The 288,358-nt window shown below is 40.6% G+C and overlaps 3 protein-coding genes and 1 pseudogene across 6 annotated transcripts in view; 3 read left to right on the forward strand and 1 right to left on the reverse strand.

Moving 5' to 3' along the window:
• The window catches only part of ERCC8 (ERCC excision repair 8, CSA ubiquitin ligase complex subunit), a 46,101-nt gene extending 16,427 nt beyond the window's left edge, over positions 1 to 29,674 (forward strand). The window contains exons 4-13 of the mRNA XM_060191313.1: positions 1,350 to 1,473; positions 5,612 to 5,693; positions 8,504 to 8,572; positions 9,771 to 9,837; positions 13,415 to 13,515; positions 16,316 to 16,440; positions 21,080 to 21,277; positions 22,766 to 22,852; positions 25,410 to 25,413; positions 28,016 to 29,674. Of these exons, the coding sequence (XP_060047296.1) occupies positions 1,350 to 1,473; positions 5,612 to 5,693; positions 8,504 to 8,572; positions 9,771 to 9,837; positions 13,415 to 13,515; positions 16,316 to 16,440; positions 21,080 to 21,277; positions 22,766 to 22,852; positions 25,410 to 25,413; positions 28,016 to 28,077 (919 nt within the window). The 3' untranslated portion in view covers positions 28,078 to 29,674. The remainder of the gene's footprint in view (positions 1 to 1,349; positions 1,474 to 5,611; positions 5,694 to 8,503; positions 8,573 to 9,770; positions 9,838 to 13,414; positions 13,516 to 16,315; positions 16,441 to 21,079; positions 21,278 to 22,765; positions 22,853 to 25,409; positions 25,414 to 28,015) is intronic.
• Positions 29,675 to 53,061: 23,387 nt separating this feature from the next.
• On the forward strand, positions 53,062 to 166,457 carry ELOVL7 (ELOVL fatty acid elongase 7). 4 transcript variants are annotated; one of them, XM_060191310.1, is made up of 11 exons: positions 53,069 to 53,184; positions 53,568 to 54,202; positions 93,284 to 93,355; positions 116,603 to 116,680; positions 130,493 to 130,590; positions 142,601 to 142,791; positions 147,520 to 147,600; positions 149,813 to 149,869; positions 153,588 to 153,693; positions 159,980 to 160,116; positions 165,050 to 166,457. In XM_060191310.1, the coding sequence occupies exons 5-11, from the start codon at positions 130,527 to 130,529 to the stop codon at positions 165,257 to 165,259; spliced, it is 846 nt and encodes a 281-aa protein (XP_060047293.1). In that variant the 5' UTR covers positions 53,069 to 53,184; positions 53,568 to 54,202; positions 93,284 to 93,355; positions 116,603 to 116,680; positions 130,493 to 130,526; the 3' UTR covers positions 165,260 to 166,457. The 4 variants fall into 4 exon arrangements, with proteins under 4 accessions (XP_060047295.1, XP_060047294.1, XP_060047293.1 ...); XM_060191309.1 differs by lacking the exon at positions 93,284 to 93,355; XM_060191312.1 differs by lacking the exons at positions 93,284 to 93,355; positions 142,601 to 142,791 and having other exon boundaries at positions 53,062 to 53,184.
• Positions 166,458 to 201,755: 35,298 nt separating this feature from the next.
• Positions 201,756 to 273,099, forward strand: DEPDC1B (DEP domain containing 1B). Its single transcript, XM_007516906.3, has 11 exons — positions 201,756 to 201,905; positions 211,143 to 211,408; positions 228,870 to 229,005; positions 235,808 to 235,935; positions 237,508 to 237,638; positions 240,353 to 240,400; positions 250,270 to 250,410; positions 263,204 to 263,370; positions 265,116 to 265,292; positions 269,982 to 270,167; positions 272,059 to 273,099. Exons 1-11 carry the CDS (start codon positions 201,858 to 201,860, stop codon positions 272,218 to 272,220), a joined length of 1,590 nt encoding a protein of 529 aa, XP_007516968.1. The 5' UTR covers positions 201,756 to 201,857; the 3' UTR covers positions 272,221 to 273,099.
• Positions 273,100 to 279,187: 6,088 nt separating this feature from the next.
• LOC132538884 (U6atac minor spliceosomal RNA) lies at positions 279,188 to 279,284 on the reverse strand (annotated as a pseudogene).
• Between the last annotated feature and the right edge of the window lie 9,074 nt (positions 279,285 to 288,358).

Below are 288,358 nucleotides of genomic sequence, written 5' to 3' on the forward strand. Positions count from 1 at the left end.
CAGGTGGGGACTGGAGCTTGAACCCGGTTTTTTTTTTTTTTAATCTTTATTTATTGGCTAGAGACAACCAGAAATCAAGAGGGAAGTGGGTGATAGAGAAGGAGAGAGACAGAGAAGAGAGACACCTGCAGCACTGCTTCACCACTCGCAAAGCATTCCTCCCGCAGGTGGAGACCGGAGGCTCAAACTCGGGTCCTTGCATATTATAAATTGTAATACGTGCGCTCAACCTGGTGCGCCACCACCTGGCCTGGAACCTGGGTTCTTACACACTGTAATGTGTGCTCTTAACCTGGTGTGCCACTGCCTGGCACCTCTAAAGATTTTATAATGTAACTTTAATAACATGGTCAGTAAAGTGTGGCCGTGGAGATGGTGCAGTAGATGAAGCATTGGTTTACAAGCATGGGATCCCAAGTTTAATCCCAGGCATCCAGAGTAATGCTCTGGTTCTCTCTCCCTCCCTCTCCCCTTTTCTCTATAATAAATAAATAGATCTTTAAAAAAGAAAATAAAAGGAAAATGTGTTAACACAAATGGTATGTTAAAAAAAATTCTGTAAAAATTGTCATTAGTGGGGCTTAGATTGTGTCCTGATACTTATTTTCGCTTTACTCAGTGTGTTTGGACACAATACTAAACGATAACTTTCGCTGACTAAAATACTTAACAAATGTGAGAATAATAGTTCAGCCAAGGGAGAAACTGCTTAGCTGCTAAATCACAGGACTTACATATATAATGCTTCTACCAATAGTTCAGATTCCAATACCACATGTACCATAGTGGTCCTCTGGTTTCTCGCTCTCTCTCTATGAAAATCTTCATATAAAATAAATAATTTGAGTATTTCTTCTGTTCAAAGTTAAATGACCTTATAGAACTGGGAATGTAGTTCCATGGCAGAATATGCCTTTCATAAATTCACTGCTTAGAAGCAGTATTGTGGGACGCATTCAGCAATTCTAAGAATGCTAGTGCTAAAAAAAACATATTTGGAAAAAGCAGAAGCAAAATAGATGATCTCTTCTTTTAAAGAAAAACCACTGCCCCCTCCAGTCCTCTGAATGTCCAGTGTAGCTGACTGATTCTTTCAAGCAATGAGAGAAAAAAACAAAACAAAACAGAAAGTTTTCCTGTGGGTCTTGCTAGGAAGTTGACCTATATATCAGGTTATTGAAGCCTGAAACTTGAGATGCCTGAACTTCGTTGTTCTCTCCCTGATAGCTAGAACATGTAGTCCAAGTTTGACCCTCTGTATTGTCCTGAATGACACCACTACTTGTCGTAAGTATGGTTTTGAATTTATGTAAGTCAGTTATCTCTAAAGTTTGCTCACTGTTTTATAGAAGCCACCCTGATGTTCACAAGTACAGTGTGGAGACTGTGCAGTGGTATCCTCATGACACTGGCATATTCACATCAAGCTCATTCGATAAAACCCTCAAAGTATGGGATACAAATACGTTACAAGTAAGTACACTGAAGCCTTGCCAAATTACAGTGTAGGATAAGAGTTCAGTCCTAAACCACTGAACGACAACTTGCTAAGATGGCTGTACTTTAGATGTAAAATGTCATATATGGTGTAGTGGCTAGGAATTCCCACCTTGACCTTATTTCTGACAGATTTATGAATTGGGCAGATGTCTGAGCCTTTCAGAGTCTTGATTTCCTTGTAAGTAGAGGTACAGAATGCTTGTAAAGAATAGGTGGGTTGATAAATGTAAAATACCTGGAATAGTGGTTTGCAAATAATAAGTGATCCAAGATCATTGATTTTTTTTTTTTTTTTTTTTTGCCTTCAGGGTTATCACTGGGCACAGTGCCTTCACTAAGAATCCACTGCTCCTGCAGCCATTTTTCAATTTTTTTTTTTAATAGGACAGAGAAATTGAGAGCGGGAGGGGAAGTTAGAGTGGAAGAGAGACAGACACCTGCAGACCTACTTGGCCACTTGTGGAGTGACCCTGCCCCTGCAGGTGGGGAGCTGGGGGGCTCAAACCGGGATCCTTCCACAGGTCCTTGCACTTCATATTATGTGTGCTTAACCCAGTACACTACTGCCGCCCCAAGCCCCCACCCCTTACCCCCTAGTTTTTTTCTTTTAACCACTATCTAGTAGCCTAATGGATAAAAATTGAATTTGTACTCAGATGGAAGGAAAAGAGAGGCATTAATGTTTTAGCTTAGTAAAGGGAGACAGATGATAGCTTTTTTATATTTGATGATAAATTTATATTTCATTGCTAATCATTTCCCTGAACTTTAGTCCCATATTTCTCTATTACTTGAATGTAATGTAATTACCTCTAACTTTACATGTTCCCAACTGATCATGGTTGCTCGTTACATCCTTTTAGCCCTCAATTCTTCCTCCAAACTCTCTTCTTTATCTTTTTTATTTCCTAATTATCACTCTCCATTACTAAAAACTCTTACCTAGTTTCCTGTATGACTTTTCTTTCCATGTTTTCCAAGGTGCACTACACCCCATAGTTAAATGTGGATCACCATGTCTCTACCCAAACCCTCTAGTAACTCCTTATGTCCAATATTGTCTAGGATTCTAAGTCCTTCACAGCCTTACCTCCCTTCAGTGTAAATGACTTGCTGCCACTACACTGATCTTTTGCCTCCTAGTCACATCTTGTTGTATTCCCTGCTCAAACCCCTGTCATTATGCAACTTTTCTCTTACTTGTCTTTTAACTAGGCATTTATACCTTTTGGCCAACTCTTACCATTTCCACCTCACCACATCCCCTGGTATCCACTATTCCATTCTTCATTATTATGAGTTTTAAAGATACTATATAAAATAATTTGTCAGGGGCTGGGCTGTGGCACACCAGGTTAAACACACATACTGCAAAGTGCAGGGATTTCGGTTCCAGCCCCCTGCTTCCCACCTGTAGGGGCATGGCTTCACAAGCGGTGAAGTAAGTTTGCAGGTGTCTGTCTTTCTCTCCCCCCTCTCTGTCTTCCCTTCTCTCTCAATTTCTTTCTGTCCTATCCAACAATAACAAAACAACAAAATGGAAAAAATGGCCTCCAGGAGCAGTGGATTCATAGTGCAGTCACTAAGCCCCAGCAATAACCCTGGAGGCAAAAAAAAAAAAAAAAGGATTTGTCTTTCTTTACCTTATTTCACTTAGCATAAAGCCCTCACTGTCTATACATGTTATCACAAACAAGATTCCTTTCTCTCTAAAGATTGGAAGATACTGCACTGTGGAGAGCAGTCTGGAGAACTCTTAGAAGGCTAGAAATTAACCTACTCTATGACCTTGCAATTCCTCTCCTGGGGATATAGCCTAAGGAATCAAACACACCCTTTTAAAAAGATCTGTGTACACTTATTATGTTCATAGAAGCACAATTTGTAGTAGCTAAAACCTGGAAGCAACCCAGGTGTCCAACAACAGATGTATGCCCAAGCAACTTTTTCATTCAGGGAGTGAGAGAGAGATACCACAGCACTAGAGATTCCCCCAGAGCCACGACACCTCCCATGTTGTGCGAGGGCTCCTAACTGGCTTCCATGCACATTGGGCATATGCCCTATCCAGTGAGTGATCTCTCTGGCCTTCACGAGAAATATTTCTGAAAAGGTACCCAATTTTCTTTATCCAGACTCCTCAGAGGTGGGGGCCCTGGTGCACAATAATAGAAAAGGACCCAAGCTGGGGATGAACAAGTTTGGTTTATTTATGGCAAGTGGAAAATGTTTAAAATTGTTATAAATATTACAGAGACTACTAGTGAAATATAGTATGACTGCAGTTAGTACTGAAAACCTAGTTGAAATGACATCAGGCTGCCTTGTTACAAGATTTTCTTCTACTGGGTAAGGCACACAGTTCAGTTAACCAAATTCCATAAGGCCAGGTCAGGACTTCAAACACATCAGGTCTGACTCATGGCTTGTTGTTGTTGTTGTTGTTGTTGTTGTTTTGTATTATCTTTATTTATTGTATAGAGACAGTCAGAAATCAAGAGGGAAAGGAAAATGGAGAGGGAGAGACAGAGAGACACCTGCAGCCTTGCTTTACCACTTGGCGAAGCTTTCCCCCTACAGGTGGGGACCAGCGACTTGAACCTGGGTCCTCGTGCACTGTAACATGTGCTCAACCAGGTGTGCTACCACCCCCCCTTTTTTTAATGAGGTAAAAATGTTACTAGAGTATAGACTCGCTAATTTATTGTTTATTGTCATTTTCATGCTATGAAAATGTTGCAAGTGGCAGAAATGAGTAACTGGCCCTGAAAGCCTAAAGATATATACTGTCTGGCCCTTTGTAGAAAAAAGACTTGCTGTGCTCATGTAGATTAATGGGTATAGGTGCAGAGAAGGCAGGCATGAAATCATCAAGGGTTGAGGTCTTGACAAGTGCATAGGTGATCTTGCAAGGACAATGATAAAGGAGTTCATGATAATGTAAATTTAAATACTAGACCTTGAGATCCAGGCAATAGATGGAAAAGAAATAAAGATAAGATCTGTTTGTAGCTCTAGGGTTTGCTAGAATTTTTGGAAGTAGTTGAAAATAGAAGATTTAAAGTGATAGAAGATTGTGGTGGTCACACATGACTGAAATGTATGCTTGCTTTCAAAGGAGAAGCTATTTAGGAGGATTAGAGTCCTGGGTAGTATAGCTGAAGTCTCTGTGTCTGAAAGCCAGAGTATGTGGTGGCTGGGTCATTATTGCAGATGCCTTTAGTTCTCCCAGAATGGAGTGGAAATGAACAGTGGTGATTCAGGTATTTATATTCTCTTAAAATTTGGAATTTACGGGTTAAGTGCAAGCACAAGGATCAGCGTAAGGATCCCAGTTCGAGCCCCCAGCTCCCTACCTGTAGGGGCGTCACTTCACCAGCGGTGAAGCAGGTCTGCACCTCCATGTCTTTCCCTCCTCTCTCCATTTCTCTCTGTCCTATCCAACAGTGGCAACATCAGTAACAACAACAACAGTAATGACTACAACAATAAAACAACAAGGACAACAAAAGGGAGTAAATAAATATTTTAAAAGATTTTAAATTTGGAATTAGTTTTTTTAAAAAGCATTTTTCTCACATGAGAGATGAGTGTTATAAGTGGCATAAGGCTGAAAAATATCAGATACTCAAAATTATTGTAGTCTTTTTTAAAAATATATTTTTATATTTATTTATTTTCCTTTTTGTTGCCCTTGTTTTTTATTGTTGTTCATTGTTGTTATAGTTATTATTGTTGTTGTTATTGATGTCATTGTGATTGATGTCGTTGTTGGATAGGACAGAGAGAAATGGAGAGAGGAGGGGAAGACAGAGAAGGGGAGAGAAAGATAGACACCTGCAGAACTGCTTCACCACCTGTGAAGCGACTCCCCTGCAGGTGGGGAGCCGGGGGCTCGAACCGGGATCCTTATGCTAGTCCTTGTGCTTTGCGTCATGTGCACTTAACCCATTGTGCTACCGCCCAACTCCCAAGTTATTATAGTCTTATGTTAAGTCAGATAAATGACTGTCAAGCAAAAATTGCTAACCCTGTGAAAATAAATACAAGCTCTGCCACTTTTGTAATCATGATTAGAACCTAAACTTTTTAAATGTATTTTGCTTACCAGGCCGCAGACATATTTAATTTTGAAGAGACGGTGTATAGCCATCACATGTCTCCCGTCGCCACCAAGCACTGTCTTGTAGCAGGTTTGTGCGTTTCTTTCTACTCATTTGATACAGACATTTTAGTCCAGATGAAGATTGGGGATTCTTTTTTAAATAAATTAAGCAGATATTTACTTATTTTTCAACTTACTATCATGTGACCAAGAGATTGTTGATTTGTGGGATTATTGTAATCATGAGGGTTTATGTCTGTGTTTCCCCAAGATAGGTATCAGTTTATCTTCAGTTTAACAGACACTATGCTAGTGGTTTGCATTCAGAGATTAAACAAGTTTATTTCTTTTTTTTTTTTAATTTCTTTATTGGGGAATTAATGTTTTACATTCAACAGTAAATACAATAGTTTTTACATGCATAACATTCCCCAGTTTCCCATATAACAATACAACCCCCACTAGGTCCTCTGTCACCCTTCTTGGACCTGTATTCTCCCTACCCACCCACCCCAGAGTCTTTTACTTTGGTGCGATACGCCAATTCCATTTCAGGTTCTACTTGTGTTTTCTTTTCTGATCTTGTTTTTCAACTTCTGCCTGAGAGTGAGATCATCCCATATTCAGCCTTCTTTTTCTGACTAATTTCACTTAACATGAATTTTTCAAGGTCCATCCAAGACCGGCTGAAAATGGTGAAGTCACCATTTTTTATAGCTGAGTAGTACTCCATTGTTTATATATACCACAACTTGCTCAGCCACTCATCTGTTGTTGGACACCTGGGTTGCTTCCAGGTTTTGGCTATTACAAATTGTGCTGCCAAGAACATATGTGTACACAGATCTTTTGGGATAGATGTGTTGGGTTCCTTAGGATATATCCCCAGGAGAGGAATTGCAGTATCATAGGGTAGGTCCATTTCTAGCCTTCTGAGAGTTCTCCAGACTGTTCTCCACTGAGGTTGGACCAATTTGCATTCCCACCAGCAGTGCAGGAGGGTTCCTTTGACCCCACAACCTCTCCAGCATTTGCTGCTGTGACCTTTTCTGATGTATGACATTCTCACAGGAGTGAAGTAGTATCTGATTGTTGTCTTTATTTGCATTTCTCTGACAATCAGAGAGTTGGAGCATTTTTTCATGTGTTTCTCGGCCTTTTGGATCTCTTCTGTGGTGAATATTCTGTCCATGTCCTCCCCCCATTTTTGGATGGGGTTATTTGTAGTCTTATTGTTGAGTCTGGCAAGCTCTTTATATATGTTGGTTATTAAACTCTTGTCTGATGTATGGCATGTAAAGATCTTCTCCCATTCTGTGAGGTGTCTCTTGGTTTGGGTAGTGGTTTCTTTTGCTGTGAAGAAGCTTTTTAATTTGATGTAGTCCCATAAGTTTATGCTTGCCTTAGTCTTCTCCGTAATTGGATTCGTTTCATTGAAGATGTCTTTAAAATTTATGCGGAAAAGAGTTCTGCCAATATTTTCCTCTAAATATCTGATAGTTTCTGGTCTAACATCCAAGTCCTTGATCCACTTGGAATTTACTTTTGTATTTGGTGAAATACAGTGGTTCAGTTTCATTCTTCTGCGTGTTTCAACCCATTGTTTCCAACACCATTTGTTGAAGAGACTCTGCTTTCCCCATTTAATAGTCTGGGCCCCTTTGTCAAAGATTAGATGTCCATAGGTGTGGGGGATAAACAAGTTTATTTCTATTCCTTCAATTATTACATTAAAATCAGAAAATTTCAAAAAAAAAAAATTTACACCAACACAATCTGGCTATTTGTTATTTTCAACGTAATTTTAAAAAGGAAATCTTTCCTCATCTCTAAAATTTCGTGACCCACGTAAAACATCTATTTATATGAAAGCACCTGTAATAAAAATTTCCATTTGTGAGGGATAAAAAGAGTCTCTTACCTGTTCAGTACCATTGTTTCTGTGTCAGTGTCTCTCTTACCTGTTCAGTACCATTATTTCTGTGTCAGTGTGTCTCTTACCTGTTCAGTACCATTATTTCTGTGTCAGTGTGCACATCACTTCAGTTCCAGGCATCATTCAACTGCCTCATCTGAAAGAAAACCTAGGCACTCACTTGGCATTTTGAGATCCACTTAGGCTGTGAACCTATTACTAGTGATTCAAAGTATACCACTTATATGAAAAACTAAATGATTAAAGTTAAATTATTTGATGTAATAAAATAGCATAAAAGTGTATACATAGTGGGAGTCAGGCAGTAGTGCAGGAGGTTAAGCGCACATGGCACAAAGCTCAAGAATGGGCAGAAGGACCCTGGTTCGAGCTGCTGGCTCCCCAACTACAGGGGAGTCGCTTCACAGGCAGTGAAGCAGGTCTGCAGGTGTCTGTATTTCTCTCCCCCTCTCTGTCTTACCTTCCTCTCTCCATTTCTCTCTGTCCTGTCCAACAATGATAACATCAGTAACAACCACAATAATAACTACAGCAATAAAAAAAAGGGCAACAAAAGGAAATAAATATTAATTTAAAAAAATGTTTAAGTATATACATACTGTGCTTATATGAATTTCCTGGCAATGGCATTATACTGTACTTACCTAACATAATGGTTTGGTGGAAATCTGAGTGTAAGCCACATAGGATCTCTGATTATTATGTTTGCAACTTCTTGCAAATCTATAGTTTCAGAAATAAATGTTAAAAACAAAACAGAAGTAGAATTCTCTTCATACTAAAGTATAACTATAATTTAAGTAAGATTATATATATTAACAATTTGAAGTGTTTTAGTATTTATTTTTATATTTCTTGTGTAGGTGAAAATGTTATTCATAATGGTGGTTTCTTGTTTCTTTTTGACTGTGATTTATATATAATAAAATTATCCTAAGCCATTTTTTTTTTCTTTTTAACAGTTGGTACAAGAGGGCCCAAAGTACAACTTTGTGACTTAAAGTCTGGATCCTGTTCCCACATTCTACAGGGTACTTTTTTTATTTGAAACAACAACTACTTTGAGTAAACCATTCAGTAAAAAGAAACATTACTAGCAATGTATTCTTTGTAAGTGACATGACTGATGTATTTTGTGCCAGTTGTTAAAAGTCAACAGGGAGATAAAGACCCTTCTGTGCATTATTCTTATTAAACTAAACTATTGAGGAAACAGTTATAGGAACAACAGCCACAGGAGAACTTTGAAGGATATGGAAGGTTATGTTATTTCTGTATTTTTAAAAAATAAATGCCTTTTCAGGAGCAGTGGACTAGTAGAGCAGACACCAAGCCCCAGCGATAAACCTGGAGACAAAAAGTTATAGTTGATTTTTTAAAAAATGCCTTTTGAAATTTACATTAATACATTTTCTCATGAACATTATATAGTATTGCTCTGAGTAAACATTTTTAATATTTAGATACTTCTTAGTAAAAATATTTTTGAAGAAAGATACTGAAGTAATATTGTTTGTCATGGTTATATAAATTTAAATTACTGTAACTATGTTTTTATAAATAGATCATCTGACTGAAATGATGAAAAGATGGAATGTAATTTAGAAATACACATTTTTACTCATCTTTAAGAATACATAATTTAGCAAGAAAAGTTGGTGAGATGGACAGCATTTATTTTACAGTTTGAATTTTGATTATTATAAGCTCGGTAGGCTGACAGTGTCAGATGTACATAATTCACTGAGGCAAAAAGGTATTACAGCTGTCCCTTGCATTATCACCCATGATTACTAAAATCAAGCATGCTTTATTTTACAATCATTATTAAAATAATTACTTTCTGTTAGGACTTTCTGAAAAAAAAAATAGGAAACATTTCATTTTTTCACAATTTTTATCTTGTATGTATAGCTAACCACAGAGTTTTGTCATAGAGATAAGTAGAGAACTTGAACTCTGTAAATTACTAATGGATTGAATTTAGAATAATAGCTGCATCTTAAGACAAAGACTCGCTTGTGCTGTTTTTTCCAGAGCAGGAGAAGGCTTTTTAAAATAAAATACGGGTATGAGAAATGCTTCCCATATATTTCATATTGACATTTAAACATAGACTATTAAGTATATGAAAATAGTAGCCATTTTAAGTCTTCATTTTCTTCAGAATCAGCCAAATAATTGTATATCTTTTGCTTTTTATAAGACTTCATACAATTGTATTTATAGGTCACAGACAAGAAATATTGGCAGTTTCCTGGTCACCACGTCACGAATTTATCTTGGCAACTGCAAGGTAAATGCAAATTGTTTGATTTGAGAGTTAGTAATTAATGATGAGCAATTTTGAGAGACTCCCTGTTACCAGGCTCTGAGTTGTATGTTTTAATTCCTATTGCCAAATGGAATCTTCCTTTGAGTCATACTTCTAATCCTAACTTTCCATTTTGAAGATGCTCAGTTTTTAAAATATAGAGAAAACAAGAGGCTGTAGCAAAGTAAACCTACTAGTACTCCCTATAAAAATAATTATACTTCCTAATTTTTACATAGAAATTTATATAATTCTGTTAATTTGAAAGGAGTAACATTTTATTCATTTTCATTAACCAAAATTATTTTTTTAATGTTTATTTATTCCCTTTTGTTGCCCTTGTTTTATTGTTGTAGTTTTTATTGTTGTTTTTATTGATGTCATTGTTGTTGGATAGGAGAGAGAAATGGAGAGAGATGGGGAAGAAAGAGAAGGGGAGAGAAAGATAGACACCTGCAGACCTGTTTCACCGCTTGTGAAGCGACACCCCTGCAGGTGGGGAGCAGGGGTTCAAACCGGGATCCTTATGCCGGTCCTTGTGCTTTGGGCCAAAATTATATTTTAATATCCATCACTTAATGAGAGTCTACCATGATAATTACTGTGCTAGGTAAACAATAGTTAACCAGCTATAATTGGTTGTCAGAAAATTCTGAGCCATTTTGGCATAGAAAAATAGGTCATGACTTTTCAGACAACTCAATAGTCCTTTGAAAAACTCTAGTGAAGAATATAAACAGAAAAAGCAACAGATATAAAACATCCTAAAAATGTTTTCATAGAAATATATCTTTGCGGGGCCAGGTGGTAGCACACCCAGTTGAATTCTGAATAAAAATTGTAATCCACATAGAAAATAATTTTTTTATTATTATTTTTTTTTTAGAAAATAAATTCTATTGTAGGTGTTGGGTAGTGGAACACCCAGTAGAGTGCACGTTTTACCATGCTCAAGGACCCAGGTTCAATCCCTGGGTCCCTGCCTACAGAAGTGAATCAGAGCCTCAGCACTCTCTTGCCTTCTCTCCCCCGCTCTTCTCTGTATCTGTGTGTATGTCTTCCCTCTCAGTTCCCTCACTATCCTATCAAATTAAATAATATATATATATATATATATATATATATATATATATATATATATATATATTAAGAAAGAAAGAAAGAAATATATCTTTACTCAGTATCATTATGAGGTGGGAGTTGTTTGGCTAGTTTTTTGTTTCTGTTTGTGTGGAGTGACACCCTGGGTGAATTTAACTATTATTAATTAGAAAATACCGGCTTTTTGCTAGCTATTTTAATTGACTGGGTTTGATGATGATCTGTACTAATAGTGAAGTTATAGGGACAGGTGAACTATATATTTTTAAAGATTTCAAAATGGGTCATTTCTAGCAAAGAACGGGGAAAGACAAGGTGAAACTTGAACTAGGTGTGTGTGCGTTGCATCAAAGCAAAGGACTCTGGGAAGGAAGGCGATTGAGGTGTTGGGTTCCCGGTTCACAATGGCAAAGAAGAAACTCTATTGGGGATGATAATGTTTTGTAGACACCTATTATGGAGGGCATGAGAAACTGTACCCATGTGTTAACAACTGTACTGTAATCATTATTTACCCAACAAAATGATTATATAAACATGGGCTTATAAACTACCTGGTAATGTTCCCTCTGTTCAAAATTACCTTAAATCCAATAGTTTATGATACAGTTGAGAGCTTTGTGAGGATACGATAGCATTGGGTTGAACTGATTTACATTTCCTATAGGGAGAGTTTAAAAGCAGAAATTAATGTATAGTCATTGCTTCACTTTTATTTTTATTTATTTGAAATAATTTTCATTTATCTTACTGGAAATAATGATGACCCTGGAAGTGGTACAGTGTTGAATTCTCAAACATGAGGTCCTGAGTTTGATGTTGGTATCACATATGCCAGAATGGTGCTCTGTCTAGTTCTCTCTTTCATCTTTCTTATCTATATTTTTCAAAAGTGAAGAAATGCTGACTTTGTGAGAAAAATTTGCTGGGAAATTGTGTAGATGTAGTCACATCTGCCATGTAGTCCCTTCAGGCTATTGCTAGTTCCCGTGAGAGTTGGGACATTCTCGGAGTGCCTGGTCGCAACCATGTTGCGCCCTCAGGGCATTGTCAATTCCCCCCCCCCCAATAGTTGCAGTGCTTTGGTTACTCCTCCCCCTTCCCATTCTCATGAGAGCTACTCCCATAAAAGCCCTTCTTCCTCAGCTCTCTCTCTTGCCGGCCCTTCACTTCGGTGGTTAGACGGTGGTTAGACGCAGGGAAGGTTGCTGCGTGAGGCGGCCATTTTTGCTACCTCCACGTGGCCCAAGCTGCTTCTCTCTCACCCAACTCTGAGGTGCCTGCGTAAATAAAGATTTGTGTTCCCTCTTCGCTCCGGATCTCCTCTCTCTCTTCTCCACGGCACAGCTCGACAAATATTAAATGTATTTTTCCTGTATCTGACAAAGATTAATTTGAGTGCAACAAGCCAAATGAAAACATAATGTCTTCATCGACTCACCTTACTCCAAATTGTTTTTCATTTAAAAAGAAAAACTGCAGATTTTCACAAGTGGTGAAGCAGGCCTGCAGGTGTCTATCTTTCTTTCCCCCTATCTGTCTTCCCCTCCTCTCTCCATTTCTTTCTGTCCTATCCAAGAACAATGACATCAATAACAACAACAATAATAACCACAACAACAATAAAACAACAAGGGTAACAAAAGGGGGAAAAATAGCCTCCAGGAGCAGTGGATTCATGGTGCAGGCACTGAGCCCCAGTGATAACCCTGGAGACAAAAAAAAAAGTAGTAACAAACTTCCTAGGAATTAGCTCTAGGCCTGTCTGATATTTGGAGAGAACAGTTCTCTCGTCTTTAAAAACAATATAAATATAGCAGAATTATGTTCTTGTGGTCAAAAGAAAAGTTTTTCCTGTTTTTTAGCTTATTAACTTCTGAGCTGGCTATAAAGACGCAAGTACAATTACCCAAATATACAGAGACATTTATGCTAATATAAGAACCTCTGTGTGCAATACATCTGGAAAGGGAGTAAGAAATACTGTCGCTGGTGTCTACCTCCTGTGCCCCCAAAACAACCTTGATCCATGCTCCCATTGGGGGAGAAGTGACAGAAGGAAGATAAGAGGACTCAGCACTCCAGCTCCATCAGCACCAGGGAGAGAGGAGGGAAAGGAGAGGGACACATGGAGGTAGTAATGTTGTCATGAGTGGCTTGGAGGGGAAGAGAGAATTGGATCAAAAAGAAAAAGGGGGCAATTATGTATAAAGGTAGACAGATAGTTGTAGAGATGATGGTTGACCCATGTCTACAACCTTAGGGGAACTGCAGTGGCTTGCAGTGGGGAGACTGAAGATTCATTCAGAACCCTGGTGGTGGGAATGGAGTGGATTTATACCCCTGTTGACATGTAATTTTGTAAATCAATATTAAATCACTAATAAAATTTAAAAAAGAGATATAGTCACTGTCTTAACTACATATGTCAATGTAACTAACATTTGTTCCTTCTCAGTGCTGACAGTAGAGTAAAATTATGGGATGTGAGGAGAGCATCAGGATGTTTGATTACTCTCGACCAGCATAATGGAACAAAGTCACAAGCTGCTGAATCAGGTAATGAAAAATGCATTAGAGTAGAACTATGCCACTGATAGTATTTCTAATATTGAATATTTTAATTGAAACCAAGTAATAAACATATATTCAAAATTGAAAGTTTTTAGGGAACCGGGCAGTGACGCAGCAGGTTAAGTGCAGGTGGCGCAAAGCGCTAGGACCGGCGTAAGGATCCCGGTTCCACCCCAGCTCCTCACCTGCAGGAGGGTCACTTCACAGGCAGTGAAGCAGGTCTGCAGGTGTCTATCTTTCTCTCCCACTCTCTGTCTTCCCCTCTTCTCTCCATTTCTTTTTGCCCTATCCAACAATAATAACAACAACAATGATAAACAAGGGCAACAAAAGGGGAAAATTTGCAAGTTTTATGTTTCTTTTTTCTTTCTTCTTCCTTTTTTTTTTTTTTTTTTTAATAAGCAAGGTCCTCCTGTATGTGCCATTTGACCACTCCAGGCCACTTTTTCATTTGGATACACAGTGATACCACAGCAGCAAAGTCACTCAGGTGCCATGACACTCCATTTTGGTACCATGACTCAAACCTGTCTGGTCCTTGTACATGGCAAGGTAGGCACCCTGAGCCATTCCTCGAGACCTCAAGTTTTTTTTTTAATAGTTATGTAAAAAAAATAGTTATGCCTCAAGATTCAATTTCTAGCAGACTAGGAGGTGACCTGGTGGACAAAGCACTGAACTCTCAAGTGTGAGGTTCCAAGTTTAAGCCCCCCGCATCTCATGTGCCAGAATGATGCTCTGGTTCTCTCTCTTCCTCTCTCCTTCTCTCTCTCTCTCTCTCTCTTATTAACAAATAAACATTTTTTAAAAAACCTATATGATGGTGGTTTTTCTTTTAAGATTCAAGTAAGTATGGCATTTCATTTGCCGCTGACTCTGAAGTTATAAAACTTTTCAAGGGGAGTTGGGCGGTAGCGCAGTGGGTTAAGCGCAGGCAGCGCAAAGTGCAAGGATTGGTGTAAGGATCCTGGTTCCAGCCCCCGGCTCCCCACCTGCAGGATAGTTGCCTCCCAAGTGGTGAAGCAGGTCTGTAGGTGTCTGTCTTTCTCTCCCCCTCTCTGTCTTCCCCTCCTCTCTCCAATTCTCTGTCCTATCCAACAATGATGACATCAGTAACAACAACAATAATAACTACTACAACAATAAAACAATAAGGGCAACAAAAGCGAATAAATAAATATTTTTAAATAAATAAATATAACTTTTCAAGGGAGGGCCGGGTGGTAGCGCAATGGATTAAGCACATGTGGCTCGAAGTGCAGGGACCAGCCTAAGAATCCCGTTTCAAGCCCTTGGCTCCTCACCTGCAGGGGAGTTGCTTCATAAGCGGTGAAGCAGATCTGCAGGTGTCTATCTTTCTCTCCCCCTCTCTGTCTTCCCCTCCTCTCTCCATTTCTCTCTGTCCTATCTAACAACAATAATAACAACATCCAAGAAGGATGACAGAGAACCTAGTGGGGGTTGTATTGTTATATGGAAAACTGGGAAATGTTATACATGTACAAACTATTGTATTTACTGTCGAATGTAAAACATTAATTCCCCAATAAAGAAAATTTTTAAAAAATAAAAAAAACAACAGTAAACAAGGGCAACAAAAAGAAAAAAAAGACCCCCAGGAGCAGTGGATTTCTAGTGCAAGCACCGAGCCCCAGTGATAACCCTGGAGGCAAAAAAAAAAAAACCTTTTCAGGATTAACTTACTATTGTTATTATTCAATAAGGTCAGTTATTCTAACTAAAATTCCAGTTGTTATTATAATAGAAAGTTACAATAAATTATAGGAAAGATAATGTTATTATTTTATCAATAAAATTTACAGGTTATGTTAACTGTGAGTCAGATGAAACCCAAGTGACAAGTATTATACTTAATAGAATTTATTTATTTTATTGCCATCAGGGTTATCACTGAAACTCAGTGCCTGCACAATGAATCCACTGCTCCTGGCAGCCACCTGCCTGTTTTCCTATCCTTCCTTCCTTCCTCCCTTCTTTAATAAAGACAAAGGGAAATTGAGAGAAAAGAAGGAGATCAGGTGTGTGAGAGAGAGAGAGAGAGAGAGAGACTTGTAACACTACCTCACCACTTGTAATGTTTCCATTCTACAAATGGGGATCAGGGACTTAAGCCTGGGTCCTTGTACATGGTAATGTGTATACATCAAATTTCCATATGGATTCTGATTTTGACTCAGAGTTCATGTTGAACCACAATATATTAGGATGGACTATATAAAGCTTATGGTTGTTTTAGTCACTGTTTAAATTAAATTAATCAAGCTATTGAAAATTGTGTTTTCTCAAATCTGTTCATTTTGAAAGCAATACAAATTTAGAACGAAACTAAGAGAGATATCCTTTTCCTGATAGTTTTTCTTTTAAAGGAAATATGAGTATTGTTGAGTTACAGTAGTTCATGGAGTGACTTTTAGATTAAAAATGAAAGTAGGATATACAAAGTTGAAAGATATTTAGCTTAAAGATTTAGTGTTCATCTATGCATTTAAGTGACGGCATAGCTTATTCTCAGAAGAAAATGTGTCAGAAGAAAAAATTGCCAGGATTTCTTCCCTCTAGTTTTCCTTAACTTGTATGATTCAAATTTATATATTGAAAGTTTACCATATCCAGATAACTGGAAAGGTTAATTCTAAAAACATAGTCAGTTTGTATATTTATAGTAATTTAGAGAGTTGGCATCTATGTGTTCTAAAAGCGATAGCAAGCATTCAATGTGTGCTGAGCGCAAGACATGGTAAATTGAGCAGATTTTTCATTGCAGCAAACACTGCTCACAATGGGAAGGTCAACGGCTTATGTTTTACACATGATGGACTTCACCTCCTCACTATTGGTACAGACAGTCGAATGAGGCTTTGGAATAGTTCCAATGGAGAAAACACACTGGTAAGAGATTTCAAAGTACATTCAGTCACATCAAAGAAACGGATCTGTGACTTGTAACATGTGCTCAACTAGCTGTGCCACCACTGGGCCCCAGATCTCTGGCTTCTTTCCCATAAATGTAATTTGGCTACTTTTCTTCTAATCGCAGGTTATATACTGTATGTGACTTCTAACTAAAATCCAAAATGAATATTATAGTACCAGAACATAGATAGTATTTTAATTACCAAAATAGATGTATCTTAAGGGTGTTAAATTCTAATGTCATGATTAATTTCTAGTATTTTTAAAGAATCACATTATTGGGAGTCAGGCAGTAGCACAGCGGGTTAAGTGCACATGGCGCAAAGTGCAAGGACAGGCATAAGGATCCCAGTTTGAGCCCCAGGCTCCCCACCTGCAGGGGAGTTGCTTCACAGGCAGTGAAGCAGGTCTGCAGGTGTCTTATCTTTCTCTCCCCCTCTCTGTCTTCCCCTCCTCTCTCCATTTCTCTCTGTCCTATCCAACAACATCAATAACAACTATAAAAAACAGCAAGGGCAACAAAAGGGAATAAATAAATATATATTTTTTAAATCATGTTATTGGGAGTCGGGCAGTAGCGCAGCGGCTTAAGCACACATGGTGCAAAGTGCAAGGACTGGCGTAAGGATCTGGTTCGAGCTCCTGGCTCCCCACTTGCAGGGGAGTCACTCCACAGGCAGTGAAGCAGGTCTTCAGGTGTCTATCTTTCTCTCCCCCCTCTATCCTCCCCTCCTCTCTCCATTTCTCTCTGTCCTATCCAACAACACCGACAACAATAATTACAACAATAAACCAACAAGGGCAACAAAAGGGAATAAATAAATAAATATTTTTTAAAAAATTCATGCTATTGCCCTTTCAAGGTATACTTACGGTTTAATAACTCTCAGAATAAGCTAACATAAATTTATAATTTAGCAACAGTAGCTAGTACTTATGAGAGCTTATGTACCAAAGATGTACTAAAAAAAATTAACATGTAATACTTGCGCTGGAGTATATATGCTCTTATTTAATCATCATATAAACACTATGAAGGCAGATGCTGTTAGAATGCCCATTTGCACATAGTTAGGTAAATTGCTTGAGTTTGCACAGCTAGAACACAACAGTTCAACTCTAGTTTTATTCTTATCTTAGTGCTGATTGATCTAGACTCCTTAAGGCATCATGTAACCCCATAAGGAAAGCATTCAGATTAATCACATTTCTTCCCACAACATCTTTTCGGTTAACAATGATCTTGCAGATAATCTAGGTATCAATTTGATTATTAAATTTTAATTTTACTACTAGAATGGTTTATGATAGATTACTGGAGAGTTCATTGATCCCTGATATCAGTTATAAAATGCTCCTCCGGGGCCAGGTGGTGACGCACCTGGTTAAGCACACGCATTACTGTGCAAAAGGACCCAGGTACAAGCCCCTGATCCCCACCTGAAGAGGGAAAGCTTCACGAGTGGTGAAGCAGGGCTGCAGGTGTCTTACTGTCTCTTTCCTCTCTGCCCTTCCCATCTCAGTTTCTCTCTGCCTCTATTCAATAATAAAAAGAAAAAAAAAAAATTCTAAAATGATATAATTAAAAAATAAAAATAAAATGCTCTTCCATCACACCTTAAACTTTATAAACTGCAACTCAGTGTTCCAACTATGACTTTATTATGTCTCTCTAATCAAATCACACCTACCTTTTCTCATTTTATTCATTTCTTTAATAAATTTTTATCGAGAGTTCCAGCCTGTATAATAGCATCAGACAAAGCCACAAGTGCCATCCTTGAGATGAGGAAGGTGGCTCAGTGGTGCAGGATGTGCCTTGTACACAAGTATCCCTGGGCTCAATCGGCTGGACCACACTAAAATAAAAACAGTCCTATCCTCAAGGAGCTTACATTCCAGGAAAAGGACTAGCATCATCAATCACTAAACAGCTATATGGACAAAATACGTGTTAGAGACAGTGAGCACTATGAACAAAAACAAAGCTGGGAAAGGAACAGAAAACTTGAGAAGTTGGAGTTAGCTTTTTACATAGGGCAGTTAATGCAAAAGAATAACTTTTACCTGTCAGAGTTATTGTTGGGGTTCAGTACTTGCATGACAACTCTACTTCTCTTGATAGCCTTTTTGTTTTCCCTCCAGGGTTATCGATGGGGCTCAGTGCCTACACTACAAATCCACTGCACCTGGATGCTATTTTTTCCCTTTTTCTTGCCCTTGTTGTTTATTCTTGTTATTGTTGCTGTTGGTTAGGACAGAGAGAAATAGAGATAAGAGGGAAAGACAGAGACGGGGAGAGAAAGATAGACACCTGCAAACCTATTTCACAGCTTGTGAAGCAACCCTCCTGCAGGTTGGGGGGTGGGGGGTTTGAACCTAGATCCTTCCACCGGTCCTTACGCTTTGGACCATGTGTCCTTCACCAGCCCAGCCCTTATGTGGCCTTTTGTTTGCTTGTTTGTTTTTTGGTTTTGTTATTGAAGGGGGGGGGGGGAAGGCCAAAAGAAGGGGCGGTACCTGCAGCACTCCTCCACTTCATGGAACTTTTGTCTCTCTTCCTCAGTTACCCTCTCCATTTCTCTCTCATTTTTTGCCTCCAGGGTTATTGCTGGGGCTTAGTGCCTGCACTAGGAATCCATTGCTCCTGGACGCCATTTTGTTGCCCTTGTTGTTACTGCTGTTGTTGCCATTGATGATGTTCTCGGGTAGGACAGAGAGAAATTGAGAAAGGATGGAAAGACGGGGGGGAGAGAAAGATAGACACCTGCAGACCTGCTTCTCAGCCTGCAAAGCAACCCCCCTGCAGGTGGAGAGCTGGGGGCTCAAACCAGGATTCTTATGCTGGTCCTTGCAGCTGCGCTTAACCTGCTGTGCCTGACCCCCTCTATTTCTCTTTTTAAATAAAAAGTGAAAGGACTGATTTCCAAAGACCTGTCAGTAGTATCACACAAGCCTGAATCCCTGAGTTAATTTTTAAAAGGACGGGTGGGGAGAGGTTGGATGCTTCTGGTGTTAGTTTTAGTGACTGGCATTACCCTTTACCTAGTCACCAAAGCGTGAAAACTGGATCTTTATTCTTTCCTCTGCATTACCCTACCCCAGCCATTAAATCAGTTACAGGTCCTGTTAATTCTCCCTTCATTTCTTTTTTTTCACATTTGTCTCTTCTCCCAGCCTTGCTCTGGGCCTTTGTCATGTCTCTAATTATTCTAACTATCTTCAAACTTTCCAAAATCATCTCCCAGTAGAAGTATTACAGTATTTTCTTCGACTAATTTGTAAACTGAATGCCTTTGCTTATTGTGCACAAAGCTTTCACAGGCTGACCTTTCTAGCTGAGTGGCTTTATGTCTTGACACTTTCCCTTTTTTTTTTTCCTCTTCAGTAAGTACTTAATACTCTCTTGTCTTTCCATTCTGCTGTGTAGACTGCTACCTCAGCTTTCAGATCCATTTCAGTCACAACCACTCTGATTTCTCTGGTCTAACATAGATGTGCCCTGGATGCCCAGGGTACCATGTGTATTTCAGTATGCTGTGATCGTCACGTCGTAGAATAAAGGGATAATAATGTACAGCGATATGGCTTCTTAGTATCGTCTATACTATCTGTCATCTACTGGCTATAAAACGTTGACTTGGGAGTCGGGCGGTAGCGCAGTGGGTTAAGCGCACATGGCGCAAAGCGCAAGGACCGGCATAAGGATCCCTGTTCGAGCCCCCAGCTCCTCTCTCTCCCCCTCTCTGCCTTCCCTTTTTCCATTTCTCTCTGTCCTAGCCAACAACGACACCAATAATAACTACAACAATAAAACAACAAGGACAGCAAAAGGGAATTAATTAATTAATTTAAAAAAAATGTTGACTTAACTATTTTCTTCTTATATAATGGCATTATCCACCTCATAGTATTGTTTTGAGTATCACATGAAATAATACATATACAGATATTGTCTGAGACTTAATAAGTATCCCTATTCAGTACTTGTTATTTAGTGTCATTATTATTATGCTTGTAGTTGTTTGACAATAAAATGTGCTGCCTTGTGATGGAATATCTACATCTCTCTACATATTCATTTAGAGACTAGACATATACATTCCCTGGGACAAAAACAAGAATTTCTCAGATTGGAATTGGATAATAATCACAAATCTATGAATATTCCTCCCCATCAAAATCTCTTTCAAGCCTATCCAAACCATCTTGAACCTATTGCCAAAAGCAACCTCAGTTTATATCATGAATTTGTCACACACTGCTTCGTCTAAAGTATTTTACAGGAATAACAATGGCTTTAGATAACTGCCTAGTGTAGTATGTGACACAGTAAGTGCTAAGGCAAAATGGTCTAACATGATGCCCTAGGGTTGCTTTGAATTTGCATTGTTCTATCTGTTACGGTAATGTCTTATTTTGTTTCCTATTTACAATTTCCTTGTATGTAAAATGTTGATGTCATTGGCCCTCATTTCTATTTGAATATTATCATTTTCTTATATCTAATCAAGCTCTTTCTATACTATAATATCGGAAGTATTTCTTCTAGTCATTTTTGCCCTTTTAGTTCAGTTTTAATAAATGAGTAACTCTATGAATTTATATCCTGCAGGTGAACTATGGAAAAGTTTATAACGACAGTAGAAAAGGATTGAAATTTACTGTTTCCTGTGGCTGCAGTTCAGAATTTGTTTTTGTGCCATATGGTAGCACCATTGCTGTTTATACAATTTACTCAGGAGAGCAGATAACTATGCTTAAGGGACATTATAAAAGCGTTGACTGCTGCGTATTTCAATCTAATTTCCAGGTAAGAATGATACCTAGGGGAATTTAAAAGACTCAGGCTGCTAACGTGCTAAGCTAGTTATATCTAAAAGAGTAATTGTAATTTCATTCTGAGAAATTATACATTTAATCCACATCTGTTCTAGGCTTTATTTAATAGATGATAATACAGGGTAGATTTTTCAGATGAGATACAATATATGTATGAGCCATATACTGGAGATTGATGAGGATATATTCTTTTGCATATGTGTCTATATTGCAGTTTAATCTGGAAAGTTAAATAATCTTTTTGTAAACAGTCTTGTAAAAAATAGAATACATATATACATATATATGTATATATGTATTCCAAAATAGAGTTTGTAAATCTTGACATGATATGTACGTGTGTCCAAAATTTGATTTCTAATTATCCGCCAATAAAAATTTGATTTTAAATTGATGCAATTTACATAATTTCTTAAAACATATGGTTCTTATTTATTTAATATCTTGACCTTTCTGTTTCATTTCAACAATAGAACATAAAGGGTTTCTTTTTTCAAAGAACTTGCGCAAATTAGTTCATATGTTCTTTTATATAAATCTGTATTATTGTGAAACTGCTGGTATATTCCCTGTCTTTTGGGTAGTAAAAAAATAGGGAAAAATAGGGGAAAAATTCTGGATTGTTAGAGCTGTGATTTTATTATCTGGTGAAGCTCTTATCTGTTCATTAATACTGATTACTTAATTTATGTCTGACACTACACTATTATAAAGCCAGTCCAGAAATGATTTTTTTTTTTATTTCTTTATTGGGAAATTAATGTTTTATATTCGACAGTAAATACAATAGTTTGTACATGCATAGCATTTCCCAGTTTTCCATATAACAATACAACCCCACTAGGTCCTCTGTCATCCTTTTTGGACCTGTATTCTCTCCACCCACCCACCCCAGAGTCTTTTACTTTGGGGCAATATTAGCCAGCTCATATCAGTATAGCCATATGCAGTACTGAAATACTCAAATGTACATTCTATTACTTGCTAGATATTGCCCAAGTGCTCTAAGTAACCTCATATGTTTAGCAAAGACATATTTTTTCATAGTTTTTATTAAAGCTCACTTATTAACAGAGACAAATAACAAATTCTATTTCTTCTGTTTTCTCTTCTCTCTCTCTCTTTCTCTCTGCTCTAGGATTTGAAATAATGGATATTGTGATTGATTGAAACCATTAGAATGTTGAGTGTTTTATAAAGATTTTTCTATGTGGGAAAATTCCTACATATCCTAATAGTATTTTTGAAGTATAAAGCAGAACCTTAACACATCTTAAAAGGAAAAAAAAGGGAGTGTGAGAGAGATGGCATTAGCTATTAGCCCGGTTTTCTTTGGGAAATGGTAATAGAATTACTGTAATCAAGATGACCTAATAAATAATCATTCAGAAATATGATGTCATTCATTTCAAGTTGGTACCAGCTTTGAATTGACCCATCTTGGCTCTCTGCATGATAGGAACTCTACAGTGGAAGCAGAGACTGCAATATTCTAGCTTGGGTCCCATCTTTATATGAGCCAATTCCTGATGATGATGAGGTGAGTGTTATTTGTACAAATTGTACAGTGACTTCTAGGTCATACCAAAGCTTTAATTTACTTTATGTAGAAAAGAACTTTATAACATTCCTTATAATTTTCTGATTGTGAAGTACTTTTATCTGGAATTTTCAGAAAAATGTCTAAAGAAGATCATAAATTTCTAAAATTGATCACTGTTAATATTTTGATTTACTTCATTCTTATTTTTCTATGGCTATGTTTTTTTAACATAGTTAATATGCTCGGACATACAGATTAATTATAAGCCCTTTTCCATTAACTTTGTAAATACTTTAAATAATACATTGCCATCTATATATTACAGTTTAGTTAAATTTACCTATTTGACAACATTTATTTTGATTATTCTAAAAATCAAGGCAAATATCTATTCATAAATAGTTCGTATTTTAATAGTCTTCTCAGATGATTCCTAAATGTAGGTTTTTTAAAAATAGTTTATTTATTTGATAAAAGCAGGGAGATATCAAGAGGAATGGGAGAAGATAGTGAGGGAGAGAGAGAGACACCTACACCACTGTTTCACCACTTGCAAAGTTTTTCCCCTACAAGTGAGGACCGGGGTCTTGAACTTTGGTCCTTGTGTCTTATAACGTGTACACTCAACCAGGTGCACCACCACCTGGCCCCCTAGATGTAGATTTTTTTTTTCTTGAGTTAGCATGTAGGACATTTTTCAAGTACTTTACCACACTGTCATGTTTCACCAATTTACACTCCTACCAGGCATCTGTCAGAACCCATCTAAGAATTTAATTTAATTTTGCTAGAAATATGACAATATAAATAAAAAGTCTTAAAGATATTGTAAGTAAACAAATGTGAATAAGACATGGTCCCTGGTGTTAATTAGTAGCTTTTTTTTGTTCACTTTTATGTCAAGCTGTTGAAGTAACATCTTTCATACCAGTGATTACTATGCACTGTTTAATCACCCCCCATTTATTTGAACTGGAAGTATAAAAACTCAAGTGTTGAGGGAGTCAAGAGGTGACTCACTGGTTAAAGAACACAGGTTACCATACCTGAGGACCCAGGATTGAACCCCCAGCCACATCATGATACAGATCTAAATAGCTTTGTTTGCATAGGATGCAATTCCTTAAGTGTGTATTGATTATTTATTGTATATATTTCATTTCAGTTATCAGATAAATTCGTTTCCCAGAGAAGCAGCACAGTGCAGTTCAAGATAATATATATATCTGTTAGTTTCAGGTGAATTAAGTAGTAATACTGGTAACTGAGTTTGAACTCTTCTTTCCTTCCTTCCTTCCTTCCTTACTTACTTCTTTCCTTCCTCCCTCCCTCCCTCCTTTCTTTCTTTCTCTTTCTTTCTTTTTCTCTTTCTTTACTTCTTTCTCTTTTTTGCTCAGACATCTGAATCAAGGTGTCTGCAGTGCTACATACTCCTTTCATTTTTACATTTGTTTAGTGATTTGGTTAAAAATTTATGATATTTACAAATAACGGTATCAAAGCAAAATTATTCTTAGGTTTCCTTTTTTTAAAAAAGTTTTTTTTTTAGGAAGTCGGGCGGTAGCGCAGCCGATTAAGCACACGTGGCGCAAAGCTCAAGGACCAGCAAAAGGATCCTGGTTCGAGCCCCGGCTCCCTGCCTGCAGGAGCATCGCTTCCCAGGCGGTGAAGCAGCTCTGCAGGTGTCTACCTTTCTCTCCTCCTCTCTGTCTTCCCCTCCTCTCTCCACTTCTCTCTGTCCTATCTAACGACAATGACATCAATAACAACAATAATAACTGCAACAACAATTAAAAAAAAAAAGACAACAAAAGGGAAAATAAATAAATATATTTAAAAAAATTTTTAGAGTACCTAGTGGGGGTTGTACTATTGTGTGGAAAACTGAGAAATGTTATGCATGTACAAATGTCAACTGTAAAACACTCTCCCAATAATTTTTTTTTAATGATCAAACAAAAAGAAAAAGTTGATAATACAATGCATCACAGGGACAGCAGCTTAAAAGAGACAAAACCATCAGGAGTGAGAAAAAAGGGGGGAAATTTTTTCCTTAATTGCTAGAAGGTGAGAGAAATAGAGAGGGAAAGAGGAACTGAGAAGGAAAGATACCTATAGCAATACTCCACCACTCATGAAACTTCCCCCCTACAGGTGGGAACCAGGGCTCAACCTGGGCTCTTGCACATGGCTTTGTGTGCACTCTACCAAGTGAGCAATCATGCGGCCTCTTAAATTCTCCTTTTATATGGGAGTACCTTCTCTGACAGTCAAGGTATATTCTCTGGCGAGTGTTGCTTTTGACATCTAAAGTAGAGGAGGAATCTGGTTCTACCATAAGGAACCAGAGAGCACTGGGTGGAAGAGATGAATTTTATGAATTTTACAGCATAAAATCTGCTATTTAATTGGCAAAGCGTTTATTTTATTCTGAGAAATTTGTCTTCCTTTTGACCCCAAACCTGGTCATGGTCAGATCAAGCCAATCTATATTTCCTAGTCACTTTTTCCTGCTCTTGGTTACCTATGTTACAGCTTAATGCTGCCCTTGTTGCTGTAGCCTTGTTGTGGCTAATGCTGACCACTCATCAAAAGTCCGCGGGAGGCTGGGTGGTAGTGCACCGCGTTAAGCATACATAGTGAAAAATGCAAGGACCGACACAAGGATCTGGGTTCAAGCTCCAGGCTCCCCACCTGCATGGGGGTGGGGGTGTGAGCGGGGTGGGCCGTCGCTTCACCAGTGGTGAAGCAGGTCTGCAGATGACTATGTTGTTCTCCCCTCTCTCTGTCTTCCCTTCCTCTCTCAATTTCTGTCTGTCCTGTCCAAGAGCATTAACAACAATGGGGAAAAGATGGCCTTCAGGAGCAGTGGATTTGTAGTGCAGGCACCAAGCCCCAGTGATAACCCTGGAGGCAAAATAATAACAATAATAATAACAACAACAACAACAATAATAATAATCTCCCATTAACTCGATAACCATATTATACATAACTGTTTTATTTACTGCTTTGTGTAGATGCATAATTAGTTCTTGATAGAGACAACCCTATATTACATCTGTTGAAATACTAAGTTTATGAAGATGTATGGTTTCATTTTTTCCTTAACTGTTCTTTGGACCTAAACTAGATCCTCTCTAAGCTAAAGCCTCCCTATCTACACATCAGTTACAACTACCTGTCAAGTCAAACAAGCGACCTGATGAATTAATGACAGTCATACTCAAGCACAGACCACTAGGAGAAGCCACAGAGAAAACTAAAGTAGCAGAGATACTACAGTGTGTCTTAAACAATATCATGTCTTCCATATCTGTTGCCAACATTTTTTTTCTTTTTCTTTTTTTTTTTTGCTGAGGCTCAGTGCCTGCACCATGAATCCACCGCTCCTGGAGGCCTTTTTTTTTTCCCCCTTTTGTTGCCCTTGTTGTTGTAGCCTTGTTGTGGTTATTATTGTTGTTGTTGGCAACCGCTAGAAGAAGAATTGTTGTTGTTGATGTCGTTGTTGGATAGAACAGAGAGAACAGATAGAACAGAGGGGGAGAGAAAGATAGTCACCTGCAGAGCTCGAACGGGGACCCTTCCTTACACCTGTCCTTGCACTTTATGTCACGTGTGCTTAACCCACTGTGCCACCGCCCGGCCCCCTTTACTCAGCAACAGTAATTGGCTGTGAACTACATTTTATTTCTCGGTTGAGTCTCCAAATGAAATGAACATGTTTAATAGGTTACATGTTGACTTCATGGTGGAATTAGGTATAGCCTTTGTGTGACTTACCTACCCAGGGATATTTTTGATAGATATAGAACGTAAAGACAGTAAGGAAGAAGAGTCACCTAACTCCCAATGGCAATTCAGCTGTGAGTAAACTGTTACCAAGCAGCCTAATTTAGTTAAGTTATTACAAGACCAGGCAGGTGGAAATTCATTACACATTTGGATGAAAGAATAGATGAGTAGACTTTAGTTGGCTGCTCTTCAAAATAAATGGACTTTGGCAGAACATTAGCGAATAGGTAGCTGAGTCTGATGAATAGTTTTGTATCTAAACATTTGGGTTAAGTAGACTTCTGTTTGTTTGCCTAAGTAATGATGATTGCCTCATAAGTTCAGTAACAAACTGATCTGTTCAATTTCTATGAAGAATGTTAGCACTAATATTCTTTCCCAAATATCCTAAGAGATACTTTGAATTTACTGACAATGCCTCTTTTTTTTATTGTATTCTTTGTTTGAAGTATAGCATTCTAAGTCCCACTCATCAAAATGGAAGCAAACACGGCTAGATACAGAGTAGGAATTATTCTTAATATAAAATATTACCACCTAAGATAATGTAGTATTGGTCTGTGTAGTAATACATTTTAAAATTTAGGTCTGAACAGACATGTGGCAAATAGACAAAGTTACAAAGCAAAATATCAAACCTACCTGTTAATCGTAAACACGTTATTTCTGATGTATTTTGTTTCTGTATATGAGCTACTTTACCAGCTATAAATACATATATATATATATATATTTTTTTTTTTTTTTAACCAGAGCACTGCTCAGCTCTGGTTTATGATGATGCTGGGATCTTTGGTGCCTCAGGCATGGAAGTCTTTTTGCATAACCATTATACTATTATCGCCCTACCCCATACATAAACCTTTCTACATAAAGCTCACATTACTTTTTTGTACCCAAAACAGTATTGTTCAGTATGAAAGACAACTGATTCCCCATAGTTGGATAACTGATTGTTGAATCAGGTTCATCCAAATAATGAAAAAATGCCAACATTAATATTTTGGGCTTTCAAGTCAGGTTACAGTCCTGAGTGTCTGTAGTCGCATGGATGCTAATCACGTTACCTTCTCTAGGTAATTCCAAGGAGTTATAGTAATGCTTTAAGCAATAGCAGTGTCAGCATAGCTGTGTATTGCACACACATAAGGTAAGTTCTCAGAAGAAAGTAAATAATTTGGGTAAAGGCTGGTATGTCTAGTGAAAATGAAATTACTTTATCCTATCTGTGTTTGAGATGTTTCTTATATTACTTTTGTTGTGAAATTAGCACCTTCTTTAAAAATAGCTATGTTGTGAACCTAAGATATGACCTAAAATAATTAAATCTTTCTCTCCACCCCACACCCCCATTTTTTTTATAGACCACAGACAAATCACAGTTAAATCCAGCATTTGAAGATGCCTGGAGCAGCAGTGATGAGGAAGGATGAATATCAGTTCTTAGTACTTTGTGTCTCCACCGATGAAACTGTGCAAATGGGACTGCTGGCTGCTCGTCTGGTTTTAGTTGTCCAGTGGCAGCTAAATTAACCCTGAACTTAAGTGGATTGTTTTTCCTCCATATTTTTAAAAGAAGTTAACCTTTGCATAAAATCCTTTAAAAAAGGCTATCTATTCTTAAAACATGTCCCTGTGATCCCAGTTACTGTGACCTGGGGCAGGTCCTGTCACTACAGTATGAGGAAACGAGTCAGCGGCTCTCCTGCCACCCCATTCACCACTTGGAACCTAGAATGGATTGTGCGAGCCAGGAGATAAACTCTCAGAGGATGATCCAGTGGAATGTATATTATCCAAGTAGAATTTTTTTTTTCCCTGCTAGTTATACCATCAGTCTGCTTATGTTCACTCTATTGATGATTTCCTGTGGATGATTATATCAGAAATAATGGTTATGGGGCCGGGGAGGGGGCTTAGTGGGAGAGTATGTGTGAGACACAGGTGGAACATGCAAAAGAAATGGAACTCCATGGGTGGTGGAGCAGTGCTTTGCTCTCTTTTTTTTTTCCTCTTTACTTCATAAAATTATTAATGTAAGTTTAACTGGGGAAGTAGCATAACAGTTATGCAAAAAGACTTTCGTGTCGGGGAGCAGGGCAGTGGCTACCCTGGTTAAGTGCACATATCACCATGCACAAGGACCTGGGTTAGAGCCCATGCACCCTCCCTAAGGGGGAGGACGCTTCACAAGTGCTGAAGCAGGTCTATAGGTGTCTGTCTTTCTCCCTCCTTCTCTCGCCCTTTCCTCTCTCGATTTCTCTCTGTCCTATTAAATAAAATAGAAAGAAAGGAAGAAAGAAATAGCCACCAGGAGCAGTGGATCTGAAGTGACAGCAACAAGTCCAGCAGTAACCCTGGTGGCACAAAGAAAACTCATGCCTGAGGTTCTAAGATCCCAAGTTCAGTCCCCAGCACCATCATAAGCTGATCAGTGCTCTGCTCTGTCTCATTCTGTATCTTTTTCATGAATATAAATAAATAAAATATGTAAATAAATAAATGGAGTCAGAGCATCTAGGAAAATAACTCAATTGCTTGAGCACAGGACTTATATCCATGAGGCTCCCACTTCAAGGTCTGCCATCTTATATACCAGAATGGTACTCTGGTGTTTGTTTCTCCCTCTCCCCCCTTCCTCATCCCCCCTCCCCTCTCCCTCTCTCCTGTGAAACTCTGTCTCATAGGAAATTAATTAAGTCATTTTTGAAAAATTGAACTGGATAGGTAACTCGGCAATTCATACCTTACTAGTCTGTACTCCTAAATTTAATCCTGACGTAGCATCCGAAATAATCATTGATGAACATGCAGAAGAATTATATTATCCGGGTGGGGGAGATAGCATAATGGTTATGCAAACAGACACTCATGCCCGAGGCTCCAAAGTCCCAGGTTCAATTTCCCACATCACCATAAATCAAAGCTAAGCAGTGCTCTGGTGTTTCTCTATTTTCTGTCTCTGCATCTCTTCAAAAATAAATTCAATCTTCATATTTAAAAAATAAAAAAGAATATTATCCATGGTCATTCAGTTTCACAGTGATCTCTCTTGTGTGACTTTCTAGCTTTATGTTAAATTGTTTGGACTCAGTACCTCCCACAATCAAGAAGTGTATTGTATAATGGGAGGTCTATGTATGTTACATATATTGTATTATATCCCTATAGTAAAGCTGGAGAAAGAAAGTATTAAGAAAACCAAAAGAACTACAACAATAAAACAAGGGCAACAAAAGGGAATAAGTAAATTTAAAAAAAAGAGAGAGAGACAATATACACTTACAGTGTAGAAAAAAAAAATCGACACGGGGAGTCAGGCAGTAGGACAGCAGGCTAAGTGCACGTGGTGCAAAGTGTTAATGGACCAGCCTAAGGATCCCGGTTCGAGCCCCCAGCTCCCCACTTGCAGGGGAGTCGTTTCACAGGCAGTGAAGCATGTCTGCAGGTGTCTATCTTTCTCTCTTCTCTGCCTTCCCCTCCTCTCTCCATTTCTCTCTCTGTCCTAACAATGATGACATCAATAACAACAATAATAATAACAAGGGCAACAAAAGGGAAAATAAGTAAAATGAAATAATTTCTTTTGCCTGAACTTAGGTGAAACTTGAAGTCATCATGTTACGTGAAATAAGGCAAAAAGAGAAGGACTAATGCAGGTGATCTCATTTATAGGTGGAACTTAAGAAACAAGGGCAGAAAAGGAGAACACAAAAGCAAAATTGGGACTTAATGCAGTATATTGTACCAAAGCAAACAAGGGGAGGGGGGGTGGAAATGAAGAGAGCCTTGGTGTAAGAGGTAGTGAAGAGAGTCTTGGATCTTGGTGTGTGATGATGGGAGAGCATCTGAAGTGGGGTGGGGGAAGAGTTCTGCAGACACCTATTTCAGGGAGATGAGAATTCATATCGACGTATTCAACATACTGTAAACCAATAAAATGGGAGGTAGGGGGAATCTGGAACCAGAAACAAAAATACCTGCTGAAATCTCAAGAAAATAGGAACCTTCAAAGATCCTGATCCTGTGGCCTTCCATATCCAGTTGTATTTTCAGCTTGGAGTTAGGTAAACAGCACATCACAAGTTTTGTACAACAACTATGGTCTTTTAATGCAAAGATAGAGCCAAACCTGGGCTTTCTGGCCTTCCACTTAGTCCACTGTCAGATGTCCTGGTGCTGTTTACCTAACTCATGATGTCCCCTTTCCTCAGACCACCTGGCTCCCTGGGAAGTCACTTGGGACTAACTGAATAAACAGCAAAGAGAGCTCATAAATATGTAAATGAGGCTGGTAAGCATGCATGTTGGAACTAGCAGAATGTTGTTTAGCCAGGATGATCATTAATAAAGGACAGGGTCCAAGAAACCACACATAACCAACTTTAGACTGCATTGAAAGTCCTGGCCAAAAAAAGTCATCACAACTTCACATCTATTATAAACTTTTGGGGTGCTGCTTTAAAAAAATGTCCCTGTCGTTGAGGGTTGCAGAAGGTAGAAGGTCTGGCTTCTGTAATTGCTTCCCCGCTGAACATGGGCGTTGACTAGTCGGTCCATACTCCCAGTCTGCCTCTCTCTTTCCCTAGTAAGGTGTGTCTTTGGGGAAGCTGAGCTCCAGGACACATTGGTGGGGTCTTCAATCCAGGCAAGCCTAGCCAGCATCCTAGTGGCATCTGGAACCTGGTGATTGAAAAGAGAGTTAAGATATGAGGCCAAACAATTTGTTGAGCAATCCTGGATCCCAAGCTTGGAATAGTGAAGAGGAAGTGTTAGGGAGGTACTCACTGCAAACTCTAGTGTACTTCTGCTTTCAGGTATATATTTTGCAGTAGTTTATGGATACGTGTGCACATAAGCTCTCTCTCACAGAAACTGGTGTATATCTAGATTATGGGACTTTGTTAGAAAGTGAACTACCTGAGATGAAATTAGAGTGTACTATAAAAGGAAAGGTCTCACCCGAGTAATGAAGTTGAAGGGTTGTCATTCCACACGTGAAGTCTCTGGATACAGTCTGAGGTGAAGCATATTGAGGTGGCAATCGTTGCTTTGGTTAGGTTGTGATCGGCGGATGCAATATTATTTGGTTTGGATTGGGAGATGCATACAGGAAAGTGGGCCCTATCCAAGGGTTCCAGGACTGGGGGAAGTAGGGGCTCTATAGTAAAGATGTGAGGTTCCTGCTGTCTTAGGGTTCAAAAAGACAATCGATAGTTAATATTATCATCACTTTATTTGTTAATTGGGTTAACTTTGAAAAGTCCCTTTGTTATGGTTTGCTGTACAGTACCCAGTATCTTGTATATAGCTGTGCTATTGGATGCTTCTAATCTACTTGGTCTAGGCTTTTGAGAGAGTCTGCATATCAAATACACAGCCTATATATTAAAAAGATTCAGTTTGTCTTTTGAGATTCAGTTTGTCTTTTGAGAAACTCCCAGAGGGCTAGAGAATGGGAAAGCTACCATGGGGGGTGGGGGATTATGGGGATTGGGTGGTGGGAATTGTGTGGAGTTGTACCCCTTCTACCTTATGTTTTTGTTCACTAATCCTTTCTTAAATAAAATTTTTTTTTTTAATTTAAAAAAAATTTTTTTTTAAATGTCCCTGTCAGGGAGAAACAAATTTTGGGATGCTTACCTCGTAGATTTCCAAAATATAAATAAAAATCTCAGCTCCATAGATATTATAATCACAATACAAAGACCTTGCCAGAATACTCTATATAATTTTTTTTACTTTTTTTATTTAGTTATTTATTCCCTTTTGTTTGTTATCCTTGTTTCTTTTTATTGTTGTAGTTACTATTATTGTCATCATTATTGGACAGGACAGAGAGAAATGGAGAGAGGAGGGCAAGACAGAGAAGAAGAGAGAAAGATAGACACCTGCAGACCTGCTTCACCGCTTGTGAAGCAACTTCCCTGCAAGTCGGGAGATGCTCTAACCGGGATCCTTAGGCCAGTCCTTGCGCTTTGTGCCACCTGCACTTAACCCACTGTGCTACTGCCTGACTCCCCTCTATATACTTTTTATTATTACAGGTATTACCAAGAATAATAAAGGTGGACACTTTAGTTTTCAAAAGCACAGGCTAGAAAAGGTGTTCAAAAGAGCCTTCATATTATCAGCAGGTCCCAAATAAAGGGTAATGTAGAGGCAAAAACAGTCTTCTCAAGGAGCTACCTTTCAAATTCCATTGGACCCCTACATGAGTCTCTGTCTTGCTCCAGGCCTTCATTTCTTAATTCAAAGCACCCAGAAAACTTATACTTAATTCCAACTTTGAAAACATTCCCATGTCCAATCTTTATATTAAAAATAGAATGTGTCAAGGGTAAGGGTGGTAGCACAGCGCTTAAAGTATAAGGACTGTTGTAAGGATCCTAAAAAAAAGAAAAGAAAAGCAGATACACTAGTTAAATAAATAACTCTTTAGGTATAGCTAGCTACACAGCTTTCTTTCTCCACCCTCCCACCCCACCCCGTACTTTTTTGTCACCAGGATTATCCCTGGGGCTCCGTGAAGAATCTACCACTCCAGGCCACCATTTTGACCATTATTTTCTTTATTTTATTTTTGTTTTTTATTTTTGTTTTTTTCATTTGACAGGACAGAGAGAAATTGAGGGGGGGGAGACAGAGAGAGAGACATGAAGACCTGCTTCACCACTCATGAAGCATCCCCTCTGCCAGTTGGGATCTGGGGCTCGAACCTGGTTCCTTGTGCATGGCGATAGGTGCTACACACCTTTCTGTTGACTGTCAGTCTTATGCCTACTTGTCTGGTTGCTTTCATTAATTTATAATCTGGAAACCCAAATCCTCTAAGAAAGTCACTGTTACAACCAAACATGTAACTGGGGAGATAATACATCACCCTGAGTGGGTAAGATCTTAGAAAGGATACTTTAGCCCCCTTTACTTCTTCTTCTTCTAGCGTTTGCCCTTCTTCCGTAGCCAGTCAACAGCAAAGCTGTCAGGAGCTGCTTGTTGCTGGCTTTGAAAGTGACTGGGATCCATGTGGATTCAGTCAGCTAGGAAGGATCGTCAGTTTCCCCAATAAATGGGTACTCACGGGATGCACCACGAGTAGGTCGATCCAATGCAACCCGCCCCATTTACTGATATTGTTCCAGTCCAAGATTTCATCCTTAGAAATAGCAGCCACAGACATGGGAAACTTCTATCCCAGATATACCCATGGACTGCCCATCCTAAAGCAAGAATTGGGAACATTGATTTGCTTTTCTTCTTCCTTTTTTTTTTTTTTTTTTTTTTTGCCTCCAGGGTTATTGCTGGGGCTCAGTGCCTGCACCATGAATCCACTGCTCCTGGAGGCCATTTCCCCCCCCTTTTGTTGTCCTTGTTGTTGTAGCCTTGTTGTGGTTATTATTGTTGTTGATGTCGTTCGTTGTTGGACAGGACAGAGAGAAATGGAGAGAGGAGGGGAAGACAGAGAGGGGAGAGAAAGATAGACACCTGCAGACCTGCTTCACTGCCTGCAAAGCGACTCCTCTGCAGGTGGGGAGCCAGTGGCTCGAACCGGGATCCTTTTGCCGGTCCTTGCACTTTGCGCCACGTGTGCTTAACCCACTGCGCTACCTTCCGACCCCCTTGCTTTTCTTGCTTTTTGCCATTACATTTCTGAGTTCAGTATCTCTAGCCTGTTACTTGTTTTCTATCACAACTCTGTATCTTCACCCTCTCATATCTAAAGGATATTCTTCTAGAACTTTCAAGAACTTGTGCCATACTACAACAAGGGCAACAAAATGGGAAGAAATAGTTTTCAAGAGCAGTGGATTCATAGTGCAGGCACCGAGCCCCAGCAATAACCCTGGAGGCAAAAAAAAAAAAAAAAACATGGGCCATTATAAATCATAGTGGTGATTCCTATTTCTCCTTTGGATACACCTGCTTCTTTGTCAGTCAAATTCTTCAACCCTTATGGAGACAACAGCCACCTACTCACCTCCCAAGAACTTTTATTTGACCTTCTATCTCCCACCGTGACCACCACACTCTTTCTTCCCTTGTACCACTAATCACCACATATACTTTACTAACAAAGCTCACATCTTTCAACAAAATAATGGCTGAACCTGCTATATGTAATATATATGTACAGAAAATCAGATACTATACTAGTGGCTGCATAGTTCTAAAACATTTTTGCAGCTGTTTAATTATATGCAGATGCTTTCATATTTCTGTGAAAATGAAAGGACTACTGAAGAATAGAAAAGCTAATGACACCTCTTTAATATGTAATTTTTATCTTATTTATTCATTTAATTATTTATTTATTACTTCCAGTATTATCTCTGGGGCTTGGTGCTAGCGCTGTGAATGCATTGCTCCCAGCAGCCTTTTTTTTTTTCATTTTATTGAATAGGACAGAGAGAGATTGAGAGAGCTGGAGGGAGACAGAGAAGGAGAGAGAAAGATAAGACAGGAGGCCGGGCAGTGGCACACCTGGATGAGTACGCACATTACAGCACCAAAGGACCCGAGTTCAAGCCCTCGTCCCCACCTGCAGGGGGGAAGTCTTCACAAGTGGTGAAGCAGGGCTGCAGGTGTCTCTCTGTCCTTCTCCTTCTCTGCCTGCCTGCCCCTTCTTCTCGATTTCTCTCTGTCTCTATCCAATAAATAAAGATAATATTTAAAAATCTAAAAAAAAAAAAGAGAGAAAGAAAGAGAAAGATAAGATACCTGCAGATCTGCTTCACAGCTTGTGAAGCATCTTCCCTGCAGGTGGGGAGCAGGGGCTCTATTATTTCTATAACTGTCTGTCTATATTTATATATTTGGCCTTTTAAAAAATTATAGATCCCATCTTCTCTTCCTTTCCAAGTCACACATACAATTATTATAATATCCAAATGTCCCTCTCTCTTTCCTCCTCTCTCTCTGGTTCCTGATGAAGTTGTAGTTCAGAGCCCTATGGTCATTTTCTCCCTATCATTTCTCCCCCACAGGGAATAAGGATCAAAATTATTTGAGGGGTGCTACAGATGGGAGTTCTGGCTTCTGTAATTACTTCTCTGCTAGACATGGACATTAGCAGGTCATTTCATACCCCCAACCTGTTTCTATCTTTCCCTAGTGAGGCAGGGCTCTGAAGAGGTGAGGTTCTGGGACACATTGATGAGGTTGTCTGCTCAGGGAAGTCAGGATGGAATCATGATGGCGTCTGCAACTTGGGGGCTGAAAGGCGGCAAGATACAAAGCAGGATAAAATGATTTAATGAACAGGAAACAAAAAGTAGGAGTAAAGCAGATGAGAATAGGGATCTTAAAGTGGAAAGAAGTTAGAAGTCTATTATAAGCATGTTCCAAGGGACCAACGACTATCATCGGTATGAGTTTGACAGTTAACATGGAGTTATCTATGTTATCTATCAATCTATTTATCTATTTTTTATTGCTCATTTTTTCCTATGGCCCTGCCGTCTCTTCCTAAGTCACACCCACACCTGTTACTACTTCTGAGTGTCCTTCCTTCCCCCCCTTCTCTCTCAGCATCTTGATGGAACTGGGTTTCAGAGTCCTCTAGTTATCTTCCCCTAACATCTCTCCCCCTCTGGGAGTATGGACTAAATTCTTTTTTTTTTTTTTTACCTCCAGGGATATTGCTGGGGTTCAGTGCCTGCACTACAAATCCACTGCTCCTGGAGGCTATTTTTTCCCCTTTTGTTGCCCTTGTTGTTTATCGTTGTTGTTGTTGTTATTTCTGTCATTGTTGGATAGGACAGAGAGAAATTGAGAGAGGAGGGGAAGACAGAGAAGGGGATATATATATATATATGTCTCTTTCACTCCCTTTTTCACTCAAGTCTCCTCACTTCCACAGGCTGTCATTTTTGAGGTTAAGTGTCCATTCGAATTATTATGGAACCACCACTAATTAGTTGACTTAGCAAATTATTTCACCTTCCTGAGTTAACTTCTTTAATTGTGGAAAGGGAATAAAATGCACATTACAGAGGCACAAAGATAAATCAAATAAAGTTCTGACTTACAGGAACTGTCCAGCTAGGACAAAGGCTTTAGCGGAGAAGACACACAGTTAGCAAACAAGCACATGGAAAGGGGCTCACTTATTGGCAGGGAAATATAAATCCAAACTATGATGAGATAGCACCTCACATCTGTGAGAATGACTGATATGAAAAGGCCAGAATCAAGTGCTGGTGAGGGTGTACAGAAAAGGAGCCTTGATACACTGTTGATAGGAGTGTAAATAGATCTACCCTAGGGAAAACAGTACAAGGCTTCCTAGAAAATTTTAAATAGTACTACCTACCCGTCCAGGTGGACATGCATTGGGTTGAATGCATATATCACCTTGCACAAAATTCTGGGCTCCCACCTGTAGGTAGGAAGCTGCACAAGCAGTGAAGGAGTGCTGCTGGTGTTTCTATTTCCTTCTCTGTCTCCTCTTCCCATCTCAATTTCCCTCTGTCCTATCAAATCAAATCAAATCAAATAAATAAACCTCTAAAACATAAAATAAAGTAGTACTACTATATGATTCAGCAATTCCACTCCCAGTTACCTATCCCAAAAAAGTAAAAAGACTTAGCCAAAGCATAAACATAAAGTGTGTTTATTCCAGCACTACTTACAACAGCCAGGGTGTGGAATCAACCCAAATGCCCAAGGGCAGATGAGTGGATTAAGAAATTGTGATGGATAGTAACAACAAATGCTAGAGAGGTGGCAGGGGTAAAGGAACCCTCCTTCACTGCTGGAGGGAATGTAAATTGATCCAACCCTGTGGGCAGCAGTATGGAGAACTCTCAGAAGGTTATAAATGGCTTCTGAGACTCGGCAATTCCTCTCCTGGAAATATACCCTAAGAAATCAAACACCCACCCCCAAAAGATCTTTGTATACTGGTGTTCATAGCAGCACAATTCATAATAGCCAAAAACTTGAAGAAACCTAGGTGTCTAACAACAGATGAGTGGCTAAGAAAGTTGTGATAGTAGTCTGGGAGGTGGCACAGTGGATAAAGCATTGGACTCTCAAGCATGAGGTCCTTAATTTGATCCCTGGCAGAACACGTAACAGAGTGATGTCTGGTTTTTTCTCTCTCCTCCTACATTTCTAATAAATAAATAAATCTTTAAAAAAGAAAGAAAGAAAGAAAGAAAGAAAGAAAGAAAGGAAGAAAGAAAGAAAGGAAAAGGAAGTTGTGGTATATATACACAATGAAATACTCTTCAGCCTATTAAGCTATTATGAATTCACCTTCTTCACCTCATCTTGGATGGAACTTGAAGGTATCATGTTATGTGAGATAAGCCAGAAAAAGAAGAATGAATATGGGATGATTTCATTCATGGACAGAAGTTGAGAAATATGAACAGAAAGGGGAAACAGAAAATATAACTTGAACTAGGTTTGGTGGATTGCACCAAAGTAAAGGACTCTTGGGGGCGGGGCATGGGGGGGCTTTCAGGTCCTGGTGCATGATGGTGGAGGAAGACCTAGGCTGTGAGAGTGTTTTGCAGAAAACACAATGGAACACTGGTCAGTGTTGGTATGCTTCTAAATTCTGCTTCTAAGACCCCTTCTGTTGCATTACTTACGATGTGGTCTACTTACATAATCACTGTTTTACCTGGGTCCCGCCCTGCCTGCAGGGTATTGGTTTAATCCCCACTGGTTAGATGGAAGCTTTCTATGTTCTGTCCACGCTCTTTTTTTGCTCCGCTCCCTCTCCTAGTCATTTCCTTTCCTTCTCCTAGTCATTTCCTTTCCCTTGTCACTTCCGGTGAAGAGATGCATAAAAGGAAATGACTAGGGGAATCACTTCATAAGCAGTGAAGCAGGTCTGCAGGTGTCTATCTTTCTCTCCCCCTCTCTGTCTTCCCCATCCTCCCTCCACTTCTCTCTGTCCTATCCAACAATGATGACATCCATAACAACAACAACAATAATAACTACAACAATAAAATAAGGGCAACAAAAGGGAATAAATAAATATATTTTTTAAATTATGTATTTATTGAATTAATTACTGAATAGTGGCCTTCCCAACTATTTAACTGTGAAATAACTCTATTCACAACTCACAAGATAGTGCTTAATTGACTACATTTTTACAATTGATGATGCAGGAAATTTTTAAAAAGTTTATTAAATAATAAGAATGTAGGTGCTTTGTTGATCTTATACTGCTCAAGAAATGGAGAGAAGGTTCTATCCTTTTAAAAAATATATAAAGGCCAGGCTGTAAACCACAACAAGGACCAGCTCAAGGATCCCGGTTCAAACCCCCGGCTCCCCACCTACAGATGGGTCTTTTCTCAAGCGGTGAAGCAGGTCTGCAAGTGTCTGTCTATCTCTCCTCCTCTCTGCCTTCCCCTCCTGTCTCAACTTCTCTTTGTCCTATCCAACAACGATGGCAGCAGCAATAGCAACAACGATGGAAATAAAGTGGCTGCCAGGAGCAGTGGATTCATAGTGCAGGGACCAAGCCCAGAGATAACCCTGCAGGATATATATGGTAGAGTGATAGGAAGGGAGAAAACCAGAGTCTCAGTCTGGCAGATGTGATGCAGGGGATCAATGTTTGGACTTCCTGCATGACAATCCAACATTTTATCCACTCTGCTACTCCTCAGGCCACAAAAGGTCCTATACTTATGTTTACTACTAACTTGTAAATTTCTAGAATTCTCTAGAATTTTGCTTGCATGTGCACATCTTGCACTCTAGCACTGAGCAATCTCTGTGGCCACTGACTAACTCTTCACTAATGGATTACCTCTTTTTTTTTTTGCCTCCAGGGTTATCACTGGGGCTCAGTGCCTGCACTAGGAATCTACTGCTCCTGGAGGCTATTTTTCCCCATTTTGTTGCTCTTCGTTGTTTATCGTTGTTGTTATTATTATTGTCCTTGTTGTTGGATAAGACAGAGAGAAATGGAGAGAGGAGGGGAAGACAGAGAGGGGGAGAGAAAGATAGACACCTGCAGACCTGCTTCACCGCCTGTCAAGCGACTCCCCTGTAGGTGGGGAGCTGGGGGCTTGAACCAAGATCCGTACTCCAGTCCTTGCACTTCCCACCATGTGCGCTTAACCCACTGTGCTACCACCCAGCCCCCACCTCATTTATTTTTTTAATATTTACTTATTTATTTATTAGTTATCTTTATTTATTGGATAGAAACAGCCAGAAATCAAGAGGGTAGGGGACATAGAGAGAGAGAAAGAGAGATACCTGCAGCACTGCTTCACCACTTATAAAGCTTTTCCCCTGCAGATGGGGACTGGGGGCTCGAACCCGGGTCTTTGAGCACTATAACATTTGTGTTCAACCAGGTGCACCACCTGGCACCCTCCACCTCATTTCTTTAGATAATACAATTTTCTTCCACACATCCAAAAATTTCCTGAGTCTCACAACACATCTACTGGCATATGATTTTTTAGAATTATATGTATTGTACTGAGAAAGATACAGAAAGAAAGAATGAATAAGAGACCATAACACTGTTCACAGTTCTGCCTTGTAGTGGTGCTGGGGATGTGAACCTGTGACTGCTCAGCCTAGGTCAGGAAAGCCTACTGCACAACCTTCATGCTGTCTCCCCCATCGGGGTTCATGATTCTTCAGGTAAAGAGTGCAATAATGTGTCTCCTGTTAGTCAAAGCACAGGAGTGCATTCATTTCATAACTTTCATCACTACGTTCACGACATTTTCCTCTTTTTATTAGTTCAGCGTGATCCCCGTTGAATTATGAAATAAACATACCAGGTGTGACTCCTGCAAGCTGCTGCCATTAATTTAAATACTATAAAACATGTTCAGTGTTTGCACTGGCTTGCTGAAGTACTGCTGGATTTTTCGGGTGGGGAGGTGAGACACACGGAGACTTTTTAACAGGAAGCAGCACTTACTATGCTGGTAGTCCCAGTTCCAAAGAAGTTGGGCCCTGAGCAAAATGGGCTTGCCCTCCTATACAGTTATCAAAATTTCCCACAGTAACTCATAGCAATAAGCTTAACAGGTCCCCCCCCCCCTTTTTGTATAAAGAGAGTATAGCTTGTTTTGGTTATCAGCAGACTCTTAGACAAAAGTAGCAACATCTAAGGCTGCTGACCAAGGCTACTTTGATTATAGTTGTAGAAAGCCCTGTTTATATTGAGAGAAGGGGGGAGATCGTTACCAAATGCATTTTTCTTCAGCTAAGAAGTTCACCCTTGCTTCTTTCAGGAGAAGTTAACCATTGGAGGGCCAGGCAGTGGTATGCCTGGTTAAGTGCACACATTACAGTGCACAAGGACCAGGGTTAAAGTTAAAATAGCTTCTCGAGCCGTATACAATGTGGTGAGCATTGATTACTGGTGTATGGTGTCAGTTATTTAGAAAGTCTTTAGTTTGATAGCACATTTTCTTCTGCCTCTCTTGAAACAAATGACTATATCAATCTTTCATTTACACACACACGCGCGCACACACACACACACACACACACACATACACACAGTGGGTCACTATTAAGCTGGACAAAAGGTACTGGTGAAAATTGTAGTAAACTTGGGAATATCTGCCCATGGGCAGCAGCTTTTATGTATGAAAGATTGGTTACCTGAAGCTTCACAAGCAGTGAAACAGGACTTCAGGTGTCTGTCTCTTTTATATTCTCCCTTTCTATTTCCCCCTTTTCTCTCAATTTCTCTCTCTCTACCCAGTATGTATACAACTAAATAAAGTATAAAGAAAAGAATAGAAAAGACTAAAACAAAAAATGGCCAGAGATCAGAGGAATTTTAATTTTTATTCATTTTTTTATTTTGCCTCCAGGGTTATTGCTGGGGTTCAGTGCCTCATGAATCCACCATGAATCCATTGCTCCTGGAGGCCATTTTTCCCCCTTTTGTTGTCCTTGTTATTGTAGCCTTGTTGTGGTCATTATTGTTGTTGATGCCATTCATTATTGGATAGGACAGAGAGAAATGGAGAGGAGGGGAAGACAGAGAGGGGGAGAGAAAGTCAGACACCTGCAGACCTGCTTCACTGCCTGTGAAGCGATTCCCCTGCAAGTGGGGAGTCAGGGGGCTCGAACTGGGATCCTTCTGCCAGTCCTTGTGCTTTACGCCACGTGTGCTTAACCCGCTGCGCTACCGCCCGGACTCCCGATCAGAGGAATTTTACAGGCATGGAGTCTTAGCAATAATCCTGGAGAGTAAACAAAATAAAAGAATAAACGAATTGATTTAATGCTGCCTGGGAAAATATAATAGTTTGGAAATTATGCCAGTCTTAGAAATAATTTCTAGAGGGGTAGACAAGGGAAAACATACATAGGAACAGACATTCTACAGCAAAGGACAAAAAGCTCAACGTCTAGGAAAAATACCCACTCCCAAGAAAATGAGAGTTCCCCCACTCAGGACCAGGAAAGTCAAATAGTGGCAAAGGTTGAATTCTCAACTTTGAGGCTAAGAGTTTGATCCTCTGAGTTACAGATACTCTGATGTTCCTCTCTCTCTCTCTCTCTCATTAATTAATAAATCTTTAAAAATGAAACTCCCCTCTAGGGAAAGATAGAAATGGGCTGAGGGTATGGATCCACCTTTCAATGCCCATGTCCAGTGGAGAAGCAGTTACAGAATCCAGACCTTCCACCTCTCTCCTCAAAGATTTTTGGTCCATACTTCCAGAGAGATAAAGAATAGGGAAACTTCTAAAGGTGGGGGGCATATGGAACTCTGCTGGGAACTGTATGGAATTGTACCCCTCTTATCCCACAATCTTGTCAACCATCATTAAATCACTAAAAACAAACAAACAAAAACTCCCCTACTGAACCAACAAACGGCTAACAAGAGATCTATAAAATATGGACCTCTGGTCTGGGGAAGAGGCAGTGTGTGGGTGGAGGAAGAGGTTATGTTGAATTCCCATCACCCCAATCCTATTCTTACAACACAGCAACAATGCAAAATGGGAATTTAAAAGCCATCATGAGGGAGAGAGTGAATCACAGTGGCAATTCTCCCAGAAACTACACATAGAAGCCTGCCAGAGGTCTAGGGGAAGCAGCTATAGTAGAATTCAATTTCTTAGTAACAGACGCTGGGACATATTCCTGGCTTACAACCCATCAGGATCAGTGGCCTAGCAGACCCACAGCCTAGAGCATGCAGAGATGTCACTGCTCAGACTGAAGCCCAGTTGAATATTAGACATGGACCCCACTTTCCCTGAAACCTAGTGACCGCTGAACACTCATAACCCAGAGTTTGTGGCTAATACTCAGATTCCAGCACAGACCCTTGGGCTGAGCTTCTCATGGAGCATCAAACACAAGGAGAAAACAGAAGAGATTCCTCACACTGTTGGACCAAGACAGCTACTAAAAGAAGACCCTAAATTCAACAGTTAGGATTATCTCCTAAAGAAGATATCAAAACAATGGTCCTAAAGACGTGCACTGAAATTAAAAGATCAGCAGCAGAAAACTGCAATGAAGTCAGAAAAAAGTATGAGAAGAAGAATCATAACAGGAATCAATGAGAAAAAGAACAAGGATCTGGGGGCCGGGCGGTAGCACAGTGGGTTAAGCGCATGTGGCACAAAGTGCAAGGATTGGCATAAGGATCCCGGTTCAAGCCCCCGGCTCCCCACCTTTCTCTCCCCCTCTGCCTTCCCCCTCTCTCTCCATTTCTCTATCCAACAATGAACGACATCAACAATAACAATAATAACCACAACAAGGCTACAACAACAAGGGCAACAAAAGGGGGATAAAATGGCCTCCAGGAGCAGTGGATTCATGGTGCAGGCACTGAGCCTCAGCAATAACCCTGGAGGCAAAAAAAACCCCAAAAACAGAGGGATCTAAACTAAAATAAAAGAACAATGGAGGACTCCACCAGAAAGGATAAGAACTGGACATTTTTCTGCTATTATTTCTTCTTATGAGAATTATGTTATTTTCTCTGTCCTCCTCTGACTTCTTTTTTTTAAATATTTATTTATTCCCTTTTGTTGCCCTTGGTTTACTGTTGTAGTTATTATTGCTGTTATTGATGTCATTGCTATTGAATAGGACAGAGAGAAATGGAGAGAGGAGGGGAAGGCAGAGGGGGAGAGAAAGACACCTGCAGACCTGCTTCACTGCCTGTGAAGCGACTCCCCTGTAGGTGGGGAGCCGAGGGCTTAAACCAGGATCCTTCCACCAGGTCTTTGCGCTTTGCACCATGTGCGCTTAACCCTCTGCACTACTGCCTGACTCCCTCTCCCTCTGACTTCTTTGAAGTAAATGCTGATTCTCTTGATGTTGACCCATACTTTCTTATATTGTCTAGATTCTTTTCAGTTCCTTTTTTTTTTCATTTCTCAGACTCTGACTTCTAACTCACTGTTTTGTCTGAAAGTTTCTGTCTCTCTGCTGTAAGTTTCCAAAGAAGAAAGGAAGGAAGGAAGAAAAAGAGAAAGAAAGAAAATGTATTTAGCTACATTTTTTTAAATTGTGCTTTCTGTTAAAACTTTGCTCCTACTTTCTCTGATGTTGGTAAAGTTTTTTCACTTTTCTGGGTATCCCTGGAACCTCTGATACTTTCTTTAGGAGTTTTATATTACTTTATTGTACTTGAGTTATTTTTTCCAGGTTTTTGTCCTGATTCTTCTGTGCAGGTGATTTCCTCTACCTTTTCAATATATTTGATGTTATATAAGGACCTGAACTGGGGTATCATCACGAGTGGTCCTGGGTAGTAATCAGGAATCTAAGTTCATGAGTGTTCAGCCCCCATTAGGCTGCTGCAGGTGGGGTTCAGTCTGAAAAGACACTGAAGTCTTCATCTGAGGGATAGAAGGGGGCACAAATCTGGCAGGCTATGGGTCAGCAAGCCAGCACAGTCAGAAATGGGTCCTCTTGATAGCCAACTATTCTTTGGGGAGCCTTGGAAGACACTTTCTGGATACCCAGGTGCAATTTGCTAACAGTCAGGTGTTGGTCAGTGAGAGTTAGGTATGTTTGTAAGGAGTTAGCACTCTTGATAAATGTCTCCCTATTAGGATCAGTCTGGTACCTGTGTAGGTCCAGGCTATGAGGAGTAGCAAGAAGCAACAAAGAAACCCATTAAGAGGGGGCCAGGTGGTAGCACAGTGGGTTAAGCACCCATGGCATGAAGCGCTAAGACTGGCATAAGGAACCTGGTTCCAGCCCTGGCTTCCCAGGAGCAGTAGATTGGTAGTGCAGGCATCAGAGCCCCAGCTATTGTTATGCCCAGAAGTTCAAGTCCCGATTTCACGCAAAGAAGACCAGAATCACATGCAATAGCAAGAGCCTTTATTAGCAACCTTAAGCTTGGGCTGCCGACACCCTTCCAAACAAAGGGAGAGTCTGCGACCTCGATCACTTCTCGTCCCACCTTTTTAGTTATCACAGGGTAGGCACAGGTGGAAATATCCACACAAAACAAGAAACAATTGGCCTCGGGCCAACAGCTGCTCTCAATATTAGGGGCCCCCTCCAACCCCACACTATAACCGTGGGAAAATCAAAGATGACTCTGAGGTTTTTGACCTAAACAACCCAAAGTATAGATATGCCATTAGATGAAGTAGTGTGATCATAAGTTAAAAGAAATATGTGCATACATGATCATTTGGATGATCAGATAAAGGTGTATCTCTATATGCACACTGTCTTCATCCACAATTCCTGGCTCTAAGCTCTTAAAGCCCCTGAAATTTTCCAAAGGCAAGAAAAGTGGGAACATCATTTGTTTGGTCTCTGGTCCTCAGTTTCTGACAATAATCAGAACCACAAGTTTAACTGGAGTCTCTTGTTTTTCACAAGCCCCTTTATACTTTTACACTGGTGCTAGTGATGGTGATAGTGGTTTGTTTCAAACTGACTTAATATTGGTTTAACATATCATAATATGTTAGCGGTTGGGATAGCTCACCAGACTTGCATGCCAGAGGCCTCAGAGATTTCAAGTTCAGCGCCACCACAGGTGGCACTCCCTTATTTATTGCCTCCAGGGTTATTGCTCTGGCAATACCTGCACTACGAATCCACTGGTCCTGTGGCCATATTTTCAATTTTTTTTTTGAATAGGACAGAGAGAAATTGAGAGAGGAGGGGGAGATAAAGAGGGAGAGAGAGAGAGAGAGAGGGACTTGCAGACCTGCTTCACCACTTGTGAAGCAACCCCCTCTGCAGGTTGGGGAGGGGGCTCAAACTGGGATCCTTGAGCAGGTCTTTGTGCTTTGTACTATGTGCACTTTACCTGGTGCGCCACTGCCTGGTCCCTTCTCTCTCTTTAATGCTGCCAGGGTTAGCATGGAGTCTCGGTGCTGGCACCAAAAAATCCACCACACTTTGCAGCCATTTTTTCCTTCTTTTTTTTTCTTTCTTTCTTTCTTTCTATTTTGTATTTTTTACTTTTTAAAATATTTATTTATTATTGGATAGAGACAGAGAGAAACTGAGAGGGGAGGGAGAAATAGAGAGAAAGAGACAGAGAGACTCTTGCAGTACTGCTTAACCACTTGTTAAGCTTTCCTGTTGCAGGTGGTCACCAGGGGCTTGAACCTGGGTACTTGCACACAGTAATGGGTGTGCTTAACCCAGTGCACTACCGCCTGACCCCATCTCAAAAATATTTTAGGAGTTTTTTTTTGTTTTAAACCAGAGCACTGCTCAGCTCTGGCTTATGGTGTTGCTGGAGACTGAACCTGGAACCTTTGGTTCCATAAGCCTGAAAGCTTTTTTTGCATGACCATTATACTCTCTCCCCAGCCCAGGAGTCTATTTTCATACCTATAAGTCTACTTCATACGACTCCCCAAAGCTCCACTGCCATTATGCCAAAGAGGCCCCTCCACTTCACTCATTGTTCTCCCTCTATATTTCTTCTAATAATAGAAGACATAAATAAATAAATAAATAAATAAATAACAAAAGCCAGAAATTTTTCACAAGGTCTGAGTCAGCTTTGTTACTCTCCTCCTCCCCTTCCTCCTTCTTCTTACTTCTATTATTACAAGATCCTCTGTTTTTGTTACTTATATTTCACATAGTGGGCTGGCAAGATAGCTCATCTGGATAGTGGCTCTGCTTTGTCATGCAGGCAACCCAGGTCTGAATCCACTGAGCATGAGGAAGCATCGGTGCTGTGGAATCTTTCCCCCTTCCCCTTTGTCTCTCTTTGTCTTTCAAAGAAACTATATCCCATAGTTTCTTTGTTTAGTCATTTGTCAGTGGGCAGCATTTAGCATGATTCTGTATTATGGCATTGCACATAGGGTTGCTATAAACAAAGGGGACATAAACCTTTTGGCTTCCTTCTGTCTCCATTAAATAAAAAAAAAAGTTTTTAAAAAATTAAAGAATTTTTTCAGGACCATAAGGGGCGAAGGAAGTAACAGACTTTATTTGGAAAACTTATATTTGAGGTTGATGAGGAGAGGCCTAGGAGGGTCCAAAATGTATAGATTTAGAGTTCAGGAAAGAGGTACAAACTGGAGACATATATTTAAGAATCATGAACACGGGGCCAGGCGGTAGTGTACCAGGTTAAGCACACATGGCACGAAGTGCAAGGACCAGCATAAGGATCCAGTTCAAGCCCTCTGCTCCTCACCTGCAGGGGGACTGCTTCGCAAGCGGCGAAATAGGTCTTCAGGTGTCTTTCTCTCCCCCTCTCTGTCTTCCCCTCTCTCCATTTCTCTATGTCCTATCCAACAAGGATGGCATCAATAACAACAACATAATAACTACAGCAACAATAAAACAACAAGGGCTAACAAAAGGGGGGAAAGGAAGCAAAATTGAAAAAAGAACAGGAAGACTGGGAGCCTTCCAATGGGATACAGAACTCTGGTGGTGGGAATTGTGTGGAATTGTACCCCACTTATCCTACAGTCTTGTCAAACATTTACTAAATCAATTTTAAAATAAAGTGCAATTGGCTTATGCTCTCAATAATGACATCAATTTCCACACCTGAAAAAGGAGTACACTTCTTCTGAAAAAATTCCCCTTACCAGATCCAGATTGAATTAGGAGTTCCCTTTAGTGTTCATTGGCCTACTGCACTTTATATAATAGCATTTGGTCGTTCAACAAAGATATATCTATTATTTATTTTTTGTCAAGAACTTCTCTAGGCTGGCAGTTTAACAAAAAGTCAAAAGTTCTTTGTCATGGGGCTTTCATCCTAATGGTGGTGTAGAAAGGGGCATACGATGAAAATCAGTAACAAGAAAATTGGGGTAGTACATTAGGTAAAATATTAGCTACGGTGAAAAATGTTGATAGTACAGGGAAAGGAACAGGAGATGTGAAGGGGTGTACTTTGAAATAGGGTGCTCAGAAAAGGCCTGAGCAAAGACTAAAAGGATGTGAGAAAGCAAGACACTCATGGAAAACTGAGAGAAGAGCATTCCAGGCAGAGGGGACAAGCGCAGATGTCTTCAGGCAAGAACATGTCTGCCATGTTGGAAGAAAAGTAAGGGAGAAAATGTGGTCAAATCAGGGATGTGAAAGAGAGTGCTTTAGAAGGGAAGGCCAGAGAAATAGTAAGGAGAGGTGGATACTTAAAATGAACTTCTTAACTACCAAAAAGCTTCTGGCATTTTCTCTCAAACAAATGGCCAGTCTAGAGGATTCTGAGAAGAATAACATGAGATCATTCTCTTCAGTGTTTTCTTTTTTTTTATTATTTTTAACTTTCCACTTTATTGGTGGACTAATGATTTACAGTAAAGTTGTTGACACACAGATAGAACTTTTTTTTTCTTTTTTATTTAAGAAAGGATTAATTAACAAAACCATAGGGTAGGAGGGGTACAATTCCACCCAATCTCCATATCCCACCCCCTCCCCTGATAGCTTTCCCATTCTCTATCCCTCTGGGAGCATGGACCCAGGGTCATTGTGGGTTGTGGAAGGTGGAAGGTCTGGCTTCTGTAATTGCTTCCCCGCTGAACATGGGCGTTGACTGGTCGGTCCATACTCCCAGTCTGCCTCTCTCTTTCCCTAGTAGGATGGGTCTCTGGGGAAGCGGAGCTCCAGGACACATTGGTGGGGTCTTCAGTCCAGGGAAGCCTGGCCGGCATCCTGATGACATCTGGAACCTGGTGACCGAGTAATGAAGCTGAAGGGTTGTCATTCCACATGTGAAGTCTCTGGACACAGTCTGAAGTGAAGCATGTTGAGGTGGCAATCGTTGTGTTGGTTAGGTTGTGATCGGCAGATGCAATAGTGTTTTCTTCATAGATTCTAGAGCAGGACAGGGGCAACTACCAAAGTAAGGAGCTGGTTAGGAGACTTTCGAAGTAATCACGTTGGGTAAGGAAATTTTTCTATTAATAAACAACACCCAAGGCAGCAGTTACAGTAGGAGAAGCAGGGAGCTGGAGGTGATGTTCCCAGTCCTACTCTCACCTCCTCTGGCACCTTCTTGTTCCTTCTTCAGCCAGCAGGATCAGCACCGTAAGAGTCAGGGAGCTCTTGTATGAGCTTGAAGAAATCTTGTTAAGTGAGATAAGTCAGAAAGAGAAGGAAGAATATGGGATGATCTCACTCATAGATAGAAGTTGAAAAACAAGAACAGAAGGGAAAACACTAAGCAGAACTTGGACTGGAGTTGGTGTATTGCACCAAAGTAAAAGACACTGGGGTTGGGGGGGGGAGTTCAGGTCCTGGAACATGATGGCGGAGGAGGACCTAATGCAGGTTGAATTGTTATGTGGAAAACTGAGAAATGTTACAAATGTACAAACTACTGTATTTCACTATTCACTGTAAACCATTATTCTCCCAATAAAGAAAAATATTAAAAAAAAAATAGAATCAGGGAGAAGGGGAGTTCCCAGAAAGAAGTGATCGGAGTGTAGAGCTGGGAGGGTGTTTGAAGGGTAGGAGAACCCTCTCAAAGAGCACAGAATTGCAAGGAGAGTCCCTTTCAAACCCTGAATCAAAGGGATGGGCGTTTACAGTTTCTGACAGTGGATGCAAGATCTGAAGTCCCCAAACATGTGGCTACAGAATTTCTATTTTTGCTGGTGAATCAAGCAGGTTTTGACTTCACAGGAGTGCCTATTGCAAATGAAGCCTTAGTTTTTTGTTTTGTTTTGTTTTGTTTTTCATTGTTAGGAGCACATGATATGCCCTAGTCCTATGTCTTATTTAATGGGATTAAACTTTAAAAATTCTAAATTTAAAACAGACAAATACACCCAAGATGTTGATGGATCTTACCCAGCAAACACCAAAGACAAGCCAAAGGAAGAGGTAGTCATTTTCTGCTTTCTGTCAGGTGAGATCCTTGTGGTGGTCCTTGCACTTTGTGCCATGTGTGCTTAACCTGCTGCACTACCACTCCCCATCCCCGATTTCTTATGCTATAGGAAAAAAGAACAGAAATAATTTCATCTGATAAGTTTCTTTGCAGATTCTAAAGTATTAGCAGCAGACTCATGATTCATCCATCACTGATTTCACTTAAACTACCTACAATGCAATTCACAATTTCTTTTCCTCACTTAGGAAATGAGTCATGAGCACACATATGTCTATTGCCACCAAGTCAGACTTTGAGAGGTGACCCCCCACCATCATTTATGCCAAATGATGTGCAAACAGTGATCCTCCCCCCCCCCACCACCACCAGGGTAATTGCTGGGACTCGATGTCTGGACTATGCACCAGCCACTCCTGGGACTATCTTTCTCTTTTCTTCTCTTTTTCTCTATGTCTCCTTCACTTTTTTTCCCACTTTTTTTTTTCTTAAACGGGATAGAGAGAAATTGAGAGGGGAAGGGGAGACAGAGAAGAAGAGAGAAAGATGAGAGCCGGGGGGGGGGGTGTGCATCTGGTTGAGTGCACACATTGAAGTGTGCAAGGACTAGGGTTCAAGCCCCCAGCCTCCACCTACAGGAGGAATGCTTCATGAATGGTGAAGTGATACTGCAGCGCCCTCTCTCTCTCTCTCTCCCCTCTTTATCTCCCTTTTTCTCTCAATTTCTCTGTTTCTGTCCAAAATAAAATAAATTTAACAAAAAGAAAGAAAGAGAGAGACCTGCAGCAATGCTTCACCACTCGGTAAGCTTTTCCCTCGCAGGTGGGGACTGAAATCTTGAACTCGTGTCTTTGCACACTGTAATGTGTGTGCTTTTGATGTTATATTATTTAATCATGTAGTAAGATATAAATTAAGATAGTAGTCCTCCTGTTTGAAAAACATTATATTATAAAGGATATGAAAATTTAAATACCACTTTATTGAAATTAATCTCCAGAAGGATCCTTGTGCCACTGATGGACACCTGATTTTGTTTTATTTTTATGAACATTCCAGGCAAGCTCCTGCCCCCACGGCCTTTAGCCTTGCTGTTCAGCATCCCCACTGGCAGGAATACTGCTGCCTAGTTACACACAAGCTAGCACTGAGGTCTTCTCTAACTACTTTAACATTGCAATTTCCGACCTTCCAAAAGTCCATCCCTTTTCTTTCTATTTCTTCATGCATAATGTTTACATAACCTATGGCATATTGTCCCCAACAAGAATGAATGTACACTTCAGGTGGGGGTTTTGTTGACTGTAATCTCAGGTTCTGGAATACAGTCACATCCAATACATAAACACTTATTTATTTATTCCCTTTTGTTGCCCTTGTTTTATTGTTATAGTTATTATTGTTGTTGTTGTTGATGTCATTGTTGTTAGATAGGACAGAGAGAAATAGAGGAGGGAAAGACAGGGGGAGAGAAAGATACACACTTGCAGACCTGCTTCACTGCTTGTGAAGTGACTCCCCTGGAGGTGGGGAGCCGAGGGTTCGAACCTGGATCCTTGCGCGGGTGGTTGCACTTTGTGCCACCTGTGCTTAACCCGCTGCGCTACTGCCCGAATCCCCCAATATATATTTGATACAGGGATGAACCCGTTTGTTTTCATATTTAAATTATCACAAAATATCTGGATATGCAGATAGTGACAGCTTTAAAGGCAAATATCGAGATAAATGTCTCTAATTCTAGTGTTTCCAAAATCCATAAATGCCCATTTTCATTACAAAGGCAACGCTTTTATTTAAAAGAAAGAAAGATCATCACTTTCCTTTGAATACAAAATTTTCAAATTTGAGCTTTCTTGTCTTTTGCTTTCAGTAGCTTCAGAGTGAGTTGTCAAAGTTTTGCATGAAACATTTAAAAATTCTTGCTCACTGGAGCAGTATTAGTCAGGAAAGGCAAACCTAGAAAAACATGCTTCTGACCCATCGAGTGTTCTTCTGTCCACTGTGTCAGGTAGGCTTCTGCTGTGATTCTATGGAGAAAAATTTCCAGCAGAAAAATCACAGGTATATTTGTGAGTTGCTTGAGTCAAGTTTACAACCCCTCAGGATATTCCTCAAGTTTCTGGGAGATTACTCAGTTGTATAATTCTGTTTTTCCTACCTATGCAAGGAACTTCTTAGAACTCCTATCTTGGGAGTAGCGGTAGCGCAGAGGATTAAGCACACGTGGCGCAAAGCTCAAGGACCGGCGGAAGGATCCCGGATCAAGCCCCGGGCTCCCCACCTGCAGGGGGGTCGCTTCACAAGCAGGGGAAACAGGTCTGCAGGTGTCTATCTTTCTCTCTCTCTCTCTGTCTTCCCTTCTCTCTCCATTTCTCCCTGTCCTATCCAACAAGATGACAACAATAACAATAAAAAAGAGCAACAAAGAACTCCTATCTTTCCTTCCAGCTACTGATGCCATGATTGCAAATGTAACAGCAGCTCAGAGGATGAGAACCAAACACAAAGCCAGTAAAAAAAAATCACGTGTATATGTATGTATATATGTATGCGTATACATATGATATATACATATATAGCGTGCTCTTATATACCTTTAATATCCATCCTTATCCCACCCTACCCCCTAACACTACGATCGATAAGAATAAATCAGTTCACTCAGCTTTATTGCAGTAGTTGCTGCTACTAAGGGGAGGGGAGTGAGGAGGGTTAACTTAGAATATATTTGCAATTCTTTTTCATGTCACAACAGTTTATTTGTTCATGTATTCTATGGTGTGTCAAATCTATGATTTTCTATATGTAGCACATACAATATATCATTTGCTCATAAATCCCCCATACGCAGAGGCTATGCGGGGCTTACCTGGTAGGGCACACATGCTACCATGCGCAAGGACCCTAGTTCAAGTCCTCAGAAGCTGCACGTGGGGTGGTGCCGTGTTGCAGGTGTTTTTTTCTCCTTCTCTGTCTCCCTGTCTTCCTTTCTTCAATTAAGTAAGTTATATATGTATATAGAAAAGGGGTGGGGGTGTCTTTCTTTCTCTCTCCCTCCCTCCCTTCCTCCCTGTCCCCTTTTCCTCTCAATTTCTCTCTGCTCTATCCAAAGAACAAACAACAACAAAACTGGAAAAAGCAAACCCCTCTATTATAAAAAATACTCTTAGTATTTGCAGCAGTTCTCTAGTTAATAAGCAGGGGATCAAGCTCACTCAAATTGGTTTGCTTGCCACTGTCGGGTCAGGTCTCCATTTTATTTTATTTTATTTATTTATTTATTTATTTTCCTCCTCCAGGGTTATTGCTGGGCTCGGTGCCTGCACCATGGATCCACCGCTCCTGGAGGCCATTTTTTTCCCCCTTTTGTTGCCCTTGTTGTAGCTTCGTTGTGGTTATTATTATTGCCCTTGTTGACGCAATTCGTTGTTGGATAGGACAGAGAGAAATGGAGAGAGGAGGGGAAGACAGAGAAGGGGAGAGAAAGATAGACACCTGCAGACCTGCTTCACCGCCTGTGAAGCGACTCCCCTGCAGGTGGGGAGCCGGGGGCTCGAACCGGGATCCTTACGCCGGTCCCTGCGCTTAACCCACTGCGCTTAACCCACTACCACCGCCCGACCCCCCCAGGTCTCCATTTTAAATGTGAAACCCTCCAGTCTTCTCAGGATCAAGGACACCCCTCACTCCCCACGTGCGCCCCCCCCCCCCCCCAGTCTCTGGCACCCTCAGCTAGGCGTTCCTCACTTCAGATTTTTCTACAACTCCTCTTCTGAGACATGCATGACGACAACTTTTACACTATTTATCTTAAACCGGGAGAGAACCTCAGGTGATGGCATTTGTGCTTAGAAAATGGATTTAGTCCTGCGGCCGGAAGCGGTGTCCCTAAGCGGCCAGCAGAGCCCAGGGCCTGGCGCGGCGGGTGCTGAGCCTCCCGGGGTCGCGCCGGCCAGTCGGGCGCAGGCGGGCGGAGCCACCGAGAAGCGCCCCTCCCGGCTCCGCCCTCCGCCCCTCGCGGGTACCTGGCGGCCGCGGCGGGCGGCGGGCGGCCCGCGGCGGGCGGCGGTCGGGGGGCGGCGCTGCGCAGCGTCACGCGGCGGGGTGGGAGCGCGGGCAGGTGACTCGGGCGGCCTCCTCCCCTTTCCAGCGCGCTGGGCGGCCAGGGCAGCAGGGGTCGCAGTGAGCTGCTCGGCGTCCGCGCAGCCGCCCGCCGCCGCCCTCCGCTCCCGCGCGCCGGGCGCTCCGGATCCGCTCGCGGCGGGGTGAGTGCGGGGCTCCCGGCCGCGGGCCCGGATCAAAGTTTTCCTGGGTGCGGAGATGTGACGAGGGGGAAGGGACAGAGAGACCCCGGGGCGGGTGGCGGCAGCGGGACGGCCCGGTGGAGGAACTTGGCCGCGGCATACGGGGAGTGGGGTCCGGGCGCGGGGGATTTGGGGAGCTTTTCCAGGTGCGCCCGGGGCGCCTGGAGCGCACTCGCCAAGTTAGTCCTGCGGCCGGTGGATGCTGAGAACAAATAGCCTGCTCTGGGGGAGAGTGCATCCGCCGCGATCCCCTGCGCCCTCGCGGGGAGACCCCCGGACCCCCGACCTGCGTCCCCCGGGACTGAGCTTCCCGGCCGCCCCGGGCGCTGAGCCTCCCCCGGTCGCTCAGCGCGGCCGGCCTGCAGACCCGCGCGCGGGGGCTCAGGTGCGGCGGTGGGACTCGGCGGAAAGAAGGACCTGCTCGACCTTGACCGTCCGAGGTCACGTTCCCAGCTTCGGGATCTGGTCTAGGGAAAGCGACTCAGCCAGGGTTCCCGAGACCCTTTCGTTCTCCCTCCTTGCCTCGTGGGGCGCTTTTGTTATCCCGGAGACTGGAATGAACTTGGGGCGCTTGCGCTTGCAACGGGGCGCTGCCTCTGCCTCCTTGAGCCCGCGGCGGCTGCTGGCGGGGGAAGAGTGATGAGTACGGAGTCGTAGAACAGGTTGTGCCGGAGATGGAAATGGGGAAGCCTGTTGTTTTATCTCCCTAGGTATCGCTGGTTTGTAAATGTGCCTCCCCCGCACCCCCAGTCAGCGCCCATTCAAACTTACCGGATACTCGGAGCTCCCCAGGGGGCGAGGACAGGAAGGATCCGGTCTCTACCCCTATCCAGCTCTCTGTGTGGTTGAGAAAACAAAGCACATATAGACTGAAAAATAAATTTTGTTCAGCAAAACCTCTTCCCTCTGGCTAAGATAGCTCCTCGAAAAGCTTTTTCACTTAACCCTGTCCTCAAGTGTTGTTATTCTTTCACTGTTAAATTGATGTAAAATAGTCAGCAATGCTTGTAGGCTACCTACGCTTTCTTTTCTTCTTCTTATTTTTTAAATTGATAATTGCCTATAACTTCTGCTTCTGTTACTGGCAGGAAATCGTTTTTCCCCAAAGTCACAAAAGACTTAAACCATCCCCCACCATCACGTCAGACATTTCTGGAGTGTTTAAGTGCCAAGCACTGTTCTAAGAACTTGTGTTGACTCTGTTAGTCCTCACAACTACCCTGTTCGGGAGATGAAAATATCCTCACTGTTACAGATGAGGAAACAGAGATACAGGAACTGATCCAAGGACACACCTTTTTCTAAAATTTATTTATTTATAAAATGGAAACACTGACAAAAAACATAGGATAAGAGGGGTACAATTCCCACCACCAGAACTCCGTATCCCATCCCCTTCCCTGGTAGCTTTCCTATTCTTTAACCCTTTGGGAGTATGGACCCAGGGTCATTATGGGGTACAGAAGGTGGAAGTTCTGGCTTCTGTAATTGCTTCCCTGCTGAACAACGGTGTTGGCAGGTCGATCTGTATTCCCAGCCTGTCTCTCTCTTTCCCTAGTGAGCACACCTTTTTTTATTATCATTATCTTTATTTATTTGCTAGAGACAGACGGAAATCGAGAGGAAGGGAGATATAGAGAGGAAGAGAGAGAGAGGGAGAACGAGAGGGAGAGGGGAGAGAGACCTGCAGCACTGCTTCACTACTCGTGAATCTTCCTGCAGGTGGAGACTGGGGGCTTGAACCCGTGTCCTTGCACATTGTAAAGTGTGTGCTCTACCAGGTTCACCCCCCCCACACACACACCTTTAATGAGTAGCAGCAGGAGGGGAGGACAACACTGAGGCTCTGCTCCAGCACACACACAGTGTTACCCGTTTTGCATGCCACCTCACCTGAAGTTCTGCTTGTCCTTTGCTGAATTTTTCTGTAGTCTCAAGACTTATTGAAGGGGTGTGGAAATAGCACACTGGACTTGCACACGAGATCACAGGATCTTTCAAGCAGCCACACATAGTGCAAGAGCGGAGCAATGTCCTGATAATAAGTCAATTAATTTAAAAGTTTTGAGATGTGATCAGATTCTTTTCCTCTTGACCTAGTTCAGGTTTTTTTTTAATTGATGATTTAATAATAGTTTATAAATTTATAAGATTGCAGGGTAATAGTTACACACTGCCACCACCAGCAGACTTATGTACCCACCCACTCCCTCCCCTCATAACCACTACAGTTCTCACAAAATCTTAGAGACAGATTGACTATTCATTTTTTCCTTCTCACGTTCATGTGTTTCAGTAATCTATATTCAGCATTTAAGGGTAGCTGAAGCTATCCAGTAGATGTCTTTTATCTTCTTACTTCACTAAGCATAATCACCTCTAGTGGCATCCATTCTGTTTGGAAGGACACCATAGCATCTATTTTAATTGCAGAGTAGTATCCCATTGTATATGTCTTCATCTAGTCATCTAGTGATGGGCTTTTAGATTACTTCCTTCCCTTGAGCTATTGAGAATAAAGCAGCCATTGAATTAAAGTTTTCATATCCTTTGGATATATGCCATGGTATTTATTGCTAGACCATAGGGTGTTTCTAGTTTAATTTATTTGAGGACTCTCCATATTGTTTTTCTCAGGAGCCATACTTATTACAACAGCAGTGTAATAGAGTTTCTCAACATCATCGCCAACACTTATCATTTCCTGTTTGATTTGTAAGACCATTCTCACAGGTGTGTGAGGTGGTATTTCATTGTGGTTTTGATTTGCATTTCTCTAATCATAACAGAAACTTTTTTCTCCACATATTTGTGGACCATCTGTGAATCATCTTTAGAAAATTGTCTATTCCAACCTTTTGTTCATTTTTAAAATTAGGTTGTCTTTTTGTTATTGAGTCATATGGCTTCTTTATAGATGTGTTTGACAGGTCTGATGAGTGATGTGCAGTTACCTTCTCCCAATTGCTGTGTTGTCTTTTTACCCTTGTGGAATTTTCTTTCAATGTGTAGAAGCTGTTTTGATGTCATCCCATTTATTTAATCACATTTCAGTTTTACTTGCTGGTGGGGTTGAATCTCCAAATACATCTTTGATATTAAGGTCCTGAAGAGTATAGTGTAGGTGTGTGTGTGTGTGTGTGTGTGTGTGTGTGTGTGTTTATGTGTGTGTGTATGTTAATTTCATAGAACTTTGTTACCTCAGCTATCTGAAGTAACTTATCCAGAGTGATGTTTAGCTTCTTATAGTTGTCTTAATTAGTTTTAGTTTATCTCTCAGAGCATATTATAATGTTGACTTGCCCTTCCTTACCCCAAGTATTTCTAGTGAACAACATTTCTGTCAAGGTCTCTTCTATTACCTGGATCACCAAGTGCAATCCCTTCTGCTCAAGGTTTATTTTATCTCTTCATTCTGGCCTTCCTCAGTCTTCCTGCTCTCTCCCCATTTTCATTTTCCCCAGCCTCTCTCTTCCCTCTCCAGAAACACCTATTTATGTCTTATCAAGTGACTTGTAATACTGTTTGTTACTTTCCTTAATAAATATTCAGTTTCCACAAAGAGATTAAGGACAATTTAGACCATGAACTTTTCAGGTCTTGCAGATAGTTGCTGTTTGGTAAATGCTTGCAAAATGTGATGCAATATGAATTAAAGTAGTACAGATTGGGTGCACTTGATGAGGGTGGAAACATTTTGAAATTTTTAAGCCAGGTTTTTCAGGATGCTAAGGGGTGTTTACTGATAAGACAAGGGGGAGATGACAGACATTGCAAAGGGAGGGGAGAAACGCCATTGCCAACTCCACGGCTATCCATAGGGACATGCTATCCTAGTTAGACCTTTCATATAGAAGTGTAATCAAGGACGACCACATCAGCAGAGAATTGTGAACTCCAGCCCCGTCTTAACAAGCTATGAAACCACAGTAACAAAAAGAAAAAAAAATATTGAAAAACGTAACACATACATAAAAGTTCATAAAAATAAATGGAGGGGTGACTACACTGACCTATGTCAATGTGGATTTCCTACCTTATACTGGAAATAGAAATGATACGAGATGAGACTATAGACGGGTCAAATACAGAACTGTTCCCCAAAAACTCTGTACAAAAATGATGTGGGCCTGGACTAATCCTAAGAGACCACAACAAGAATGAAGTGACTGTGTTTGGAGAGGAGAAAAAGAGAGGTAACAAGGAACCACGAAGCGAGTTCTGACCTGAGCATAATTCTATCCCCATGAATATTTTGCCATTTACTTTTATCTCTGTATGCATGTTTTCCGACCTCATGCCATGTAGAATTAAAAAAAAATTTATTATCTTTATTGATTGGATAGAGACAGTCAGAAATCGAGAGGGAAGGAAGCGATAGGGTGAGAGACAGAGACACCTGCAGTACTGCTTCACCACTTGTGAAGCTTTCCCTCTGCAGGTGGGGACTGGGGGCTCGAATCCAGTTCCTTGCGCATTGTAACATGTGCGCACTGAACCAGGTGCGCCTCCACCTGGCCCCGCCATGTAGAATTTCAATATCTAATTTTTCATATAGTTTAAAGAGTAAGCATTTCATGCACATATAATTGCAAATTTTCACTTGTATATAATTTTCCAAATTCCTGTTATTTGTGCTAGTATTCCTGTAGGTGGTTCTAATGTTTGGTTGTCAGTAAAGTTATGATATATTTTTGCATAGAAAAACATGAAAAATACGTCATGATTTTTCTCACAACTCCAAACTTAGCTACTACGTAGTTTGTTGTTGAACAGATATGTTAGCAAATTACAAACAACTTAAGCTATGGGAATACTTACCTCCGACATAAATGGCATTTAAAAAATACTCATTTGCTTATTTAAGGGAGTGCCTAAAACCCTGCTTAGTTTTGGTATCAAGTATTGAACCTGGGACCTTAAAGTCTTGGCATGGATGTCTGGTATGCTATCCTCTACCCTCTTGGATGGGCTCATCAATGTTACTTTCTTTTGCATTTGTATTTTTAAAATTTTTTAATATTTATTTTCCCTTTTGTTGCTCTTGTTTTTTTATTGTTGTTGTAGTTATTGCTGTTGTTATTTATGTCACTGTTAGATAGGACAGAGAGAAATGGAGAGAGGAGGGGAAGACAGAGAGGGGGAGAGAAAGATAGACGCCTGCAGACCTGCTTCACTGCCTGTGAAGCGACTCCCCTGCAGGTGGAGAGCCAGGGGCTCGAACAGGGATCCTTGAGCCGGTCCTTGCACTTTGTGCCACCTGCGCTTAACTTGCTGTGCCACTGTCCGACTCCCTGTATTTTTTTTTTTTTGAAAAGAATTGATTTATTTGCTCATGAGAAAGATAGGAGAGAAAGAACCAAACATCACTCTGGTACATGTGCTGTGGGGGATTGAATTCAGAACCTCATGCTTGAGAGTCCAATGCTTTAGCCACTGCACCACCTCCCAGTCCACTGTATTTGTATTTTTTTTACTTGGCTCTAGTTGCTGGTAGTGCTGGGGAATGAAACTCAGATCCCTGTGTGTTACTACTGAACCGTCTTCTCAGCCCTAGATCATTTTATTAGAGCTAGAGAGAGTAAGAAAGAACCAGAACAGAGATCTGACGTATGTGTGTAGTCCTGAGAATCAATCCCAGGCCTCATGCATGCCAGTCCTGCCCTCTGTTAGTGAGGCCACCTCCCTATCTACAAAATATACTATTCAAATTGGAGGCTGCTTCTCTTTTTAAAGTTTATTTACTTATTTTTATGCAGTGCCACAGGAGAATGATTCCGGGGTCTCTTGTGCGTATTTTACTGCGGTGCCACCTCACCTTCCTTCCCTGCTGGTGATCAAACCTAGAACCTAACTGCATGTTAGGTGGGCTGCATTGCTGAGCAGTTTTTGCTGCCTGCCCTTTAAGAAGTACTAAAGGGGGTCGGGTGGTGGCGCAGTGGGTTAAGCGCAGGTGGCGCAAAGCGCAAGGACTGGCGTAAGGATTCCGGTTTGAGCCCCCGGCTCCCCACCTGCAGGGGAGTCGCTTCACAGGTGGTGAAGCAGGTCTGCAGGTGTCTATCTTTCTCTCCCCCTCTCTGTCTTCCCCTCCTCTCTCCATTTCTCTCTGTCCTATCCAACAATGAACAACATCAACAATGGCAATAATAGTAACCACAACGAGGCTACAACAACAAGGGCAACAAAAGGGGGAAAAATGGCCTCCAGGAGCTGTGGATTCATGGTGCAGGCACCGAGTCCAGCAATAACCCTGGAGGAAAAAAAAAAAAAGAAGTACTAAAAAAAAAAAGATATTTTTTTTCAATCTCTTCTGAAACTATTACCACTCTGTAATATGTGTCTCTGGACACTAAACTCAGGATGCCTGGCATACAAGTCTTGTACTCTATTGCTTACTGGCTGGTTGAATTTCTCTTCTTTTCTTTTCTTTTTCTATTTTATTTAGTAGGACAAATGAAAGAAGAGATTGAGAGGGGGAGATAGAGAGAACCCTACAGTCCTGCTTCACGGCTTGTGAAGTGTCCCCTCCCTGCAGGTGGGGGAGTGGGGGAACCCCACGTGGAACCCAGGTCCTTGTGCATGATAATGGGCACGCTTTACCAGGTGCGCCGCCCCCGCTCCTATGGTTGGTTGTAGTCTTATGCTAATGATTCAGAAATAAAATTATTTCATCTGAGTATGAACATTTTTTGGTTATTAATGCCTATCCTCAGATTTCTTTTTAAAAGAAATCTTAAAAAGTAGAATGCGGGAGCCCGGCTGTAACGCAGCGGGTTAAGCGCAAGTGGTGTGAAGCCCAGCGGCCGGTGTAAGGATCCTGGTTGGAGCCCCCGACTACCCACCTGCAGGGCAGTCGCTTCATAGGCCGTTCTTCTTCTAGCGTTTGCCCTTCTTCCATAGCCAGTCAACAGCGTCAGGTTGAAAGCTGTCAGGAGCTGTTTGTTGCTGGCTTTGAAAGTGACTGGGATCCATGTGGATTCGGTAGGCTAGGAAGGATCGTCAGTTTCTCCAATGAATGGGTACTCACGGAATGCACAGGCCGTGAAGCAGGTCTGCAGTTATCTATCTTTCTCTCCCCCTGTCTTCCCCTCCTCTCTCCATTTGTCTCTGTTCTATCCAACAGTAATAACTACAACAATAAAAAAAAACAAGGGCAACAAAAAGGAATAAATTAAATATTTCTTAAAAAAGTAGAATGGATGTGTTGCACCTACCATTTTTCTCTATGAAGTAAAAGCTCTTTAATTCAGTATGAATGGTATTATCAAACTGTTTCTGCATATTTGATACTGTGTCAGTTTACTAGCACTGCTGTAACAAAGTACTACAGAGTGGTTTAAAATAACCTTTTATTGTCTCACTGTTGTGGAAGCTAGAAATCTGAAATCCAGATATTTACAGTATTGATTCCCTCTGAGGGAGAGTCTTTTTTGTGTCTCAGTTTCTGAGGACAGTGACAGTTCTTGACTTAGCAATACATTATTCCAACATTTGGCTCTGCTTTTACGTGGTGTTCCCCTTGTGTCTGTATATATTTGCCTCCAGGGTTATTGCTGGAGCTTGGTGCTTGCACTTCGAATCCACTGCTCCTGGAGGCCATTTTTTTCCCTTTTGTTGCCCTTGTTTGTTGTTGTTGTTATTATTGCTGTCGTTGTTGGACAGGACAGGGAGAAATGGAGAAAGGAGAGGAAGACAGGGAGGGCGAGAGAAAGATAGACACCTGCAAATCGCTTCATGGCTTGTGAAGTGACCCTCCTGCAAGTGGGGGGAGCTGGGGGCTTGCTTGAACCGGGATCCTTAAGCAGGTCCTTGTGCTTTGCTAGCACCCACTGCACTACTGCCCAGCTGCTGACTTTGTATATCTTTACATTGACTGCCTTAAAACAATGACTTATTTTTTATTTGCCATCAAGGTTATTACTGGTGCTCAGTGCCTGCAAGAGAAATTCACTGCTCCCAGAAGCATGCCCCCCACCTTAGTAGATAGTAAAGGAGAAGAAAGGGGTTTAGAGAGCAAGAGAGACATAGACACCTGCAGCACTGCGTCACCACATGTGATTCTTCTTCCCTGCAAGTACGCACCTGGAGGCTTGACTAAGGCCCTTTCCGCATGGCAATATGTACATTCTTTTTTTTTTGTTTGTTTGTTTGCCTCCGGGACTACAGCTGGGGCTTGGTGCCTGCACTACAAATCCACTGCTCCTGGAGGCCATTTTTTCCCCATTTTTGTTGATCTTGTTGTTATTGTTATTGCTGTTGGATAGGACAGAGAAAAATCGAGAGAGGAGGGGAAGACAAGACAGGGGGGGGGGGTGAAAAAGATAGACACCTGCAGACCTGCTTCATTGCTTGTGAAGCGATCCCCCTGCAGGTGGGGTCCCGGGGGCTCAAACCTGGATCCTTATGCTGGCCCTTGCACTTTGCTACCACCCAGTCCCTGCAGTATGTATTTTCTACTTGATGTGCTACCACCTGGCCTCTTGGTCACTTCTTATAAGGATCCCCAGTAAGACTGAATCAAGGACCTGGCCTACACTTAATAGTGGCCTCATTTTAATTAATTACCTCTGCAATGGCCCAAGTTTTAAATAACGTGAATTCTGAAATAGCAGTGGTTAGGACATAAACTTACCTTTTTTTGGGGGTGGAGGGACAAAGATGTAATTTAACTTGTTGAGGGGAAGACAGTGTATGGTAAACAGAAAGTCTCTGCCCTCAAGTAATTTTTTTTTTTAACATTTTTTCCTTTATTGGGGGATTAATGTTTTATAGTCGACAGTAAATATAATAGTTTGTACATGTATAACATTTCTCAGTTTTCCACATAACAATATACCTAGCTCCTCTGTTACACTTTTCTAGGACCTGTACTCTCCCCCCCCCACATACCCCAAAGTCTTTTACTTTTGTGTGATATCAAGTAATTTCTAATTGGGTTGAAAAAATAAGGCTTTTCCTAATTTGTTTAATTGTCTTCTTAGTATATTCCCTGTGCCAGCATAAGTTTTAGGATAGGGAATAATGCTAAAGCAGATAAATAAATTCGGGGGCTTCGCTAATATGTTTGCATGTTACACTGAGAAGTAACCTTGGATTTTAGTAATGCACATTATACAGCGTGGGAAGAAGCATGACATGGATGCATTTTGTTAGAGAGAAATGTATCTCAGATGTGTTCTAGTGACTCAGCCAGTTTGAACAACTCACTAGTGGAAGAAAGTTGGGGGGGGGGCAGGCCAGGCACTGCTGACTTGGGTAAGTGCATACATACATGAGGACCTGAGTTCGAGCCCTCGCTCCCCACCTGCAATGGGGAAGCTTCACAAGCAAAGAAGCAAGACCTGCAGGTGTCTCTCTGTCTCTCTCCCTCTCTATCTTCACCTCCTCTCACTTCTCTTTGTTCTATCAGATAGGAGGAAGGAGGGGAAATGGCCGCCAGGAGCAGCAGATTCGTGGTGTAGACATTGAGGCCCAGTGATAACTCTGGTGGCAGTTAAACAACAACAAAAAAATAGGGCTGGGTAGTGGCGCACCTGGTTGAGCGCACATGGTTACAATGCACAAGGACATAGGTTGAGCCCCTGGTCCCCACCTTCAGGGGGAAAGCTTTGTTAGTGGTGAAACAGTGCTGCAGATCTCTCTCTCCCTCTCTCTCTCTCCCTCTCTCTCTCTCTCTCTCCCTCTCTCTCTCTCTCTCTCTCCCTCTATCTCTCTCTCTCTCTCTCCCTCTCTCCTCTGCCTTCTCAATTTCTGGCTGTCTCTATCAAATAAATAAAAATAATTAAAATAGAAGTTGGGGGAGTCGGGCGGTAGCGCAGTGGGTTAAGCGCAGGTGGCGCCAAACTCAAGGACTGGCAAAAGGATCCAGGTTTGAGCCCCCGGCTCCCACCTGCAGGGGAGTCGCTTCACAGGCAGTGAAGCAGATCTGCAGGTGTCTGTCTTTCTCTCCTCTTCTCTGTCTTCCCCTCCTCTCTCCATTTCTCTCTGTCCTATCCAACAACAATGACATCAATAATAACTACAACAATAAAACAAGGGCAACAAAAGGGGAATAAATAAATAAATAAATAAAATTAAAAAAAAAAGAAGTTGGAAATAAATGCAACCTTTTGCTTTCTAAGATTGGTTTTCTTTTCTTTTTCTTTTTTTAAAAAAGATTTTATTTATTAATGAGAAAGGTAGGAGGAGAGAGAGAACTAGACATCACTCTGGTACATGTGCTCCTGGGGGTTGAACTCAGCATCTCACGCTTGAGAGTCCAATGCTTAATCCATTGCACCACCTCCTAGACAGACTACAAGATTGGTTTTCTAAAAATAATAATAAAAATAAAAATGAAAGTTTCTGTTATTCTTTAGTTGATGTAGCTGTAGTGAAAACATACAGGATTAAACTGGCAAGTATTATTATTCATTTGGTTAAGTAGGACACTACTATAAATATTTTTCTCCCTCCCCTTCTTCCTTCCTTCCTTTCCTTCCCTTCCCTTCCCTTCCCTTCCCTTCCCTTCCCTTCCCTTTCTTTTTTTTCCACCAGGGTTATCACTGGGACTCCATTCCTGCACTACGAATTCATGTTCCTGACAGCCAATTTCTCCTGCTCCTCTCCCCCCTTATTTGATAGGACAGAAAAATTAAGAGGGAAAGAGGGAGATAGTGAGGGAGAGAGGACGAGATACGCCTGCAGCACTGCTTTACTGCTTGTGAAGCCTTTATTCTACAGGTGGGACCAGGGCTTGAACATGAGTCCTTGCACCAGGTGTTCCAACATCCCCGCCCTGATTAAATATTTCTAAGTTGATCATTGTGCATATGAAGAGGTTTCCAACAACCTAATTAATAAATATTCTGTGTTAAAGAGAAATCTTAATCTGGAGAAACAGCTGTATAATCCATTGGCAACAATAGTTCATTCAATGTCACCTTGAATTAAAGGTAGGGTGGGAGCGCACCTGTTTAAGCGCACACACTGCAGTGCACAAGGCCCAGTCCCCACCTGCAGGGGGAAAGCTTCACAAGTGGTGAAGCAGGGCTGCAGGCATCACTCTGTCTCTCTCCCTCTCTATCTCTCCCTCCCCTCTCAATTTCTCTCAGTCCTGCCCAATAGTAAATAAATAAATGGTAATAGGGTAAAATGTAACCCAGTTTCTCAGTGCCTAAAGTTAACATATGTAATGGATATTTGAGCACCAGTTTTGTGCCAGATCTAAAGTGGTTGGCAGAATGTCAAAGTCTCCCGATCTGGGTGGGTTTGAGGGTGGTAAAAATTGCAGTGTGATAAAACTGTAATAAGTACACCCAGGATGTTGACAAAGCAGAGCCAAGGATGGTAGACAGCATGGCCCTGCTGCTCATAAAGAGAAGGAAAGGGAGTTGGACGGTAGTGCAGCCAGTTAAGTGCAGGTGGTGCAAAGCGCAAGGGTCTGGTTTGAGCCTCTGGCTCCCCACCTGCAGCGGAGTCGCTTCACAGGTGGTGAAGCAGGTCTGCAGGTGTCTTTCTTTCCCCCTCTCTGTCTTCCCTTCCTCTCTTCATTTCTGTCTGTCCTGTCCAACAACAATGACATCAGTAACAACAACAATAATAACCACAACAATAAGGTAGTAAAAGGGAATACATAAATATTAAAAAAAACTTATAAAAAAGAGAAGGAGATAAGGCAGTGGAGAAATGGTGAGGTGCAGGGAATCAAGGAATCAAACTGAGGTAGAGAGGATGCAGGTGCAGTTAGAGAACTAGAAATACATTAAAAAGCTATAGAGGGAGTGTGTGAGATGAGTGTGAATCAAGATGCCTTGATATACAAGAATGGGTTAGCCAGAATTTTATTTAGTTTTATATTACAGAATTACATGTCAACAGGGGTTTAAATCCACACCATTCCCACTACCAGAGTTCTGAATCTTCAGTCTCCCCACTGCAATCCACCAGTTCCCCTAAAGTTGTAGATGTGGGTCAACCATCATCTCTATAACTATCTGTCCACCTTTATTCATAATTGCCCCCTTTTTTTCTTCTGATTCAATCCTCTCTTCCCCTCCAAGCCACTCACAACAACATAGCTACCTCCATGTGTCCCTCTCCTTTCCCTCCTCTCTGGGTGCTGATGGAGCTGGAGTTCAGAGTCCTCTTATCTTCATCCTGTCACTTCTCCCCCAATGGGAGTATGGATTAAGGTTATTTTTGGTGAGCAATTAACCAGAATTTTAGATTTGACACATTAAAAGATTGTAGTTTTTTTTTGTTTCGTTGTTGTTGTTTGTTTGTTTTGCCTCCAGCGTTATTGCTGGGGCTTGATGCTTGCACTATGAATCCACTGTTCCTGATGGCCATTTTTTCTGTATTTGTTGTTGCTATTGTTGTTGTTGATAGTATTATTGTTGTTGGATAGGACAGAGAGAAATTGAGAGCAGAAGGGAAGATAGAGAAGGGGTAAGAAAAATAGACATCTACAGGCCTGCTTCAACACTTGTGAGGTGACCCTTACACCCCCACAGGTGGGGAGCTGGGGGCTTGAACCGGGATCCTTGTGCCAGTTCTCACTCTTTGCTCTATGTGCACAGCCACCCCCAAGATTTCAGATTTTATCTTTTTTTTTTTTTTTTGCCTTCAGGGTTATTGTTGGGGCTCAGTGTCTGCACCATGAACCCACTGCTCCTGGAGGCTATTTTTTCCCTTTTGTTGCCCTTGTTGTTTATTGTTGTTGTGATTGTTATCATTGCCATTGCTACTGTTGTTGGATAGGACAGAGAGAAATGGAGCAAGGAGGGGAAGACAGAGAGGAAGAGAGAAAGACACCTGCAGACCTGCTTCACCGCCTGTGAAGCGACCCCCCTGCAGGTGGGGAACCAGGAGCTCAAACTGGGGTTATTGAGCTGGTCTTTGCGCTTTGTGCCATGTGTGCTTAACCCGCTGCCCTACCGCCCTGCCTCCTCAGATTTTATCTTAAAGCCAATGTGTTACTGTTGGAGAACTATAAGAAGTCGGGATGCAGCTAGAGAAATAGCTTAGTGGATAGAGCACAGGATTAGCATGAACGAGACTCTAGATTTTTTCCCAGGCACTGAATGTGCTGGAGTGGTTCAGTTTTTTTTTCTCTTTTTCTCGATCAGTCAGTCAGTCAGTCAGTCAACCAGTCACAGGCACTGCACATGCTGGGGTGGTGTAGTGCTTTGACAAATGAATAAACCAAGGGGTGGGGATGAACCTGTTAAGCTATTTACTTTAAAACCACCTGCATGACATTTGCCACTTGACCTTTACTTAACCTTTTTCTCCCTTGAGGTTAGAGACTATCCCATCTCTTTGATATCTGTATCATATCTCACTTCACTATCCGATCTAGAAAGGAGAGCTGCATTACTTACAGTCAATATATTGTTTCTACTTGGTTTACACAAGAATTTTAGAGTAGAAAATAAACTTCCTAGCCTTCAATGCCACATGCTAATACAACATGCTAATAAAATGCCAACATACTAATAAAATGCTAATACCTTCATTTAAGTTATAAAACTTTTAAAAAATCTTCATATATTTATTTTCCCTTTTGTTGCCCTTGCTTTTTTTATTGTTGTAGTTATTATTGTTGTTGTAATTGATGTCACTATTTTTATATAGGAGAGAAATGGAGAGAGAGGAAGACAGAGAGGGGGAGAGAAAGACACCTGGAGACCTGCTTCACCACCTGTGAAGCGACTGCAGGTGGGGAGCCGGGGGCTAGAAGGGGGGGGGGCGCGCTGGAACCGGGATCCTTACACAGGTTCTTTGCACTTTGCGCCAGCTGTGCTTAACCTGCTGCGCTACTGCCCGACTCCCTACATTGTAAATCTTTCATTGGCAATCATGGGCTCAGAACTTTGGCTTTTTAGATAGCAGTAGTAATTGTCAAAAGGCTCAATAATTACATGCATTTGCTTATGAATCAATCATCTGAAGCCAGCAAGGTGTATACGGTAATCTTCATAGTACACATTGGTGCAGAAAAATGAAAGATGCTCAGCTGTAGAAATGTACACTGCTGGAATTAGGCAGCCAGGATTTAAATCCGGGTGTAATTACATCACTTTGCAAACTAATTCTGTAGGTTAGGATTTTAGAAGGTGTAAGAGACATTAGGGCATTGACACTTATGAGAGTTTTGTGAGTGCTTAAGGACAACCATAAACATGAACTAAGGCCTTTTTAGGGTCAGAGGTGAAAACATGAGGAATAGAAAAAGAGTCGGAGGGAGTCGGGCGGTAGCACAGCGGGTTAAGCACCCGTGGCACAAAGCGTAAGGACTGGTCTAAGGATCCTGGTTCGAAGCGCTGGCTCCCCACCTGCAGGGGAGTCGCTTCACAGGCGGAGAAGTAGGTCTGCAGGTGTCTATCTTTCTCTCCCACTCTCTGTCTTCCCCTCCTCTCTCATCAATAACAACAACTACAACAACAATAAGAAAACAAGGGCAACAAAAGGGAATAAGTAAATATTAAAAAAAAGAAAAGAAAGATAATAAATTAAAAAAATTTTAAAAAGAAGAGTTTGGATAGTATTACCTAATTTGAATATAGCCCTTCTCCCTCTTTTGACTCTTTCTAAAATTTCTGATTGTTGTTCTCAATAATGCATTTATACTTTATAAACATTAAATGATTATCACGTGATCATGACAATAGGAAAGAGTATATTTAAGGGTGATTTCAATCTAAGTCTGTCCAGAAGATTCTCAATCCTCAAACCTCTCCCCTCCCCCTCTCTTCTCTCATTTCTTCTTGTCTGTCTCCCTCCCTCCCTCCCTCCCTCCCTCCCTCCCTTCCTTCCTTCCTTCCTTCCTCCAGGGTTATCACAGGGATTCAGTGCCTACACTGCAAATCCACTGCTCCTGACAGCCTTTTTTTTTTTTTTTTTTTTTTGCTTTTTGGATAGAAATGGAAAAGAAATTGAGGGGCCAGGTGGTAGTGCACCTGGCTGAGTGTACATGTTACAATGTGCAAAAATCCAGGTTCAAACCCGGGCCCCCAGCCCTCATCTGCAGGGGGAAGCTTCAGGAGTGATGAAGCAGGGCTCCAGGTGTCTTCCTCTCTCCCTCTTTATCTCCCATTTCCCTCTAGATTTCTCTCTGTCTCTGCAATAAATAAAATAAAATAAAAAAAGAAATAGAAATGGGAGGGAGAGCTAGAGAGGGAAAGATGAAGAGAGACACTAAAAGCATGGCTTTACCTTTAGTGAAACTTCCCTCTGCAGCTGGTGGGTGGGTGGGGTTTGAATCCAGGTATTGTACCACTGCCCTGCTTTCTTTCCTAAGCAGATAACGCTGTGCTGGATCCTGTGGGCTAATGTCTCAGAAGCAAATAAACTACTGCCGACCTTACATTTCTATTTTATTTTACTTATTTTCTTTTATTTTTTAAATATTTATTTTCCCTTTTGTTTCCCTTGTTGTTTCAGTTATTATTGTTGTTGATGCCGTCATTGTTGGATAGGACAGAGAGAAATGGAGAGAGGAGGGGAAGACAGAGAGGGGGAGAGAAAGATAGACACCTGCAGACCTACTTCACCGCTTGTGAAGCGACTCCCCTGCAGGTGGGGAGCCGGGGGCTCAAACTGGGCTCCTTACGCACGTCCATTAGCGCTTTGTGCCATGTGCACTTAGCTCGCTGCACTACTGCCCGACTCCCCCGACCTTCCATTTTAATTCCTCTCTGTTTGTTTTGCTGCTAGCTAGATGGCACATGCTTAATGCTTTCAGCCTCTTACTTGAACAGAGAAGGTAGAAATAACATTCTTCTGAATCCAGAATGCAATTACTAATCGATTATTCAGTAGCTTAAGGTGCATTTCTGGAAATGTGTAGGATGGACATCTAAAAATAGAATCGCAGGGGGTCTTGTGGTGGTGCACCCAATAAAACATTCAAGTTACCATGTTCCAGGACCACCTTTCAAGGCCTTGGTCCCCGTCTGTAGGTGGGGAGCATCATGATTATGAAGCAGTGCTGCAGGTGTCTCTCCTTTCTGCATGACTCTCCTCTATCTTTTGATTCCACCATCAATCAAAAGAGAAGGAGGAGGAGGAGGGGGGAAGGGGTGGTCTGACTGTGGCACACCCTGTTGAGTACACACGTTGCCATGCACCAGGTTCAAGTCCCTGGCCTCCAACTGCAGGAGGAAAACTTTAGAAGTGGTGAAGCAGTAATGCCGGTGTCTTTTTCTCTCTTTGTCTCCCTATCCCCTCTCAGCTGCTCTTCATGCTGTCAAATAAAATAAATAAACAACCCTATGAAAAAGCAATGATCACTGGGAGTGGTGGAGTTGTAATGCAGGCCCCAGGCCCCCGGGACAACCACGATGGCAAAATAGTAATAATAACGACAAAGAAAATGGAATTGTGAAAACCATTTTCCATAAAAAGCAAAGATAGTAGATATAATATTCAACATTAAATAAGTATTTAATTTTTTAAAAATGTGTTAGATTAGCATATATGTTTATTATATCTTTGGGCAAAGATGTTTGGATATTGGAAGTTGCATGTGGTTTATCCCGATACTGAGACAGTTCTCTTGATACCTAACCAGTTGACACAAGGAGCCCCACATTCTTCTTTTTCTCCCTAAGCAGACTGACTGCTGCCTGGGAGTGATCAGTATAAATGATAAGCATGGGTATCTAGTAGTCTCTTGCCTCCACACCTGCTAGTTACTGACTCAACTCAAGTCGGATACATTTTACTGTGAACACTTGGATGCCATGTATACTTACTATTGTGATTGGATAAAACTAAATGCGCAGACTGTAAAAGCAAAAGCAAAAGCAAAAGCAAAAGCAGAGTATTGTATCTGTGAAAAGAATCTGAGTCCTTTGGAAAGATCCCATAAAGATGACTAAGAAACTGGGTAGAAAACTTCTCGAAGAGGGCAGGGGTAGATAGCATAATGGTTATGCAAACAGATTGTCAAGCCTGAGGCTCCAAAATCCCAGGTTCAATCCCCTGCACCACCATGAACCAGAGCTAATCAGTGCTCTGGTAAAAAAAAAAAAAAAAAAAAAAAAAAAAAGAACTTCTAGAAGATAGAAGTCTGTAAAAACTTGAAGGATAATGTCCTGAGCTTATATTATTACAAGTTTTAGTTTTTTTTTTTTTGTCTTGAGTCTATTTAGAAAATTAAAACTGGGAGGTTTTTTTTTTTTTTTTTTAACCAGGATAAGTGCACATAGTACCATGTGCAAAGACCTAGGTTCAACCCCTTCCCCCAACTACAGGGGGGATGCTTCAAAAGTGATGAAGCAGTTCTGTAGGTTTCCCTCATATTCTCTCTCTCTCTCTCTCTCTCTCTGTCTCTCCTTCCTTCTCTCTTAGTTTCAATAAATAGTTTCTTAGTTTCAATAAATAGTTTCTTAGTTTCTTAGTTTCTCTCTTAGCCAATAAAATAGAAAAAAGAAAAAATGCCCACTGGAAACGGATTCGTAGTGGATTCGTAGTGCCAGCACCAAACCTCACTGATAAACCTGGTGTCAATTAAAAAACTATAAGAAAAATAAATGAGGGAGCCGGGTGGTAGTGCAGCGGGTTAAGTGCACATGGCACAAAGCATTAATGGACAGGCGTAAGGATTCCGGTTTGAGCCCCTGGCTCCCTGCATGGGAGTCACTTCACAAGCGGTGAAACAGATCTGCAGGTGTCTTATCTTTCTCTCCCCCTCTCTGTCTTCCCCTCCTCTCTCCATTTCTCTCTGTCCTATCCAACAATGACGACATCAATAACAACAATAACAATAACTACAAGGGCAAAAAGGGGATAAAAAATACTAAAAAAAGAAAAATAAATAAGAAAATTAAAACTGTAAATTATATAAAATAATTCCCCTGTGGTTTACATGAGAAAAGTATTAGGAGCTGGGTGGTGGTGCACCTGGTTGAGTGTACATGTTACAATGTGTAAGGACCTGGGTTCAAGACCCTGGTCCCCACCTGCAGGAGGAAAGCTTTGGGAGTGGTGAAGCAGTGTTGCAGGTGTTTCTCTGTCTCGCCTTTGTCAGCCCCTTCCCTCTCGATTTCTGGCTGTCTCTTTGCTTTTGTAGCTACAGTAATTAAGGCAAAGTTGAACTGCCAATTCTAGTGTAAGGCAGCAGAGTACATGTGAATTTTTTCTTCAGCATATCTTGCTAATGGTAAACAGTCAGCTCCTTTGTCTTATTTTAAATTGGGCTTTTAATATCCATTTGAATTTTAAATTTATGTAATAATGTACAGCAACACATAGAACTTAGAGCTGGTTTCTCCCTTAGATGACTTCCATAATGTTTTAATGTTTTTTAAAGAATTTATTTATTTATTAATGAGAAAGATAGGAGGAGAGAGAAAGAACCAGACATCACTGTGGTACATGTGCTTTGGTACATGGGGATTGAACTCGGAACCTCATGCTTGAGAGTCCAATGCTTTATCCACTGCACCACCTCCTGGACCACAATTTCCATAAAAATTGAAAGCAAATATGTATGTTGTAGTACTAACTAGAGTTTATTGAAGTTGATCTTTTTTTTTGTCATACTGTTAGGCTCACAAGTTGAATTGAGTAAAGTATTATTCTTGATCAACTAGTAATTATAGAAGTATAGTATTTTCTGAAGCATCACAAGTTTAACATATTTTCTACTGATTTAATAATGGTTTATAAAATGATGAGATTGCAGGAGGTATAGTTCCATACCGCCCCTGCCACCAAAGTTAGGTGTCCTGTGTTCCCAGTAGCCACTTAGAAAGTCTTAGAGACAATTTGACTATTCTCCCCTGCCTCAAGTCACGTGATTCAGTTGTCTGTATTCCACAGATGAGGGAAACCACTTGGGTAGTCGTCTTTCACCTCCTGATTTCACTAAGCAGTCACTTCTAGTTCCATCAGTTTTGTCCCAAAGTACACAATATCATCTTTTTTCTTTCTTTTTGCCTCCAGGGTTATTGCTGGGGCTCCCTGCCTACACCATGAATCCACTGCTCCTGGAGGCTATTTTTTCCCCCTTTTGTTGCCCTTGTTGTTTTATTGTTGTTGTTATTTTATTATTGTTCTTGTTATTGATGTCCTTCGTTGTTGGATAGGACAGAGAGAAATGGAGAGAGGAGGGGAAGACAGAGAGGAGGAGAGAAAGACACCTACAGACCTGCTTCACCTGTGAAGCAACCCCCTGGAGGTGCAGCTTTTTTTTTTTAATTGCAGAGTAGTATTCCATTAAACATATGTCCCATAATTTCTTCATCTAGTCATTTGTTGATGGTCACTTAAGTGCTTCCAGCCCTTGAGCTACTGTAAAGCAGCTAGGAGCATAGGGGTGTGTGTGTCCCTTTGAATTATTGTTTTCTTATCCTCTGGACATATGCGTGGTATTGCTGGATCATGATCATGGAGTCTTCCTACTTTTATTTGTTTAATGACTCCATATTGCTTTCCTAGGGACTATACCAGTTTGCAGTCTCACTAGTTGTGTAACAGAGTACCTTCTTCACTGACCTTTATCATTTCCTGTTTTGTTTGACATAGGCCACTCTCACAGATGTGAGAGGGAAGCATTACAAGTTAATGAAAAGAGACCAAGTGTATAACATGAGAAAGAAAGTACATTTTTGGTATAACCACAGTTTGTGAGCACTTGCTATGTGGCAGGCACTGTGCTAACATCTACATGTCCCTTATTTAATTTATTTTTTGCAAAATCCTACTGGGAAGGTATTACTGTTCTCATCTTCTACACAAGAAAAATGATGCATGCAAATGTTCTGTAGCTTGCTGAAAACCAGGTAGTTAATTTGTGGTTAATAAGTAACAGAACTGGTAATCATACTCCTGTGCAGTCTGACCTTCCATGTCCACATGGCCATGCTCTCGCTACTTTATAACATAGTACTTTTAATCTGGCTTTCATATATCTATATCTATATCTATATCTATATCTATATCTATATCTATATAGATATATATATATGGTGTATGTAAGCAATTTATTTCAGAGATGATCCCAGACAATACCAGGGAAGAAGGAACAGTACAAGATTTTTTTTTTTTCAGTGCCGGCTCAGAGAATGAGCTAAAGAACTTGCTTATTTGTTTTTTTAAATATTTATTTATTCCCTTTTGTTGCTTTGTTGTTTTATTGTTGTAGTTATTGTTATTGATGTCGTCATTGTTGGATAGGACAGAGAGAAATGGAGAGAGGAAGGGGAGAGAGAGAGGGGAAGAGAAAGACACCTGCAGACCTGCTTCACCGCCTGTGAAGGGACTCCCCTGCAGGTGAGGAGCCGGGGGCTTGAACCGGGATCTTACGCCGGTCCTTGCGCTCTGCGCCATCTGCGCTTAACCCACTGCGCCACCGCCCGACTTCCAGAACTTGCTTCTTTGTGAAAATACCACTGAGTGGTCTCCCCAGACCATATATGAAAACAAAAGCCAAAACCAAAACCAAACAAAATATCAAACCTGTGTCTCTCTGTGTCCTTGGAGAGCCAGCCCTATATCACAAAAGAGAGCAGTGAGACACAGAGAGACCAATACACTGTTTTTCTGTCCATGAAGTTCCCTCTGATGCTGCCCATGGTGCTCCCATGCGGGGCTGACGACCAAATTCAGGGCCTCCTGCTTGGTAAGACGTACATGCTCTGGCTGCATCCACTGCATCTGCTGGCCCTAGTACAGGGTGTGTTTATGAAGGAACTACTACTATAGACACCCGTGGTTCAGTCTTTGTGGGTAGGTGTCGGACTTAATTCATCCACTGCGTAAATAAGCGAAACTTTTGCTAGGACTTAAGCATGTATTAAATTCTAAAAAAGAGATCATGTGTTTGAAGCCAAGAAAGAGTTTACAGCTGAGGGGGGGGGGCAGGCAGTAGTGCAGCGGGTTAAGCACACATGGCATGGAAGCACGAGGACTGGCGTTAAGTAAGTAAGGATCCTAGGTCTAGCGCCCGGCTTCCCACCTGCAGGGGGGGTCGCTTCACAAGCAGTGAAGCAGGTCTGCAGGTGTCTTATTTTTCTCTCCCCTTTTCTGTCTTCCCCTCCTTTCTCAGTTTCTCTCTGTCCTATCCAACTGCAACAGCAGCAATAAAAATAACAAGGACAACAAAAATGGGGAAATAATGGCCTCCAGGAGCAGTGGATTTGTGACGTAAGCACCAAGCTCTAGCGATAACCCTGGAGGAAAAAAAAAAGTTTGCAGCCTCCTCTTTTACATATGAAGAAACTGAGGTCCAACAAAGTTGGGTCATTTGGCCAGTGTCACAAACCTATTTAGCTCCTGGTTCTGAAACAGTTTCCCATTAGTGAACTTGTGCTTTTCAAACTTACTCATTACTAACCATTCCTGTAGATTTTGCAGTAGAATACAGATGGGGATGTATAATGCTTTCCCCACGTTACAGGAGAGAACAATTAAAACTCAGAGCAATGCAGTGGCATACCTGTCACTGAGATGCACGTTATGAAGCCTAATCCTGAGGTCCAGGCAGTGTCATTAGTCACTGAGTGCACATGCTACCATGTACAAGGGTCAGGGTTCAAGCCCCTGGTCCCCACCTGCAGAGGGGAAGTTTCACAGTCAGTAGAGCAGTGTTGCTAGTGTCTCTCTTTCTCCCCCACCCCCTTTTTTGCCTCCAGAGTTATTGCTGGGGCTCGGTGCCTGCACTGCAAATCCACTGCTCCTGGCAGCCACCCCCCCACCATTGTTGTTAATTGTTATTTGATAGGACAGAGAGAAATTAAGAAGTGAGGAGAAGACAGAGATGGGGGAGAAAGGCACCTGCAGACCTGTTTAACTGCGTGTGAAGCAACTCCCCTGCAGGTGAGGAGCAGGGGGCTTGAACTGGGATCCTTGCGCTTCACATTATGTGTGCTTAACCCAGTGTATTACCACTCAGTCCCCTCTTTCTCCATTTCTGTCTTTCCCTCGCCTCAATTTCTCTCTCTCCTGTCAAGTAAAAGAAAGGGAAAAGGTGGTCACCAGGAGGCGGTGGAATCATCATGCAGGCATAGAACACCAATGATAACCCTGATCGCAATTAAAAAAAAAATTCTTTCAGGGTGCTGGGTGGTGGCACACCTGGTTGAGCGCGCACATGTTACAGTGCTCAAGGACCTGGGTTCAAGCCCCCGGCCCCCACCTGCAGGAGGAAAGCTTCACAAGTGGTGAAGTAGTGCTGCAGGTGTCTCTCTGTCTCTCTCCCTCTCTGTCACCCCCTTCCCTCTCCATTTCTGGCTGTCTCTAACCAAATAAACACATAAAGATAATTAAAAAAAATTCTTTCAAAGAATGTCTCTTTTCTTAGAACAGAAAGAGTGAAAAAGTTAGTCTAGGAGCAAGAGAATTGCACATATGCAAATCTGGGTAGCGTGCCCCCCCCCAAAAAAAAAGGATAACACATAAAGTGGTTCAACATTTTTTTTTTTTTAAATGAGCACTGCCCAGCTCTGGCTTATGGTGATGCAGGGGATTGAACCTGGGACTTTGGAGCCTCAGGCATGAGAGTCTGTTTGCTACCTCTGCCATTCAACATTTAAAAAAAATATTTTATTTTATTTATTTATTCCCTTTTGTTGCCCTTGTTGTTTTATTGTTGTAGTTAATATTGTTGTCGTCGTTGTTGTATAGGACAGAGAGAAATGGAGAGAGGAAGGAAGACAGAGAGGAGGAGAGAAAGATAGACACCTGCAGACCTGCTTCACTGCCTGTGAAGCGACTCCCCTGCAGGTGGGGAGCCGGGGTTCGAACCGGGATCCTTATGCCGGTCCTTGTGCTTTGCGCCACCTGCGCTTAACCCGCTGCGCTTAACCCGCTGCGCTACAGCCCGACTCCCTGCCCTTCAACATTTTTTTTAAAAATAAGATTCTAGTTAGTAAATACATTTTACAGTTAATTTTAGGAGAAAATACTACATTTCAAATGCTTTTTTTTTTTTGTCTCCAGGGTTATCACTGGGGCTTGGTGCCTGCACCATGAATCCACTGCTCCTGGAGGCTATTATTTTTTTCCCTTTTGTTGCCCTGGTATTTTTTTTAAATTGTTGTGGTTATTATTGTTATTGATGTCATTGTTGATGGGTAGGACAGAGAAATGGAGAGAGGAGGGAAAGACAGAGAGGGGGAGAGAAAGACACCTGTAGACCTGCTTCACTGCTTGTGAGGCAACTCCCCTGCAGGTGGGGAGCCGGGATCCGTATGCCAATCCTTGCGCTTTGCACCACATACACTTAACCCACTGCACTATTGCCCGATTCCCTCAGATGCATAATTTATGTTTGGAGGCCAAAACATAGTTGTAGAAACATTCTCTTACTCTTTCAAAATAGTGCTTCCAGCCGATATTTAAATCTTTGTTGTGCTTTTGCTTCCAGGTCATCACTGGGGCTAGGTGCTGGCACTACTGATCCACTGCTCCTGACAGCCATTTTCTCCTCCTTTGTAGTGGATGAGACAGAGAGAAATTGAAACAGGACGAGGAGGAGATAGAGAATGAGAGAAAACACCTGCAGACCTGCTTCACTGCTTGTGAAGCGGACCCGCTGCAGGTGGGGAGTGGGGTCTCGAACTCAGATTATTGCACAGGTCCTTGTGTTTAATATTATGTGTGTTTAACTGAGTGTGCCATTGCCCGGCCTCCCATACAATTAGATCTTACTGTTCCATTCATCACAACTACATTACCTAGATTTCCCCCCTTCTGTTGATATATTTGGATCTTAATATATTTATTGTCAGTACTTCAAACTATTTTTTTTAATTGGCATATAAGTTATACCATTACATGGGGACTTCTTTGCACTTAGCCTTGCTCACAACTATATTACTTACTTTCCTCCCTCATATTTCTCCCCAGAGGATTAGGAAATAGGCCCCAAGGTCACATGTAGTAAGTGGCAGTGCATATTGTCCGTCAAAATAGCTGTCATTTTAGGTACAAATCCATCATTCACCATCCGGGTGGCCTTACATTTCTTGAAGTCTGTGGTTATTTGTTTGGAGTAGAGCTGACAGCACGAACCAACTCTATAGACTTTTTCCATCTTCAAGGACTCAATGAGGACTAGACTGGAGAAAAGATATAGCATCTACACCCTGTTGTCTTAGTTCTCTTGGAGAAAAGCTCTCTGCTTTTTAAGAGTTAAATCAGTATGAACTCAATTATGTAATAAGCATCGGCAATTTGCGTTGTGTAATGTGCTATGTGTTGAGACATAAAAATCTAGAAGTCATCTCCTCTCATTTCCTTCTTTATTTCATATCCATATCTAAATTAGTGTTATCATGGTCACAGAATGTTTCCTGAATTCATCTATTCAATAAACCCCTAAACCTCCTATTTCTCCACAATCAAGTCTGTACTCAGCCAGCAAATTAATTTTTAAAAACAGAAAGTCACTGCTTTGCTTAAAGGTCTCTGATGAGAGCTTCAGTTCTGCAAGATAAAAGTGAGGTCTAGAGATGCATGGTGGGAACGGTTGCCCACCAGTGTGTGAATACACTCGAGATGTTGAGAGTACACATAACAAAATATCTCAGATGGTACATTGTATGCTATAGACATTTCACCATGATTTAAAGAAGAAACAGTTATACTACTACAAAAGGAGCCTCTGATGATTTCCTATTGCACCTAGAACACAACCCCAGCTCCTAGGACTTGGGAGATAGCTCACCCAGTAGAGTGCACACTTTATCATGGTTTAGAATCCAGGTTCGAGCTCCTGGTCACCACATGGGAACATTGTGCTGAGGGGGAATTTTCATAAGCGGTGGAGTGGTACTGTGATGTCTCTCCTCTCTCTTTTCACTGTCTGGAAGGAAGGAAAGTAGGAAGGAAGGGGAGGGGCAGTGGCGCACCCAGTTAAACACACTTAGTACTTCGGCACAAAGACCTATCCAAGGACCCAAGTTTGAACCCTTAGCTCTCTGCCTGCAGGAGTGCTGCTTAGCAAGTGGTGAAGCAGGTCTGCAGGTGTTTATGTTTTTCTCTTTCTCCCCTCCCCTCTCAACTTCTCTTTGTCCCATCGAATAAAATAATGAAAAAAGGGGGTTTCCTTCCTTCCCGACATTTGCCACTGTTATTTATGTTTGCATTTGTTGTGTGTCTTCTTTTTTTAAAAAAAATTTTATTATCATTATTTATTGGATAGAGACAGCCAGAAATCAAGAAGGAAGGGGGTTATAGAGAGGGAGAGAGGCAGAGAGACACCTGCAGCCTTGTTTCACTCGCAAAGCTTTCCCCCTGCAGGTGGGGACTGGAGGCTGGAACCCGGGTCCTTGCGCACTGTAATAAGTGTAATACATGTGCTCAACCAGGTGCGCCACCACCCGGCCCCTGTTGTGTGTCTTCTAACAAGAATGTCAAATCCATGAGAATGGGCTTTTTGCTATATCCCTTTGGTCAAGAAAGGTACTTGGCACATCATCGGAACCTAGATATTTATTGATTAAATGAATGGTGACCCTAAACCACCTTCTGACAGTGGGTCACAGGGACCCTTAGTGATGATGTGGGTCAGCTTAAATAAAAAATGGCAACTATTTTTGCCCATTATACAGAATCCTTCTATGCTAGCATGAGATAACTTTTCTTCTCATCTGTCTCCCTACCATGTGGAAGAAAAACAAGTGAAAACATAATATAACTACTTATCAATATACCAAAATGAACCCTGCCCAAGCCAAACTTAATATGAAAATTGTGTAAGCTATTATGTGTCACACTGCCAAAAAAGCTTGTCTCATCTGATAAATTTGCTCTTAGTGTATCCATTAAGAGTTTACATAAAAGCTCAGTAACCTAAGCACCAAAAAAACTACCAGCCCCATTAGAAAATGGGGCCAGGGCATGCACAGAAATTTCACTAAGGAAGAGATCCAAAGGGCCAACAGATACGTGAGAAGGTGCTGAAAGTCATTTTGATATCAGAGAAATGAAAATAAAGACAACCACTTTACACCTGTGACAATGTCATATATCAGAAAAGAGAGAAATGAGAAATGTTGGAGAGGATATGGAGAATAAGGGACACTTCTTCACTACTGGTGGAAGTGAAAAAAATGGTCCAACAATTGAGGAAAGCAATACTTACTGGGACACTAGGAATGGACTTACCCAATGACCCAGCAATTCCTCTCCTGGGGGTTTACCCAAAGGAAACAGAAACACCTATTAGAAGAAATCTATGTATACCCATGTTCATAGCAGCACAGTTTGTAATTGCCAGTATCTGGAAGCAACCCTGATGTCCAACATCAATTGAATGGGTAGAAAAAGTTGTGGTATGCATACACAATTGACTACTCAGCTGCTAAAAATGTTGAAATTGACTCCTTTGCATCTTCTTGGATGAAACTTGAGGACATCATGTTGAGTGAGATAAACCAAAAAGAGGACAGCTATTAAGTGATCTCACTTATTAGTTGGGCTTAATAAAGTAGGGAAGGGGAGGGAGAGCACAAAATAGAAACGTAGACTGGACATGGTGTATTGCAACAAGGCAAAGGACTCTGGGGAAGGACAGACAGGCAGGAGAAAGAGAAAACCTTGGGGGCCTTGGTACATAATGAAATTGTATGCATATGTCAATGACTGCATTGCAAAGCATTAACCCCCTCAAAAAAAAAAAGTGTAGTATTGGTCAAGAAGACTGCATTGCCAGAATGAGATAAAAAATCTTAACAGTTTTCATATTATTCCAGAATTACCATTTCCAGCCTCAATTTCTCCAATGATAAACAAAACTCACCCTTTCCATTCTGCATTACAGCTAGTTTTGTGGTTTATAGGACCTTCAAACTTTTCACAAATGTTTTTCATAGTTAACATAAAAAAAAGGTATAGAGAGCGCCAGGCATGCTGGATTTGGTTAAGGGGACATAGTACTAAATGCAAGGACTTGTGCAAGGATCTGGGTTTGAGCCCCTGGCTCCCCCTCCTGCAGGGAGTGTGTGTGGGCGGGTTGCTTAACAAACTGTGAAGCAGGTCTGCAGGTGTCTATCTTACTCTCCCCCTCTCTATCTTCCCTTCCTCTCCCAATTTTTTTCTGTTCTTAAAAAAAAAAAAAGTACAAAAGTCAGTGTCATTCCTCTATTTAAAAACTAAGTTAGCAGAAGAAGAAATCCAGAAATCAATTTCCTTTACCATAGCAACAAAAACAATAAAATATCTAGGAATAAACCTAACCAAAGAAGTGGAAGACTTGTATACTGAAAATTATGAGTCACTATTCAAGGAAATAGAAAAAGACACAAAGAAGTGGAAAGATATCCCATGTTCATGGGTTAGAAGAATTAACATCATCAAAATGAATATATTGCCCAGAACCATAGACAAATTTAATGCAATCCCCATCAAGAGTCCAACCAATTTATTTAGGAGAATAAAACAAAACCACAAATGTTTATCTGGAGCCAGAAAAGACCTGAAATTGCCAAAACAATCTTGAGAAGAAAGAACAAAGCTGGAGGCATCACATTCCCAGATATCAAATTATATTACAGAGCAATTATAATCAAAACTACTTGGTACTAGAACATAAATAGACACACTGACGATTGGAATAGAATTGAGAGCCCACAAGTAAGCCACCACACCTATGGACATGTGCCCTATCCTTTGGACCCTGGTCTATATCCGGGTTCAGTAACTTTGTTAGAAGTGCGCCACGTGAAATGGAACTAAGGAGTGCTATGAGCTAGGAAAGGTGAGCTGGAGTATTGACATTTCAGGCCTGGCATCTCTGGAAACTGCAAAGTGAAACACATCTCGGTGGTACTAGTTGCATTGATTTGGTTGAGCTCAGCAGATGTAGTATCAAATGGTATGAATCATGAAAAGCCTGAAGGAAAACGAGCAACCTTCTTCCTATTTCACTTCCCTCAGTCACTTTTAAGTCGAATGCCAGATTAAGTAAGGACTACAAAAGCTGGGTAAGGGCAAGAGACCAGCACACTTTCATGATGGTCACTACCAGGCCACCCCATCATCCGGGCCCTTCTCAGGGAATCCTGGGATTCCCACTTAGATATGATGGATTTAGACCTCAAACAGGCCCCTCTGTCCACCATCACAAGTCATCTCCATCTTCCTGATTTTTTAATGTTTGGAAATTTCTATAGCATCTTAAACCCTTTTGTGGGTCTGGCCTCTACAGGACCTTGCCTTCATATGGAACAACAATGGTAGAAATTGCCCCACTCTCTGAAGGAGGCTGGGTCAGCATACTCTGTTACTAGAGGAAGACTGGTCCTGAAATGAGTGCAGCCTAGAATGTTACTAGCTATGCCCATGGGCTGTGAGCTCAGGCCTATAGGGATGCAGAGGTTATTACACAGGCGCCTGTGCTAAATATGAATAGACATGGGCGGTAGGTCAGATAGATGGGATTTACAGATTATGTATATATATATATATCCGTATTTGGGAGCTACTCTCTCCCCAATACAGCTTTCTAGTCCCATTCTCAACTCTGACACCATCTTCCCAGACAATACTTTTAGCCCACCTATATTTTAGTTGTTGGGCTCAGGCAAAAATTAGTAAAGTCATGGGCCCCATGGAACATACCTAAGATAGTCTTCCTAGCATCTTCCAACATGAAGACCCCAAATCTCATCTGCTCTAGTCTTACCTTTAGGTTCCTGATTATTAAATTGTTCTGCTTGATATCTTAAAGCTTTTCAGCCACCAAGTTGCAGATGCTACCATGACGCTACCGTAACTTCCCTGGACAGATGACCTAACCAGTGAATCCTGGAACCCCACCTCCCCAGAGCCCTGCCCCACCAGGAAAAGATACAAACAGGCTGGGGTTATGAATCGACCTGTCAACACCCATGTCCAGTGGAGAAGACATTAAAGAAGCCAGATTTCCCACCTTCTGCACCCCATAATGATCCCAAGTCCATTCTCCCAGAGGGATAAAGAAAGAATAGGGAGCCTTCTAATGGAGGGATGGGATGGGAACTCCAGTGGTAGGAATTATATGGAATTGTACCCCTTTTATCCTACAGTCTGGTTAATCATTATTAAATCACTAATAAACAATGAGGGAAAAATTAATCAGGTGTACACAGCAACCAGGGTCATGGTTAATCTATATATATATATATATATGCCTCCAAGGTTATTGCTGGGGCTCAGTGCCTGCACCACAAATCTACTGCTCCTGGAGGCTATTTTTTCCCTTTTGTTGCCCTTGTTGTTTAATGTTGTTGTGGTTATTATTACTGTTGTTGTTACTGATGTCATTGTTGTTAGATAGGACAAAGAGAAATGGAGAGAGGAGGGGAAGACAGAGGGGGAGAGAAAGCTAGACATCTGCAGACCTGCTTCACCACTTGTAAAGCGACCCCCTTGTAGGTGGTGAGCTGGGGGCTCGAACTGGGATCCTTAGGCCAGTCTTTGTGCTTTGTGCCATGTGCGTTTAACCCGTTGCGCCACTGCCTGACCCCCAGTCATGGTTAATCTTAACCTGTAAGTATTTCGGGTGTCTCCAAAAGATTAAGACTTAAATCACCATATAATACCATATCAGCACTTCTGAAGAGTTAAAAAAAAATCACCCATTGATATAATCAAATATCCAATCATCCTGGAAAAAAGAATAAATATGAATCAACAAAAGGGATAAGTGGTTTTAGAAATTCTTGGGTAGTAAGAGTCGACTTAAATTTTTTAAAATATTTACTCCCTTTTGTTACCCTTGTTTTGTTGTAGTTATTATTGTTGTTATTGATGTCATCGTTGCTGGATAAGACAGAGAGAAATGAAGAGAGGAGGGGAAGACGGGGAGAGAAAGACACCTGCAGACCTGCCTCACCGCCTGTGAACCGACTCCCCTGCAGGTGGGGAGCCGGGGGCTTGAACCGGCATCTTTACACCTGTCCTTGCGCTTTGCGCTACGCCACGTACACTTAACCCGCTGTGCTACGGCCCGACTCCCGTCGACTTAAATTTTATTAGCTGTTATAAGGATAGATGAAAACTGAGAAAGTTTTTTTAGCAGTGCTTATGCTATATAGATAAATATAAATACATTATTAAGCAACCTGATATTAGGTCTGAAGTAGTAGATGACTTAACTCATGTGTGGAGTGTAAAACTATAAAACCAATGAATGAGAGCCTGGAAGGTGGCCCACCCCGTAGTGTGCACCAAGGTTCAAACCTTTGGTACCCACCTACAGGAAGGAAGCTTCATGAATGCTGAAGCAGTGCTGAGAGTGTCTTTTTCCCCCTCTCCCTTTCTATATTCCCCTTTTGCCTCAGTTTGTCTCTGTCTCTATAAAGTGAGTATAGTTGATAATAGAACAAAGCAAAGTTAAAAAAAAAAAACAGACAAAAGCAGTGGATACTTTGAACAAAACTAAGGTAACCTTAGGCGATGTAGATGAGGGGTGTTTGAAAGGGTAGAGTGGGCCCTGTGAAAGGGTGGTGGCTAGAGAGAAAATGCACATGGTCCACAGACATATAAAGAAATCCTCCACTTAGAGAAATTCGAATTAAAACTACACTGGGATTCCATCTCACACCTGTGAGAATGACCTACATCAACAAATCAGGAAATGACAGGTGTTGGTTAGGTTGTTGAGAAAAGGGACTCTGTCATACTCCTGATGGGTAAATTGGTACAGCCCCTTGGAAGATTGTATGGACAGTCCTTGAAAAAATAAAGATGGGGTGTCGGGCGGTTGTGCAGTGGGTTAAGCGCACGTGGTGCAAAGTGGAAGGACTGGCGGAAGAATCCTGGTTCAAGCTGCGGGCTCCCCACCTACAGGGGAGTCGCTTCACAGGCGGTGAGGCAGGTCTGCAGGTGTCTGTCTTTCTTTCCCCTTCTCTGTCTTCCCCTGCTCGCTCCATTTCTCTCTGTCCTATCCAACAATGACAACATCAATAACAATGATAATAATGATCACAACAATGGTGAAACAAACAGGGTAACAAAAAAGGAAAAAAATGGCCTCCAGGAGCAGTGGATTCGTGGTGCACCGAGCCCCGGCAATAACCCTGGAGGCAAAAAAAAAAAGGTGGAATTACCTTTTGACTCAGTAATACCACTCTTAGGCATTTATCCAGTGGACAAATGCTAATTCAGTAGTATATATTCACTTCTATATTCAAAGCTGCTTTATTCACAATTGCCAAATAGTAGAAGCAGCTGACTGACTAGAGAAGTTATGGAATATATATTTATGGGATTCCAAATATATATGGAATATATATTCCATAAACCTAAATCTGGAAACAGTGCTAGTGTCCAACAGTAGCTTAGAGTTTAATTATATTATGTTTACACCATATTATCCAGATAATTTCTCTTCTAGATAGCTTTCCAAAGAACACAAAAACACCTGAAATGTTCCTCTCTCTCTCCCTCTCTTTCTCCCCCCCTCTCTCTCACTCTCTCTCTCTCTCTCTCACACACACACACACTCATGTTCATCATAGTGCACGTGCGCGCACACACACATACACACACACACACATACACACACACACACATACACACACACACACACACACACACACGTTCATCATAGTGCTGTTTGTAATAGCCTTGATTTGGAGCAACCCAAGTGTCCAACAACAGTTGGGAGTTACAGTTTGTATACACAGTAGTGCTTTTCAGCTATAATAAATGATGTGGTCCACTCTTTTTCTACAACTGGGTGGAACTGGAGGGAATTGTGTGAAGTGAAATTAGCTAAAAGGATAAAGACAAATACCAGACAGGCAGGACTTAAGAAACATAGTAAGGGGAGGTACAGAGAGCAATAGTAATACAACTGTGGTCTGTTTATACAGATTAAAGGACTCAAAAGGGAGAGATTTAAAAGGGAATTGATGGCCCAGTGCCCTATGGTAGAGGGAGATAGATAACATTTGGTGGTTGGTGAAGTATGCTGGCACCTCTCTTGGGAGACTTGAAACTATACCCCTGTGACAATACAGTCTTTTAAAACATTTCCTCGCGCAGGTTGCACAAAGCACAAGGACCGGTAGAAGGATACCAGTTCGAGTCCCGGCTCCCCACCTGCAGGGGAGTCGCTTTACAAGCAGTGAAGCAGGTCTGCAGGTGTCTTTCTCTCCCCCTCTCTGTTTTCCCCCATCTCTCTCCATTTCTCTCTGACCTATCCAACAACGATGACAACAATAATAATGACTACAACAATAAAACAAGGGCAACAAAAGGGAATAAATAAATATTAAAAAAACATTTCCGCAATAAAAATTTGAAATGGTTTTCTTGTGTGTGGAGAACACACTGATCAGGGACAAAGGTGAAGGCAGGGAGGGGCCAGGGAGAATGGAAGCAATAGTACATTAGTCTTGATCACTTCCCAAAGCTGAGCAGTAATCTGGTCTCAGTCTCTTGTGAAAATACATGTACCAGATCTTAGAGAAACAAAAATTGGGGCATGTGCCTTGTCATAAGTGTGACTCAAGGTTTGGACCCCAGTTGTAAATGGGAGCGGCATAACACCTGAGGAAAACTGAGTGCTGTGTTGTTCCCTCCTCTCTTTGCCTCTAGGGTTCATGCTGGGGCTTGGTGCTAGCCACTATAAGTGCACTGCTCTTGGTGGCCATTTTTTCCACTTTATTGGGTAGGATAGAGAGAAATTGAAAGGGGCTGCAGACCTGCTTCGTGGCATGTGAAGCTTCCCTCTGCAGGTGCAGCACCCCCAGCCCCTCTCAACCCCCGTGTTACTGTTCTGTGTGTCTCTCTGCAATAAAAAATGAAAAAAAAAAATCAACTGCATGGGCTTGCCTGGGAGAGAGGCAGCTTTGCCGTAAGAGTGACTCAAGTTCCAGCCGTTGGTACACCGCATGGGGATTTCACAGTATTGAAGGATGCTTCATTGCTGTGGTGTCTCTTCCTCTCTGCATTTCTCTAGCTACGTATATGGAAAAGTCAGTCTTGGTAAGAAAGAAGGAAGAAAAGGGAAGGACAAGGTATGGGGGAGAAAGGGAAGGGAAATAAAGGAATGTAGAGTGTGGGTCAGCCTAGAAGTGATGGGACTGCACATGTGCTAGGCCCTGATGTCTCAAAAACAAACAAAAACAGTGCTTAGAAGAAATTAGCGCACAGGCGTAGGGCAGCGGGTTAAGCGCACGTGACGCAAAGCGCAAGAACCAGCGTAAGGATCCTGGTTCGAGCCCCCCCCCCCCCACCTGCAGGATAGTCGTTTCACAGGTGGTGAAGCAGGTCTGCAGGTGTCTTTCTCTCCCTCTCTCTGTGTTCCCCTCTTCTCTCCATTTCTCTGTCCTATCCAACAACGATTACATCAATAACAACAACAATAATAACTACAAAACACACACACACACACACACACAAGGGCAACAGAAGGGAAAATAAATTAAAAAAATAAAAGTGACTAGTTGAGAGACTTGTTAAAATGAGAGAAAGCAGTGTTTTGTACCTGTGTATTAGCATGGAAAGTGGTTAGATTTTCAAATATATTAGAAGATAGAGTTGTGCTGAAGGGTTTGATGTGCAGGTGAAAGAAATAGAGACTTTCTCTTATTTTCAAAGACTTTGAGTGTTATGGTTAGAATTCTCCTGACTTTCCATTGCTCCATATCAACCAAATATTTACTTGACAAGTAAAATGAAACTGAAGACATTTTTTTAAAACGGGGGGCATTAATAGTTTACAATAAATACAGTCCTTGGTACATATATAAAACTTCTCAATTTTCTGCAAAACACTCTAACCCCCTAGGGCCTTTTCCACAACACCAGGACTTGAAACTGTCCCCTCCCCCCCCAGTCCATTACTTGAAACTTTTTATTTTTAACCTCCAAGTTATTGCTGGTGTTCCAATCCACTGCTCCTGGAGGCTATTTCCCCCCCTTTTTGTTGCCCCCCCTTTTTTTTGCTTCTGGGGTTACCGCTAGGGCTCTGTGCCAGCACTATGAATCCATTGTTCCTGGAGGCTGTTTCCCCCGCTTTTGTTGTCCTTGTTGTTTATTGTTGTTATTATTCTTGTCATTGTTGGATAGGACAGAGAGAAATTGAGAGAGGAGGGGAAGGCAGAGAGGGGGAGAGAAAGACAGACACCTGCAGACCTGCTTCCTTGCTTGTGAAGCAACCCCCCTACAAGTGGGGAGCCTGGGGGGCTTGAAGTGGGATTCTTATGCTGGTTCTTGTGCTTTGCACCATGTGCACTTAACCCCCTGTGCTACTGCCTGGCCCCCTGAATTTATGGCTTTCTTGTCTCAGCTAAACACTGACCAATATTACTTGATCATTTTACAATAGAACAAAGCAGAGCAGAGCAGAATAGAATAGAATCTTCTGAGAAATAGAATATCTTAATTCAATTAGTTTAGACTAATTGGTAGGGTAAATGCAGTCCTGGAATACACAGACTGGTGTTGCATTTAGTGCAGTGCTACTCAGATGTAGTCTGTGATCTGACACTGACCACTTTAAAAGCTGGAATGTACCTCGTGGTGCACCTTAGGTAGGCTATTTGTGGTTTGGGGTCAGTTGGATGCTTTGCTTGCTTTCATTCTCTCGTGAATAAATAGGTGCACTTGCTTGTTGCACATGATTAAGATACATTTTGCCCTACATGTGACTCACTACTCTTCAACACCTCAACTGGTCTATACCTTGTTCAGCAAGTATCATATACTTGAATGTCATGGCAATGGGAAATTGCCAGAGACATTACTAAATGCTCACACCTGATTTCTGGGCCTTACTTTGTACCTTGACTACTAATCAGCCAGCCACTTGGGCATCAGTCAGTGTCAGATTTCAGACTACATTTGACTGCCACAGAGAAATGAGACATTGTACCCATGTGTCAATAGCTGTACTGTGCTCCACCAATAAAGTGTGTGTGTATGTGTGTGTGTGGGGGGGAGATGAGACTGGAGAGTCAAATGGAGTTGCTTTTATTCATTCAATAAATGCGTTATTTTATTTTATTTTTTGCCTCCACGGTTATCACTGGTGCTTGGCGCCTGCACTATGAATTCACTGCTCCTGGCAGCCATTTCTTCCTCCTTTTTTTTTTTTTCTTTTGTTTCTTTTTTCGGATAAGGCAGAGAGAAATTGAGAGAGGAGAGGGCATAGAAAGGAAGAGAGAAAGACACCTGAAGACCTGCTTTACTGCCTGTGAGGCGACCTCCCTGCAGATGGGGAGCCAGGGGGCTTGAACCATATTCCTTGTGTGGGTCCTCATACTATGTGCTTACTTCATACTATGTGCGCTTAACCTGATGTGCCACCTCCCAACCCCCAGTAAATATATTCTAAGTGTGAACTATTGTGTGCTGGATTTTTCCTACACTCTGGAATTCAGTTAAGCAGAGACTCTTCCTACCTGAGTGGAACTTAGAAAAAAGAGTATTGTGTATATAAACCAAAACTTTCTTAACCACTCACTGATGGAATACTACTCACCTGTAATCATGCTGAGTGAAATCAGATTGAAGGAGAAGGATGAATACTGAGTGACCTAATTTCTAGGTGGCATTTAGGCAAGGAAAGAAAAGGGTAACACAAGTAAAGTTTGGACTGGGTGTGGTGCATTGCAGCAAAGCAAAGGACTTTGGATTAGGAGGAGATGGAGAGGAGGGTGTGTGTTGAATATCCAGTGTACTGTAGTGAGAATGGAGTGTGGACACCTGTGACAAGGAGGTAAGGTGACTTGTACCCATGTGTCAACAGCTGTCCTTAAATCTTTCTTTCCTCACTAAAATTATTGGAAGGAAGAAAGGTGTATGGGTACCTAAGGAGTTAGACCTTTACTTGACATATTTTAGAGGATTTTTGAGTTGGAACATGGCACGGTAAGCTTAATCTTTGGAAATATCACTGATGGAAAAGTGGAGTCAGGAAAGTTAATTGAGGTTTGTTTTTTGTTTGTTTGTTTTGTTTTTTAGCAGTGATCTAGGTAAGAAATGATGCCAGGAAGCAACAGTCATGGTCATGGTCATGATTGAGGAAGGGATTGAGGATGATAAAGAGAAAAAGGGCTTTCAGGAGAAATATTGTTTGGGTAATTTAAATCACATGTCCTAAGAGGTGAATGCAACTTCACATATTCTACTATTTCTGACTCAAGATAAGATTGATGGTCCAATTCACTGAGAAAGGAATTGGCAAAGGGAAGGAGCTAGAGAAGTGATTAGTTGAGTAGCTCCTCTCTGAGCTCCTGAACTCTCTCAATGGGTTTCTGTGCTTGTGACCACCTGAGAAACTGCCCATTTCTCTATCCTAAGCTCTTTGCTCAGGGTCTCAAGGCTTAGCAAATGGTTCCTGACTGAACTGAGAGATTGTTAATTAGCTTCCTATTGCTGCCATAACACAGTATCATAAACTTAGAAGTTTAAAACAACACAGATGTATTGTCTCACAGTCCCGTAGGTCAGAAGTCCAAATTGCCAAGAGTAATTGCTTTGTTAGAGAAGGGGCCAGCTGGGATTGAGACATCAAAAATCTGTTTCCAAGGTTATTTAACTTGCTGGCAAAATCCAGTTTTTTGTTTGTTTGGTTGGTTTTTGGTTCTAGGCCGGAAGCCCCTGTGTCATTGCTTTTCTGCTAAGGGCTGCTCTTAACAACTTACAGTACCTGTCTTTCTCAAACCTAGTAGTAGTACTTTGAGTTCCCATGTTTCGAATCTCTTTACCTCCCTTTTTAGCCACATCGTTCCAGCCTTCTTTCAGTCAGAGACAGGTCTCTGCTTTTGTGGCTCTTGATAACACTGGACCCACCTGCATAATCACCAAGACTATTTCCTTGTTTTAAAGTCTATATTCTTTTTAAAAACTTTATTATTATTATTTATTGGATAGAGACAGCCGGGAGATCGGAGGGATGGGGACAGAGAGGAGAGAGACAGAGAGACACCTGCAGCACTGCTTTAGCACTCGCAAAGCTTTCCCCCTGCAGGTGGGGGCTGCGGGCTTGAACCAGGGTCCTTGCTGACTGTAACATGTGCTCAACCAAGTGCACCACCACCCAGCCCCCAAGGTCTATATTCTTAATTACATCTGTCAAGTCCTTTTTACTATGTAACATAGCCACAGGTTCTACGGATTAAGGCACGGAAATTTGGGCAGATTTTGTCAACTATGATAATAGTTATCTACCAGGTCATATATGAATTAGTCAAGTTCTTTTTTTTTAATCCCTTTTGTTGCCCTTGTTTTATTGTAGCTATTATTATTGATGTTGTTGTTATTGATGTTGTCACTGTTAGATAGGACAGAGAGAAATGGAGAGAGAAAGGGAAGACAGAGGGGGGGAGAGAAAGATAGACACCTGCAGACCTGCTTCACGGCCTGTGAAGTGACTCCCCTGCAGGTGCGGAGCCAGGTGCTCGAACCGGGATCCTTAGGCCGGTCCTTGCGCTTTGCGCCACATGCGCTTAATCCACTGCACTACCACCCACTCCCTTACAGTCAAGTTCTTAAACAGTCATCCAGAACACTTATTCATTGTACAGGGAAGCACCAGGAGACTGTCCATCATCTTAACCATTTATCTGTTAACCTTTTATTCATTGATTTACTCATAACATTTGAGTACCTGTTTTATCTTTTGGTAATTTTTTAATTATCATTATTAGAGACTTAATGGTGATTTACAAAATCATAAGATTTCAGGGGTGTAGATTCACATGTGTATGTGTGTGTGTGTATCCTTACAAGAACTTATTTCTGTCCTTTCTAATGTCTGACATTCTCATTGGTATGAAGTAGAATCTCATTTATATTTGCATGTCTCTGGTAATCAGTGATGGGTCTCAGTGCTGGTACTACGAATCCACTGCTCCCAGATCAGCCTTATTATTATTATTATTATTTTCTATTTTAGTGGATAAGACAGAGAAGGGGGGGAGATAGAGAGGGAGAGAGAAAGACACCTGCAGACCTGCTTCGCTGCTTGTGGAGTGTCTTCCCTGCAAGTGGGGAGCCGGGGACTGGAATCCGGATGCTTGTGCGGATCCTAGTGTTTAGTACTGTGTGCACTTAACAGGGTGTGCCACTGGAGCCTTTTTTTTTTTTTTTAAAGATTTTATTTATTTATTAGTGAGAAAGATAGGAGGAGAGAGAGAAAGAACCAGACATCACTCTGGTACATGAGCTGCTGGGGATTGAACTCAAGACCTCATGCTTGAGAGTCCAATGCTTTATCCACTATGTCACCTCCCAAACTACACTTTTTTTTTTTTTTTACATAAGTCTTTTGGTCAGATACTTATCTTCTTCAGTGAAAATTCTGTCCATGTCTCCTCCCCTGCCTTTTAAATTTTTTTAATTAATGAGGGATAGGAGGAAAGAGAGAAAGAACCAGACATCACTCTGGTACATATGTTGGTGGGGATTGAACCTCATGCTTGAGAGTCTAATGATTTATCTACTGTGCTATCTCCTGGACCACTCCCCTCTCCCTTTTTAAATGGGGTTGTTTAGTGTTTTTTGTTGCTGAGTTTTGTAAGATATATATATATATATATATATATATATATATATATATATATGTTATTAACTCTTTGCTATGTTGCATATAACAGTCGCTTCCCATTCAGTAGATAGTGTTTTTCTGTTTTGTGATGGTTCCTTTAGCTGTGCAGAAGCTTTTTGGTTTGATCTGGGCCCATTGGTTTGTTTTTGTTTTCCTTGCTATTGGACTTGCTTCTTCAAAGTGCTTTCTGAAACACACTTTGTAGAGTGTTCTACCAATGTTTCCCTCTATATATTTGATAGTCTCTGGTCTAACATTCAGATGGGGTTGATTTGTGCATGGTGATATATAGTGGTAATGTTTTATTGTTCTGCACACTTCAACCCAGTCTTCCCTGCACTGTGTGTTGAAAAGACTCTCTCCATTTGATATTAGCCTCCTCTCAAGCACCCCCCCACACACACACACATACACAGCTTGTCAAGTATTAGTTATCTGTAGGTGTGAGGAATTTATTTCTGGGCTTTCAATTCTATTTTACTGGTCTCTGTTTATTAAAAAAATTTTTTGGCTACTTTATAGGGGGGTTGTTAATGGTTTACAGTATAGATGTTGACACATAGGTGCAGCCTCTCATCTCACCTTGGAAGCAACCCAGATGCCCAACAACAGATGAGTGGCTAAGAAAAATTATGGTATGTGCACACAATGGTCTCTGTGTTTATTTTCATCTTTCCTTACAGCTGAGTGGCGTTCTACTTCACACACACACACACACACACACACACACACACACACACACACACGGATTAGTCACTCCTCTGCTATTGGACACGGGTTGTTTTCAAATCTTGGCTATTATAAATAGAGTTGTGATGAACATAGGAGTACATGAATCTTGTTGGATAAGTGTTTTTGTGTTCTTTAGAGATACCTGGGAGAGGAATTGCTGAATCAAGTGGTTGGACAATTTTGAATTGTCATAGTTTCTTAAACACATGTTATTTACTGATGAGATTTTTTTATTGACAAGTTTCTCTACTTAGTGAATAATCTATTTTCAGTATACAGTAATGAACATAGATAAACACAGATATCTTTGGACATGTGTATTTGATTCTTTAGGATATATCCTTAGGAAAGGAATTGCTGGATCACAGGGTAGGTCCATTTTTAGCATTCTGAGAGTTCTCCAGACTGCTCTCCAGAGGGGTTGTACCAATTTATATTCCCACCAGCAGTGCAGAAGGATTTCTTTACCCCAGAGACCTCTCCAACATTTGTTGTGACTGTCCTTTCTAATGTATGGTATCTCATTGGTATTTCATCTTCCCATTGTTTTTGTATATTTACAATTCTGACGTTTAGTTTTAGGTGATCTTACTTAATTAATCTTTATAAATATGACTTCAATGTTTGATGCCATGACTGAAAAGACCTTCCTTAGCATGAAACAGTCATGTTGGGAGCTGATAGAGTACATACCTTACCCTACACAATAGGTTGGGTTTATGACCCTGGCCACCACCTGGAAGTACCATGTAAAGGGATGTTTGCCAAATTGGAGTAGTACTGTGGGGTCACTCCTTCTGTGTCTGTCTCTTATGCTCTAATAAAAAGCATCTGTTAGGAGCAGCAGAGTCATGTAGTCATAAAGTCCCATGAAAAAACCTGACGGCAAGGAAAGAGAAAAATCTAGTTAACTCAAATTTCACAAAGCATTTTTTTTTTGGTTCTGATATAATCATACATTCACAAGTGATTTCAGGATTAGTACACAGATATCCCATGGTAGTACCCTTCACTTGCTTTCTCCCAATGTCCAGGTACCTTATATATAATTTTACTTTTTGCATTTTCATGTTTGATAAACCTAAAATTTGTTTTGCATATGCTAAGATGTTGATTCCAAATTGACTATTCATTATTCCTAACATTTTTTTGAAGAATCTATGTTTTCCCTATACTTTGTCTTTTATATATTCATATATGAATGTTTCTATTTATATTTGTTAATTTAAAAAATATATTTATTGGGGAGTCGGGCTGTAGCGCAGCGGGTTAAGCGCAGGTGGCGCAAAGCACAAGGACCAGCATAAGGATCCCGGTTCGAACCCCAGCTCCCCACCCGCAGGGGAGTCGCTTCACAGGCGGTGAAGCAGGTCTGCAGGTGTCTATCTTTCTCTCCTCCTTTCTGTCTTCTCCTCCTCTCTCCATTTCTCTCTGTTCTATCCAACAATGACAACAACAATAATAACTACAACAATAAAACAACAAGGGCAACAAAAGGGAATAAATAAATAAAATGTATTTATTTATTTACTCCCTCTTATTGCCCTTGTTTTTATTGCTGTAGTTATTATTGTTGTTGTTGGATAGGACAGAGAGAAATGGAGAGAGGCGGGGAGGGAGTAAATAAGAGGGAGTAAATAAATAAATACATTTTATTTATTTATTCCCTTTTGTTGCCCTTGTTGTTTTATTGTTGTAGTTATTATTGTTGTTGTCATTGTTGGATAGAACAGAGAGAAATGGAGAGAGGAGGAGAAGACAGAAAGGAGGAGAGAAAGATAGACACCTGCAGACCTGCTTCACTACCTGTGAAGCGACTCTCCTGCGGGTGGGGAGCCAGGGGCTCGAACGGGGATCCTTAGGCCAGTCCTTGTGCTTTTTGCCACATGCGCTTAACCTGCTGCACTATCGCCTGACTCCCTATATTTGTTAATTTTAAAAAATATTTAAAACTGGAAGAGAAGCAGAGTTGTCAGTGTATATTTTCCCAAGAGCTACATGTTGGCATGATCTGTGCTGGCCTTCATTTAGAACTCAACTACAGTGTATTTTGGCTGGTCAAGAATTGACTTGAGGTTTTGTGGGTTGTGCTGGGGTACAGGTGAACAGCATTCATTTCCCAGCCTTCAGGCATGTGTCTTATCTTTTTTTTAATTTTTAAAAATATTTATTTATTCCCTTTTGTTGCCCTTGTTGTTTTATTGTTCTAGTTATTATTGTTGTTATTGATGTCATCGTTGTTGGATAGGACAGAGAGAAATGGAGAGAGCAGGGGGAGAGAAAGATAGACACCTGCAGACTTGCCTCACCGCTTGTGAAGCGACTCCATTGCAGGTGGGGAGCCAGGGGCTCGAACCAGGATCCTTACTGCTGGTCCTTGCGCCCCGAGCCACATGCGCTTAACCCGCTGCACTACCGCCCGACTCCTATGTGTCTTATCTTATTGATCTCAATCTATTAAGGTAAAGCCTTTAGACTGTATAATGCTTATATTATCAATGCAGTTCACTCTCAAAATCTTTTCCATGGAACATATATTACCTGGTTTTTATAGACAGGAAATAGAGGCTCTGAAAGATTGAATTGCCTAGACATCAGTTTACAGAGCAAGTTGGCAGAGCTCAGATGTACCTTCCGGCCAGTATTACCCTATTGCCATTCAGGCTAAGATTGTGCGGAGTGTCTTTTTATTCCATTGACCCTAGGACAATTAATATAATATCTACACTAGCTCTCTCTGAATTAGCAAACTTATATTTGTCACCATTTTTAGTTTTTCATATTCATTGAAAAGACTTAGCAGGGATAGATGACTTTTCTCATGTTTTTCTGACTTAACTCTGAGCAGTGCTAAAGAGAAGTAAGATACTCATCTACCATTTCACTTGTCCAAATTGAGGGGATAGATTTAGATAATTCTTACTCTCCCCCCGCCCATCAGCTATACAATTACACATGTTTTTAATTTTGCTAGTATTTTCCATAAGTGTTTATTTATTATTTTTTAGATAGAGACAGAGAGAATTTTAGAGGAGGGATAGAGATTGAAAGAGACAGAGGGAGACATCATTTGCAGCCCTGCTTCACTACATATGAAGCTTTCCCCCTGCAGATGGGGACCAGGGGCTTGAACCTGGGTACTTGCATGCACACTGTAATGTGTGCACTTAACCAGGTGTGCCACCACCAGGCCCCAAATTGTCTACAGTTTTATGTACTCATATAGGAGTAAATGAATCAGAGCATTTAAAAAAGGATAAGCATTTTCATGTGGATTATTTAAAGGGAAACATGATAGACATTTAACACAAATCTCTGTTAGAGGGAGTCACATAGTGTGGCTATTGTATAATGTGGCAGTAGTCATGATTTCAAGGGCAGGGTTTAAAACTGCACGTGTACCTAACATGTAAGTGTATTATCTTCTCACCCTGTATGTTCCTCTTTTCTTTTATTAAGCGCTACCAGCATTTGTAGTTTATATGCTGCTTTTCATGGACTAGAGATTTTAGGAGTAATCTGGGTGAGTCTTCAATTCTGAATTTTCCTGTGAAGAATTATTGCTTTATCATGGTTAAGGCTGTTTTCTACATGATTTTCGTCCATTTCTCTTAGAAATCACATCTGGATGGGACCTCCATAAACAGCCTTCAAACTGATCATTTTAATTCTCAGATACTTAAGTTATTTAGTGGTTTTGGTGGGAAGGAGAGGAATCTTAGGATCAGGTCAGTTAATGCAAGGTCAAGCACACCCCAGAAACAATTTTATAAACCAGAATCCCAAATCACTCCTATCCAGTTGCTCATATGTATAGACGAAACTATGATTAAACAAGCGTGCACGTGGGTAATTCTGCTCAGGAAACTAAAAAGCTTAACTAGGGGTCGGGCGGTAGTGCAGCGGATTAAGCGCACATGGCACAAAGTGCAAGGACTGGCAGAAGGATCCCAGTTCAAGCCCCCGTCTCCCACCAGTAGGGGGAGTCTCCCTTCACAGGCGGTAAAGCAGGTCTGCAGGTGTCTATCTTTCTCCCTCTCTGTCTTCCCCTCCTCTCTCCACTTCTGTCTGTCCTATCCAACAACAATGACATCAGTAACAACAATAATAATAACCACTACAACGATAAAACAACCAGGGCAACGAAGGGGGAAAAATAGCCTCCAGGAGCAGTGGATTCCTGGTGCAGGCACCGAGCCCCGGCGATAACCCTGGAGGCATTAAAAAAAAAAAGCGCGTAACTAATACTATTCTCTCTCTCTTTAAAAGTATTTATTTTTATTGAGTAGATACAGGCAAAATGTGAGAGAGAAGAGAGAAGGGAGAGAGGGCTGAAACACTCATCTCTGAGTCCTATTGTCTTTTTTTTTTTTTTTTTAACCTCGATTGATCTTTGCCTTTCATTTCATTTTGCATTCAGTTGACATCATTTTCCCTAATTTCAGCAGAACTGTTGCAACCTATGGGTAAACCTGAGGGTAATTCTTTTCATATGAAGGCCGGCACTTCTCTGCTATCAGTGACGGACTATTTTCCTTTCCCAGTCCATATACTTTCTCCATGTGAGGAGCTTCGAGTCTATAGACATTAACTTCAGTCTGTGAACGTCTAGAATTTGCCTCTGAATCTGGACTTGTTCCACTTGGAGTCCTGAAGTTTCCCTTTCTGCATCTATCTTTACTTCTTTCTGAAACTTCTGCATGGTACACTAGGGAGATTAGCAGTACATGAACCACAAGCCATGTCACATTTCCAAGTGGATCCCATTATTACTTTTAATTTTATATTTATTTATTTCCTTTTGTTGCCTTTGTTGTTTTATTGTTGTAGTTATTATTGTTGTTGATGTCATTGTTGTTGGATAGGACAGAGAGAAATGGAGAGAGGAGGAGAGAACAGAGAGGGGGAGAGAAAGATAGACACCTGCAGACCTGTTTCACGACCTGTGAAGCCACTCCCCTGCAGGTGAGATGACAGGGGCTGGAACTGGGATTCTTACACCGGTCCTTGAGCTTTAAGGCATGTGCGCTTAACCCGCTGTGCCACCGCCCGGCTCCCTCATTATTACTAAATAATGAAAGGCAACTGGGAAATATTATTTTTACTTTCTGTTACTAGATAGTTCCAAGGCACATTTCTGCAGCAGAGTGTATCTTTTCCATTAAGTTTCACATGTATTTTTGAATGGAGAACACTTTCGTAGGAAGGTTTCTTTGTCTCTTGACCTGACTCTGTCTCCCAGACTACAGAATAAGTCTCTTTGCTAGCAAAGCACCTAGGCTTCTTGCTATTATTATAGCATATATTCTATAACCAAACTCCAAGGAGATAAGCCACTCTGTCTAGTCCACGTTTTAAACATAGCTTTATTGCCTCATACCATACATCCATTTAAAGCCTACAATTCAGTGATTTTTTTTTTTAAGCATGTTTGTAGTTACACACCCAGTACTGTATTCAAATTTAGAACATCTCATCACCTCAGAAGGAAAGCCAACGCCTATTGCTCCTCACCCTCTCCTTCAACTTCTCACTGTGCTTGTTTGTTGTACAGAGACAGCCATAAATTGAGAGGGAAGGAAGAGATAGAGAGAACTGAAGCACTGCTTCACCAATTGGCTGAGGCATTGTCACACATGTCCTCTACTGACCATACCACAGCTTGGGTCCTTGTGTTTAATTTTTTTTGTTGTTTCCAGGGTTATTGCTGGGGCTCGGTGCCTGCACTTCAAATCCACTGCTCTTAGAGGCCATTTTTCCCATTTTTGTTGCCCTTGTTGTTACCCTTGTTGGCGTCATTATTATTGTTGTTATTTCTATTGTTGTTGTTGTATAGGACAGAGAGAAATGGAGAGAGGAGGGGGAACACAGAGGGGGAGAGAAAGATAGACACCTGCAGACCTGCTTCACCGCTTGTCAATGGACTCTCCTGCAGACTGGGATCTTCCCACTGGTCCTTGTGCTTTGCACCACATGTGCTTAACCCGCTGCGCTACCGCCTGACCCCCCTTGTTTAATATTTTGATGAATGGCCAAATAGTTTTTCACAGTGATTTCACCATTTTATAAGTGGCAGTGTATAAGTGGCCTAACTTTTCTACCTAATCACCAACACTTGTTATTGCTTGTCTTTTTAAAAAATATTCATTTATTTATTCCATTTTTATTGCCCTTGCTTTTTATTGTTGTAGTTATTGTTGTTGTTATTGATGTCGTCGTTGTTGGATAGGATAGAGAGAAATGGAGAGAGGAGGGGAAGACAGAGAGGGGGAGAGAATGATAAGACACCTGCAGACCTGCTTTCACTGCCTGTGAAGTGACTCCCCTGCAGGTGGGGACCTGGGGGCTCGAACCGGGATCCATATGCCAGTCCTTGTGCTTTGCACCACCTGTGCTTAACCCGCTGTGCTACCACCTGGCTCCCTGTTTGTCTTTTTTTAAAAAACACTTATTTATTTATTGGATAGAGACAGCCAGAAATTTAGAAGGGGATGATGGAGAGGGAGAGAGACAGAGAGACAACTGCAGCACTGCCTTACTACTCGTGAAGCTTTTCCCCTGCAGGTAGGGACCAGGGTGCTCAAGCCTGGGTCCTTGTGCATTGTAACGTATGCACTCAACCAGGTGCACCACCACCCGGCCCAGCCCCATTGTTTTTGTTTTTGTTTTTTTACTACAGCCATGATGTGGCTATCTGACCCATTATTGAATCCCCACAGTGGAGGCTACTGTGACTTAAGTATGTGGGGTTGGTTGGCTTAGTCTACTTTTGCCACCTTGCTCTCCTCTAATCACTCAGTATTCTGGAAAGTTGCATGTAGCAATAGACAAGTATTGACTAGTGCTGCAGGTGTCTCTCTGTCTCTCTCCCTTTGTCTATCTCCCTCATCCATCTCTATTCTCTGTTTCTATCCAGTAAACAAGCAGTTAATTAACTTTGACCTTCTGCCTTCTTACCTGTGAAATGAAGATAGTGATACTCCTCTCATAGGTCTGCCGTGAGGATTTATTGGAGCACGTGACTGAAACACCTTGCACAGAAATGACCCAGAAAGTCCTCAGTTAAATGGTTGCTGTTGTTCCCTTGGATCGATTGGGTAACAGTTTGCTCTCCTCCCTTGCCTTAGGAAATACGAGTGCAATTGATTTCAGGTGTGTCAACTCTTACTTGTGTGTGGTACGTTGGGTTATCTCCCTTTCTTTCAAGAAGACTCGTGCAAACATCCTTACAGGATCTCTGTAACACCGGTTTCGGAGCAATACTCTGAGATGACTGCTGAGAACGTCAGTTATCACACGCAGTTGTGGATCTTCCTTATGAATTGCTACGTGTGCTTTAGCTGACCCATTTCAGAGATTTGTTGGTTTCTAGTAACTCATTGTTAAGACACTATTCTTAATCAAAAGCACCAAATCTTAAAACTTTAGTCAAGATAGCTTTTTTTTTTTAATATGGTGGAGGATGGAAACTACATATATAGATGTTATAAAATGTTATTTCAATACAAAGTTTTAAAAGATAGATTTTTGAATGCAAAAAAAACCAAAAAAACAACCTGATGATTGTTTCAGATTGGCATGAATTGATTTAGGCTACTTAGCAAAGTCTTTCCAACTCTTGCCAGGGAACTCCTTGAGCCAGCTTGTTACTGCTCAGTTTTGAACCTCTTGGCTAATTTCTGAAAGCAGGGGAACTGCTTTCATCTGAGCACACAGTGGCAAAGTTCCCTTGGCAGGAAGTGTTTGTTCTTTCAGATCTCACACATGGTGGTCACAAGGGAGACCTTGGTATTTTGTTTTACTTGATGGTTCTTTCCTTTGATTTCATGATGTTTCAATATTTTTACTTGAACATCGAGTCTCTGAAGAGAAGTCAGTGTGACCCACTTCCCCTTAGGGATTGTCACTACTTGGGGCCAGTATAGCTGTCCAGTTTTACCTGCAGTTTAGATGCTGCTGTAGTTGGACTCAGGGTCTTTTAACAGAGGCTGTGAAGTTTCCAAGACTCTGCTTGTGTTGATAGAAAAAATGTGATAGAGGCAAACTCCAAAATTAACTTTGGGGATTTGGAGAGAGAGAAGGACCAGCTGGGAAATGAGAGAGAAAGAGAGATGTTTATATTAGTGCAGTAGGAAGTGGTAGAAAATGAGTTTGAATGGATAAAGTGAAGTCAGTGAAGCTGCAAAGCTGGGACTTGATGTGACTTTTTTTTTTTGGGGGGGGGGTCATCTCTGAGACTTCTCTACTTGAGGCTTTTTCAGACAGAGAGAGTGACCATAACACCGATGCTTCCTCCCAGGGCCGTGACACTTGTACACACTGCACAGGGTGCTTGAGTCCAGGTCACAGGCACGAAAGCAGACATCTCCCCAAGTGAGCTAACTGCTAAACTCTTGCAGTGATCCTTCCTTCCTGCCTGCCTACCTTACTTCCTTGTCTACTCCTCCTTTTTTTATTTCCCCTCCTTTTTTTTAATTTATAAAAAGGAAACACTGACAAAAACCATAGGATAAGAGGGGTACAACTCCATATAATTCCCACTGCCAGAATTCCGTATCCCCTCCCCTCCCCTGATAGTTTTCCTATTCTTTATCCCTCTAAGAGTATGGACCCAGGATCATATTGGGGTGCAGAAGGTTGAAGATCTGGCTTCCCTGCTGAACATGGGTGATGACAGGTCATTCTGTACTCCCAGCCTGCCTCTCTTTCTCTAGTGGGGCAGGGCTCTGACTTACTCCCCCTCCTCTCTCAATTTCTCTCTGTGCTATCTAATGAAAAAAATGGAAATAACATCTGCTAGGAGCAGTGGATTCATAGAGGCCCAGCAGTAACCCTGGAGGCAAAAAAAAAAAAAGTGTACTTGCAGGTATCTTCTCTTCTTTTTCTTCATAAAATGGAAATAATGGCAAGACCACAGAATAAGAGTGGTACAATTCCACAGAATTCCCACCACCAGAACTACATATCCCACCCCCTCCTTTGAAAGCTTTCCTATTCTTTATCTCTTTGGGAGTATGGACCCAGGATCATTGTGGGGTGCAGAAAGTGGAAGGTCTGGCTTCTATAATTGCTTCTCCGCTGAACATGGGCATTGGCAGGTCGATCCATATTCCCAGCCTGTCTCTCTCTTTCCCTAGTGGGGTGGGACTCTGGGGAAGCCTGGCTCCAGGACACATTGGTGGGGTCATCTGCCCAGGGAAGTCAGGTTAACATCTTGGTAGCATCTGGAACCTGGTAGCTGAAAAAGAGTTAAGATATAAAGCAGAACAAAGTGTTGACTAATCATGAAACTAAAGGCAAGAATATTAGAGATGAAGATTTGGTTTCTTCGTTTTGGAAAAAGCTAGTAGGTCTATTTTAGGTATATACCTAGGGTCCATGACTTTACTAGTTTTTGCCTAAGCCTGACATCTAATATGCAAGTGGACCCAGGTTATTGTCTGGGGAGATGGTGTCATAGTTGGAAAAAGGACTAGAAAGCTGGATTGGGGAAGAAAGTAGCTCCCAAATATGGGAAAATATATAAATATTGTTAACTGTAAATCCCATTGATTTGATCTGGGGCCCATATTCAGCACAAGAGCCTGTGTAACCTTTGCCTCCCTGTAGGTCTGAGCTCACATTCTGTGGTCATGACATCTCTTCTTTCTGTCTTCCTCTCTCTGTGTCCCACTCTCTACTAAAGAAAAAGGAAAGGGCCAGGTGGTGGCACACCTGGTTAAGTGCATGTTACAAAGTGCAAGGACCCAGGTTCAAGCCCCTGGTCCCCACCTACAGGGGGAAAGCTTCACGAGCGGTGAAGCAGGACTGCAGGTGTGTCTGTCTCTCTCCCTATCTCCCCTTTCCCTTTCCTCTCAATTTCTCTCTATCTCTATCCAATAATAAACAAATAAATAATAAAATTTTAAAAAAGGAATAGACTAGCATGTCTTGATGTTTAAAAAGAAAGGAAAACAGATGATCTCTGGGACTAACGGATTCATCCTACAAGCACCAAGCCCTAGCAGTAACCCTAGCGGCAAAATAAATAAATAAAGCAAGCATTTTGAGAGGGGGAAAAACCCACAACAAAAACCTCCAATGTAGGAGTATGAAGAGAAGCATCAGGAAAGCAAAAATATGAAAGACAGAATGATGGAAAGAAAGGTGTGAAGTTAGTTTAGACGGGTGCTATTTTCTGAAAGCCAAGGGGGGCTGAGTAATGTGATAGATAAGAATTCCAGAAACACCCAGTTTATTGAGTGGCAGGTCACTAACCTTTGTGTCAGTCAGCTCCTTTGAGAGAGGGCAATTAAGTGAGGTGGTTATCTGAGGACAGTCGCACCCTCTAGCAAGCACCTCTTTGGATTCACTCAAGAGCAACCCCTCTTCCTTATTTCATTGTCATTTACCTACTCCCCCCTTTTTTTTCTTTCTTTTCTACTTTGATTTAGCTGTGTAACTGCTATAGCCTGGTGAGGGGCATTTTTGTCACTGATTTACCCATATGCCACCACTAGTTAAATGTTTTTTCTGCTTTCAGTCCCAAAACCTAGATATGAACCAGGTGAGATAGAGCATATGTTCACATGTATCCATAAATTAGGGCAAAATATATTCCTGAAGGCAGAAGTACACAATAGTCTGTAGTGAGTCAGTATCAAGTTCATAATGAAATAGTGTCTACTCAGACTTAGACATCCTCCTCACCTACTTCCTATTACAGTTCTCTCAGTCACTCCAAAGCTAACCTTAGCAAAACAAGGACTGCAAAAGCTGAATAAGGGCAAGAGACTGGCATACTTTAACGATGACTCTTTATTCACTATCAGGCTGCCCCATCAGCTGGGGGCCTAATCGGGGGAGTCCTGAGATTCCCAAACAGACAGTGATGGGCCCAGACCTCAAATAAATCCCTCTCCCCATTGTTACTGGTCATTTCTATCAGGAACAACACAATAGACCCCTTTGTGGGCCACTATAGGACCTTGCCCTCAACTTGGATCAATAATGGTAGAGAATATTCCATCCTCCAAAGGGAAGCTGGATAACATGCTCAATGCTACACCTGAGGAAGATGGGTCGATAGAGTAGCTCCCAAATATGGGAAAAGTGTATGAATATTGTTAAATGTAAACCCTATCTGTTTGATCTGGGGCCCATATTCAGCACAGGAGCCTATGTAACCTCTGCCTCCCTGTAGGTCTGAGCTCACATTCTTTGGTTATGGCTAGGAACATTTGAGGCTGCACCAATTTCAGGACCCCTCATCCTCAGGTGATAGGCAGAGTATGCTATCCAACCTCCTTTGGAGAACAGAACATTCCCTACCATTGTTGATCCCCATTGAGGGCCAGGTCCAATAGGAGCCCACAGAGGGGTCCATTATGAACAAATGATGTGTGAATGAGAGATATAAGATCCACACACTTAATGTAAACAAGATTCAAGTTTATATCCTTAAATTCTATTTGGAGAGAATACAAAGTCAGTAACTCAGATGACAGATCGGAAGAAATCCAAATAAATATTGCATCTTTCTTATAGTGGAGAAAATAAAGAGTAAAGGTGAAATCTTTTGTAGTTTAAATGGGATGATTTAGTGGTATGGTTGTATTTTTAAGTAATGATTGATTTTTCTGAGATATTAAACTCAGTAAGACTTTTCAGATGACAAAATAGTGATGCTAGTTCTGTGATTATCAGAATCTGGAAATTTGTTTCGCCGGGTTCGAGACCCCGGTCCCCACCTGCAGGGGAAAAGCTTTATGAGTGGTGAAGCAGGGCTGCAGGTGTCTCTCTGTCTCTCTCCCTCTCTATCACCCCCTTCCCTCTTGATTTCTGGCAGTCTCTATCAATAAATAAATTAATAAAAAATTAAAAAAATAAAAAGGTTTTCTTGTAGGGGAAGAGGTCAGAGAACTATCCTATCCCATGTGCTAAGCATTTAATTTTGAGTTTAATGGGTACAAGTCTTTCATGCGCACTGCTTATCTGCAGGCACTTGGGAATTCATTAAGTGACAATTTTCTGTAATAAGCTATTCTGATAAGATATATATAACTTTAATTACCCTCAAGATATTGTGATTTATTTATTCCAATTTCATCATGTATTTTATTTTATTTTATTTTTGCCTCCAGGGTTATAGCTGGGGTTCTGTGCCAGCACTGCTCCTGGAAACCATTTTCCCCATTTTTGCTGGCTTTGTTATTGTTGTTATTGTTGCCATTGTTGTTGTTGTTGTTGAATAGGGCAGAGAGAAATTGAGAGAGGAGGAGCTGACCCACTCACTCTCCATTCCTTTATTTCCCTTCCCTTTCTCTCCATAACCTCGAATGGGTCGGGGCGGGGGGCGGTGGAGGGGTAGTTATCCTAGGTTGTGGATGAGTGTTTTTGCAGACACCCATGATGAGCTGGGAGATGGGACCTATGTGTAGATAACTGTACTGTAAACCATTAACCTCTCAATAAAGTTATATATAGCTTTGTATTAAAGAAGCTCTAATTACCCTCCCCCAAAAGATACTGAGTTGTCATCATATAGTACTTTTTCCATGTTTCCTATGCAAAAATGTGACTTTTCCAATAATCTAATATTTAGGATACCCATGAAATTAGTTGAGCTGTTCTAACTTCTAATCTATATGCCACTATACTCTATCATGTAATGTTAAACATATAGTTTCATATATACTTCAATGCAAATATATCATATTTTCCTCTAAACCATGACGATTTTGTTAAATGGTTAGTATTTATGGGATTAAACCACAACTAATCTTAGTCCTAGAGTTAAAAAAAAAAAGTACAAGTGACCTTTATTAATAATGACACATTCTTCAGGTTTTTTAGAATCAAATCTCATTAAAGAAAATCTTTTGAGAAGATCAAGGACAGCCCCTCAATTAAAGGCCAGATTACAGATAGAATTCATTTAGGTAGCAAATTATGGTGAAGCTGGCCTGGTCATGTGAATTAATTACAAATACTATGCCATACTTGTTTTTGTTTCCACCTTAAAATTTAGGTTGAGAAAAATTGGACCTCCCTGCTCATCAGTGTAGCAAAAATACTATTACCAGCTGTTAGAATTTACTTTGGTCATTAATCCCACAAACATAATTCTGTAGAAATACTCATTTTGATAGCACACCCCTCCCAAGCTACCCCACAAGAATCTTGGTCTTTTTTTTTTTTTTTTTTAGAGTATTCCCCTATGTCAGGAATTCACTGTTCAACTTTGAGTATTCTAGGCTAAGCTGTTTCTAAATTTTGTGCTCATAGTATCATGACACTTTGACCTTCACTTTATTTCCTTAATTCTTCATTCTCTAGTTACATTTCAGTTCATTCTTTTGTGTTTTTTAATTTGTGAACACATTTGTTTGTTTGCCACCAGAGTTAGCACTGGGGCTGGCAGCCATTTTTTCTTTTCTCTCTTTTTCTTTTCTATTCTATTCTATTCTATCCTATTCTATTCTATTCTATTCTATTCTATTCTATTCTATTCTATTCTATTCTATTCTTTTCCTTTCTTCCTTTCCTTCTCTCTCTCTCTTTCTCTCTCTCTCTTTCTTTCTTTCTTCCTTTCTTTTTTCCTTTCTTTTTTTACAGGGCAGAGAAATCGAGAGAGGAGACAGAAGGACACGCTCTTTTATTACAGGGCAGAGAAATCGAGAGAGGAGACAGAAGGACACACGCAGCACTGCTCCACTGCTCCTGAACCTTCCACCCTGCACTTGTCTCGGAGCGGGGGTCGGCTCTGGGCCCTTTCACATAGTAATATGGGCATTCAGCTGGGTGCACCCTTGCCTCATCCCCTGAACAGGATTATTTGTTTGTTTTCAAAGGGATTTATGTATTTATTAGTGAGAGAAAATGAGAACGTTATTCTGTCATATGTAGTGTCAAGAGACTGAATTCATGAGCGTAGGCTCATGAGCACTGGATTCCATCTTTGAGCCACCTCTGTAGCCACATCAGTTCATGGTTGATTTCCTCCATTCCACCCCCCTCCCCAACATTTGTACGAGTGATTTAGCAGTGGTTTACAAAATTATAAAATTTTAAGGGCATTGTTTCACATCACACCCACCATCAAAGTTCACTCTCTCCCCCCCCTCTTCCCCACCAATACTACCAGAGTTTATGTGTGCTATATTTTATTGTCCTTGAATTAGCTATAGTTCACATAGGAGCAAAACCACCTAGTAGTCGTCTTTCACCCTGTTATTTATTTCTCGATGCCCTGTGATTATCTCCAGTTCCATTAATTTTGTCCCCAAGGATACAATGCCATCTAAAATGATGACTCTAAAAATTGCACATAGTTTTTGAGTCGGAGCGTCTGTGAAGAATCTACTTTTGTTATCTTAGTTCTTATATCTTAGTTTCTTCTGTTTGGGTTATTTGTTAAATGTTTTCTTGTTTTACTTTTTTTTTATCATTTTTTTTTCTTTACGCCGGTCCTTGCACTTTGCGCCACATGCGCTTAACCCACTGTGCCACTGCCCAAACCCCCTTGTTTTACTTTTTATAATTTATATAAGAATACTTAGACACCACTGCTCACATTCTTGTTTTTATATAATTTTGGTACCTTGATGTCCCCCCCTTTTTTTAGTTATCTTTATTGATTGGATAGAGACAGAGGAAGGGGAAGATAGAGAAGGAAACAGAGACACCTGCAGCCCTGCTTCACCATTCATGAAGCTTTCCCACTGCAGGTGGGGACCAGGGGCTCGAATCTGGATCCTTGCACATTGTAACGTGTGCTCAGCCAGGTGCACCACCAGCTGGACTCCTCCTTGAAGTCCCTTTCCTATAGAATCTTTGAACCCTTGTTTATTTTTTTCTCACTGAACTACAGTATGAGGGCTGTGAATTTTAGTTTACACTTATTTTATTATTTTTCTTACAGCCGGAAGACATAGAAAGGGAAAGGAAACTTAGTTAAGGAAAATTGCACTTAAGGCTTGTTATAACTTTTAAAGTGTTATTAGATAGTCATAGAAAATTTACTTTCTTTCATGAGTGTATCCCTTTCCCAAGAAACAACTTTAAGATATCATTATCTGTTCACCAGTTAATTGTGAAATCTGTCTCATCAAAACATGTCTTGTTCTGTTTCCAACTGCAGGAGGGGAAGATGAAGATTATTAGCCCATGTGTTTTTCTTCAGATTTGTGGCTATTTGTGTAAATTCTCAAGCTTTTTGTACCACCAGTCCTGTTTTGGAGAAAGGCCATGCTAGGTTAGGAACATTTTCCTGTTAAAAATGCTATTCTGCAGGTGGCTTTGTGGTGCAACGGACTTCTTGTGACAAAAATGCCATTCTGCTTCAGGGTTTCTCCAGGAAATTATTATTATTATTTGATTTAGAACTTATGTATGAGGCCATTTTTTATGTAGTTGCTTCTGTGAACTTCTGACCATTTAGTTTTGTTTTTCATGGGTATTTAGGAGATTCTAACAGGCAACTTTATATTACAGTATTACTGTTGCTGAACAGTTTTTTTTTTTTTTTTTGCCTATGAGTTATCTTTCTGTTTCCTTTTTATTTATTTATTTTTTCTTTTTGCCACCAGGATTATCCCTGGGGCTCAGTGGCTGCATGATGAATCCACTGATTTTATTTTATTTTTTCTTTAGTCTTGAGAGTATAGAGAGAAATGGTGAGGGGAGGAAAGGTAGAGAGGGAGAAGAGAGACACCTGTAGACCTGTTTCACTGCACATGAGATGTCCCCTCTGCAGGTGGGGCAGGGTAGTGCATGCACTCAACCAGGTGTGGCCCTGCCTGGCCACTCTTTGTTTCTAAACACGAATATTCTCTGAAATGCTGTTCTTTGTCAGGTTTCCTCTTATATTATTTATCAAAGAGTGTTGGTTCAATGAATGAGCCACCGGACTTTTTCTTTTCTTCCTTCTTTCTTCCCTCCCTCCCTTCCTTCCCCTTCCCCCCTCCTCCTTATTCTTTTTTTTTAAAATTTTTTAATTATAAAAAGGAAACATTGACTAAACCATGGCATAAGAGGGATACAACTCTACACAATTCCTACCACCAGATCTCCATATCCCACCCTCTCCCATGATAGCTTTCCTATTCTTTAACCCTCTGGGAGTATGGACCCAGGGTCATTGTGGGTTGCAGAAGGTGGAAGGTCTGGCTTCTGTAATTGCTTCCCTGCTGAACATGGACATTGACAGGTTGATCCATACTCCCAGCCTGTCTCTATCTTTCTCTAGTAGGGTGGGGCTCTGGGGAAGCAGAGCTCCAGGACACATTGGTAGGGTTGTCTGTCCAGGGAATTCTGGTTGGCATCCTGCTATTATCTGGATCCTGGTGGCTGAAAAGAAAGTTAACACACAAAGCCAAACAAATTGCTGACCAATCATGGACCTAAATGCTGGAACAGTGCAGATGAAGAGTTGGGGGGGGGTCCCTCCATTTTGTAGATAGCTAGTAGGCATATTTTAGTTATATTTCAAAGGGCCTGTGGCTATACTAGTTTTTTCTTTTTCTTTTTCTCCCTAAGCCTAAAATCTGATATGCAGATGGATCCTAGTTATTGTCTGGGGAGATGATGTCATGGCTGGAAAAAGGACCAGAAAGCTGGATCAGGGAAGAGAGTAGCTCCCTAATATGGGAAATAAGCTGAATATGGGCCCCATATCACATCAAATCGATGGGGTTTACAGTCAGCAATATTTTTTAAAATTATTTATTTATTCCCTTTTGTTGTTTTATTGTTGTAGTTATTATTGATGTCGCTGTTGGACAGGACAGAGAGAAATGGAGAGAGGAGGGGAAGACAGAGAAGGGGAGAGAAAGGTAAACACCTGCAGACTTGCTTCACTGCCTGTGAAGTGACTCTCCTGCAGGTGGGGGGCAGGGGGCTCGAAACCGGGATCCTTACACTGGTCCTTGCGCTTTGCGCCACGTGCGCTTAACCCGCTGCGCCAACTCCTAAACAGTCAACAATATTTATACCCCTTTCCCATATTAGGAAAGCTACTCTCTTCCTTCCTCCTTATTCTTATCCTTCCTCTTCTTTTTTTTTTGAATTTTTATTTATGAAATGGAAATATTGTCAAGACCATAGGATAAGAGGGGTACAATTCCACATAATTCCAGAACTCTGTATCCCATGCCCCTTTGAAAGCTTTCCTATTCTTCATCCCTCTGGGAGTATGGACCCAGGGTCATTATGGGGTGCAGAAGGTGGAAGGTCTGGCTTCTGTAATTGCTTCCCCGCTGAACATGGGCATTGTCAGGTGGATCCATACTCCCAGTCTGCCTCTCTCTTTCCCTAGTGGGGCGGGGCTCTGGGGAGGCAGAGCTCCAGGACACATTGGTGGGGTGCTCTGCCCAGGGAAGTCAGGTTGGCATTATGCTAGCATCTGGAACCTGGTGGCTGAAAAGAGTTAGATATAAAGCCAAACAAATTGTTGACTAATCATGAACCTAAAGGCAAGTGTTGTTAAAATTTCGGAGGCTCTTGCCGGGCCGGCTAGCTTCACGGGCGGGTAACAGAGACGACCAGACACACGGCTGGGCAGGGAAGCTGTATTTCTTTATTCAGGAGGAACTATTCATAAACTAAGACAAACTAATCACCAAACAGAACTCTGCTGTCTCTTTGCGGAGGCGCAAGCACTCTCTCTTTTACTCTGGAACTCAGGAACTCTGTCTAACTCAGGAACTCAGGAACTCTGGCTAACTCTGGCACTCTCGAACTCAGGAACCCTCTCCCTTACTCTGGAACTCAGGAACTCTCCCACCCTCTGAAACTCTGGCACACTGGAACTCTCTCTCTTACTCTCGAACTCAGAAACTCTCGCACTCTCGCACTCTCGAACTCCGGAACTCAGGAACTCTGTCACTGGGGAACTCAGGAACTCTCGGACTCCGGAACCCTCTCCCAGGGTCCCTTGGGGCGGGGCCAAGCAGGCCCGCGAAATTAACAGGACTCATCCAATTCTCTTGGAGGGGGAGGGCTAGAACAAGCCAATGTAAAGCATACGACAGCAAGAATATTGCCAATGAAGATCTGGGGGTCTCCATTTTGAAAAAAGCTAGTAGGTCTATTTTAGGTATAGTCCAAGGGACACATGATTTTGCTAGTTTTTGCTTGAGCCTGACATCTAATATGCAGGTGGACCCAGGTTATTGTCTGGGGAGATGGTGTCAGTTGGAAAAAGGACCAGAGAGCTGCATCAGGGAAGAGAGTAGCTCCCAAATATGGGGAAAGTATATAAATACTGTTAACTGTAAACTCCACTGGTTTGATCTGGGGCCCATATTCAGGACAGGAGCCTGTGTAACCTCTTCTTCTTCTTCTAGCGTTTGCCCTTCTTCCATAGCCAGTCAACCGCGTCAGGTTGAGCCTGATGTAAAGTTTCGAGACCTCCTTTGAATCTGGAGAGGTGGCAGTCGTTGACTATGCGTAACCTCTGCCTCCCTGTAGGTCTGAGCTCACATTCTGTGGTCACAGCTAGGAGCATTCCAGGCTGCACTAATTTCAGGACCCATCTTCAAACGACTCCACTTTAATGTGATTACCTTTATAAAGACCCTGTCTGCAAATGAGAGGACCCATACTTGGTCTTAGGACTTCAACCTATGAATTTTGAGAGGACACAGTGTAACCAAAAACTTTTGATTGTTCACTCACTTCACTTACATTTTCTGCCACATGTCAAGCACTAGCCTAGTCACTGGAAACACGAAGATAATGAAACATATCCCACTGATGCGTAGACAGAGAAGAGTGAAAAACAGGCAGTGCAATGTCATGAAATAAGACCCATCATAAATGAGCCAAATTGTTTAGGAAAACCCCTACTAAGGACACCTAGTTGTGACTGATTGTATCAGGGGTGGCATCAGGAAGTGATGCTTGTGCTGGCTGGAGCCTCCCCAAGAGGATGCAATAGTTGCATAATTGTTCTTTCTGCTTCCAGGACACACCTTCAGTCACCTGGCTGTGGACTTTACCACCCAACTGAGCTTTTCAAGCACCACTTTGATTAAGACACTCCCTGGTTTGAGAAACTTATAATGACTCCTCTTTGTTAAGAACTAGGGCCAACCCCATCACCTGGGGCCCTAGTCAGGGAGTCCTGGGATTCCCACACAGACATGATGGGCCTGGACCTCTAACAGATCCCACAGTCACTGGTCATCTCCATCAGGAACAACATAATGGACCGCTTTGTGGGTCTTGCCCTCAATGTACAGTCCCTACCATTGTCTGAAGGGAGGGTGGGCAACATACTTTACCACTTGAGGAAAATGGGTCCTGAAATTAGTGCAGCCTGGAATGTTAACAGTATTTATATACTTTCCCCATATTTGGGAGCTACTCTCTTCCCCGATCCAGCTCTCTGGTCCTTTTTCCAACTGTGACACCATCTCTCCAGACAATAACCTGGGTCCACCTGCATATTAGATGTCAGGCTCAGGCAAAAACTAGTAAAGTCATGTGTCCCTTGGACTATACCTAAAATAGACCTACTAGCTTTTTCCAAAATGGAGACTCCCAGATCTTCATTGGCAATATTCTTGCCTTTAGGTTCATGATTAGTCAACAATTTGTTTGGCTTTATATCTAACTCTTTTCAGCCACCAGGTTCCAGATGCTAGCATAATGCCAACCTGACTTCCCTGGGCAGAGCACCCCACCAATGTGTCCTGGAGCTCTGCCTCCCCAGAGCCCCGCCCCACTAGGGAAAGAAAGACACAGGCTGGGAGTATGGATCCACCTGCCAACGCCCATGTTCAGCAGGGAAGCAATTACTTCCACCTTCTGCACCCCATAATGACCCTGGGTCCATACTCTCAGAGGGATAAATAATAGGAAAAGCTTGGGGAGGAGGATGTGATAGGGAGTTCTGGTGGTGGGAATTGTGTGGAATTGTACCCCTCTTATCCTATGGTCTTGTCAACATCACCATTTTATTAAAAAAAAGAAAGAGAGAGAAAGAAAGAGAACAAGAAAGAACTAGGGCCAAAGAATTTTGTTAACCTTGTTTTTGGTTCCTCCACAGTATATTACCACCAATGGAATGAATCTACCTTTCCTCTCTGTTGTTGTCCCTCCTTCACTCTGTGTATTACCAGAAGGAGCAAATAAACATTCTGGACTTTTCTATAATTTTAATGATTGCTTTTCTCACTTTGTCACTGCACCAAAGGCAGTACTGGCACAAGACATGCTTAAAAGAATGTTCACTGAACAAGCTGAAGAGTGAATCTTCCCCCCTGAAAGGTCTCTACTTGTGATGCAGGCCTCTCCTCTCTCCCTGACTGCACACATCTTTCCCTATAGAAATCTTACTCTTGGGGCAGGTGGTGGCATACCTGGTTACGTGTATATATTACCAAGTGCAAGGACCCAGTTCAAGGGGGAAATCTCCACAAGTGGTAAAGCAGTGCTGTAGGTCTCTCTCCTTCTCTCTCTCTCTTTCTCCCTTTCTCTTCTTCCTCTTCCCTCTCAATGCCTCTCTTTCCTATCAAATTAAGTTAAAAAAATGTAAAAATAAAACATATATAAAAAAAGATATCTTATTCTCAAAAACCTCAACTCACATATCTCTTTCTCTATCATGCCATTTTTCTGGGCCCCGTGTGCCAGATAGAATTTTCATATTAAAAATACGCTAAACTCTTATTAAGTCACACTGATTTAGCATTGATTTGCTCTATTACACGATTTTAGAAGTGTAGTTTCACATACCTGTGTGTATACAGCTCACTGCTCCCACTAGTAAAGTTCTTAGGCCATCACACCAGAGAGCTGGGCCAAAGATCTGTGAAAATACTGCTTGCTTGTGACCTGCGAGCTGTTAAACTAAGTAGTGTTGGACTCTTGAGCATGAGGTTTTAAGCTTCATTCCCGTGACCTGTGTGCCAGAGTGACGCTCCAGTTCTCTCTCCATTTCTCTCTTTCTCTCAATAAGAAATACATAAATTTTTTTTTTAATTTTTAATTTTTTAAAATATTTATTTTCCCCTCTTTGTTGCCCTAGTTGCTTTTTTATTGTTGTTGTAGTTATTGTTGTTGATGTCATTGTTAGGACAGAGAGAAATCAAGAGAGGAGGGGAAGACAGAGAAGGGGAGAGAAAGATAGACACCTACAGACCTGCTTCACCGCCTGTGAAGTGACTCCCCTGCAGGTGGGGAGCCGGGAGCTCGAACTGGGATCCTTATGCCGGTCCTTGCGTTCTGCACCACCTGTGCTTAACTCCCTGCTCTACCGCCGACTCCCAAGCAAACCTTTTCTAAAAGAATACGAATTGCTCTGTTTATGGGAGGTCCTTTCATAAAACTAATAGTAAGCACAATAGATTGGACATTTAGCATTTGGCTAAAGGCTCTGCCTGAATTGTATTTTCTAGTAGGATCTTTTACTAGTTAGTATCACTGGTTTCTTAATTTCCAGTAAGTCACATTAACATGCGAAAGAAACAGCTAAGCAATAGTATGTCAGCCTGTTCTGTCAAACTGATGAGTCATGATTACTTTGTAGAGTGTGAGCCAAACAGAAATGCGATCTGAGTTAGTAGATATTTTTCCAGGGGTATCTAATTTTAATTGATTTCTCTCAAGAGAAAGGGAAGAAATGAAAAATCAAAATGAAATGATGGAATAGCAAGTAATGGAGGGGGTGGCAAAAATACTCTTTTTTGAGGTTCTGCTTGACACAGAAGGATTTCTGCATCTTCTCCCACAAAAGTGACAAAAGAAATATTAACTAAAAGAAAAAAAAAGAAGAAACAGCCCGCATTGAGATTTCTTTTCTGAAAAAGGACACATCGCTGTATTACTTACACCATTTTTAGTTGAGTGTTTTGTTAGTTGCAGATGGAATATTACTTACACCATTTTTTAGTTGAGTGTTGTGTTAGTTGCAGATGGAAGCCTCTTCCTGTTGCCTGAACCATTTGGGAAAAGAGAAAGTTATCTGCTGAGTACCTGCTTGATATATATATATATATTATTGGTCTTGTTTGCCTAAAGGCAAAGCTTAACATTCTTATCTTTCTGTATTTATGAATACCTAGGTATTGTAATACTTTTTCTCTCACAGATGCTTGCAAACTTAATGATTTTGGGGCCAGGTGGTGGCACACTTGGTTGAGCACAGGTTACAGTGCACAAGGACCCAGGTTTGAACCCCCAGTCCCCACCTGCAGGGGGAAAGCTTTGTGAGCGAAGAAGCAGGGCTGCAGGTTTCTCTCAGTCTCTGTCCCTCTCTATCACCCCCTTCCTCTCGATTTCTGGCTGTCTCTCCAATAAATAAATAAAAAATTTTAAAAAGAATGTAATGATTTTATGTCCTCAAAATTATGTAGTCATTTTCTTTTTCTTTTTTTGCCCCCAAGGTTACTGGGGCTCTGTGCCTGCACTAAATCCACCACTCCCCGTAGCCATTTTTTTTTTCCATTTTTTTTCTGTCAGGACAGAAGAGAAATTGAGAAGACTGGGGAGATAGAGATAGATAGATAGACAGACAGACAGACGGACCTGCAGACCTGTTTCACCACTCATGAAGCATTTCCTCTGTAGGTGGGGAGTGGCATCTCAAACCCAGGTCCTTATACTTGGTGATGTGTATACTTAACCAGGTGCATCATCACCTGGACCCGGTAGTTATTTTCTGTTTGTGCAGACTCAAAGAGCTTCTCAAGTTCACATTTCATTGGAGTTATTTGGAATCACCAGAGGAATTCTTTTTTCCAGTATTGATTATACTTACTGTTTCTTCTCTACTTGACCCTAATATAACATATCATGTCCAGGTGGCAACCATTAGCTAAATCATTTGTCAAGAATTTCATGTCTGTGGTCCAGGAGATGGTGTAGTGGATAAAGCATTCATTGGGCTCTCAAGCCTGAGGTCCCGAGTTCAGTCCCCAGCAGCACATGAACCAGAGTGATGTCTGGTTCTTTCTCTCTCTCCTTCTATCTTTCTAATAAATAAATAAAATCTTTAAAAAAAAACTTTAAAATTATCTTAAAAAAAAAAAAAAAGAATTTCACGCCTGTTTTGTGTTGGTGTTGTCGTGTCTGAGAATGGCTTACACATTATTAAGAAGACTCTCAAATCAACCCATGGTCAGAAGTTCCCCAAATATACTAACTGAATCTAAATCTTTCTCCAGGTAATTCTGATTATCAGCCAGCTGACAGAAGGGAGTTAGCAGAGAAAAAAGTAGTGCTGACCTGATTCCATACCAAAAGTAAGTGATTTCAAATTTCACTCGACAAAATCAATGATAAAAGAATAAACATTTATTTCTCTGTCAGTAGCTACTCATACATTTTTTAAGTGAAGTAACATTTTATAGTTACACGTTAAGTGTGCATCATGAGAAATCAACGTGCGTATATATGGTAAGCCACTAAAATCTAGTGTCATGTACCCTTCATCCTGCAACTGACCCCTTTCTCTGTAATACACACTGTCCTTTCTCCTGGAAACCTTTAGTTGGTTTTTTTTTTTTTTAGACTTTTTCTGCTTTTATTTTATTTAATTCATCCATTTATCTGGTTTCTCTCTTTTAAAAAAATTTATTTATTTATTATTGGACAGAGATAGAAATTGAGACGGGGGAGGTAGAGAGGGAAAGAGACAGACACCTACAGCCCTGCTTCACCACTAGTGAAGTTTCCCCCTACTTGTGGGGACCAGGGGCTTGAACCACGGTCCTTGTGCACTGTAACCAGGTGCACCACCACCTCCTAGCCCCCATTTATTTCCTTTCTGTATGCACCACATAAAGTGTAGTGATACCGTGTTTGCCTTTCTCCAACTTCTTTTTTAAAATATATTTTATTTATTTATTTTCCCTTTTGTTGCCCTTGTTGTTTTTTTATTGTTGTTGTAGCTATTATTGTTGTTATTGATGTCATCATTGTTAGATAGGACAGAGAGAAAATGGAGAGAGGAGGGGAAGACAGAGAGGGGGAGAAAAAGAGAGACACCTGCAGACCTGCTTCACCGCCTGTGAAGTGACCCCCTTGTATGTGGGGAGCTGGGCCTCAAACCAGGGTTCTTACGCCGGTCCTTGTGCTTAACCCTCTGCACTACTGCCTGAATCCCTCCTCTACTTCTTCTTTAGGCGACCTTCTACATCCACCCAAGTTGTTGCAATTGGCAGGATTCTTTTTTTCCTCCTCCTCCTCCTCTCTTCTTCCCCTCCTCCCCCTCTTTCCCCTTCTCATTACCCCTCTCCCCCTTCACCATCACCCCTCCTTCTCCTTCTCCCCTTTCCCCTCCCTCTTTCTCCCCCTCCTCCTGCACCTTTTTCTCGCTGAGGGATTTTCTTTCTTTTTTTAAAATATTTATTTATTCCCTTTTGTTGCCCTTATTGTTTTATTGTTATAGTCATTTTTGGATAGGATAGAGAGAAATGGAGAGAGGAGGGGAGGCAGAGGGGGAGAGAAAGATGGACACTGCAGACCTGCTTCACCGCCTGTGAAGCAACTCCCCTGCAGGTGGGGAGCTGGGGGCTCGAACCGGGATCCTTATGCCAGTCCTTGCTCTTTGCGCCACCTGCCCTTAACCCACTTTGCTACCGCCCAACTCCCACTGAAGAATTTTCTAATGCATGTGTATATCCTACATCAGCTTTCTTCAGTCATCTGTCGATATGCTCTTGCCTCCACTTTTTCTTTGTTCTCTGCGGGGACCAATTTCAGTGTCTATTCTATGAGCACCCCTCTCCCTCTCAGCAAGTTAGGACAAGTTTATGTAATATCAAGTTCACGGAGAAGAAAAAGCCTTAAGCCCTTGGTGTAGTTGGTCTACACACCATTCCTAGAAATACCCGGTTTCCCATCAAATCTTTGGCCATTTATCCTTGCTAATCTGTTGTTGCCGTCTGCAAGAATTCATTTGCCCAGAGCTCTTCTGCACTACTTTCCGGTCTTTTGGGGATAGTTAGAAAGTTTTTTGCGGGGCCAGGCAGTGGCACACTTGTTTAAGTACACACATTACAGCGTGCAAGGACCCAGGTTCAAGCCCCTGGTCCCTACCTCCAGGGGGAAAGTTTCACAAGTAGTGAAGTAGGGCTGCAGGTGTCTCTGTTTCTTTCCCTCTCTATCTCTTCCTCCCCTCTCAATTTCTCTCTGTCTCTATCTAATAAATAAATAAAATACAATAAATTTTTAAAAAATCTCTTAAAAAAAGAAAGTTTTCTGTTTCTCTGACATCATGCTGGAGCAAAAGAAAATCTAGCCCTATCAACTAGCTGTTCCAGCCCTACCCAGGCAACACAGCCTGCCAAGCTCCCCCCCCCCCCCATAATCTTGCCTGGCATCTCTCTGGGGCATATTCCCCTTCTCTCTCAGATATGCGTTAATTATTTTTTCTCTTCCTCTCCCCTCACCTCCATGCTCAAACGTGAGGCTAGTTCTATGCTGGGAGGCATGGAAACCTCAGAGGTTTCCTTTCAAATTTCTTGTGAGTGCCCCAATTTCTTCTGTAATGGCTAAGTGCATAAGGTTTTGTAATTCAAACACAAGGATGAAATTTTCTATTTTTCTGACATCTGCTGTTTGGTTTCATTCCCAAGGCAATTTTCACAGTCTGATTAGTATACAGAGAGAAGTGCAGAAAGAAAAAGTCCTAAGGAAAATTGCTGAGGACAACCCCTGTAACTAAGAATGACCTGGCCCCAAACATCAGTATTTCTGAGGTTGAAAAGTCTTTGTTTAAATAAATTATGACTTTATAGACATCTCACACATTTTCCTATAGTTACATTTTCTAATTTCCTTCCCAGAGTCTCAGTATTATTAAAGTACTGAGACAGAACAAACGTAGTCACCCAAGTCCTTCTGCATCCAGGCTGGCAGGCTCCTTTATTTCTGACAACAGAGGTGTAGGGTAGGGAGAAAGCACATCCAGTAAGAAAGCAGATAGGGAAGGGGCTAGGGGTGAAAGGAATACATTAGTGATCTGGGTGGATGCTTCCATAGTCATCTTTGAATTCTGCTAAAAACATTTATCTGGGGCAGGGGAAGACAGCCTAATGGTTATACAAAAGACTTTCATTCCTGAGGCTCTGAGGTCCTCGGTTCAATCCCTCTGCATCACCATATGCCAGAGCTGAACGGTGCTCTGGTACAACAAATAAACAAACAAATACATTTATTAAAAAATTCAGCTCAGCCTCTCAACTGCCTGAAGGTGTCGAGAGCAGAGACTCCATTCCAAACTCTGATTTTGCAGGGTCCTAACCCAGAAACAGGCTGTCTGCAATCCCTGTCCCTACCCTCTGACTGACCCCCTGATTCTTTTACCACTCAGTGGGCTAAGGGTCCACCTCCCCATTTTGACTCACTGCTGAACTTAACCTGTCCCTTGCTAATGAGTCAGAGTTTATTGTCTCTTTTTTGCTCTTTAAGCCGGGCCTCTTTCTCTTTCCTTGCAAGACCTTCTGCAATCAAAGGCGGTTTCCCTATCAGTTCTATGGTGAGCAATTACTACTTCGGTGGGATTCTTTGATCTACGCTGTCCCCTCCCCCCTTGCTCTGGACAAGGGTGAAATGTCAAAGTCCCACCCCATATGAGACCAGGCATGACTTTCCACAGGAGTCAGCTGTTTCATTGTTACTCTGCAGCCCCATCCCCACCACCAGCACCGTCCCTTGCTGTAACTTATTTTAGTTTGTGTCTCTGACTAGCATCCGTGGCTGGCTCTCAGTTCTTGCAAGGCTCTGCCTGTTATGTGATTTCCAGAGCAGGGATCAGCAGAGTCCCAGATCTCCCAAATATCAAAAGAGAAAAGGGGGGTCAGGTTGGGCGGTAGCACAGTGGGTTGAGCGCACGTGGTGCAAAGTGGAAGGACTGACTTAAGGGTCTCAGTTTGAGCCCCTGGCTCCCCACCTGCAGGGAGGTCGCTTCACAGGCGGTGAAGCAGGTCTGCAAGTGTTTGTCTTTCTCTTCCCCTCTCTGTCTCCCCCCCTTAGTTTCTCTCTGTCCTATCCAACAACAACAGCAATGGCAACAACAATAATAATGACAACAACAAGGGCAACAAAATGGGAAAAATAGCCTCCAGGTGCAGTGGATTCATAGTGCAGAACCAAGCCCCAGCAATAACCCTGGAGGAAGGAGGGAGGGAGGGAGGGTGAGAGGGAGAGGGAGAGAGAGAGAGAGAGAGAGAAAGAGAGAGAGAGAAAGGAAACTAGAAGAGTGTGTTCCTAGACTATAGACATGTCCTAGGAAAGCCATCTGCTGACTTTACTTTCTCTTTTCTTGGTGGGGTGGGGATCCACATATTTTGCAAGGTGGAGCTAAATCTCTACATTTGAGGTTAACCTTGAACTAGATAGCTTGGTTGTACGTTTCTGGTCTTCTGCCTGGTACATCCCACTATAGACAGCTCTGATGTCTCATGGCCATCTGAGTGAATTCTGGGAGGATGTTCTCCCAGATGAGTTGTCTTCTGATTACCACTGAGGTTGATTTGAGTGAAATGGACAAAGTGATCAGATCCCGCAAATAAACTCTGTTCTGATGTAACTATCTTTCATCTTTGTTGTGCTGACATATGCGACGTGACTGAGTGGTCTCTAGGTAAGCTGCCGTGTGGGGAGAGCCTTCTGTACGTTGTAGTCACATCTCTTCCTTTTGCTCTTAATGTTTTGTTTTTGTTTTTGTTTTTCCTTTTTGCCTCCAGGTGCCTGTGCTATGAATCCACTGCTCCTGGCAGCCATCTTTTTTCCAGTTGTTGTTGCTGCTATTATTATTGTTGGATAAGACAGAGAGAAATTGAGAAAGGAGGGGAAGACAAAGAAGGGGAGATATAGACACCTGTAGACGTGCTTCACCATTTGTGAAGCAATCTCCCCCGCCCTGCAGGTGGGTAGCCAGAGGCACGAACCGGGATCTTTTTGCCAGTCTTTATGCTTCACACTATGTGTGTTACCGCATGGCCTCCATGCTCTTGATATGTTTTAACTTAGGCCTAACGGAGCTAGTCTGGGCAGATTAAATCCCCTTTTTACCAAATGACCCACTCACCATGAATACTGTCAAAAACAAGCAAGATTCACTGGTTGATTGTCCCGCTGAACAATGAAATACCAACCCCAGTCCTCCAACAGTAAGCTCCTGTCTATTGTAGTCCTGCAGTATATTTTGAGGCCTTTGGAGGAAGACTGAGCTCTTAGTCTCAGAGCCCATAGTCTTCCTTATGGCATGTCCCTCATCTCTCTGACTCTCACAGAGGTGTGATGATTTGTATGTTTTTGACTTTGAAGCCTGTGCTTCACATACATGACAGCTTCCAGCATTGCCATTATTGTATCGTTATGCCAGTTGAGCATTTTAAATTGTTTATGAAGATTCTAGTCTGCAGTACACTCCACCAAATCCCAGCTTTGCTCTGTTGCACTTTCCTTTCCTTGCTTCTCCATTTTTTGCATAATTATTTCTTTTTTAAAATATTTATTTATTTTTTGGATAGAGACAGAAAGAAACTGAAAGGGAAGGAGGAGGTAGAGAGGGAGGGAGAAATAGAGACACCTGCAGCACTGCTTCACCACTCCTAAAGCTCCCCTGCCCCTCGCAAGTGGCCAGGGACTTGAACCCTGGTCCTTGTGCATGGAAATGTGTGCACTCAACTGGGTATAGTACTACCTATCCCTCCTTCCCTTGCCTCTGAGGTACTAATAAGTGAGGTGGTCCAAAGTTGACTAACTTTCTCATTCTGGCTGATCTCACGTAAGATGATTTCTTCATATTCCATCCAAGGTGTGATAAGGGAGAATAAGCAAAGAGCTCTGGTATAGGGGGAAGGGACAGGGGAGGACATTGGGTATCCAGTGCATGATGGTGAAGAGGAACTTGAGTTGGTGGTGGGACTGGTGTGCTGACATCTGTCATGTGGAGAGAAGATGTTGTACCCTTGTGTCAACAACTGTCCTATAAATTATTTCCCTCAATAAAATTATAAAAAAGGAAGTTATAAAAAAAAGAAAATATTTAGTCTTGCTGTCAGTTAGAATATATCTCAATAACTTTCCCTCATAGAATAAGTTGCTTCCCATCCCTATTTATCAAGGTCACACAATCAAATGTCCTTATTAAATAACAGTATGTGGAGGGATAGGGGTGGTTGCCTTTATGCCTGGCTCTAGTTAAAGGACACTACTGTGTTTGCAGGATTACTCAGATCACCCCAAACTCAGTCATTCATTTTCTAGACTAGTCCTGACAATGCAGTGTTGGTATCCATCTCATCTCTATGCCATCCTCTAAGGAAATTCTCAGGGACAGGCGATAGCGCACTGGGCTAAGTGCACATAGTACAAAGCCCAAAGACTGGCACAAGGATCCCAGTTGGAGCCCCCAGCTCCGGGTGTCCTTTCACAAGTGCTGAGGCAGGTCTGCAAGTGTCTACCTTTCTCCCACCTTCTCTATCTTCCCCATCCCTCTCACCTTCTGTCTGTCCTCTATCTACAAATAAATAAATAATCTATAAATGATAAATATCTATATTTATCTATAAATAAATAAATAAATAAATAATAAGCCACAGAAGCAATGGATTTGTACCGCAGGCACCAAGCCTCAGCAATAACCCTGAAGGGGAAAAAAAAAAAAAAAAAAGGAAATTCTCTGGTTTGTATTCTGTCCTGTCACAGTGAAGAGGGTTTGCTTTCATGCTGTTAGCCCCCACACTTTCTTTCTCCTCTGATGGGCCTGTAGGTGCTAACATCTGTCAAGTGGCAGATTATCTATAGGCAAAGCACCAGTGAGAAGAGTTCACACTTTAGAAAACTTGTTCTAAGGGATCCCTTTCCAACCTCACCAGTCCACCTCCTTCTGCCTTTCCCTCCTTCCCATCCAGTTTGAGTTCATTCTCTCACCACCTTCACCCACTTCTTCTGTCTCAAGACTTGTTTCTCTTTGGGATGTAAGAAACCATCTCTGTTTGCTAATGCATACTTCTGGTCTGTGTTAGGCTATGTCTATTTCAGTGGGGTCTGGGGAGAGTATAAAAGCACACGGGGGCAGGGGAGAGGGGTGGCTAGCGGGAGGTGGATGTGGATGTGGGATTGTGCAGAAAACAGAATAGTAGTTTGCAAAGTGGTACTACCATATCCCATGAATTAGAATCTCTGATGCTAAATAATTAAAACAGCACTGTATTGGTAGTTCAACTATAAGACTAAGGGTTCAAGGTCTGCTTTATCAGTCATTAAGGTGAAAGGGAAAGTTATTTTTAGTATGGTCAAACATTGGTTCTAATTGAGCTGGAAAACATCAAAGAAGAGCTGTATATAAACTATAACATACCAACTTTTCAAATGGCAGTAGTAGGGCTTGTCGATGAATTTAGTCTATAATCAGTCATATAATGCTAGTATGTAGTAAGTTTGACTAGATGTTTTCCAACTAAATTGGTACAGCTGTTATCTAAAAGTGATAGTTTGACTTTGATTTTTTTTTTTTTTTTTTTTACAAAATTCTGTGCTCTTAAGTTTTTGCAAGTATTTATTATCATGTATGAACCTTAGAAAAATTCTGTGAAGTATTAGTCCAGTTTGTCTTGGTAGCTTTTAACACCTCTGTTTTCCTGATTTGAACTTGAATTTTGCCCAGGGTCACAAAATTATGAAGAGATAAGATTCGAATTAAGATCTTTGGGATCCTATATATAGTCTCCGTCCCTAATCTCGCACTACATCTTTATGAAAGAAATGATCTGTTAGATCAAGAGCCCAGATACCATGTGACCAGGCTAGAGCCCCCTACCACCACAGCCCCAATGGAATATGAATTCAGTCTGAAGAAACAGGATGTAGCAAAACAAAGGCCTTGGGATACCTCCTTGGAAGGTATCTGTTTTGTGTGTATGTACATGTGTACATGGGTGTTTAAGTAGGACTACTACAGCAAAAGTACAGCTAATTCCATTCATTTCTCTTCCTTTAAAATGTCTTGTTTCTTGAGCCGTAGTTAGGTGGTATGTTTATCAAATAGTGAACTTCTTCCTTCCACTCCTCCATCCCCGTTTGTATCCTTATTCTCTTCTCCATCGATATCTTTGTTCAATTTTTTTTTTACACTAACATAAACAAATGTACATCTATGGTCTTAACTCTCTACCGACTTTTGTACCTTCCTTTGCCTTTTTCACATAGAAGTTTACTTTGGATAACCTTCCTCATTCTTAATTGCAATGACATCGTACTTCATGGTGTGAGATGTATCCAACACCATAGATTAATCATGTATTAACTTGTCCCCTCTATTAATGTATGTCTGCTTTGTTTCCAGTCTCTTATTAACTGACATGATGAATGACCGTGAATATGTCATTCTATATACGTGCTTGTTTATAGGGGAATTTTCTAGAAGTAGGGTTGTTGGTTATAAGGTGTACATTGAGTGTTTTACTGATCATGTAAATTGCCTCACTAAGTGCTACATTTAAGTGCATTCCTACAACAAAGGCATGTGTTTCCCACAGTCCTGTTAACAGACTTAACACATTTTTTGGACTTTGGCCTATCTAGTGCAGTAAAATAATGTAAATTTCTGAAAACTAAACTCCTGCTAGGGAGGCTGTAAGTGGTAGAATGGAGAACTTGGATAAGTGAAGTCTTGAGTTTGATCCCTAGCATTGCATATGCTAGAGCGATGCTCTTGTTTTTTGTTTGTTTGTTTGTTTTTGTTTCCTTTTCCTTTTATTAATTTACAAATAAATACATCTTTCCTTTTCCTTTTTTTTGACACCAGGTTTATCACTGGGCTCGGTGCCTGCACAACACATCTGCAGCTCCTCTCCTTCCTCTCCTCTCCTCTCCTCTCCTCTCCTCTCCTCTCCTCTCCTCTCCTCTCCTCTCCTCTCCTCTCCTCTCTCTTCATTCCTTTCTTTCTTTTCTTTTTTCCCTCTGTTTGGTAAGATAGAAACTGAGAGGGTAGAGGGAGAGAGACAGAGATACCACTGGTGAAACTTCCCCCCTGCATGTGGGGAGCAGGGGCTCTAACCCACACCCTTACATCAACCAGGGGCACCAATGCCCAGCCTCTTTCCTTTCCTTTCCTTTCCTTTTTTTTTTTTTTTTTTTGGATAGGATAGAGAGAAATGAAGGGGGGAAGGGAAGATAGGGAGAGAGAAAGACCTGTAGCATTGCTTTGCCGCTTGTGAAGCTTCCCCTAGGCAGGCGGGAACCAGGGCCTTAAGACCAGGTCCATGCACATAGTGACAACTGGTTGTGCTACCAGCCAGACTCCTAAATAAATACATCTTTAAAACAAAATAGAGGTGGAGCCAGGCAGTGGCATACGTGGTTGAGTGCACATGTTACAATGTGCAAGAACCCAGGTTCAAGCCCCCAGACTTCAAGCAGTGGTGAAGCAGTGCTGCAGGTCTTTCTCTGTCTCTATCCAATAAATAAACAAATAAACTATAAAAACATAAAAAAATAAAGCAAATTTCTGCATATTTTTTTGTTTTGTTATCACTGAGGCCTCTTATTTGTCATTTGGCCCTCTTTTTTCTTCTTTTTTTGCCTCCAGGGTTATTGCTGGGGCTTTGTGCCTGCACCACAAATCCACTGCTCCTAGAAGCTATTTTTTTCCCTTTTGTTGCCCTTGTTATTATTTTTTAATCGTTGTTGTGGTTATTATTATTGTTGTTACTGCTGTTGTTGTTGTTGGATAGGTCAGAGAGAAATGGAGAGAGGTGGGGAAGACAGAGAGGGGGAGAGAAAGACAGACACCTGCAGACTGGCTTCACCGCTCATGAGCCTGCAGGTGGGAGACCCCCTGCAGGGGGGAAGCTGGGGGCTCGAACTGGGATCCTTGCACCAGTTCTTGCACTTTGCACCATGTGCACTTAATCCACTGCGCTACCGCCAACCCCCTTTCTTTCTTCTTTTTTTTTAAAGTTACTTCTGGGGTGCCTGGCTATGGCACTCCTGGATGAATGCACATGTTACCATATACAGGGACCCAGGTTCAAGCCCTGAGTCCAGCATCACAAGTGGTGGAGCCATGTTGCAATCATCTTGCTTTCTCTTTCCCGCTTTGTCATCTCTTCCCTCTCAACTTCTCTGTGTCCACCAAGTTCATAAATAAACAAATAAATAAATAAAGGTGAGAGCACTGCTCTCTCTACACATGGTAGTGTCAGGGACTGAACCGGAACTCTTTGGGGGATCAGGAATGAAAGACCTTTTCAGTATAGCTGTGCTGGCTCTCTAGCCCTTACTTTTCTCTTCTTCATTAAATTTGTTAGTCTTCTCTTATGACTTAGGGATTGTAAGTTGAAAATAGAAAAGTCATTTTCACTCCATAGTTATAGAAGTATTTCCCTTTGTTGGCTTCTAATATTTTCACAGTTCTATTTTTCTTATTTAAATCTTTGGTCTACAGGAAGGATTTTGTTTAATAGTATAATATTTGGATTCATCTTCCCCCCCCCCAGATGATTATCCAGTTTTACCTTTTTTTAAAAAAAAATTGTTATCTTTATTTTTTGCATAGGGACAGCAGAAATCAAGGGGGGAGGGGGAGTTGAAGATGTTGAGAGGCAGAGAGACACCTGCAGCCCTGCTTCACCACTTGTGAAGCTTTCCCCCTGCAGGTGGGGACTAGGGGCTTGAACCTGGGTCCTTGCACATTGGAATGTGTGTGCTCAACCAGGTACATCACCATCCAGCCACCCTCCCCCTTATTTTTTCCTCCAGGTTTATCACTGGGGCTTGGTGGCTGCACTACAAATCCACTGCTCCTGGTGGCCATTTTTCCCTTGTTGTATTTGTTGCTGTTGTTGTTATTGGGTGGGACAGAGAGAAATTGAGAGAGGAGGGGAAGACAGTGGGGAGAGAAAGGACAAAGAGAGACACCTGCACAAGTTGTGCCCTGCTGCACAACTTGTGAAGCGATCCCCCCACCTCCCACAGGTGGTAGATCCTTGTGCAGATCCTTGCGCCTGGCACTATGTGTGCTTAACCCGGTGCGCTGCCTGCTTGCCCCCCAATATACCACATTTTTCATTGAATGACTGCTGGCAATTCAGTACACACTGGGTTCATTTTCTGACTTTATTTTATGTCATATTTCTTTAGAAGGATGAATGGTGCTAGGGAAATAACATAATAGTAATGCAAAATTCCTTTCATGCCTGAGGAACCGGAGGTCCCAGGTTCAATCCCCAGCAAAATAATAAACTAGAGTTGAACAGTGCTCTGGTAAATAAATAAATAAATAAATAAATAGGGACCAGGTGGTGGTGCACCTGGTTGAACATGTTACAATGCACGACTCAAGTTCACACCCCTGGTCCCCACCTGCTGGAGGAAAGCTTCACGAGCAGTGAAGCAGGGCTGCAGGTGTCTCTCTGTCACTCTTCCTATCATCCCCTTTCCTCTCAATTTCTGGCTGTCTCTAACCAATAAATAAAGATAATTTTTTTAAAAGTTTAAAATAAATAAATAAGCAAATAAAATGAGTAAGTATATATTACACTTAGACACACACACATATAAATGTATTTCCCTGAGAATTTATTTTTTATTTGAGTAAAATATATATTTACAATGTGAAATTAATCACTTTGAACATTTCAGTGTAAAGTTCAGTACCATTAAGTCATTTATTCTATTTTGCAGCCATCACTGCCATCCCTTAACACAATTTCATCTTATTTTATGACTTGAAATTTGAATATACCATTCATTTTATGACACAAAATCCATTCATAGTATATGTGTTGATTTCAGAGAGGTTAAAATTTGTAAAGTGTAGACATTTGATTTAATGAAATACCATTCTAGGGAGCTGGGTGGTGGCGAAGTGGGTTAAGCACACATGGCACCAAGTGCAGGGACCGGGTGTAGGATACCGGTTCAGGCTCCTGGCTCCCCACCTGCAGGGAGTCACTTCACAGGCGGTGAAGCAGGTCTGCAGGTGTCTATCTTTCTCTCCCCCTCTCTGTCTTCCCCTCCTCTTTCCATTCTCTCTGTCCTATCCAACAACGACAGCAATAACAACAACAACGACAAACAAAGGCAACAAAAGAAAAAAAATAGTTTAAAAAATGCCATTCTAAATTCCCAAATGTATTTAGTGCATTCCTGGTTATTCTGTTTTACTCCATTGGTTTTTACTCTTTATGTGCCATTGTTATACTGTTTTTTTTTTATATTTTATTTATTCCCTTTTGTTGCCCTTGTTGTTTTATTGTTGTAGTTATTATTGTTGTCGTTGTTGGATAGGACAGAGAGAAACGGAGAGAGGAGGGGAAGACAGAGAGGAGGAGAGAAAGATAGACACCTGCAGACCAGCCTCACCGCCTGTGAAGCGACTCCCCTGAAGGTGGGGAGCCGGGGTTCGAACCGGGATCCTTATGCCGGTCCTTGTGCTTTGCGCCACCTGCGCTTAACCCGCTGCTCTACAGCCCGACTCCCCTGTTATACTGTTTTAAAGATTTTTACAACCAATCTTCCTTTCCTTCCTTCCTTCCTTCCTTCCTTCCTTCCTCCCTCCCTCCCTCCCTCCCTTCCTTCCTTCCTTCCTTCCTTCCTTTCTGTCTTCCTTTCTGTCTTCCTTTCCTTCCTACTCTCCTGCTTGCTTGCTTTCTTCCACCCTTCCTCTCTTTCTTTCGCTTTCCCTTTCTTTCTTTCAGAGCACTGCTTAGCTCTGACTTGTGGTGTGTGTGTGTGTGTGTGTGTGTGTGTGTGTGTGTGTGTGTGTGTGTGTGATGGGATAGTGGTGGAGTATCAAACCTGGGACCTGGTAATCTCAGGAACAAGAATCTTTTGCATATCCATTATGCTATCTCCCCCCCCCCCACTACAGTAGTATCTTTCAGTATGTAACAGTTTCCCCTCAATGGTTTTTTTCAGAACACTTTACCAACTAGCAGCTTCTTCTTACTTCTTGTATACTTTATTCCTCTTCCTCCTTTTACTTATTTTTCAGTTCAATTATAAGAACTTTCATATAGAAAAGGCTTGAATATCACCCCTATATTTTGGATCAAAGCAACTTCTCTGGAATTTTGTGTATCTTCATGATTTTCTTCTTCTGGTGTTTTGTTGTTTGTTTGTTTTGTTTTTGCCTCCAGGGTTATCACTGGGGCTGGGTGCCTGCAATACAACTGTTTTTTTCCCTTTTGTTGTCCTTTGTTTATCATTGTTATTGTTATTATTGCTGTCATTGTTGTTGGGTAGCACAGAGAGAAATCAAGAGAGAAGGGGAGGACAAGGAGGGGGAGAGAAAGACAGACACCTGCAGACCTGTTTCACCATTTGTGAAGCGACTCCCCTGCAGGTGGGGAGCCGGGGTCTTGAACCGGGATTCTTATGCCGGTCCTTGTGCTTTGCACCACGTGCGCTTAACTCACTGTGCTACTACCCGGCCTCCTTCTTCTGGCTTTTTTTTTTTTTTTACCCTTTTTTTGCCCTTGTTTTATTTTAATTTTTTAATTGTTTTTGTAATTATTGTTATTGATGTCGTCGTTGTTGGATAGGACAGAGAGAAATGAAGAGAGGAGGGGAAGACGGGTGGCAAGAAAGCTAGACACCTGCAGACCTGCTTCACTGCCTGTGAATCGACTCCCCTGCAGGTGGAGAGCCTGGGGCTTGAACCTGTATCCTTATGTGGGTCCTTGCACTTGGCACCACATGCGCTTAACCTGCTGCGCTCCCGCCTGAATCCCTGGCTTTTTAACTGTGTAGCATTGCTGAGGTGTTGGGAAGTACAGTTCATTCCTAGCCTATATTGGCTTCATGAAAGTTCTCAGATCGGTTATTCCCTTTCTGTCTTCTATATAGAATATCAGCCTTTTTAGCAAAGTAAGCAGTGTCTTAATAATACTGTAGAATCTTAAATATTTGAAGCTGCATCAGAATTTAATGTGGTTCACTAATGCATTTACCTTCAGTGCAAGTTTGTTGTTTTGCCAATTGTTCCTATTAAACTTTTAGCATTTTTAATATTGCATTACTAGAAACTTGGCTTTATTTGCAATTATGGATCATAAACACAGTCTCTCTTTTTCTTTATTTTGTTCTTAATGAAGAATCTGTTATAAGTGCCCGTAAATCCTGTGGAAAATGGTCTTCAGCGATCTTACATCCAGGACTGTGCGTCTTTATGATAACTGGATCAAAGATGCAGGTAAGTAAAACGTTTTCCTGCTTGAGACTCATCCTTCCTTCTATGTCAGATTACTTACTAGAACTTCACTGAGACAGAAGGAGAGGTTTCTCAAACTGATGCTCCCTCAAATACTGATTTTTATTACTAGCTAATAAAGAAGTGTTATGTTTCAGTCCAAATATGTACAAAGATAGAGCTATGCAGATATCCATTACAATGTGTGTAATAGTGAAGAAAGCTTTTAACATACAGTGAAAGGAACTGTTAAAGAAATGACAACACATTCCAACTCAGTAGCCATCAAAAACATTTTTGGAGGCACAGAGCTCTTTTTTTAAATATATATTTACTTATTCCCTTTTGTTGCCCTTGTTTTATTGTTGTAGTTATTATTGTTGGTGGTGGTGATGTCATCATTGTTGGATAGGACAGAGAGAAATGGAGAGAGGAGGGGAAGACAGAGAGAGAGGGGAGAGAAAGATAGTCACCTGCAGACCTGCTTCACCATCTGTGAAGTGACTCCCCTGCAGGTGGGGAGCCTGGGGCTGGAACCGGGATCCTTAGGCCAGTCCTTGAGCTTTGCGCCACCTGCACTTAACCCACTGTGCTACCGCCCGAATCCCGGCACAGAGCTCTTAAGCATCATTCTGCCCTAATCCTCCAAAGGGAATGAATAAGTTTACGCCAACAATGGCTATATCCATGATGATTCTTAAATGGGAGAGGTCATATTCCCTAGGAGTTTATCAGGAAAGGCAAGGATTTTTTTTTCCTAGACTAACTTCTGAATCATCCTAAAATGCTCTTTGGCTATTTAAAATAAATCTAGGATGTTAAATGTTAAAGCAAATAGTTTGAAGTATGAGAGAGAAAGACCAGGGCACCTATCCACTCCTGGGACTGAACCTGGTACCTTAGACTCAGGCATGAAAGTCTCTTTCATGACCCTTATGCTATCTTCCAAACTCCCCACATATTTCTCTCTCTCTCTCTCTTTTCATTTTATTGTGGGGTTTTACAGTACCGTTGCTGACACATTACATCTTTCTTTTGTGAGTGTTAGCTGTTATTGGCATGTGATTAAAATTATTGGTGATTTTAATTTAGTTATGGATGTTTGTCCATATATATTTTAAAGATTTATTTATTTCAAGGGGCCAGGCAGTGGTGTACCTGGTTAAGTGTACACATTATAATGTACAAGGACCCAGGTTCAAGCCCCTGGTCCCACTAGCAGGGAGAAAACTTCATGAATGATGAAGCAGGGCTGCAGATGTATCTCTTATCTCCCTTCTCAATTTCTCTCTGTCTCTATCCAGTAATAAATAAATCTAAAAAAAAAAAAAGAAAAATTCTGTCTAAAAAAATATTTATTTCATGAGAGACTGGAATCATACTCTAGCATATGAAGTGCTGGGTATATCAGCGCAGGGCTACATGCATGCAAAGCCTGTGCTTCACTCCCATCTGTGACCACCGTTTATACTTTTTTTTCCCTTTTGTTGTCCTTGTTGTTTATCATTGTTGTTGTTATTGTATAGGATAGAGAGAAATGGAGAGAGGAAGGGAAGACAGAGAGGGGGAGAGAAGATAGACACCTGCAGACCTGCTTTACTGCTTGTGAAGTGACTTCCCCAGCAGGTGGGGAGCCGGGGACTCGAACCGGGATCCTTGTACCTGTCTGTGTACTTTCCACCATGTGTGCTTAACCTGCTGCACCACTGCCTGGCTCCCTTTTTTTTTTTTCTTAAGTAACCCTTATTATTTTTTTTAACATTTATTTATTTTCTCTTTTTTTTGGTCCTTGTTGTTTTGTTCATACTTCTTATGACCACCTAGATATGTGTTGATTTTATTCTTAGTCACCCAGCATGTTAACTATTCCAACATAATTTAAAGATATAACATAACAATATTTTATTTTTGTACTTGTTATTATTATTTTTATTGGATAGAGACAGCTAGAATTTGAGAGTAGAGGGGATATAGAGATAGAGAAAGACAGAGAGACACCTGCAGCACTGCCTCACCACTTCTTATAGCTATGGGTGCTTGAACCTGGGTCCTTGACCATTGGTGTGCTCAACCAGGTGTACCACCACCCAGCCCCCATAAAAATATTTAAATAGACAAGGATTTAGAGCATTTTCGAGCTGAGGTGGAGCTAGATATCATCAGTGTTAACTTTCTATTTTGCAGTTGAAGAAACTAAGACCCACAGTGATGTAACCTTTCAGGTAGCACGATTAGTTGTTGGCGGAAATAGAATCTATGATTGATTATGACCAGAATTCCAGTATTTAGCTGTTGAAGTATTTTACACTTATTCACCAGCATTACTACTAGATTATTTCTTACTTACCAGAATTTGCATGTTGCCTAAATTCAGGAAGAAAAAGTACTGCCTCATGGCATTGCTGGGTTTGTATTCCAATTGATAGTGATTTCAGCAAAGATGCACTAATTTCTTGCTGCTGTCTTTCTCAATAGACTGCTAAAGACCAATTTTATCTCACTAAAAAGGGTCCCAATAGTCTTGCCCCAAAGAATGTCAGGGATGTTTTTAAGTAACCTAAATAATAAGAGACTTAATAATATTTAAATGAGAGACTTTACTCAGTTAAGGGAATGGAATGTGACTATTTCCATTATGTTTTTTTTTTTAGCTTATGTAATGATACAGAGAATATATTTATATATCATTTAGAGGCCATCCTCCTCTAAAGGTTGGCAGTAATTTGGTCTTATAAATCCATACTGGCATTTTAATTACATTTCAAAGTCAAGGTGTACTCTGTACCTGAACTTTTTCATTTTCTTTTGAGAGTCAAATAAATTGGGGCACATTGAAGACATTAGACGTATTTGGTAGCACAGATCATATGCTACCTAACTCATGGTATTTACCAGACTAAAGAGTATATATGAGGGTGTGTAATAAGAAGACCTATATTTAAGTTCTGACACAACTGTGGGCTTGGGTGTTCTTGAAGTTATTTATAGCAAGTGAGTTTTTTTTTTTTGTGGTTTAACATCGACTTACAAAATTATGAGATAACAAGGGTATAATTCAACACCTTTCCCACCACCAGAGTTCTCTGTCCCCCGTTTCTTCCATTGGAAACTGCAGTAGTTCTCCCAAGGTCACAGATGTGGGTTGACTATTATTTCTGTAACTATTTATATTTATATGTATTTGCCCATTTTACTTTTCCTGCCTTCATTTCCTTTCTAAATCATAACTGCACCTTTTGCTACTTCTGAAAGCCCTTCCCTTTTTTTTTTTTTTTTTTTGATTCCAGGGTTATTGCTGGGACTTGTTGCTGACATTACTAATCCACCACTCCTGGCAGCAATTTTTTTCCTTTTATTTTTTTTCTTCTTTCTATTTTATTTAACAGGACAGAGAAAAAATTGAGAGGGCAGAAAGAGAGAGAATGATAGACACCTGCAAACTTGTTTCACCATTTGTGAAATGTCCCACTGCAGTTGGGATTTGAACCTAAGTCCTTGCACATAGTACTATGTGCACTTAACCTGGTGCACATCTAGGTCTTGATGGAACTGAAGTTCAGAACCCTCTGGTCATCTTCCCCTAACATTTATCTCCCTCTGGGTGTATGGAACATAATTCTTTTTAGGGTACAGAAGGCAGTAGGTCTGGCTTCTGTAATTACTTCTCTGCTGAACATGGGTGTTGGCAGGTTGACCAATACCCCAGGGTTTCTGTCATTCCCTGTGGGGTAGGAATCTGGAGAGGTGAGACTTTAGGACACATTGGTGTGGTCATCTTCCCAGGGAAGTCAGCATGGAATCATGATAGAATCTGCAACTTGGTGACTGAAAGGCAGTAAGATATAAAGCATGAGAAAATGAATAATGAACAGGAACTAAAAAGTAGGAATGGAGCAGATGAGGAAAGGGATGTTAGGGTGGAAAGAAGCTTTTGTTTTAGGTTTTGCTTGAGTTTGATGATTAACTTGCAGCTGGACTAAAAATATTGTCTGGGAAGATGGTGTCAGAGTTGAGAACAGAGCTAGAAAGTTGGATTAGGGCCGAGATTAGCTCCCAAACTTGCAGGCAATCTGTATAAAATCAACTGTTTACTCCATCCACCTGAGCTGTGGCCCATATATATTCACATTTAGCACAGAAGCCTGTGTAACCTCTTGAGTCCATGGTCACAGCTGGGAACATTCTAAGTTGCACTCATTTCAGGACCAGTCTTTCTCATGTGGCAGAGTAGGCTGACCCAGCTTCTCTTCAGAGAGTGGGGCAGTCCATACTACCGATACTTTATAGTGAGGACAATATCCTAGAGAGGCCCACAAGAGGGTTTGTGATGATGTTTCTGATGAATCTGACCAGTAATGGTGTAGAGAGGGGTCTGTTAGAGGTCTAGGCCCATCATATCTTTGTGAGAATCCAATGATTCCCTGACTAGGGCCCCAGGGTGATCTGATATTGACCAAAAAGGCCATCATTAAGTGAACCAGTCTCTTGCCCTTATCTACCTTTTATAGTTTTTTTTTTTCTTTTGTTTTTTTTAAAAACATTGTGTGCTGTTTGTTGTATCTAAACACTGAGTGTTATTTGTTGTTTCTGGGGTCTGGCCTAAAGTTAGGGAGGAAATATATCTAGGGTTTTAGTGGAGTCGAAGTTAACCTTAAATTTTACTGCATTTACTTGTTTGATGATTCTAATAAAGGTTGTCATAAGGACAATAATTTAGTTGATCTATATTTTTTGCCAGTATCTCTCTTGGCCAATTGTATACAGTGTTTCTTCTAAAGATTATCAAGGGGTGACAACAATGCTGATGCTGTCAGAAGAGATTAGGAGATATATCTTACCTTCATTTGTATGAGTTTGGGCTTTTTTTTTTTTTTGCTAGCAAAATAGACACTAGAGTAATATGAATAATTTTGTTATTCATATAATATTTATTTATTTATTATTGGATAGAGACAGAGAAATTGAGAGGGGAGGTAGACATAGAGAAAGGGGAAGAGACAGAGAGATACCTGCAGCACTGCTTCATCACTCATGAAGATAATATGAATGAAATTGCCCATTACTTGGGAAATAACACAATGCAAATGGTGATATAATTTATTACAGATGATAGAACATTTTCATTAAAATACTTTCAAACCACCATGTCATTTTTGCTTCATATCAGAACCCAGAAGTGTGAATGTGTGTTGTGTTGAGATACCCAGCTTAATGAGGTAACTTCAGGTATAATAGAAGTTTTTTGCTTCGTGTGTGTGTGTGTGTGTGTGTGTGTGTGTGTGTGTGTGTGTGTGTGTGAATGGGAATCATGTTTGACCAACTTAGTCCAGTTTACATTGTTCACCCTGGGAAGGCCTGAACCCATAGTCAAGTGCCAAGAATTTCAAGTATAATCTTGACTTTGATTCTAATCCTAAATAGCCTTGAAAAAAAATTGCTGATATTTACTACTTTTCTGATTGCTAGAGAGGTGGGCACATATACTTATTTTCATCTGGAAAATTCCATAGTTAGACTTTCAAAATAGCTTAATACTTAAGTTATGAGAAGATTTACTATGATTCTTAGATAGGAAAACTCAAATTAAAAAAAAAAACCACTCATTGCATGATGAGAAATGAAGGCTTTTTAATGTTGAACATTAAAAACTCCCCTTGCATTAGGATAGTGATCATGACTTTCCAGATTAGCTGTGGTCTTGTAAGCAGATAGAGGGCGAGTACGGCTGGCGCTATTTGGAAGCTTTAATACCTCATCAAGTACTAGAGGTACATATTTGGCTTTTTTCTTTCCCTTCAGCATTTTCATTTTATTAGTACGTGGAGTTTTACAGGGTCCCCTGAGCTAGCACGTGCTACTTAAGAAAAGAACACTCTCTCACAAGTAGTTGATGGGAATGCGCATTAATATTCTATACATGCAGCCCTTGTACTTCCGTATACTCTCTTCCTCTCTTCAGAGCACTCTTAGAAATGAATTATTAGGCTACCGACAAGCCTGAACTTTAGTGATCACAGAGGTACGGTCTCTCAGCCTATCATCCGTTTCAATCTTTGCTCTACTCACAACCTGACATTAAATCACTTCAGCCCAATACTGATCACAAGTAGGACGAACAGGAAACACTGCTTCACCAGACCTGGCACTGTAGGAAACAAGAGTTCACCTTATTCCCTAACTTTTGGTGTCTTTTATGGAATCTCAGAGTAAGCCAGAGTTGACTAAGTTTAACAGTCTCATGACCCCTCACCATCCAGGATGCTCTGTCTCATATGGAAGTGGGCTCCCTATTCAGAAGGGCATAAAAGTGTTGTTGAGAGAAAAAGCAGGAAAAGAATTAACAATTGTATTTACTTGCCTTGGATTTTATTTTCTCAGACAAGAGAGCTAGTTTAAACAGAGGAATAATTTGAGCAGAGCTGTGCTTTAAAAAGTTTGAAGTTGTAGAAAACACAGGATATAGCAGATTGGATCAAGAGGGAAGGAAACCCCATAAGAGATAATCCAAGAACACCCAGTAAATGACCCTAAATGTAAGTGCAGGAAGCACAATACTCTGGACCCTACATCATTTTATTATTATTATTATTATTATTATTTATTATGCCATGAGGGTTTTTGCTGGGGCTAGGTGCATGTATTACAAATCTGCTGCTCCTGGAAGTCATTTTTCCTTTTTTTTTTTTCCTGTTGTCGTTATCATTGTTGCCCACATAGTACAAAGCATAAGGACCTGCACAAGGTTTTCAGTTTGATCCCCTGGCTCACCACCTGCAGGGGGTAGGTCACTTCACGAGTGGTGAAGCAGGGCTACAAGTGTCTCTCTGTCTCTCTCCCTGTCTCAACTTCTCTCTGTCCTATCCAGTAAAAATGAAAAATGGCCGCCAGGAGCTGTGGATTCATAGTACAGGCACTGAGACCCAGAGATAACCCTGGAGGTGAAAAAAAAGTCATCCTGGAATGGTGAAGCCCTGGTAGTGATTGAATATGGAAGAAAAAAAAAATAGGGCTGAGGAAACAGCATAATGGTTATGCAGAAGAATTTCATGCCTGAGGTTCTAAGGCCCCAGGTTCAAATCCCTAGCACCCCCATAAGCCAGAGCTGAGCTGTGCTCTAGTCTCCATAATTCTCTCTCTCTCTCTCTTTTTTCTCTCTCATTAAAATAAAATCCACCTGAGAAAGATGGGTTCTGAAATTAGGGCAGCTTGGAATGTTCCTACTCATAACCACAGTATGTGAGCTCAGACCTACAGGGATGCAGAGGTCACATAGGCTCCTAAGCTGAATATGGGCCCCAGACCACATCATATCGATGGGGTTTACAGTCAACAATATTTATGCACTTTTCCCATATTTGGGAGCTACTCTCTTCCCTGATCTAGCTTTTTGGTCCTTTTTCCAGCCATGACATCATCTCTCCATTAAAATAAATAAACAAACAAACAAACAAATAAATAAAACCATGAAGGACAACTAAATTTTTTTTTTTTAAATACAGAATGTACACACATGTATGTATGGTTCAGACGCAACCCTAGGATTCCGATCACTAGAATCAGAACTATATTTGAGGGCCACTTTATTTTAAGAGATTGGAAAAATTATTTATTTTGTTTTACAGAACTGAGCCTCATACATGTATAATCTCACTGTTTCTGATCTGCTTTTCTCTTCATTCAGTTAGAGAGACAGAGAGTAAAGTAGAGACACCACAGCACCAGAGCTTCTCCTGATGCTATGAGACCTCACATGTGGTGCTTGGGCTTAAACCAGGGCTGCATGCATGTCAAAACATACACCCTACTCAGTGAGCTGTCTTTCCAACCCCACTAGATTTTTTAAATACCCCAGTGGTAACTCTGCTGTAACAGCATAGATCAAACTCAGCTGTAATAATAACAGCACTGCTTGCTGAGTCCTTAGGCTGTGGTGGGCTCTTTATTTTACTAAATCTTCTAGGAAATGCATTTTCTTTTGTGGCCTATACACCAATGATGAAACTAAGCATAGGTAAGCTAAGCCAATGCTCCAAGGCTACATAACACAGCAGTAACAAAACCAAGATCAGAACAAGCCTGCTGATTCCAAGAGTTTGGCTGAAATAGAGTAAATGTGGACTTATTTTTTCAAATTATTTGCTTTCAAAATAAGATTCAGCTAAATTAGCCAGCTTATCCCTAAAGATAGAGCTTTTTTTTCATTAGTAGAACTTGAAATTCGCTCACAAGATTTTTTTCCAAGTTCTTAAAATATTAAATTATAGGAAAAATATTTGTTTAAAAATTATTTTCTCTTGCTTCCTGAGTCAACTCAGCAAGCTTTTCTTGGCTGGTTTTCTTTCTGTTGCTACAAGTGGGAGAACAAAAAAGATGACATGTTTTTTTTTCCCCCCTTTGGCCTCTTGCTTTGCTAGTGAAAGGGCAAAATAATACATATCTCTAATTCAGGAGTTCATTTATGCCTGGCTAGCATCACGGGAGAGAGACCAGGAACTCGTTGCGGCCTGATAATACAATTCTTTATTCATGGGGAGCCCCAGAGTCTGGTGTGAACACAGTGGGTTAAGCCACATGGCGCCAAACGGCAGTGGCCGCCTCCCGCTCTGCACACCAGCCCTTCTCCAGATTGGGACGCGGGAGAGAAAAGAGAGGAAGAGGAAGAAACCTGAAATAGAAGTGGCTCTATAGGAAAAAACTGGAAGTGGCAAGTCAGGAACAGAGATGGCTGGGAAAGGGAGTGGAGAAAAGAAAGAGTGGGAAGGTAGAAAGCTTCCATAGCAACGGTTGCTAGAGTTTTAACTGGCAGGATTAATGTACCCTGCAGGCAGGGCGGGTCTCGAGGTAGAAAGAAGATAGATCAAAGGAATGGGTGGAGAATCTTTCAGGCAAAACAATGATTATGTAAATAGGCCATAGTATCAGCAATGGAGGGGGGCTAGGGGGCTGGCTTAATGTCTAACACATTTATTGACTGATATTTAGGGGAAGACTTAGCTTTCAGTATAATCTGTTAACAGGAAGATTTAGAATGACTCATTGAAAAATGACACATTAAATCATCTATGTTTTCACCAACCAAAGGGCTTCTTTTGGTATTAGAATGAAGTCCTTAGTCATTGGAAATAGAAACTGGAAATATATTATTTATCATGTTCATATTTACAACTTGAATTCCCCTCTGAGAGAAGAAACCATTAAAGTTTGATCAATTCTAGTTCTGTCCCTTGGTCCTATATCCCCATTCCCTCCATTGGAAGATGCAGTAGTTCTCCCAAGGTTGCAGATATGGGTTGACTATTATTTCTGTAATTACCTTTTTATACTTATATATATTTGTCCTTTATTCTATTTTCTTTTTATCCCGGTGGCCATTTTATTATTTTTTTAATTTTTATTTATAAAAAGGAAACACAGGAAAACATAGGACAAGAGGAGTACAACTCCACACAATTCCCACCACCAGAACTCTGTATCCCATCCCCTCCCCTGATAACTTTCCTATTCTTTATCCCTTTGGGAGTATGGACCCAGGGTCATTGTGGGATGCAGAAGGTGGAAGGTCTGGCTTCTGTAATTGCGTCCCTGCTGAACATGGGCATTGGCAGGTCGATCTATATTCCCAGCCTGTCTCTCTCTTTCTCTAGTGGGGCAGGGCTCTGGGAAGGCAGGGCTCTAGGACACATTGGTGGGGTCATCTGCCCAGGGAAGTCTGGTTGACATCATGTTATCATTTGGAACCCGGTGGCTGAAAAAAAGAGTTAACATATACAAGGCAAAGTAGCACACTATCCAAGTGAGCTGTTCTGCTGTGTCCCTCCTCCCCTTGTGATCCTTTAAAGTATGCTATGTACTCAGGTGTTCTAGGGGCCTTGTCATTGTTAAAAGGAAATTAGGATTCAAATAAAAACAATGAAAGCCATCTGATTTCAATTTTTTTTTCACCTCCAGGGTTATTGCTGGGACTCAGTGTCAGCACTATGAATTGCTTCTGGTGGCCATTTTTTCCAATTTACTGGATAGGACAGAGAGAGAAACAGAGAGGAAAGTGAGATAGAGAGGGAGAGAGAAAGAGAGACACCTGCAGACCTACTTCATTGCTTCTCTGAAGCTTCCTCCCTGCAAGTGGTGATCCAGGGGCTCAAACCTGAATCCTTGCACTGGTCCTTGCGCTTTATACTATGTGCACTTAACTGGGTGCACAACCGCCTGGCCCCCGATTTCAAAATATTTTTCTGAGGTAAAACCGTGACAGATCTTAATATGATTAAAAAAAAACTTACATTTTGAAAACTTTGTTTTATGGATATTGTCCAACAAGTATATGTTGAATTTCTTTTTTATATATATTTTATTTATTTATGTATTCCCTTTTGTTGCCCTTGTTTTATTGTTGTAGTTATTATTGTTGTTGTTGTTGGATAGGACAGAGAGAAATGGAGAGAGGAGGGGACAACAGAGAGGGGGAAAGAAAGATAGACACCTGCAGACCTGTTTAACCCCCTGTGAAGTGACTCCCCTGCAGGTGGGGAGCCAGCGCCTCGAACCAGGATCCTTATGCCAGCCCTTGCGCTTTCTGCCACGTGCACTTAGCCTGCTGCGCTACCACCCAACTCCCATAAATTGAATTTCTGTCTTGTGCTTGTTACTTAACTGAAATCATTCCTACTATGAACACCAGGGACTTCCTCTTGTTAAATCAAGTGCTACTTTTCAGTCCATACTTTCTTTCTCTCTGCCACATTTGATATTTCTGACTCCTTTCAAAAATCTACTCTCACTGGGAAATGTTATGCATGTATTTACTGTTAACTGTAAAACATTAATCCCCCAATAAAACAAAAATCCACTCTCCTCTTGGTTTCAGATCACTTTACTTTTAGTTCATTTCTCTGGCTATTCCTTTTGTATTTATTTTATTTCTTTATTGGGGATTAATGGTTTACAGTCAACAATAGTAAAATATGGCAGTACATGTAAACAATAGTACATGTAACAATAGTAAAATATGGTAGTTAGTACATGTGTTACATTTCTCAGTTTTCCACATAACAGTTCAACCCCCCTCTAGGTCCTCCTCTGCCGTCATGTTCCGGGACCTGAACCCACCCCCCCCACCTCAGAATCTTTTACTTTGGTGCAATACACCAAACCCAGTCCACATTCTGCTTTGTATTTTCTTATTTTACAATTTTTAAAAAATTAATGATTTGGGGAGTCGGGCTGTAGCGCAGCGGGTTAAGCGCAGGTGGCGCAAAGCACAAGGACCGGCATAAGGATCCCGGTTCCCGGTTCGAACCCCGGCTCCCCACCTGCAGGGGAGTCGCTTCACAGGCGGTGAAGCAGGTCTGCAGGTGTCTATCTTTCTCTCCTCCTCTCTGTCTTCCCCTCCTCTCTCCATTTCTCTCTGTCCTATCCAACAACGACAACAACAATAATAACTACAACAATAAAACAACAAGGGCAACAAAAGGGAATAAATAAAATAAACATTTTAAAAAAAACGAAAAAAAAATTAATGATTTAATAATGATCAACAAGATTGTGGGATAAGAGTGGTACAATTCCATACAGTTCCCACCACCAGAGTGCCACATCCCATCCCCTCGGAAGATTCCTAATTCTTTATCCCTCTGAGAATATAGACCAAAGATCTCTCTGGGGTACAGAAGGTGGAGGTCTGGCTTCTGTAATTGCTTCTCTGTTGGGCATGGATATCGGCAGGTTGATCCAGACCCTCAACCTGTCTGTATCTTTCCCTAGTGGGGTAGGGCTCTGAGAAGGTGGGGTTCTAGGAATGCTAATTTTTATGTTTATTTCTACCTGTTTAATTTTTGTTGACAAGGGCACTACTCAGCTCCTGAAACTGCCTGTGGAGGAGTTCACATTGTCACACAGTCTGTTGTCAATATTAATTTAACATCTAGGTGCTTGCTTAAATAAATGTTGGTTTCTACTGGTTATCTCTTGGCTAAGTGAATGTGCACTTTTATCTTGTTTTTTTCTTTCCTTTTAGATCCACGAGTTGAAGATTGGTTTCTTATGTCTTCACCTCTGCCACAAACCATCATCCTGGGGCTCTATGTCTATTTTGTCACTTCTCTAGGACCAAAATTAATGGAGAATCGAAAACCCTTTGAACTCAAGAAAGCGATGATAACATACAATTTTTTCATAGTACTCTTTTCTGTGTATATGTGTTATGAGGCAAGTGTCTTTGGTATTACTAGTGGAAGAATTTTGCGTAAGTCTTGCTGTTTTATCTGTTGCTATACTTCTTGTTATCTGTGACTGTAAGCATAGATATTCAAGAGTTAAGGAATTTTTTAAATTTAGCCATAAATGTTTACGTGAAAACCAGACATTGAACTCCTGAGAGGATCTTGACATAGTCTTCCTCACAGGTAATGAGGAATATTAACATGATGTCCAGGGACTTGCATGTAGTTAGCAGTAGTTACACTTAATAGATGTTTGAATGAATCCATAGATGTTACTTTGAGCAAATTCATACTCACAGTAAGCTGCTCTCTAAGTAATGTAACTCCTAAGCCGAGGATTGATGTTTGAACCCAGTCCTACCTGACATCTAGTACATCCTGACTTTCTCAAGAGTTGCCATTGTTATAGCAGAAACCCTGGGTTCCTGCATGCTTTTCTGATAAGCTGTCAGGTAGTGGGGCTGTTTCAGTTCGATTTACTGGGCTTTGAGTGGGTAGAGAACTTGGACTCACCAACAAAGCAGTAGATGAGAGAACCTACCCCTTAATCGCCAGCAGGAAAAATAGGGATCCTCTAGAAACAAAACTGGACTTGTGGATTCTCTCTCCTCCATTGCTATTAGTGTGCCTCCACTGTTCTCACTCACTGGCTTCCCTGGAATTCCTTGATTCCCTCCCAGTATCAACAGCTTCAGTATCTTCTTAATTCCTTGTTTACTTCCACTGTAACCCTGCATGTGCTTCCTCATAGCTAGGAATCAAAAAAGGCTCAGCTAGGTTCAACCAGTCTCTCTTACCAGCATTCTGTCTGCATATACTGGTTCCTGCCATAAATTCCCTTGGTCAGGTCCCCTTAAGTCTACTTAACCCTATCTTCACAGACCTCCCGATTTATTTTTCTACCTTCCATTTCTTCTACTTTATTTCTAACATTGACTCACAGGTCACTCTGACTGTCTTTTCTAGAGTATGAGTAATTGAAAGAGAAGATGTAATAAAGATGAGAAAACACTTGCGATTAATTAGTATGTTATCAGAGTTAGGTTGTAAACTGCTGTAGATAGTACTAGGACTTCAGGACCAGGGGGTTCTTAGTCTAGTTATGCATTTAACTAGCTGTCCATTTTTTTTTTTACAAAGTCACTTAGTCTCTCTTGACTTTGAATATCTCATTGTATAAAATCGGGATTATACCAATTTGTCTTTTAGGTCCTTTCTTGCTTAGCTATTCTTAGGTTCTTTGTGCCATTGATTATGATTTCCCTGAATATATTTCTCATACTTAGAAGAAATCCAGTTATCACCAGTCAGTTTTTATTCCTGTGTTAGCTATGACAGTATAAAAGGTTTGAAAAATATGAATTGGAGCAGTCTCCCATTAGCTACTAATAGTTGAATGAGGATTGATTACTTCAATAACAAATTATTACTTTCTTCAAGTACAGACATATATGTCAGAAGTTCCACAGGCAGTTATGTTCTTAACTTCAGGAAAGCTTGAAGCTCCATTTTTAGTGTATACAAGACAGTCCTGAGCATGTCTTCTCCAAAACATAGCTAAGCACACAGTTCATTGGTGAAACATAATTTCATTTGGTGCACAGGAATGCTAGAACAAAGTTGAACAAGGGAAAAGGGAAATATATCAGACTAAAGGAACTGGCATGCCTCATATATTTTAGATTTTTATTAGTGATTTAGCAGGGGCTTTTACAGAATTGGAAGATTTCAGGGATACAATTTCATATCTACTCTTAGCGCCTATGAGTCACCACACCCTCCACTAAAGTTCTGTCCCCACCCACACCCACCTCACCCCATCGTTTGTTTTCACAAAGAAAAAAAAAATGTTTAGTTAGTGATGAGAAGGAGAGAGAAGCTTTCTCAGAGCATCATTATGGCAGATAAAAGTGCTGAGGATGAAACATGGGGACTCATCCTTGCAAGTCCAGTACCACCTATGGCAGCACCTTCCGGGCCAGCAGAATTCTTGAGATTTTTTTTTTTTTTTTTACATTTATGGGCTCAACCTCCCGCATCACCTTCTTTGGAGTGCCTGTAAGCTTCTGTATCTGTGGGCATTACCACAGCGCTTCCATTGAGAGGTCTTGCTTCTATGCCAGTTCTTTAATAAGGGTTCAGTGCATTCCACGCCTTCTTTTATAGTGAGGGTTTGAATGTGCTAGCTACTTGGCACCAGTTTGACACTGATAGAGAGAAGCCACTGAAGAGCCCACAGAAAGCCAAGCTATACAGCTTGCCCAGTTCAGCATAGTGCTTGCCTAAGGTTAAGTGGAGAATCACTTAGCTTCCCCTCCCCTCTAAAGTAAATGGATTTACAGTGTTACTTGTAACATTCTAAAAAGTAAGTGAGCACACAGAATATGAGAATGTCCACTGGCAGGTCAGGATTTCATAGAACAGAACCAGCCATTTCTGTATCATACTGTCTTTTTCCTTTTAGAAAACGTATTGAGTTGTTCTTCTAAGATATTTTTCTTACCATGACACATGCCTTGGACTTTCCAAATCTTATTATTATTATTTTTAGCTTTTCTAACTTAGGGAATTAACATTGTGATTAAAGTATCTTAAGAATTAATCTTAGGGGTTGTTTCAGAAAAGGTTGCTCTGTTTTTAAGTACCATGGTCTAAATAATTGTATTCTTTTCGTTTCTTGTTTTCTTTATTTCTTCAATTATTTTTAGTATTTTATTTTTAATGAGAAAGAGATATAGAGGGGAAGAGAGAGAGAGAGGCAGACACCAGAGTACTGCTCAGCTCTGCCTAATGGTGGTACTGGGGATTGAACCTGGGACCTCAGAGCCTCAAGCATGAGTCTTTTGTATAACCACGATGCGATGCTATTTCCTCAGCCTGTTTTCTTTATTTAAAAATATTTTTTTGTTTTATTTATTATTGGTTAAAGACTGAGAGAAATTAAGAGGGGAGGAGGTGATAGAGAGACACCTGCATACCTGCTTTAACCAGCATACCTGCTTTACCACTCATGAAGCTTTTCCCCTGCAGGTGGGCACCAAGGGCTTGAACCTGGGTCCTTGTGCACTGTACTGTGGGCACTTAACCAGGTGTGCCATAGCCTGCCCCGTTCATTTCTTGTTTTCACTATTAAATTTGCACTCTCATACTGCCTCATAAATCTTTGCTCTGAGAAGTTAGTTTATTACAAGGTTATCATTAGTTTTAATATTAATTAAAAGTAGAAATTTTAAATGTACTTCAAAGCAGAAAGCAATGTATCCATCATACTGAGAAAGAGGATGTTGTGGATGAGATGTTGGCACTTTGTGATTTTTTTTTTTTTTTTTTTTTTGCCTCTAGGGTTATCGCTGGGGCTCGGTGCCTGCACTATGAATCCACTGCTCCTGGCAGCTATCTTTTTTTTTTTTTTTTCTCATTGTTGCTGTTGCTGTTGTTGTTGGATAGGATAAAGAGAAATGGAGAGAGGAGGGGCAGACCTGCTTCACTGCTTGTGAAGCCACCCCCACTCCCACCCCCTGCAGTTGGGGAGCTGGGAGCTAGAACCAGGATCTTTGCATAGGTCCCTGCACTTAGCACTATGTGCTCTTAACCCACTGTGTTACTGCCCCGGCCCCCTGGCATTTTTGATAATACATCAGACAAGAACTAATCCTGTTGTTCGAGCCCTAGTGCAGGCAGCCATTTAGTATATGGGTTAATTTAAAGTCAGAAGCCGTAGCATTTACTTTTCAGAAACTGGTTTCAAGACCTTCCCACCATCAGCCAAAAGGATGTCAGTGTAATTGTTGAATTATGGGTAGGGCTTATCAACAATAGGGTTTTTCTTCTCACCACTACCCTAAGGTCACTTTGTGGGTGTGTTGGAATGATAGCCTGTCAGATTATGCCCTTGTTAACATTTTCCTCGCTTGTGATGTAAATTCAAGCACGTGTGAATCTGAGTCTTACATTTGGTCAATCCTGATTTTTCTAGTGGTAGGCTGCCACTTCACAATACTCCTACCTACCAAAGACAGGAAATAGCTGGTTATTGCACCTTTTTTTTCCTGCAGAATTGGAGCCTCATAGGTTCCAACACTCCCTGGTCAACTGTGCTTGGGAGGAGGGGGGTGTTGGTTACTCAGACCACAAGACTCAGTCACACATCTATGGTGCTTCCCATAGATTGTACTGAATCAGTGTAATCCTGTGTTGTTCCTTAGGGTAGGGCCTTCACAAGATTACACACATTAACTGTTGTTCCATCACCCAGCCATTGTTGCAGTTATCTTACCAGTACCTTGAAGAATGTTGATTTACTCATTTATTTATCTACTAATTGGGAACACTGGAAGTCACCAGAAAGGACTGCACTGGACTCAGTTATTCCCTTTAGCATTCACAAACATGCATTAACCACCTACCGGCATTTACTGTTTAAGCACAGCTTTCCCCGTTTGGTTCTAAACTTATATTAGATAGCCATTCCAAGAAATAGACACTTTAGTCTAAGCCCAATTTATGTAAATAATGTATCAGTTTACAATTTTGAAAACTCTGTTACTTTGACATATCAAGCAAATACCCATTTTGTAATTGTTCTAGGTGCTTTTATCTGCAGTGCTTGTTGGTTCAGCTAATAATGTAACAAAGAGACATAATCAAAACTACCTTTGCTGTAACTGTTGAGCAAAGACTTCCTTCTTTAATATGCACGGTGTTTTTTTTGCAGTTTGTGATGTCTGGCTGGGGCACAGGTTATTCATTTCGATGCGAAATAGTTGACTATTCACAGTCTCCTGAAGCATTGAGGGTAAGTGTAAATCAAAGTCAGTATTAAAAGTTGGTGGACTTTGTAACTTTGTGGTTTTTAAAAAATTTTAAAAAATATTTATTCCCTTTTGTTGCCCTTGTTGTTCTATTGTTGTAGTTATTATTGTTGTTGTTATTGATGTCGTCGTTGTTGGATAGGACAGAGAGAAATGGAGAGGGGAAGACAGAGGGGGAGAGAAAGACACCTGCAGACCTGCTTCACCACTTGTGAAACGACGCCCCTGCAGGTGGGGAGCTGGGGGCTCAAACCGGGATCCTTATGCCGGTCCTTGCGCTTTGCGCCACGTGCACTACCACCCAACTCTCGGCCTTTGTAACTTTGAATGTAAACTCAGAATGAATAAGTGACTCATTTATGAACTTGTTTGTGTTAAGGGAAAACAGCTAGGAATGACCAGAAATAATCAAAGTCAGGTGTGTAGTTTTTTTGTTTGTTTTTTTTTTAGTAATATTAAACAAAAATGAGTGCTTTTCTTTTTTTTAACTTCTTGGATTTAGAAATAAATTTGTTTAGATGTCTAAAAATTAAAAAGTAGAATTATTATATGATCCAGTAAGTCTGAAGCTGGCAATAAGCCTGAAAGAATTAAAAGCAGTGACTCGATGGGATATTTGTACACCCACAGTGAAAAAATAGAGGTGACTCAAATATCCCTGGACAGGTGGTTGAATTAAAAAAAAAAAGTAAAGTAAAAAGTAATAGATGCAATGGTCTGCTATTCAGTCATGGCTGGATATGGTGGTGATTCCACGACAGTGTTAATGTATTTAATGTCACCGAAGAGTACTCTTTTTTTTTTCTTTGTTCAAACTATTTTATTTTATTTTATTTTATTTATTTATTTATTTAAGAAAGGATTAATTAACAAAACCATAAGGTAGGAGGGGTACAACTCCACACAATTCCCACCACCCAATCTCCATAACCCACCCTCCCCTGATAGCTTTCCCATTCTCTATCCCTCTGGGAGCATGGACCCAGGGTCATTGAGGGTTGCAGAAGGTAGAAGGTCTGGCTTCTGTAATTGCTTCCCCGCTGAACATGGGCATTGACTGGTCAGTCCATACTCCCAGTCTGCCTCTCTCTTTCCCTAGTAGGGTGGGTCTCTGGGGAAGCTGAGCTCCAGGACACATTGGTGGGGTCTTCAATAAAGGGAAGCCTGGCCAGCAACCTGGTGGCATCTGGAACCTGGTGATTGAAAAGAGAGTTAACATACGAAGCCAAACAAATTGTTGACCAATCATGGCCCCAAAGCTTAGAATAGTGGAGAGGAAGTGTTAGGGAGGTACTCACTGCAAACTCTAGTGTACTTCTGCTTTCAGGTATATATTTTGCAGTAGTTTATGGATACGTGTGAACATAAGCTCTCTCTCACAGAAACTGGTGTATATCTAGGTTATGGGACTTTGTTAGAAAGTGAACCACTTGAGATGAAATTAGAGTGTACTATAAAAGGAAAGGTCTCACCCGAGTAATGAAGCTGAAGGGTTGTCATTCCACACGTGAAGTCTCTGGACACAGTCTGAAGTGAAGCATGTTGAGGTGGCAGTTGTTGTGTTGGTTAGGTTTTGATCGGCAGATCAATATTATTTGATATGGATTGGGAGAGGCATATGGGAAAGTGGGCCCTATCCAAGGGTTTCAGGACTGGGGGAAGTAGAGGCTCTATAGTGGAGATGTGAGGTTCCTGCTGTCTTAGGGTTCAAAAAGACAATCGATAGTTAATGTTATCATCATATTATTTATTAATTGGGTTAACTTTGAAAAGTCCCCCCTGTTAGGGTTTGCTGTACAGTACCCAGTATCTTGTATATATTAATTAACTACTGATTTATATGTCTACATTTTGCTAGGAGTGTACATAAACACCATTCCCACCACCAAAAGACTGTGACCCATCCCTCCCACCCACTCCCACCCCCGAAGAGTAGTACTCTTATAAATAGTTAAGATGAGGCCAGGGGGGTAACATGGCACAGGACCTGCATGCCTGACGACCCACGTAAATCCTCCTCACTGCCGTGTGTCACAGCCAGATGGTGCTTTGGTCTTGCCCTCATCTCTCATCAAAGTAAATCGATACATCTTTTTAAATGATTAAGACCGTAAAATTTTATGATGTGTGAATTTTGCCAAAATTGAAAAAAATTCTCTCCTGCATGAAAATAAATTCATATTTCTGTTTCTGTAGATGGTACGCACCTGCTGGCTTTATTACTTCTCCAAATTTATCGAGCTGTTAGATACTGTGAGTATGCGGTTACCTTGTTGGGTAAATGTTTGATGTTCTGAGGAAAGCAATAAACTTACAAATTTGGCTGTCTGATAGCTTTTGTTATCTCTTCTGCTCTGTCAGACCTACCATTTCCTTATACCTTCTTTACTAGTAATTTTAGTCAATAGGGAGGATAATGTTTTTTTTTTTTTCAGTCTTTTCGAAACCCCAAAAGATTTGCTTAGATATCCACCACCTGATTATGGCAAACATGCTATCACAAACATTGTCCATTTATATATAGACAGGTGACCATTGCATTTTTTTTTTGATGACAGAAATTTAGAAAGAGCCGAGAATTCCTTACCTTTCATTCTATATACCAAAGCGCTGTGCCATACTTTTTTAAAAGAGTAAATGCTTCAACATTCATAAACATATACTAGGCTTTCAGTTAACTGTGGACTATCAGTACTTTGGGCATGGTCAGCGCTCTCAACATGTTCTGAGGTTTGTGCTTACAGAATCCTCTCTCTCCCTGAGGATCAACTCTGAATTTGGGTGCTCGAACACGGGGGAGGAGTAGGAACCATGGACTGGGCTCTGCAATGAAGGGGGGAAGCTGTGCACCTCTGTTATTGGAGTTGTGTAGTAGGAAAGCTGAGAATTTTTGTATCTGTGTAATGGATCTTAATCACTTGGATCCCTTTCTGGGTCTGACACTTAACAACTACCATGTCATTTTCAGAATATATTTACTATACCACTACATTTTTCAACATGCTTTACCTTTTAAGCTAACTATGCATGATGTTAGAGTGGGAAAGGACGTAAGGAGCATGGAATACAGTGGTTGCCCAATGTTGGCATGCGCTAGAATCATCTGGGGGACTTGTGAAAACACAGATGCCTGAAACAAGGCTCTGGTTTCTGAAACAACAGGTGTTGAGTTGCCTCAAGAATATGTACTTAACAAATTCTTAACTGATGCTATTGCCATTGGTCTAAGTTCCACAGTTAAAAAAAACCAAAAAACTTAATAGTGTAGTAGTTCTCAGCACTCATGATAAAGTAGAATTATTTGCACTAAGAAAAATAGACAAAACATCTGGGCATTTTCCTCACAGATTTGATGTCAGGTGAATCTGGAGTAGAGATCAGGCATGGTTGGGTTTTTTGTTTGTTTTTTCTCTTCATGAGATGATAGACAGACAGACTGACTGCAAAGTAAGATAGAGACCAGAGAAGCACTCTGGTGTTTATGGTGCTGGGACCTCATGCTTGGAAATTCAAAGTTCTACCACTTTGCCACCTCCAGGGCCACTAGGAAGGGCTGTTTCCAGAAAGCTTTTTGAACTTTGTAGTGTGCAGCCAGGGTTGGGAACCATAGATGTAGTTCACAGCCTTTAAACTGATAGTAAATTGAAGCCAGGAAATTAAAGTTACTTACATAGATGTATGCTGTTACCAGTAAGGACTGTTTTATGCCAGATGACTGTTTTATGGCCTTTTCTGTTAATGTCATGCTGCCTTTTTTTTCTTTTTTTTAAAATATTTTTTTTAATTTATGTTGAGTAGAGACAGATAAATTGAGATTGAAGGGTGTGGTGGGGTGGGGGAGAAAGAGACTTGTAGCACCCTTTCACCTTTCATAAAGGTCTGGTGGGGACTAGGAGCTTGGACCCACGTCCTCTCTCACTCTAATGCCTGTGTTCAACTAGGTGCGCCACCACCTGGCCCCTGGTGCTGCCTGTTTCCATGTGCATAAACAAATGCACTTTGGCTTCATTGTTTCTGTTTTGCATGACCTCATTTCCAGCTACTAGTAAGGAAACTATTGCCGCCTTTGTGTTCTCCCCTGAACTACTTTTTTTTTTTTTAAATCAAATACTCCTATCAAATAAATACTCCTAATCTACTTTGCTGCTTTGTTAGTCCAACATCACTAGTATCCTGAATGTTGAGTGCTTTTAAAAAAAAAATTTAGTTTTGTTTTTGAGTACTTAAAAAATACTTTCCCTTGGGGGGTGGGGGTGGTAGTGAGGAGCAGCGTGGGGAGACAGCATAGCGATTATGCAAAGAGATTCACATGCCTGAGGCTCCAAGGTCCCAGGTTCATTCCCCTGCACCACCATAACCCAGAGATGGACAGTGCTCTGGTTAAAAATAAATAAATATTGGGAGATGGGCGGTAGTGCAGCGGATTAAGCACACGTGGTGCAAAGTGCAAGGACTGGTGTAAGGATCTGGGTTCGAGCCCCCGGCTCCCCACCTGGAGGGGAGTCGCTTCACAAGCGGTGAAGCAGGTCTGCAGGTGTCTTTCTCTCCCCCCTGTCTTCTCGTCCTCTCTCTCCATTTCTCTCTGTCCTATACAACAACGACGACGACATCACTAGTAACTACAACAAAAAAACAATAAGGGCAACAAAAGGGAATAAATAAATTTAAAATAAATAAATAAATGTTTTAAGAGAGTCAACATTTCAAAAACTCAGCCTGTGGTTGTGCATTAAAAAGTTTGAGACAGTCAAGCAATTTCCCCCTTCTCATATTAATTAAGTAGTGATTTATATGACTACAGGTTAATAGGAGAGTACATAAACACCATTCCCACCTTCAAAAGGCTGTGTTCCATCCCATCCTCCCTACTCCAGCCCTCCACCCCAGTGAAGCCGAACATCTGTCCTCACCCTCAACCCAGAGATTTTTATTTTGGTGCCCTACTCCAAACTCAGTCAAATCCTGCTTTGAGTTTCCCTTTCTGTTCTTTCTCAACTTCTGTTTATGAATGGGATCATCCCATACTCGTCTTTGTCTTTCTGACTTAGCTCACTTACATAATTCCTTCTAGCTCCATCCCAGATGGGTCAGAGAAGGTGGGTTCATTGTTCTTAATAGCTGCATAGTATTCCATTGTTCAGCAGGGAAGTAATTCCAGAAGCCAGACCTCCCACCTTCTGCTGCACCCCATAATGACCCTGGGTCCATACTCCCAGAGGGATAAAGAATAGGAAAACTATCAGGGGAGGAGATGGGATACGGAGTTCTGGTGGTGGGAACTGTGTGGAGTTGTACCCCTCTTATCCTATTTTTTTTGTCGGTGTTTCATTTTTATAAATATAAATAAGTAACTAAATAAAGTTCTTCAAACCCTCCTAGAATATTGGCAAACACTATGTACGTACAATCTGGATGGTGCCTTCATCTCATGCCTCATATTCTTAGGAGTTTTGCCTTCTTTCTATGTCTTCAGTTGAACTCATCAAGTATTCCTCCTTCACCTTTCTTTAATAATACTTTGCTTGTTTTTTATTTGTTGCGAGCCCTTTTCCAAACTGCTTAATTCCTTATCTAGATGGTTAGGGTATGTTAGAAAAACACGTAGAATGATTTGTCTTAAGCTTTACTACCCTTCTGCTCTCCCGTACACTTCAAAATCCACTTGGATATTTTTTTACCCATAGTATTTCTTTGAATAATTTTTGGCCCTGTTCTTTACTGTATAGCTTGGATTTTGGAAATCTGCATAAAACTTCCTGTTGGCTTCTTTGTGATTCTTCAGGACCAGGCTTCATACTAACAAACCTTTGTGCTACCCTGGGAGAATCAGGTGCCTCTCTGTGCACTTTGCGGCAAACTTCAAAGCAAATGATGATGTGAACTAGCTCATACTTTCCCAACATTTTTGTAAAATACTAGAAAAATCATTGCATGATTTTATATGAACTTGATTTTCTTTAAATTATTTCAGATCTTTTTTGTTCTGCGTAAGAAAAATAGCCAAGTGACTTTCCTGCATGTGTTCCATCATACCATCATGCCATGGACCTGGTGGTTTGGAGTCAAATTTGCTGCAGGTAGCCAAGGGAGAGTTGGGATCATGTATTTAAAATTATAACATTAATATGTGCTCTAAAACACAAATGCTGTCGTTATAATTGAAGGGAAACTTGGAAACATCGAAGAATCACTTTGATCAAACTTCTGGTTTTGTTACTAGCTGACACATAAATGTAGAACTCTAGCCTAGGGCCTCCAGCCCCTTTAAATAAATATGTGTAACTTTTAGGTACAATCTTCTACATAATTGTTTGCTTCAGTTTCTTTAAATTTTTATTCTTGTCCCACACAGCTCTATTAAATGTCTTTAAGTAATAGACAAATAAAATGGTGAAAGCTTTACTTTTATAGGAATGTAATTAAATGCCTATTCCTTATGTATAGTCAAGGAGGTACAATATTTACCTCAAGTTCCATATCTTCTTTGCCTTCAAGTCTCCAACAACAACAACACGCACACCCTGCCCCAGTAACTGTTTAGAGATGTGTTAAGTTGCAATTGACTCGACATTTTTAAGTATCCTACCATATTTTTTGTATTATTATTTATTTTATTTTAATGAGAGCTGTAGAGAGAAGGAATAGAAAGACTAGGGCATTGCACCAAAGAAAAAAAGACTCTGCGTGGGGCGCAGGGTTCAGGTCTTGGAAAACAGAGGAGGACTTAGTGGGGTTTGGATTGTTATGTGGAAAACTGAGAAATGTTCCACATGTACAAACTATTGTATTTTATTTTACTGTTGACTGTAAGCCATTAATTCCCCAGTAAAGAGAAAAAGAAAGAAAAAGAAACTGACCAGAGCACTGCCCAACTCTGGCTTATGAGGCTGGGGATTGAACCTGGCTGGGACCTTAGAGCCTCAGGCATGAAAGCCTTTTGCATAACCATTATGCTCTCTCCCCAGCCTTGTAGCCTACCATATTAATAGACATTTTTATATTTATTTTTTTAATTATTTGTTCATTTTGAGATAGAAAGAGATAGAGAAAATCAGAGCAGCACTCTGGCATAGGCAATGCCAGAGCTCAAACTTAGGACTTTATGTGTGAAATCCAAGAATATTATACATTACTCCACTTCCTGGGTTACTAGGTGGTTGATTATTACATAAAAAATAATTTAAGGGGCCAGGTGGTGGTGCACCTGGTTGGGTGCTCATGTTACAGAATGCAAGGACCTGGGTTTGAGGCCCTGCCTGATCCTCACCTGCAAGGGGAGAGCTTTGCAAGTGGTGAAGCAGTGTTGTAGGTCTCTTTCTGTCTCTCTCCTTCTCTAGCTCCCCTTTCCCTCTTGATTTCTGGCTATCTCTACCCAATAAATAAAGATAATAAAAAATTAAAAATAATAATTTAAAACAAAAAGTTTGAAAAACAGTCTTTGGTTCAGTTTTATTTTTATGCTTCTGAATATCTAGAATTGGAGAAAGTAAATGGTTAAATAATTTTACCCTGACATAATATTTTAACTAAGTCATAGCCCCAAGGATATCCTCTTCTGAGCAAAAGCTGGTTGGGTGACTTATTTATGCTGGTTTCTTACATATAAGAAGTCTCTGTGTAGTCTTACAACATGTATTTGTAACATTTCTGTGACTAATTCATTTCTTTTAGACCTTTTCATTCTGGAAGACTTAAAGAAAAGAAGGTCCACAGTGGAGGAATATTTAAAAAATATATTTATTTATTTATTTATTCCCTTTTGTTGCCCTTGTTGTTTTATTGTTGTAGTTATTATTGCTGTTGTCATTGATGTCATCGTTGTTGGATAGGACAGAGAGAAATGGAGAGAGATGGGGAAGACAGAGAGGAGGAGAGAAAGAGAGACACCTGCAGACCTGTCTCACTGCTTGTGAAGTGACTCCCCTGCAGGTGGGGAGCTGGGGGCTTGAACCAGGATCCTTATGCCGGTCCTTGCGCTTTGCGCCAAGGAGAAACATTTTTGTTTTGTTTTTGTGTTAGATGCTGTAGGCCTGGGGATAGTCTGTATGAATGTGTTCATGAGAGGACAGAGGTAGAAAGGAAATGCTTGGATCTGGAGGATCTAGAAGGACTATTCCTTTGGACTTTGGGTATTTTAGAACTCTTGGGTATTTTATTTGTAGGTATTTAAGTATTTTCTTGTCACAGATTGGCATTTATTTGTTGCAGGATTTAAAAAAAATTATGTAGCTTATTTATTTTTTCTCATAATGCATATTAATTTAACAGTTTAAATCACATCATAATAGAAGTCTCTCATCTGTCCATCCCATAAACTGAATGCAGCTATGTTATTTACTTTTCATTGTTTTGCAGACATTTACTTTTTTGTATATTTTACTTTCTCCTACATGCATAATGTGCTTCAGTTCTTCCTATATTGCTAGTCCTTGACACCTTATTTGCATTGGTTAGAAAAAAACTGGAAACTAATTAAACATCCAGGGGGCCAGGTGGGGGTGCACCTGGTTAAGTGCTCACATTATAGTGCACAGGGTCCTGGGTCCAGGCCCCTGGTCCCCACCTGCAGGGGGAGAGATTCACCAGTGGTGAAGGAGTGTTGCAGGTGTGTCTCTATCTTTCCCCCTCTCTATCTCCCGCCTCCCCTCTCAATTTCTCTGTTCCTAGCCAGGAGTAAATAAATAAATAAATAAATATAAAAAAAGAACTCAACATCCACTAGAAAATAGTTATGATTTCTTGTGTGTGTATATATAGTTGAGAAATACAAATGATTTTAAAAGATATTTAGTTCTTCTCTGTCAAGCAGCTTAACTCCAAAGTTACCAGAAATATATGACTATTCTCTTTTTATTTTATTTAGACACTCATTTATTGGATAGAGATGGAGAGAAATTAAGAGGGAAGGAGGAAGTAGAGAGAGAGAGGGATACCTGCAGCACGGCTTCACTACTTGTGAATCCACTGCTCCTGGAGGCTATTTTTTCCCCTTTTGTTGCCCTTGTTGTTTATAATTGTTGTTGCTATTATTGTTGTTATTGGATAGGACAGAGAGAAATGGAGAGAGGAGGGGAAGACAGAGAGGGGGAGAGAAAGATAGACACCTGCAGACCTGCTTCACCGCCTATGTATACCCCATGTTCTTAGCAGCACAATTTGTGATAGCCAAAACCTGGAAGCAACACAGGTGTCCAACAACAGATGAGTGGCTGAGCAAGTTGTGGTATATATACACAATGGAATACTACTCAGCTATAAAAAAAATAGTGACTTTACCATTTTCAGCCAATCTTGAATGGATCTTGAAAAATTCATGTTAAGTGAAATAAGTCAGAAACAGAAGGATGAATATGGGATGATCTCACTCTCAGGCAGAAGTTGAAAAACAAGATCAGAAGAGAAAACACAAGTAGAACCTGAACTGGAATTGGCGTATTGCACCAAAGTAAAAGACTCTGGGGTGGGTGGGGGGTGAGAATACAGGTCTAAAAAGAATAACAGAGGACCTAGTAGGGGTTGTATTGTTATATGGAAAACTGAGAAATGTTATGCATGTACAAACTGTTGTATTTACTGTTGAATGTAAAACATTAATTCCCCAATAAAGAAATTTAAAAAAAAATTTAAAAACAAAGAAATAGAGAGAAGATTGGAACTCATTCATCTGAATAACCAACTTAGAGATATTAACACCAAAAGCTTTCCCTTTCATTTATACTCTATATTTTAATTTTTTTCTATAATGTATAGTTAGTTCTGTAGTGGAAAACTTATGTTGTATTTGAAGAACAAAATTGAGTCAATTGACAATCTAGGTTCCATTTTGAAAGGAACCCATACTTTTGATAATGAAAATGGAAGCATGTTCTACTTTAAGTTTTCAGTGTTACAATAGTTTTGGACATCAGGCTTTGTGGTTTTCAAAACTGGATATCTTGGGATGAACTTTGCTCGTTTGTGGTAGACTCAGTGTCCACACCTCAATTCTACTTCTGTTTTACAAAATATAGATGCTAAAATAATTTTTCATGTTCCATGAAGTACTTCTGTACAGTGTCATATGTGGACCCTAACAAACATGTGTTACATAGCACCTGATGTCTGCTTAGTTAGAAGCATAGAAACAAGAGCAGAGTGGTTCCAAAAATGTGGTTTGCCTTTGGTTTCCATAGGAAGACACTATTCAGCCTTAGCTGTTTTTTTTAATAAAAAAAAAAAAACCTGAGCGCAGCTTATCTCTATGTAATACTTAATTTTCTGTTTCCTTAACTGTACTCTGGGATACTAGTAATCCAGCTTTTTTTTTTCTTTTTACAATAATGAAAATATTTTTATGCTGTTTACTTGTAACTGCCTTTCAGAGACATTGGAGAATTATGATATTAACCCAAATGACTTTCCTCCTTTCCCCAAAATAAAATATGATGGCACTGACTGTCATTCATTGTGATGCTTATCTGGAAAATATTTCATTAGAAAAGTTTACCAAAGAATATATGGAAGACATTACTAATTGGTTCTATGATAAAATATTAAAATAACACCAGAAAGTAATAACTAGAAGATGTAAGCAAGTTAATTGTATGTGGTATCTTATTTTAATCCATAATCCTTGCTAAGCATTCTTTCTTAACTATATACTAATGCTTTGATAAGTTTCTGTCAATGATAATAAGTTCCTTATTTTAGGACATTGATATGCTGAAAAATTATGAATGGAAAAATACATACCCTTGTACAAAATATGCATATACACAGAGAGAGCGCAGTGTCTTATTGAAATATGTTGTTCATTATCAAGAGTGGAAATAGATTTCTTGCGTGTATATAATTATAAGGTACAAATAGATTTCATAGGTATTTGGCTTGTGTCCTTGTGAAGCAGCTTGCTTCCTAAACTAACAGATAGACAACTACTGGAGTTTTAAATTACTCTGGAAAAGATGCGTTGACACCATCACACTTTATTTATTCAAGTTTCCTTGGGAAATGAGGTGAATCCAAATGTAAATCTAAAGAGCTGCGAGGTTGCTAATACGCTTTATTAACTCAATTTCTTCCCACTTAAAATATAGTTGATTAACTATAAAATATAGTTTATTTACTCAGGAGAGGATAGCTTTTGAATAATAGTGCAGCATAAAGGAGACTTCAGAGGAGTATTTAGACTACTTAAAAGTAATTAAGACAGGTTGTCGTGAGAGAGTACTTTAGCAGTGCTAGTATATAGAAGTACCCAGAATTGCTGCTATTATAAATGATTATTAAAGGTTAACTTTTAACTACCACACTTTTCTTTGGATGACTTGTTAGAAATGATGTACTTGTATTTTGATTTAAATTTGTTATAACTTATAGTATTTGTGATGTTAACACTTCTACTAAGGCCAATTTTTTTTTAAGTTTTATTTTATCTCTGTATTTAAAAAAAATAATGATGTTTTGGGGAAAAGTTTTTGGTCAACATTACAAAAATTCCAATTTAACACTGCCAAACTAAATCAGGCTATACATAAGTAGTACAGATGAGAGGAAAAACCAAGATAGGAAGGTGTAATTTCTTTTTTTCTTTTTTTATCATCTTTATTTATTTATTAGATAGAGACAGCCAGAAATTGAGAGGGAAGGGGGTGACAGAGAGAGAGAGAGAGAGAGAGAGAGAGAGAGACAGAGCATTGTCTCACCACTTGCAGAGCTTTCCTTCTTCAGGTGGGGACCGGGGGCTCAAACCCAGACTTTTGTGCATTGTAATATATGTGCTTAACCAGGGGTGCCACCACTCAGCCCCATGCAATTTCGAACTACCTAATGGAAGGAGTAAATAGAGATGGTTAAACAGGCAAGGGAGATAGCAGTGTAATAATTGTGCAAAAAGACTTTCTTGTCCCAGGTTCAGTCCCCTATACCATCATAAATCAGAGCTGAGCAGTGCTCTGGTAATAGCGCTAAAATAACATAGAAAATAAAGAAATGGTTAAGCAACTAAAACATGCTTATTTTGCGAAGCATTACTTCACTGAAGTGAACGTCAGTGGTTTTACTACCAACATCTTGTGGCACTAGAAATATTATTGAATATAATATTATATAGTAACATTAGATCTAAATAGCAACTGTAAATAGCAACAAACCCATTTATAGCTATTCTATGATAAATATATTCATTTATTTTCTAATGTTTGTTTAATATATTTTACTAAGTAAATTTATTATCCAACTCTCTAATTTATTATTTAACAAAAGTGACATTTCGTATGCTTTCCCTATTAATATTAAAGAAATACTTGTATTACAACCTCAGCTGAAATAAAGTTTTGTTTTAAGATGCAATGTCCCAATTTTGCAATGATTTTTATCTTCCAGGTGGATTGGGAACATTCCATGCCCTTCTAAATACAGCTGTACATGTAGTCATGTATTGCTATTATGGACTGTGTGCATTGGGGCCAGCCTACCAGAAGTATTTGTGGTGGAAAAAATATTTGACATCATTACAGCTTGTGAGTAATTTTTCTTAAAATCAGATTGGAAAAAAAAAACTAAACTAAATTGAGCCATGCTACAACCCAGAATCGAATACAAGTACCACAGGAGAAATGCTTTATCAATGGAGGAAGCTTGGATGCTGTCTCTCTCTTGAAATATGCAGCAGGGTTGGAGAGAGAGAGAGAGAGAGAGAGAGAGAGGAGAATCTCCCTTATGAAAGTGAGATTACTAGTTACAAAATTTACAAGACAACTGAGATAAAAAGTGTCTGATCCCACAAAGTAATCCAGCCTTATTCTATTTATTTTAACTTTTATCTGGAGCTTGATTGAAAACAGAGCACCTCTAGTAGCCAAAAGATTCAGACAATTAAATCAGCACATGTATCTTTATATCATCTTTATACTGTTATGCATTTATACAGAATATTTATGAACAAGAAATCAAAGTTAGATAAATCTCAGTGGACATACAATTAAGTAGTAGTTGAGATGTCGCATATTCTGGATCTAAAGAAATGTAGCTTTGAGAGAATTGTGAACTTTTCTTGTGTGCCTACTTAGCTAGTCCTAACATTTTGAGTTTATTCTTCTTCCACTAGTCAAAGTATTGTGGGGAGATAGTAGGATGGTTATGTAAATGACTTTCATACCTGAGCATCTGAGCTTCCAGGTTCAGTCCCCAACACCAGCGTAAGCCAGAGCTGAGCAGTGCTCTGGTTAAGAAACAAAATAAAAGGAAGCCAGGTGGTAGCATACATAGTGTGAAGCGCAAGGACTGGCGAAAGGATCCTGGTTCAAGCCCCTGGCTCCCCACCTGCAGGGCGGGGTGGGGGAGTCACTTCACAAGTGGTGAAGCAGGTGTCTGTCTTTCTCTTCCCCCTCTGTCTTCCTCTCCTCTCTCCATTTCTCTCTGTGCTAGCTAATGACAACAGTAGCAGCAACAATAACAACAATGGGAAAAAATGGCCGCCAGGAGCAGTGGATTCATAGTGCAGGCACTGAGTCCCAGGAATAACCCTGAAGGAAAAAAAAAAAATGAGAAAGAGAAAAGATGCAAAGTAATGTGAGAATTAAAGATACAGAGTGGAGACCAGTATGTATATGTAACAGATTTGAGTACTATCTTCAATTAAATAGTGTTCAAAAGAACAGATACACATAGTTTAAAGACCTAATATTTCCAAATATTAATCATAAAAATGTATTACATTATGTGAATTAAAAATATTTATTGGATAGAGACAAACTGAGAGGGGAGAAGATAGAGAGGGAGAGAGAAAGATAGACACCTGCAGACCTGACCCCATGCCCCCCCAAAATGTGGGGACCAAGGGTTTGAACCTGAATTGTGCAAATAGTAACAACTGCGCTCAACCAGGTATACCACCACCAGGCCCTTGTGTATATTTTTTCATCACTTGTATTATATTTAATATATATTTTTGTGTTATACTTTTATTTTATTTATTAATGAGAGGGAGAGGAGGCGAGAGAGAACGAAGCAGCACTGGTACATGTGTTGCCAGAGACCAAACTCAGGACCTTATGCTAGAGTCCAGCACCTTATCCACTGCACCACCTCCCAGGACCACTGTGCTATACTTTTAAACTCTTATTTTACTTAACAGGTAACATGCAGCACTTGCATGCAAGGGATCCCAGTATTGTATATTCTGGAGTGCTCCTGTGACCAACCTCTCTCTCTCTCTCATAAAGTGAATTTTTAAAAAATAATATTGTGGGGGAAATACAGAGTTAAGGATATTCACTATTACTCAAAGGCTTCAGTTGTACATGTGCACATGCATACAATGTTAAGGACATTTCTTCCCTATTCTAAATTTAGTTTCCTCATTTGTATAGTAAGAGGAATAGTTATGGATACTATACAGAAACGTCATGAAAGTGAATTAAGTTAATGCAGGAAAGTTGTTGATGATAAAAGGCACCGCGCATCTTTTTGTTTAAGTGCCTTTGTTAGATTGCTCTTTTTATTTTATTTTATTTTATTTATAAAAAGGAAACACTGACAAAACCATAGGATAATAGGGGCACAACTCCACACAGTTCCCACCACCAGAACTCTGTATCCCATCCCCTCCCTTGATAGCTTTCCTATTATTTTTTTTTTCCCCTGCCCCCTCAGCTTTCCTATTATTTAACCCTTTGGGAGTATGGACCCAAGATCATTGTGGGATGCAGAAAGTGGAAGGTCTGGCTTCTGTAATTGCTTCCTTGCTGAACATGGGTGTTGGCAGGTCGATCCATACTCCCAGCCTGTCTCTCTCTCTTTCCCTAGTGGGGCGGGATTCTGGGGAAGCAGAGCTCCAGGCCACATTGGTGGGGTGTCTGTCCAGGGAAGTCTGGTTGGCATCTGGAACCTGGTGGCTGAAAAAAGAGTTAATATATAAAGCCAAATTGTTGACTAATCATGAACCTAAAAGCTGGAGTAGTGCAGATGAAGAATTTGGGTGGTCGCCATTTTGTAGATAGCTAGTAGGCATATTTTAGTTATATTCCAAAGGGCCTGTAGCTATACTAGTTTTTTTTTTTTTCCCCTGAGCTTGAAATCTGATATGCAGGCAGATTCAAGTTATTGTCTGGGGAGATGATGTCATGGCTGGAAAAAGGACTAGGAAACTGGATCAGGGAAGAGAATAGCTCCCAAGTACGAGAAAGGTGTATAAATATTGTTGACTATAAACCCCATCGACTTGATCCTAGATTCAGCTTAGGAGCCTATGTGACCTCTACTTCCCTGTAGATCTGAGCTCACATTCTGTAGTCATGAGTAGAAACGTTCCAAGCTGCCCCAATATCAGGACCCATCTTCCTCAGATGTAGCATAGAGTATGTTGTCCAGCCTCCCTTTGGAGGATGGAACATTCTCTACCATTGTTGATCCACGTTGAGGGCAAGGTTCTTTTTTTATCATTATTTGGGGGTTAGTGGCTTACAGGGTAGTTGTTGATACGGGGGTACAGCTTCTCATCTCCGCATGAAAGTTATTTGCAGAACACTTTTAGCCACAATGTAGGTTCCGTCTACTCATCAGGCAGCAAGAGCACAGTGTTCAGGGCAACAAAATGGGGAAAATGGCCTCCAGGAGCTGTGGATTCCTAGTACAGGCACCGAACCCCAGTGAGAACCCGGAGACAAAAAAAAAAAAAGCACAAGGTTTTCTTCACCCTTAAACTGTACTTATAGCTGGGTGAACAGTGTGGGTAATTTTTATTTTATCTTCATCCTTTCAAAAAAAATTTTTTTTGATGTATCAGTTTTTCTCAGAGAGAAAACCCAGAGCACTACTGAGCACTGGCATATGGCAGTGCCAAGGACTGAACCTTCTTCAGGCATGCAAATCCTGTGCTCTTCTGTTGCTTAACTATCCCCCCAACTCTTCATTTATTCTATCAATACATTTTTACCTTGGGTGGGGGGCTGTGGGCGGCAGTTTACCTGGTTGAATGCACACACTACCATGCATAAAGACTTGGGTTCAAGCCCCAGGTTCCCACCTGCGGGGGCGGGGGTGGGGAGAAATTTGAGAAGCGATGAAGTAGTGCTGCAGGTGACCCTCTTTCTTCCCCTTAACCTCCTCCTCCTTTCTCAATTTCTCCCTGTCCTATCAAGATAAATTTTTAAAATGTAATGTTTTACTTTTCTAAAATCTCTGTAGAACATATATCTTCTTTAAATCTGGAGAGAAAAGAATATATACCTTAAAAATCCAGATCTTCACTGAAAAAGTGTCCCTGTAAAAACTGTGTAGCAGGGAGGCAGCGTGTTAAGTGCACGTGGCGCAAAACACAAGGACCGGCGTAAGGATCCCGGTTTGAGCCCCCGGCTCCCCACCTGTAGGGGAATCGCTTCACAAGTGGTGAAGCAGGTCTGCAGGTGTCTGTCTTTCTCTCCTCCCTCTCTGTCTTCCCCTCCTGTCTCCATTTCTCTCTGTCCTATCTAACAATGAAGACATCAATATCAACAATAATAACTACAACAATAAAAAGACAAAACAAGGGCAACAGAAAAGGGAAACTAACTAAATAAATATTTAAAAAAGAAGAAGAACTGTGTAGCATGTTCTGGACATAAAGCTTTGGCTGTCACTCTGAGCACCACCAGCACCATCTCATTTCTTACAGATTCTATGTTGTACTTGGGAGATAGTTTCTCTGTGACAAGGGGCTGATAGGGAGATGCAGAGAGGACTTTGCTCCTATGAAACTACAGGGCCTCTAATTAGAATGTTTATTTTCCAAAAATGGAAACACTTGATCTAAGGACAGTATCCTTGGAATTGAAGAAACGCCTTAAAACAGTGGTTGAATCCAAGAGCATTTCATTAGAATCAAGGGTTTGAGCCAGAGACTTGTCCAGAAGTAAATCAGACCCTGCTGTGATGGTTTATTCAGTGTGAGTTCCGGTGCACTTCGAAATTCCAGGGATGGCAGAATAGGGACCCAGGAGTTGTGTAGTTTAGTGAGACTAAATAGTGTTTCTAGACTGCTAGCTGGGTTTTGACATTCCACCTACTGTTACTCCCATAGAATTTGCTGATAGATTGAAAGACAAAATTGCAAACAATAGCACAGATGAGGGGCCAGGTGGTGGCGCACCTGGTTGAGCATACTTGTTAAAACGTGCCAAGGATCCAGGTTCAAGCCCCCAGGTGAAAATCCTGCAGGTGAAAAGCTTTGCGAGTGGTGAATCAGTGTTGCAGGTGTCTCTCTGTCTCTCCTCCTCTCTGTCACCCCCTTCCCTCTTGACTTCTGGCTGTCTCTATCCAATAAATAAAGAAAAATAAAGAACATAGTTATTTAAAAAAAAATTTTTAATAGCATAGATGTGGCTAGAGAGAGCACAAGAAGAAAAAGAATGCATTAAGTAATTGTTCTCGTCTAACTATTTGAAATCTAAACTTTTTTTTTCTTTTATCTTTTAGGTCCAGTTCATTATTATCACCATACATATAAGTCAGTATTTTTTCATGGAGGATTGCAGTTACCAGTTTCCAGTCTTTGTGTACATTATTATGAGTTACGGGTGTATATTTCTGCTGCTCTTTCTCCATTTTTGGTACCGTGCTTACACCAAAGGTCAGCGGCTGCCTAAAACTGTGAAAAATGGAGTCTGCAAAAACAAAGACCACTAAAACTGAAGCACAGTATGGATCTATGAATTAGACTGGTATCTTTTCTTCCTTGACAATCAAGATGTATTTGCAGTGCATTTTGTATATTTTTCAAACTAAGAGCTTGTATTTTTATGAGAAGTTACTAGGGTTACTGATATTTGAAAGCCCATACGTAGCTCTCAGCATCAATCGTCTGGTAATTAGGCCTAAAGCAGCCATTTTTTTGCTGCTTTTAAACCTAATCTAAAGATTTCATTTAATAAAACTTTGTTGAAATTGAAAGAGGATGTGAAGTAGTATAGTACTTTTCAAAGAAGTCCCGTATCGATGAAAAATATCATTAGATATTTTGAGCATGGACAGAGATCCATATAGTACAATAGATTCCTTCTGCTGGGTCTGAAGATAGAACTGTGGATTTGCTTTGTTGCTTATTCACTATGTTCAGAAGACACTATATTCACCTGAGAGTGAAATTCTCATACTAAAGAGCTAATTCTCATACTAAAGAGCTAACTCTGCTGAAAAGTCCAGTGAGTCTTTAATAAGCTGTCTTTTAAAATCACTAGCAATATTACATAATCTCTTGAGTGGTTGCTACTAGCTTTGCTGTTGATGTCCTCATAGCATTTTTGTATAAACTGTTTAAAAGTAACAATCTTTTTCAGCTACAACATGAATTAGTACTGATGCACTTGACACAAAGGTGAAGCTAATATTTTGAAAACAAGATGAAGACTTTGTTAGTATGTTTTACAACTAATTATTTCTGGGAAGAGGTGTTAAGTACTACAGTAAACTAAAGTATTCTGTAGCTCAATGAGAAAAAATAAGTTATTTGTTGCCTTTATAATGTCACTTTCTCTTACTGTCATATTTAGACTAAATATATATTGCTTTGACACATAAATGTTCATATTATTAACACACTGCAGGAACCCTTGAATGAGAAATGATTTTAGATCACCCATTACGCCCTTTTCAGGGATGGGTTAGAGTGGTTTATGAAGCAACTGGAAGCAAATGACAGCACAGAGATTATCCATTGGAGATTTAATATATCAAATTGTCTCTTTGGAGAGAGGGAAGCCCTATATAATACTTAGAGATACAGTGCATATAATTTTTTCTGGAATTATGAATTAAGTAGCAATTCGATTTTCTTTTTTTGCTAACCTGTAAACTATGTAATAAATGATTGAATTTATTTTATAAATGATTCATTTCTTCAGTTTTTTTCTAATAATACACACACACACACACACACACACATATATATATATATATTCTTGTTAAAGAACCAAAATTGCTGGCCATTACAGTTTTGATCACATTTGGAAACTTGTAAATATTTTCTTAATTTTTACTTGATTTTAAAGGACTGTTCATGTTATATGACCTTAAGCAAATTCTTATGGATCCCATGTATGTAATATACAGTGATGCTCATTGTACAACAAAGCCTGAGATTTAACTTATTGTAAATTTATGAATCTATGTCTTCCTCCGCACACACTTTACTTTTTTTTTTGCCTCCAGGATTATTGCTGGAGCTCAGTGCCTACACTGCAAATCCACTGCTCCTGGAGACCATTTTTCCCATTTTGTTACCCTTGTTGTTGTCATTATTATTGTTGTCACTGCTGTTGTTGCTGGATAGGACAGAGAGAAATCGAGAGAGGAGGGGGGGAGAAAGACAGACACCTGCAGACCAGCTTCACCACCTGTGAAGGGACCCGCCCTGCAGGTGGGGATCCGGGGGCTCGAACCGGTCCTGGTCCTTGAGCTTTGCGCCATGTGCACCTAACCCGCTGTGCCTGACCCGCACACTCTACTTTTTATACAGTTGACATATATCCACACATTTAACAGATCCATGTGTATATTGGCTTTTATTGACCTTTAATGATTTTGCTTGCTTACGATATGACAGAATTGATAACCAAGAATTTCCCAAGAACAGAGAGTGAAACTAAAAGTAACAGCAGTTGACTTTTATTTCTCTTTGAAGATTTCAGGGTTCCTTATATGTTTTTCTTTTTGGACTCTTGAAATTTAGTCTGTGCTATGAGAAGGCATATAGTAGGCACTTCCCAAAGACACAAGTGGAGAGGGGGAGGTAGCATACCTGGTGAAGCGCACATATTACCATGCAGCAAGGACCTGGGTTCAAGCCCCTGCTCCTCACCTGTAGAGGGCAAGCTTCAAGTGTGGTGAAGCAGTTTTTCAGATGTCTTATCTTTCTTTCTCTATAAATCTATCTATCTATCTATCTATCTATCTATCTATCTATCTATCTCCCCTCCTGTCTCAATTTCTCTCTGTACAATTAAATATAATAGAAAGGAAAAGGAAAAAACTTGAAAAATGAAAAAAATGGCCACCAGGAACGTTAGGTTCATAGTGCTGGCACCGAGCCCCAGCGATAACCCTGATGGAAGAAAAAAAAAGACACAGGTAAAGACTAAAAGGAAAACAAAAGTAAAAGAGAGTTGGTTTCTCCGTACTTTCTACCCTGATCATACAGTCTCACCTAGTCTACCTTCAGTCTTCATTAGGATTTACTTGCCTGTGATCTAGCAGCAGCATGTGATAGAATTACATTCTAGATTATATGACTAGAAGGAGACGGATAGAATGAAATAGATCACAACTGTCAGGAGAATCCTCAATATTAACCGTAGACCACAGTGAATATCACTGAATACAGAACTTCTATGAACAATATTTTGTTAAACACTCTCGGGGTCACCTAGAGTTTCTTTGGGGATTTCACAACATTTTCTAGGATTTTAGTATGGCCTTTGGGTTTGCTTACCTAATATAAAAAGTTCAGTAATTTAAAACAGAATAAAAAGCCCAGTTACAAAATAGGGTTTGTGACATAAAATTATATTAGTCTTTGAGAGTCTGTATAGTGGATTAAACATAAGCATACTCAAATATAAAATTTTACATCTTCATGGGACATTGCTGTTTCACAGTTTTAATTGAATAGAATATGTGGTTACATAAACTACAGTGTTTTGCATTTTCTGTTTCTTCAGTCATCCCTTGTTTCTGTTAAAAGTTTAAAGACTGGAAAACTCTGTATAAGAGCTTGGGTTTCTTTTCATTATTTATCATAATAAATGTATATATTGCATCTATATGTGTGTTTGATTTTGTAATCTGACTGTAAAAGTTTACATGTGGAGGCTGGGTGGTGGCGCACCTGGTTGAGCGCACATGTTACAATGCGCAAGGACCCAGGTTTGAGCCCCGGTCCCACATGCAGGGGGAACGCTTCACAAGTGGTGAAGCAGTGCTGCAGGTGTCTCTCTGTCTCTCTTCCCTTCTATCCCTCACTTCCCTCTTGATTTCTGGCTATCTCTACCTAATAAATAAATAAAGATAATTTAAAAAAATTTAAAGTTTACATGTGTAGGGTTTTTTTTTGTCTAAATACCTGTTTAATGAAAGCACTTTACAGACTTTTTGGTATATGGTTCAGGTTACTTACTGATAGATTGAAGCAAAAATGCCTATGGCACTGCTGGAGCTACAGAAGAAATTATGTTACACTGCACTAGCTATAATAAATATCATGTTAGTGAAAGTACTATCACATTAAAATTTGTGTTGTCTGTTCAGAATTTCAAAATGGGCATGAGGTAAGTAGCAAATATGAAGTAAAGAAATAACAAAGAAAGACCCAGGGAAAGATTAGTGGGTAAAGTTGGGCAATAACCAATACATCAGAGTACAGCTCCCTGTATGTAACACAATAAGGCCAGGCAGAGAGAAGGATTCTTAACCATGGGGACTTTCTGCTGTACCTTTCTGGGATGATTCTCTGGACAAAGGGAGCAGTCAGCGTTTTTGAAAGAGGAGAGCTGGTATTTCAGTAATGCTGGAATTGGGGAAGTAGCCAAGCAATAGACTACATGTCTTGCATGTGTGAGGCTCTGCATTTGATTCCCAGCACTATGTAAAATGGTGAGGTGGACAGGGCTGGGGGGCATAGGAGGGTGCACAGTTGGTAGAGTATATACATTACCAAGCACAAGGTCCCAGGTTCAAATTCCTGATCCCCACCTCCAGGGGGGGAAGCTTCACTAGCAATGAAGCAATGCAACAGGTATATCTCTCTCCCTCTTCATCTTTCTCAATTTCTGTTTCTAATACACATACATGTGAGGTGTGTGTGTGTATATTTTCCATAGTGGTGGCAGATTCATTGTATAGGCACAGAGCTCCAGTGATAATCTTGGTGGAAATTAATAAAAGATGTAGTGAGGTGATGTTCCGGTTTTGTGGGGTTTTTTTTCAATATTTCATTTATTCCCTTTTGTTGCCCTTGTTTTATTGTTGTAGTTTTTATTGATGCTGTCGTTGTTGGATAGGACAGAGAGAAATGGAGAGATGAGGGGAGGAGAGAAAGACACCTGCAGACCTGCTTCACCACCTGTGAAGCGACTCCCCTGCAGGTGGGGAGCCAGGGGCTTGAACCGGAATTCTTATGCTGGTCCTTGTGCTTTGCACCATCTGTGCTTAACCCTCTGCGCTACCACCCGACACCCTTGTGGGGTTGTTTGTTTATCTTTCTAGAGTGTGCTCAGCTCTGTCTTGTGGTGGTGCAGAGGAATCAACCTGGGACTTTGGGGCTTCAGGCATGAGAGTCTTGTGCATAATCATTACACTACCTCCTTTGATCAGGTCTCTTTAAAAATCAGAAATAAGTTTTTTTTTTTTTGAGTCATCTAGTAAGATGGACAGGGACTAAAGGTGTAGGTAAATTAGGAGGCTGGGTGCTGGAGCACCTGGTAAAGCACACATACATCTCCATGCACAAAAACTTGTGTGGGAGTCCCCAGTCCACACCTGCAGGGTGTGCTTCATGAGTACTGAAGTGGGTCTGCAGGTGTCTATCTTTTTATCTCCCCTGCCCTCTCAACTTCTGTCCTACCCAATAAAATAGAATGAAGAAGGAAGAATAAAATAAATAAAAGTTACCAGGAGTGATGGATTCAGCCCTAGATGAAAAAAAAAGTTGTTGGTCTCTATTTAAAAAAAATAAACAGCCTACATAAGTTGAAAAATTAAATGATAAAGGGTGGAAAAATAAAAAAAACACATGAAAGCTTATGATGGAAGAATAGAATCTGACAGTTGATTGGCCAAAAGTAAGATGTGCTCTGGAGTTATCCAAAGCAGTTTGAATGTGTGAAAAGTATACTGGCTGTTGAGTACAGACTCACTAGATTGAAAGTCAGATATTATGAAAGATTAAGCCCTAGCCAACTTCAGGTGAAGTAAATACCATGTATGTTGATTGGAGTAAGGGTGGAGGAGATAAAAACTCCTCTAGATGTTCCCAACAAGTGTAAACCCAGTGGAACAAGACCACAGTGCTCCCTGTTTTGCTAGGCTGTCCCAGAGAGAAGGCCAGAGAACTCTTTCTTTTATGTGGCTAGCTGGATGTGGTCATGGCTTTTGTTGACAGCTGGTATCGGCTCAGGCTGTCCATGCACATAGAACCCAACAATCCGGGAATCAGGCGGTAGCGCAGCAGGTTAAGCACACGTGGCACAAATTGCGAGGGCCAGTTTAAGGATCACATTTGGTGCCCCTGGCTCCCCACCTGGAGGGGAGTCGATTCACAGGCGGTGAAGCAGGTCTGCAGGTGTCTGTCTTTCTCTCCCCCTCCTCTCTCCATTTCTGTCCTATGCAACAATGACGACATCAATAACAACTACAACAACAATGAAAAACAACAAGGGCAACAAAAGGGAAATAGATAAATATTTAGAACCCAACAATCCTCACCTCAAAAACTTTACATGTGAGAGAGATTCTGTCCCTACGTTTGAACTACAGCATTATGATAATATTGCTGTATTCCATGTATTATTCTAGGGTTCACAGGATTAAGTTAAGTAGAACCAGTAAGTGTCATAATTAGATATTAAATTGGAATCCTGAGTTTGTAGATTAAGAATAATGCCTGACCTGCTGTTTCTCTTATTGGAGATGGAAGAGGAAAAAAGGAAGGACAACTATGCAATGATTTCACTCATGTGGAATATAGAGAATTGAAACACATGAACTTGAGAAAAGGAAATATATATAGTCAACCCATAACTATGACCTTGGGAGAACGATGGTGGTGACAGAACTTTGGTGGTGGCAGTGACATGGAAATATATCCCTAATATAATCTTGTAAATCACTAATAAAAATTTTTTTTAAATGTGTTGGAGAAGAAAAAGGATCATGCTAGACCTATAGAGTCAAAACTGCATCTAACATCTTAGAAGGTTAAACATTTCCTCACCATTTACTGAACTAAGTTGTCTGGGATGTCCCATTTTGGAGGTCCTAGAATTGGCATTCAGCTTAGGACTGCTGATTCTGACTCTGAGCTCAGTGTCCTTTCTTCTGGCTCCTGTTAGTTGGTAGCATCAACGTAGTGTATGAAATGGTTTCATACATCATGGTACTTACCCACATATATTTTTTTTCCCATCTGTGTGTTATATAACTCTCCAGGCTTCTTTCTTAAACCATTTGTGAAATGAATCAAGGTAAATGTTTCCTACAATTCCCCTACTCATTTTAGGAGTAATCAGAATTGCCAAAAGGGAAGTTTTATGACTGATTTTAAGAATATGACTCTATTTCAGCCAGAGGAGGCCCGGCATGCCAATTCCTCATTTAAAATAAACTCTCTTTGTTTATTTGTTCTTCTTTCACTGGGGAGCACTTTAGAAATAGAGCTAAAATATATTTTGTCCTGGTCAAATCAAACATAGAGTTAACTTAAAGACACAGCATATAATTTTGTCTGACTAGTGTAAGGAAGGGAGCGTGAGTCAGCACTTAGTCCCGGTTACTGCCGAGTGGTACTTAGGCGGAGAGGAGGTGCTAATATCTTTCAGATATAGCCAAGAAATGGAATCGCTTGATCATATGGTAGTTCTATTTCTTAACGTTTTAAAGAAATTTCCATAGTAGATGTACCAATTTACATTCCTGGCAACAATGTGCAAAGGTTTCCTTTTCTCCACATACTACCAGTGACTATCTCTTGCCTTCTTGATAATAGATATTGTAATAGGTGTGAGGTGACATATTGTGGCTCAGGCTTGCATAATTTATTTTCTCATTTTAGAAAAAAAAGATATTTGGTATTAGTAAATAATGCCCAATCTCTGTGTTCTTGTATTAAATGAATAAGCCAAATGTCTTGGACACTCCCATTAGCTATACTAGTCCCAAGAGACCCCTCCCCCCATAGTCCTCCCCAATACCAACTTTTACTCCCAGAGGGATAAAGAATAGAGAAGCTATCAGGGGAGGGGATGGGATACAGAGTTCTGATGGTGGGAATTATGTGGAGTTGTACCCCTCCTCTCCTATGATTTTTCAAAGTTTGCTTTTTATAAATAAAAAATTCTTTAAAAGTTAAAAAAAAAAAGGCTTCCCTCAATAGCCACAATGAATAACCTATACCCCAGCCAACAATGGCTTCTTTTGCTGTAATGAATCTGTGATAGTTTAAACCTGCAAAAAATAGGTATTACTTTCTTTCTTTTGTTTTTAAGTGAGAGTGAGATACAGGACCTCAGGAGCCTCAGGTATGAAAGACTTCTCCTGTCTCCCCAGCCTTTTAAAAAATAGTTATTTATTTACTTAGGATAGAGATATAAAATGGGAGGGAAGGGGAGATATCTGCAGCGCTCCTTTACCTATCATGAAGCGTCCACTCCTACAAGTGGGGACCGGGCGCTTGAACCAGGGTCCCTGAGCACCATGTGTACACTCTACCCAGTGTGCCCAGCCCTTCCAACTTTTCTTTCATCACAGGCACCCTTCCTGTGTCTAGTCTTTGCTCGTTTTTTTTTTTCTTCCTATTAATGTCTATGAAAAGAGAAACCGGGAGTTGGGCGGTAGCGCACTGGGTTAAGCGCACGTGTCGCAAAGCGCAAGGACCGGCATAAGGATCCCGGTTCCAGGCCCCGGCTCCCCACCTGCAGGGGAATCTCTTCACAAGAGGTGAAGCAGGTCTGCAGGTGTCTATCTTTCTCTCCCCCTTTGTCTTCCCCTCCTCTCTCCATTTCTCTCTGCCCTATCCCCTATCCAACAACAACATCAATAACAACAATAATAACAACAACGATAAACAACAAGGGCAACAAAAAAGAATAAATAAATATTTAAAAAAAGAAACTGAGTTATATTAACATCTTTTGGAGATGTATTTATGTGTTTATATGAGTAAGAGAGACCACAGCACCACTCTGTTCTGGCCTGTTGTGTTGCCAGAGATTGAGCCTGGTATCTTTGAGGCCATAAGCATGCAAGTCCTGCAACCTAATGGTGAGATATCTCCCTGGCCCCATACTACAAGTCGAGAGTTTGGTCAGAAAATAGGTTGCTTGTGTAGTGTGCTTGCTTTGCTATCTATGTGAGCCAGGTGCAGGCTTGGCCTTTTTCCACATTGGAGGAAACTTCAGTGCTGTAGATAGAGTCTCTTTCTCTCTTAGCTACCTGAAGAAGTCAGCCTGGATCACTGAGGCTTCCATGATGATAAAAAACATGTTTAAGTTTAATTAAAAATACATGCCCATCAAGTAGTGCGAAACTGGACATGGTTAAGAGGAGTGGGTGTGATTTTAATATAGAGCAGGTGTGGGAGCAAAGAAAGGAAATGATTTATTGGCTACAGTTGAAAGCCTAGTTGGCTGTATGTGATTGGTTGTCCTTACCCTTTTGATTTTATAATCTTGAATCATTTATAAGTTTAGAGTTTGGTTTGCTTCATATTTACCTAGTGCTTTGGAGTCACCTTAATTTAATAACTACCTTCCTTTTTGCGATTTAATACTGATTTATAAAACTGTAGGGAATCAGGCAGTAGCACGGCGCGTTAAGTGCATGTGGCACAAAGCACAAGGACCTGCATAAGGATATCAGTTCAAGCTCCCGGCTCCTCACCTGCAGGGGAGTCGATTCACAAGTGAAGCAGGTCTGCAGGTGTCTATCTTTCTCTCCCCCTCTCTGTCTTCCCCTCCTCTCTCCATTTCTCTCTGTCCTATCCAACAACAACGACAACAATAATAACTACAACAATAAAACAACAAGGGCACCAAAAATAAATAAATAAATATAAAAAATTAAAATTGTAAGATAACCCACCAGATTTCTGTGTCCCCATTTTCTCCATTGGAAACTGCAGTATGTTCCCCCAAGATCACAGATTGGGGTTGAATATGTCTATGTCCATATCTATGTCTATGTGTATCTATATATTTTTTGTCTATTTTTTCTACAAACTGTGTTCACTCCCTTTCTAAGTCACACCCACACCTATTGTTACTTCTAAGCATCCTTCCTTTATTCCTCTTCTTTCTCAGATAAGAGAAACAGTGCTTGACTTCCTCTGCTATTTTTCAGATTTGTCTCCCTTTCAGTAATGGTATAAAAACAAGATTCCTGGGAGTCGGGTGGTAGCGCAGTGGGTTATGCACAGGTGGCGCAAAGCTCAAGGACCAGCGTAAGGATCCCATTTCAAGCCCCCGGCTCCCCACCTGCAGGGGAGTTGCTTCACAGGTGGTGAAGCAGGTCTGCAGGTGTCTTTCTCTCCCCGTCTCTGTCTTCCCCTCCTATCTCCATTTCTCTCTGTCCTATCCAACAACGATGACATCAATAATTACAACAAGGGCAACAAAAGGGAATAAGTAAATAAATAAAATTTATTTAAAAACAAGATTCCTGATGACAGACAGAATTGGGGTTCAGAACTCTCTGGTCAACTTACTCCTCTAAGAATATAGACTAAAATTCTATTTGGAGTACAGAAGGTGGAAGATCTGGCTTCTGAAATTGCTTCTCCACTGGACTTGAGTGTTGACAGGTCAATCCATACCCCCAGCCTCTTTCTATCTTTCCCTAGTGGGAACAGTGCAGGCTGCCCTCATTTCAGGACCAGTCTTCCTTGAATGGCAAGGGCAAGATACTCTAACCTCCCTTTGGAGATGGGGGCAGTCCCTACCATAGCTGCTCTATGGTGAGGGCAAGATGCTCTGGAGAGGTGAGGTTCCTCACACATTCATGAGGTCGCATGCCCAGGGAGAATGACTGTCTTCTTTATTTTACATGTCCTGGTAGGTTTTGAGTTACTTTGTTTTGCTTTTAACTAACTGGGCCATCTGTGAGTGTGATTTTACTATTCCAGGGCCATTTTCTCATTCAGATACACACACACACACACACACACACACACACACACACACACCACAGCACCGAGCTAACCTTCGTGATGTAGCATTTCTATGTGATGCCAGGACTCACCTATGGGCTGTGCACACATATGCAAAGCAGGTCTCTCTTCATGGAGACCTCTCTTCTTCCTTTCTGTACCACCACTGGTCACTTCTATCAGGAATGTCATCACAAGCACTCTTATGGGCCTTCTAAGGACCTTGGTAGGGACTGCCCCAGTCTCTGAAGGGAGGCTAGAGTACCTTGCCCTGCCATTCAAGGAAGACTGGTCCTGGAATGAGTGTGGCCCGCACTGTTCCCACTTGTGACCATAAGCTTCAAGCTCAGAGCAGTAGGGATTATGGATCACACAGGCTCTGGTGCTATATATAAATGTGTGTGTGTGTGTGTGTGTGTGTGTGTGTGTATGACCTGGATCAAGTGGATGGAGGTAAATTGTTAATTCTGTCTACAGAATTTTCTCAAGAATGGGAGCTACCCTCTGTCTAATCCAACTCTCTAGTCCTTTTCTCTACTCTGATACCATTTTCTCAATTTTCTTTTACCCAACTTCATGCTAGCTAGCAAACTCAAGCAAAAACTACCATAGTCATGAGCCCCTAGAAATGTGCCTAAAATGGATTTCCAAGCTTTCTTGCAGCCCAAGATCCTGAGTCTCATCTGCCCTGTTTCTACTTTTTGGTTTTTGCTGATTAACCATTTTGTCTCACTTTATGTCCTGCCACCTTCTACACACCAAATTGCAGATTCTACCATGATTCCACTCTGACTTCTCTGGGCAGACAATCTCACCAGTGTGTCCTAGTACCTCACCTCTCCAGAGCCCTGCCCCACTAGGGAAAGACAGAAACAGGCTGGGGGTATGAGTCGACCTGCCAACGCCCAATTTCAGTGAAGAAGCAATTACAGAAGCCAGAGCTTCTACCTTCTGCACCCCAAAACCAATTTTGATACAAACTCCCAGTGGGGGAGAAGTGATAGGAAGAGAATAAGAGAGCTCTGAACTCCAGCACTAACAGGTCCCAGAGAGAGGGGATGAAAAAGAGAAATATTTGCATGTAGTAATAGGGTTATGTGTGGTTTGGAGAGGAAGAGAGGATTGGACCTGGAAGAAAACGGGGGCAAATATGTACAAACGTAGATGGATAGTTGTAGAGATGACAGTTAACTTCATATCTGCAACTTTGGGAGAACCGTGGAGGTTTTCAATGGAGGAACTTGGGATTCAGAACTCCAGTGGTGGGAACAGTGTGGAATTATACCCCTACTGACCTGTAATTTTGTAAATCACTATCAAATCTCTAATAAAATTTTTTCTTTTTAAAAATGCTTCACCTCAGACTGTGTCCAGAGACTTCACGTGTGGAATGACAACCCTTCAGCTTCATTACTCGGGTGAGACCTTTCCTTTTATAGTACACTCTAATTTCATCTCAGGTAGTTCACTTTCTAACAAAGTCCCATAACCTAGATATACACCAGTTTCTGTGAGAGAGAGCTTATGTGCACACATATCCATAAACTACTGCAAAATATATACCTGAAAGCAGAAGTACACTAGAGTTTGCAGTGAGTACCTCCCTAACACTTCCTCTCCACTATTCCAAGCTTGGGATCCATGATTGCTCAACAAATTGTTTGGCTTCGTATGTTAACTCTCTTTTCAATCACCAGGTTCCAGATGCCACCAGGATGCTGGCCAGGCTTCCCTGGATTGAAGATCCCACCAATGTGTCCTGGAGCTCAGCTTCCCCAGAGACACACCTTACTAGGGAAAGAGAGAGGCAGACTGGGAGTATGGACCGACCAGTCAACGCCCATGTTCAGCGGGGAAGCAATTACAGAAGCCAGACCTTCTACCTTCTGCAACCCTCAGCGACCCTGGGTCCATGCTCCCAGAGGGCTAGAGAATGGGAAAGCTATCATGGGAGGGGGTGGGTTATGGAGATTGGGTGGTGGGAATTGTGTGGAGTTGTACCCCTCCTACCTTATGTTTTTGTTCATTAATCCTTTCTTAAATAAAAAATTTTAAAAAAAGGGACAGGAGGAAAAACAAAACAAACAAACAAACAAACAAACAAAAAAACAGTTCTCCTACTAAAGGAGCTGTTCCCCATGCCCTTTGTCTATAGTTTTTCAACAAAGGTTGTTATGTTTACATAGCAATGTTTTGCTTTTTCATTTTAAATTACAACATTTAAAGTGTCTGGTATTTCATTTTATTTTTTGTTAGTCATTTAATAATGATCAACAAGATTGTGGGGTAAGAAGGGTACAATTCCATACAGCACACAGTTCCCACCACCAGAGTTCCATAATCCCACCCCCTCCATTGGAAGCTTCCCTATTCTTTACCCCTCTGGGAGTATGGAACAAAGATCTTGGTATTTTATTTTTAGGTAAAGTTGGTTTACCAGACTGTATGCATTACTAAGGCATTCTTTTGAACTTTTTAATCCAGTAGTGTTTTTTCTATTTTGTTCTTTTCTGCAATAAACATAGGTACTTTTTTCAGTTTTTCAAAAACCTACCCATTAGGATGGTTATTATTGAAAAAAATTCAGAGCATAAAAAGTGTTGAGATAGATTCAATTTCACTTTGGGATATATAACCAAAATAATTGAAATCAAGGATTCACAAAGATATTTGCGTACTCATAGCAGTATTATAGCTGTAGGGTAGAATCATTCCAAGTGTGTAATTGCAGATGAATGGATAAACAAAATAGAGCATATGCATATAGAATATTCATCCTGAGGGCTGGGTGGTGGCACACCTGGTGAGCACACATGTTACAGTGCACAAGACCCAGGTTCAAGACCCCCAACCCCCACCTGCAGGGGGGAAGCTTTACAAGTGGTGAAGCAGGGCTGCAGGCATCTCTCTGTCTCTCTCTCCCTTCCGCTAGATTTCTGGCTGTCTCTATCCAATAAATAAATATACATAGTAGAAAATTTAAATAGCGTATTCACCCTTAAAAAGGAAGAAAATTCTTTTTTTTAATATTTATTTATTTATTTATTTATTCCCTTTTGTTGCCCTAGTTGTTTTATTGTTGTATTAATTATTGTTGTCGTCGTTGTTGGATAGGACAGAGAGAAATGGAGAGAGGAGGGAAAGACAGAGAAGGGGAGAGGAAGATAAACACCCACAGACCTGCTTCACCGCCTGTGAAGCGACTCCCCTGTAGGTGGGGATTGGGGGCTCGAACCGGGATCCTTAGCCAGTCCTTGCACCACGTGAGCTTAACCAGCTGTGCTACCACCCGACTCCCAGGAAGGAAATTCTTACACATGCTGAGACATAGCTGAACCTTGAGGATATTATGCTGAGCAAAAGTAGCCACTTACAGAAAACACAAACCCTGTATGATTCCATTTTTGTGAGGTGCCTAAAGTTGCCAAATCATAGAGACAAAAAGTAGCAGGGTGGTTACCAGTGGCTGAGAAAAGGGAAGAGTGTGGAGAGCTATTACTCAGGGGTAAAGAGTCTCAGTTTTGCAAGATGAAAAGCCTTCTGGGGACTGATTGAACAACGAGAATGTACTTAACCAGCTTGTTAATTGAAATTGGTTAAGATGGTGTCTTTTAGTTACTCCATTCCTTTCACATTTATAATTTCTTCCACATATGGTGTCAGGTATGCGCTCATTGTAAAAGGAGCTGGACATTAAAAAAAAAAATTTTTTTTTTTAGAACACTTTCACATCGAGTCGCTGCCAGTTAAAATTTACTGCTGAGGTTCCTTGTGTCTCACACATTACCTGTTACCTGCCCCACCCTGCTACAGGCCTTGGTTGTTCCTGCTTTATTCTCACCACAACCACTGCTTTCAGTTTCACACACTATTTCCAGGCCGGAAACACTCCAGGTGTTTAGTACACCACACCTTCTTGTGGCAAAAGATAAGGTTCTTTGAATAAGAGAAGAGTTCAGATAAGATCTGTGCTCAGACACTCTCTCCCTAAGTCTCTCACACGCCGTCGCACCCACCTGCCCTCCAAAGACCCAATAGAATGCCCTGTCTCTTTCCCTTCTTCCAGAGACCTCTAGGCTATTTTCAAGACATTTGAAGCATTAGTTTGCTTATTGTGTTCAAAAACTCTAACCTTTATCAATTCTAGTTTCATGTCTGTGTTTCCCTACTAGGTATGAAAAATAATAAAAATAAAAGGAGGATAGAGACAGTGATGGCTGAGAGGGAGAACTTAGAAGCCCAATAACTAGATTTCCTACTGTCTATAGACATTTTTGGGAAAGCACAAAATGGGTGAGTGACAGGAAGTAACCACCCTAAGCTACCTTACCTGCCAGTTCTGGGCACACCGCTGCAGAGAGCACTGCTGCTGGAAGGCTAATATGCTTGCCCTAGTCAATCTTTTCTGCATTAGCCAACATTCATTTAAAAGGCATAGTTGGGGGCGGTGTGGTGGTGTACTCACTTAAATGCACATAGTACAAAGCGCAAGGACCCACACAAGGATCCGGGTTCAAATCCCCCGCCCCACCCCTCCACTTGCACGGGAAAGCCTCACAAGGGGTGAAGCAGTGATGCATGTATCTCTCTGTCATTCTCCCTCCCCCTGCCCTATTTTTATTTCACATTTTTTAATTAAATTTTTATTTATTTATGCCCTTTTGTTGTCCTTGTTGTTTTATTGTTGTAGTTAATTGTTGTTGTTGATGTCGTTCTTGGATAGGACAGACAGAAATGGAGAGAGGAGGGGAAGACAGAGAGGGGGAGAGAAAGTTAGACACCTGCAGACCTGCTTCACCGCCTGTGAAGCGACTCCCTTGCAGGTGGGGAGCCGGAGGCTTGAACCGGGATCCTTACACCGGTCCTTGTGCTTAGCGCCACCTGCGCTTAACCCTCTGCATTACCGCCTGACTCCCCCCTGCCCTATTTTTTAAAAATATTTTTATTATCTTTATTTATGGATAGAAACAGCCAGAATTTGAGAGGAAGGGGGTGTAAGACAGAGAGACACCCGGAGCACTGCTTCACCGCTTGTGAAACTTTCCCCTTGCAGGTGGGAACCAGGGGCTTGAACCTCAGTTCTTATGCATTGTAACATATGCACTCAACCAGGTACGCCACCACCCGGCCCCCTGTTACTTTCCCTCTCTATGTCTGCCTTCCTCTCAAGTTCTGGCTGTCTCTAACCAATAAAAACTTAAATTAACGAATTAAATTATTAAAAAATTTTAAAGTGAAAAGGGACGACAAAATGCAATGTGTGAACCCCAAAAAAGCCACATAGAAAATTTTGAGATGAATTGGAAAAAAATATGAATTGTGTATTAGATGATATTAATGTATCAGTGTTAAAATTTTTTGAGGGTAAAATATTTTTTAAATGATGATTAGGTAGAAAAATAGCCTTGTGGTCCAGTGGAGCAATGGATAAAGCATTGGACTATCAAGAATGAGGTTCTGAGTTCAATCCCCCCGCAGCACATGTACCAGAGTGATGTCTAATTCTTTCTCTCTCTCCTCCTTTCTTCTTCATAGATAAATAAATAAAAATATTTTTTAAAATAGTGTCCTTTCTTTTAATTGCTCCCACGGTTATTGTTGGGGTTTCGTACCAGAACTACAAATCCATTGCTCCTGGTGCTCATTTTTCTCCTCTGTTCCCCCTTCTCCCTATCTATCTTGACAGGACAGAGAAATGGAAAGGGGATGGGACGATAGAGAGAGTAAGAAAGACACCAGCATCCCTGCTTCACTGCTCATGAATCTTTCCTTCTGCCGGTGGGTACCAAGGGCTTGAACCTGCATCCTTACTCATAGTAACATGTGCTCTCAGTCAGGCATGTCCCCACTCAGCTTCCTACCCTTGTTCTTAGGTAACATCTATTGAAATATATAGGCTCAAAGACAGAAAAAAAAACCAGACATGGTGAGGTGTGTATGGAGAGAAAGCTAGTAAATGTGAATGTGATATTAACAGTTGAGGAACATAAGTGGCGTGGCACATAAGTGCCATTGATTATTTTTTTAATTATCGATTTAGTAGTAGTTTTTACTATTATAAGGATAAAAGGTATTGAGGCCCAGGCAGTAGTGCAGTGGGTTAAGCGCACATGGTGTGAAGTGCAAGGACAGGTAGGTGAAGTGCAAGAATCCTGGTAGGAGTCCCCGGCTGCCCACCTGCAAGGTGGAAGCTTCATAAGCAGTGAAGCATCTCTCTTTCTCTCTCCCTTTCTACTTCTTTCTCCCCTCTCAATTTCTTTCTGTCCTATCAATTTTTTTTTTAAAAATATGCATTTATTCTCTTTTGTTGCCCTTGTTTTATTGTTGTAGTTATTGTTGTTGTTACTGATGTCGTCATTGTTGGACAGGACAGAGAGAAAGGGAGAGAGGAGGGGAAGACAGAGAGGGTAGAGAAAGACACCTGCAGTCCTGCTTCACCGCCTGTGAAGCGACTCCCTTGCAGGTGGGGAGCCGGGTGATCGAACCAGTATCCTTACGTCGGTCCTTGCACCTAACCCGCTGCGCTACCGCTAGACTCCCCCCTATCATTTTTTTTTAAATTTCTTTTTTTTTTCTTTTTTTTTTTTTTTATTTAAGAAAGGATTAATTAACAAAACCATAAGGTAGGAGGGGTACAACTCCACACAATTCCCACCGCCCAATCTCCATATCCCACCCCCTCCCCCGATAGCTTTCCCATTCTCTATCCCTCTGGGAGCATGGACCCAGGGTCATTGAGGGTTGCAGAAGGTAGAAGGTCTGGCTTCTGTAATTGCTTCCTCGCTGAACATGGGCGTTGACTGATCGGTCCATACTCCCAGTCTGCCTCTCTCTTTCCCTAGTAGGATGGGTCTCTGGGGAAGCTGAGCTCCAGGACACATTGGTGGTGTCTTCAATCCAGGGAAGTCTGGCCGGCATCCTGATGACACCTGGAACCTGGTGACTGAAAAGAGATTTAACATACAAAGCCAAACAAATTGTTGAGCAATCATGGACCCAAAGCTTGGAAAAGTGGAGAGGAAGTATTAGGGAGGTACTCACTGCAAACTCTAGTATACTTCTGCTTTCTTACTTTGGTGCCATACTCCAAACTCAGTCAATTTCTGCTTTGCGTTTCTACTTCTTTTTTTTTTTTTTTTACATGCATAACATTCCCCAGATTCCCATTTAGCAATACAACCCCCACTATTTCATTCATCATTTTTCATGGACCTGTATTCTCCCCACCCACCCACCCACCCCAGAGTCTTTTACTTTGGTGTAATACTCCAATTCCATTTCAGGTTCGACTTGTGTTTTCTTTTCTAATCTTGTTTTTCAACTTCGGCCTGAGAGTGAGATCATCCCATATTCATCCTTCTGTTTCTGACTTATTTCACTCAACATGATTTTTTCAAGGTCCATCCAAGATCGGCTGAAAACGGTGAAATCACCATTTTTTACAGCTGAGTAGTATTCCATTGTGTATATAGACCACAACTTGCTCAGCCACTCATCTGTTGTTGGACACCTGGGTTAAAAAATGGTGACTTCACCGTTTTCAGCCGATCTTGGATGGACCTTGAAAATTTCTTAATAAGATTACAGGGTATAGTTCCACACTGGACCATTTTTGAACTTTTATGTTCATTTGAAGTGTTTTTAATGAAAAAAAACTATTTATTTTACTTGTTTCATATGGGTGGGGTACAAGGCATCACTTTGTTACGTGGGACACTAGGAGTCAAATCCAGAAGCACAGGCATGCAAATCCCACACTTTACTAGTTGAGTTATTACTGCAATTGTGAACATTGGAAATTTTCCCAGTTAAAGTTTGGGCAAATAAGTAGTTGGGACAAGATGGTTTTAGGTTTGTCGATTAAGTATGCTTGCTTATACTTTCTCATACCTGGATCAGATGAACTCAGTGACTCATAGCCCCTCCCAGATAGCACTGGCTTCTCTCACCTGCTTCCTCTGCCCCTTGTTGAGGGGTCTGTTTCATAATAACATTTATGGATCAGAGAAGCAGAACAGAATGAGATTTTGTATATAGGAAGATTCCCACAGGACTTGGGTCATGCTTCTCTGGCTCACCCCTTAAACTCACTGTTCAGAGACGTTACAAGAGCAGAAAGATTCCTCTAGGGCAAGTGATTCTCAACCTGGATTGCACAGTAGAATCCCCCAAATAATGAAGTCATAGTCTGTGGAGGTGGATCAGGAGAATCAGCAGCTTGTAAAACTCTTCAAGTGATACACTGAAGAACTGATAACACTGGAGAACTGATGTTTATACATGTGGAACTGTGGAATTTAACTAAGGAATTAAGAAAGGAATAAATATTTACTCTTGATATCAGACAGGGGGAAAAACGCAACCCACTAAGCCCTAATTGACCTCCAGGTACTGATAGAATGAACACTTTGCAAGTAAAATGCAGTGAGGGGCTTGTCCAGTTGATAGCCCTTGGCCCTACCCTGCTGGATTCTCTAGCCTCAGCCATAATACATGCAAAGCTGTTATATTAGTTCTAATAGTTGCTTTGTTGATTATAGGATTTAGTACATATTCAACAGTTTGTCTGCAGATAAAGAATATTGTACTGGGTTGGTCTGGGAGGTGGCGTAGTAGATAAAGCACTGGATTCTCAAAGATGAAGTCCCACATGTACCAGAGTGATGTCTGGCTCTTTCTCTCTCTGCCTATCTTTCCCATAAATAAATAAATAAATTCTTTTTTTAAAAAAGGAATATTGTATTGGGGCCTGGTAGTGGTGCACCTGAGGAAGCGCACAGTGCGAAAGGACTTGGGTTCAAACCTTTGGTCCCCACCTGCAAGGGGAAATCTTCACGAATGGCAAAGCAGGACTACAGGTATCTCTCTGTCTCTTTCCTTCTCTATCTCCCCCCTCAAATTCTCTCTGTCTCTATCCAAACATAAATAAATAAAATGAAAAAAGAGATAATTACAATTCAGTTATTATATCAAAGATTCTAAACTGTTTCCTGATTACTTTCACATGTTTTTAGCATTTAAACTTATAATGATCTCATAATTGCTTGAGTTGTTTAGTTTAAATATTTTTCAGTCAGCTGAATTATGACACATGCAATGTCTACAGCTAGTGAATAGATGATTTTTCTTTTTCATTCCTGGAGAGTTCCTTTCCACTTTTTCTTCTCATCTTCCTACTGTATAAACCTTGCCATTTATAAGATCTCCTAGTGATCCTGGAGGTGGTGCAGTGGATAAAGCATTGGAATCTCAAGCATGAGGTCCTGAGTTCAATCCCTGGCAGCACATGTACCATAGTGATGTCTGGTTCTTCCTCTCTCTCTCTTCCTATCTTACTCATTCATAAATAAAAAATAAAAAAGATTTAAAAAATTAAAAAACAAAAATCTTCTATATTTTATCTTCTATAACTGATAGTTGAATCATAACCAGAAAATATGGTCAGTTTTAGTTTCATTTTTTCTAGGCAAGAATTCTTTTTTTTTCCCACCCTTTTTGTTGCCCTTGTTGTTTATTATTGTTATTATTATTGTTGTCATTGATGTCATTGTTGTTGGATAGGACAGAGAGCAATCGAGAGAGGAGGGGAAGGCTGGGGGGAGTGTGTGGAGGAAGAAAGATAGACACCTGCAGACCTGCTTCACGACATCATAAAGACGTTTGTGTATACTGCATGACAATCACGAACAGAAGTCTATAATATTTTCCATCCACCACCACTCAGTTACTACCCTGTTTAACACCACTCCTGCCTGATTCCCACTGGTATTCATCAATCTGTTCTCTGTGTCTAAGAATTCATCTTGTTTATTTTGAAGACTTATTTTATTCATTTATATGAGTTAGAAAGTTTTATATGAGAGAGAGAAAGGGGGGAAGAGAGAGAGAGAGAGAGAGAGAGGGAGAGGAGACAGAGGACCACTCTATTATGTGTAGTGCTGGGATAGAACTTGGAATAAGTCCTACACTCTCCCAGCCAAGATATTTCCCCCATTGTATAATTTATTTATTTCATTTTTTTGTATTCCACATACAAGTGGAATCATACGGTATTTGTCTTTCTCTATCTAACTTATTTTATGTAGCATAATGCCCTCAAAGTCCATTCCTGTTGTTGAAAGTTGCTGGATTAAAATTTGTTTATAGCTGAGTAGTGTTCCATTGTGTACATATACCACATCTTTTTTCTCCATTCATCTGTTTATGGGCACTTATATTACTTCCGTATCCTGGCTATTTTTTAATTTTTTATTTAAGAAAGGATTAATGAACAAAAACTTAAGGTAGGAGGGGTACAACTCCACACAATTCCCACCACCCAATATCCATAACCCACCCCCTCCCATGATAGCTTTCCCATTCTCTAGCCCTCTGGGAGCATGGTCCCAGAGTCATTGAGGGTTGCAGAAGGTAGAAGGTCTGGCTTCTGTAATTGCTTCCCCGCTGAACATGGGCGTTGACTGGTCGGTCCATACTCCCAGTCTGCCTCTCTCTTTCCCTAGTAAGGTGTGTCTCTGGGGAAGCTGAGCTCCAGGACACATTGGTGGGATCTTCAATCCAGGGAAGCCTGGCCAGCATCCTGGTGGCATCTGGAACCTGGTGATTGAAAAGAGAGTTAACATATGAAGCCAAACAATTTGTTGAGCAATCATGGATCCCAAGCTTGGAATAGTGGAGAGGAAGTGTTAGGGAGGTACTCACTGCAAACTCTAGTGTACTTCTGCTTTCAGGTATATATTTTGCAGTAGTTTATGGATATGTGTGCACATAAGCTCTCTCTCACAGAAACTGGTGTATTTCTAGGTTATGGGACTTTGTTAGAAAGTGAACTACCTGAGATGAAATTAGAGTGTACTATGAAAGGAAAGGTCTCACCCGAGTGCCATGTTGCATTTCTATTTCTAGAAATCTCCATATTGTTTTGCATAGTGACTGAAGTAGTTTTCATTCCCATCAAGAGTGGACTATGGTTTCTTTTTTCTCTATATTCTTCTTAACACTTGTTCTTTGTCTTTTCTTTTTCTGTCTTTCTAAGAATAACCATTCTCACAGGTGTGGTTTTTAATTGTAGTTTCTAAATAATAAGTGATGATGAACATCTTTTTATGTGTCTTTTGGTTATTTGCATATTTTCATTGGAGAAATGTTAATTTCATTTTATATTATTTATTTAGTTATTATTGTATAGGGACAGACAGAAATTGAGAGGGGAAGGGGAGATAGAGAGGGAAAGAAACAGAGAGTCACCTGCAGCCCTGCTTCACCGCGTGTGAAGCTGTCCCCCTGAAGGAGGAGACCAGGGGCTTGAACCCAGGTTCGTGCGCACACTAATGTGTGAGTCTAGCCAGGTGCACCACCACAGGTCCCTGGAGAAATATGTATTAAGATCCTCTGTCCATTTTTTATCAGATTGCTTTCTGCTCTTGAGTTTATTAGCTGTTTACATACGTTTTGATATTAATATTTTGTCAAATTATTCTCTGTAAATATCTTCATTCAGTAGGTTATCTTTTTTGATTTCTAATTTTTTTTTTGCCTCCAGGGTTATCGCTGGGGCTCAGTGCCTGCACTATGAATCCACTGCTCCTGTAGTCTATTTTCCCCATTTTGTTGCCCTAGTTATAGCTGTTGTTGTAGTTGGATAGGACAGAGAGAAATCAAGAGAGGAGGGGAAGACCAAAAGGGGGAGAGAAAGATAGACACCTGCAAACTTGCTTCACTGCTTGCGAAGTGACCACTGAGCAGATGGGGAGCTGGGGACTGGAACCGGGATCCTTACACCTGTCCTTGCTCTTTGCGCCATGTGTGCTTAACCAGTTGCACTACCACCGAACTCCCCTATTTCTAATTTTTTAAAAAGGTATGTATTTATTAAAAGAAAGGGGAGAAGAGCAGGTTTGAGAGAATGAAGGAATGAGAGAACCAGAACCTCACTCTTGCTTATCCAGTGCTGGCAATCAAACTTGGGACACCTCATTCGTGCAAATCTGACACTACATGTAGCAGTTACAAACCCCTCTGATCATTGCCATTTTGTTTTGTTTTGCTTTGATGGTTGTTTGCTTCATCCCACAGAAAATTAAAATCAAATTAGTTTGATTTAATTTTACTCAATTATTTGCTTTATTGTCTAGTTGTCATTACAACTAAATCCACAAAGAGATCACCAAAGATAATATCAAGGAGAGTATTGCCTTAATTTTCTTCTATGTATTTCATGGTTTCAGGTCTTAACACTCAAGATTCTTTAACCAGTTTGGATGCATTTTGTTCTGGTATGAGATGCTGGTCTATTACTCTCTTATATACAGTTGTCCAGTTTTTGGAACATCACTTATTGAAGAGACAAGGCTTTCTCTATTGTTCTTGTCTTTTTTTATTTTTTGTAAGTTAGTTACCCATATAGGTAAGAGTTTAGTTAATTGTGGTTAGTGGCCTCTGTTTTTAAATAATAATCTCGAGGATTCTGCCACAAAGACCAGGGGGTCACCTCATAGGGAACCTATGGAGTTGTTCTCTCTCCTAAGCTCTCAGTAAGGCTGAAACCAAAGCACTATCCTGTGGTACATTCTAGGAGCAACCAGATCAAACTTTTCAGAGAAAGCTACTTAAGAAAATGCAGTCAAGGGAGTCAGGCGGTAGCGCAGTGGGTTAAGCACATGTGGCGTAAAGCACAAGGACCAGCGGAAGGATCCCAGTTCCTGCCCCTGGTGCCCCACCAGCAGGGGAGTCGCTTCACAGGCGGTAAAACAGATCTGCAGGTGTCTGCCAGACTAGCTTCATGGGCGGGAGACAAGAGACGACCAGGGACTCATGGCTGAGTGGTATGCATTTCAGTCTTTATTCATGTGGAACGTGTTGTTTTCGCCGGGCTGGCTTCACGGGCGGGTAACAGATGACCAGGGACTCATGGTTGAGCTGTACGCAGTATCTCTTTATTCACGCAGGACGCAGTGCAATCTATACCAAGCTAAGCTAAACTCAAAACTACAAACAATCTTGTCCTTATAAATGTACTAGCCCAGTAGGGTGGGAACAGGATGTGACACAGAGAGGGTGGAGTGAAAAGTGACTGGTGAAAATCAGTGTATGACAAGGAGAGGGGGCGGAGCAGGCAAGAATTCTACCACTGAACCATCAATGCCTGGGAGGGAGGGTGGTGCTTGTTAACAGCGGTTATGTAAATAGAATGAAGTGGTTATGTAAATAGAATAGTGTTAAGCAGGGGGGATTAAACTAATGAAACAGAAGGGGTTTTTAGAAGCATACCAACAGAACGCAGCGCAATCTAAGCCATCTCTAATCACAATCCTGCCCTTATATACACTTGCCAAGTAGGGTGGAAACAGGATGAGACATAGAGAGGGTGGAGCGAAAAAAAGACTGGTGGAAATCAGGGTGTACTAGGAGAGGGGGTGGAGCAAAAAGACATCATGAACCAGTGGGGATTAAACCAATGCCCCGCAGGCAGGGTGGTGTTTAGTTAACAGTGGTTATGTAAATAGAATACAGTGTTAAGCAGGGGGATTAAACCAATGAAACAGAAGGGGTTTTAGAAGCAGAATTAGAAGCATACCAACAGGTGTCTCTTTATCTCCTCTCTGTCTTCCCCGCCTCTTTCCATTTCTCTCTGTCCTATACAACAACAATGACATCAACAACAACAACTAAAACAATAACAAGGGCAACAAAAGGAATAAATAAATATTAAAAAAAAGAAAATGCAGTCAAACAGGTTTGAATCTCTAGAAGTCTTTTATTAATCTTAAATCAAAGTAGATCTCCACCAGTGGTCTATGCAGCCAAGCTTGAAAGCAAATGCTAGGTTTTGACCACAAAATAAATCCTTTTATTCCTGCCCCTCTTTTCAAAGTTTGTTGTTGGGTTGCACTGGAAATGGACTGAATTCCTGGTAATTGGTGAGTTAATGCCTGTTCTCTTCTTTGGTCTGGGGTAATCTCTTTCTTGTTTTTCCCTGCTCTTCTCCCTCCACCTGCATCTCTCCTCCTCCAAAAATCAATTCCTTTTACAATAGCAACAAAAGCAATAAAATATCTAGGAATAAACCTAATCAAAGAAATGAAAGACATACACTGAAAATTATGAATCACTATTGAAGGAAACAGAAAAAGACACAAAGAAGTGGAAAAGTATTCCATGTTCTTGGGTTGGAAGAATTTACATTATTAAAATGAATATACCACCCAGGGGGAAGCTAGAAGTGGCATGAGAAGGTTTTCTCAGATAGCGGCATGTTTGTTTCTGGATCTGGGTGCTGGTTACAATGATATGTTCAGTTTACTAAAAATCACCTAGCCATATGCAGATAATCTATGTTCTTCTCTATGTATGTTACAATCCAATAAGTGAGAGGTCAGGCAGTGGTGCACCCAGTTGAGTGCAGACATTATCAGACTCCAAGTTCCCCACACGCAGAAGGGAAGCCTCATAAGAGGTACAGTGCTGCAGGTCTCTCTCCTTCTCTATATTTCCTTCCCTCTCAATTTTTCTCTGTCCATACCAAATAAATAAATAGCTATTTTAAAAGAAGCGACAGAAGGAATTTGTGTTCAAAATAAACAAGATGCTGGGAGTATGGATCAACCTGCCAACACCCATGTTCCTGGGAGAAGCAATTCCAGAAGCCAGGCCTTCCACCTTTTGCACCCCACAATGATCCTGGGTCCATATTCCCAGAGGGATAAAGAATAGGAAAGCTATCAAGGGAGGGGACTGGATATGGAGCTCTGTGGATGGGCAGTTTTTTTTTTTCTTTTTTAAATTTTTATTTATAAAAAGCAAACACTGACAGAAAACATAGGATAAGAGGGGTACAACTCCACACAATTTCCACCACCAGATCTCTGTATCTCATTCCCTCATTATGGGATGCAGAAGGTGGAAGGTCTTGCTTCCTTGCTGAACATGGACATTGGCAGGTCGATCCATACTCCCAGCCTGTCTCTCTCTTTCCCTAGTGAGGCAGGTTTCTGGGGAAGCAGGGCTCGAGGACACATTGGTGGGGTTGTCTGTCCAGGGAAGTCTGGTTGGCGTCACGTTAGCATCTGGAACCTGGTGGCTGAAAAAAGTTAACATATAGAGTCAAACAAATTGTTGATTAATCATGAACCTAAAGACTGGAATGGTTCATATGAAGAATTGTAGAGAGTTAGTAGTCGTATTTTAGTTATATTCCAAAGAGCTATACTAGTTTTTTTTTTCCCTGAGCCTGACATCTGATATGAAGGTGTATCAAAGTTATTGTCTAGGGGAGATGATTAAATGGCTGGAAAAAAGGACCAGAAAGCTGGATCAGGGGAGAGAGTAGCTCCCAAATATGGGAAAAGTGTATAAATATTGTTGACTGTAAACCCCATTGATTCGATCTGGAGATGTGCCCCTCTTATGCTATAGACTTGTCAATGTTTCCATTTTATAAATAAAAATTTTTAAAAATTAGCCTTTAGCTAATTGAAAAAAAAAGAAGAAATAAACAGGAGTGTTTTGAGAGATGTCTCAGCTGCTAGAGCACAGGGCTTGCATGTTGAGATTATGTCTTCCATCTCCTCTATCACACGTGAACCAATTGTTTTGGTGTCCTCTCTCTCTCTCTCTCTCTCTGAGTCCTTTCAAAAATAACAAAAGTATGAAATTTGAAGTTCACATCCTCAGTAAGGACAAATGCTTAAAATAACCCTCTCCTTTTTTTTTAAAATGTCTAAGCCAGTTTCAGTAGCTTGATTCTGATTGAAAATAAGAGCAGCAGTGTTATAGGCAAACACAATAACTATTGTTGCCTTTGTTAGTCCTTCAAGCTCGCCTAACACACACAGGCACCCCGTCCCACCCCCTGATTACAGACATTCCTTGTTCTCCAGCTGTTTTTGTCTCACAGTCTGATTTCATTCTGCTCTAGCTTAGTGCTGCTCACCACTGCCCCACTCCAGCTCTCAGTTCATAGTTTGGTTTTGGTCCAAGGGTTTTGCTTCCCAGGATCCCTTGCTGCTGCCTGCCATAGGACATTCTCTGTGAAACATCATACACTGCAGGGAACAACCCTGCCCTGGGCACTTTAGTACTTACACATGTCTGCTTGTGAAACCTGGCAATAATGTTCTCCAAAAGTTCTGTGCATAGTCTTCCAACTCCACTTTTTTTCATAAATGTATTTTTGTCTGTATTTAATTTATTTGCAATTTTAAGGACTGCTTATGATTTTTCTTTTTTTGCCTCCAGCATTATTTCCTAGGTCTCAGTGCCTGCACCATGAATCCACTGCTCCTGGAGGCTATTTTTTTTTCTCCTTTTGTTGCCCTTGTTGTTTTATCATTGTTATGGTTATTATTATTGTTGTCATTGATGTCGTTGATATTGGATAGGACAGAGAGAAATGGAGAGAGGAGGGGAAGACAGAGAGGGAGAGGTAACATAGATACTTGCAGAACTGCTTCACCGCCTGTAAAGCGACCCCCTGCAGGTGGGGAGCCCGGTGCTCTAGCTGGGCTCCTTACGCTGGTCCTTGTGCTTTGTGCTATGTGCGCTTAACCCACTGCTACCACCCAGCCCCCTTCTTATGAACTGTTTAAAGCAGATAATTTTAGTCTGTTTTTTCAATCTTTTTTTTTAAACTGAGCTTAAGTGTTATAAGTCAGACACATTCTTTGCAAATACTAGAGTTTATCACTCTAGAGTTGACTATTTTCAACTATCTGGAAGTTCAATAACATGTGATTTGAAACTTTGCTGAGATGAATATACAAATCTTGTGACCTTATTTACATTTTATTGATGAAGAAATTAAGTCACAAGACAAGAAAAGCCTTTCCCAAGATCACACAACTATTTTCACAATACTCCATTGTTCTTGGAAGTGCCTGTCAATAGCCTTTTAAATGGGTTTTTTGTCTCTAGGATCCTCTTCTAATTTATCCTGTGTTCACTAGCCAGACCAATGTCAGTTAAAAAAAATTTTTTTTCCCTCCAACAGATCACTTTCTTATATAGAGAGAAGTATACTTAGTGGTAGCAACAAGGAGGCATGGTTATGATGTTCCAGAAAGTAAATATACCCCAGTATGAGAATCCATTTAATTGTAATGACTATCTATGTTAACTAAGAATTGTAATGGTGTGTATGAGGTGAGAGGAGGTCTGTGTCTGTGTGTGCTGTGTGTGTGTGTGTTTGTGTGTGTGTGTGTGAGAGAGGGGGGGATCTTATAATACAAGACATGGGATATGGATTGTATCTTCCCAGAATCAAAGGGGAGAAGCAAGTATGGATAATTCTTTAACAGTAAGATATAACATAGTAGTAGGGACGCTAGCAAATTTTATAGGTTAAGTTGAAAACATAAGCCAGTTGTTAATAAAGTTCATAGATGAAATGCCTTACAGACGGAATGAATCAAATTGATCTTTAAAAAGTGAATAATTTTGAAGCTTAGTTTGAGTTGCTCATGCATTCATTAAGTTTATTATAGCTATCATCATATGTCAAGTACTGTACCAACCAGACTTATCACTTTTTTTTTTTCTATTCGAGAATGACAACAGCTTCCCAACTGGTTTTCCTGTTACCATTATTGTCCTCTGCACTTACTTCCTTTCCTCTCATTATCCAAACAACAGCTAGAGGGAGGATGAAAAACATCTATTTCAGGGGCCAGGAGATGGCGCATTCAATAGAGCACACACTTTGCCAATCATGAGTACCTGAGTTCAAGCCCCTGGTCATCACATGGGAGCAATTGCACTGGGGAAATTTCAGAGGCAGTGGAGTGTGGCTACAGTGTCTCTCTTCTCTCTGTCTCCCTCTCCTCCTTTATCACTCTCTAAAAAACCAAGAGTCCAACAGGGGTAGTGGAATCATGCGAGTGAAAAGCCCAAGTGACAATCCAGCTGGCACTAAAAAAAAAAAGTCTCTTTTAGATCCTGCTGCTTAAAGCTTTCTATTACATTTTTAACTAAAAAAAAAAAAAAAATCTCCAGATCACTCTCTTAGAAATAGAGATGTGTACTTAGCTGTAGCAACAAAAAGGTATGATTATGATGTGCTAGAAAGCAAACATGCCCCAATGAGTATCCACTCAACTATATTCCATGGTGATGGTCTTTCTATGCTAGGAGTTTTAATGGTGTGTGTGAAGTAAGAGGAGGTGTGTTGGATAAGACCACAGACTTTCATCCGGGCTATCATTCCATCCCATTCAATATCATTAACTATTTCTTTATTTCATCCAGATTTTCTACTTGTGTCATTTCATAAGGAGAGCTTCCCTAGAGCCAAACAGCACCTTCTCTACTCCATCACCCTCCCCTGTCTTCTTTCTTCTTATACTTTCTTCCAGGAACTCCATTAGACACACACACACACACACACACACACACACACACACACACACACACACACACACACATACAGGCTTGTTATTCTTTCCCCTACTAGGATGTCATCTTTAGCAACAAGGACTTTGTTTATCTATTGTTGTATTCCAAGGCATTGAAACTCATACATGCTTGTTGAGTAAATGAGTGAAAGCTCTCTATGTTTTTGTGGTATTTAAATAATACTGACATAAAATACTATTTGACAGTTTAATAAGATAGTATAGCTTTATATCTCCCATATGACATATTCTGGGTGTGTCAATATGAATAATCATTACCAGTTTCCTTTTACTTTTTCCCTTATCAATATCCCTCAAAATAAGAAGCTTCACTTAGAGAATAATATTGATCCAAGTTATGGGCGGGGGCATTTCTTAACAGTGGTGACATTACAGACCAAAACCAGTGGAAAACAAGTCCTGGGTTTTATAACTTCTGAGAACATTAGCACATTGACCTTCTTTAAAGCTTAAACACCAGCATATGTAACTGAACTGTAAGTACAGTACATTCTGAAAGGCTACAGTTTCACGTAAGCTGTGAGTGACTTGAGTTTTCCTGGAAGAAGCGCTCCTTCCAAATGGCCCGGCCAGCCAGCTGGGAGACCTTTCAAGCTGCAGAAGGACTGAAGATGTATTCAAGAAGCCTGTGTGGAATGACGGTGTAGTTCCATACCACTCCCTTCTCCATGTGGTTGAGAAATAACATCTTCTAACCCCACAATACATTTGAGGTCTATGTTGTTTTTAGTCCCACAGCTCAGGATTTCCTAATGCCAGTGACAAATCATTGGGCGATGGTGAAACTGCTCGTTCTCAACGTACTAATACTCACATAATGAAGTTGTTCCTAAGCTGAGTCAAAGCTTCTGTAGGATGTTGATGTCCTCACACCTATATATGCCAGGGAATGATAGTATGCACAGTGATTTATTAAAATTGCCACACCCAGCATGTAGAAATGAAATTTCAATAGTTTACTTGAGTCATGACTGAGAATTTAGCTTTCTGGAGGGGGTAGTAATTTGTTTAAATATATACTTAATATGCAATCCATCCCAATTATTGAAAAATATAAAGATCCAAACCATAATCAGATAGTTGACAAAAATCCAAGGGTGTGTGGTTTTTATGAAACTTATTCCTGGGAGGGATCACTTGGGTAGATTGCCAAAAAAAAAAACCCCAAAAAAGTTTCTTTGCATAATATAAATGCTTCTGTTTGAGAATTGTTTTTTGTTGATTCCTGAAGGAAATTAGCACAGACCTACCAAATTAAGTAACAAAGCCAATCCAAAATTCACAGGCTTTAAATTACAAAAGGTCAAAGCTGTGAATTAGGACTGGAGGACACTTAGCCTCTCTGGTTAAGCAAGTCACTTAACCTGGAACTTAGCTTCTTCAATAGTAAAGTGGGATTATTCATAGCTACACATCCAAAGAGTTCTGAAGATCAAATCAAAAGGCATTGGAAGCTGCTTTGCAAATGTAAGAACTGTAACTTATTTCTGATAATAAATGGGTATTTTTTTATTCCAAAAAAGGAACTGAGACAGTTTACTATATATTTACATAATACCATGGGATGTGTAGAAAATGAAGATAGGAACATAAAATAATTCACTATTTCATTCTTTATAGGAGTTAGAACTTGCCATACATTTGATTCTAAGTTCCTAGTTGATGAGTCAGAGATAAATATTCAGTTTTAAGTGTTGTGAATTTTTTTTTTTTTCTCCAGAGTTATTGCTGGGGCTTGGTGCCTGCACTACTAATCCATTGCTCCTGGAGGCCATTTTCCCCACTTTGTTGCCCTTGTTGTTGTTATTGTTTTCATTGCTGTTGTTGTTGAATAGGATAGAGAGAAATCAAGAGAGGAGGGGAAGACAGAGAGGGGGAAAATAGATACCCGCGGACCTTTCTTCACTGCCTGTGAAGTGACCCCCACCCCTGCAGGTGGGGAGCTGGGGGCTTCAACCGGTCCTTGCGCTTCACATGATGTGAGCTTAACCCGCTGCACTACTGCCCGGCCCCACAGTTGTGAATTTATTAGACAAAGGAAAAAGAAAACCTATCATTTTTGGCGTACTTATTCAGATGGGGGTACATGTGAAGAGGGAGAAAAGACTGTGGTATGTTCAGGCAGGACAGACACAGGATAAACTGCAAATTCTTCGCCAATTTTACTAGAGTAACTGAAAACTTTTATAGAAGAACAAAACTAAATCATTAATAAGACTCTTGATTATCTACCACATATCGGATACTGATCTTGGGCCTGGAATACAGTTGGGAAAAAGCAGTCCTTGATCTCAGGGAGTTTATATTATAGATCAGAACAATAACTTGCCACTAAGATCAGTAAGTTCTCTTGAGCTCTGTGAAATAAAATTCAGAGATAAGCAACACATAATTGAAACTTAGCAATATCCTTTTATGTGAAAGTGAAATAGGGACTGTGAAATAGTTCATCTGGAAGAGTATACGACATACCACGCATGAGGCCTGGGGTTTGAGCACTGGTACCACAAGAGACCAAAAAAACCTGACTAGTATGTCTCATGATTACTACTACCTTTTCTCCTCCTGCTCTTCTTCCTCCTCCTCCTCTTCTGCTTTGTGTTCTCTTTGTTATTTTTTAATTATTTATTTTATTTGATAGAGCAAAAAGAAATTTAGAGGGAAGAGAGATAGGAAGGGAGGGAGAGAGAGACACCTGCAGACCTGCTTCACCACTTGTGAAGCTTTCCTCCTACAAGTGGGAATTAGGGGCTTGAACCCAGGTCCTTGCACATTATAATTTGAGCACTTAACCAGGTGCACCACCACCCAGCTCCATCCTCTCCTCTTCCTCCTTTATAAAAAAATTTTGTATTTATAAGATTCAAATGAGTGATTTTTATTCCATTGTTGAAGGTTTTTGTTTCTCCTTCTAAGTATTCCTTGTAGGGATTTTCTTTCCCCTTCTCCCCCCACCCCCGGATATTTTAAACCTGTGGTCGAGAACATGAAAAGACATGTACCAGAGACGCACATGGGCCATTCAGGCAGCCACACCTACCCCTATTACAACTTCCAGGTGTCCATACTTTTTCTTCTTCCCTCTCAGATCAGTGAAGATCTGACTTTGTCAAGTATTCTTGAGATTTTTCTTCCTTCTCAAAGATGAGGTAAAAACAAAGGTTCCTGGTCACAAGATATCTAGGTCCTGGTGGAACTGGGGTTTCAGAGCCCTCTGGTCATCTTCCCCTAACATTTCACCCTCTGGGAGTATGGACCAAAATTCTTTGGTGTACAGAAGGAAGGAGTTATGGGTTCTGTAATTGTTTCCCCACAGGACATGAACATGGGCTGGCTTATCTATATCCCCACAATATCTATCTTTCCCTAGTAGAGCTCTGGAGAGGTGAGATTCTTGGGCACATTAGCAAGGTCATCATCCAGGGAAGTCAGGATGCAGCCCAGATTTTTCTAGGTTGGAAGTTTTTGAATTTTGTTGTTGTTGTTGTTTGTTTTTGTTACCAAGCACTGTTCAGCTTTGGCTTTTGGTAGTGTGGGGGATTGAACCTGGAACTTTGGAGCCTCAGGCATAAAAGACTGTTTGCATAACCAGTATGCTATCTTTGCTCTGCACATTTGGCAGTTTTTGAATTGAGACTTGATTGAGGTGGACCTGCAAAGAGCTAAGGCAAAAAATGTTCCTGACAAGGCAGTGCTGCAAAGGCTGTGAGATGGGAATATGCTGAAGTGTTAGAAGACCAGCATGGCAGGAGCTAGGCCTGAATGGTAGAAAGTGCTGGCTTTGGGGGTCCAGGCAGTGACACACCTGGTTAAACACACTTATCACCAAGTGCAAGGATTGGGGTTGAGCCTCCACCCCCTACCTGCAGGGGGATGCTTCCTGAACAGTGAAGCAGGTCAACAGCTGTCTATCTTTCATCCCCTCTATCTCCTCATCCTGTCTCAATTTCTCTGTGTCCTACCTAATACAAATTAGAAAGAGGGGGCCAGGCAGTGGCACACCCAGTTAAGCGCACATAATACTAAGTGCAAGGATCCAGTTTCCAGCCCCTGCTCCCCACCTGCAAAGGGGATGAAACCACAAGTGGTGAAGCAGGTCTGCAGATGTCTATCTTTCTCTCTCCTTCTCTATCTTCCCCTTCCTCTTTCAATTTCTCTCTGTCCTGCCCATTAAAATGGAGAAAATGGCCACCAGGAACAGTGGATTATAGTGCAGGCACAGAGTCCCAGGGATAACCCTGGAGGCCAAAGGAAAAAAGTTGCCAAGAGTCCCAGAGATAACTCTGGTGGAAATAAGGAAAAGGAGGAGAGAGAGAGAGAGAGAAAGAGAGAGGAGAAAAAAAAAAAAAAGGTCACCAGGAGGGGTGAATTCATAGTGTTGGCAAGAAAGAAAAAAAGAAAAAAGGAAAGAACTGGCTTTTGGGTGGGGGTGGATAGCATAATGGTTATGAAAAGAGACTCTCATGCTTGAGGCTCCAAAGTCCCAGGTTCAATCCCCTGAACCACCATAAACCAGAAATGAGCAGTGCTCTGGAAAAGAAGAAGAAGAAAAGAAGAAGAAGAAGAAGAAGAAGAAGAAGAAGAAAAAGAAGAAGAAGAAGAAGAAGAAGAAGAAGAAGAAGAAGAAGAAGAAGAAGAAGAAGAAGAAGAGGAAGAGGAAGAAGAAGAAGGAGAAGAAAGAAAGAAAGACAGAGTGAACTGGCTTTAAAAAGAAACAAAGTAGAAATTTCCCAGGTTTTTATTTTATTTTAGTTATTTATTTATTGCCATTGGGTTTACTGCTGGGGCTCAGTACTTGCAGGAGGAAATCCCTTGTTCCCAGAACTTCCCTTCCTCCCTTTTGTAGAAACAGAAAAATTGAAAGGGAAGGGGGGAAATAGAGAAGGAGAGAGAGAGAGAAGAGAGGAGAGAGAGATACATACAGTACTGTTTCCTGGCTCCCCAAGTTTCCTGCAGCAACTCTGGTTCTTGTGCATGGTGATGTGTGGGCTCTACCAGCTGTGCCACTGCCCAACCTCTCCCCATTGTTTTATGTGATGCCGATGTCTTGCAGCCTAAGTTAAAGCACTTTCACAGAGAATTTTTTTTTGTGGCCTTTGGCAAGTAAATCATGGGTAGATATGCTTTTCCCATAAAATGAATTATCTTGTTTTTGACTCCTGACCGACTTCTAGGGAAATGCTCTGAAAACAAGGCAGTATGTTTGGTATTAGATATGAGGTCCACCACCATGGCTGTGAGATACCATTTTTCTTTGTCTCTTATGCCCTGCTATCATTCTTTTCCAAGGACAAGCAGATCTCCATGGAGTTTGGAAGTTGAAAAATAACCCAAAAAAGTTCTGATAAGGGGGTCACAGAAATGTTTCCTTTACCCTATTATTTTAGGGGCTGGTGGTGGAGCTCCCAGCAGAGCACACATGCTACAATTTCCAAGAGCCTGAGTGCAAGCCTCAGGCCCCTTCTCAAAGTGTGGAAGGTTCATAAGCAGTGAAGTAGTGCTACAGGCATCTCTCTCTCTCTCTCCACATTCCCCTTCCCTCTCAGCTTGTCTTTATCTAAAATAAATAAATAAAAATATATAGAAACCATGGGACTCAGGTGGTAGAGCAGCAGGTTAAGCACACGTGGCACAAAGCACAAGGACCGACATAAGGATCCGGGTTCCCCGGCTCCCCACCTGCAGGGGAGTCGCTTCACAGGCAGTGAAGCAGATCTGCAGGTGTCTATCTTTCCCTCCCTCTCTGTCTTCCCCTCCTCTCTCCATTTCTCTCTGTCCTATCAGACAACGACGACAACATTAATAACAACAACAATAACTACAACAATAAAAAAACCAACAAGGGCAACAAAAGGGAATAAATAAAATATTAAAAACTTAAAATATACATTTATATAGAAATCAATGTATATTTATCAAAAAATAAATACAAATTTTATTTTATGATGAGAAAGAGAGTGAGAAAGCATCCAAGCGCTGCGAACTGATTGCAAACCTTAGTCTGGCAAAGCGTGCACTCCACCCTGAGAGCCATCTATGCTGCTAAATAAAGCTTTTTCTGATTACAAAAGCAATATGTAGGATACTATCTCAGGGAGCTGGGGCTTTTTCTTTCTTTTTTGCCTCCAGGGTTATCAGTGGGGCTCGGTGACTGCACTAAGAATCCACTGCTCCTGGAGGCCATTTTTTTTTTTAATTTTTTTTTTTTAAATATTTATTTTATTTATTTATTCCCTTTTGTTGCCCTTGTTGTTTTATTGTTGTAGTTATTATTGTTGTTGTCGTTGCTGGATAGGACAGAGAGAAATGGAGAGAGGAGGGGAATACAGAGAGGAGGAGAGAAAGATAGACACCTGCAGACCTGCTTCACCGCTTGTGAAGGGACTCCCTTGCAGGTGGGGAGCCGGGGTTCGAACCGGGATCCTTATGCCGGTCCTTGTGCTTTGCGCGCCATTTTTTTTTTTTTTAAATTTTTGTTGCCTTAGTTGTTATTATTGTTGGACAGAAGAGAGAGAAATTGAAAGAGGAGGGGAAGACAGAGAGGGGGAGAGAAAGATAAACACCTGTAGGCCCGATTCATCACTTGTGAAGAGACCCCCTGGGGAGCAGGGTCCTAGAACCGGGATATTTATGCGGGTCCTTGCGCCATGTGCACTTAACCTGCTGTGCTACCATCGGGCCCTGGGGCTTTTTCTAAATGCAGGTACAGCCACTTCTAAAACAAGAGAATGGAGGAATTAGATAAAGTGGGAGTTTTACTCAACCCTTTTTAGGCTGTCTTATTCTGGGAATCCACTTAAGTGATTAATCTGAACTCTGAATTCCAGTGCTGACCTAATTTGTCCTTTGGAACAACTACAAGTCAGATCAGTGGATTTTAGGGGGGAAATTCTGAAGAGCAGCAAACATATCTCATAGCTCTATTCCCCACCTACAAGGGGGTCGCTTCATAGGCGGTGAAGCAGGTCTGCAGGTGTCTTTCTCTCTCCCCCTCTCTATCTTCCCCTCCTCTCTCCATTTCTCTCTGTCCTATATAACAACGACGACATCAATAACAACAACAAAGAAGATAAACAAGGACAACAAAAAGGGGAAAAATAAAAAAAAAAGAAAATTTCAGTTTGCTACCAAACATAAAACTCGAATTCAAGGAAAAGATTCCTGTATTAAAAAACAACATGAGAAGCCTAACAACCAGGGCTCCTTAGCACCTCTTCACAGTTGTTACACTCTATGGCCAAGTGCTCTGATCTAATTTCAAATGTCACCACTTGTAGAAGCTGAACACTCTCTTCTTTACCCAAAAAAAAAGTTTTATGTATTACTGGTTAGAGACAGAGAGAAATTGAGAAGGGAGAAGGAGGTAAAAAGGGAAAGAGACAGTAAGGCACCTGCAGCCCTACTTCACTATTCATGAAGCCCCCCCCCACCCCTGCAGATGGGGACCAGGTGCTTGAACCTGGGTCCTTGTGTACTGTAATGTGTGCACCTAACCAGGTGCGCCACTGCCTGGCCTACTATTCTCTTCTTCTAGTCTTTGCAGCACCTGCAGGTTCACAGAGGGATTTCTTAATAGACTTCTTTGTCCAGTTCAGCCAGGTTTCAGTCTCTGAACTGCACAGTTTGTTCCATCTCTGTGGAGATGAACCCACACCGCGTGTGCCAGCTGGGAAAACGTGGATCAGTGGGCTTCCCTCCCACTCTCAGCCCCGCAAGGTGTGAGCCCGTAGCTCGCTATGTGGGACTGCGGGGTAAGTTCACTCAAAGTTCACTCTGCCAGGGGGAAGGGGACGGAGTCCTGTAGAGGTCCTGCCCCGCCCCTCAGCCCCTGTCACGTGCCCCTCGCGCAGCCCAATCAGCGCCCAGAGCGCTCAGGCTCACAATTCAAACTGCAAGTTGGCCGGGCTCGCTGGGATCCGCGCTGGCGCGGCCGCTGCCGCCGCAGTTGTGCTGCGTGCTCACCGCCATGGAGCATCGAATCGTGGGCCCGGGGCCCTACCGGGCCACCAAGCTGGTGAGTGAGCCTGCCGGGACCTGGGACCCGGGGCCTGGGCCGAGCCGGTGGCCCTGCCACCTCCGATTCAGTCGGCAGGCTGCCTGCTCTTCTGTCGAGGTTTTTGCAGGATCGGCCTGGCCGGGTTGGAAAGGGGGTTGTGTTTGGGCCGGGGCTGCAGTTTTCTGGGAGATGCTCCGGGGGCAGCCGGTGGGTGTTTGCAGCTTCGTAACTTTGAGGTTAGCTGGGTTCTCGCCACTCCAAGGCGCCTCACGATTTTAAAGGCCTGGGCGTGCGGGGATGACCCCCCCCCCCCCCGTTAGCTCTTTGTGCTTGGGATCCGCGGCTGCTGGTCGCTTGCACCCCTGCGCCGGGCGCGCCCCCCACCCTGAAGACAGCTGCGGTTCTTTGTAACGGCGCCCAGAAAGGGGCTGGGGCGCCCCAGCTGCCTTACCCGCCCCGGGCGTGTCTGTGGGTGTCTGACCTGCGGAGAAGAGGGGGTGCTTCCGCAGGCCAGGGTGGCCCGAGGTTTCTGAGATGGCCTCGGTATATTTATGACCCGGAGCAAGTCATTTCAGTGATTTCTGTTTTAAAGGAATACCATAAGAGATTAAGTGGTGGCAATTTGGTAATATCCTTGGTAGATTTCGAGACTTCTTTTGTTTGTTTTTAAAAAGAGTCTAATGGTGATTTATGAGGAAGCGACCTCACCCCTTTCCCTGTCAACACTTGTAGCCATTTCTTAGAATTGGTCTCATTGCTGGATATGCACGAAAAAGTTGGGATCTAAGATCCAAATTGGCATTCAGGTAGACTCAAGTGGAAGAGATGAGGACAGTGGGAAGGTAGCTAATAAAAATTGTGTGGAGTTGTACCCCTCCTATCCTACGGTTTTGTTAATGTCTCCTTTTTAAAATAAATAAACAAACAAATTTAAAAATGTAGTTCTTTTTTCTTTCTTTCAAAGAAAAACTTTCAAAAGGAGACATCAAGATTGGGGTGAATAGTTTTTCAACTTTTTATTTGACTCACACTTTGCGAATATAAAGGTGGTGAATCTTCTTGCATGTACCAGTTACTCATTAAAGTTTACATAGAATTCAGGATTCTCGAGGAGTGTGTGATGTTGTATAATTTGATACAAAGTAACAGTTTTATTGTGTTTTTTTTTTTTTTTTGCTCAGGTTTCTGTGGTTCAGTTGTCTGGGCTGGGAAGATGTCAATTGTTCTATCGGTCAGTCCTGTGATGGCCATCTGATGACTAGAATCAAGTGGCCTATGATGACCCCTTAACTTTGGTTCTAGTTGCTAGCAGGACCAAGTGTTTCTCGAAGGTTAGCACAGGTATCTTCACATAGGGTTTTGTATTTCCAAAGTAACATACAGGTTTCTGCTAGTGACATTTTTTTCAAATCTCATTGGCCAAATCAAGTAGAATGTTTAAATCCATTATGTAGAAATTTAGCTCTAGTCCTTTTTTTCTATCAAGCATGTTTGAACTTCACAGTTCATGTGCTGACTATTTTTTCAGTTGGATAGAAAGGTAGACATAGTGCTGGAACTTTCCATAGATTAGTAGCTCAATGATTCCATAGAAAAAAGAGAGTTTATAAAGAGAAGAATAGTGATTTATTTCAGTTCATTGAGAAAAAGGTGGTATAATTGACTCTCTGTGCAGAACTTCTTATCTCCCTGTGCTAGGTGTCTGCACACCACTTTTACCACTAAATTCTTTCTATGCCATTGTACCCCAAATTCATTCCATTTCCCCTGGTGTCTCCCCTTTACAGTTCTTGGCTTTGCTCAGTAGTCCAGAACTAGTTAAGTTTCACCCTACATTCTCCCTTTCTTCATTTCTTACTAGTGGTTTAATACTGATTTACAAGATTGTAAGGTCAATAATTGTAATGGGGGGGGGTGATTCCATACAGTTCCCACCACTAGAGTTCTGTGTCCCATCCCCTTCACTGGAAACTTCCCTACTGTTTATCCCTCTGGGACCAAAATTCCTTTTTGGGATGCAGAAGGTGGGAGTTTTGACTTTTGTTAATTGCTTCTCTGCTGCATATGGGTGCCGGACATGGTCATTCCATACCCGCAGCCTGTTTCTATCTTTCCAAAATGGGCCAGGGCTCTGGAGAGCTGAGGTTCCAGGAAGTACTGGTGAGATCATCTGCCTAGGGAAGTCAGGATGGAATCATAGTAGCATCTGGAACTCGGTGGCTGAAATGCAGTAAACTGGAAAACAGGATAAAGTGTTTAATAAAACAGGAACCATAAAGTAGGAATAGAGCAGATGGAAGTAGGGACCTTAGGGTAGAAGGAAGCTATGAAGTAATGTTCCTAGGAGCCTATGTTTTAGTCTTTGCTTGAGCTTGGTAGCTAACACGGGGTGAACCAGAAATGTTGTCTGGGAGGATGGTGTCAGAGTTGAGAGTTGAAGTAGCAAGCAGGATTAGGGCAGAGAGTTGCTTGCAAACTTGAAGATATATTAACTGTTTACCACAGTGATCTAAGCTGGGACCCATATCCATTCATATTTAGCATAGGAGCCTGTACAACCACTGAGTCCCTGTCAGACTGCTCACAGTCCATAGTCACAACTGGGAACATTCTAGGCTTTACTCACTTTAGAGCTTATCTTCCTCGAGTGGCAGAGTGGGATGACCCAGCCTCCCTTCAGAGAGTGGGGCAGTCCTTACCATTGCTATTTCATAGTGAGGGTGTGGTCTGGAAAAAGCTTATGGAAGGGCTTATAATGATGTTCCCAATGTGTGTGATGGTAGTGAGAGGAATCTATCAGAGGTTTAGGTCCTTACTATCTATGGGGAAATCCGAGGAGTCCCTCTGGGACTCTGGCGGTGACAGAGAGATAGTGGCCAATGAGGCCATCATCATCAAGTGAGCCAGTCTCTTGACCTTAACCAGCTTTTGTAGTCACTTCTTTATCTGACCAGCTTAGGTTTTCTCCCAGCTGTTAAAATGTTGAGTGTCCTTTGTTGTATCCAAACCAGGACTAGTTTTATGGGTTCTGGCTTCAACTTAGGGAGGAAATAGACCCAGGATTCTAGTGGGGTCTCGGTTAGCCTCATTTTTGTTGTTGTTGTTTGTTTTGTTTTGTTTTTTGCATTTACCTGTTTGATGATTCGAACAAAGGGTGTCATAGGGACAATAATTGTCCTTTAATAGATATGTAGTTTTTTTTTGTTTTTTTTTTTGCCAGTGTAACTCTTGGCCAGTTGTATAGTGTTTCTTCTGAAGCTTATCAATAATGCTCATGCTCTGTTAGAAGAGACTAAAAAAAGATGGAAGAATATTTCTTACTTCCTTTTGTATAGTTTATTGAGTAGAGTGATTGAGGCAAGTTAAGCAAGGTGTAGAAAAGGAAGGTGTTTAGGCTTAAATAATAAGTATATGATTAGAAAATTTCTGGTGCCTTCTTTAGGCTATTCTATTAGAATGCCAGTCTTCTGAGGTCTAAGTCTAATCTTGGAGGGCTATTAATTACTTTGACTTTTTGGTATATAATTGTCCCATGCTTGTGGATATATGCACACATGTGCCTAGTACCCTAGGCCCTAGTCTGTAGTAAATATCTATAACTGTGTTAAAAAACATGCCGTCTGAAATGGAACTAGGTAACCCCCTACGTTAGGAAGATCTCACCAGATTAGAGGAATTGGGAAGTTGACATCTCAGGCTCGGCATTTCTAGGGACAAAATGCAGTAACAAGTCAGTATGTCAGTAGCCTCATAACATGGCATGATGGCACTGGTAGCATTGACTTAATTGCGATCAACAGAGGCAGCGTAACAGGGTTAGGTGTCAGAGAAAAACATCAAGAGATATAAGCAAAGGTTCCAGGACTAGGAGAAATACGGATCTTAAAGAGAATGGGAAGAGTTCTTTGTCATCTTAGACCTGGGTGACATCCTCTTGTATTTATCCTTCTTCTGGCTTATCTCACGTAGGATGATTCCCTCAAGTGTTCCTTCTAGAATGCAGCAGAAGGTTTTTCTTTTCTTTTTTCTTTTCTTTTCTTTTTTAAAATCATTTTGTACATCTGAGGAGTATTCCTTTGTGTATATATACTGAAACTTTTGTAACTACTCATCTGTTTTTGGACATTTGGGTGAATTGAAAAGTTGGGTTGTTACAAATAATGCTGTGAACATAGATTTCTTCAGAAGGTATTTTTGTATCCGTTGGATGCGCCCCAAAGAGGAATTACTAGGTCTTCTATGGGTATTTCATTTTAGCTATTTTGTTAGCATATAGTGATAATAACTATGAATTTCTTTTTGCCTCCAGTCACTGGGCCCTATGAATTCACTGTTCCTGGTGGCCATTCTTCCCATTTTCTATTGGATAGGACAGAGAGAAATTGAGAGGGGAGGGGAAGATAGAGAGGTAGAGAGATAGATACCTGCAGACCCCTCTGCAAGTGGGGGGAGGTTAGGGGGCTGGAACTTGGGTCCTTGTGCTTCGTATGTATACTTAATCCAGTGTGCCTCTGCCTGATCCCTAATTATGAATTTCTGATGTACTTCACTGATAACTGATGATGTTGAATGTTTTTATAAACATTATAGTAAATATGGGGGATCCATTTTTTTGTAAACTTCCTATTTCAGTCTTTTTCTGTTTTTATTATTTTTTTAATTAAAAAAATTTTTAAAAATATTAATTTTATTTATTCCCTTTTGTTGCCCTTGTTGTTTTATTGTTGTAGTTATTATTGTTGTTGTTGTTGGGTAGGACAGAGAGAAATGGAGAGAGGGAGGGGAAGACACCGCCTGTGAAGTGACTCCCCTGCAGGTGGGGAGCCGGGGTTCGAACCGGGATCCTTATGCCGGTCCTTGTGCTTTGCGCCACCTGCGCTTAGCCTGCTGCACTACAGCCCGACTCCCTCTGTTTTTATTATTTTTTAAATAATTTTTTTATAATCTTTATTTATTGGATAGAGACAGCCAGAAATCAAGAGGAAAGGGGGTGATAGAGAGGGAGAGAGACAGAGAGACACCTGCAGCCCTGCTTCACTCATGAAGCTTTCCCCCTGTAGGTGGGGACGGGGGGCCTCAAACCCGGGTCCTTGCGCATTGTAATATGTGCGCTCAACCAGGTGCACCACCACCCGCCCCCCTTTTTTATGAGCCAGGACTTTGCACATATATAGTCTCATTCTTCAGTTTTCTTTCATTCTTAGAGGGGTAGGAGGGAGTAGGTATGTGTGAAAAAAGCGCCACCACTCTGGGATTTTCTGTGGTGTCATAGCATCTCCCGTGTGGTGCTAGGGTGTAAACCTGGACCAAATGTGTGGCAAGGGTTACTACCTGGTGGCTCTCTCTGCTCCCCCCCACCCTGCTTTTAAATGAATGATTTACAACAAAATAATAAGGTTGTAGTTTCACACCACTCCCACCACCAAAACTCTGCCCTCCTCCCCAACAATAACCACCAAAGTTCTTCCAAGCTCTTAGATAAGGATTGATTTTTCTTTCCCAAGTGCATGTGTTTCAATTCTCTATATTCCACATGAGTGAAGTCACCCAATAGTTATTCTTCGCTTATTTACTTACTTCACTAAATCACCCATTTTGTCCCAAAGGATAGAATATCATCTTTTTATCTGCTGGGTAGTACTGCAGTGAGTATATGTCACATTACTACTTCTTCTTCTTCTTCTTCTTCTTCTTCTTCTTCTTCTTCTTCTTCTTCTTCTTCTTCTTCTTCTTCTTCTTCTTCTTCTTCTTCTTCTTGTTCTTCTTCTTCTTGTTCTTGTTCTTGTTCTTCTTGTTCTTGTTGTTGTTGTTGTTGTTGTTGTTGTTCTTCTTCTTCTTCCTCCTTCTCCTTCTCCTTTTTCCTCCCTCCTCCTCCTCCTCCTCCTCCTTTTTTTTTTGCCTCAGGGTTATTGAGTCCTTGCACTGCTCCTGGTAGCCATCTTTTTTCCTCGTTGTTGTTGTGTTGGATAGGACAGAGAGAAATGGAGAGAGGAAAAGAAGACAGAGGGGGAGAGAAAGACAGACACCTGCAGACCTGCTTCACCACTTGTGAAGTAACTCCCCTGCAGGTGGGGAGCCGGGGGCAGGAACCGGGAACCCTGCGTTGGTCCTTGTGCTTCACACTATGTGCACTTAACCTGGTGCGCTCCTGCCTGGCCTCCATCATAACTTCTTTATCTAGTCATCTGTCATGGGCATTTAGATTGCTTCCATATTTTTGACCCTGTCTTCTTCTTGAGTAGATTGTTTGTTTGTTTTGTTTTCTTTTTGAGATTCTGGATATATGTTATCCTACTCTGTGCTTCACCTTGTTTATAACTTTAAGGAAGTTTAAAAGTTTTTCAAGTTGGACCAATTCAACTTGGAGAATGTCTTATCACATTGTCAAATGAAGTGGAAAGACAACTATGTATAAGGCAAAAATATTTAAATTTGATCAGATTGGTATTAAGTTACCTGAGGTTAGAAGATGGTTTAGAGAAGTAAAAGAGGGCAGGGGTAGATATCTTAATGGTTATGAAAAGTGACACTCATGTCTGAGGCTTCATAGTCCCAGGTTCAACCCCCTGCACCACCATAAACCAGAGCTGATAAGTGCTCTGGCAACCAGCCAACCAATCAAAACCATAAAAGACAAAAGAACCCTGAGCATTTGCTTATTAAATAGCTAGTGTGTGTTTATGCCCTGTGTTACATGTTTAGGGTGTTCATACACACACACACACAACACACACTCACTCTACTCTTTAAGTATCTAGTGTTGTAGATTCAGGAATCATTTGTGTGACTGAGAAAGTTAGTGATCTAGGATTCAAGAGAAACGGCACAATAGCTGTAGAGGTAGTGGAGAGAATGAGAAACCTGGAAGAAAGGGCTAGACTCCAAGGGAAAGTAAGGAGTTGGTATTGGACAACATGAAACAGAATACTCTGTGATCTGAAATTCACTAAATAGCTTAAAAAAGGAAAAGGTGAAATTAGAAAGTCTGGTTTCAGTAGAAAAGGAGGTGAAGTTTGTGAAATGATGATATATTTGGTGGAAAAGAATAAAAGGAGAGTTTCCAGGACTTTTAGGAAATCTGAAAATATTGTTGTATTTTAGGAAATTTTCAGAGCCTAGGACTGAAAATATGAGAAGCAGGTAGCACAGCAGGTTAAACGCACGTGGCACGAAGCACAAGGACCGGCGTAAGGATCCCAGTTGGAGCCCCCGGTCCCCCACCTGCAGGGGTGTCCCTTCATAGGTGGTGAAGCAGGTCTGCAGGTGTCTTTTTCTCCCCCTCTCTGTCTTCCCCTCCTCTCTCCATTTCTCTCTGTCCTATCTAACAACGACGATGACATCAACAACAACAACAAAAAACAACAAGGGCAACAAAAGGGAAAATAAATAAATAAATAAATAAATAAATAAATAAAAGTAGTTGTGTTGGAAGAGCACAGCATGTGAACATTTCATATAACCTAGAAATGATTGAGGAAGGCCTGGATGCCTATTTTAGGTAGGAAAATCTTCTGCAACATTTTAAAACATGTTTTGTCATTAGGTGCTATATCTTGTGCATGTCTCTTCTTGTTCCCATACACTGTCTTTGATGTAACTAATAGAGAATACTTGCTGAACAAAGTAAAGTTACAGTAGACATGGGGCTATAGGAAGCGACTGATATCTGTTATTTAACACTTTTTAACATGTTTCTTTTTAAAATATTTTTTCTTTTTTAACTAGAACATTGCTATTTTTTACATCCTTCCTTCCTTTCTTTCTTTTTTTCTTTCTTTCTTATCTCCAGGGTTGTTACTGGGGCTTGGTGCCTGCACTACAAATCCACTGCTCCTGGAGGCTATTTTTTTCCCCCCTTTTTGTTGCCCTTGTTGTTTTATCATGGTTCTGGTTATTATTGTTACTGTTATTCCTGTCATTGTTGTTGGATAGGGCAGAGAGAAGTGGAGAAAGGAGGGAAAGACAGAGAGGGGAGATTAAAGACAGACACCTGCAGACCTGCTTCACCACATGTGAAGCAAACCCCCCCCCCCCACAAGCGGGGTGTTGGGGGCTCGAACCGGAAACCTATGCTGGTCCTTGCGCTTTGTGCCATGTGCGCTTGCTTAACCCGCTGCCCCTTTATTAAGCTAGAGCACTGCGTTTGTTTGTTTGTTTGTTTATTTATTTATTTATTTTTACCAGAGCACTGCTCAGCTCTGGTTTATGGTGGGACTTTGGAGCCAGCCTCAGACATGAGAGTCTCTTTGCAGAACCATTAGGCTATCTACCCTCTGCCCCACCATATGTTTCTCATTAATGTAAAAATACAACAAATTCACATAATACGATAAGTTGGTGGTATCTCCAATAAATTTTTATTGAGTGAAAAGTACATGTGCTATTATTATCATTATTTTTTGTAGTACTCATGCTTCACACATGCATGACCCCATCTCTCCGATCCAAGGTTCAAAAAAAATTCTCTTCCTCTTTTTTTCTCTTCTCCTTCCTCTTTATTTCTCAACCATGGTCTGTGTCTGTACTATTATTGTTTCTCTGTAGCCATTGTTTTCTTTTTTCAGTAGATGGTTAGAGATGGGGGTCGGGTGGGAGGGAGAGAGAGAAAGAGAGAGAGAGGAGAGAAGAGAGTCACCAGCAGCATTGCTTCACATTTGTGAAGGTTCTCCCACTCCCTGCAGGTGGGAGCTGGGGACTTGAACACAGGTCCTTGTACACGATAATGTGTGTACTCTACTGGTTGTGCCACCGCCTGACTCCCCTCCCCAAATTTCTCATATTTCAGATACAGAGGTGTCACAGCACTGCTCTACCATCTGTGGAACTGACCTCAGTGCCATGGCGATTCCTTGTGGTGATAGGGCTTGACTTTGTGCATAGGACCTAGAGGTTGGGGACAGTTAGCTTCTCCTCTAATTGTATTTTTAGGTTTTGCTTAACCTTTAGATTGTGAAGGTAATACATAAGAGGTTCTAGGCTCCACCTATTATTTAGGGCATCTTTCATTCAGCTAATTAATTTGTGGCGTGTGTGTGTGTGTGTGTGTGTGTGTGTGTGTGTGTGTGTGCATGTGCGAGTGTGTTGGCTCTGGGGACTGAACCCAAGACTTCATAATAGACAAACACTCGACACTCATCCCTGTCCTTTAAGCTAAGTTTTCAATGGAATATTGCATTTATTGTCTTCAATATTTAGAAAATTATAACCTTCAAAATCCAACTGATTTCCCTCCTTATCCCTTTTCTTCCCTTCTAGTGGAACGAAACAGTTGAACATTTTCGTCATACCATGCCTTTACGAAAACATCGCTGTCGTTTCAAAAGTTATGACCATTGCTTCACAGCCACCGAAGCTGTAGATTGGTTACATGAACTGCTGAGGTGTAGTCAAAACTTTGGCCCTGAGGTGACCCGAAAACAAACAGTCCAGTTGCTAAAAAAATTTCTGAAGAATCATGTTATTGAAGACGTCAAGGGAAAATGGGGCCAGGAAGATTTTGAAGATAGCCGTCACTTGTACAGGTAAGACCATTTAGCTGTAAAGGAAGAAGTGTGGGGGAAGATGAGTGGATCTGAGCAAAATCTGTTGAAACTTCCTCATATGAAGGAATTTACCTTGTCTAGTCATGTTTCTGCTTGTGATTGTGAGTTTGTATTTAAGACAAACTGATTACACTGTTCTTGGCTTCACAAAACTGTCTTGTGAGTTCTCGGTAGGGATCTTTTCCCCCCACATCTTGGGAAAATGCCTGCAAACTTTGTACTTCAAGAGAATGTGACAGGGTGAAATAATAGCTAGTAGATGGGCCTCTGTGAGCAAGGACAACATGTATGTTTAAGGACTGGATGGCGGCTCACCTGACTGAACACACGCTACAGTGTGCAAGGATGCAGGTTCAAGCCCCTGTTCTCCACCTGCAGAAGGGGCACTTCACAACTGGTGCTGCAGTGCTGTAGGTGTTTTTCTTTCTCCCCCCTCCCACCTCCCCCTTCCCTTTCAATTTCTCTCTCTCTTTTAAAAATTTTTATTAGTGATTTAATCTTGATTTACAAAATTACTGGCCAACAGGGGTATAATTCCATATTGTTCCCACCACCAGAGTTCTGAATCCCAATCTCTCCATTGCAAGCCATAGCAGTTCTCCTAAGGTTGCAGACATGGGTTAATTATCATATTAAAAAAATTTTTTTTTTAAAAAAAGATTTTATTTATTGAGAAATATAGGAGGAGAGAGAAAGAACCAGGCATCACCCGGGTACATGTGCTGCTGGGGATTGAACTCAGGACCTTATGCTTGAGAGTCTGCACCATCTCCTGGACCACTAAAAACATTTTTTTTATTAGTACAGGTCCTGGAAAAGAATGACAGAGGACGTAGTGGGGGTTGTATTATTTATGGAAAACTGAGACATGTTATGCATGTACAAACTATTGTATTTACTGCCAACTGTAAAACATTAATCACTCAATAAAGAAATTAAAAAAATTTATTATCTTTATTTATTTATTGGCTAGAGACATCCAGCAATTGAGAGGAAATGGGAGGTAGAGAGAGAGACAGAGAGAAGCTTTCCCCCGCAGGTGGGGACAAGGGACTTGAACCTGGGTCCTTGTCATTGTAACATGTGCGATCAAACAGGTGTGCCACCACTCAGCCCTGGTTATCTCTACAACTATCTGTCTACCTTGTATGTAATTGCCCTCCTTTTCTTCCAGGTCCCGTCCTCTCTCCCTCTCCAAGCCACACAGAACCCTATTACTATATTCAAATGTTCCTCCCTTTTCCCTCCTCTCCTTTCCAGCTCCATCAGGACTCGGAGTTCAGAGCCCTCTCATCCTCTTCCTCCTATCACTTCTCCCCCACTGGGAGTATGGATCAAAATTGGTTTTGGGGTGCAGAAGATAGGAGTTTTGGCTTTTGTAATTGTTTTTCTGCTGGACATGGGCATTGGCAGGTCGATCCATACCCCCAGCCTGCTTCTATTTTTCCTTAGTTGGGTAGAGTTCTGGAGAGGTGAGGTTCCAGGACACATTGGTGTGGTCATCTGCCCAGAGAAGTCAGGATGGAATCATGGTAGCGTCTGCAACTTGGCGTCTGGAAAATGGCAGGATATAAAGCGAGATAAAATGGCTAATGAACAGGAACCAAAAAGTAGGAACAGAGCAGTTGAGAATAGGGATCTTACGGTGGAGGGAGGCTAGGAAGTCCATTAGGACTTATTTCTAGGGACCCACAATTATGGTAGTTTTTGCTTGAGTTTGATAGCTAACATGAAGTTGGATAAAAATACTGTTTGAGAAAATGGTGTCAGAGTAGAGAACCCTTTCAATTTCTGTCTCTATTCAATAAAGGTGGTGGGGAAGATATATATTTACACAGTAGCACAGAGCGTATCTGTTATTTAAACTGAGCTTAAATTAAATGAAGAATGGTGCTAGAAGCCTCAGGTCAGTCCTGGCCCTGTATATCTGCTTATCTCTACACAGATTTTTAGTGCTCTTTCACGACTGGACATGTAGTATCATACAGTTTGAGGGGAAAATGGGTGTCTCTCTGTTCAACTGCATGGTGGGTTGCTTTATTTATTTATTTGCCTCTAGGGTTATCGCTGGAGCTCCGTGGCTGCACTACGAATCCACAGTTCCTGGAGGGCATTTTCCTATTTTGTTACCCTTGTTGTTATTGTTTTCATAGCTGTTGTTGTTGTTAGATAGGACAGAGAGAAATCGAGAGAGGAGGGGAAGACAGAGAGGGAAGAGAAAGATAGACACCCACAGACCTGTTTCACCGCTTGTGAAGTGACCCCCCCTGCAGATGGAGAGCCGTGTGCTTGAACCAGGATCCTTGTGCGGGTCCTTGCACTTCGTGCCATGTATGCCTACCCCGCTGTGCTACTGCCCACCCCTCGGTGGGTTACTGTATTCTTGGAGGTGGGAGGACTTTACCTCAGAGTTAGCACAAGGGAGAAGACTAAAGAGGAATGGGGTCATACTAGTCCAGAAAATAATTGTTGAGTGTTACAGACAGACTTACCAAAGTGTGAAGAACTTGAGAGAGATTAAAAATAGAAATGGAAAATTTGGACCTGTAATACTTGCTTTTTTTTCTTAATTAATTACTTAATTTTTTATTTATAAAAAGGAAACTTCAGCAGGAAAATCAGGAATGCTCTTAACAATTAGTCCGGGTGTTTGGAAACCCCTGGGGACTCCTGCGTCTTCCTTCCCCTCACCACTATTTGCTGTAAAAGGCAAGAGGGTAGAGAGGGTGAGGGCATCTGACTGGAACCGGACTTCTTCCCCCACGGAGTTTCGTCAGTAGTCTCCAGCTTTTAGATATTAAGATTTATCATCTGTGCAGTTCGCTCTCCATTTGACAGCTATTTCTGACTCTGCTGATCCATTTTTTAATTAGAATCTTTTTTGGGTGACCTTAGTCCACTCTGAAACTGTAGAGCATCAGGCAGGAGAAACTAACCCTGGTTGCACATGCCACACATCACTGGAGAACCTTAAATGGCTATTTCTCCTGGGAAACTCTTAATGACTTGTTCCCCATCAACGTTTAGCAAGACTACTTTTGAAAGATTCTCTGGTTGAGTAACTTCCAATCTGTTCTGTTGTGGCCTTAAATTGGATTCCTCCTGGTGAGTCCCAAGAGGCTTTTAAGCAGTCTCAGGAGAGCAGAAGAGTCTGCTCCCGCTCGGAGAGCTGGCCAACCAGCACTGTCTGTCAGAGCATTATTCAGTGACTGGCTGTCATTTTAATAGAAAGACCTACTTGTGTAAAAACAAGAGTGTGCAGAAAAGTTAAATTTGGCTATTAAATAATGATTTTTTCCCCCAAACTTAGTGTGCTGCCTACTAGTAAAATATTTATTTTTTATTACTACCTACCAGAAAACTCAGAGCGTTATCATTTTCTAGAGTAGAAATTCTGCAAGTCAACCACTGATGTATGTTTCTCAGCGTCATCTGCAATGAAATCTACTCAGACATGGGAAGCATTTGTTACAGAGCACATGCCTTGAACTGAGAGTGAGATGATATCTGACTGGGGGCAGCTGTTTAGGAATGCAACTTCTGGGACTGGTGTTCAGAGACCTCTGTAGTCACCTCCTGGTTTCCATGGGAGCGTCGAGGTGGGCTGCCCTTTCTGCTCTATTTCCAACTGCTTTTCATAGTTGAATAGTGCTACTGCCAATGTACTGAAAGTAGATGATGCAGATTCGGAGCTAGAGGCAGGTTAGATCTGAGAATAGATGGAGTCACTAAAGTGGAGAAATTCCAAAACATGCCATTAAGTGTCCAGCTATATAGAAGAGTAGACATTATGAGTAGTATCCAGACTGCTGGAATAAACAGCTATGAGTTCCTTAGGAAGAAAGGCTTGTGACTGAGACTTACCACACATCACTATTTAACTCACCTGTAGGTATAGTGGGGTAACTCCAATATTAAAGATTTGAAATCTAGAAAGTCTAAAGTTACTTTTCAGTCAGTGGAGTGGTCGGCGTTTGAATTGAGTCTGTATTCAGATATATGCAGAGAGAGAGAGAGAGAGAGAGAGAGAGAGAGATCCAGTTCAGTTCTTGAGTATCTCACTGACTTTGCACAGTGGATAACTTTAGCCTGTGTTCTTAATGGCTTGAGATTGGCTTCATATCTACAACATGAGGTTAACTAAGCTAATTAAGTAAACTAATGAATGAATAACCACACTTAGTATTAAACAAGAAACATTTGTTATAGTCAACTTTTAAATTTATTCATAGGATTCTAGTAATATATTAAGTACTATGTAATAAATATTAAATGATCAGCTGTCTTCAAGAAGTTCTTCAAGGAGGTAAGGAAAACGTAATCAGCTTAAGTTTTAAGTTTAACAGGACAGGTGGTTTCCTGGTTTGTGAGTTAGAGAAAGACAGAGAAAGTTACATGAAATATAAAGACTTTTACTGTATTTTTATCCCTTTCTCCCACTCCTTGTTTTCCTTCTTATTTTATTTTATTTTATTTTATTTTTTAAACCGGGGCACTGCACAGCTCTGACTTACAGTGTAGCGGGAGATTGAAACAGGGACTTCAGTGCCTCAGTTATGAAAGTCTTTTTGAATAACTACTGTGCAATAAGATCTGCTCATATTGTACTTTTAAAGAAAGAAATTAACACACAGGCTGGGGAGATAGCCTAGTAGCTATGCAAAAGGCTCTCATGTCTGATTTCTGAAGTCTCATGTTCAGACCCCAGCATGACAGACAATAAGCCAAAGCTGTTTTTGTCTTTCTCTGTATCTCTCTTACTAAAATAAAGTAAATTAAAAAAAAAAAAAAGAAATGAACACAACATTTGCTGGAGATTTTTTTTCTTCATTGCCTTTTTTTTTTTTCAACAGATTTTTAAAAATATTTATTTCCTTTTTGTTGCCCTTGTTTTTTTTTTAATTGTTGTTGTAGTTATTATCGTTGTTGTCGTTGTTGGATAGGACAGAGAAAAATGGAGAGAGGAGGGGAAGACAGAGAGGGGGAGAGAAAGGCAGACACCTGCAGACCTGCTTCACCTCCTGTGAAGCGACTCCCCTGCAGGTGGGGATCCTTATGCCAGTCCTTGCGCTTTGCGCCACATGAGCTTAACCTGCTGCGCTACCACCCGACTCCGTCTTTTTTCTTTCTTCTTTTTATATCACCAGAGTTGTCACTGGGTCTTAGTGACTATATGATGAACTCACTTTTATCAGTGGCTAATTTCTCCTTTTCTCTTCACCTTTCTTTCTTTTTGATAGAACAGAGAGAAATTGAGAGGGGAGAGGGAGATAGAAAGGGAAAGAGACAGTACCTGTGATGCTGTTTCACGGTATTAAGCTCCCCCTCTGTGGGTAAGGGGGTCCTTGTAATGTGTGTGCCTGGCCCTGGTGGTGAAACTTTTTTCTCTATTTATTATTAGTCATTTAATGATTAGCAATATAGTGGGATAAGAGGGGTACAATTCCCACCACGACCAGAGTTCCATACCCATCCCCTCCATTGGAAGCTTTCCTATTCTTTATCTCTCTGGGAGTATGGACCAAAGATCTTTATGAGGTGCAGAAGGTGGGAGGTCTAACTTCTGTAATTGCTTCTCTTTTGGACATGGGCATTGGCAGGTTGAGTCAAACTCCCTATCTATCTTTCCCTGGTGAGGCAGGACTCTGGGGAAGTGGGGTTCCAGGACACATTGGTTCGTCTGCCCAGGGAAGTCAGGTTGGCATCTGCAACTTGGTGGCTGAAAAGTATTAATATATAAAGCAGAGCGAACTGTTTAATAATCAGGAACCTAAAGGTAAGAATATAGCAGATGAGACTTGGGGGGTCTTCATGTTGGAAGAGGCTAGGAAGTATATTTTAGGTATATTCCAAAGTTAATAAATCAAGCTTTTATTTGGAATGTGTCAAGTTATATAACTAGTTATAAAAGCACATGCCTTTTTTGTTTTGTGACTGCATTTATATTTGTAAGTAAGTCATGGTTTAATAAAAGAAAAAGAATCAAATAAGACTATAAAATAGTGAATTTTGGTATGTAGGGAGCGGTTTTAGGAATTTCAAGTTGATGAACTGTTGGCTCCCTCTAGTGGACATCTTTTGTTTTTGTAGTAAAGCTCAAAATTCTGAAGTTTTTTTTTTTTTGCATTTACTCATTTCATAAAGTCCCGAGTTCTCATCCTATAGTAGTTGTTTAGGTTACTTTTATTTTTTAAAAAGTTTTTTTTTCATTGCTGAGACCTCTTGCATGCATGATTTGATCCTACCTTTCCCAGGCAGATTTCTTTTTCATTTTTCAAAAATTCTTTTTATTTCAGATAGAGATAGACTGACAGGGAAAGATACCACAACACTCCTTCAGTATTGGTAGAGCTTCTCCTGGTGCCTTGGAGCTTCATGAGGTGCCAGGGTTTGACCCTGGAACTTTACATGTGCCCTACTGAGTGAGCTATAGAAATCTCTTATCCTTTTTTTCATCTATAAAATCATAGGGATGGACTAGATCTTTAAGGTTTTTTTTTTTTTTTTTTTTTTTTTTTTAAAGTCAATATACTAGAGGGGGAGGAGGAGGGAGAGGGAGGAGAGGGCGAACTCTTAGTTTGGCATGTGCATCTCTGAAACTTGAACTCAGAGCCTCACTCATACAAGTCTTGCCACTTTGCAGGCTTTAAAGTAATTTTTTCCCTTAAAGATTTATTTGGGGGGAGTCAGGCGGTAGTGCAATGGGTTAAGCGCACGTGGTGCGAAGAGCAAGGACCCGTAGGACCCCGGGGTCCCCCCTCTGCAGGGGAGTCACTTCACAGGTGGTGAAGCAGGTCTGCAGGTGTCTTATCTTTCTCTTACTCTCCTCTCTCCATTTCTCTCTGGCCTAGCTAACAACGATGGCATCAATAAGTACAACAACATTAAAAATGAGGGCAACAAAAGGGAAAAAATATATAAAGATTTATATATTGGTGGAGCTGGTAGCGATAGGGGCTGGGAAAAGAGGGCATGCTTGCTATATGGTGGAGGAGGATTAGATTTGGCTGAGGTGAGGTGTACTGTCACCTGAATGAGAGAAGGGAGAGCAGTAGTTATTGGGATGTTGGAAAAGTCATGATGCGTTTTTGCATAGAAAAATTATGTCATGGGGCCAGGTGGTGGCGCACCTGGTTGAGTACACGTGCTGTAATGAACGTGCTGTAATGAACCTGGATTCGAATCCCCCCCCACCTGCAGGAGGAAAGCTTCACAAGTGATGAGGCAGTGCTGCAGGTGTCTCTCTGTCTCTCCTTATCTCCCCACTCTTCTCTTGATGTCTCTCTGTCTCTACCCAAATAAATAAATTAAAAAAAAAGAAAAAATATGTCATGACTTTTCTGATAACCCAATATTTATGGTACTGTGCCCCTGTGATAACAATAATCCTGTAAATCAACATTTCCTCAAAGTCGTAAAAAAAAAAGATTTCTTTTATTTCAGTGAGAGAGAGAGAGAAAGAAACCAAAGCACTGTTCAGCTCTTGTACATGGCAGTATCAGGAATTGAACCTGGGACCTCAGGTCCTTAGATATGAAAGTCTGATGTGCAACTGCTATACATGTCCCCAGCCCTGAAAGTTATTTTTAATTTTAAGCCTTTATGATTTTAAATATTAAGTAGTTAACTACCACATATGTTTTTCAATATAAGATACCACAGGAGATCATATTCTTTCCTCCCTGACTTTGCAGTCCTCTTTTGAGAGACAGAGTATATATCTATATGTATGTGTGTGTGTGTATATATATATATATATATATATATATATATATGTTATATGTATTTATGCATAAAAAAGGTAAATGGGAGGCCGGTGGTGGCACACCACGTAAGCACACATATTACAAGGACCCGGGTTCAAGCCTCCACTCCCTGTCTGCGGGGGGGGGGGGGGGGGGGGAGTGCTTCACAAGTGAAGCAGGTCTGCAGGTATCTCTTTCCCTGTCCTTTTCTGTCAAATTTAATAAATAAAAAAAAAATAGAAAGAAAAAAGTAAATATCAGAACTAAGACTGTATTTAATTCTGAACTGGACGTGCAACAAATAATAACTTAGAGGTGCCATAGTGGCGACCTGTGGGCTGACACATTTGTTGTACTTGACTGGCACGACCATTCAGGCTTTCCTCTCTCTACTTTTTAGTTTGATTTATTTTGTGATGGTAATATTTCCCTATTTAAAATGTACAACGTTACAAAAGAATATTTACAGTGAAAAGTCTTTTTCTTCTCTCTGTTAATTGGAGTTCAGGCTTCAAAGCTGATTTAATTTTTACATTTTGTTCTAAATTTATGTTTTTTGTTTTTAAATATTCTAAATGCAGTTTGACTAAGATGAGAAAAAGTAAATAATTTTCATATGTACAATAATGATAAAAAGGAGAGTACAGGGGAAAACAGTATAGAAAGTGCCTTATTCCTCATTTTTACTCCATGTAAAATCTTTTTAAAAAAATATTTATTTTCCCTTTTGTTGTCCTTGTTTTATTTTTATTGTTGTTGTAGTTATTAATGTTGTCATTGTTAGATAGGATAGAAATAAATGGAGAGAGGAGGGGAAAACAGAGAGGGGAGAGAAAGATAGACACCTGCAGACCTGCTTCACCTGTGAAGTGACTCCCCTGCAGGTGGGGAGCCGGGGCTCTAACTGGGATCCTTACACTGGTCCTTTGTGCTTCATGCCATATGCACTTAACCCGCTGCTTTACCGCACAATCCCCATGTAAAATCTTTAAGAAAAGGAAAAATCACAATATTAGCAATAATCATCTTTGAATAGAGGTTTTTTTTTCAAACAAACTATATCCTCTTTAATTTTATACATTAAATATTTACTGTTCTTATTTTCATCTTTTATTCATTTCAGTAAGAAATGAATGAGTAATATTGCTTGGAAGTTTATAATGAAGGGTGGAGGAGACAGCCTAATGGTAATACAAAAAGACTCTCATGCCAGAGGCTCTGAGGTCTTGGGTTCAATCCTCTGCACTGCCGTAAGCCAGAGGTTAGGAACCAAACCAAACCAGACCAGACCAGACTAGGCCAGACCAAACCAAACGTTTATCTTGACAGAATAGACTTATTATTATTATTTTTTATTTTAGTTACTGCTAATTTCTTCCATACTACTATATTCCATTTGCTTTCAGGATGTTAAGAATTCATTGGAAAAGAGAAGACATAAAAATCACTAAAATGGGGTTGGGTAGTAGCACAGTGGGTTAAGCGCGCATGGCGCGAAGTGCAAAAATCTGCTAGATCCCAAAACCCCAGCTCCCCACCCGCAGGACTGTCGCTTCACAAGCGGTGAAGCAAGTGCCTGCCTTTCTTTCCCCCTGTCTTCCACTCCTCTCTCGATTTCTCTCTGTCCAGTTCAACAACAACGACAGCAATGACAACAGCAATAATAATAGCAATGATAAACAACAAGGGCAACAAACGGGAAAAACATAGCCTCCAGGAGCAGTGGATTCCTAGTGCAGGCACCGAGCCCCAGCGATAATCCTGGAGGCAAAAAAAAAAAAAAAAAGTCACTAAAACATATTGGATGTCCATTTTGTCATAGTATTATAATTCAAAGACTGTGATAATCATAGAATTGAAATAAATAGCGATGTTGCGCAGTGAATAGTGTATACCGAGTTCCCTTTCCCAGAGATAGTTACAGTTACAAGCTTCTAACACTGTCTCAAAAAATTGTGAACCTGGAAACCTTTAGCTGGACCAAACCTTTCTAAATGCTCCGTTAAATGCTCCGTTTTGCACCATTCCCTGCCTTATACCGGGTAACGTGTACATGATCCTGCTATCTTTGTAGCCTTTGCTGGAATTGTGTCTGTAGCCCAGTAAGTGTGGACTCCAGTGCTTTGACAGTTCATGGGGTATGGTACGCGAGATGGGGGCCTTCAGTCTGTGTGTGTGTGTGTGTGTGTGTGTGTGTGTGTGTGTATTCACTTGCTCTTTTATTTTTATTTATAATGGAATTCTTTTCCTCTGAAAAGAAGGAATGACTTTTTTTTCTTTTTTTTGGTTTGAACACCAGGTTTATCTTTTATTCTTTCTATTTTATTTGTGAGAGAAATTGAGAAGGGAGGGAGAGGGAGAGAGTGGGAGAGAGTGGGAGAGAGAGAGAGATCTGCAGATCTGCTTTACTGCTTATGAAGCCTCTTCCCTGTAGGTGGGGAGCAGGGGCTTTAACCTTGGTGCTCCATTGCCTGGCCCTCCAAGGGATGCCTTCTTAGCTTGGACCTAAAAGGCTTCCATAGTTTAAAAGCTATTTCCTAGAAAAACAAAACAAAACAAAAAAGCTATTTCTTTCTCCATTTCTCATCCTCTTTTCCTCAGTGTATTCCTGATATATCTTTAAGCAGTATTTGGAAATGTAATCAGTAGTGGTTTTTCAGCACTTCAGCGGTGTGGTACTGTGTTGGGCTTGAGATAGGTGTTGAATGAGTACAGAATGTGAATCAGCAAACTATAACCAACAGTCTCAGAGCAGCACCTATAATAATCACTACTGGACTGGCTTTTTGGACCATTAAGGGCAATAGGCTGGTCGGCAAAGCCAGGAACGATATTTAGATTGTAGGATGGGAAGACTGACAAGTCATTGTGTCCGCTATCATTTATCCTTCAAATATTACTAAGACTTATAAACATTGTTTTCCTTATGGTTTAGATGTCTTAGACATTGGGGCCAGGTGGTAGTGCACCTAGTTAAGCACACACATTAGAGGGTACAAGGTTCTGGGTTCAAGCCCCTGGTCCTCACCTGCAGAGAAAAAGCTTCACGAGTGGTGAAGCAGGGCTGCAGATGTCTGTCACTCTCTCTTATCCCCTCCCCTCTCAATTTCTCTCTGCCTCTATCCAATAATAAATAAACAAATAAGACAAAAATAGATGTCTTGGGCATAAATATTGGTTGGTTAGGTGACCTGATGTGCTTCAAGTTCAAGCAATAGTAGTTCTGTTATAGATTATTTTAATTTGTTTAGCCAAAATTTGGTGCTGGAGCAGTGAAGAATAGACCTGGCTTGTTTTGTCAGATGACTAGCTGTGACCTACTCCTTTTCTCCTTTCAACTTACTCACTGTATAAACGTGAAGCTTTGAAATCCACATCATGTTGTTATGGCTAAATTTGTAATTTTTAAAGTGAGGACAAATGTATCTCACTAGAGGGAGCTGTGTTCTTTCTTAGCATCTCAAGTAATTTCATTGGAAATGCATCTTTTATACAACAGTGTGTGTAAACTGAAAAATTTACCTAAGGATAACAAAGCAAACACCTGCTTATCCACAATAAAAAAAAACACCTTTTTATTAGTGATGTAAAGTGATTAACAAAATTATAAGAAAACCGGAGTAGGGGTATAATTCCACACTGTTCCCACAACCAGAGTTCTATATCCCTATTCCCTCCATTGGAAACTGTATTTAATAGAAGAAATCCAAATGGCCAAAAAACATATGGAAACTGTATTTGTTCTCCCAACATCACAGATATGGGTTGACTATTATTTCCATAACTATCTATCTGTATTTATGTATATTTTCCTATGGTCCTTCCTCCTCTTCTTTTCTTTTTTTGTTGCTCTTGTTGTCTTTTTTTTATTGTTGTTGTAGTTATTATTGTTGTTGTTATTGATGTGGTTGTTATTGGATAGGACAGAGAGAAATGGAGAGAGGAGGGGAAGACAGAGGGGGGAGAGAAAGATAGACACCTGCAGACCTGCCTGTGAAGCGACTCCCCTGCAGGTGGGGAGCCAGAGGCTGGAACCCAGATCCTTACGCTGGTCCTTGCGCTTTGTGCCACCTGCACTTAACCCACTGTGCTACCGCCCGACTCCCCCTCCTCTTCTTTTCTAAGTCACACCTATTACTTCTGAGTGTCTTTTTTTTTTTTTTTTTCCTCTTCTCTCTCTGGGTCCTGATGGAATTGGAGTTTGGAGCCCTGTGGTCATCTTTCCCTAACATTTCTTCCCCACCAGAATTCTTTATGGGGTGCAGAAAGTGGGAGTTCTGGCTTCCATAATTGCTTTTCTTGGAACATGGGTGTTGGCAGGTCACCAATATCTTGACTTCTGTGTGAACTATTCTCTCATTTCCCTTTATTATTCTAACATTTATGCTTATATCCTTAAGTACTATGTTGTTTTTATTTCTGAAACATTTTTCTCTGTTTAGAACGTTAGACAACAAATATCAAAAGCATGTATTCTTTTTTTTTTTGTTTCTCATGATTTTTGAGATTTATCCATGTTGATGGTTTTAATTAAAATGCATAGATATTCCTCAACTATTTTCTGTTTTTATTATGTCAGCATATCATGGTCTAGTCGTTTCTCCCACCAGCAGAGCTTTGGGTTGCTTCCAGTTTTGCATTTGTAGACATTGGCACCACATACATATGTAGACATGTCTTTTTTTTTGTAATGGTGCTAAGAATTTCTTTAAGAATATTCAGTTATTTAGGAGTGAAATTAGTTTAGGATATTGCACACTCAGCTTTATTAGGTAATACCAAAATATTTTGTGTGGTCTACATTGCTAATTTTTATACCAGTAGTAGAAAATATTTGATATTGATTAGAACATTTATATTGACCACAAACTGGTGAGTATGAAATGCTGTCTTACTGTGAATTGTCTTGATTACTAAAGAGATGTGTCTTAATTTGTTTAGTCTTCATCCCAGATTTCTACATTTTAAAATGTTTGGTTTATGTCCTTCAACCCTATTTTCTTTTATTTATTTATTTACTTATTCCCTTTTGTTGCCCTTGTTGTTTTATTGTTGTAGTCGTTGTTGGATAGGACAGACAGAAATGGAAAGAGGAGGGGAAGACAGAGACGGGGGAGAGAAAGATAGACACCAGCAGACCTGCTTCACTACTTGTCAAGCGACTCCCCTGCAGGTGGGGAGCTGGGGGCTCGAACCGGGATCCTTTCGCCGGTCCTTGTGCTTTGCGCCACCTGCACTTAACCTGCTGCGCTACCTCCCAACTCCCCAGCCCTTTTTTCTCCCCCCTTTTTCTTTATTTTCTTTTATTTTTCTTCCTTCCTTCCTTCCTTCCTTCCTTCCTTCCTTCCTTCCTTCCTTCCTTCCTTCCTTCCATCCTCTATCTCTCTCTTTTTCTTTCTTCCTTTCTTTCCCCTTTATTGATTTATCAATGATTGACAAGACTGTAGGATAAGAGGGATACAATTCCCACCACCAGAGTTCCGCATCCCATCCCCTCCATTGGAAGCTTCCTTGTTCTTTATCCCTTTGGGAGTATGGACCCAGGATCATTATGGGATGCAGAAGGTGGGAGGCTGGCTTCTTTCTGTAACTGATTCCCTGTTGGACATAGGTGTTGGCAGGTTGATTCGTACCTGTCTCTCTCTTTCCCTAGTGGGATAGGGCTTTAGGGAGATGGGATTTCAGAACACATTGGTCAGGTCATCTGCCCAGGGAAGTCATGATGGCATCATGGTAGCGTCTGCAAAAAAGTAGTAAGATATAAGGCAGAACAATTTGTTTAATAACCAGCAACCTATAGGTCAGAATAGAGAAGACAGAAATAAGGGTCTTTGTGTAGGAAGAAGCTAGGTATTCCATTTTAGATATATTCATAGAGGTCCATGTTTTTTCTTGTCATTTTTGCCTGAGACCAATAGCTGACATGCAGATGGGCTAAGCCTGTTGTCTGGTCAAGATGGTATCAGAATTGAAAATAAGACTACAAAGCTGGATTAGGGCAGAGAGTAGTTCCCAAACACAAGGAAAGTATATAAATGTCAACCCCATAGATCTTACCTAGGGCCCATATCTATTCATATTTAACACAGAAGCCTGTGTAACCTCAGCATCTCTGTAAGTCCGAGCTCACAGTTCATGGTCACAGCTAGGGACATTTTAGGTCACACTTATTTCAGGACCAGTCTTCTTCAAGTGACAGTGTAGGTTGTCCCAGCCTCCCTTCGGAGAGTGGGGTAGTCCCCACCATTGCTGTTCTACATTGAGGGCAAGGTCCTGTAGAGACCTGCATGAGGGCTTATGAAAATGTTCCTGATGGAAGTGACTAGTGATGGTGGAGAGAGGGATCCATTAGTGGCCTAGGCCCATCATATCTGTGTGGGAGTCCAAGGATTCCCTGACAAGATGGACTTGTTCTTTTGGCAAATGAGTTGTGAGGCATTTAACAAATTGCTTCTCTCTTTTGGGCTTAATTTTCCTAAGTGGAATATATGACATTTGGACTAAATTATGTCTAATGGGCTTTCAAGCCAAGGGTGACATGACTAAAATATTAGAATTAAATTGAAACCTTTCAGTGCACAGGCAGTCTACTAGAGAGAGCTCTTCTGTATCTCATCTCAGGTTAGATGATTCCACACCTGTCTTTTGTATCTATAGATATCATTAATGCAAAGGCATTGTTTTCTGGGAGATGGGGGTAGGGGAAAAGTAGGATGAAAAAAGTGACTTCCTTGGTATAGCCTCAACTATATAAACACATAGGGAATTTGTAATTGGTCTGTGTAAAATATTTCTTATTTCTGGGTGTGAGAATACAAGCCACATTTTGAACCTAGGAGGAAATTTCAATTTAATTCCTTCATTTGACAGATGCATAAAGTATGATTTAAAGACATTTCTACTTTTGAAGGGACACAGTTCTCGAAAGAGCTAAGGCTGGAACTTGTGTTCATGTATTCTCACTCTAATTGGAGGAATGGGAGTGGGGAGGAGAGCAAGTGGTCTGATAGGGATCGATGGGGCTTGTGTTTAACGTTGAAGGGACAAAGAGGCGGACAGTATGAATTTTCTGGAATTTTATTCAGTACTGTAAATGAATGTAAGAGAATATTCACTATATTGTGACTGGAAATAAGACTTTTTTTGGTCATTGTTGGCATCTAATAAATAGAATTGGAATTTAGTAGGCTATCCTCTTCACCTACGGAGTAGAATAACGTTCATTGACTTTAGAGGCACTTTTAACTTTGATTTTAGAATCATTTGGAAATACCTGTCTTGATATCTTGGCTCCCCAGAATTTAAGCCCTTTTTCGGTTCATTTAAGTCATTTTAATGATTTCTAGATCTTATTTTTTCTTAACTGACTTAATCCTGATTTTTTAAAATAAAGTGCAATCGTTGGATGTTATTTTCAGAGAAGATTAAACTCAACTTTCCTCCATTAATCATTCCTTTTCAAGTCTACTGTGGCTGGCTTTGAAACATTTCTTCATAGTACTTATACTCTGTATGACTCACTTTGGTATAAACTTTCATCAAATAAATTGTGGATGTTTGTATATGTTAGACGTTTAAACTTCTTAATTTTTTTTTTACTTGCTTTAGGCGTATGGTCTTTGGTTTATTTGTATTATTTTTTTCCAGTGAGTATCAAGGGTGATATTTTAAGCCTTGCTTTTGGCATAAGTGAATAAAAGATCAACTACCTGCTGATTTCTCTGTCAGTATTAAAGAACTAAAGATCTTACATTGCCTTTTCAGTCTATTGCAATACATTTTTTTTTCTCTAATAGAAAAAAGCTTCTCTGAGTAAAGTATGTATTTGATTTCCTTTCTTTTGTTCATTATCAAGTATGGTCTAGGCCACTTTAGTGAGTGTTTGATTGTATGAAGGCTTTTTTTTTTTTTTTTTTAAATGTATTAGCTCATGGAGTGATTCTGTTGATTCCTGGAAGGAATGGTGATAGAGAAGTAGCAGCTGGGTGGTGGTGCGCCTGGTTGAGTCTGTGTGTTTGTTACCTTGTGCAAGGACCCAGGCTTAAGTCCCAGTCTCTACCTGCTGCTGGAGGGAGGCTCCACAAGTGGTGAAGCAAATGTTGCAAGTCTCTCTCTCTCTCTCTCTTTCCCCTCCCCTTCTCGATTTTCCCTGTCCTAGAAAATTAAAAGTCAATAAACATTTTTTGATTTTTTAAAAAAAAATTTGTTTATAAAATGGAAATATTGACACGACCATAGATAAGAGGGATACGATTCCACACATTTCCCACCATCAGAACTCCATATCCCACCCCCTCCTTTGAAAGCTTTCCTATTCTTTATCCCTCTGGGAGTATGGGCCCAGGATCATTATGGGGTGCAGAAGGTGGAAGGTCTGACTTCTGTAATTGCTTCTCCGCCGAAAGTGGGTATTGGCAGGTCTGTCCATACTCCCAGCCTGTCTCTTTCCCTAGTGGGGCGGGGCTCTGGGAGGCTCCAGGACACATTGGTTGGGGTCGTTTGCCCAGGGAAGTCAGGTTGGAAATTGCTGAAAAAAGAATTATGATATAAAGCAGAACATATTGTTGGCTAATCAGGAACCTAAAGGCAAGAATGTTGCAGATGAAGATTTGGGGTCTCCGTCTTGGAAAAAGCTTTTAGGTCTATTTTAGGTATATTTCAAGGGGTCCATGTCTTTACTAGTTTTTGCCTGTACCTGACATCTAATTTGCAGGTGGACCCAAGTAATTGTCTGGGGAGGTGGTGTCATAGTTGGAAAAGGGTCTAGAAAGCTGGATCACAGAAGAGAGTAGCTCCCAAATATGGATAAAGTATATAAATATTGATAACTGTAAATAAGCCCTGTCGATCTGATCTGGGACCCATATTCAGCACAAGAGCCTTTGCATCCCTGTAGATCTGAGTTCGCATTCTGTGGTCATAGCTAGGAGCATTCTAAGCGGCACCCATTGCTGGACCCATCTTCCTCAGGTGGTAGGGATTTTCTTTTTTTTAATAGGTAACTATCCTAGTACAGTGTTAGAACATAGGGCAGCTTTCTACCTTCTTCAAGTTGTATTTCTAGAGCAAAACTTCAAAATTAGTGTGAACTATTGAATGTTCAAGGGAAAGATGATAGATTTTATTAGAAATAGTTATATAATGCATTTTTGGCCAATATTGTACTCACAAGGTATTTCTCAGCAAGTATTATTGAGGACTTATTTATTGATAATTTTTATATCTATATTTTCCATCTTTAAATTTCAGCTGGAATTATGAGTCAGTCAGGACTTTGAACTGGGTAAAAGAAGTGCATTAATTAAAGGGCCTAGGTTTGACACCAAGGACTTCTAATAGAATGAATGATGTCAAGAGAAAAACAAAAAAAAGAATGAAACAAATGGCTTTTCTTAGCACCCTATTAAGAATATATTTAATCATGCATATCAAATGATAAAATATCACATTTTATTTTAAACTGCCACATTTCATCGTAGTGTTGTTTATTAGGCATAGTGAATAAATACTTAAAATGTTGTTATATTGTTGGAAACAATCAGACATTTATAATGTTTTGATTAAGTAGGAACTCATTATTACTATGCAGTTTGAAATTATATGAATTCTCAAGACTATACAAAGTTAAAACAAATGTGAAAATATCAGTGTGTCCCATTGGCTACAATAATAGATTTTGTCTTCTTCATTTTTAGATTTCCTCCTTCCTCACCCCTGAAACCATACCCAAAGAAGCTTCCATATCAAAAGGATATCATTAAATTTCCAAAATGGAATGACCCCCTGCCAGGCACTTCACAAGAGAACATTCCAGTGAGGCCACTGGTAATGGTAAGTGCCATTAATAAGAGGAGGACTAGCAGCAGGGAGAAGTAAGTAGCAGTCTGTACACCATCAGATTCAGTTCACTTATTTTTATCTGTTCCTTCTGAAGAATGGCCTAAAGTTGTTGAAAATATCGTAAATGTCAACAACTGAGAGACCAACAAAGGAAGTTTTTTTCCTTTTTTAAAATTTTGGCCTGTTGACACTTTCCCTGAATGTGTGTTAGCTGTCTCTCTATATTCAGACCAAGCAGATTTCTGTTAACACTTTTTTTCTTCATTTTTTATTAGCTATTTAATATTGATTTACAATATTACAAGATAATACAGGTATAATCCCACACCTTTCCCACCACCAGCATTCTGTGTCCTTCTTCCCTCCACTGGAAACTGTATTAGTTCTAAGATCACACATATAGGTGGACTATTATTTCTTTTCTTTCTTTTTTTTTTTGCCTCCAGGGTTATTGCTGGGGCTCGGTGCACCACAAATCCACTGCTCCTGGAGGCTTCCCTTTTCTTTTGTTGCTCTTGTTGTTTTATTCTTGATGTGGTTATCATTGTTGTTGTTGGATAGGACAGAGAGAAATGGAGAGAGGAGGGGAAGACATAGAGGAGGAGAGAAAGATAGACACCTGCAGACCTGCTTCACCACCTATGAAGCAACTCCCCTGCAGTGCAGGTGGGGAGCCGGGGCTCGAACCGGGATCCTTATGTCAGTCCTTGTGTTTCGCACTGCCTGCGCTTAACCCGCTGCACTACTGCCGGATCCCCGGACTATTATTTCTATAACCTGTCTATTTTTTTCTATGATCCTACTTTCTCTTTCTTTCTAAGTCACACCTGCTACTTCTGAGTGTCCTTCCCCCACTTTTTTCCCTTCCCCTCCCCTCTTCTCTCTCCAGGTCCTGATGGAAATAGAGTTCAGAGTTCTCTGTTCATCTTCCCCTAACATTTACCCCTCTGGGAATCTTTATATCTCACCTAATTCCCTTTGATTTCTGTTCTATAGTTTCTCTCTTCTTCGTTTTATTTTTTCTGTTAAAATTTGTTAAAATTAATATTATTTTATTACCAGAGCACTAATCAGCCCTGGCTTATGGTGGTGCAGGGGATTGAGCTTGGGATTTAGGAGCCTCAGGCATGAGAGTCTCTTTGTATAGCCATTTTGCTATCTACCCCTGCACTTGTTAAAATTATTATCAGTTGAGAAATGCAATGGTAGGGACATGGGATATTGTGGAATAAGCCCTTATATAGTATGTAAACAAATGTAGATTCTGGTAGTCTTGGAAAACCTAGGCTTATTGTAGAGCAAAACGGCCTTATTGTGTCCATGAGTCTTCCTTGAAGTATCACTAATTGGAGGCTACCAAGGTTGATAATACTAAAAAAATGAAATGCAGAGAATGACTTGAATTAAACATTTTTTAAAAATTCATTTATTTATTTTTGCCTCCAGGGTTATTGCTGGGGCTTGGTGCCTGCACCACGAATCCACTGCTCCTGGTGGCTATTGTTTCCCCTTTTGTTGCCCTTTTTTTTGCTACTATTATTGTTGTTGTTCTTGATGTCGTTGTTGTTGGATAGGACAGAGAGAAATGGAGAGAGGAGGGGAAGACAGAGAGGGGGAGAGAAAGACAGACACCTTCAGACCTGCTTCACGGCCTGTGAAGCCACTCCCCTGCAGTTGGAGAGCCTGGGGCTCTAACCAGGATCCTTTACTATGGTCCTTGTGCTTCGCTCTGCCTGTGCTTAACCGGCTGCGCTACTTCCTGGCCCCCTATTCATTTATTTTGAATGGAGACAGAGAAGTTGAAAGAGAAGAGGGGTAGAGAGAGAGAGAGCCACCTGTAACAACATAGCCTCACCACTCCTGAAACTTCCCTTCATGTAGGTGAGGACCATAGACTTAGACTTGTATCCTTGTACACATGTTCACTCAACCAGGTGTGCCACTGCCTGGCCCCCACAGAAAGACTTTTATATCAGTTTTAAAAATTGTATGGCGCTAGTGTTTTAAGTTAATTTTGCTTTATGGGACTACATGTCCACTTCTTTCTTTTGGTTTTTACATTTTCAGTAGTATACCTAGAAGAAAAAACATTTTTAAAGATTTTATCTCAGTTTGGAGAGAGTATTTGAAACAGTGAGATTTTTAAATTATCAAAGATTTAAAAAACAATATAGTGACTAATACGAAATTTCTGTAAGGACTTATAGATTTGTTAAGGGATAGTGGTGAGTTTGACTTTAATTGTGCTTGATAACAGGTGAAAATAAACAATGGGAACTGAGAGATTATATTTCACAGTCATTAATACATCCTTTCAAAGATTGGTTGAGTAGCTATCGTATGCCTTGCATTATTCTGGTCTGTGTAAATATAACAACATGTGAGACAAGCGCACATGGCGCAAAGCGTAAGGACCGATGTAAGAATCCAGGTTCGAGCCCCCGGCTCCCCACCTGCGGGGGAGTACCTTAACAGGTGGTGAAACAGGTCTACAAGTGTCTATCTTTCTCTCTCCCTCTCTGTCTTCCCCTCCTCTCTCCATTTCTCTCTTTCCTATCTAACAATGACAACATCAATAACAACTACAACAATAACTACAACAACAATAAAAAACAACAAAGGGCAACAAAAGGGAAAATAAATAAATAGATTAAAAAAAATAACATGTCAGACAACTTTTATTCTAAAAGAGTTGACCATATAATGGAGGATACGCTACAAAAAAGAAATTGTGAGCAAACAGTAGACTACTCTGAGTAAGGCACACAGTGTATATTTGGTTCATTACCAGTGGGGATTACTTAATTAGAGTTTAGTTAATAGTTCCAGTCCTAGAGAAAATTAGAAATCCCCAGGAGATAAGACACATTTAAAAAAAAAAAACTTTTGCTTGTAATCATCTTTTATGACCCCATCAATAAACTGGTAGTACAACAGCCTTTTTTTTAGTCTTGTTACGAGGTTTACTGGTAGTTACTCAAAAGAAAAAATTCTTAGAGAGGATTAACTTTTTTTTTTTTTTTAATATTTATTTTATTTATTTATTCTCCTTTTGTTGCCCTTGTTGTTTTTTTTATTGTTGTAGTTATTATTGTTGTTGTCATTGTTAGATAGGACAGAGAGAAATGGAGAGAGGAGGGGAAGACAGAGAGGAGGAGAGAAAGATAGACACCTGCAGACCTGCTTCACCGCCTGTGAAGCAACTCCCCTGCAAGTGGGGAGCCGGGGTTCGAACCGGGATCCTTATGCCGGTCCTTGTGCTTTGCGCCACCTGCGCTTAACCCGCTGCGCTACAGCCCGACTCCCGAGAGGATTAACTTTTATCTAAAATATTAATGTGTGGTGTGTGGGGGAGTGTGATAGCATAATGGTTATTCAAAGAGACTCTCATGCTTGAGGCTCAGAACTCCCAGGTTCAATTCCCCACATCACCATAAACCAGACTTGAGCACTGCTCTGGTTAAAAATAAATATATAAATAAAATAGAATAAAGTCTTTATCATTGATAGTACACCTTCCTTCCTTTCCTGTTTCACGTGGTTCTTTGAAGTCACCTTTAAGAAGGCCAAGCGCTCATCAGCACACTTTAGTGTCCCAGTGACTATAACTTATATTTGTGTGTGTGTGTGTTTTCCAGTTTCAAAAGTTTTAGGCATCTTGAGCGGCTGTACTAGACTAATCAAACATTTTTCTTTTGAAACTTATCATTTCTTAGTCATCTGTATCTGTGTATCTTTTGACAGCCTTTATCTTGCCTTTCTTGTACTTCTCGCTCTCATGAGGTGATAAGAGGTTTGAATATCCTGCTTGTTGTGATTGCACCAAAGCGTGAGGCTGCTTTTTCTTGAGAACTGTCCAAAGAAATAATGGCAGAACAGCAACTGTTTCCCCTGTTAGGCTGTGATGCCGGTTTTAGAGTGATGAGATGATGAAGTTAATTATCACTAAATAAACAGTTTTGGGAGGCCAGGTGGTAGTGCACTTTGTTGAGTGCACACTTCCCAGTACACAAGTACCTGGGTTCAAACCCGTGGTCCCCACCTGCAAGGGGAAAGCTTTACTAGTGGTGAACCAGGGCTGCAGGTGTCTCTCTGTTTCCCTCTCTCCCCCCTCCCATATCAATTTCTCTGTCTTTATCCAATGTTAATTAATAAAATAGACAAAAGATTAAAAAAATAATAAAACAGTCCGTGTTAAAGAAGTTGAGCTGACTTCTTGTCTTTCCCTCTGTCTTCCACTTTGCTTAATGGTTTTTGTGTTTTCTTTCATTTTTCCTTCCTAGTGTTTATGTGAAATAAAACAGCAACACAGCGAAGATGAGTATTTGTATTTGCTAAGTGCTTGTATAAATTGGGAAGTAAGAGAGAGGGCTCCAAGTTCTGGACCCAGAATAAAGCTGCTAGATTTAAGCTTTTTGAGCTTTTTTCCCCCCTTTCTTCCTCTATTGTGCCATGTTCTCCTCTACCCCCTTCAGAGTGGAACTGGCATCCCTGTGCTACTCCTGCACTTCTTTTGATTATCAAGACAGTCCGTACCTATAAAATAAAGACAGTGCTTAGGATATTAAGAGAAAGAGAAAAAGTATTGACCTAGAATAACCTTCAGGGGAAATTGACTCCTCTGTTAATATGTTGTTACATACCCCTTTTATGATGTGTGTGGTAAGATTGAAGTGAGATCGTGCTGAGCTGCTTTGTAATCTCATGTTCACTGCTTAGCACTGTGCTCAGTTGCTGGTAAGATAGTGCACTGGTTAGTGCGCTGTTTTATCCTGGGTGTGACCCAGGTTTGAGCCTGACCTCCACCACATTGAAGGAAGCTTCTGTGCTGTGGTCTCTCTCTCTCCCTCTCCCCTTCCCTTCTGCTTCTACTTAAAATAAAAAAAAACATGCAAAAAAAAAAAAGATGTATTATATTCATTTTTTTTCACCTTATTGGCATTCAACATTTTTAGTGCCTGTATATCTAGTATGAAAGTAATGTACTTACTTGTTCAGCTCTTCACTGCTAGATATGTACTCTGTGCCCATTTCCCCCTGAATATAGACAATGTAGTCAGCAACAGTTTTTAGATAATTTTTGTTGTTACATTTCTAAGCAAGTGAAGCAGCTTCTATGCCTGACTTCAAGAATAAACCATAGCACCTAGTTTAGATACTTAAAAAAAACCACACACACAAATTCACACGACCTTCAGTTTTTCTTTTTATATTTCAGTGATTCTCCAAAAACAAAACCAAATAAAAATCAGCTTCCTAAGCTTCTTCTTCCAAAGGAAGAATATTTTTCTCTAATGATAATGTAGTAAAAACGACCATAGAAGCTCTTCCTAAATTAGGTGTCACGTTTTGCCTTTAAAAACTCTCTGATTACCAAAAGGAAATTTTAAGATATGTATTATAAATTTGAGAATAAAGATACTAAGAATGTTGCAAATGTGATAAAACTTTGTGGTTTTGGCCAAACTATTTCACTTCTCTGAGCTTTGCTTGTTTTTTTTTTTTTTTTTTTTTGCTGTTCTTGTGGAGCTAAAAAAAAAAAAAAAGATAATTCTTTAATGTAAGACTAATGTTGCCAGGTCGGTGCAGGGCTGTAGGAATCGCCCCACGAGGCTCAGAGGAGCCCCCGAAGGTGAGTCAGGCCTCATCCGCACCAGCTCTCTCAAGGTCCGCCCTGTTGGAGCGGCGGGGGCTGTCCTTGTGCCCGCCTGCCCATGGCCAGCACAAGGTGTAGATGAGGTTTGTACCTCCGCGGACGACTGTACTTATTGAACGAGAGTTATTTAAGCCCCCGCCGTACATTTCTGTTCCTAGACGGGATGTGTGTTCTGAGACATTATCATAAATGAAACCCGAATGACCAGTGGTGGTGGGGGGTAACAAAAAGACTAATGTTACCTATAATACTTACATAGTCTGGACAGTATATGGATTTGGGTAGGTATTTAACTTAATTTTCTACTGACTAGGTAGAACTCACAAAAGAATAATATAACTAGTTAATGTCATGTTTATTGCTGTAGGTCCTTTACAGTTTCCAAAAACTCATTAATAATATGACCTGATCGATACGAGTTAATGTTAAAAATTTTTTTATATTTATTTTTCCCTTTTTGTTACTCTTGTTTTTTATTGTTGTTGTAGTTATTGTTGTTGATGTCGTCGTTGTTAGGACAGAGAGAAATGGAGAGAGGAGGGGAAGACAGAAAGGGGGAGAGGAAGATAGACACCTGCAGACCTGCTTCACCTCTTGTGAAGTGACTCCCCTGCAGGTGGGGAGCCGGGGGGGCTTTGAGCCACGTGTGCTTAACCCGCTGCGCTACCGCCGGACTCCCTTAATATTTTAATTCGCCGAGGCCCATGGAAAAAAGTTAGTTTATATTTCTCATTATTATTTTAAGTCAAATTACAAATAGGTTAAATAAGTGCGCACACTACTAACCACAAGCACCCGCACAGAGATGGGGTTCAAGCTCCCAGCTCCCCACCTGCAGGGGGGTAGCTTCACAGGTGGTGTAGCAGGTCTGCAGGTGTTTATCTTTCCTTCCTTATTTCCCCGTCCTCCCTTTATTTATTTGTGTCCTATCCAGTAAAATGGAAAAAATGACCACCAGGAGCAGTAGATTCATAGTGCAGGCGGTGAGTCCCAATGATAACCCTAGAGGCAAAAAACAAACAAAAAACTATAGCAGACAATTACACTCCTAAGGACCTAACCAAAGGGGAAAAAAAATTCTTAATAAAATCATACGTTTTCCACTGAAACACTTACTTCTCTCTACCCTCGGAGTAGAATTCTGAGATGTGGTACAAGCGTCACAGCATTGCTATTGGAGAGGTGCCCGCTTGCCGTCTTGTTCATCGCAGACAGCTCACAGAGGCCAACGTAGAAGAAATCTGGAAGTCTATGACACTATCATAGTATGTGCACTTGATAATAATGAGAACTTCTAATGCTTTTTGTTTTTACACTGTGCTGCATATTTAATATTCTGAAATGATAATGTTTGAGTTTTGCATTATTGGCAACTGTGCTGCTTAGTATTTTTAATTTAACTGAATTTCTATTATTATTTTTTACTATTTATTTATTCCCTTTTGTTGCCCTTGTTATTTTATTGTTAGTTATTATCGTTGTTGGTATTGATGTCATCGTTGTTGGATAGGACAGAGAGAAATGGAGAGAGGAGGGGAAGACAGAGAGGGGACGAGAAAGATAGACACCTGCAGACCTGCTTCTCTGCTAGTGAAGCGACTCCCCTGCAGGTGGGGAGTCAGGGGCTCCAACCGGGATCCCTAATGCTGGTCCTTGCGCTTTTGTACCACGTGGGCTTAACCCGTTGCTCTACCGCCTGACTCCCCCCCCCCCCACTTTTTTTTTTTTTGCCTCCAGACTTATCACTGGGGCTTGGTGCCTGCACTATGAATCCACTGCTCCTCGAGGCTATTTTTTCCCCTATTTTGTTGCCCTTGTTTTTGGATAGGACAGAGAGAAATTCAGAGAGGAGGGGAAGACAGTGAGGAGGAGAGAAAGACACCTGCAGACCTGCTTCACCGCTTGTGAAGTGACCCCCCTCTGCAGGTGGCGAGTCGGTGACTCGAACTAGAATCCTTAAACTTTGTGCCATCTGCACTTAACAAGCTGTGCTACTGCCCGGCCCCAATTTAACTGGGTTTTTATTGACATTTATGCAGTAGTTCAGAATAAAAGTATAAAGGTTCTTAAACTTTCGAGTGGCACTGAAAAATTTCAGTTTAATAAAATGCATATTTGAAAATCGATCTAGATATTTTATGTGCTATAAGTAAAGCTAATGACATTATAACATTTCTTCCCCCTCTCATAGAGATGTAGCAGTTTTGGATAAGCTAGCTCTGTTTTCATATATCTTCTAAAATTATTTTCTTATGGAGGGTAAGTAGAGCAATCTCTTTGATTTGATGACAGTGGAACACTGGTAGTGGGTGTAGTGAGACATATGCTATATATTCGTACATATACATAGCTGTGAAATTATACCCATTAACTTTTATAATATTGCAAACCAATGTTAAAACAGTAAGTCTTAGCATTCAAGACGTTATATTATTAATAAAGCAGAATCTTAATGACAATAGACTACCTGTCAAGTTTGTTTTTATCATCATAATCAGTTTATAGACTTTTTTACTCTGCAAATATTGTGGGAAATGCATGTAAGCCATAGATTTTAAAGATCCATCTCTTGTTGTTTCATGTTCTAGGGGTATATAATGATTTATTTATTTATTTACTTAGGGTACAAACAGAAATTGGGAGGGAAGGGAGAGATAGAGAGTCAGAGAGATACCTGCAGTCCTGCTTCATAGCTTTGTGAAGCTTCCTTCCTGTAGGTGGGGACCAGGGGCTTGAACCCAGGTCCTTGTGCATGGTAACATTTCCAGTCAATCAGATGCACCACCATCTGCCCCCTGTAGTTACTTAAAAAAAACAATAATTGTCTATCTTTTTAGTTTACAGAAAACTCTTGGCCTGGATTCCTTAGAAGAAGTATTAGACGTTAAACATGTCAACTCCAGATTCATCATCCATAATGTATATAGTGTTAGCAAGCAGGGAGTTGTTATCCTTGATGACAAGTCAAGTAAGTGTGTAAAAGACATGTTGTTCTTGGTCAGCTCAACATATTGACTGCGCAAGTCCATTAACATCTGTTAGACTCTTGCCTAAATTCTAAATAAATTTGCCCCTTCATTTCACTTAACCATCTCTCATTTTCTTTTTTTTTAAATTTATTTTATTTAAGAAAGGATTAGTTAACAAAACCATAAGGTAGGAGGGGTATAACTCCACACAATTCCCACCACCCAATCTCCATATCCCACCCCCTCCCCTGATAGCTTTCCCATTCTCTATCCGTCTGGGAGCATGGACCCAGGGTCATTGAGGGTTGCAGAAGGTAGAAGGTCTGGCTTCTGTAATTGCTTCCCCGCTGAACATGGGCGTTGACTGGTCGGTCCATACTCCCAGTCTGCCTCTCTCTTTCCCTAGTAGGGTGGGTCTCTGGGGAAGCTGAGCTCCAGGACACATTGGTGGGATCTTCAATCCAGGGAAGCCTGGCCAGCATCCTGGTGGCATCTGGAACCTGGTGATTGAAAAGAGAGTTAACATACGAGGCCAAACAAATTGTTGAGCAATCATGGGCCCAAAGCTTGGAATAGTGGAGAGGAAGTGTTAGGGAGGTACTCACTGCAAACTCTAGTGTACTTCTGCCTTCAGGTATATATTTTGCAGTAGTCTATGGATACGTGTGAACATAAGCTCCCTCCCACAGAAACTGGCGTATATCTAAGTTATGGGACCCCCATCTCTCATTTTCTAATATGTTTTAAGTACTTGTTTAGAGCTAGAGTAGGGACAAAATTGTATGGTTCTTCCTTTAGTTTGGTTGATTGGTTCTTCTTTTACTCTGAACCCTTGATCCCAGAAATTGAGACTAGAATGGCTTTTTGATGTGGTGTTGATATGATAACATGTTGAGGATTTTATAAAATATTCTTAAATTTAATCTGGAGACTCTGGGCAGCAGGCAGATAGATCTGTATCAGGAAGAGCCTGAGAAGTTATAAGAGGGGAAATGATTTTTATAAGATGTTTTGCCTAACTTGGAAAGAATGTAACTTTGAAACTTGAAATACCTTTCCTTTTTTTTCTCTTTGTATCAGGAATGAAAGATATTAGGAAATTGAAACAAATAGACCTACTATTTCATGAGTTGTCAGTATAATATCAAAATATGAAATTAAGTTACATACAATGAGGAAGATGTAACCTTAAATACACCTGGGAGTCGGGTGGTAGCACAGTGGGTTAAGAACACATGGCACAGAGTGCAAGGACCAGCGTTAAGTATCCCAGTTTGAGGACCCGGCTTCCCACCTGCAGAGAAGTTGCTTGACAGGCAGTGAAGCAGGTCTGCAGGTCTATTTTTCCCTCCCCCTCTCTGTCTTCCTCTCTTCTCTCCATTTCTCTCTGTCCTATCTAACAACACCGACATCATCAACAACAATAATAACTACACCAACAATAAAAAACAAGGGCAACAAAAGGGAAAATAAATGTAAAAATTAAATACATCTAAAATTCTTTCACATCTGAGTGAAGCAAGAAATTATTACTTTTGCCAGCAAAATGACTAGTCATTTTCATTTTTTTAAGAAAGCTCTTCAGAAAAAAGGGAACATTTCGTAATACTTAGGTTCATTAACATCAAATACGAACACAATTTAAGCTGTGTCTTTTGCAGTTTTAAAGGAAGAGCAGGAAATGAAGTGGTCTGTCTCAACTAATATCTATGGGAAGGTTAGAAGCAAATAAGAGATTCGGTATCAAATAAGGACACTGGGCTTTTAGAATTTTAAAAAAATTTTATTTTTTTCATCATTATTAACTTGTTTGGGCGGGGCTAGATATCATAATGGTTATGTAGAGTTCTTACTTGAGTCTCCAACATCCCAGGTTTAATCCCTGTCCCGCCATAAATCAGCTGAGCAATTTTCTGGTAAAACAAAACAAAACGACCATTGTTTAAAAACTGTCCTAATACTAATAGCTAACAACTATGGTTGGAACTGTCATGTTGTAAGAAATTTTGAAAAGTGAACCATGTAAAAATGATATTTATATTGGAGAGTAGTAGGTGTTTGGTAAACTGGTTTCACAGATGAATTTTTTTACTTTTAAAGATTACTTTTTTCCGTTTATAATTCTTAGATTATTTTATAAAACTTACTTTCACTAGAGCTTTAAAAGGCTTATCTTGTACTTAGAAAAATTTGGAGGCATGATTTATACAAATATTTTGTAACACTGCCACTAAAGAAAAAAATGTCATCTCAAATATTTTGATACACAGCTAGATCACATATGATTAGCAGATATGTTTCCTCATAGTTGGATAACCAATACATCCTCTCTTTTTTTAAAAAAAAAAAAACTTATTTTACTTTCTTTATTTCTTTCTTTCTTCTTCTTCTTCTTCTTTTTTTTGCCATCCGGGATATCGCTAGGGCTTGGTTTGGTGCTGGCATTATGAATCCAATACTCCTTTTTTTCTTTTGTTAGATAGGACAGATAGAAGTTGACAGGGGAGGGGAGATAGAGACGGAGAAAGAAAGACAGATACCTGCAGACCTGCTTCACCACTCATGAAGATTCCTCTTTGCTGGTGGTTCCAACCTGGGTCATTGTGCATGGTAATGAGGTTACCTGCACTGCCTGGCCTCCAGCAATACATTCTTAAAGGATTTGAGTTATTTTGCAGTTGAATAAAATGTCTTTATTTTCATTTTTCTACAGAAGAACTTCCTCATTGGGTATTGTCAGCTATGAAGTGTTTAGCAAACTGTAAGTACTAATTATCTGTCAGTTTTATTAAACTAATAAGAAAAGTGCTGAACCAGAAAAAAGTCCTGTTCAATGCCCAGAACATTGATGTGATACCTGTGAGAGTGGTAATTAGTTGTTTTGGGATGACAGTTTTCTTAGTGAAATTTCAGTGATGACCAAAATGTAGTGAAGAGCATATATTTAAAAATAAATAAATAAATAAAGGATTTTTGTGTTTCCATTTTCTTGTGGATATAATTACACTATGTCTGTATACCACTTCATCTGATTGTTCCATCCCAGCATTGAAAACTTATTAAGCTTCTTTATAATATTGTAACATGTAAGTACACACTAACAGTTTCTGGATGTTTTTTTTTTTCTTTAAAAGATCTATCTTTATTCCTGAAATATGTATTCCTAATTATGCTTGTATTTCACCATCAGCTTTTTCAGCAGATGTGATGGACTTTTCTTATGGCAGCCATTGAAGTGGGAGAGAAAAGTTGTGTAATAGTAAAGTATAGAAGGAATAAGAAGAGCCTGCATACAAAAAGACAGGAAAATCTGTTTCAGGAATTTGGATGTTAGATGAGAGTTTCAGGGCCAGGTGTTCCCTCTAAGGATCTTCACAAGCATATTAAATCTGTTTTTATAAGCATATAACATCCATGCCATTGGATGTCATAAGCACTTTGAAGGAAGGAATTATTACAGTATCTTACTAAGAATAGTATTTTTTTTATTATCGTTATTTATTGGATAGGTACAGCTAGAAATCGAGAGGGAAGGGCGAGACAGAGAAGGTGTGAGACAGAGAGACACCCGCAGCCCTGCTTCATCACTTGCAAAGCTTTCCCCCTGCAGGTGGGGACTGCAGGCTCAATCCTGGGTCCTTATGCACTATAGCATGTGCGCTCAGCCAGATATGCCACCACCTGGCCCCAGAATAGTATTTTTTGTTCCTGAGAGTTTCCACAAGACTTAATCCAAAGGGATTCTAATAGCTAATGACTCAGCTCAAATGAGTGACCTTAATGAAAAAACCCTAGTTGTTTTAACTGGCAGATAATGCTGATATTTGATTTTTTGGAAAAATCATGATGCATTTTTTTTCTATTCAAAACAATCCAACATATGGCCTTTGAGCCTCACACATACCTCAATAAAGTTGATTTCTTTCTTTTCGGTTGGCCTAGCATATATATGTCCTAAAACTAGTGAACCCTGGATTATTTGTTTAACTGGAGTTAGTTTTGATTATGTTGAGTTGTCAGAACCAGAAAAAAACAAGATAGGACTTTTCCCACATCCCAATATAATAACTATTCAGATTACTATGTGTAATTTCAGTAGAAATATATGATAAATGACTATCATTTTGAATATGAATTGCTATCTTTCTGAATATTAATAACAGTATTTGTTTATGTGAGGCCCAAAGTTCTCTGTGTTTAATTTAAAAATTTTCATTAGATTGTGGTTAACATTTTGGAGTGTCTAAGATGTAGAGTATTACGATTTTGGCTTGGGGGGAATATTTAAAACTTTTTTTTTTTCCTACTCAGCAGATTAAATTTTAATTATCTCATTGGTCAGAGTTGGCAATGATGAATTAGAAGGCATAAATGGGAAACTAAATTACCCATATTTGAAATCCTGGCAAACCAAGGTGTTGGAAGTTGATCAGCTGGCAATAAACAGAGGAAGCCAGAATAACAAATGTAGACTCTAATATATTGTGAAGTATATATTAAAGTGTGGCATGATTCTGAAACTTTAGTGATGATCAAAACGTAGTGAAGGATGTACTTTTTCTCAAGATGTACGCACAAATTCATAAAACTTCTGCAAAGACTAGAGTAACTGCAGTTACCTAACAGTGGAGAGGAAATACCATCCATGTATGAGATGGTATTGGGTAGAAAATGTTGGGAACAGGGACATGTCTCTTATGTCTGAAGTATGCTACTTATAGATGGTTTGCTGGCTTATCTATAAGGATGTTTGCTTATGTGTAAAAGAAAAGGAAAAAAGGACAAAGGTGGCATGGGGAGGGATAGCCAGAGGGCAAGGTCAGCCTTTTGAATGACTTAATTATTTTTTTCCTGGTATTTATTTATTTTTAATTTTTTATTTATAAAAGGAAACATTGACAAAACCATAGGATAAGAGGGGTACAACTCTGCACAATTCCCACCACCAGAACTCCGTATCCCATCCACTCCCCTGATAGCTTTCCTATTCTTTTACCCTCAGGGAGTATGGACCCAAGGTCATTGTGGGATGCAGAAGGTGGAAGGTCTGGCTTCTGTAATTGCTTCCAGCTGAACATGGGCATTGACAGGTTGATCCATACTCCCAGCCTGTCTCTCTCTTTCCCTAGTGGGCAAGGGCTCTGGGGAAGCGGAGCTCTAGGACACATTGGTGGGGTGTCTGTCCAGGAAAGTCTGGTCGGCATCATGCTAGCATCTGGAACCTGGTGGTTGAAAAGAGAGTTAACATACAAAGCCAAACAAATTGCTGACCAATCATGGACGTAAGGGCATATAGTGCAGATGAAGAGTTGGGGGTCCTCCATTTTGTAGATAGCTAGTAGACATATTTTAGTTAAATTCCAAAGGGCCTGTGGCTATACTAGTGTGTTTTTTTTTTTTTTTCCTATTTCATTTTGCCCGAGTCTGAAATCCAATATGCCAGTGGATTCGAGGGAGATGTCTAGGGAGATGATGTCATGGCTGGAAAAAGGACCAGAAAGCTGGATCAGGGAAGAAAGTAGCTCCCTAATATGGGAAAGGGGTATAAATATTGTTGACTGTAAACCCCATCAATTTGATGTGATCTGGGGTCCATAATTAGCTTAGGAGCCTGTGTGACCTCTGCATCCCTCTAGATCTGAGCTCACATTCTGGGTCATTCTGCCCCAATATTGACCCATCTTCCTCAGGTGTAGCATACAGTATGTTATCCATCCTCCCTTCAGAGGATGGAACATTCTCTACCATTGTTGATCCAAATTGATGACAAAGTCCTGTGGGGGCTTACAAAGGGGTCTATTTTGTTGTTTCTGATAGAAATGACCAGTAACAATGGAGAGAGGGATTTATTCAAGTTCTAGGCCCATCAAGTCTGTTTGGGAATCTTAGGACTCCCTGATTAGGGCCCCAGCTGATGGGGTGGCCTGATAGTGACTAAAGAGTCATTGTTAAAGTATACCAGTCTTTTGCCCGTATTCAGCTTTTGCAGTACTTGCTTTGCTAAGGTTACTTTTGGAGTGAGAGAGCTGTAATAGGAAGTAGGTGAAGAGGGTATCTAAGTCTAAGTAGACACTATTTCTTTATGAACTTGATACTGACTCACTATAGACTATTGTGTATTTTTGCTTTCAGGTATATATTTTGCCCTAATTTATGGATACATGTGAACATATGCTCTATTTTACGGGACCTAGTCTATATCTAGGTTTTGGAATTTTGTTAGGAAGTGAACCTCCTGGAATGGAATTAGAGAATACCATGAAAGGAAAGGTCTCACCCGAGTAATGAGGGTGAAGGGTTGGCATTCTATTCCTGATGTCTCTGGACATAGTCTGAAGTAAAGCATGCTGAGATGGTACTCATTGAGTTGATTAGGTTGGGATTGGTGGATGCAATATCATTTGGTATGACTTGAGAGAAGTGTGCAGGAAAGTGAACTCCACCCCAGATGTTCCAGGACTGGGGGGAAATAAAGGCTTTATAGGGGAGGTGGGAGGTTCCTGCTGTCTTAGGGTTTAAGAAGACAATAGATAGTTATTGCTATAATCACTGTCTTGATTCATTGTGGTAGCAGGTTTTTTTTTTGCTCTTGATTTAACCATTTTTTTTTATTGATGTGTTTTTTATTTTTTGTTCTGTTGTTCTTCAGTTGTTGTGCTTTGAGTACAAGCCATGCTATACTAAATACCTTTATGACAAATGCGGTCACCAACCTCAGAAATTACAACAATAGTAACTGAAGCAAGGGTTAATGCAGTTTAACCAATACCAGTTAGCAAAACAACACCTTCAATCCAAGAAAAAAAATAGCAACCAAATCCAAAAGAAAAAGAAAGAGAAAGGAAAAAAGGGATAGCAAGAATAGACAGTTATGCAAATCTACTGTCCACTGTAAATGCTAGGGGTAGCAAGAGGAGAAAGGGAAATAGAGAGAGACACACACAGAGAGTCCACTCTGAGTCATATCTCTTCCCCAAAATAACTCACAAGTATTAGTGAATTCAGAGAGCAGAAGGAGGAAGGAAGAAAAGAAAAGGAAGACAAGAACAACAACAAAAAGAGCAGTGAAAGGAAAGAGGTGTTTTTTTTTTTTTTTTTAATTAGGTAGGAGAAGGGGAGAGTGGAGGGAAGAGGTAGAGTGAAACAAGTTCTGCTCACAATGGATTGGACACCTAGTCACCTAGCAGTGGAAAAAACAATAACAGTTAATTTTATTTTATTTTATTTTTATTTATTTATTTATTCCCTTTTGTTGCCCTTGTTGTTTTATTGTTGTAGTTATTATTGTTGTTGTCGTTGTTGGATAGGACAGAGAGAAATGGAGAGAGGAGGGGAAGACAGAGAGGAGGAGAGAAAGCTAGACACCTGCAGACCTGCTTCACCGCCTGTGAAGCGACTCCCCTGCAGGTGGGGAGCCGGGGTTCGAACCGGGATCCTTATGCCGGTCCTTGTGCTTTGCGCCACCTGCGCTTAACCCGCTGTGCTACAGCCCGACTCCCAACAGTTAATTTTGATCAACCTGAAGAAGGAGTGGGGAAAAGGGACACACACATATATAATAGTAATAATAAAATAGAATAGAGGAAAAACCCTAACAGTCAGTCTGTAGCTTGGATGGCTCTGGACTGGCTGCCAATTGTAAGAGGTATCCAAAAAAAAAAACAACCTCCAGGTAGTCTTTCCAGGCAAGGGTCAGGCTCTGATTGGTCAGATATTTTGTCACTCAAATAGAGTTCCAGCCACTTAATAAAAAAAAAAAGAAAAGAAAATCAAAAAGGAAAAGGATTGGAATGACACCCCTGGTGAGCCAGGAATCTTTGTAAAGAAAATAGCTCAGCAGGAAGCCTGCTAGGAGTGGCTGTCCAACCCCTGGGATCTGGTTCTGGGGTGGGGAGGGGGGAGAGGTGAGCTTCAGAAATAATAAAAAGATTTCCTTTCTTTTTCCTCTGCTTTCTGACCCAAGAGTGAGCTATAGGACCCCTCCTTGGTGTCACACTTAGGACCCCTTATTCACCCTCCTGCTGATGGCCCAGTATCCCACCCTATCCAGGGAATCCTAGGTCACAAGCCTCAGCAGCTTGTTGGAGCTCACACCAGCAGCTGTCTCCAAGTCACCATCTTGGCTCCGCCCCTCAACATCATTAATTTTTTTTTTCTTTTTTTTTTTTTCCTCCTCCAGGGTTATTGCTGGGCTCGGTGCCTGCACCATGAATCCACTGCTCCTGGAGGCCATTTTTTTCCCCCTTTTGTTGCCCTTGTTGTAGCTTCGTTGTGGTTATTATTATTGCCCTTGTTGACGCAACATCATTAATTTTTATAGAATTCTCATTGACTGACAACATTTACTATCAGTTCATCAAGGTCATGACCTGTTCCTTATCTTATTCTAGCTGAGATTGTTAACTAAGACTAGATTCTCATTATAGTCATCCAGTAGGGGAAAGACAGAGAGTGATTTCACGATAATTTGAAGGCCTTTTGCCTCCTTTTCTGTATTTCTGTTATTTCCTCTACTCTTTAGAATTGCCTCCATTGAATGTAGACCGTGTGTCCATAGGGCTGGATATTGTTGTCTGGGCTTGTAGTTGGCCATAAACTAAAGGAACTGATGCTACTTAAAAATAAGGTTAATTCTGTTTTTCTTCTTTGATTACTTTGGTTGCAAGAATGGCTACAATTATTTCAGAGAACTTCTTAGGGATAGCATATGTATTAATTTGTATTCAGAAAAAAATTTAAGTTCAAGATGACTAAAACGAAAGGTCTTAGAAATAGGGCCTTCTCTCATAGGGCTCACTATGTCCTGACATTTATGAATCTTTCCATTCTTTTCACAGTTTTAACAGGAATGGCAAAATATTCACAGATGGCTACAATTGTTTAGAATGACCTGTATATTTACTGTGGAGGGAATTAAAGACAATGTGCATTGTTTGCTGAGACATGGTTAATTATTTCAGCTGACTTTCTTCTTCTAGCGTTTGCCCTTCTTCCGTAGCCAGTCAACAGCGTCAGGTTGAGCCTGATGTAAAGTTTCGAGACCTCCTTTGAATCTGGAGAGGTGGCAGTCATTGACTATGTGGGTCATAGTCTGTCTGGAGCCGCAGGGGCAGTTCGGGTCATCTCTGGCTCCCCAGCGATGGAACATAGCGGCGCACCGGCCATGGCCTGTTCGATAGCGATTGAGGAGGACCCAGTCATAACGTGCTAGGTCAAAGCCGGGTTGACGCTTGCAGGGGTCTGTGATGAGGTGTTTGTTCTTGACCTCAGCTGACTGCCAACTCTGTTTCCAAGAGTCTGGAACAGAGAAGTTCAGTGTAGGCGTAGGGGACCAGATTGGGTGACGAGACATCAAGCGTTGGACAGGGTGGGCGAAGATATCCGCTTATATTGGCAGGTCCGGTCGAGTGTAGACGTGGGAAATGAACTTAGATGATGCCGCATCCCGACGAATATCTGGCGGGGCGATGTTGCTAAGAACTGGCAGCCATGGAACCGGGGTTCAGCTGACTAAATTGGGATATTTCTGAGGCAGAAGCAAAGAAAATGGTAGTTACGTTTGTTGTTAGACTGATGATATGTACACATCTTTAATGGATTTTTTTTATTATTTTAATGAGAATAAGTTTTTTATAGGAACCATACAGAGTATTAAAAGGTTGCCCTTTTTTTTTATTGTTGTTGTTATTGATGTCCTTGTTGTTGGATAGGACAGAGAGAAATGGAGAGAGGAGGGGAAGACAGAGAGAAAAGATAGACACCTGCAGACCTACTTCACCACCTGTGAAGCGACTCCCCTGCAGGGAGGGGATCCAGGGCTCGAACCGGGATCCTTATGCTGGTCCTTGAGCTTTATGCCACCTGTGCTTAACTTGCTTCACTACCACCCAACTCCCCAGAGTATTAAAAGGTAAGAGAGGCTGGGTGGTGATGCCTTTATGGAGTGTACACATTACCATATATATGGACTTGGATTCAAGCTGTTCCTACCTGCAGGGGGCATGCTTCATGAGAAGTGAAGCAGTGTTGCAAGTGTCTCTCTTTGTTATTTTTTAAATTTTCATTTTTTAAATTTTTTCCCCACCAGAGTTATCTCTGGGGCTCAGTGTCTGTACAATGAATCCACTATTCCTGGTGGCCATTTTTTCCTTTTTCTCCTCCTTCTATTTTATTTAAAGGACAGAGAGAAATTGATAGAGGCAGGGGAGAGAGAAAGGGAGAGAAAAAATAGAAACCTACAAACCCACTTCACTGCTTGTGAGGCTTCCCCCCTGCATAGAGGGTACAGGGGCTTGAACCTGGGCCCTTGCACACGGTATTGTGTGCACTCTACTTGAGGAGCCAACCACCACCTGGCCTAGTAAGAGATTTTTAAAAAAATTTTTAAAAAAAAATTTATTTAAAAAAAGGAGACTAACAAAACCATAGGACAAGAGGGGTACAACTCCACACAATTCCCACCACCAGAACTCCGTATCCCATCCCCTTCCCTGATAACTTTCCTATTCTTTATCCCTTTTGGAGTATGGACCCAAGGTCATTGTGGGATGCAGAAGGTAGAAGGTCTGGCTGGCTTCTGTAATTGCTTCCCTGCTGAACATGGGCGTTGACTGGTCGATCCATACTCGCAGTCTGCCTCTCTCTTTCCCTAGTAGGGTGGGGCTCTGGGGAATCAGAGCTCCAGGACACATTGGTGAGGTCATCTGTCCAGGGAAGTCTGGTCGGCCTCATGCTGGCATCTGGAACCTGGTGGTTGAAAAGAGAGTTAACATACAAAGCCAAACAAATTGTTGAACAACCATGGACCTAAAGGCTGGAATAGTGCTGATAGAGTGTTGGGGGGTACTCACTGCAGACTATTGTGTACTTATAATGGATACGTGTGAATATATGCTCTATCTCGGGACCTGGTCTATATCTAGGCTTTGGGACCTTGTTAGGAAGTAAACTGCCTGGACTGGAATTAGAGAATACTATGAAAGGAAAGGTCTTACCCAAGTAATGAAGCTGAAGGGTTGTCATTCCACACCTGAAGTCTCTGCACACAGTCTGAAGTGAAGCATGCTGAGGTGGTACTCATTGAGTTGATTAAGTTTGGATTGGTGGATGCAATATTGTTTGGTATGAATTGAGAGAAGCATGCAAGAAAGTGGGCCCCACCCTAAAGTTCCAGGACTGGGGGAAATATAGGCTCTAAAGAAGATTAATAAAAAGTCCTTTTCACAGTGTTCCTCTGGCATTGAAATATGAAGGCCCAGAGAACTCAACTTTATTTTTTATTTTTTATTTTTATTCTTTCTCTTTTCTGTCACTCTTTTAAGATTTCCTTTCAGTTTTTTTTTAACTTATTTCATCTTTTGTTTTCCTGAGGATAGAGTTCTATTTGGGAATAGTTGTGAATCTTGTGTTCTGCTGACCCAGTATTAGCCAATGAATTCTCCTTTTTTTTTTTTCCCCTTATTGTAATGAAAATCAAGAAGGCTGTCTGGCTTGTTCTTCAAAGCACTACTTGTCATTTCCTTCAGGGTGTGAGCAGCTCTTCTTGGTCTGTTTCTTGTTTCTCTTTGGTACAAGAAATCAGTAAATCCATTTATTTATTTTTTCAAACCATATGATTATCTCATTTTATTTTTCTTAACTTTATTTTATTTGATAGGGAAGAGAGAAATTTAGAAGGAAGAGGATGATAAGGAGGGAGAAAGACACCTGCAGACCTGCTTCACCACTTGTGAAGCTTCCCCCCTGCAAGTGTGGACAGGGGCTTAAACCCAGGTCCTTACACACTGTCATATGTGCAGTTAACCAGCTGCACCACTACCCAGCTTCAGAAATAAGCAGAACTTTATCTTGCTACTGATATAAGATATGACTAGGACTGGGTTGTCGCAGGTTTCTTATAATTCCTTTATTTTTGCAGCATGACTGCTTGATATAAACTATGTTTTTATGGTTAGGTTCAAATAAAAAATTCTGATCAGAATGAACTAAAAGACAACATGTAGAATATTTTTTTCAGAATCTCTTTAAGAAAATGAGTGATTTGTTGTGTCTACAGATTTGAACCCAGTCTTTACTGTGAGGAAGCTTCTTCAGTGCTGTGATGTCTTTCTGTCTCTCTAATTCTTTCTATCTCGAAAAAGTTGGCCTGAAGCAGTGAAGTCCCAGTGATGACAAGGAAATAAAAAGAGTATAAATTCTTTTGTTATTCTGAAATAGTTTCAGAGGCAGAAATCCTTTTGAACTTTTACACTAAATTTTATAGTACGATGATTAAATCATGAAAACATTGAAATGCTGCATAATAGTTATTTTGGTCATTTAGACCAAAGTCTCAATGAAGTAGACCCAAGTCTAGTGAAATATTGAATATTCCAAGGAAAATTATTAACATTTAATAGTAGGATGCAAAAGAGTAGATTTCTTACAAAATGGAAGCCAGCCAAATCAATTTTCCTCACTGCTGTCTAATAGATTTCTATTTTGGCATAGAACATATTTGTGTATGCAAAATACATAGTGGTAATTTTCTCCTGGAAAACATTTTTAACCACGTATGTCTTTACATACCACACACACAGAAACTAATACTTAGTGATTGCCTCATTGACACTTCTCTTTCTCTTTTAACAGGGCCTAATTGTTCTGATTTGAAACAGCCTATGTATTTAGGTTTTGAAAAAGATGTCTTTAAGACTATAGCAGATTACTATGGTCACTTGAAAGAGCCTTTGCTTACATTTCATCTTTATGATGCCTTCGTCAGTGTGTTAGGTAAGTGGAAATATAATGGCTACACGTCTGTATTATTGATAATGAATCATTGTGGTGTTCCATTAGGCAAAGCTCATATCACTTTTGCAATAAAAGCTGATGTGTTGCTTGCCTAGTTTGAATGTTGCTTTATAAAGTGGAAAAGAAGATGATTAATAAACTCTATTGCGAAACTCAAACCCAAGACCAGTAGCTTTTATTTCTTAAGAAAGATTGCTGTGTTATATGCCACCTGTACAAAAAGTATAACTTTATTTATAGAGGAAGAATGAAAATTTGATGTACTAAGATGAGGATATATATACTACTCTATGACTCAGTGAACTGTGAAGTATGTATTTTCATCTGGAATTCTAATTCCTTTTTATAGATGGAAGAGCTTTTTGTAGGACAATTTGTTTTCTGAGACATGTGAAATAAATATAGTAGCTAGCATTTTCTAAACTTCCTCGCTATTCTTCACATAGATTTAGACTTCAAAATTTACATTGTCAGAGAATCATTGTAAGAGGGGAAAAAATAAGCCTTTACCTTAGATTTTTCCGATAGTGTTCTTTTCTTCTTCTTATGACTGTTTATTAAGAATTACTGTTTTCTTGTCAAATGATTTGCCGTAAGGGACAAGTTTTTGTGTGGATATCATAGTATGTTATGTAAACTTGTAGAAATGAGCATACTCCTGGGTTTTTGTTCTTAGTTTTTAGTATTGTGAAGTTTTGCAATCTCCACCTTTTTCCTCTTTCTTTTTGAAACATATGGATGCTGCCATAATATTCTGACAAGAAAATGTATCAGCAATATGTGAATAATTTACCTAATCTGACAGCACGGTGTTTTAGATTTTAACATTTCATGGATCTTTGATAATAAACAACAGGCAGCTATTGTAAACATGTACATGAAAGTAAGTTTTTCTTTCTTTCCTTCTCTCTTTCTTTCTTCAGAGAAACCTTTATTGGGAACAGATGAAGGAATTAAGTCTAGTGGCACTGGGTTTTCTTGGTATTTTATTTTTAACCAAGAAGGATTGGGCATATTCATGGAAGCATGCCTAATGGTGAATTTTTGGTGCTGTTTGATATGCATGCAGACTAATGGATTAGATTCTCACTATAGCTACTTGCTTTGATTGTGCCACTGGTTTTATAAAGAAAAAAGATTTTGGGGGCCGGGTAGGTAGCGCAGCGGGTTGAGCACACGAGGTGTGAAGTGCCAGGGACTGGTGTAAGAATCATGGTTTGAGTCCAGCTCCCCACCTGCAGGTGAGTCACTTCACAGGCGGTGAAGCAGGTCTGCAGGTGTCTATCTTTCTCTCCCCTTCTCTGGCTTCCTCTCCTCTCCCTATTTCTCTCTGTCCTATCCAACAACAATGACATCAATACAAAAAAAAAAAAAAAAAAAGAAAAAGAAAATTTAGTTCATTGCCAAATTTAAGCAGTGAAAGGTCTATATCATTTACATTTTGGATTTATTTAGAAGAGTTAGATAATCTGGTGGGCTTGAATTTTTAGTTGTAGTAAACTGCAAGTTGTTAGTGAATTCCTTCTTTAGAAGGAGCAAGTGTTTCATGGGAAGCGAACTCCATCCAGTTTGTCAGGTGTCCAGTACTCCTCATTTCTCTTCAGACTCTGAAAAGTCAAGTTCACTTTATCCTTTTTTTCTGCTCCTGTAAGCAAGTTGTACATACAACTCCTGGTTTATTTATGGTAGTTGGCTGAAAGACAGAGATAATAGCTATGTTTAGTTCCTGTCTCCTTAGTGTTAAGTTTAGAAGGAATTCACTAACAACTGGCATGCATACTTCCCTTTCCCCTTTTCCACCCACTGTCCCTTGTATCTGCATCCACCTGTGGTTAAGTGTATTCCTTCAAAAGTCCTAGCATGTTCTGATAAACTTTGGAGTGCTTCTTTTTATTGACTTTTTTAGTTGTTTGGAAGGAAAGACCATAGAATACTACTCAAGTATAAGAAATTATGAAATCTCTTTTGCTATAGCATGCATGAAACTGGAGAGAATTGTATTAATTGAAATTAGTGAAAAAAAAAAAGGATGAATACCGTATAATCTCACTCATAGGTGAAACAAAACAAGAAATAATGCAGGATGAAACTTTAATTACTTTGGGATAAGAACTTCAAGATAATTTGAAGAACCTAAAAGCAGGGTAGTATAATTCCATTTTATTTTTTAACTTATTTATTGGATAGAGACAGAATTTGAGAGGGAGAGGGGAGGTACGGGGGAGAGAGACAGAGAGGCACCGATAGTACTGCCTCACCACTTGTAAAGCTTTCCCCCTGCATGTGGGATCTGGGGAGTTGAACCTGGGTCCTTGTACACTGCAATATGTGTGCTCAACGAGGTGTACTACCACCTAGTCCCCAGGGCAGAGTAGTATAAAGCAAAGATGTCACAATGGTCTTAAGACCTAAAAATCACCAAACAAAAGAACCAACAAAATGGGAGTCGGGTGGTAGCTCAGTGGGTTAACTGTGTGTGGTGCAAAGCACAAGGACTGGTGTAAGTATCTAGGTTCGAGCCCCTGGCTTCCCCACCTGCAGGGGAGTCACTTCACAGGCAGTGAAGCAGGTCTGCAGGTGTCTTTCTTTCTCTCTCTCTCTCTCTCTGTCTTCCCCTCCTCTCTCCATTTCTCTCTGTCCTAACAATGGTGACATCAATAACAACAACAATAATAACTACAACAACAGTAAAAAACGATAAGGGCAACAAAAGGGAAAATAAATAAATAAAATATAAAAAAATATTAAAAAAAGAAACTAGCAAATGGAGAGCCTAGTCTTATGGGTATTACTGGGTTTCCAGGGTTGTCTCTGGAGCTCATGCCTTCACTATGAATCCACTGCTCCTGGAGGCCATCTTTTCCCCATGGTTGTTGTTGTGGCTGTAGTTAGATAGGACAGAGAGAAATTGTTGTAGTTAGATAGGACAGAGAGAAATGGAGAGAGGAGGGGAAGACAGAGAGGGAGGGAAAGATAGACACCTGCAGACCTGCTTCACTACTTGTGAACCAACTCCCCTGCAGGTGAGGAGCCGGGGAGAGGCTCAAACTGGGGTTCTTGTGTCTGTCCTTGCGCTTCATGCTATATGCACTTAACCTGGCCTCCCATTTTATCTGTTCTTATGGAGGCATTGTACTGTCTAACTGCCAGAGCTTTTGAAACAAATCTTTTGTTTTCTTCATGCATGAAAGTCTTTTAATCCACTATGCTTCCTCCCTTGCTCTTGAAACAGATCTTAATATCACATAATGTGTGTTCCATTCCTAATGCTTGCTATTTGGAAATATTGCACAATAACTTTTATGTTTTTTCCAATGAGCTTTTCGTTTCAAGTGACTGCCAACTGCTGTGATAATTCTCTCATTGATACCACAAAATTATTTACATTTCCCAGCTACAAATGGTCGAGAAGTTTAAAAGTTGTTATAGCCCCTTTTAGTATTAGGAAGTCTAGCATAATAAACTATACTTAATACTGCAGGCATAAAAATCTCCCAATGACCTATGGAATAGTAATTGTGAGAGAGCTTTTCTGAATTAAACATAGTGAGTCTGACCAAAATGGTACATGTAGATATTTGCATGTATCTATATTTTTGCCTGTGTTATGTGACTCTTTTATAGTCAGTTAGGATTTATCAGGGTTTTGTTTTTAAGTTCTTTTTATCTCTATTTTTAACATATTTTATTTATTCATTTATTATTGAATGGAGACAGAGAGAAATTGGGAGGGGGGAGAGAGGCAGAGAGACACCTGCAGTACTGCTTCACCAGTATGAAGCTTCTTCCTGCAGGTGGGAGCTTTGAAGCTTGAACCTGCTTCCTTGTGCACTGTAATATGTGTGCTTAACCAGGTGTGCCTCCATCTGCCTCCCCCTCCACTTTGGAGATAGATAGAGATGGATAGCCAAACAGACAGGTATGCCACAGTTTGAACCTGGATCATGCACATGGCAACATAACACACTATCCACATATTAGGACACTTTTTAAAAAATAATTTCTTTATTGGGGGATTAATGTTTTACATTCTACTGTAAATACAATAGTTTTTACATGCATAACATTTCTCAGTTTTCCATATAACAATACAACCCCTACTAGGTCCTCTGTCATCCTTCTTGGACCTGTATTCTCCCCCCCCACCCCACCCCAGAGTCTTTTACTTTGGTGCAATATGCCAATTCCAGTTCAGGTTCTACTTGTGTTTTGTTTTTCAACTTCTGCCAGAGAGTGAGATCATCCCATATTCATCCTTCTGTTTCTGACATTTCACTTCACATGAATTTTTCAAGCTCCATCTAAGATCGGCTGAAAACGGTGAAGTCACCATTTTTTATAGCTGAGTAGTATTCCATTGTGATCTTATGGGGATAGCATTAAATTTGTAGATGGCTCTGGGTAGTATATTCATTTTGATGATGTTAATTCTTCCAACCCAGGAACATGGAATATCTTTCTACTTCTTTGTGTATTTTTCAATTTCCTTGAATAGTGACTCATAATTTTGAGTATACACGTCTTTCACTTCTTTGGTTAGGTTTATTCCTAGATATTTCATTGTTTTTGTTGCTAAAGTAAAAGGAATTGATTTTTGGATTTCAACTTCTTCTAACTTAGTGTTTGCATAGAGAAATGCCACTGACTTTTGAATGTTAATTTTGTAGCCTGACACCTTACTGTATTGCCTGATGACTTCCAAAAACTTCTTGCTGGTTCCTTAGGTTTTTCTATGTATACTATCATGTCATCTGCAAATAGGGAGAGTTTGACTTCTTCTTTTCCAATCTGTATGCCTTTAATTCCTTCCTCCTGCCTGATTGCTATGGCAAGAACTTCTAACACTATGTTGAATAGTAATGGTGATAGTGGGCAGCCCTGTCTAGTACCTGATCTAAGGGGAAATGCTTTCAGGTTTTCACCATTGAGTGTGATGGTGGCTGTAGGTTTGCTATATATAGACTCCACTTTCTTCAGGAATTTTCCATTTATTCCTATTTTTTGTAGTGTTTTGATCATAAAGGGATGTTGTATTTTGTCAAAAGCTTTCTCTGCATCAATTGATATGACCATGTGGTTTTTGGTCTGGCTTTTGTTGATGTGGTGGATCACGTTGATTGATTTACATATATTAAACCAACCTTGCATGCCTGGGATAAACCCCCACTTGTCATGATGAACAATCTTTTTAATATACTGCTGTATTTGGTTGGTTAGAATTTTGTTCAGTATTTTAGCATCTATGTTCATCAGAGATACTGGTTTGTAGTTTTCTTTTTTGGTTGTGTCCCTGTCTGCTTTTGGTACCAAAGTGATGTTGGCTTCATAGAAGCTGGAAGGGAGTATTCCAGTGTCTTCAGTCTTCTGGAAGACTTTTAAAAGTAGAAGTATTAGTTCTTCTTTGAAGGTTTTGTAGAATTCATTTGTAAAACCATCTGTTCCAGGACTTTTATTCTTGGGAAGGTTTTTGATAACTGTTTCAATTTTATTAGCTGTGATGGACCTGTCCATGTTCATGTTCATGTTCCTCTTTACCTAATTTTGGAAGTTCGTAAGTATCTAGGAAATTGTCCAGTTCTTCTAGGTTCTTTAGCTTGGTGGCATATATTTGTTCATAGAAGCCTCACATGATATGTTATATTTCTCTGGTGTCTGTTGTGATATCTCTTCTTTCATTTTTGACCTGATTTATTTGGGTCTTCTCCCTTTTTTATTTTTTGAGTTTGGCTAAAGGTTTGTTGATTTTGTTCTTCTTTCGAAGAACCAACATTTACTTTTGTTGTTCTTTTGTATGGTTTTCTTATTTTCGATGTTATGATTTCTGCCCTAACTTTTGTGATTTCTGTCCTTCTGGTTGCTTTAGGGTTCCTTTGTTCTTCTTCTTCTAGGTCTTTAAGATGTACAATCAGGCTGTTTATTTGTGCTTTTTCTTGTTTCCTAATGTGTGCTTGTATGGCTATGAACTTCCCTCTCAGTACTGCCTTAGCTGTGTCCCTAATATTTTGATAGCTTGTGTCTTCATTTTCATTGAACTCTCAAAACATTATGATTTCTTCCTTTATTTCCTCTTTGACCCAGTAGTTGTTAGGTAGTATACTATTGAGCTTCCACATTTTGGGACTCTTAGTTTAAATCCACTGTGGTCTGAAAAGATGCTTGGGATGATTTCAATGCTTTTGAATTTGCTGATGCTGTCTTTGTGGCCTAACATATGGTCTATCCTTGAGAATGACCCATATGGACGTGAGTAAAATGTGTATTCCAGTTTCTTGGGGGTGAGTGACTCTGAAAATGTCCAATAGTTCTAGTTTATCTATCTCCTCATTTAGGTCCCTCATGTCTTTATTGATTTTCTGCCTGGATGATCTGTCAAGTTGAGATAGTGGGGTATTGAAGTCCCCTACTATGATTGTGTTGTTCTTACTATATTGCTGTAGCTCTTTCAGTAGATGTTTGATGTATTTAGATGGCTTCTCATTGGTTGCATAAATGTTAATGATTGTTAAGTCCTCTTGATTGACTGATCCACTGAGCATTAAGCAGTGTCCATCCCTATCTTTTTTAATTTTATGTATTTTAAAGTCTATCATGTCAGATATGAGAATAGCTATTCCTGCCCTTTTTTTGTGGTTCATTGGCTTGTATGATAGTTATCCATCCTTTTACTTTGAGTCTGTGTTTGTCTTGTTAAGTTAGGTGGGTTTCTTGTAGACAGCATATTGTTGGGTTGTGTTTTCTGATCCATCTTCCTATTCTGTGCCTTTTAATAGGTGAATTCAGGCCATTGACATTTATTGATATCAAAGACTGAAGATATTTTAACACCATTCTGGTAGAGTTTTAGAGTGTTCTTACATATGGCATATTTATGGTGGTCTGACTGTTTATAGTAGACCTTTCAGAACTTCTTTCAGGGCAGGCTTGGTGATAGTTATTCATAAAACTGTTGCTTGTCTGAGAAGATTATGATGCCTCCATCTATTCTTAATGACAGCCCAGCAGGATACAGTAGTCTTGGCTGAATGCCTCTCTCATTGAGCACTCAATAGATAGCTTGCCATTCTCTTCTGGCCTGTAGTGTATGTGTGTAGAAGTCTGCTGCTAATCTTATGGGTTTCTCTCTGTAGGTGACTCTTCGTTTTACTCTTGCAGCCTTCAGGATCCTTTCTTTATCCTTATTCCTTTTCATTTTAAATATGATATGTCTTGGTGTCTTTAAGTCTGGGTTCATTCTGTTTGGGACCCTCTGGGCTTCTTCAACCGTTATGTTTTTTATGCTGTCTAGACTAGAGAAGTTCTCAGCTATTATGACCTAAAGAATGCTTTCTTCCCTCTCCTCTCTTTCTTCCTCTGGTAAGCCAATAATGCGTATATTATTTTTTTGGAGTCATCCCATAGGTCCCGTTTTTTGTTTTCAATATTTCTTAATCTCTTTTTGAGATCTCTTACTTCTTTTTTAGATGTCTCTAATTCGTCCTCGGTCTTGCTAATTCTGTCTTCAGCCTTGTTTATTTTATTCTCTCTCCCCTCTACTGTCTTCTGGAGTTCATCTACTTTGTTACCCTGTTCTGACACTGTTTTAGCTTGTTCAGCTAGTTGTGTTCTTAGCTTAGCTATTTCAGCTTTCAGCTCTCTTAATAACCTTGAGATAATTATTGTTTTCTTCCAGGGTCTCATTCATTGTTTCTGCATTTCTGATGACAATTCTTTCAAATTCTTCACTCACTCCTGTGATTATTTCCTTAACTAGTGTTTGGATGTTCACCTCATTATTTTGTGCTTCAACCTTTGGGGGGCTTTTAGCTGGACTCTTGTCCTGGTTCATTTCTCCAATATTTCTTCTTGTTTAACCATTTCATATAGTATGTTATGAGGTCCTCCTCTCAGTACTTTTCAAATTATTGATCACTCTTACCTGGACTGACTTGTGTCTAAGTAAGGTAATTAAAGGGTTCACAGTTGTGGAAATTGACAGTTGTTTAAATAGTATTTTAATCCCTGAGTTGGAGCTCAGTGGCTTAAAAGTCTCTTTTGTTCTTTTTCTTCCCTGTAGGCTATGGGAGCCTGAGGGCTTTTAAACTATAAGTAGGCTTCTTAGCTTAATCACTGACTCCTGACCAAGAGATAAAGCAGAGATAATCCAGTGGTTATGCAAAGAGATTTTCACAGCCCCACTGCTAAGGCCATGGAGGTATAGATCTTTTCCTGAGTTTCCTCATTAGTTCTCTGTCCCCTGGTGTCAGCACAAGGCCTCCCTGCTGCTGCTCTGGATTCTGAGTGCAGTAGCAGTGGATACTCCCAGTTGCATTTGGTGAGTCTCAGGGGAGACCTCTCCTTCCTTCAGCTGTCCCCTTGTTGGTGAAACAGACTGGAGGTGGTGTCTCAACTGGTAAACTGCTGGACTGTTACCAGCCATTTAATCTCTCCCTAGGTTCCTCTCTGTCCACGAGCCACACATATTTGCACTCACTGGTGATTTGCTGGGTACCTGAAGTTGTTCTAGTCCTGTCTTGTTGCGGTCCCAGTTGGTCTCCTTTGGTATTCCTAGTTGACCAGGGAGAGGAGAAGAGAGAAACACAGTTGTTGCTGCTCTGTAGCCCCGCCTCCAGAAGTCAGATTTCATGTTTTAAATGGAGACCTAGGGTATTCTTAATTGATTTATTATTCAGTAGTAGAACTCTGTTGGAACTTTGTGGAATTTAATTTATCTATTTGTATCTTAGAGGCCCAAAACAAAAATCATATCTTTCCATCAGTGCAAAATATATTTTTAAATTATTATTACTATTTATTTATTGGACAGAGACAGCCAGAAGTCAAGAGGGAATCGGGTGATAGAGAGGAATAGAAACAGAGAGACACCTGCCACCCTGCTTCACCACTCGCAAAGCTTTCCCTCTGCAGGTGGAGACTGGGGGCTTGAACTATAGCCCTTGTGCATTACAACATGTGTGCTCAACCAGGTGAGCCAATACCCAGTCCCCTCAATATATTCTTTAATCCATATTTTAAAGGAAAGCTGGCCAGAGTTTCTTCTGATCCACATTATATTCCCCTGATATGAGTTGTAGTGCTTTAAAGGAGTAGTTGCAGCAAGAGTAGCAACATCTGCAATCAATGGTATTGAAGTGTCTATTCAACCGGGCTCTTTATAGCATAGAGACTATTCCCTCCTTCCCCCAACTAACTTGATTTTGTGACTGCCTACACATTTTAGTGGTGAGTTAATTGGAATAAATGGTAGTTAATCAATTTTTCTAGAAATGTGTAATGAATGAGTGAGAGCAGGATCTAAAGCCTGGTCTTTCCTGTCTCCAGTTCCAGCAAGGAAAGGGGCATTCTCATTCTTCCATGCATTCACTCATTCATTCACCAAAGAAAATGTATTAATCACCTGTGATGTAGAGTGTTCTAGCTGTTGGAGCGGCACTGACAGGATTCCTGTGTGGAGCTTACATTCCAGTTGAGCAGAGGATAGGTAGATGATATGAAATATCATAGGTAGATGATATGAAATAAGTTCATATAGGAAGTGATGTTCTATAATTGGGAGAAAAAAAAAGACAAGTAGGGACAATTAGAAATACTAACTTTTATACTTTTTTGGGGTAAAAAGCAGCTAGTCTTTTAATTTTGCCTTGGAAATTCTCTTCCTTTCTAATCACAGAGGGCTATTAAGTTGTTTTACCTTGAGGTATATAATTGCCCCCTTACTTATGGGTACATGTACACATGTATCCAGCACCCTAGGCCCTATCCTGTATCTAGTACCTGTAACTTTGTTAGAAAATACTGAAATGGAGAGAAGTAGGCCCATGTATTAAGAAAGATCTCACCAGATTAAAGAAGTTAGGAGGTTGACATCCCAGGCTTGGAGTCTCTGGAGACAATTCACTGCAAAAGGCGGTAGCAGCATAACTTGGCATAGTAGCACTGGTAATGTTGATTTAGTTGAGGCTGACAGAGGCAGTATAACAGGGTAAGGGATCATGACAAGAGACGTCATGAAATACAAGCAAAGTCCCAGAGGTTCCAGGACTAGGACAAAGAGATTTTTAAAGAGAATGGGAAAGGGTTCTTATAGTCTTAGAAAGAATTTCAAATGGCAGCAGTGAGACTATTAGTTTAATACCATCTCTCTTTTGGGTGAGCTGTTTCATCAGCAGGCCTGTTACACATAATGACTAACTGTGTAAGTGCTTTTAATGAAATGAATGGTATATATATTATATATAATAAAATATAATATATATGTATATATATACATATATAATAAAAAATAAATAAAATGGCAACAGTTAATATCATTATAACCAAGCTAGTTTGGAGCTTGTTTTCCTTTGAAAACTTAGTGGAAGGCAGGGGTAGATAGCATAGTGGTTATACGAAGAGACTGTCATGCCTGAGGCTCCAAAGTCCCAGGTTCAATCCCCTGCACCACCATAAGCCAGAGCTGAGCAGTGCTCTGGTTAAAAAAAAAAAAAAAACAACTTAGTGGATGGAATTTACCATAATATATTTGACCTCCCCATGCTTTATTGTTGTTCTTCTTTCAATAATATAAATTTCACTCTCACATTTAATTAGTAAAGAGTCTTCTCATGAAAATCTGTGCCCCTGCCTTATAAACTAAGTTCCCAGCAAGGGAAGAACCCAGGGTTACTACTGACTGTCATTTGTTTTTCTTGGTAACAGCTCGAGTATTCCTTACACACTCCTCTCATCACACTGGCCTCATTGCCATTCCTCAAACATATGCTTGTCTGAACATGCTCCCATATCACAGTCTTTATAATCGCAGTTTTTTCCACCATGAAAAATTCCCAGGTTTATTTTAATATTCTTCCAGTCTCTGCTCAAATGTTGTCTCCTTACAGACATTCCCTTGCCATTCTTCGGCTCCTTTTTGCTCATAACATTTTCAGCTGATGTTATGTTTCATTTGTGTATCATCTCCCTATTACAAAATAAGCACATTCTTATTATCAGAAAAAAAAATGCAATGATATCACACAGGAAATTTTCTTCTTAACTGTATGTGCTGTCCTAAAATGCTTTCCGGAATATAGGCCAGTGTTAATGCATATTTTATGGATAAATTAAAGAATGAATTCAAACATGCTCATAAACCATTTTTACCCAGGGATTTGATTTGTGGAGTGAAGAGCTGAACTCCATAAATGATACTGATGATTAGCAACTTTATTTCCAGTGAACTTCAGGATCAGAACTTGAAATATAAAGGCTCCCTCATGACTAGGCAGTTGGCCCAGTGGTAGAGCATAAAAGCTTCTCTCTCCTGCCGCTTCGCTTCCTCTCTAGTGCATGCCGCTGTAGTTTGGAAGTCAAAGCCTTCTAAGATCTCATCTCTCCCTGCCTTTCAGCTGCATGTCTGCCAACCAAACTTTTACCCTCATGGCTAATGCTTTAGCCTATTGAGTGACTTACGGTTCCGCTAATATATGACCTACAGATAGCTGTTGAAGCACCTCCTCTCACCTTTTGCTATTTATTTTTATTTATTTCTTTTCAATGAATCTCCTCTTACAGTTCAGAAGTCCTTCAAAGAAAGGAACTTGACTCGCTTCCATGACTTAGCGTCGTTCCTGGTATAGCTATCATACATGATGAAAAAAGTAAAAAAAAAAAAAAAATCTTGAATGTACAAGATGGTTTTGTTTCCAAGTTATAGCCTCGTGGGGACTTGAAAGGGTTGATTATGGAATAATAATTTGGTAAAAGTAATTTTATCTAATTAGAGAACTTAGGGCCTAGGTGTGTCCTGAGACAAATATGGCTGGAAAAGGCACAATATTGGGGTATCCTAATTTTGTTTTGCTGGTGGCACTTTGCTTCTGCATAATTCCACTACTCCTGGCAGGGCACTCTGCCTCTCTCTCTTTTGGTTGAAGGAGAGAGAGAGAGGGAGGGAGGGAAGGAGAGAGAGAGAGAAAAGAAGGAGGAGGAGGAGGAGGAGAAGAAGAAGAACAGGAGAAGGGGGAGAGGAGAGAGGAGAGGAGGGGAGGGGAGAGGAGGGGAGGGGAGAGATGTGATGACACTGCTTCACTGCCGCTGGGGTTTTCCTTGGTGTGGTACTCCCTTGTGGTATGAGCAGGAGTTCATACCTGGTCCTTGTGCATGGCAGAGTGTGTGTCCTAAGGACTGACCGACCTGTCTCCCAGCTCCTCTAAAATATTTTTAATTTTTAACAAATCATACTGGAGGTGAAGAGGGATGACATGATTGAATCAGAATATTGGTGGGGGGGAGCACAGCTTGAGTAGAGAAAAAGCATTATTCGTTATTACTTAGTAAGAAATGGAACCATTATCTGATGTTAGTATTTCTACTATTTGGTCTAAGAAAGTCGTGTGAGATGATGACCCTGCTTGTTAGGAAGAAAGAATACAAAGGGTAGAATTTAACACTTTTGATCTTGCTCATTCTGTTTAAGTCTGTTAACACTGCGAGTGTTGAGGGCTATTTAGGTCAGGTGTCACAGCAGTGCTCTAGCTTAATGGGAAAGAAGGCTTTGAAAGTTTAGTCAACTCTCGAAGATGTAAGGATGAGAGATTTATGCTACTTGCCACCCAGGGGTGATGGTTCTTCATTTTCTTGGTTGCTACATGACAGTCTACCTATAGCTTATTGTCTCAGCAGAGTTCAACAAGTGAACACACGTAATATTCTAATGCATATTTCGTAAAAACGTGAATGTAACTGTCAAGGAAGAGACACATTTTAAAAATCAAAAGCTCCCTCTCCCCATCAGGTTTGTTACAGAAAGAGACCGTGGCTATTGAGGCGTTTCAGCTCTGCTGCCTTCTGCTGCCGCCTGAAAACAGACGCAAGTTGCAGCTGTTGATGAGAATGATGACGAGGATCTGCCTAAACACGGAGATGCCACCACTGTGTGACGGATTTGGCGCCCGCACGCTGGTAGATTGATTTCTAGCCTCTAACATGTCTTGTGTTTCTGAAAGGAAGTTCACCTGAGTAAAGATGATTAGCTTGGCAAACAGTAGATGGTTTATAAGACAGACTTGCTTAAATCAGAGTGGATTGGAACCCACCCAGACTAGTACTAACTATACTTTTATACATTTGGTCTTAGTGGCTTTTAAAAACTTATTTATTTTTAAATGTATTGCCACAGGGGTTATTGCTGGGGCTTGGTGCTGGTATCAGTTGTAAGGAGCACTCCATGCCCAGTGGAATGGTCTTGACTTTTCAAGGGTGGGATTAGTGGATTGCTAGAGGGACTAATGGACCTTTTTAAAGAAGTTGAATACAACTTTGTACCTGTTCCCCAGAAGAAAGCTCATACTAGATGTTGGATATAATTTCAAGGCAGCCTAAGAATTTCTGGAGTGCATAGTCTTCAGGTAAAATATCTTAGTTTGTGTCTCCCTATACACATGAATGTGAGTGAAAACAAGAATATCATGTGCAATTTATCAATGAAGTCATGTTATAAAAATCATGACTTCATGCTTACAGGGTTAAGAAATACATTCTATTTATTTACTGATTTATTTGAGGGGAAGGGGAAGTAGCAAGAGAGGAAGAGAGACACTTGCTGCACTGTGTTAATGCTAGTGAAGTTTCAGTAGTGGGGCACTGGGGGCTTCAACCTGGTTCCTGTGTGTGGTGATGTGTGTGCTTACCGGGTATGCCAGCGCCCAACCCCTGCTTATAGGTTTTTTTTTTTTTTAAGATTTTAAAAATATTCCCTTTTGTTGCCCTTTTTATTATTGTTGTTCTTGATGTCGTTGTTGTTGGATAGGACGGAGAGAAATGGAGAGAGGAGGGGAAGACAGAGAGGGTGAGAGAAAGATAGACACCTGCAGACCTGCTTCACCACCTGTGAAGTGACTCCCCTGCAGGTGGGGAGCCCGGGGGCTCCAATAGGATCCTTATGCCGGTCCTTGCACTTTGCGCCTCCAATAGGATCCTTATGCCGGTCCTTGCACGTGCACTTAATGTGCTGCGCTACCGCCTGACTCCCTGCTTATACGTTTTGAAGTGGGATTGTCAGCAATAACGTGAGTAAGAAAAGGGAAAAGCTTTATTCAGAGAATATTGAGAATGGAGTAGTTAACATGAAATCTGTGGAAGCAGCTGCTATAAAAGTTTCTGTTTACTATCAAGAGGGTTCCATCACTCAAGCATTTCTTGTAGACTTTTATGCTTTTGTTTAAAGACAGTTATCAAAAGTACATGCAAAATCCTAGGAAAAAAAACAGAACAAAACCCAGTAAACTAAGAAAAACCGTGTTTGAGGCATGGCCAGTGCTAGCAGACTGAAAAAAAAAAAATCAGTAATGAAAAAGGAATGTTGCCAGACTAAATGGTTACAAAGTATAAAGTACTCTGAATTTCAAAATGCCGCAAGATCTATACGCATGTCTAAAATGGACGCCGTTCAAAAGCTTTCAGACTTTTCTACTAATCCCATCAGATAAAACGTACATTATTTTAACGCTTTTCAGTAAGGGGATCATCTGAGGGGACCGTGTGTGGTCTGTTGCCAGGCAGCATGTACACCTTGTGCGGTGGGCAGTTTCTTACTAATTAGTCTCATTTTTCTTTTCACAAATAAGGTCGTACCCATTTCCGAATTGGAAGAAAAAAAATTACCTGCGTTTATTTATGATCCACCCCCACCCCTCCCTGTTTTTCAGATGGTTCAGACATTTTCCCGATGCATCTTGTGTTCCAAGGATGAGGTGGACTTGGATGAGTTATTAGCTGCTAGATTGGTGACATTTCTGATGGACAATTACCAGGAGATTCTGAAAGTCCCTTTGGCTTTGCAGACCTCTATAGAGGAGCGTGTGGCTCATTTACGAAGAGTTCAGGTAAAGGAGAGAATGTGATCAGTCCTAGAAAATTGCCAGTGAGCAGTCATGTGGGCTTGCTAGACTTTTCTGCCGGATGGAGCTTAAGTGAATTAATATGTACAAAGCACTTGTAGCAGGGGTCTGCACGTATTTGCTATAATCTATGAATATTTATGGAATATCTTGTTGGTTTTGTCATGCAGAGTTGTGCTGCATATGCACAGCTCCAAATTCCTTAAGTGAATTTGCATAGAATCTACATATGTGTTTTGATGAAATGATATATAAATAACACTTCTTGATTCATTTCATGCTCTTTTTTTATTTTACTGGATAGAGCTAAAAATTGAGAAGGAAAGGGATAATGATAGGGAGAAAGAGAGAGAATATAAAAGAGACACACCTGTAGAACTACTTCACTGCTCTTGAATCTTCCTTCCCCCTGCAGGTGTGGGCCAGCAGCTTGCACCTGGGGCCTCAGCCATGGTGGTGTGTGTGCTTAACCAGCTGTGCTGTTGTCCACCACCTCCATGTCTCGATGCATACTAGTCTGTGATGTAGACATTGTTAATGTTTGTATGAAGAAGCTAAGGCACAGTACAGCTGATTTACTGTGGCTGCAGAGCCAAGATTCAAACAAATGCAATCTGTCTCAAGAAACTGCTCTTGATTTTCATGCCACACTAGTACTGTAAAACCTGACGTGGTAGAAAAACTTGGTTTTAGAGCTTTAAAGCCAGAGCAAACTCCTGACTCTCCCCTTTCCTGCCTGTGAAGCTTTTGACAAGTTATCAACCTTCTCTGGATTTTAGTTCTATGAGTATCAAGATGGCCCACACCTTTAGTCAATTAATTAATTAAAACACTTTTTTGGATGACGGCTTAGTATTACGGGTTAAGTGTTCCTACAACTCAGTGATTTGACATGGCAAACGCTAGAAGAAGAAGTGATTTGACATGAGTTTTTTAAAAACTTTTATTTTTTTTAATTAGTGATTTACAAAATTACAAAAATAGCAATGTAAATACAGTTTACTGTTTACCACATCGGCCTGAACCAGGGCCCATGTATATTCCCATTTAGCACAAGAGCCTGTTTAATCTTTAAGTCTCTGTCAGTCCACAGTCACATCTGGGAACATTCTAGGCTGCACTCATTTCAAGACCAGTCTCCTCAAGTGGCAGGATAGGATGGCCCAGCCTCCCTTCGGAAAGTGGGGCAGTCCCTACCATTGCTACTTTATAGTGAGGGCAAGGTCCTGAAGAGGCCCTCGAAAAGGCTTTTGGTGACATTCCTAATGGAAATGACTAGTGATGGTGGAGAGAGGGGTTTGCTAGAGGTTTAAGCCCATTGTATCTACAGGGGAATCCTATGATACCCAGAATTGGACCCCAGCTAATGGGGTGGCTTGGTAGTTACCAAAGAGGCCTATTTATTTATTTATTTATTTATTTATTCCCTTTTGTTGTCCTTGTTTTATTGTAGTTATTACTGCGGTCATTGTTGTCAGATAGGACAGAGAGAAATGGAGAGAGACGGGGAAGACAGAGAGAGGGAGAGAAAGATAGACACCTGCAGACCTGCTTCACCACCTGTGAAGTGACTTCCCTGCAGGTGGGGAGCTGGAGGCTCAAACAGGGATCCTTATGCCAGTCCTTGCGCTTAGTGCCACGTGTGCTTAACCTGCTGCACTACCGCCTGACTCCCAAGAGGCCAAGTTTTAAATTTAATTTTAATCAGATCACTGCTCATCTGACTTCTGGTGGTGAGAGGGATTGAACGTAGGATCTTGGAATCTCAGACATGACAGTCAGTTTGCATAACCATTATATTATCTTCCCCGCCTCTCTGGCCAATTCTTTATGGTCTTGTTGTGAAGATTAGAGCACTGCAATTGTCTGACAAATGTCAGTTACTCTTTATAAAGTAGCGCAAATGTCTGACAAATGTCAGTTACTCTTTATAAAGTAGCTGTGGGATCAGTCTGTGGCACTAGAAATTTTTGGGAAAGGCAGAAATGTTTATCCCTTCTGAATGATTGGACTGCTTTTACTGAAGTTCTTTTTGAGGCTACATAATTGAGGACCAGTGAACCCCTACCTCTTGTGGCATTAAATAATATTAAATAATAATTAAATGTTCTGTTTCCAGTGTGTAGTTTAAAACAAAATGAAACACTCGCCCTATTATTTTCAATTTCAATATCACTTTATTGAGGAAATGTTGATTTACAGGATTGGTGTTGACAAGGCTCCAGTTCCTATTTCCTCAAGACAGGTAGCTGTGCATCTCATCCTTGATCCTTGTCACCCATCCAGTCATCTTGTTTCACTTAGGTTCCTGAACCTCCCTCTCCTTAGTGCTCCTCCTCCTGCCCTTTTGAGTTCTTGAAGAAGTTGTGATAGACTACAATCTATTGAAGGTTGACCCTGTATTGCCCTTTGCTTTGCTTCGTAGATCTCATCTGTGTGTAACAGCATCCGATTTTCATCCTTTTCCTTCCATCTTCCTCTGTTCAGCATGATTGTCTCTAGTCTCTTCAGCGTGATAGCAGAGGAGAATATGTTGCTGTTGTTTTGTTTTTTTTTCCCATAGTCAGGTCTTTATTGAAAATTCTGATCTTGTCAATTTAGCATTTCGCACCAACTCAAGGAGCAGAAACCTTCACAGGCTTCACGATCTTTTGTTTCGGTGCTGCCTCTGTGGGAGCCTTAGCAGCAGCCATTGCAGTCTTTTCTGGTGCTTGCTCAGCTTTCTTTGCTTCTTGGCAGCCCTGATAGCCTGCTCTATCTTCAGGCCATTATATCAGCCCGAGAAGCACCAGTGATGGCCCTCTGGAATTTGACTGCACAGCGAGTTCTTTTCTTTAGAATTTCTTCCGACTGTCCTTTCTTGTCTTTTCTTCTGTAGAGGACAGTCCAGTATATTTGCTGGAGATTTCTTTTTCTAATTTTTTTTTGGTATTTATTTATTTTCCCTTTTGTTGCCCCTTTTTAAAATTGTTGTTGTAGTTATTGTTGTTATTGATGTCGTCGTTGTTATTGTTGGATAGGACAGAGAGAAATTAAGAGAGGAACAGGAGACAGAGAGGGGGAGAGAAAGGTAGACACCTGCAGACCTGCTTCACCGCTTGTGAAATGACTCCCCCAGGATCCTTGTGCACGTGCTTGTGCTTCACACTATGTGCGCTGAACCCACTGTGCTATGGCCTGGCCCCTCTTCCTCCCATTTGTTAATGGTGGTGTTTGTCTTTTTGTTGCTGAGTTCTGTGAGTTCATCATATCATGACACCATAGCACGTTTAGGACAGTGCTTCTCTGAAAATGAGCAGTGTTACTGGGCCGCTCTGCTGACTTGTTGAGGGCCCTTTACAGGCCTGCAGATAAATTATGAGGTAAGCATTGTTTTTGAGAGGAGTCTTCTATAGACCTTGCTCATTTCACCCTTTAACTGTATGTTTCTAGTTTTTCACATGTCTAATATGTCTGGATGTTACACTTTACCTGGGTCTTTTCCTTTATTTTAGTTTTCAGTGCTTTTTCTGTTCCATTAGCCTTCCCTATGCCCCCCCCCAAAAAAAAAAAAAGTTGTAAAAGTGTCCTGAATATGCCTGTTGCTTTTATAGTTCTGGTCTGTCTCTCTTAAGTTGTCTCAAATTGATTTCATAACACAATTTTAGTCATGGAGTGTAATTCATGTGCTTAGCAACTCATTTGTTTAAGCCATGTCTTTTGGGGGAGAAATTTAAGTCAAAGAAATAAGAATTGTTTTCCATGACAGAAGAATAGCAGGTATATTTCTGAGAAGATAGACCTCTTGGACTCTCAAGTTAAGTTTTTTTTTTAATGAATATTTATTTATAGGTTTGGTATATCTGTTTTTTATCTTATTTTTTCATTTTTCCTCCTGCCCTTTTCAGTGTCTGCCTACTTGTCTTTACTTTTAACACGTTTGGGGATGGTTGCTGCATAACAACTGAGCTAAATGTGTAGCTCTACCATCCCCAAGAGTGAGAATCGGGGTCTCCTGATGTGGCAGGAAGCCTGGGTTATAGATTATAGTGTAGCTTCAATACTATAGCTCTTCTGATGACTTTGGCTAGAGAGTAAAAACCATATTTTCTTATCTATTTTTAATATTTTTTTATTAGCAATTCAATGTCGATTTACAAAATTACATGTCAACAGGGGTATAATTCTACACCATCCCCCCCACCTGAGCTCTGAATCGCAGGTCCTTCTGTTGCAAAGCACCATGGGTCTCCCAAGGTTGCAGACATGGGTACGCTGTCATCTCTACAACCATCTGTCTACATTTGAACATAATTGCCCCCTTTTCCTTCCAGGTCCAGTCTTCTCTTCCCCTCCAAACCACACTTAACCCTAGTACTACATCCAAATATCTCTCCCCTTTTTGTCCTCTCTCTCTGGGACCTGATGGAGCTGGAGTTCAGAGCCCTCTTGTCCTTTTCCTCCTATCACTTCTCTCCCACTTGGGAGTGTGGATCAAGGTTATAAAAACCTTATTTAAAACTGTGGCTTTACATGATTTCTTCTTGAAGTTATGGACATAATTTTTTCAATATATTTTTCTTCTAATTGATTGTCCTCTTCCTTCTAGATGATATACTATATTTGATCTGCACTAACTTTTGTAAACAACCTGAAAATACTCTCTTCTTCTTACTGTTAATCCCTTTGCCTCAGATAAAATACCCAGGAGCTGATATGGATATCACTTTATCTGCTCCATCTTTCTGTTGTCAAATTAGTCCAGAGGAATTTGAATACCAAAGGGCATATGGTTCTCAGGAACCTCTAGCATCCCTGTTGGAGGAAGTCATCACAGATGCCAAACTCTCCACCAAAGAGAAGAAGAAAAAATTGAAACAGGTAAAAAAAACCAAAAAACTTTATAGGTTTATTCTTCTCTCTGCTATTATGATGCTTCTCCTTTTTATTCTTTATTCATATTCTCTCATGTGAATCTTCTGAGAAACAATAACATTTTGAATGCATTCTATCTCATTCATGTGTTTCAACATTCCCATTGAAAACACACTTGTCAGTTTCTAGAATGTAGGTCTCCTACCGTTGTCGAACTTTTGGTCTCTGTTCCACAGTATTTGTCCCTTGTTTTGTTATCTGACATGATGTATGGTGTAGGATTTCAGAGATGACTTTTTTTTTGCCTCCAGGGTTATTCTTGGGGTTCGGTGCCTGCACCACTTAACCCACTGCTCCTAGAGGCATTTCCCCCATTTTTGTTGCCTTTGTTGTTATTGTTGTTGCATAGGACAGAGAGAAATCGAGAGAGAGGGTGGGGAACCCGGGGCTCAAAGTGGGATCCTCACGCCAGTCCTTGCACTTTGTGCCACGTGTGCTTAACCTGCTGCGCTACCACCTGACTCCACAGAGAATTTTTGTATTCTCCACAGAGAATTCACGTAGTAGCTCATCTTTGGCTGTATGGGAGGTAGTACAACATGCAAAGCATTGAATGTGCAGGCATGAAAGCCCAAGTTCAGTCTCTGGCATCACACATACTGGAGATGCTCGCAGGATTGCTCTCTCTCTCTCTCAAGTATATAAATGAATATAAATGAATCTTTAAAAACAAATTACTTTGACCATTCTTAATGTATTGATCTAAGATCAAATGAATGTTTTTTTTTAAATTTCTTTATTGGGGAATTAATGTTTTACATTTGACAATAAATACAATAGTTTGTACATGCATAACATTTCTCAGTTTTCCATATAACCATACAACTAGGTCCTCTGTCATCCTTCTTGGACCTCTGTTTTCCCCCTGACCCACGCCAGAGTCTTTTACTTTGGTGTAATACGCCAATTCCAGTTCAGGTTCTACTTGTGTTTTCTCTTCTGATCTTGTTTTTCAACTTCTGCCTGAGAGTGAGATCCTCCTATTGAATGGGTTTTTTATATATATGAATTTTCATAGTTTGATTCCCACCATGTTGTATAGCTATATGGTTCTATCTGTAACACTGGTGCTTTAGATTCTCAACTAGTCATTTTTTTCCAGAGTAATTTTAAAGATGGAGCTCTGTGAAGAGGCGTAGCATCATACTTCCCTTTACACTTTTCATAATGTAGCACATTCCATTATTGTTTTTTTCCCCTTTTATTTGGGCTGGAACAGATGAACTGAGTTAGAGAGGCAGGGAGGTGATGAAATATATTTGGGCCAAATTTTTCTATGTAGAATATCAGTTATTTTCAAATGAAAGTTACTTGTGAATATTTTTAAGGTGAAGTCTATAGTTGGCAGTGGGGAAACTTTAAGAAATATAGTAAAAAAACAAGAAATTTACTTAAAAATCAGATCAACCTAAAGAGTAATTTGATTTATGGAAAGTGGAATGAGGGCTGGACAGCGACATACCTGGTAGAGTGCACAAAACCCTGAGCCCCAGGAAGCTTCATGAGAGGAGAAGCAGCACTGTGCTGTGAGGCATCTCTCTCTCAAAAGGAAAAAAAAAGTGGCCACTGGAAGCAATGCATTCACTGTGTTGTCACTGACCCCCCTAGTGGTAACCCTAGTGGCAAAGACAAAAAGAAAATGAATTAAATGATTTAGCTAAAAGGATTTATATTTTTAAAAAAATCTGCTTATTTTCTCATTCTCTTTCCTGACAGAGAGCAGTAAATTACGCATTAAAATAGTTGGATGTGGAGTCATAAGCTCTTGTTTTTAAGTTAGATTGCCATATTTTATTAGCTTTTATTTCTTTTTCTTCTTTCACTCTTTTTCACTTAGTTTCAAAAATCATATCCTGAAGTCTACCGAGAACGATTTCCTACACCAGAAAGTGAAGCACTTCTGTTTCCTGAAAAATCAAAGCCCAAACCACAGCTGCTAACGTGGGCACTGAAAAACCCTTTCCAGCCATTTCAAAGAACTAGAAGTTTTCGGATGTAATGCCTCTGTAGCCCTTAGAGACTGCTCCGGTTGTTGCTTTGAGAAAATGGGTGACTAGAGAGGGTCTGTGCTGACAGAAGAAAGAGCACAACTTAGACTACTGAAATATAGAGATTATCTGACTTCAAAAAATGTTGAGCCATCTCAGTATTTTTGTGAAAATGCTGCCTGCCATTCTTAAGGTAGAAAAACCACTTAGAAATAATGAAACAAATATATGGTAGTAATGTTTACTTGTTTGCAATTACAGAACAGAAGGGTATTTTCATTTATTTGTTATTTTTGTGCTGTATATAAAATAATTGTGTGTACATTCCAGCTATGATGTCTTTGTTATATTCAAGTTTAAAATATACTGTACATACTAGAACAAGAAAGACACTGGGTATTGTTACTGTGATGCTATTGAGTTAATAGCCTATTGTGATCTCTCCTGTGTGAACTGTCATTGCTGCACAAAGACTCTTAATGTCCTATACTGTGGTAGCTGTGCCTTTATTTCACTGATGTGCTAAATGCCATGATCCATTTTGCTACAGCTGGTTCTTTTGTGAATATGTTCTATTGGTTATGTTATATAATATGTCCATTACAATGTAATATGTTCTACTAGTCATCTACCTGTAAGAAGAGTTGATTTTTCATCTACCTGTAGTGGCTTAATTTCAGTCTTGTATGGAGATATTAAAAAAATACATTGAACTGAATAAATTCTTTAGGTATCTTTAGACTTGTGATTCTCAGCCAGACCCTTGTTTTTTGAAAATTATGAATGGGTTAGGGAAAACAAGGCTATATCTTTTATAAATATTTTCCACAGTTCCACATTCTTTTGAAAGTAAGTGGAATGTAAATAAATAGTATTTCCTTTTAAATAAACTGCACGTAATGCTTCTCATTTGCCATTTATTTAAGTTAGTTAAAGAATATCTTTAAATGATGAACGTTCATTTTCTTTGACTATTGGTCACACCTCAGTCATTTGTTTTTGTGCTAAAATAAGTGGAATTTGCACTTGTGTACTGACCTTTAAAAGGGGGCTTTGTTTTTCTCTTTTGTTTTGCTTTGCCCTTTTGATGTACTTAGCTTATGAAGCACCTGCCAGCTTACTTCTGTGAGCAATTACGAGTAACATTTAATGGTTGACCGTTTGGATTGTTCTTTGCAGCAGAATGCTCCCTACAGTTGACTCAAATTTCACTTATTTAAAAATGAATAAAAGGGGGACCGGGTGTTGGCTTACCACATTGAGTACACATAGTATGAATTGCAAGGGTCCCGGTTCAAGCCCCGGGCTCTCCACCTGTGGGGGGGAGGGGGAGCTTCACAAGTGGTGTCTTTCTCTCTCTACCTCCCCCCTCCCCACTCCCCTCTCAATTGCAGTGAGTACCCCCCTAACACTTCCTCTCCACTATTCCAAGCTTTGGGTCCATGATTGCTCAACAATTTGTTTGGCTTCGTATGTTAACTCTCTTTTCAGTCACCAGGTTCCAGATGTCATCAGGATGCCAGCTAGGCTTCCCTAGACTGAAGACCCCACCAATGTGTCCTGGAGCTCCGCTTCCCCAGAGACCCACCCTACTAGTGAAAGAGAGAGGCAGACTGGGAGTATGGACCCACCACTCAACGCCCATGTTCAGCGGGGAAGCAATTACAATCAAAGCAGATGGAGAACCATCTCCTACAGAGATTCAAAAGGTACTTACTGGCCACATACATGGGACTGAGATAGTTATTTTTACATCCATATTTTTAATGATGCTTCAGTTGACAACTGATCACACATATGATGGTGGTTGCAGTAGGCTCACCATATAGCCTTGGTGTATAGTAGTCTATGCTACCCAAGTTTGTATAGCTTTACTACATGATGCTCACATAATAATGAGATGACCTAATGACAGTGACCTCAGAATATATCCTTTTCTTAACTGATGCATGATTGTTATGTATCTATACATTTAGGCTAGGTATCTTACAGACTCAATAATTGGAGATACAATGTCCAACTATGGGAAAGATGTATTGAGGATTAGATTTCTGTAACTGAAATTTTACACAAGAGTTTAAAAGTCACCATAATACAGTGAACAGAGGCAAAGAAAGAAATGCAGTCAGTCTGTCTGCATAATTATATTTAAACTTGGGTTTTTGTCCTAAAGATTTCGAAATTGAGAGGGTAAGGGGAGATACAGAGGGTGAGAGAGAAAGACACTTGCAGCACTGCTTCACTACTGTGAAGCTTTCTACCCTGCAGGTAGGGACTGGGGCTTAAGCTCTCATCTTCTGCACTGTAACATATGTGAACTACTAGGTGTTTCACCACCCAAACCCCTAGATTCCAATCTTTTAAAAGTATTTTAATACTCAAAGTTTTTTTTATTGTTATATGAAAACTGGGAAATGTTATGCATGTACAAACTATTATATTTTGTGGTCGACTGTAAATCATTAATCCTCCAATAAAGAAATTAAAAAAATAAAATTTTCATTAAAAAAATATCTTTATTTTAGGCAGAGTGTGAGAAACAGAGATAGAAAAGAAGAGAGACAGGGAGAAAGAGAGACACCTGCACTCCACTGCTCCTGAAGCTTGGCCTCAGCAACTGGGAACCAATGGCTTGAACTTGGGTCTCTCTGCATGGAATGTGTGTGCTCTACCAGGTATGCCACCACCTATCCTAAAATTTTCATACTCCAGTTTACAATTTGATTGGCTAATACAGCTTTAGTGTTCTCTCAATCATCTAAAATAATAATTAACATTTACAGTGTATACTAATAGCATTTGTAAATTTATCTAGACTTTCTCCTTATCAGACTACTACGTACCATTAAACACAGTGTCTGATTAGGGTTTTGATGTGAGAAAGTTCTTCATACTTTAGTTTCTCAGAGATTTAGATTTAGTTAGCCCTGGGAATTCAGGCTGATTTTTTTTTTCTTCCATTCTTCCTTTATTTTGGGGAGTGGGAGGGGGGAGATAATGGTTTATAGGACTAGTTGTTGATACTTGGCAGTTTCTTATCTCCCCATGATAGGTGTCAGCACACTGCTCCCAGCATCAACCCAGTTCTCTCTTTACCTCTGTGTCCTGAGTACCTGATGCCCTCGCCCCTCCACCGCCTCCTGACCCTCTTCCTACCCCTTCAAGTCCATTGCTGCAATATACCCAAGGCAGCCGGGTTTCATCCTGTTTCGCTTTTCTTGTCTTCCAAGCCGTGATCCATCTAACAGGGATGTGCTTCCCAGTAGGGGTCAGTGTTGTGTTGGTAATTACTGTACCATAAAGGCAAAACCAGAAAATCTAAAAGTCCAGTATTTCTTATATACTTAGTAAGATAGTAATTGTAGAAAGAAGAAAATTTAAAATAAACCATCTTTAGTGTAACAAACACAATATCAGTGGGTAATATTTTGCCACTATTGCCAAATTTCCTTAGCCCCAGAAGGCTTTGCTATTTACAAAATACCATTCAGATGAGGACTATAAATGATTAAAAAAAAAAAAAAAGAATAGTTTGTAGGGAGAAGGAAATAAAACAAAACCAAAAGGTATGATAATTTTTGTCGAATTTACTCCCTTTCATTGAACACAACACGGGGACAACTATATCAGTTCTTCTTAAAATAAGGCTTATTTGATCCCTCAGCTTAGATGAATCTCGTTCTTTCGGCCAAGCATCTTATATAAATGCAGAGAAGCATATCTGAGATTGAATACGAGTTCGCAAATGACTTTGTTACCTCTGATTTGATGAGTGGTTATTGGAGATGGTCTGAGAGCAGTGGAAGGAACAGTGTGTTAGTAATGGCAATGATTTCCTGGCCTTCTTTGAAGGGACTTTAATTTTCTAAACCATCAATAAATAGAATTAACTGAACTGTATACTTATGCAAGCATCTTCTCAAGGCAAGACACTTAACTCCCTTCTTACCAACTAAATTACCTAAAGGTCCTTCCTGCTAGACTCTGTAGCACAAATATTGACTAAAAAGAAGAATCTTTTGACTTTAGATTATAAGACTACCCTGTAAGCAGATGGGTAAGTGGCCCTGAACAAATATCAACTTTCTGGGCAGTTTCCTGTTGTAATGTCCAGTGATAGCTTTTTTAAAAATTCATTTTCCCTACTTGCCCTCTAAATTTGCCTGGTGGTTATTTTCCTATCTCTCATTTACTAAGAAAGAGAAAAGAGCGGATCAGAGTAAGTTGAAAGTCAGTGTTAGTGCATCATTAAGTGCTTTTAAATTTTTTTTCTGAAAAGAAATTTTATCCTCTTCCTGGCACTTACCGTATAATGTGCTTCACTTGCTGTTTGCCTTAGTATGCCGCTTGGCTTGATCAAGCTAAAAGTTCTTCCCTCATTAGTGTCAGTACCTGTATTCTAGGTCCATAACCTATTGAAGTTGTTGATAAAATACTCAAGATTTAATATTTTTTTTCAGAATTTATCGATGACTTTATTTCAGGAATGTGTACTGTGACATTCTAACATGAAGATAAAGGGTTTTTTTAAAAAATATATTTATTTATTTATTCCCTTTTGCTGCCCTTGTTGTTTTATTGTTGTAGTTATTATGGTTGTCTGTCTTCGTTGTTGGATAGGACAGAGAGAAATGGAGAGAGAAGGGGAAGACAGAGATGAGAGTAGAAAGAGAGACACCTGCAGACCTGCTTCACCGCGACTCCCCTGCAGGTGGGGAACCAGGGGATTGAACCAGGATCCTTATGCCGGTCCTTGCACTTTGTGCCACGTGCGCTTAACCCATTGCACTACTGCCCAACTCCCCTGATAAAGTTTTTTTTTAATTTTTACTTATTGACGAGAAATATTGACAAGACCATAGGATAAGAGGGGTATAATTCCACACAGTTCCCACCACCAAAACTCTGTATCCAGTCCCCTCCCTTGATAGCTTCCCTATAGTTTATCCCTCTGAGAGTATGGATCCAGGATCATTATGGGGTGCAGAATGGGGAAGGTCTGGCTTCTGTAATTGCTTCCCCACTCCCAGCCTGTCTCTCTCTTTCCCTGGTGGGGTAGGGATCTGGGGAGGTGGGGCTCCAGGACACATTGGTGGGGTCTCATCTCCCCATCGAAATCAGGTTGGCATCATGATAGCGTCTGGAACCTGGTGGCTGAAAATGAGTTAACATATAAGGCAGAACAAATTGTTGACTAGTCATGAACCTAAAGACAAGAATATTTCAGATGAAGATTTGAGAGGGTCTCTGTTTTGGAAAAAGCTAGGAGGTCGATTTTAGGTATATTCCAAGGGGCCCATGACCCTACTAGTTTTGGCCTGAGCTTGACATCTAACATGCAGGTGACCTAAGTTATTGTCTGGGGAGATGGTGTCATAGTTGGAAAAGGCACTAGAAAGCTGGATCAGGGAAGAGAATAGCTCCCAAGTATGGGAAAAGTATATAAATATTATTAACTGTAAACTCCATCGATTTGATCTGGGGCCCATATTCAACACAGGAGCCTATGTAACCCCTGCATCCCTGTAGGTCTGAGCTCACATTCTGTAGTCACAGCTTGGAACATTCCAGGCTGCACTAATTTCAGGACCCATCATCCTCAGGTGATAGGCAGAGTATATTATCTAGCCTCCTTTTGGAGAATGGAACACTCCCTACCCTTATTGATCCACACTGAGGGCAAGGTCCTATAGGGGCCCACAAAGGGGTCCATTACATTGTTGCTGATGGAGATGACCAGTGACAGTGTTGAGAGGGATCCACTAGAGGTCTAGGCCCATCATGTCTGTGTGGGAATCCCAGAATTCCCTGACCAGGAACCCAGGGGATGGGGAGGCCTGGTAGTGACTAAAGAGTCATCAAGTCTGCCAGTCTCTTGCCCTTATCCAGCTTTTGTAGTCCTTTCTTTGTTTGTCAAGGTTAGCTTTGGAGTGATTGAGGGACGATACGAGGTAGGTGAGGAGCATATCTAGGTCTAAGTAGAAACTCTCATTAGGTACTTCATGGTGTCTTTTTAGGTCTTTCTGCTTGCTTGCTACATTTATTGACTCACTGCAAACTATTGCTCACTTTTGCTTTAGGGTATGTGTTTTCCCCAAACTTATGGATACATGTACATATTCCCTATCTTATGGGCCCTGGTCTATAACTAGATTTTGAGGTTTGTTAAGAAGTGGACCACCTGAAATGGAATTAAGGAATCCTATGAGCTAGCAAAGGTCTCACCAGAGTAATGAAGCTGAAGAGTTGACATTCCAAGCGTATGTCTCTGGATACAGTACGAAGTGAAACATGCTGAGGTGGTACTGGTTGTATTGATTGGGTTGAGATCAGCAGGTGCATTATCAGTTGGTAAAGATTTTTTTTTACAGTCTTTGCGCTGATTTAAATTGTGGTCCAAGAGGTGGTGCAGTGGCTAAAGCATTGGACTCTCAAGCATGAGGTCCTGAGTTCAATCCCTGGCAGTACATGTACCAGAGTGATGTCTGGTTTTGTTCTCTATCTCCTATCTTCTCCATGAATAAATACATAAAATCTTTAAATTCCTAGAGTAAGTTTTCAATTTTCTTGTGTATGATATGTTTTTTTTTTTTGAGTTGACTTTTAACTTACATTCTTATTGACTAGAACAAAATAATATTTTTCACTCCTAGTGAACTTTGTGCAGTGATTTTTCACATATATTTTCTGACTTAATCCTTTCAAATCCCAATGGATGGAAGATTTAGACAGCATTCAGAAAGGTACCCTGTCACAAAGGCCAGACTTCAACTCTGGTCTTCTCTCTGATGATTTGGTAACTCCCACTTCTTAATGGAATCCTGTTGCTATCAGGTGACGTGTGTGGGTTTCATCCAAGCAAATCTCTGAAAGAGGGGCTTTGTTTTTAATTCCCTGGATCCTCTGTCTATTCACTTTCTTTCCTGTTAGGTTTCTTTTCTCTTCACAGCCCACCTCCTCAGCTGTCTTCCTCTGTTGATGGAGTATTGATTTTGCCATAACTGTATGTGAGTTGTAGGCTGAAACATCTTCCATACTTGTCAAGGGGCATCTAGCCTCTCCTTTCATATAACACTGGAGCATTGGTTTAATAGTATAGCTCCTTAATAATGGTCTCAGCTCCTTAATACACTAGCCTGTTGAATGAAGGAAGAGTAAAGGATGAAAAGTCAATGTAACTTGGAAAGAACCTCAACCTAGTGAGGGGAACAAACATTTATATGGAACTATAATAAAAGACGCTGGTACCACAGAACCCTGTGGAGCACTGAGAACACAGGAGGAGAGAAATGTAGTTGGTTGGTGGACTGTGGAGGTGTCACTGAGGAGCTAATATTTAAAATGAGCTCTGAAGGACATGCCCACCAGCATGGAAGTCAGGGAAAAAGGCATTTCCTCTGGAGGACCACCGTGCAGTAAGGCTCAAGAGATAGTTAGAAATGATTTGCCATACCGTATTTTTCAGATACCATTTAGCAGTGAGTTTATTGTTAGTTGGCTTTATCTTAAATGATTTTTTCCTCGTATTTTAAAATTTGTTTATTATTACTGTTATTATTATTTTCAATATTGGGGAATAAACTCAGGATCTTGTTCATGTAATAGGCTACCACTGAGTGGTCTCCTGGGCTGTCTTTTTCATTTTGTATTATAGAGACCACTCACAGTGAGGGCCAGGTGGTGGTACACCTGGTTAAGCACACACATTGCCATGTGCAAGGGTCCAGATGTGAGCCCTTACTCACTACATGCAGAGGGGAAGCTTCATAAGGGGTGAATCAAGTACTGTAGATGTCTCTTTGTCTCTCTCCCTCTTATTTCCCCTTTCCCTCTTAATTTCTCTCTGTCCTATCCAATAAAGGGAAAAAAAGAAAAAAAGAAAAGAAGAAGAAGGAAAAAAAAAAAAAAGCTGCCATGAGCAGTGCAGTCCCGGCACTAAACCCCAGTGGTAACCTTCATGGCAGAGTAAACAAACAAACAATAACAACAACAAAGCCCATGGCACTGCTCCATCATCCAGAGCTCCCTGGTGCTGTCCATGTTGCTCCCAGGTGGTGCTAGGGCTCAATCCCAGGGCCTAGTGCATGGTAGGGCATACATTGTACCGTTTTGCTATCTTCCAAATCCTCAGATTTTCTGAGAAAAATAAAAATAAAAAGGAGTAGCAGAGTAGACAGGAATTCTTTTAAGTAATTCCCACCCCCCATATTTCAAATGATATCACCAAAGTGACTTCTTCCGTTTATTCCATACCAATAACCCCAGATCTATGTGGTTTTTGGAATTAACTTTTGTATCTGTTTGGAATTGCTACTGCATGATGATTACTAAGGTTTCACAGGGTGTGCCTGTGTTTCTGCCAGTGCCTTTAAAAAGGTTGCAGAAAATTGCTGGTATTGATGAATCTTCCTTGTGCTTTATTTAGAAGAGTGATTCTTTTATTTTTCTCATTTTTATTTTTTTCATCAGCAGCGTGATAGTTCATGCCTCTGGGTCTATACGTTCCATTTCATAATATTTAATGAAAGTTAGAACTGGCTCTCCAAATGCATTGCCTTAATCTTGTTGCCTGCAGTGAGATGCTTTTAATATTTCTCCACATGTGAACTCAGTGTTTTCCTCTAGCTTTTCTTTCACTTCCATGTGGTTAATCCCCTTCTACTGCAGGGCGTCTGGATATTTATAGATTTCTCCCTTTCACTCCATCTTCAATAATTTGCTTCTTACATTCAGAGAACACATCCATCACAGTAAATAGTCTTTTCCCTATTTATATTGACTTGCATTTATATAAGCCAGACTCCCTTTTTATATCATTATTCACGTTCATTGTAATTTTCAGTAGAATGGGAAGCTGGCTATTAGAGCTGGCACAGAGAATCAAAGTTGTCAAATTAGACCAACTGACTCATGTCATGACTGTTTTCACATTTCATCATTAAGTCAAAACCTAGGTTATATGAATCTTCTTGTCTTAATTGATTCAATAGAAAATGAGAATATTAAATATGCATTTCTATAATATCCCTCATTTCACTGAAATGTTCTTGACTTGATAACATTTACAAACCAAATGATGCAAAATCCTGCCATTACCAATATTGTATGTTTGCATAATCAAAAGCCTAATTTCATAAACTTTTATAGTCTTTAATAGGAGACTGAGTTATAAATAGTTAGCACAAATATACTTAGATTCTAAAGCTCTCTGGGAGCTCAATTTATTTTAAGTCTCAAATTAAGCAGCCTTAAAAGTCTTATTTTTGTGTTTCATTTATATTCTTTTAACATGTGGTGACTTTTTTCCCCCTTCTATCATTATGTTTGCCCTCAGTTTGCAGATGGTTGGAAAGGATAATATAATTGGTAAGGCTTATGTCCTTAAAAAAAATAAAATATTTACCTATTAAATTAGAGAGACAGAGAGGTCAGAATACCACTTCAGCCTAGGTGATGCTGGAAATGGAACCAGTGGGCTCACGCATGCGAAGTCTTCTGCTTTTACTACTGAACTACCTCTTTAACCAACAATTCTGTTCTTTTTTTCACCACAGCAGTGGCTGGCACTCAGTACAAGTACCATGAATCTACAGCTCTTGGCAGCGTTTCTTTCTCTCTTTCTTCCTTTATTTCTCTTTCTCTCTCTCTCCCTCTCTCTCTCTCTCTCTCTCTCTCTCTCTATATATATATATATATATATATATATATATTGCTACTAGATAGAACAGAGAGAAATTGAGAAGAGAAGGGAGGGAAGATAGAGAGGTAGAGGAAGAGAGAAAGAGAACACCTACAGACCTCCTTCACTGCTCATGAAACATCCCTCTTGTAGGTGGGCATCCAGGACTTGAACTCAGGTCCTCATGCCTGGTAATGTGCAGTCACTCGGGGGTGTCATTGCCCACCCTTTAATCTATTCTGTTCTTTACAGAAAACCAAACTGAGTCTAGTGAGCATTCAACTTTTCATAGCTTGTGAAAGTTTCTCACAACATATCTCTTTAACAGTAGTTCTGAGAACTTCCTGAATCATTCATTCTATTGTGAGAGTTCTGTGTTTTCCTGTTACTAAGCCTGTTCAACAACTTCTTCAGATATTAGTGGCACTTTCACGATTCCAGTTGTATAAACGTTTTCATGTCTTAACTGCATCACTTGGATATTTGTGACTTCTTAGAGACACTGAAATATTTGTTTCCAAATCCTGCATCTTTGGCTCATTTTTCTATAGTAAAGTCTGCATGTTGGAAATGCTGTAAATACTTATTATTTCAGAAGTGCTTTTTTTTTTTTTTTTTTTTTTACTTTTATAGTTTTTCTGTAAATCCTATATAGTTTCAAATATTTTTTATTTTTAGGATTGAATGATCTATTTCTGTTAGTGTATTTTAGTAATCCTAAGATAAATACTTTTGTACACTACCTTTCGGCATTTCTGAAATAGAACACATCTTTCAGGCAATAATATACAGTGACTTAATTGGCAGCATTACATTTTTACACTGGTACAAAATTAATGATGTCTTAGAACCCCATAGAATGTGGCATTATTTTATTTTCTTAACACTTCATTGAGATATGAGTGTCATACAAAAAGTGCACATCTTTAATGTGTATAACTCAATAAATTTGAAGATATATATACATTCATGAAATTGTGTGGTTCAGTCTATGTAGTAAGTATTCAGTCCCTCAAAAGTTTCCTCTTTTTTACTATTTTATGTGACATCTCGGTATAGGATCTAGTCTTTTCTCCATAAAATTTGTATTAGTTACTATTTTTGTTTATTTACTTATAGAGACAGAGAGAAAGTGAGAGAGATAGAGAGGGAGAGAGAAAGAACTTGTACCACTGCTCCGCTACTCGTGAAGCTTCCCTCCTGCAGATGGGGGTTGGGGACTTGAACCCAGGTCCTTACACATGGTAATGTATGTACTCAACCTGGTGCACCACTACCCAGCCTCCAGGATCTACTTTTAAAAAAAACAAAAACAGTACTCAATATGGTATTATTATTAACTACAGGCTTATATCTAACCCAGTGCTTGAAAGACTATTTTCCGTAAGCTATGTGCATATTCCTCAAACGTAGCTAGGTTATTGGACAACAGCTCCCGGTCAACAGTAGCTCCTGGACATAGAGTCTTAACCTTGTATATGGGAGAGAAATATTAGTAAGCTACTGGTAAGCCCCACAGCTATTAATATGCTGAGTTTAAATCTACTATCTTTAGATTCAGTTACCACACCCTGCATTTTAAGCCATTTAAGCATTTACTTCATTGTTTGTCTTGCCTCCCACATGAACCCCATCCCTTTGTATCCAGAGTTTCTCATTCTTTGTTAAACCTTGTTAATAAAAGGACCCTGGACCTAAAGGAAAGGCTTTCTTTCCTTCCTTCCTTTTTTCTTTCTTTTTTAGGACAGAAAGAAATTGAGAAGGGAGGGAGAGTTAGAGATAGATAGATAGATAGATAGACAGATAGACAGGGACACCTGAAGATCTATTCCACTGCTTGTGAAGCATCCTCCTACAGGTGGGGACTGAGGGCTGGAACTCACATACTTGCACATAGTAAAGTGTGCTCTCAACTGGGTGTGCCACTGCCTGCCCCCCAGAACTCATCTTTTTAAAAAAATTTTTTTTTAAATTATTATCTTTATTTATTTGATAGAGGCTAAGGGAAGGGGTGCTAGAGAGAGAGAGAGAGACACCTGCAGGCCTGCTTCACCACTCATGAAGCTTTCCCTCTGCAGATGGGGAGCAGGGGCCTGATTCTCGTGCACTGTAATGTGTGTGCTTAACTAGGTATGCCACCACCTGGTTCTCCAGAACTCATCTTTCTGAGTAATTTTTTGGGTACCCTGCATTCTCTGACCCCTATAATATGACACTATACTATACACTAAATATCATGGTCTTACTCATTTTGTTTATCTGAGATCTTTGCTCCATTTGATTAATGCCTCCCTGAGTTTGATTATTTTCATTACTCATGTACATTAATAGTGTTTGTGCTTCTGTGTCAAATTTATTCCACTTAACATCATGTGCTTCAGGTTTATCTAGCTTGTTGCAAATAGCAGGATTTCTTTTTACTAAGGTTGAAAAATTCTCCTTTGATTGCACCAAAGTAAAAAACTTGGGGTGTGTGTTTAAATTTTTAGCTCCACTGTGTGTGTGTGTGTGGGGGGGGTAGGGACTCAGACCCTGGGTGATGGAAATGGTATTAATATATAATCCTATTAACTTATAGTCTTATAAATTACTATATAATCAATATAAGAAGAGAAAATAGATGGAATGTCTTGAGCTTTTTAATGCATAAACTTCAGTTCTGAGTATATATTCCTTCAGTCTAAGCACTTAAGAGTTCAAATTACTAAACTGATTGCATTTCAACACTGGGATCAAATTGTTAATGCATTTTTAACAATAACTTTTTTCTTTTCTTTTTTTAAATATTAAATCACCTATAATCTTAGGCCGAGGAGACCAAAAGCAACTCGTCTTGTCAATATATAAGATATAGTTATTTGTAAAAAGCGTATAAGAATGAGGACAACATCCAAAATTAATTGAGGCACTAGTTATAGGAGTGAGGAAAGCTTTTGAAAGTAATATCATTAGAAATGGGGAAACAGCAAGTGATACTCTAAAAGAAAATACTAATTATCTCAAGGTAATTAGAGAGCTGAAAGCTTAAATAGCTGAGCTAAGAACACAACTAGCTGAACAAGCTAATACAGTGTCTGAACAGGGTAACAAAACAGCTGAGCTACAGAATACAACAGATAGGAGAGATAACAGAAAAACTGAGAAAGAAAACAGAATTAACAAGATTGAGGATGAATTAGAGAAAACTAAGAAAGAGTAAGAGGCCTCAAAAAATATTAAAAGATACTGAAAATAACAACAGAGACATGTAGGATGAAAAGAAGTAATATACGCATTATAGGCCTGCCAGAGGAAGAGAGGGAGGTGAAGAAAGCGTTCTACAGGACATAATAGCTGAGAGCTTCTCTAGTCTAGACAATATAAAAGACATAAAGGTTCAAGAAGCCCAGAGGGTCCCAAACAGAATTAACCCAGACTTAAAGACACCAAGACATATCATATTTAGAATGAAAAGGAATAAGGGTTGTTGGGAAATTGTGTAGATGTGGTTGAACACTGGCAGGGCCCACAAACCACTATATTTCCATGCAAGTATTTACAGATCTCCACCATGTTATCCCCTCAGGGTATTGCTAATTCAGTTAAAACCGTTCCAACATTTTCTAAGGATGCCTCCACCTTCCCAACATGCCTTTTGCCTCTCTCCACCCCCCTTCCTAGCCAATCCCGTCCTGACTTGCCACTTCCGGAATTCTCCCATAAAAGCCTCTCTTGTTTCCGCTTTCGCTCTCTTCTCTCTTTTTTCTCTTCCCGACCCAGAGAAGGGCTGGTGGGCATAGTGGGAGGTGGCCATTTTGCTAGCTCCACATGGCCTAAACTGCTGTGCTCACACCCAATTCTGGGGTGTTCGCATGAATAAAGATTTGTGTCCCTGCTCTGTCACGTGTTCCTGGTCTCTTCTCTCTCCCCCACTATGCAACCTGAAAAAGGATAAAGAAAGGATCCTGAAGGCTGCAAGAGTAAAACAAAGAGTCACCCATAGAGGAAAATCCATAAGATTAGCAACAGACTTCTCCACACAAACACTACAGGCCAGAAGGGAACAGCAAGATAGCTATCAAGTGCTCAATGAGAAAGGCTTTCAACCAAGACTACTGCATCCTGCTAGACTGTCATTCAGACTAGATTGAGGCACAAAAATCTTCTCAGACAAGCAACAGTTGAAAGAATCAACTATCACCAAGCCTGTCCTGAAAGAAGTTCTGAAAGGTCTCCTATAAGCAAACACATCACTATAAACATACCATATATCAGAACACTCTAATTTAAGGACTACAAAAGATAGATAAAAGGAAAGAGACCAGCACACTTTATAATGATGGTCTTTTTGGTCACTTCCAGATCATCCTATCATCTGGGTCCCTAGTCAGGGAATTCTTGGATTCCCATATAGATATGCTGGGTCTAGACCTCTAACAGATTCTTCTCTCCACCATCACTGGTCATCTCCACATGGAACAATATCACAAACCCCCTTGTGGACTTTGCCTTCAATGTAGAACAATAGTGGTAGAAACTGCCCCACTCTCTGAAGGGAGTCAGGGTCAACATACTCTGCTACTTGAGGAAGAGTGCAGCCAAGAATGTACCTAGCTATGACCATGGGCTGTGAATTCAAACAGGTGGGGATGCAGAAGTTGCACAGGCTCCTGTGGTATGTATGGATAGATATGGGTCCTAGGTCAGATTGATGAGGTTTATAGTTAGCAATATTTATATACTTTTCCTATATTTGGAGCTACTCTCTGCCCTGATCCAACTTTCTATTCCTATTCCCAACTCTGATACCATCTTCCTAGACAGTACTTTCATTTCACCTGCATATTAGCTGTTGGACTCAGGCAAAAATTAGTAAGGTCATAGGCCCCTTGGGATATACCTAAAATAGACTTCCTAGCTTCTTCCAACATGAAGACCCCAAATCTCATCTGCTGTATTCTTACCTTTAGGTTCTTGATTATTAATTTGTTTTGCCTTATATCTTAATGCTTTATTTATTTATTCCCTTTTGTTACCCTTGTTGTTTTATTGTTATAGTTATTATTGCTATAGTCATTGTTGGATAGGACAGAGAGAAATGGAGAGAGAAGGGGAAGACAGAGAGGGTGAGAGAAAGAGAGACACCTGCAGACCTACTTCACTGCTTCTGAAGTGACTCCCCTGCAGGTGGGGAGGCGGGGTTCCAACTGGGATCCTTATGCCGGTCCTTGTGCTTTGTGCCACCTGCACTTAATCTGTTATGCTACTACCTGACTCCCATCTTAGTGCTTTTTAAACATTGAGTTGCAGATGCTACCATGGCACCAGTCTGACCTCCCCAGAACCCTACCACAGTAGGGAAAGATAGGAGCTCACTGGGGGTGTGGATCAACCTGTCAATGCCATGTCCAACAGAGAAGCAATTACAGAAGCCAGACCACCCAACTTCTGCCCCCCATAAAGATCTTTGGTCCATACTCCCAGAAGGATAAAGAATAGGGAAACTTCCAATGGAGGGGATGGTATGTGGAACTCTGGTGGTGGGAATTGTGTGGAATTATACCCCTCTTATCTCACAATCTTGTCAATCATTATTAAGTCACTTAAAAAAATTAAAGATATACATTGCAAAAAAAAAAAAGAAAAAAAAGAAAACAGAAAAATACTCCTTCTGGTGTATGTATCTTCATTTCTTCATTAGTTTGGTCTCCATATCCTGGACATAGTGAATAATACTTCAATGAGCTTGGGAGTGCAAGACCTTTTTCTGAAATCTTGATTTCAATTACTTTGGTTATAATTCTGTTTTCTAGGGTCAGTTCATGGTCTGACATGATTTGTTTATATAGTGAGTAAGTATTTCTGACTTTCTTGTAAGCTTGCTACTTTCAGTCCTAATTTCTCCCAAGCAAATTTCTTCCCACTTATTTGTTTTTTTACACTCTTTAGTTAGTGGAAATATTTATCATAAGTTAAAAAGTTCTAAAATTTTCTTTTTTAAAAGATTAAAAAAAAATTTACATATTCCCTTTTGTTGCCGTTGTTTTATTGTTGTAGTTATTGATGTTGTTGTCGTTGGATAGGACAGAGAGAAATGGAGAGAAGAGGGGAAGACAGGGGAGAGAAAGATAGACACCTGCAGAGCTGCTTTCACTGCCTGTGAAGCAACTCCCCAATAGGTGGGGAGCCAGGGGCTTGAACCGGGATCTTTGCGTTGGTCCTTGTGCTTTGTGCCAGGTGCACTTAACACACTGTGTTACCACCCGACTCCCAAAAGTTCTAAAATTTTCTATGTATACTCTCTCCAGAATTTCATCCATATAATTTTATTCTTAGTCAGAGCAAAGCTTCTCTCTGTAGAAGCAGGTAGGAACAGAAAAATTATGGAACTGGGGCCGGGTGGTAGCACACCTCGTTGAGGACACAAGTTACAATGCACAAGGACCCAGCTTCAAGCTTCCGGGTCCCCACCTGCAGGGGGAAAGCTTTGT

The sequence above is a fragment of the Erinaceus europaeus genome, chromosome 5, assembly GCF_950295315.1.
Source record: "Erinaceus europaeus chromosome 5, mEriEur2.1, whole genome shotgun sequence".
NCBI lineage: Eukaryota > Metazoa > Chordata > Mammalia > Eulipotyphla > Erinaceidae > Erinaceus > Erinaceus europaeus.

Coding starts and splice junctions, on each gene's coding strand:
- ELOVL7 (XM_060191311.1), top strand. CDS start 130,527: ATGGTCTTCAGCGATCTTACATCCAGGACTGTGCGTCTTTATGATAAC. Junction 130,591..142,600: donor TAACTGGATCAAAGATGCAG/GTAAGTAAAACG, acceptor CTTTCCTTTTAG/ATCCACGAGTTGAAGATTGG. Junction 149,870..153,587: donor TTATCGAGCTGTTAGATACT/GTGAGTATGCGG, acceptor AAATTATTTCAG/ATCTTTTTTGTTCTGCGTAA.
- DEPDC1B (XM_007516906.3), top strand. CDS start 201,858: ATGGAGCATCGAATCGTGGGCCCGGGGCCCTACCGGGCCACCAAGCTG. Junction 237,639..240,352: donor TATCCTTGATGACAAGTCAA/GTAAGTGTGTAA, acceptor ATTTTTCTACAG/AAGAACTTCCTCATTGGGTA. Junction 250,411..263,203: donor TGCCTTCGTCAGTGTGTTAG/GTAAGTGGAAAT, acceptor TCTCCCCATCAG/GTTTGTTACAGAAAGAGACC.